The sequence below is a fragment of the Condylostylus longicornis genome, unplaced genomic scaffold (genome assembly GCF_029603195.1).
Source record: "Condylostylus longicornis isolate FDR11 unplaced genomic scaffold, ASM2960319v2 ptg000075l, whole genome shotgun sequence".
In the NCBI taxonomy this organism is placed as follows: Eukaryota; Metazoa; Arthropoda; class Insecta; order Diptera; family Dolichopodidae; genus Condylostylus; species Condylostylus longicornis.
The window spans coordinates 1,098,457-1,342,249 of NW_026578043.1; the positions used below are offsets into that span (position 1 = coordinate 1,098,457).

General features: G+C 23.7%; 1 long non-coding RNA gene across 1 annotated transcript; it reads right to left on the reverse strand.

Annotated features, from left to right (window-relative positions):
• Nucleotides 1-113,620: 113,620 nt before the first annotated feature.
• Nucleotides 113,621-242,584, reverse strand: LOC129612651 (uncharacterized). Its single transcript, XR_008697262.1, has 3 exons — nucleotides 242,300-242,584; nucleotides 187,156-187,698; nucleotides 113,621-113,736 (listed from the first exon to the last, which is right to left on the reverse strand). It is a non-coding gene; the product is annotated as an uncharacterized LOC129612651 (long non-coding RNA).
• Nucleotides 242,585-243,793: the final 1,209 nt, after the last annotated feature.

The following is a 243,793-nucleotide window of genomic DNA, read 5'->3' on the forward strand; positions in this document are numbered from 1 at the left end:
CAATGAAATCGGTTGATTATTTCTCTTTATATACACAAAAATGTATATTTGGCCCGTAGTAAACGTCCAGTTGCCGATGCCTGATTTGTTCCAAAAGCTAGGAATTTTCACGGACGGTCAAACAAAGCCCATATATGAAATTTCAAGTAAATTGGTTGAATATTTTCTTCAAAATGGTGAAAAATGTAAAATCGGCCCGCAAATCAGTTTTCGAGCCCTGATCTTTCCAAAAAATTTATATGTTCATAGTTTTTATACGAGGAATTCATATATTAAATTTCAATGAAATCGGTTGATTATTTCTCTTTATATACACAAAAATGTATATTTGGCCCGTAGTAAACGTCCAGTTGCTGACGCCTGATTTCTTCCAAAAGTTAGGAGGTTTCATCGCCGGTAGAGCAAAACTTATATATGAAATTTCAAGTAAATCGGTTGAATATGTTCTTCAATATGCTCAAAAATGTAAAACAGGCCCGCTAAAAAGTGCAGTTCCCGAGGCCTGATATATTCCAAAAGTTGATCGATCCGTGCCATGGTGGAAATAAACTTACATATAAAATTTCATCAAAATCGGTTCAGCCGAACTGGAGATACACGCGTGCACACACAGACCGACAGACCGACAGACCGACAGACCGACAGACCGACAGACCGACAGACCGACAGGTTGCTAAAAATAGTTTATTTACACTTCCCTACTATGGAGAAGTACGTTCCCACCGAAAACTCGATATGCAAAATTTGTTGCCATCACATAACCTACCTATTGTTTACACAATACGGTCGGTAAAAAGAATTTGTGAAGCATAATAAATATTGAAATGAAACCGATATGTTACTAGTTCGAGTCCAGTTCGAGGAGAAAAATTTTTAATAAATTTTTGTGACTTCACTCATTCCGTTGATTACATTATCCATCTGTTGCTGCAGTGGTATGAAGAAAATCCCATTAGTTATTCTTATATTTATTTTTAGAATTCTCAAGGACGAAATCAACTAGGTTAAAAATTTTCTTCTAGAAAAATAAATTCACATTTTATAGACGGTATAGAATTTATTGTTACAAACCGACGCTGACAAACTGATAGAATGAAAATAATAAGAACATTTTCGTTTTGTAATTTTTTTCAAAAATTTACTAAAAGCAGAGAAAACAAAAATGTATTTGGTAAAAAAGAAAAGAAATTTTTTTTCTAATATTTTTTTCTGCAAAGTTTGAATTTTCTTTTAATATTTTCACATTGGTCTTACAGATTTTCTCTTTATTTTCAATAATTTTTTTTTATTTTGTAAAACCATTACCAGCCTTTCGTAAAAAAAAATTTTATTTTTTTTTTTTTTCAAAATTCAATCGAATGGCAGAATTTTGTCCAGTATGCAATTGATGCAATTTCATTCTAAACTCGTATAATGCTCTACAATATTCTATAGCATAAAAGAAAAGGGTAAAAAAGTAAAAAACAAAAAAAAAATTGCTAGGATAATGTTCATAAAGCACGTATTTGTCCATCATCAATACACTTTTAACTTATACATACGTTATCCTATTTATTCTTGTTATTCTTGTTTCACTTCTTGATCATGAAGTTTTATCATTTTCCATGGTTAAAATATAATTTTTTTTTTTTATAAAAAGTATAAAAGAACTTTGTATAAGATGATTGGTAAAAATACTTTAAGCTTTATATACTTAGTTAAAAAATCAGTAATAAATGCCATACAAAACATGCACGTAAGGATTTCTTATTCCTTTTTTTATTTTTTGTAAATTCTGCACTTAAGTGTACAAATAGACAAAGTTGAAATTTCATATTTTAAGTGTAATACTGAATAAATATTAAAAGAAAACTCAATATACAAAAAAAAAGTGTAGCTATTTACAAAATAAAAATTCAAATTGTAGACATTTTTGTTCAATTTGATATTTAACAAAAAATAAGGATCGTATGTATCACAATTTGATAAGTACAAAATTAAGGAATAAATAAAAAAAAAAAAAATTTTATTTGTAAAGAATTTTTAATCTCAAATAAGCTCATTCTTTGGCAGATTTCCCCCTTTTGCAAATATCATAAAAGACTTTATTCTTTTATGGTTCCACATTTCAGTACTAAGAGGATTTTTTTTAATTGGCAATTTTGTTCTAATTTTTTATTTAATTCACAAAACAATTGAATTTTCACTGATTTTATAATATTTAAATAAAAACTCTTTGTTTATGCGAAAAATTATTATTATACAATAAATATGGTCCTTTAATAATGTCAGATCCAAGAATATCCAGATATGATCGCCTCTAACGAAGCAGTAATTACAGAGACGAAACCAAAATATTATACAACAGTGTGTTGCAAGTTAAAAATGTATTATACAATAGTGAGCGACTTCAACTATAATTCCAAAATTAAAAATGTTTTAAAATTCAGTATCGTTTCTTAAAATATCCCTCAAACATATTTTGTATTGATTCGTAAAATAATAAGATTTTCTATAATTGTCGTATTAATTCATAATTTCTTTGAATATTTTAAACTTTTCGAGTACTTATTTGCAAAGTAAATACAACGCGATAGTTTAGAACCATAAAGAAAAAAGGTGAATATTATTAGGTGAATACAAATATTATAGGTGAACCATGATAAATTTCTTGCACTGCATGTACTCTACTAAATATCCTAGTAAAATGCATCTTTATATCCTTGCAATTATGAGATAGTATTCTTAAGCATACTTGCAGTTACATTCTTCTTAAACGTACTCACAGAAACCAAAAAATGGTGATATTCTTGGTTATTCCTGCGGTATTTCATATAATTTTATATTGTTATAATAAAGTTTTATAATGTGAGAAAATGGCAACTTTTTCGAGGATTATTTGTTATTTAAGTTAAGAAAAGAAAATTTTTTGTAAAATATTCGTTTTCTTTAAAATAATTTAAATTTCATATGCAATATGAATCGAAAGAAAACTTGAAGCTACAAAACGTTTCTAAAAAAATATATAAATTCTAATAAACCCGACATCATTTTCTTTGTTAACCTCCTACAGAAGTTTCAACAAAAAATAATTTAAGTGTAACAGTAGTAAAAACTCTAAAATGGAAAAATAAACTCTTACTTAAGATTTTCAGTTCTCACAACCTGATTACACCTTAAAAATTTCTTAAACTGCTCCTTAAAAGAACAAAGCTTAAATAAAGAAGAAATTTGTAAAATATTTTTCAATATAGTCAGAAAGTATCTGGGACATATTATTTATAACTAGACAGAAATTGTATGGAAGAATCTGCGTTGATGTAATAAACTTAAAAATTAAATGATGACAATTAGGATAGCATGAAACACAAAGAACATGCCTCAAAACCTTTGGAACTAAGTTTTAAGTCAAAAAACACAAAATTTTAATTAATCATTTTCTTAAAGTGTTCCCTACATAATAATGTACTTGCTTTTTACAGAAAGACTGTGTTGATACACAAGATATTATTATGTAAATTAATAAGCTGGTACTGTTATACACATATAGTATTTGCACGATATACACAATTTTTACTATAAGCTGATTTGATGATAAGCGCTCATTTTAAATTGATTTTAAATTTAAAAAGTTTTTAAGTTTCACATTTTCTACCATATGATTATAATAATTTAAATAATATGCTATACAATCATTATTTTAATAATGTTACTACTACTACTACTACTACTGTATACTATATTTACAACTGTTATAATATTATTTTTTATATACATATGTATTTTATAATGTGCATACTATTGTTGTAAATGCTAAATTCTTTTTTTCTCTTTTAAAATTATTTTAGAATTTTTCTGTTAAAATCCTTCAATGCCAATATATTTTAGTATATCAATTTCATTTATAATCTAATATATTTATATGTACAATTCTGAATTATATTTATATATACATATTTTATGTATGTGAATATATATATATATAGAATAATGTAGTCAAGTTAAATGTCATGTCTCACAATTCTCATAGCATTATATGGATTTTATATCAAAAAGTTATAAATTACAAGGACGTGAAATTTTACTAGTGCAATAAAGATCCGGAAAATTGACATTTTCTTTCGTTCTCTTATATACGATAGTGTTATATAGAGCACATACATATACTTGTACTTATGCATTCATATGCTTACATATATTCGTATATCGTTTCAATTTTTTTTTTTCAATTTTTTTCTCTTTTTCTTATTTTTTCCATTTTTATGATTTTATTTTGATTTTTTTCAATTGTAACCTGGATACAATTTTGGATACTTGAACTCTAAGGAAATGAACAGAATGGGAAAAAAAAAATTGAAGATTTTATATAACATACAAAATATGTGTGTGTAGATGCATGTATATTCTGAATTAAAGGATATGTATACATGTTTATGTAGGTAGGTACACAAAATGTGTGTTTACTTATATGATACGTATATGTAAGTTTATATTACGATTCATTAAATGCCAATTGTTGTTATATATATGCTCAAGTATCTGGTTAAAAGACGAGAATACTATATTGGGTGCACAACTTCAACACAAAAATGAACAACGTCTTGATATAACATGAAATGAGACAAGGCAAAAAAAACAAGAAAACAAAAAAAAAAAAAAAAGGATTCAATTTTTTTTTTCTTTCAATTTTTCTTGGCATATTGTTCAAGACTTCGTTTTTTTTTTTTCGATAAGGATTTTTTTTTAACGAACCAAAAAAAAAATTGTAATTTTTTTTTTATATTTTCTTAGAAAATTAAATATGATTGTTAAAGATTTTCTCTGAAATAAGAAAATAAATCAAAGTTAAATTTTAAATATCAAAAAACAATTAAAATAAATTGCATACCCTAAACACATCCAAAAAGCACATATTATGTGTATATAAAGAACAAGTTCTTCTAAATTATGATTATGGTTAAAATGCAAGACTTTTTTGACTTAGGAAGTAAAATAACCATAACTATAGATAATCAACAGTGCACATCGTTTGCGGCTGTCCGGCACTGGCTGTCCGCCGTCACAATTGCTTTGGACAGGGGTAAATATCTCCGGCTTTATAGTTGGGACGGGGATACTTGGGGCTCTTCTACTCCACTCAGTTCCCTTGAAATCTGCAATCTACAATTTAGATAATCGAAGCATTCGGTTTGTTCAGTAAAAAGTGCTATAGTTTTTTACCTTTGCAAGAATTGGAATTCAGATAAGGTTGCAGAAATATTTAATTTTCGTATAAAATTGAAATTAAAAATATTAAAATTTTAAATTCTAATAATTGTTTTTTGGTAACCTTTATCTAAAAAAAAATGAAATTCCTTTTTAAAAATTTGAAGTCCTAGATATTAAATAAAATAGAGCAATTTCAATTTATATTGCCTAACCTCGTAATTCATTCTTTTTATTTTTCGCAAGGCATATATGACATCTTATATTTTTATTGGTTAAATGCAAAAATGAGTAAATAAGAACCACTGAAATGGGGAATAAAGTGGTTTTTCTGAAAATATTTCGCTTGAATGCACAATAGCACGAAAATAACAAACTGCATATAAGCGTAATGATCTTATCAATAGCGTATTCTTAAATTTGTAATAAAAACCTAAACGCAAATTAAATTTTTCATTTCAACTTCTTTACTTTAATCTACGATAATATGTCAAAATTATCTGTTATATTTAATAGAAGCAAAAAACAAACCATTTGTTGTACATTGCGAATAAATTCTGAAAATTTCACAAAATCTAAAATTTTTACCATAATAAATATTGAAATTTTAATGTTTTTTTTTCTCAAATCATAAATTTAAACTTTATTTCCTTACTTTATAGCTTCTATCATAATAATTTACAAATATAATTCCCAAATCTTATTTCATTTGGAAAATGTAATAAAACTAAAATTTCAGCATCTAAATATTTTTTTGCATTATTAAAACAAACTTATATGGGTACCTATTTGTAAAATTGTTTGCCTGAAAATGACATATAAAAAGTAAAATTTTATTTTATAACAAAGGATTTGAAACATTATTATATAATGGATATAAAAATACGATATTGTATAATATTAAAATCTATTTTGAAAATAAATGCAATGAGTGACTTTTATAGATATATAGCAATATTTTTAAAAATATATCAAACTGTTATACATGCTTATAACTGTTATACATGTATATAACAGTAATGAATACATTTTTATAACAGTAATTTTTAAATATTCTTAACAGTAATTTCTATATATTTATTAAAGTAATTTCTACATATTTATAACAGTAACTTATAGTACATATAACAGTAACTTATAATACAAAATATAAATAAACGAAAAAGCTTGCATAATATTTACTAACTAAATTAACATATAACAATTTTTTTTTTAAGTATTCCATTTTTTCAGTCATATATAGTGAGAGTAAGAATTAAGAATAAGTAATTGCAAAATTGTAACTATAGGACTTGAAAAAAGTAAATAAATGTGGAAAACAATTCAAAGCTCAAGTAATTAAAAATTTATTACAACATTTTTAAAACTATTTTTAACCTTAGACAATCACACTGGGGTGTGAATTAGACCCCAACAAAATTTAATTTATTGATTTCTTTTTCATAGTTGCCGTAAACAATTCGAGAAATATGTGTAAATTTTCTTTTTTATTACTAATCTACAATAAGATGTTGAACGGTAAATAACTTTTCGCGGAAATTCCCAAAAAGGCAGCCTTAAAGTCGTTTTGGGATGTGAAAGACCAAAGTGTGAGTAATGTGAAAGAGATTTGGATTTTAGGTTTTTTTTTTATTGGAATCTTATAAAGAAGGATAGAAATTTTTTCGTCTCAAATTTGCTTTTTCGATCCAGGAAAGACTATAAGAAAACTTCTCTCTCATTTTGAATTTACACATATCACCTATTTTCTCTAATAAATTATGAATTAAATAATGGCTCTGAATAAGAAATTGTCTTGATTTTGCAGGCTGGAGCTAATTTTTTTTTTAGAAACCACAAAAAAAAAATGTGAGTGTAGACGGTTAATAAAGATAGGTAACCGAGTATTGAAAACTAAATCCAAATGTTAGAATATTTTTCTTTATTAAACACATACACTTATTATTTTTAATCATACTATATTAAAATAGAAAAATAATAATAATAATAATAAAAATAAATATGAAAAATTATTATAGAAAATTGGATTAAAATTTCAATTCTAAAATTCGTTCATCCGAATCAATTTTATTATATGATTTAATAAAAACTATTAAAAATAAATTCCCTTAAATTTTTATCAATTTTCTACTCAGTTATTTTCAATTAAAACCCTTCTTTTAAAATATATTAAATTAAATAAAAAAAAAATAAAACTAATAAAACTTTAATTGAATTTCATTAATTTTGATTAACACAAAAAAAAATTTTTTTTTCACACATTATCCTTATTTTTGTATTGCTAGTGGTAAACTCTTTTCAACCAAAAAAAAAATCTATATTTTCTATATTGTAAAATAAAAGGTTTTTCTTTGTTTTACTAGAATATTCTGTTAATATTCACAATTTTCATGTATAAATCTACAATAATAGAATGAAAATAATCAATTTTACTAAAAGTTTCTAGTTTCATACTCTTGTGTCGCACCCATTCCTAATATTTCCAATATCAATTTTAATATATGTATTTCATATACAAAAACCTTTACTAATAAAACTTATAAAATCATTATTCATATTATTATCTTTAGTCTACATACTTTATACCATTTAATATATACACATGTACATTTATTACGTTCACTGAACTTCTTTTAGCTTTCCAAAAAAAATTCATCAACTATAGAACATTTGAATTTCTTCTGAAATGTACAGATATTTTTTATAAATCTCTGACGTTTTGAAATTGATTATATTCAATTTTACAAATTAATAAAAATATTCAAGTAAAATGACTTTTAAAAATTCCACCAATATATTATTTTCTCTCTATATATTATTATTTATATATGTACATACATATACATAGTTTTAATATGACAAGACCAAAATAATTTTTCGAACGAAAAAAACCTCAATTGGAACAACAAAATAATAACAACAAAATATACATTATTTTTACAAATCATCTCCTTCCTTTAAATTATTATTGGCCAGGCCTTACTTTATAATATACATATTATTTTGGAATCCAATACCGATAAAAAAAAAGAAAGGAATAAGGCAAAGCAAAAAAGTTGCTTTCATACTAAACTTTTTTTCAACATAGAAAAAAAGAAAAAAAAAAAACAAGAACGGAAGGAATCAAATAAATTTTTAACAAATCAGAAGGATAAAAAATTTAATAAAGTGGTGAGTGTTGTTGCAAAACAGTTGAAAAATTTAAGTTTTCTGTTATACAATAGATTTAAGAGTATTATGTAACACGCGGCACACAACTGAACGAATTTGGAGGCAATAAATTGTAAATAAATATATACGAAATAATACAAACAAAAAACCTGGTTTATTTTCCTTTTTTTTTTTATGATTGTTTTTATTTTGAATTGATTGCACTGTTTTATAAGGCTATTAAGTTTATATCCTTCGTCATCACTTAATAATCCTTTCACTAATCTTAAAACATGTTGTTTTTTATTTTCTGTTTCTACTCTTTTTTTATTTTTTTTTTTATATTATTCTACTCTGATAATATTTTTCAATTTACTTTGAAGGTTTCTATATATGCATATATATCCACATATACATACATACGTTACTTTCATTTTTGTTTTTTTTGCAATCTTTTACAAAATTCAAAATCCATATATGAATCCTTTGTTATCTATGACCAAATGTCCATTATAATAATAATAATAATAGTAGTAACAATAATCATCATCATCATCATCAAATATCAATTATTATCAATATCATTATCCTTAACTATCGTCCTTTAACTGACAGCTAACTTCTTGTACAGGATGCCATATTTTATTTTCATTCCTTTTAATTTTTTTTTTTTGTTTTTATCGTAAATTTTTTTTTTCGCCATTTTTTTTTTTATAACCATCATTCACAGGATATATGTTCTAAATTTCATAAACTGATAAATAAACTTAAACAATACCTTTAGGGTTGTATCAGAAATACAAAAAAATAAAAAAATGGTCATCAATCAATGTCACTTATATTTGATCTGGGATTTAAAAAACAAAAATAGAAAAAAAAAATGTGTTTGTTTCTTTTTTTTTCCTAAGCATAACACATGCGAAAACATACAAACACATTTTTTTTTGTATATTTTGAATTGAAGCTTTTGTATATATTTTTGTTTGTGTGGGTTTATGGGTAAATATTTTTATAAATTAATATTTTTGTTGCGTTTTTATGTTCAACGCAACAATATTTAAAAATATTAAGTTTGCTTATCTCTGTAAAAAATTTCTACTTTCATATGTCTGAAGAAAAACAAACGAACATAGTATGAAGTATGAAAAGTTTAATAACGAAACAATAAATCCTTTTAATCAAACTTATTGTTTGGTCTAATATGTGTGTAAGCATGTACTCGTATCACATCTTTGTTATCCTTTCATTTTCCCGATTATTATTCAGTAAATATTTTCTGTATAAAATAATTTAGGTTTACAATAATATTATTGAGAAAAGAGCCCTAAGTCAAGACTTAGTACTTTGGTCGATAAATGTATGAACCTGCTAACAACATATCTATGTAAATTTACCCCCTAAAACTATCATTCCGAATAATAAAATTGGAAATATAATTAATTTTATAATTGGTAATAAAATTATAGAAACAATTACAAAATTTCTTGTTCTAAATCGACTAGATTTATCAGGAAATGGGTCTTCTTAAATAAGCCTATAAATTAGAGATTTTTAATCCTTTTTATATGTAATAATGTATTTAAAAAACTCGCAACAGACGGCCTGAAATTTCTAAGTTAAATCAAAATCCACCTAAACTTATATCAATAAAAAGAATGTTAATTCAGGAAATATAGAAATTTTCTATATTTCTATATACTCTATACTCTATATAAGGGGTAGGTCGATTAAGGACAAATCGATTTGTTTTGAAGAGCAATTTGTTTAACAATTGTTCTTTTTGTTTATCAAAGCATGCATTTTGCAAAATTTTTGAATTATAAGAACAGAACTTTTACGATTTTTAAGTCCGCTCTACAGAGATTCCTCTATATTAGCTTGTTCATTTTATCTGATCTTTTACATTAACACAAAATTCTTCATTTCACCCTCATATTCTTACAATATTTCCTTAAAAATCCAAATCTTTTGAAATTATATTTATACCTCAAATAGCCGGTCAATTTTTTCCAGTTTTGAACATACATACGTATGTTGCATATGCTAAATGATCTCGCTATCTTATGATTCGTAGCTATTGTTCGCAAAATCGTACAAAAATTACGATCTTGCGAACAAGAACTTCATATCACAATCTACTGACGAGAAAATGACGTATCGTCCAGACCAATTGTTTTTGGTATTTAAATAATATAAGATTCCTTCACTTATTATGTATGACTATTTCTAAAAATTTGGTATAAAACTATGTTAAGAACAAACTAAATTTATATGTATGCATTATTAAAGTTTGAAATAAGTCTATATTATAAATATATTGACATTTTATAAAAAATTGTAAATGTAAGTAGATTTATTTGTATAAAAGTTCAAGTGAGCGCCATAGTAATGCGTTTTATAAAATTTTCTACTTTTGTTTATTTTATTTTTATTTGTGCTTTTTTTTTTTTTTTTTGTAACATATTTCGTATTCAATGTGAGAGTTACTTGTGTTCGATGGCATGCAGAGAAATTTACAATGGTATGTGATACGAATTTAAAATTCTTTCATATTTTGGTGGGGCCTTGTTTAATTTTATTTTTTTATAACATTTTATTTTTCTGTTTACATCCTTTAAGGATCGAAAGAGTTTTTATTATTATGAAAGGAGTATATGATTTAAAAATATTTTTTATTTTATAATATAAATACATACATATGAAGATGTGTAATTGTATGTGTTCATTCTGATATGTATCGTATGGTATAAATTGAGGTTAGAGAAGGGTTAAGTATTTGAAATATTTCCGTTTTTTTTTGTGCTGTTATTTTTACATTGCATTGGGTAGGTTATATCGTTATGTGTTATAAAATTGTTATATAACATTATAGGTATTAGAATATAATAACATATAATCATAATAAATGCTAATACCCTTCTGTTATATGTATATAGTTAAGTGACATATTCAAATTATACTTAACTAATTACTTAACTTATTACTGAACTTATTGCAATAGTCCTACAATGGTACAAGATTACATTCGCTCTGCTGACACACATGCTTTGTTTTTTTCTACTTTCGCTAAGCGGCCGAGAGACGATAGACTCTGCCATCGTAGCGGGAATTTACCGAATTTTTCGACGATTTCTGCATCACTATGTTCATACATATTTATTATTTGGAAATCTTACATTGATGGTGCCTGTTCAAGTTGACCGATTTCATTTATAAAATACTGTTCGTGCTATAAAATTAGGAATCTGTGCCAAATTTACATCTGCAACTCGTTCCACTCTTAAATAAACATTCCAAAAAATTGATGAATATACATTATAGTCAATTAAGTATACACTTGATATTCAAGTATAAAAATGAGCAGAATTTTTTAACAAATTAAGAAAACAAAATTTTCAAAATACGATTTCTTTGCAAAACGCAAAATAACATAAAAATAAGATGAATTTAATTAACAAATGCTACGTTTATGTTTCAGAATTTCCGTCATAAATAACAACATGTTTTCTATTATCATAATCAAATCAATTAATTTTTTAAATCATCTAATAATGTTAAGTATGCTTATTTACAAAAATATGTAACACAATTGTTTTGTAGCTTCTAGCAATATTTAATTTCCATTTAATTTTATAAAATTAAAAACTTCAATTTACATGATTTTGTTTATTAATTTAACTAGAAATTATTGAAAAGCGCAAGCTATCATAAATATTTACTAATAAATAGGTAATTATTATTTACATAATATTATTTGATATTTACAATTCTCATAATTTATACGAAATTATTTTTCACATATATTTTCTCAAAATATAAATATAATTAATGAATATATACGTTTAAAATTATTTTATGCCGCCGGACACATACAATGTATGTATATGTGTGCTAAAATTCAATATAACAGGAAAGAAAATAATTTATTTTTTTCAAAAATTTAAATTCTAAATGTACCTACTTAAATCATAACCATAAGTGATTATAATTATTGAAAAAATAAACTTTTCTTTCTTGCAAAATTACAAAAAAACCTACTTCTCCTAAATACGAATATATTCACAATTTTGTGTGGATTTTATCTAATACTATCTATAAGAACTCAATTTAATAATTCACATAATTTAGTAACACTTACATGAGTAAAACATTATTCTTTAAAAATCAGGTAACTTAGAAACCCCAAAATATAAAGTGAAAATGCTTCGAATCAACATCGTTCATCATCTGGGATGTCGAAAATGGTGCCACTCTACCTACCATTAACCTGAGGACTTGACTTGCTATGGTATAATATTATTATGAAGAAAATAATCTAAGAATAATTTGAATTCTTGTTCACATTCATTCTTGTGTAAAACAAAAATTCTTCCACTGCAATATGGTAAATTTTGTAACAATCTACCAAAATACTTCGAATTCTTAGAATTTGTCATAAATCAATGAACATTTTTTGTTTTCAAATCTCAGTTACCACAGTAATTCCACACTTGCTTTATTGCTTAAGTATTTCCCTGGATATATCGAAAAACTTTAAAAAAATTTATAATGGATATAAGCCAATGGAAACATGAATTTCAACAGTTTTCTTCCGTAATATTTGCAATTCGCATATAATACACATCATAAAGCATCAGAAATCATAATTATATTCGGCGATATAAATATTACACATTTGACGCGAAGAAAACGAATATTTTTTATATTAAGAGTTAAAATATTAAAAGAAACATTGTAAGACACATTCTAACACATTCATAAAATTTACACTTACATAGAAAACTTAGATAGAAAAAATCATATAATCAAAAATTATAAACCTAAAATATAATTTTCTATTAAATCCAATAAAAGAGATCCACAATTTCCCCTATGGTCATTGGCCTAGAGGTTTTATTATACTTAGACTATCATAAATTTGTTTCAAAATAAAAAAAAAAACTCATAAAAAACCACAATTTGTAATTAATAATTATAAATTTATAACACCATCATATCATCTATTATAAATATTCAAATTTATAGTTTTATTTCAAAATATATGATTTATTTGAAAAATAAATAAAATTTTAAAATATAAAATGTTTTAGTTAACAATTTTAGCTACTTGGAAAATATATCTACACATATAATTTAGAATAAATTTTAAATATTTCAAAAATTATTCAGAATTTTCTATTACTCGTATTGTTTAATAATTCTAAAATTCTACTAAATTTATGGCTAAAATTTTAGGCATGTGTGGTTAATAATTTCCCAAAAAAAAATAAAATAATATTACAAAATATAATAATTAAATAAATTAGTTTTGAAAAAACAAAAAACAAAAATGATTTTTCAATATTTTAATTTAATAAATTCTGTACTGTTCCGATGATTTACAAAAAAAAAAAAAAATAATTACTATTCTATGATATTTGCATAATAAAAAAACAAAAACCACAATACTCGTAAATTTTTGTTACACAAATCATCAAGAGTTTCATAAAGCACCTACTATACATAATATATATGCAGCTATTCTACTTCAGATATTAAATTAGAGGCAAAAACCAGTTAATTACAAAGGAGTGATGTAACAAAATAATATATATTGGAAAATTATATAAAATTATATAATATATTGAAATAATATTTATTAATTAGAACTGAAATTTAAAAAAAAAATGTATTATGACATAAAAAAAAAACCATGACTTCAAAATATGTCTGTAATACTTGTATATTGCTACACAATTCAGCAATTAAAACTTTTAATTTTAAATGTGTATTAATACTGCCTTACTACAATTTTGAAGAGAGTCATTACAACAATGCGAAAATGATAAAGCTGCCATATTATTTTTGCACTCTTAAATATTAATTCATTAATAAATGAATTGAGAGTTTAATTAAAGCAGGGAAAATCTGAAAATGATGTTTGAGAAATTTTCAAATCATTTTTAGTATTGAATGACTTAATCACATAGCAAAGTCATAAGCCACATACCCTGGCATAGAAAAAGTCATAATAACGTATCGATACACAATTCGGCAGTTGGAATTTATATGCCGAATTCTGCGTTAACACATAGCATTATTATATTTCCGATCTCAGGGATACTGAAATTCAATTGGAAGCTAAATGATATGTACAAAGTAAATTGAATTACCAATAAATTGAAAGCACATCACAAATTTACCATAATTTAATTAAATAAAACTAATGAGAATTCTTAAAATATTTATACTGTAAACATATTTGTGCATGAGTTTTGATTGCTTGAGCTAACAAACAAATTTTAACCTACTTATCGAATAAAAGAGTTTACTAAGTAACATAGTAGTGACTTATTCTTCATATGTTACTGGTTACTATTCTATGTCTTATGTAAGAATTATTTTGAGATTTTACTTGAAAACAAATTGAAATTATTATTCTGTTCTCAAAAAAAAAATTGTTAATTTTGCTTCTTAATATTTTTTGTATAATTCTTAACATTTAACCAATAATCTTCCGGAACTCGTAATAATGCATTCCGGCACTACAATATTATGTAATTATATCTTTTGAGAATATTTGAGAACATTCAATTTAAATTTTTATATTGAAGTATATTTTCCGGGAATTTCGGCAATTTTACCTTTAAATTTGTTTTAATTATATTTTTGTATACATGCATCCTTGCTGTTATATTTATACTGCAATTATTTTCATATCACTTTTTTTTAAGTTTTATAATTTTTGGCAAACAAAATACTAATCATACTACTTAAAAATTTCTCTTCATATTTAATAGAATATTTTAGGTAATTAAATTTAATTTTGTATAAGGGAATGAAATTTTATAAAAATCTAAAATTTACAATAGCTCGTATAAGAGAAAACGATTACTTTCAGATTATGGAAGATATTTGCTTCATAATACAAAATTTTGTAGACAGAAATACAATTATGTAGGTATACATACATAATATATAAATATATTTATAATATGTATTTTCTCAAAATATTAAAACTAATTTAAAACAGAAGGCGTGAATCCTGTTTTTTGTTTCTGTCATTTTATAGTTAATTATAAGGGAATTTTATTTGAACGTTTGCAGGTTATCATTATTATAATTTAATTCTCCCATTTTTTTTTTTTGTGTGTATTTTTTAGTTAACGCTCTTTTTCAGGTCTGATTTTTTTTTTTAATTATAAATCCAGAATATAGTTAGTAATGATAATTATTGTTAAATGTTATATAATTGTTATACAGAGTAATTTATATGCATGAATATCGTTATGAATTTAATACCAGTTCTAGGTTTATAATATGTTTTTTCTCTATTTTTTTTAATTTTTCAGGAATACAAAAAAAAAAAACGCGGTTGTAGAACCAGAGAGTTAATAATATAAAGTCAGTTATAATTATATAAATGACAAATTATAAAATAAAAAAAAAAAATATTCAAATATTCATACATAAAATAAATGCGAGGAAAGCAACGCGTAAAAAAATTTTATTAAAAAAAAAATTAACATTAATTTTCTATATAAAAGAAATAAAAAAAAATTGAAAAATAACATGAAATTTATATATAGGATAGATTGTGTACAAGCATGATATATGTGGTATAAAATGATAAAAATGGTGATGAGAAAAAAATTCTGGCCAGGACATAATTAAATGACAAAAAATCCATTTTACAATAGCAGTTAATTTATTCTTGTGATTATCATTATTGCATTTTAATCGTTTCAAAATTTATTTTCGAATACATTTTGTACACACACAAAAAAATTATATGTATATACAATTGTATAATTACATATTCATACATTATATAAAAATAATTATTTGTTTTTGACAATTTCTACTTATTTTTTTTTTTTTAATTTTTACAATTTAAATGTCATTGTAAATTTTGTTTTTTTTTAATACAACTACATTTATGATAATTACAGATTTCATATTTGGGCAATTTCAAATAATGAGAAAGGCAATATTTAATTTTTTAAGGTTGCAATCTACTAGTATAAAATACCTAACATCTAACAGCTTTTAAATTTTCTAATAAACAAGAGGGCGATTATTGTTATACATTTTTATCTTTATAATTCGATGAATGTGTAGTCGAAGTATAAATGACAAAAAAAATTAAAAGTTTAGAAAAATTTAGGTGTGAAAACTCGAAAAACGAGCCTCATGGCGGGAAGAGGAGGGAAAGAAAAATTCTATTCTCGTTACCGATATGCTTAATAAAATTATTTTAAAGTTTTACGAGAAAAAACGATAGCTTCTTTATATTTTTAATATAGTTCTTAACTTTTCGCGCACCTTAAGAATAGTATCGCAACATCCCTAAATTTAGAATTTTGAGCAAATTGAGTTTAAAGTTACGCCATTTCTATATGAAAAATTAAGCACCGAAACAATTTGTTTTACATTATAGAACCCATCGGGAAAGTGCTTTCATAGAAAATTATTTTCGATTGCTACTATTAAAATTTTTCAAAAAAAAAATTTTTGAGAATTCAATCATACTTAATAATAGACATACTCGTAGGAACATGAAATTCCATACAAATTTATTATTTGTCAAAAAAAGCATTCAATCAATAAAGTTAATTGAATATGTAATATTTCTTGTAAGTAGGTAATGTAAGAAACTCGATTCGCCCATACTCATACTCACATAGCGAATATTTGCCTATAACCCACAAAAGTTTGCTGACGGTTGCATTATAGTATTGCCTTTAAAGTTATATTCATTAAAAAAGGGAATATATTTTTATTTTAATAAATGTAAGACTGCCATATTTTTAAAGAACTGCGGTCTCTCAATTTTTTTTTCATAAAGTTTGAATAAATCGAAGTTTGGTTGCGACTGATTTGAGAAAACTCTGTACTATTTAGATATGTCACTAGTATTTAATTAAAATATTTTTTGTATTTGTGTGATATTGTAAAATATCGTGGTATTGCAGAATTTAACAAATAATCTTCGAAAACTCGTAATATTGCATTGCGCCAATAATCATTTAAATTTTATAGATAATTGCATCTTTTGGGAAAATTTTAAATATAAAGCTGAAGGCGAGCAATAGTAAGAGTTAAAAATTAATAATTTCAAAAATAACAATTCTTCTCGCAAATTTTTAATTATAACAAATTTTAAATATCGGCACGAGAAAGAAAATTTTAAACTGAACTAGAAAAATTTGAATTGCCCCCTTTGATAATAATTTTATTCAGAATTTAAATGTGGATTTTAATGGATTGCAAATAAAGAATTAATTTTGATTGTATAAGGTGGTTTTAATGTCATATTTCTATGGTTATTTTTAATTTTAAATTAAAAAAAAAAAACATATTTTATAATAATGCTTGTTTTTTTTTTATTTATTTAAAGTTTATTTATTAATTTTTATATTGTTTTTTGTTTTTTCTCGTATCATTTTTATTTACTTATTATTTTATTTAATTACCATTTTTGTGATTTAATTTAGCACGTTTTTTCCTACATTTTCATTTTTGTTTTTTTATTAATTTTGTAATGTTCTGTTCAAAGTTCCCACCTCTTCTCTATACGATTATAATTAAAAATAAAATAAAAAAAAAAAATTTTGTTCGAACTGAAATAAATAAATTGAAGACCTAAAAAATTTTATACATAATTATTATGAAAACTGTGATCATTGAATTTATAAATTTAATATAGTTTTACAATAGTATATACATATACATACACATACATATACATGCATTTACAACAATTAATATGAAATTTATGTATGTGCATATATGTATGTGGAATTTTTTTTTGTTAAACTATATTATTAAAATGAATTAAACTGGATTCATTACAATTTTTGGTTTTCATATGTTATTTGCAGATTAAGTGCACACAATTACACTTATTCCCCATATATGTAGATCGTATATTGTATGTAGTCATAATCCATTTAAAAACTAATGAGTAAATGTTTTGTGGCTTTAATAATGCATATATGTATGTCCTTATAGCTTCAATTAAAATTCAAAAATTTATGGAATTTTAATCAATTCCCGCAATTCGAACAGAAACTAATTAAGACATAATTATATTAAACTCTATCATTGACCGAAATGACTGGAGACTTAAGAATTATTATTAATTTCAGTGTTGCAGATGTTTCATCAAAAGAATAATAACATTGACAACAAATTATTATTGAAAATTAAAATTTCATTTTACTAAGAAACAAAAATTCTATGGTAAAGAGCCTCAAGTGGTACCCAATAAAAATAAGATTAATTAAACAGATTCAAATTAATTATCAAGTTAAATACTATTATATAATGATCTTATACTTACTAGCAAATTGATTTCTTATGAATTAGTAATATTTAACAATGAAACTTAGCGCTTCAAGGGTTTCACATGGTATTTACCCAAAATATTACGCACAATTTAAATTTTCCAGTTTTAGAATTAAGTTTCGTGAAATTGTGCACATTTATGTAATTGAATCTTAATATAAATTTTAAAAATACAAATAAGATGTGAATTTTCTTTCCATGTCAAAAAAATATTTTTGCAATCAAATTTTAACGTTGTAATCTTCGGATTTTTATTTCTTTTTTCGACTCTACTATTGATTTACGAAAATTACTGTCTAGAACATCAAAACCGCAATCAAATAAATAAATTTAATCAATAATTTGAAATACACGTATCTAGTTTTTCACTCTATACTTGTTCAATATTTGTTCAATATTGTAGTACACTAAATCAGTAGGTCACCTAGTGTTTTTGTTTTTTATAACAAAAAGAATTTTTTTGGCACAATTTCGTTTATTTTTTTTACTCTAAAGAATATTATCAGTTTTTAATATTTTGGAATTTTCAAACCTCTAAATTTAAAGTAATAAATTTTTTTTCCCCGTATTTTTATATCATGATAGCAAAAAAAAAAAAATTTTTGTATTCCAAAAATGGATTCTATATTTTTTTTTTCGATTTATTTTTTTCTTTGTTTGTTTTATTAAAATATTTCATGCATATCATGATTTTATTCTGGCATGAAAACTTTATTTTTTTCCCTATCACTAATTTTATATTATATTATTATTATTTTTCTCTTTTTAGCTTCAGGTCCATGTTAAAAAATATTTTGAACTGCTTGACCATAATTTAAGATTTTTTAGCACTATCGTCTAAATTTTTTTTGGCATAGATAAAATTAAATAAATTTCCCGGGCATTCTAAAACAATATTTTTAAATAAAACCAAAAAAATTTAATGAAAATAATGAAAAAATAAAGAATAACTAGTATGTAAAGACTATTAAAAAGTTTTCTCGGCAATTGCATAAAGATTTACTCTACATATAACAAAAAACTTTTGAATTTTATTTTTTTTTTTTTAAGAACGCATTTATTTCAAAGAAAATCGTGAAAATTAATGAAATAAAAATTAAACTTTTCTTGTTAAAATTTTCCAAAAATAAACTGTAAAATATTTTGTATATTTATTATTAAAAATCCAAAGGGTCAAAAATTTTAAATAAATTTTTTCGTAATATGCTCAATAAAATCTACATAATTTTCGGACAAAATCGAATAATAAATACTCTCTATTTTAACAAACCTAATTCATTAATGAAATAAAGTGCTTTAAAATTTTTTGACCCGATTTACACATTATCGGGAAAATAAAACTATTTTCAAAACAAAATTATTGAAATGGAAGGTGAGCCAAAAATATCAAAGAATGGAAGGCATACAAAAAAAAAAAAAAAACAAACACGACTAAAATAATTTTAAAATTTACTGTAGTTTTGTTGCCAATTCTTTGTTTGTTCTTTTTTTCATATTTATTTTTAATTCTTTAACTCTAACACAAAGTTATCGTATCCAAAAGGGAAAAATTCATAGGTTCGAATTCCTGTTTTTGATAAAAACAATTGATTTTAAAATTCTACACATGGAATACAAAAACAAAATGTCAATAATGAATGCCCCAAGTTCTATTAATTTATACGATATGAGCATACAAAAATATTTTTAGTTTTTGAACAAAAAACTTATGTACGTATACATTTATAGTGAAAATTTTACATTATCCTTAAAATTTACATGTAAGATAACAAAAAAGAACATGTTATAATTTTATAATGTAAATTCTGATATTCTGCCATTAATTAAATAAAAAAATTGGGTTAAACAATTTCAATTACATGAAAGTACATTGTAACAATGACACTATTATAACAAGAAAATAATACAATTTATTTGTTATCTCTATTGAAAATCTAGGTTAGTATACAAGAAAGTATCCACAGTCCAACAGTAATTGGTAGTAAAACTATTGTGACAAATTTTCTTACCATCCTAAAAAAAAAAAATCTGATGTGGTCAGCACATAACCGACCGCATTGTGTATTGTCTAGTTAAATGAAAGTGTTACAGAATATTATAAAAATGTCTGTTAAATACTTCTTTCCAATTTTTAGGACATTAGTAAGCTTATAGTTAACATACCTAGAAAAATGTAAATTTGGCTCTTAGTAGAGTTTCGCTTTGTGCTACCCGAATTCCTTGAAATGCTCACCAGTTAGTTTCGGTAACAACCAGAACTCAAATATCAAATTTCAAGAAATTCCATCAATTTGTTCTGTGGATATGGTGAAAAATGTAAAATCGGCCCGCAAAACAGTTCTCGAGCCCTGATCTTTCCAAAAAAGTTATATGTTCATTACTTTAATATGAGGAATTCATATATTAAATTTCAATGAAATCGGTTGATTATTTCTCTTTATATACACAAAAATGTATATTTGGCCCGTAGTAAACGTTTAGTTTCCGATGCCTGATCTTTCCAAAAAATTTACATGTTCATTGTTTTAATACGGGGAATTCATATATTAAATTTCAATAAAATCGGTTGATTATTTCTCTTTATATACACAAAAATGTATATTTGGCCCGTAGTAAACGTCTAGTTGCCGATGCCTGATTTCTTCCAAAACATACGAATTTTTGCGGATGGTCGAGCTGAGCTTATATATAAAATTTCAAGTAAATCGGTTGAATACTTTCTTCAAAATGGTGAAAAATGTAAAATCGGCCCGCAAATCCGTTTTCGAGCCCTGATCTTTCCAAAAAATTTATATGTTCATTGTTTTAATACGAGGAGTTCATATATTAAATTTCAATAAAATCGGTTGGTTATTTCTCTTTATATACACAAAAATGTATATTTGGCCCGTAGTAAACGTCTAGTTGCCGATGCCTGATTTCTTCCAAAACATACGAATTTTTGCGGATGGTCGAGCTGAGCTTATATATAAAATTTCAAGTAAATCGGTTGAATACTTTCTTCAAAATGTTTAAAAATGTAAAACAGGCCCGCTAAAAAGTGCAGTTCCCGAGGCCTGATATATACCAAAAGTTGATCGATCCGTGCCATGGTGGAAACAAACTTACATATAAAATTTCATCAAAATCGGTTCAGCCGAACTTGAGATACACGCGTGCACACACAGACCGACAGACCGACAGACCGACAGACCGACAGACCGACAGGTTGCTAAAAATAGTTTATTTACACTTCCCTACTATGGAGAAGTACGTTCCCACCGAAAACTCGATATGCAAAATTTGTTGCCATCACATAACCTACCTATTGTTTACACAATACGGTCGGTAACAAAAAACATTGTTATTTAAACGGAACTGTGAAAAATAAAAAAGAAAAAAAAATTTTTGTAATTAAATTTTATAGTCTAATTAACGCAAACTGAACTTAAAATTACCACCAAAAACTGGAGTAATGTTATGCAATATCTGTTATATTAGGAGGTTATTAATGGATACTCAGTATTATATAACATTCATGAACGTTTTGCCAAAATTTGTGCCTTTACATATTTGTATAACTTTATTAGGGAATTTTTTTAAAGGATTCTAGCAAATTTTTTATATTTCATGAGCAAGTTTTTCTTAAATTCAAATTAATTATTTTAGTACCAATCTACATGTATATTATGTATGTGTTGTTAACATGTGAATGATGTCAGTAAAATTTTTAATTATAAAAACATGCGAATTGAAAAATGAAATGTAATTCAGCTGATGAATTGTGGATATAATATAATAATAAACGCAATTCAGTGTCAGTTTATTCTTTAATTAATTGTTCCTTACTTAAGCTTACTTTAATTAATGTTATATTGAAAACTTTTGAAGAAGTTTCATTGAAATTTTTATATCAAAAAGGAAATGAACTCAGCTAGTGGAGCTCATTTAATTTTATTAAATGAATGCATTTCTTATATCGTAATTTGCATACAATTAGGCGACATAGTAAGGAATATTGTATACCATAATTTAAAAATGAAAAATACTCAAGTATCCAAATTGTTTAAAAATCAATATTTAAAGCGTCAAATAATTTTTAAACTTTGATTAATGAAAATTTTTACTTAATGGCTGTAGTGTTAAAAATATCTAGTTATGGAACAAACTACGTTATGAAATAAGCTTGAAAGTACGTATGGAATGAGTACGTTACGGAACAAACATGAAATTTCAATTTATGAAATCGTATGTTTTGACACCCACTTGTTATAATTTTAATATTTTGACAACTTATTTTAAAAATGAACAGCTTCATTACAATTTATGCAGAATATAGCAGAAAAAAATTAATGAGCAAGAATATCTTCTTCTTCTGCCACTTCGTTTTCGAATGCAGGCGATCTTCATACCCATATTATTTAGTTGATGTTATCGACAATTTTTTTATATTTTTCTCGGTCTCTAGAAAATTCGTTTAAAACTGATAAGTCTTTCGAACCAGTACAATTTCTAATATTCCTCAGCCATGAAATATGTTTTCTTCCGATGTCTCTTTTTTCGTGTATTTTTCCCTATATATATTATGAGTTTGTAAAAGATGACACTTAGAGTTTCTCATAATATGTCCGAATAATGCTGTTTTTTGGCGTCTAATCGAGATAAGTAAGCTCATCTCCTTTGTTTATTTTCTCAGCATTTCCGCACACCCTGATTAACCAAAGAATTTTCAAAGTTTGTGTTGTACAGCTACATTTCCTCCATTCCACGAAAGCTTCCATTCTATTCATTTTCCATTCTATGCAACATTACCGACAGTACGTAACTTTGTACTTAAAGAGAATCGCTGTAACAACTTTAATTCTAGACTTTATCTTATATATTTAGTTTTATCAATATTAATGTGTAAACCGAAATATTTATTGGGGTGGTTAATTTTGTTTGACAAAGTTCGTAAAAACAAATTCGCTAAACTACCTATTTCAAAGGCTGCGAGTGTAGCTTCTGAAGACTGCATTCTAAAAATTCATAAAAAGCGCCAGATTTTTTTTTGAGAAATTCTCCATTTATGGAAAAATTTCTTATCCACTATAAAATTTTGTTATAGACAATCTTCATTTATGCTTTGTTTAAATCTCAATCTGATATTAAATATTTGAATCATACGGATACTTTTAATAACTGGAATAGGTGAGGAGCTTCATTATTTCAAAAATTTTATTAAAATTCCCATTTATATTTCAATTTTTTAAAAACAATTCTGATGACGCTCTCCTCCATTTTCCAATTTCTCAACAGTATACAAAACCGCAATTATTTAGAAACAAATTTCACATTTTTTCTTCCGTTTTTTTTTCTCAGTGTGGTTTTACTATACTTATGTATAATTTACATGAAAAAGTTTTTTTAAAACAGTAAAACTTTTTATTTCAAAACCCTCGTCTTACTGTAGTAAATCAACTAGACAAGGACATTTCGTATAAATAAATGTGTGTGTAAATGTAAGTGTGTTTCTAATTTAAATATTGTTTGAGCCTTCATATTTTTGCTTTCGAAATCAGAATCACTATGTACCGCTGCGTGACGGTTCTTATTCACGCCTTTTTTATTTCATTTTCTTGTTTTCCTTTTCTTTCTTATTTTTATAAAATTTTTTTCTCAAAATTTTCTCTTGCGTTTACTCCTTATTTTGTATATGAATTTTTCTCTTGTTTATAATCCGTTAATCAACTTTTTTTGTTGAAGAGAAAAAAAATATATCAATTTTTTTCTCTTTTTGCCTTATTTCAATTTCAAGAGAAAAAAAAAATATTTTTCAACTTTAATATTTATTTAAATATTTTTCAACTGCGGGTGGTTACAAAGTTTACCCACACGAATATTATTTGTAATGTAAAGGTGTATGAAAAATTTGGTTTTTCATAAATAATAGAGTTGAATAGTTGGGGAAAAACCCATGAAATCAGTGAAACAAGTTTTATATTAAAACCACTTTTAATTAATTTAAAAGTAATATATAAATTTTAAATCTAATAGAAATGAAAATATTAAAAAGATTAAATAAAAGTTTGTTACAAGGCGATAATTTGATACACGGTTGAATAATAATGAACTTAAACAATTTAGCTGCTTTCAATTTCGAACAAAGATGTTAACAAGGATAAGAACAGTTTAAAGTTGTAGATTAAATTTACTCTCCTGAAAAGATTTTAAATATTAAATAGAATTGCTTTAGTAAAGTTTTTTATAGCGAAGAAGATCTAAAATTTCCTCGCATACGACAGTAATATACAAATGAAATGTCTAGCACTTAATATTTATAGATAATAGAATCTCAGACAATAGAACAGCCAATATTCTTAGCTTTAGAGTGTTCACCAAGCAAATCACCAAGAAAATATCAAATAATATAGTTTGTATAACAATAACCATTTACTATTAGTGTTCTTCCTACTCATAGGACATCTTGTTGAAAAATATACGTTGGAATTCTATTCAACAGTTTCAAGACTGAAGTTATATCTCAGTATTGCACAGAATTATATTTAAAATTTTCATTCAATTCAAAATATTTTTTATGGAATTTTCTTTGGAAATAGTTCTATTTGTTGTGAAGTTGAAAATCCTATGTTTAAAAAGAAAATAAAAAAAAACTGAAGAAACAAAAACCACATGAATATGTTAAGAAAGTTATGAAAATTTTATTTTTTAGCAGACAAAACGTTTATTAAGTTATAACAAATCATGCTGTGGTGTTTTTTTCTTATTATAATTTTTATTATACATTATAAAAAAGTCAGTAACCTTTCTCTAATAAGATTTAAGGTTTTTTTAATGAAAAAAGAATTATGGTTATTTTTAGGAATGAAATTACAGCTTAGATCGCTTTTGTTTTTTCTTCATAAAATCTAACCAGTAATCAGACATTTTTTGAATTTGTCATAATATTTCTATATATGATAGGTTAACCTAAGACTTATATTTATTTAGAAATCAGAAAACTTTATATATGTATGAATATTGTTCATATAATCTTAAATGATAAATGAAAATAGTGTTCATGAAACACACGATACGGTTTTTTAGATTAGATTTTCATATAATAAAGAAAGTGTGGCTGAAATTAATGATAAAAACTGTTGACTTGTAGAATTAGAACAAAAATATTATATTGTAGTTTTAAATATAGAAGATTATTCAATAAATTACAGGATTATAAAATTAATATTTAATGTAAAATTAAGTGTAACTAATGATAATACACCGAAGATAATGATACATTAATCCAGTGAATTAAGATTAGACTTAATTGTAATCCATAATCAATTCTGACTCTTTTATCAATAATTATAAAATATCAATATTATTTATACAATATTATATATAAAATACAAATAAATCTCACTTAATTATTCCTTAAATGCTCGTCCTTTCAATTCAGTTGAATTCTGGCAACTCCGTTTATAATTATGTTATACATATTAAAATTAAATTATTACAACTATAATATTAACAATTTCAATAATATGCAAGTAGAACAATCAACATCCTGTAAAACCTCATATTGTACATGCATACTTTCATTTTAGAATCATCGCATGTCATAATGCTGAATTTTTAAATTAGAGAAGATTTTTATAAAAATTATGTGGATAATAACCTGTTATTACCTTGTCATATATCCTGGAAATAAAATTCAGAATAAAAAAAAAAAAATGCAAGTAAGGGTAATTTGAAAACAATAATTTTTCAACAATAATGGTGAATTTTTTTTTCGTTTTTTGCAATTATGTTGACGTATACAATAAAATGAAAAGCGATTATTTGCCTTTTGATTGACATTTATTTTTTTTTGCTTTGTTCTATGAATGAAAATCGATTTTTACTATACAATGCGATCAAAATTTTTTGAATATTTAATTGGTAACTGTTATACCTGTTGAATTTGATCTAATTTTTCCTGCATAACATTACTTTTTCTGTATTTTAAATAATAAATGAAATTAAATTTTTTTTTTTTATTTTTAATTTGAAGAAATATTTAGTTAAGTCCATGTGAATGATTGTAAAGTTTTGTATTTTACATGAATTTTTAATAATTTTAACTAGGCATGTTTTATTTGGAATATGAAATAGGAAAAAAAATTTTATAAAATAAATATGTAATTTTAAAAAATTGAAATAAATTTTTTTTTTCAAATTGCAATGAATTGAATTAATAAAGGGTATGCAATTAAATATTTAAAACAAATAAAGTTGGATCAAATTTATGGTTTGGAATGTAGAACTTTTCCCTTGAACAAGTGAAAATACTACTTTTAAAAATAATCTGTGAACTACATTATTAAAACTACTTTCATTTATATATCGAAATATTTAAAAAAAAAATTGCCTATTTATAGGATGAGGAGAAAAAAAATCAAAAGGCATTAATTTAATGCTAGAATTTAAGGGTTAATTGCGTGAATTAATAAAAATAATTATATTTTTTAATGACATGGCATTTACCGTTAACTTTCTGCATTTATAAAAATTTCGGAAAGTTTGTAAATTTTAAAAAATTTTAAGATTCGATAATGGTAATTAAGAAATGGTGGAGGTGGAAAAAATTTTCTTATAACGAAATGAACTATTTATTGGTGTCTAAATGCTGCTAAAATTTTAGACTACTACATCCTGCTGTCTATAAGAAAAACGATATCAAAAATTTGGAAAAAAAACGGATTTTATAATATTGGTTAATTTTAGCAGCCATTTTGTTTTTTTAATATTTAATTATGCTGTGCGACGAAAAAAGCAACCAGCCACTAGTTTTCTGCATTTTCAGAATTTGAAAAATGCTTATAGTTAATGGTAGCTTTAGGTCTTCGAAAGGCTATAACTTTTTGAGGATACAGATAGAAGTTTTCTTCCATGAAAGTAAGTTTCTAGTCAAGTTCTATTTATATATAAAACTTCAGCTTTCTATCTTCAAGAATGTAAAAGTTTTATAAAAGAGTCCATGTACAGACAGACAACGGACCGACACAGTGAATCAATTTTTTTTTTGAAAAAAATGCTAAAAGCTAGTAAGCTATATGTGAAACATATTTTTTATTCTAATTCAAAGAAAAATATGATTTTTTTTTAATTAATTGAAAAGGATTTGCTTAAATTTCGGTATTATTTGAGATTAAAGCAGCAGTTAAAATAGTTTTCATTTATAATTTAATTAGGTTACTTACAAATAAATATGAACATACAAGATTGGCATTCAGAAACAGGAGTGTTACGCCCTATAAGGAGCAATTTTGGTGCATGTAAACTAGAATTTTAAATTTGTCAAGTTCCAAACTCAATTGAAAATATTAGCTCTTCACTATTATAATATTACACCCTTAAAATTCATTAATAAAATTTAATTGTACATAAATGTATGTACATAAAATATAACATGTATTTGTGTAAATGTATAAAAGTAATATTTTCCTTTTGACTTATTCATTAATCATTTTAAATCAAAAAAATAAAATAGTAATGACTATTTTTAATATTTCCGTATTATTCTCTACATTTTTCATAACATCTTTTTAATAAAATATTTTTAAATCTTATAGATTAAACATACATGAAATTTTATACAAAATTTTTTTTTTCACATAACTCAACTCTTAATCTCATTCACAGTATTACAGTATATTTAGTGCATTATACAAAAATACAACTACATGCATATCATTGGCTTTCTATACAATGAAAATTTTTAACAAAAATCACTTGACCCTTATTAAAATATAATTACATATGTACATAAATTGCTACTATACACGAAAAAGTTTCAATTAAATTTTGTATCTTATGGCCACTATAGAAATATAGTTAGGGAACTAAAATAATACTGAAAGCATAAATGTATATAATTATTTAAGAAAATATCATATATATACACATACATATATACAAATATGATTAAATATGGTCATCATATATAAGGATATTTTTTACTACTAGTCTCATTATATTTCTATTATAATCGTGTATGATGGTTTATAATCATCTTCCGACATTTCATTTATCATACACCAAATACCAAATGTATGTGTATGAAAAACATAAAAGAATAAAAATCCTTTTTCCTTTTATGATAACATGAACAAAAAAATCAAACATTTAGACATGCTTCTATTCTTTGTGTGTGTGTGTGTTTTTTTTTTTGTTTTTAGAAAAGGAACCTTTATTTTTGTTAATTTTTCATTTTGATTTTTCATTTCTTCACTTATTATTTTTAATTAGAATTCCAATGCAATTTGAAAAAAAAAACCCTTTTTATATATGTCATATGTACAATGACAGTGCATACATACTTATAATATTCCGTATATCTACTTTGACTGAATTTTAAATACGATTGTATAGATACATACATACATATAGAATAAACGGAGACGGAACATAAATTTTCAAACAACTTGAGATTAAAAGCAGATTTAGAAATTTAATTAAAAGATTTTTTTCTTTATTATATTTTGATTATATGTTTATATAGCATGTCTTTGTTAATATTTGCCATTTATATATTAAAACTCTAATAAGTTATATAATAGTTACATAATTCATAAAATATGAAATTTAAAATGATATTAGTGTTAAGTTCAAGAAGAAAAAAGAAAATTAAATAAATAAATGGCTTCTATCTACATTCAATAGGTACTTAGAGCTATTCTGTGTAAGTTAAACATTAATACAGTATGGAAGATTAAATTGTCATTAGAACGAGCAAGAATAGATCTAATATTGCATTTTTGGTTGATTTTCTATACGGTAAGACATAATTATTTTTCAATATTTTTTTACATGTATAAAAATCAAGATTATTTCTCAAATTTTATAAAATTTTCTTTAAAAATTCGATATAATTATAGCTTTTGGTAATCTTGATAAAATTCTATATTGTAGAAATTTTGAAATCGAATTGTTATACAACAAGGTACTGCTTCGTGTTCCCACTATGAAATAAAATCACGTGAATTTTGTAACTATGTATAAATCCACATGAGTCTCGGAAATCGAATTGGTTAAGTAAAGACTGATATCTACAATTATTAAATGAATCTTACCTTTAATTAACTAAAATATTGCAGCCTAAATAGTCTGATGTCTCATATTATATTTGTCAATGCCGAAATAATTTAATTATATTCATTGTATTATATTGTACTTTTATTAATATTACTTCTACATCTTTCTAACCTATTCTAAAATTTTCTCTTATAATAAATACTATTATTCATTTAAATCCTAAAACAATTGGAACACCTACTTTTACAATAATAATTGTAATAATAGAAAATAAGTTCTATTATACTGTATATATAAGAATTAATGTGCAAACGGTAGCAAAAAATAATGCAAAAGGAGAACAAACAACACAGTATAATAATATTTTATAAGATCACACACATACAACTACTCGTACGTTATATATTATTATAAATTTAATATTACATATTGCGCGTATAACACATTCTATTATTATTATAACTAATATTATAAAACACCCACCATTTTTTATATAATCTTTCATTTTACATTAAAAAGAAAAAAATAGTTATTTTTGATAATGTCAAATAGTTAAAAGTAGAAAATGGAATATTTTTAAAAATATTGCGGTTTTATATTTTTTTCAAGTTAAATACTTTTTATGTGTAGTAAGCATTTATTTCTTATATATATAACTGTTTATATAAAACCTTATGTATTTCTTAGCTTTTTTTTTTTAATTTCAAATAATCCTTTAATAATTTAACGAAAACTGGTATATGTGTTGTAAATATATTTTGATAAATATGTGTATAACAGTTAACAAAAGAGAAGTAAAATTATTGTAATGGCCTGTTTTAAAATTATAATACGATTATATAAATCGCATTTAATACAATTTTTACTATATAATGAAAATTTTATATTATTAAATTAATAATTAATTTAAAAATATTTAATTAAAATGTAGAAAAAGAAATATTTTATAATGAAAATATAATTTTTTTACTTAGTTGTAAAATTTTTGAAAAATTGCATATGTTTAGGCGAGATTATTAATGGTAATGTCAAATGTGTCATATTTCAATTATTTAAGAAATTTCCATTATTTCTTAGTATATGTGCCATTGATTTTAGCAATTTTAATTACAACAAATTTGTTACTGCTTGCTAGCGAGGAATGGTTAGACATTATGAATTCAATTGGTCTTCTAAACTAAATATCTTTGCGATAAATTATTTTATTTCTGGAGATTAATTTAATTTGATTAAATAATATTCATTAGACAAGTAGAATGCTTTTGTATAACTGTAAGCAATATCTGACAATCGGTGCAAGTAACTACCTTGAAATAAAAGCTTAAACTTGTTAAGCTTAAAGTTGTTTTTATTTTTCAGAAAAGTTCAAAAAGAGAAATTCGAACTCAAATCAAGTTTTTTAAGAACACAAAAAAAATTTTTTAAGAACACTTTTTTCATTTGAAATAGTTTATGTTAGGTCAGGTTGAAGAGTCCCCCCAAAGGTCTTAAGTTTACCCTCACTTAGGCCATTTAAGTCTTTTTTTTTTTTTTTATTGGTGTGAAAAGAAAACTTCCTTTTATTCGGAATAAAAAACTTTTTATTTTTCGCTATTTTTCGCTTAGCGAAAAATAAAAAGTATTTTATTCCGAATAAAAGGAAAAATTATCAACCATTGAAAAAAAAAAAATTTTTGAGCCATTTAAGTCCTTTGTAGTACCGCCGGATCTTTATCTTTCTCCTGCATTAGTACCAGCCCGAATCACTCAAAAACCGGCAAAAGCCCCTATAATTTACATTCGCCATAGCCCGCTAAAAAAAGTAGTTCCATGTTTTGCAAGCTCGTCCGCCTTGCAGCTCCATGCAACATCACTGTGTTCGAAGACCCAAATTAAGTTTAAGACGAAATGCCCCATGCTCTCGTTAAGGGATGACTTAAAATCTAGGGTCGTTCTAATTTCTAATCAGAATAACTTAAATCAAATTTGAAATGCGAACAATTCAAATATTGCAGTACTCAGTTTTTGTGCCTAATTGACTAAGTAAGTTTTTTTGTGTTTTTTGAAATCTACAAAAATATTTAGATTTTTTTAAATAAATGGGCACATATTTCGGGTTTATACGTTTGAAAAAATTTTTGTGAAATAAAAAATTAAGAAAAATATTTTTCATTATCTTAAAATTATCATTTATTTTATTAAAGAAAAATGTTTGTCAGTTCTCTATTTTCTTTATACTTATTTGTGAATTAATGTGTCCCATTTACTGCTTTTCTTTTTTAATTTTTTGAAATTTTAATAACAGATCTAAATTTTATATTTTTCGTAAATGTAAAAAAGGGTTAAGATTGCACGGTACTGTGCCTTCACACGTGAGGTAAAAACTATTAAATTTAATATTATGAAAAAATTTTAATGTTTCAATTCAATATCGTAATATTAAAGGATATTACAATATATGTATAAGAGGACGAAGCAGCTCATTATGGTTATGCACACATATTCCATTCCCCGTAGTTTTTTTATGAAATTTTCATTGCACTTTTATGCATGTATAATATTTTGTTTTGAAAAAGGAGAATAAATTATTTAAAGTCTAGTTAACATTCGTACCATAAAATTTTAATGACAAAAGAGGGGAGATTTTAGTAGTTTTTTCAACAAGAAAAAATTATTCTTTTTATCCTTTTGCATTGTGATTTTTTTCTCTTTTGTTAAATTATTTTTTTTTTCTTAATATAATACGACTTTTTTTTTTTTGGTTTCTTTTTTCTAAATCTAATCTTTTTGTGTTGCACTCTTCCATTTTTTTTTTAAAAGCATGCTTTTAATACGAATACTCTCTTGTAATTGTTGAAATATTTTTGAATGTCATTTTAATGGCGTAAGAGAGCAAGCATTATGTATGAGTACGAAAATTCAAATAAAATTAATGTACGTGTACAAAATTTTACTGCGAAATCTGAAAATTGTGTTAAAATTATTTGAAAATAAATTTAAAATATGACTATGGTTGCAAAAATTCCCCGACATACTGTCAGATTAAAAGAGAATGATATTTAGTTCATACAATCTAGAGCCATTATAATATAGAATTTTAACGCGACATGCTAAAATTCGAGTTCCAGTTGATATTTTTAATATAAACAAAACTGTTTCATTAATTTTTAAACTATCTTGCTTAAGATTTTGGTTTGCATCACATTTTCTTTTTGTTCGCATTCTAACTTAATAGTAACTAAACAAATTAATTAATTAACGCCATTGGAATTTTCATAACTTCGATAAAATGTCGATATTTATAATTTTAGAAATTTTGTACTCGTAAATTTATTTAAGACAGTGCTAGCCTAATAATTCTAAAAAATTATACAAATTTAAGTATTTACTACAACGCTTAATAATTAATGGGAAATAGTGCAAAAAAATTTTCTTTGAAAATTCTGTAATTTCTTTGAGCAAAAAATCTACATAGAATTCTACGCTCTTCTGTTCTATTTTTCATTCTGTTCTGTACATTACACTGAGTTACCGAAAATAATTAGAAAAATAGTTTATTTATCCATAAAAACAACGTACTTATTTTGAAAACTAAAATTAATTATTACAATGCCTGCCTAACAATGCATTATATGGAAATTATTAAATTTGATCCTTTGAAAAAAAAAAATGGGAAAAACTGGCATGTAATAAACATGGTTTGCACACAGCATGAAAATTTTTGGAAGCATTAATTTTGATTACAAAATTCTTAAAATAAAATTTCCAATTATAGCAATAAATTTGATGGTTTTATTTTTTTTTGCTAAAATAGGTCCTTATTTTAACAAATTATTTTAATTCAAAATTTTGCTTAATTTTTCAATTTTTTTTTTCGTTTTTGGAGACTATGTGCATTTTATTGATTTTAAAATAAAAAAATTAGTTGCGTTTTTGACATATTAACTATATAATAGAGATCATTGACCTTTTGAAACATATTTCATTTTTTTTTTGCATATTTATTGGCAACAATTATAAAATTTTCATTTTACTTTTTTTTCCTTTTTATACAGTAAAAATTTATGCCATTTCCATGTGAAGTGAATAAAATTTTATTTTTATTAAATTTTTTTTTTCTCTTTTTTTAAATTTTATTCAGAATTTATTTCCTTATGCCATAATCATGGCAAAATTCCAATATAGAGCGAATGCTTATCAGAACGTTAAAATACATAAAGGCCAAATGAAAAAAATATAGAAAAAAAAAATACAGAAAATCTAGTGTTACACATAATACGTGTACCTACTCTTATGAATTTGTTTTAAGCGTTTCAGATGCTTTTTGCGATCTGTTAAAAAAATACACTTTGAAATTAAAATTATGAAAATCTTTTTTTTATTATATTTTCGCTTTTTTACTAAAATCCATTAAGGATATTAAAATTTTCTAATATTATATAATAAAACTATATGAATATAAAAATTTAGAAAAAAAAAAGAAAGTAAATTGGAGATTTTTTTTTTATAAATTATTTTTAGTATGCTTTTAGTATGGAAAAATTGTTATGTGAGCGGAAACTGGATACTTGATTAGAAAAGTAATTAAATGGCTATAATTAACATTTTCACTAGAATGATAAAAACTTGAATTGAGTAGAAATTAAAAATGAAAATATTTTTGATATTTTTTGAAAAAAAAAAAACAAAAAAAATTTATTAAATAAAATGTTGATTGCCATTTTTACCAAAATTTATTATTGATATTAATTAAGTTCTAAAATAATATTATTGACTTAATAAATAAATTCACTCATATTTATACTGAACACAGCAAACAATAATTACGTATACCCGTACGAACGTATATTCGAAGGATATACTAAATTTACCTTACCGTTTGTAACGCTAAGAAATAACGGTCTTAGATATAGACTCAAGTGTATGTTTTTGATCAGCCTCAAATTCTGTGTTGATTTAGTCTCATAGAAGCCGTTGAAATTACTTGGCTCCTTCTGGTACCTGCCATACAACTTCAAAAGTTATTTGGCTATATCTCAGAAACTATAAAACTGTGGTATTGAAATTTCACATAAGCAAATATATTAGTAGGACCGATGTGCTTGATTAAATTCGTTAAAATTTCTTGGCTCTTTCTGGTAGCTGCCGTACAACTTCAAAAAGTAGTTTGGCACACACAGTATTTTAAAAAACACATGGTACTGAAATTTTGGATAAATTAATATGGTAATACGGCAACTAAAAGTCATAGTCTGTCCCATAGTTAGTTTTGGCATCTTTATTCGCACATAGAATAATAAATTGGTATGTATTCGCACATAGAATAATAAATTGGTAAAATATAAACTCTGTGATGTTGACAAGGTCAACTCTATTTTTTCTCGTTAATATATTAAATTTAGATTTTGTGTACAATTTTAATAATTTTAAACATCTTTAATTATTTACATAGCTTTATAGAATAAGTCTGCACTTTATCGTAGAACCAACAATTATTTAAAAACCGAATATTTTATATAACAATTTTAGAAATATTAGAAACTCCAGCGCAAACTGTCAGAGTATTATGATAACAATAGCCTTTGCTTAATGTTTTTTTTTGAACGAAAGTTATAAGCCTTAAATATGTTAAAATTTCGTCAAATTTTCTTAAAATCCCTGTAACTTCCAAACTATTTCGTTTCAACATCATGTTCCGGACAAAAATTGCACTAATTTTCGACCTTCTATCCAATGGCATATGACTTTTTTTCTACCAATTTATGCATATGTTATGCATCAAACGACAAATAATATTTTTGAATTCTGAAAACGAAGAAAAATTTTTGCATTCTCATTCTGGTACAGTAAAATGTTAAATACCGATTTGTAATAAGATTTTCCAGCATCATTTCATTACAACATTATTTACTAAAATATTTGCTTTCTCTTCCAAGATATCACCTAAAAATTCTAACTCTTGACAAGGTAACTTCTTCAGAACTACATAAAATTTATTAAATTTTTATGAGGTTCTAATTTCTGTTTAATAAAAAAATTAAAAATTCAAAATTTCTGGTTTTTAATTTCATATTGAAGAATTGTTTAAAATTTTTCTCCAAACCGCATGACATACGAATTAAGAATACATTCTGCGTTAAACTCGAATGTAACATCAAAAGTAAAAGCATATGATAAGGTAGTTTGTTCTCGAAACAAAACCAAAAGACGCTTATTACTTAAAAAATAATATTCGTACAGAAAAATTTATAATAAAACAGAATGCAAGTATATGCAACCCCAAAGATCTTTGGACATTATCTTTTAACATGACATTAAAAAAATTAAAATATTTTTTTTAATATTTTATACTCGTGGCTTTTTTTTGTGTTAACCTACACAAGTAAATTGTTATTCACGTACATACTTATAAAATTGTGTGAAATTTTATTTTTTCGACTTGGTCATAATTATTATCTTTTTATATAATATTTTCATAGGATTTTCAGATATACGGTGGTGAAAATAATTTATTATCAAAAGGACATACCTAGCAAAATTTTAATATTAAAAAAAAAAAGCATTTATGTTGTACAAGCTGACCGTTGGCTTTATAAAATGAATATGCATATATTAAATTTATAGGTAGCTGTATAAAAGTGATTTACGGTATTAAAGCAGAACAATTAAGAAAAATAAATTCGCAAGGAGGTTAAAAGATTTTTGTAATCTTATATGACTTTGTGTTTCTACAATATACCTTTAAAAGATAAGCACAATAGAAATATGTATTTAAGTTGACATGTGTAAGTGAGGTTAAACAAATCTTGTTTAAAAATTTCTTTATGAATTTTATAATAACATTAAAAATTTACAAGAATTTTTCTTAAAATAATTGTTGGATTGTGAAGGGATTTAATTCCACTAATTAGGATTTGAGATGTAGAAATCAGGATAATGATAGAGGATATCAAGGGAACACTTTACAATGGTTTAGTAATTTTATAAATTTTTCGTCAAATAACATAAATAATGTCATCTACGTACAGTTTTATTATTAAAAATAAGATTCATTTAAAAATTTATTGAATTGGCAACCATAAGAAAATTTCGAAGCCGGCTTTTTGCCGTTTAAAAGTAGAAAGTCTAGATCGTAAATCTATTCAATTCACTTTTAAAATATTTAAATCTTATTTTACATTGTGTACAAACAAATATTTTAAATTCTAAAAAATTTGTAATTTAAAAATATTTTTGCATTCGTTATGCTTAAGAGCTTCTTTCTATAGAAATTAATTTTTCTAAAAATTTAATATGTAGCTGTAAAAGCAATACAAAAGATTTTTTCAAAATTTTATATTTAAAATAAATTCGCAACACGTACAATGTACTCATATACACGTTTATAAATATTTTTTAGTGACAGACGATAAGCCTTAAAGATATAATCAGTCACTATATTTAACTGAGACACATCGTCCTTCTCAATGACATATTATGCATATTGTGTTCAAATCTATTGTATATGTATACGCGCATCTTTTCTTTTAACACTGATTTAAAAGAATGCCACTGAAAATGAATATTAATATGAATTCATATACATACATGGACATGAGTATAAAAATTTTTATTATTATAAACAAAAATTTGTCCTTATATACCCTCATATGTTTATATATGTATATATATTTTTTTAATAAAAATTATAATAAAATAAAATGAACTCCCATAAAAAAAGTATAGAATTCAAAAGTACTCCTTATCCATGTTCACCATAAATTTAATATTATACAATTTTATCCCCAACAAAAAACAAAAGAGAAAATAAAAATTGAGAAAATTCATACAATCAACGTCCACCATGGGAGTACACATATGTTCGTACATGAATATTTTTATACCATATTTTCTACAAGTATACATAGGTTTTGGGTGTTTTTTTAAGCGTTTGGTTTTAACATATAAAATTTTTGTTTGAATATTGATAAATCAATTATTGTTGCCATATGCTCTAAATCCTGAAATATGAGGTAAATATCTAAATTTGAACTACTTTTCCACATTTCTTAATACTGTTCTGCAAAACTTCAATCAATGCCGAATGGTCAATATAAGAAAAATTTTCAAGTCCCCATAATAGAAATGATCTATACGAGTATTAAAATCTATAATATTGGTGGTTAATTGATATATCCCAAAATACGACAATATTATTTACTCCCCGAACGTATGTAAGTATTTTATTCACTAATCATTAAATATTAACAATTTGAAAGCGTTATTTGAACACCAGTACCTCTATATTAAGAAGCAAACTCAATATCAGATTGATGATATTGTAACGAATTACGGTTGAAGTGGCAGATATAAGAATACGAAAGTCAAACAATAAAAAGCTCATCAGTTATATTATATCCACATGCAACTGCTTTTTCAACATCGTAAAACTTTATAAAAAATTTTTTTTTTGTGATTGCACTTTTTCCATCCATTTATTTAAAAATGAATATACACATATTTGTATTGGTATTTCCCATGTCAATCATAAATTCATAAAAAATATCTTTGCAAAATGAGAACTTGAAAGATAAACGAATAAATGGTTTCATATTGAAGGCAATCTCATTTATTTGTATTACCTATACGACCCTCTCATGAAATTCTTTTAAGCCAGTTCTATTCTTAACATATTATATAATGAAAATTGAAAGTAAATGCTTACATATATTTGTCCAGTAGCACATATATATCCCAAAAAGCATATGAAAATATCACCGATTGATAAAGTAATAATTAAGGTTTTGAAGGTAGTCTGAAAATTATTCTTTTAACCTACCTATCTTTTGTAATCTAAGATATGTACTATAACATAAAAAGCCATTTGTCTTTTCGAAAAAAAACCAAATGGTTTGACATTAGTTTAATACCTAAAAATGTCATCTTTCAATAGAAAAATTTATTTGATATCGAGGACAGGTTGAATATGTCCTGTTTGCAATATTCAGTCATTTGATCAATACTTGTTTGATATGGACTGCACCTGCTTATTTAGTCTCATTTTAATGGTTACCGTTGATAGTATGCAAAATTATGAAAGCTATATGAAAATAGCTCTAGGTCGCTCTCTAAATAGCTCATCCGCATTCCCGTTTCCCTTGATTTCCATTGTATTTATTTTACCATTATTATTTATAACAGACGCATATATATATATTTTAATATATAAATTGTTATAATATATTACCAGTAAATATATAAATAACTCAACTTTACTCCACCCACCTTACAAAAGCTGTTATTTCCAATGATGATAACAATGATAATGATTATCATAAAGATTACAATGATGCCATTAAATATAACATGATAAAACCGAATGATTCATATACTTTGGTTCAAAGTCCTAGGAAACTTTTTGGTTTAAATTTTATTTTTACTTAAAGAAACATGAGAAAAACATAACAAAAAAAAAACAAAATCTCAGAAAAGGCAAAAAAAAAAAAAATAACTTTACATAAACAGCAATGCTATGCAATTTTCAAATCCTTGAAAAGTTTTTTCCCTTTTTTTTTTGTTTTTTTTTTTTTTTGTTATTTATTTATTTGTTGTCATATTGTATTTTATTTTATTACTATGTGGAATTTTGAATTTTTCCCCGAAACTTTTTCTTTTTTTTTTTTTGAGAATTTCATTAGTCAAATGGACCTCATGGTCATGTAAATTTGTCAAGACAGATTTCAATTTATAAAAATTTTACGTGGTTTTATCTTCTCTCCCCATTTTTTTTTTTCAAATTGAATAAACGTACGTATTGTATGTACATATTCAATAACCTGGGGTGTATAATATATTTAAATACGTTAGTATATGTATATTGTATTTAAATTATAAAATTTCATTTATTCTTGTTTAAAAATAACGCATACTGTATAATAAATGTGCAATAATTAACTAATAAAGGCAATGAACTACATCGTATAATGCGTATATGAGTGAAGTACTTATTCAGACCAATTGTGTGTACTGTAAGAGACACAGACATCATAATATACCCACAGATACCGATTTGGGTTCAATTTAAAAATTAAAACATAATTTATTAAATTAAAAATAAAAAGATATTCGAAATTATTTGGTAAATTGTTATTTGCGTGATTAAATGTTACTAATCCGATTTAAGATTTAGAAATTTGAGTTTAACAAGTAGAAAAATCTGTGCATTCTCAAAATTATATTGATTTTTGAAAATTTTGAATTACTAATATTTCTTAATTTCCAAAGAAAACGGCCTGGCCATATTCTTTAAACTCTCAAATTAAAAGTAATTTTACTGACTTCTACATCAGTCCAATTATTTAACAAATAATTACAAATACAAAAAAGAACCATTTCAATACGTGAAATCTTAATAGCATATAATTGCGGTTTAATAAAATTAAAAATAATTTTTCTTTACACAAAAAAAAAAAAATAGTCAGAATGCATGCATTCTTCATTGTTAAAATAAAATATTTGATATAAAATTTTTACATTTTCGATTGGTTTCCATTCGCAAGCTATATGATAAGTATGTCATATTATGCTTAAATGAATTCTTTGATTAAGGAGAACGATAAAATATAAACCAAAACGAGAAAATATAGGGTTGACCGTGTCATATGTGATACCCATATGAACTTGTTGTCATTGGCTATTGGCTATTAAATTTATAATACCAAGAACAGTTGTCGTATTACCGTTTTTCAGTACTGTAATTTCAATAGTTTCTTAGATATGACGGAACAAATATTGTAGTTCCATACCAGCTACCCATATCATTGCAGGCGATAATTTAAATATGGTTCTGGCATTTACTATTATTAATCATTTATAAAAATTTGATGAGATTCTTAATTGTAGATTGTAGATTTGTACAACGGGGGCAACAGTAGAGTGAGATTCTTAATTAGTTTTTGAATTATTCGTGAACAGCCGAGCAGACATGATTAAATCGATTCAGAACTCGAGGCTGATCAAAATTATATTTCAGTCAATATCTCATACCATTATTATTTTCTTAACATTACAAACAGTAAGGCAAATTTATAACACTCTTAGAACATACGTTCGTACGAGTATTACAAAAAAAAAAAAACAAAAATTATTAAACAGGATAAAAAGTTTTTATTTATTTATTAATTTTATTTTTTGTACTGTGTGTGGCTACTCAGAAATTTTTGAAGTTTATAATTATATGCAAAAGTCTCTTATTCCTGTTTTTATGAAAAATTTTCCAAATTTATGAGCTGTTTCAAATTTCATTAAAAAAAAAAATATACACACTTTTTTTCTCTTTCTTTTTTTTTTTTTGATTTCGGCCACTGACATAAAATGTGTCCTTTAAAAATATTCATGGAAGAACCAAAAAAACAAAAACAATAATAAAAGAAATTTTATTTAAATTATGACGAGAAAATATTAAAAGGACATACAAAAACAAAATTATGATAAGTAAAAATTTATTTACAATTACGACATAACGAGACGACCAACTTGAGAGAAAAAAAATTAAAATTATGGTTAAAATTAAAATAACCAAAAAAGCAACAAGAAAAAATTAAAAGCTGTTTCATTAAAAAATAATAATTAAATTATTTTTAAAAGTTCATAATATAAAATTATTTAAGCATATTTTGTACACGAGGAAACTTTACTTTTATCATACTGATCTGCTGTATGAACAATATTTTTAATAAATTATGAAATTAATTTTAAATATTGCTATTATTATCTTGAACAGTCACAATTAATTTTGGAAATTAAAAAAATATTATGTTATCTAGTAAATATTATGGGATTTCGGACAAAGGTTTACGAATTTGAATGCAAACTTAAAATTAAAAATAAAAACTAAGTCAACATGTATTTTCTAAAATTGAGTTAGAACTCATATTGAGTTAATTTTATTTTAGTAATGCAGATTTTGAATATCATCAGAAGACAAGGATGGGTAGACTCCAATTGTCATCAGACATATAAATAATATTGGGTGACTTTAACCCAACATAAAACGCAATTGGATAGTTATAACCTCCTAGAACTAATCAAAATGACTAACCACTAGTTTTGTTATAACGTGTTGTTCTATCTACGTCTAGTACAGGAAGATCAAAACACAAAAGTGTGCCTCAATAGGTAAATCAGGTACTCTAGTTCGCTCTATTTCCTATTTCCTATTAGTCGAGAGATTGTCATATAAAATTTTGATAAGAAGCGTTTTATATCACTGACTTTATTTAATAAATGTTCTACAAATGGACTATGACTCTATCAGACCGAAAGAATTATTGGTTGATTAGTTTAAGACTCATAAAATGTTAAGAAGTTATTTTAAATTAAACATAAACTAAGAAGAAATTAAACATAAATATTAAGAAGTTATAAAATTAAACATAATATTATTTGGTTATTAAAATGTTAGATTAAACGTGAGACAAGAGTAGTTGAATTGATTTTTATTAAAATAATTATGTCCTCGTCATTTATACCAATTCAACTATATTTTAAATTCAACGAAACAAACAATTGTGACAACACAAATATGATCTCGGTAAATCAAATATTAAGTCGGTTTCACCCAGTTCCAAATCAATTTTTCAAATATTGTCATTAATCTTCGTGGAAATCACCACTTTTTCACTTAGTTTATTATTAGAATTGGACTGAATTTTTTAGTTTTATAAATGGAAACGAATTTTTTTTTAAAAATAATTGAAACAAAAATTTCCATATTTTACAGAAATCTTACCCGAAATACACAAGAAACAATTAAAATAGACAATTAACATCAATATTATTGGTTTTGGATTTTTCACTTTATTAAAAGCAACAGTGTTATTCTTCTTTTCAATATAACAGTTGCACCTTTACATATTAAACAAATTAATCCGATAAAATTTACAATAATTGAATAAATGGGGACAAATATTTTAAATGCTACTGTAATTGTATATTAATTTCTTCTTTAACAAAATTTTAATTTGAAAGAAAAAAAAAAAAATATTTCACATTAAATAAAAAATTTTTCACTCAATTATTGTAATTTTGTTAAAATTAATGCGTTGTTTAAAAATATTTTTGTATACCAACTAAATAATTTATAAAAATTGAATTTATTTTCCAAATGAAGTGCTATTCATTGATGATGGACGTTAATTTTTATTTTATAAATTTTTAAAATATTTTTTTTTCTTTTGCTCTATTTGCATTTCATAGTACATTCATATATACACATAGGTCTATAAAGTATGTATACTTATAACAATTGAATAATAATATATTCAAAATGAAGTTTGTTAAAATTTTATAGATAAAAGATTTTCTCTTCTCACTCTCATTTAACCTGTATAAATGTATGTACATTCGTTTGGATAACTGGGAATGATTTAGTAAACCATAGACTTCTAATTTAATTTAATTCTTTTATTTTTGCTTATTCTGTTTTTATATTTTTGAATTCCATATTATAAAATGAGCAAAGGAATTTTCATGCGTATTCAAAGGGACCACAATTTTAAAACTAATAGAACTTGATTTATAATTACGTAAAATACAAGACGCAGGCACACACATATATACATATACACAAAGATATGCACACACAAATTTTAGTGTAGGAGAAAAAGTGTATCTTTATTTTTTTATGCGACGTATAATGAAAGTTAAAATAAAATATAAACAAAGTTAAAAAGAAGGGAGCATAAAAAAAAAAAATCAGTAACATTCCCTTTGTAAATTAAAAAAGAAGAAACAGGACTCTCCATTACTTATGCAAATCCTTTTCAATATTGATGATTTTTTTTCATTTTTTTTTCTTTCGTTTTTTTGCTTATGTTTTATGAATAATATAAATCTACATATATATATACATGTATAGGTTTAGGTTTAGGTTTTTTTTTGTAACTAAATTGGATATTCTAAAATAAGAACAGAAAATATTTAAATTGTATTGCTTTCCTAAAAAATTTTTATTAAATATGCTTTAATTTGACTTGTATTTTATCCTATAAAAATTCTCAAATTATTTTATAATTCAGTGATTCTTAAATGGTTTTTGAAAAATATTGCTTTGTTTTTATAAAACGCGATACTCTGAGAATATTCTTCGTAGAACTATCTTATACATATTTGGAATTTTTTTAACTAACTGAAAATTAATAACAAACTTTGTAAACAAACATTTAAAAATTTGATTTTCCTAGCTTTTCATTTATCATAAATTCGAATCCTTCCTAATTTAATATATATTAAGCGAATATTACGTCTAAATTTTGATATTTTGGGGAAAAAAATAGAAAATTATAGTTACTAGGTTTTCAAAATAATTAAATCTGAGCTTTGGAGTCAATTTATAATATAATTTTTCGATTACAGTAATATTAATCCCTAAGCATTATGAAGATTTAAAAAAATTTGCAATATGAAATAAATTATTAGTATTGAATAATTGCCGAATTAATAAAAAAATATTGCCGAATTAATAATATTGTCGAATTAATAAAAAAATTTAAAAATAATCAAATTTACTAATTATTTTCAACTTTATCTTCCAAAAAATTGTTCTTCCAAAAATTTGAATATTTGATTTTCACTAAAAAATTAACGCCGAATTAAATAGGTCACCAATTATTTCAAATTGAAAAAAATATTAAAAAATTGGAATTATTTCAACTATTTCGATCTTTATTTTAAAATGATATATTATGTAGATTAATGACCATATTTTAATATTAACCAGCTATTTCGATTAAATAATAATATTATTATGTAGTTCAATTGGCCTTAAAGCCAGAATACGCAAAACCTAGAGCTATTATTTTCAATAACTTTAATTTATATAGAAAGCCTTTATTGTAATATTTAAATTTACAGCAACAATATTAATTACTGATACAGGCCAATATCTAAATTATTTTTAACAAACTAAACTAAACTAATGTGATACTACAATACTCACATGTGATACTATAATAATTTTACTTGATTTCATAAATAATTTGAGAACAACTGTTATTTATAGTTGATATTTTTGCATGTTTTAAAGCGTTTAGTATAAATTTATGCAAATCGTTGAGTGCTTTTCTTTTGGGAATCGCGATTCTGTTTTATATTTCATTTTATTTTTTTTTTTATGTTTCTTTATCGCTTTATTTCATTTGTTGCTTCTCTCTGGTATATTGGTTGAATTGTATATATAATATACCGGTATAATTTTATATTCTATATAGTATTACACATCTATATAGAATTTTTACTTTACATACAATTTGATGGATTTAGAGGAAAATTTGCATTGATTTGAACCAAGGATTTTTCTTTTGTTCATTGTAAACATTAAAAATTGTTCCCTATTCAATGTGATAGAGAGTAAAAGAATGAAAATTTTAAGAAAAAAAAATATGTATGTATGTATGTCAGGAACGACAACAATATTTGAATGTTATAATCTATCTTTCTCTTTCTATTTTAATTCAATGTTGATTTTTTTTATTGTTTTTTTTTTGTTATTCTTTGAATGTTTAAAATGCTCCTGATGATAAATAAAATCAACATAATTTTCACCTTCTTCTTATCATCTTTTTTTTTTCTTCTTTCGGCTTTTCTTTTTGAAATAAAAAAAAAATAAAAAGAGAGAAAAATTCTTCTGTTCGCTCTTATCTATAATGCACATCAAAAAAAAAACGAAAAGTATAGTAATAAACTTGTAAATTACAATGACAAAAAAAAAATGAAAATAAAATCTAAAAAGAAACTGAGAGAAAAACTTGACTTCTATTAAGACTGAATAAATATCGTCATTGTAAAGGAAATTATAATCTTCTTTTTCTTTTTATTTATTCTATTTTTTTTTTTTGCCTAAATTTTAAATTGAAATCAAATATACATTTAGGAATCATTAAAATTCAATATTATTTAAATATCTTTTATATTTTCTCTTACACACACACGTACATACATACAAATATATTGGAATAAAATACCGTTTTGAATAATAAAAATTGACAGATATAAGAAAAGATGAAGAAGTATAAGAAAATAATTTGACAAGAATCAGTGAAGATGAAATAAGATTAGAAATAAACAAAAAAAAAAAAACAAAAATGGTGGAATTGATTTTCTTATTATGATAAAATGAAATGACAATTAATTGTTCTTCATTTTGCGCGTCTATCATTTGTTATTAATTTGTTTGTATTTTTCCTTGTTTGTTTGTTTTGTTTGTATTTTTCTCATGTATTTTATATATTTTTTTGTTCAAAAAGAAAAAAAATAGGAAATGTCAACTGATTTTCATGATATTTTTAAAAAAATATTAAATTTGAAGAAATTTAGCAAAAAAAAAAAATTTTACTAGAACAAAATAAAAACAGTTATTCTCTTACATGTTCATAATAAAGACCTTGAGGAACTTGCTATAATGAAAGTGTTCTAGTAAATAAATTGATTAATACTTATGGGTCTTATTGCCTCATCATTGTAATTTTTATGTTGTATATAGAGTGAAAATAATTTTATACTTGCCCATTACCAGGAGTTGAGTTTATAAAGTTAGCAGCAAAAGTATGTTAAGAGCACTACAAAACCTAAAATTTTAGAATAAAACGAGTCATTCAAATGTGTTAAAGAAACTATACGTATGACACTTTTGAATAATTTTTTCTTAGATTTAAACGTAAACCTCCTAAAGCAATTATCTCGTAATTGTTAAAATCATTCTTTTATACAAGCTTTGTATAAACTATAAAAAGCCAATCATATAAAAATTTTATTCAATTGAAAGGACGTACATTTGTTTTTAATAGCAAGAGAGAAATATTCGTCCAACTAACTGTCTGTTTTAAAAAGCGCTCAAACAAAAAGAGCTAAAAATGTGAAATTTAGAACAAACGCTTATATTAATTGTACGCGAACTGATACCGCAAGTAGAAAAAGTCTCATAAATTTGAAAATTTTTTATTTGTTGACTTCTTTAAAAAAAAAAAATGCTCGTAAAATTTCAATTTGTTGTCTTCAATTTGGTATCTTAGAAAGGTTTTTATTAGAGAGCTTCTTTTTTGTCATACAGTGACATCTTTAAGAATAAGTTCCATTATAAAAGCAGTTTATCTGTATTTTCTTGAGTCCTTTATTTTGACGAAAATATCTTAATAAAATTTACTATAAATACCTGACATTTTCTAAATATTAGATTTGTAGATTGTAGATTTCAAGGGAACCGAGTGGGACAGGAGTAAGCCACCGCAGCCATTCTTGATTTATTGTAGCCTTCCCACGCTCCCACCTATAATATCCCCGTCCCAACCACGAAGCCGGAGATATCCCTAAGGGAGTTGGACAACGGCGGTCTCATCGCCGCCTGCACAAAATCTGCACAGGAGGGAGTCCGACTTCCCCAGCCTATGCAACCCAACTCCTGCTCATCCCCACCAATTCTGCGGTGAATCCGCTGGAGTATGCCGAAAGAAACATTTGTAAATATTAAAATTAACCATCTTTAATTTATCAGAAAGAAGGAATGCAGAAATTCTTATTTTACCTTAGTAATTGCACAACACCAATTCATCTTTGACAATATACTATATACTTACGTAATATACTGTGTGATGTGTTGCTATGAACTATGGATTTTACGACCTAAATATTACTTTTTTGTTGGAAACATTCTTGGTACCAATATTATTTTTTCAGCTTCATAGCAAATTACTTACTTAAATAGTTTCAATTTCACTTACCTGAAATGAAAAATTAAAAAAAAAAAATTATTAATTTTAATAAATCATTTAATGTGCCACAATATTGTTTTATAAATTGTACATAATTGAGTTAATTCAATTTAATTTAAGAGACAATAATTAATTAACAGAAATCTGACTTATATGAGAGTATAAAAACGTCAAAATATCAAAAAACAGAGATGAATATTTATTAAACATCTACATACATTCAGACTCATATGTATATATGTATTGATATTACTCATTTCAATTAAATTACATTCTCTTTTAATTTATTATTTAATTTGTTTTTATATAAACATAATAAATAATTATAAAAATATCATTCCTTTCTTATGTTCATTTAAATTTTAATTACCTATATAAGAATTTTTTGTTCTAAATTAATTTATTTTCTATTTTCTCTATGTACAACAAGGATTAAATTTATAAGTATATACATATACATATTATATTCTCATATCATCTATTAAAATTGAAACCATAATACATGTGCTAACTAACATAAAGTAGTAAATTACATTTAATCTGTTAAAATATTATGCAAAACGAAAAAGAAAGGAAAATTTAACATTGTATATCATAGAGATAATAACAACCATTCTGTTCTCAAACCAGTCGTTCGACCCACTATTAGTATATGCAATCATTTAAAATTCACCTTGTATTTATATAGAAGCTTTTAACCATTCCATTTCTATATCTGTTTTCTTTACTTTATATACATATACGTATATACGTGTTATTATATATATTTAATATCCTTAATATATTAAAGATATCCTTGTTCACTGTGTTAAATAGATTTTATCTAATCATCGATGCTTATCTTTATTCTATTCCCTTTAATATTTCAAACAGAACAAAATGTACGTGAACGTTTTCATATTATGTTAAAAAAAAAGGAAAGCAATGAATAAAAAGTATAAAGAATGCAAAAATTTTAAGTGAAGTACGAAAAGATAATAAAATATATTTTTACATAAAAAAACATAGAAAAGAAACTGAAAAAGTATATGTAAAATGAATCAACAACAACAGCAATAACAACGATGAGAGCAGCTATCTATAAATGGATGGTACATGTACAATAAAGCTATATATATACACAATCTAATTTGGTCGTTCTCATTTTGTAATGCGGTAAAAAATTACCGTACAAAATAACAAGGATGCATAAAAACAACGTTAATTCATGATATTAAAATTTACCTTTGATTTACTGCAATTTTATTTTTTTATTCTTTTTTTTTATATTTTTGTATATAGAAAATACGTAATATATTTTAATTTGTCGCCCGCAGCCCCCCTTTTCACCACTCCTCCAACAAATGTACAGCTAATATACAAAATCAATGAATAAAAATATAATTTTAAAACTAAAGAGAAAAAAAAAATGTTGAAGGAATCAAGCGCGAAATAATAGAACAACACTTTGGTAAGAAACAAAACAAAAAAAATAAAAACATTGTTAAATTAGATACATTAAATGCTCCTCTTCACAAAGAACCATATTTTATAAAATGACGTCAACAGGAATAGTTAATTATAAAAGATCTAAGTGTATATACAAAACAGTAAAGTTAACGCAATGTCTCTTTATTAGATACTATGTAACTTCACTAAGCAATAACGCAAAAAAAAAATAATTTTGTAAATAGAAGGGAGAAACGGATGATGGTGAGGTGAGCACGAAAAATAAAATAAAAATATAAAAATTAACGGAAACAATATAAAAACAAGAAGAATAAAAAAATTATGGCTAGACATGAATCGTAACCGCAACAATGAATTTCTGATGTTATTACTTTAATATTCTTCATCTAATCGAAAATTTAAAAAAAAAAATTTTTTTGTAAGCAACAGAACACCTACATAATATTATTATTGACCGTGTTGTTATAGTTATTATATACGTAACAGTATTGTACAATAATAACAAAGAAATATTGTTAAAAAAAAATTTACACCTACTAATTTGAGTAAATATCCCGATATGTTCAATTTTATAATAATACTATGTTACAATAAATTCAGGATAAAAGTGTTCTATGTGACGTTCTACAGCCTGCTTTCATTAGTAGAACTCTCCACCGTAAGATCTCTTTAGAAAATATTCTTTTTAGTGTACTTTCGTAACAACTCGACTAGTGTAAACACTGATATTTTTTAGACTACAGTTTGGTTTTAACCGAAAAATGTCCGTTACCCGAAACTTATATATGATGTCAATTAATAAATTGTGTTAAAAAAAAATTATTATAGATAATTTCATGAAGTCAATTAATAAAATTTTAAAATTTTCGAACAAAAGTTCCCATAGATACAATGAAATAAGCAATATTTGTGAAATCTGTGATTCTATCCGGGTACTACATTAACTATTTATAATGAAAATTTATTAATATATAATAAAACATATAAACGTCGATTTTTAAAAGAACACCAAATTAATTATAGTTAAATCACTCATAAATTGTGCACAGGACTTTTGTCATAAACCACAATTTCATTGTTGTTATATACATTACAAGTCAATTCCAAATTTAATTTCGTATAGCATCGGGAATTTAAAATGAGCGTACCAATTTATTTTTCTATTAAAAGTAGCAAAAAAATAATTCAATATTTATGCTTCGTGTACTGAAAAATTTCATATTTAAAGTAATTTAAAAAAAAAATCTTTTAATAAGAGCACAGCAAAAAAAAAATGAGACAAAAAACAAACCCTTTAATTTAAAAGGGTGCGATTCATATAATTTTTTTTTTTACAAATTTTATTCATTCAAAAAGGGTGAAATTTTGTACAACGCACTTGTCATAATATTCTAGTATCTATATATGAAATGAGCACACTCTCAATACCCCTTTAAAATGAATATATAGAAATTACGCTATAAGAGATTAAATGTGTTCATAAAAAATTAAATTTCGAAGGATAATAGAAAATGTATAAGCGTATATTTCTATATTTAAAGCGTATCTAATTATAAATTATTCATTTTCTGTAATTTTTACTCCCAAATATAATATGTGTAATAAAAATTCGTATATGTACCATTCATTCTGTGGATTATCAAAAAATTGACACAATTTTCAAATACACCGAATTCACAAAAGTATAGAAAAAAAAATTACAATTTCTTTAACAAAAAAAAAAATTTTGAATAATCACAAAAGATATTCACCAATTTAACAAGTAAATGCGCACATTATTCCACAAAAAACAAGAAAAAATACAACGTCAATAATAATGAAATGGAAAATAATGACACAAAGTCAAAACAATGCAATGAGACAAAATTAGAATGTCAGAGAAATTTGTATTCCTCATTTTGTTCTAGAAAAAAAAACAAGAACAGGATAATTTAAAATTGACACTAAAAGATGAATTCAAAATGATATTGTAGCAAAAATTATTTATGCATTGAATATTATGCACAACATCAAATCCTTTTGATCTATTTTTTTCCATGCAATGCGCATACAATAATAATAAACGAAATTTTTATGCATGTGTACGTTGATTTACCATGAAATTTATTTCATTTTTTTTTTATCATTTTCTTTTTTTTACTAATAAATAATGAGATCAAAGAGTTATACTGAAAGATGTAAAATATTATATAAGGAAGAGAAAGGTACATGCGTTTATATTTTACAATAAAAATTTAAAAACCTGAAGCGTTAAATTATTGGAAATAAAAACAAATTTCATGGGAAAGTCATTAATTTCGAAAAATAAAAAGCATACAATATCGCTAAAATCAATGGATTATTGCCTCTGTGTTATTTACTTTTCATAGTATGAAAAGTCATAATTGAATATTGGAAAATACTGTAAAAATGAATAAACAGTTTGAGAACAACGTCGATCCCATAGCGATAATTTATTTATTGGATGAAAAAGTAATTATGTTTTTTCTTAAGACAAAGAAAATAAGACGAGTTCAAAGGGTCCAAATTTAACTGCACCAGCAAAACTATATCCCTAAGATCAATAAGATTCTTTTTATTGCACTTTTGTAATAGTCCGAATAGTATGAACACTTAAATTTTTTGGAATATTATGTGTTGTTTCAGTTTTAATTACAAAAAAATGGTAAAATTTGGGAATAAGAAAGACTTGACTGACAAAATATGAATTTATTATATTTAGAAAAATTTTTGTTATACTTTCATAATTAGATACTATAGAACTGAAATTCACATTGAACACAGTTAAAGCAATTATAAAAAATACTTTAAAGAATTTATATAGTTCCACTAATTCTAAAATAATATAGTACTGTGCACTTAATTATTAATAATCATTATGATTTTGAATCATTCGGAAATCTTCACTAAAAAATCCATTGTGTTTATACGTTCTTCAACGATTACTCGTTGAAATCATTTATAGAACAATACATTAAAAATATTTACAGACTCAAGCTCAATGTTCTAAATTTAAATTTAATTACAAGGTGTTCGCTTAACAAGATTTTGAGCAACAAAAAACAAATCATAAATAGAAAAAACTAGATGAGAGTGTAAAATTTTACTTGCATGAAAATTTCATTGTTCAATTTCATTCATGTAGATTTGTATGTATACATTTAGGCTTCAAACTTTGTCCATGAAAATGTGATTTTTATTATTGTATGTTTTTCATTTTTTCATATTCAGGACTCTTTAACCACTTTTTTTTTAACTGAATTTCAATGTAATACAATGCAAAAAAAAAAAAAAACCTACATTTCATTCATTTCATTTCTGTTATACTGAAAGAGTTATATATGCATAATAGTATACTGTTATATACTATCATTGTTAAAAATAGTAACTACTGTTGTGTAAAATGTCGTTTGCAATATAAAAATGTAAAAGTTAAAAAATTTTGTACACAATTTTGAATTCTTTTTCATTTAAAAAGACAAAAAGGACAAAAAGGATTTTTTTTATGGAAAATTTTCTGAACAACTCTAACAAAAAAAAAAAAAAAACAGTGGAGAATAAAAAAAGGAGACAAAAGTAGAAGCATTGTTTTTATATTTTTACTTTTGTTTGTATGCTCTGTTAGTTTGAGGTTGTTTTTGGGTGTTGTTATGCGGTAAACATTTTTGTCCATTGCTACAATGCTATCAAATCTGGACATTAATACATCAATTTACAAAAACAAAACTGTTAAGAAATTTTTGTTAGTGTTTTTTTTTTCAGTGTATTTTTCTGTTGTTAATATTTAATTTTTTATTTTATTTGTTTTTGTTTAGTTTTTCGGACAAAACAAATTTTACAATTTCATATTATAATAAGAATGTCGATTTTGTGACATATGGACACGAAAGAAAGACAACAGTTAGATTAACTAACTGTCTATTTTAGATAACATGATTTCATTTCAGATCAGAATAAATTTAAGAACAAAAAAAAAAATCAGGAATATAACAGAGATTTTTGTACAAAACAAAAACAGAAAAAAAGGTAAGAAATTTGAAATTTTTAAAATAGAAGAAAAAAGTTTATTTTGCTTTTTAAGTTATAAATCGAAAAAAACATTGTTAGCTGATGGTATTACCCAACTATATATTTTGAGCTGTGATACGTTTACTGCTTATTGAAGTCAAATTATAAGGTAAGCCAAGCATTTTACTTTTCGTTGATTTTCAACTCGTTGTAGCCATATTGTTGGTGATTATTATAGATAATGTAAAAAAATAACTGTTATACATGCTTTACATATTGTTAGCCTTTAAATATTATGATTATTTTTTGCAAATTATAAAACTAGTTCGAACTATTCAAACAGGTGGCTTAGCAGTGTAAATGAAGATGCTACTAATCTTTATCTTACCAGAAAATTAAAATATTAAAGATTTCATATTTTGTTTTCCGTATGAGAATATAAAGGTATACAAATCATCAGAATAAATGTGTATTACTGTCCTTCTTAAAGAAGTGTTATACGGATGAAATTTTGAAATGTTATATGGTTAAAATTTATTTTATAAATGGATTGTTAACATGAATCTTTGAAACGGAAATTCAGCAATGTTTGATATATTATTATGATTGTGTCCTATGAATAAGTTATGGCCAAAAATTAAATTATTAATGCAGGATTTTAATTTTTGGTATTTGGTGCTTATGGCTTTTTTTTTCGAAATACATGTAAATGCAATTATTATATAAAATTTTATTTTAATATTAAATTCAATAAAAATTTTTTCTAATTGCGTATAACTAAACGTTTTTGGTGACGTAAAAAGTATTTTAGTCAAAAAAAATTTAGAATTTGTGCTTTGTTTTGTATACCATCTTTCATAATTTAGAATAAAATTTCCTCTTCTATTAATAAATTTTCTAGCTCTTTCTTTTTTCTTTTTCTTATTGTTATTCTGTTTATTGTCATCTGTTTGTTTTTTAATATAAAACTGTACTTTTTCAAATTTCTCTTTTTTTATTTTCTCGTCTTTGTTCTTATAACAGTAGCATGCAAACTTTTCCATTTCGTTATTTTTCATAACAAAACTCATCATAATCATATAGCATTGTTATTAGAGAAAGAGAGTGAGAGAGAGAGAGGGAGAGATGTTTAACACATTTGGTTAAACATGCCGAATATTTTGGAATATTTTTTCTTTTGCTCCTTTACTTTTTATTTTTCATTTTATTTACTCATGTTTAAGTAGGATAGAGAATGAAATGAAAAGATGTATTTAAAGGACATCTACATTTTATTATAACAAGTTTTACAAGTATAAATTATATAGCATAACTATTTTATATGCTATGTGAAATTGTTAACAATTAAAAAGTGAAATATAAGTATGTATGTATATGCGAAAGGGAGAGAAAAAAGATGGTCCATAAATGAAAATTTAACTATTTTTAATTTGAGTTTTCACTTTTTCATTTCTAATTTTCATATTTTTATTTTTCTTTTTTAATTAATATACCACTACATTCTAAAATAATATGAAGTTATTCTTGCATAAAATAATTATTGTATAGTATTGTAAGTATACGCACATATACTTATAAATTCATTATAAATAGTTTTCTGTAAATTTATAATATGATTTTTTTTAATTTTTATGTTTTCTAATTATGAATTTTATATAAAGCATCATTAGTGGTATACAGAAATATATATATATATATACAGAAATGTATATCTATGTATTATAAATTATTATAAAAGTATAATAGATAGAAATTTAAATAAGCTGAGTAAAATTTTCGAGAGAAAAAAAATTTTAATTAATTAAAGTCCATGAAGGAACACCAATAATATTGCAAAAGGTATGAAATATATCATTTTTATATAACTATGAATACCTGCACATAAAATAGGTTTAAAATTTCTACTATTGTTAAACTATACGCAGTTTTGATTTTAAAATTATCTCATTTCTAAAACGAATAATTTTGCAGAAAAACAAAATTTTGTTATACTATTCAAATTGAATAGAATATTTTTTGAAATTCAAGAACAATTTATTTTTTGTCTTCGGTTTTCAATTAATCATAAAATTAAATACAATTGTTAGGTCCAATATGATGCATTGTATATATTTGCGCTTTTCACTTGAAGAAATTCTTTAAATTTCTTAAATAAAAATATTCTATTCTCTTAAAACTTCTACCTTAATTTGCCAGAAAGGAAATATTTTTTTACAAAGTTTGCTTCTAGTTAAACAATTTAGTTAAACAATTAAGATTTTCCGCTATAATTTTTTTAATTAGTAAGAGAGTAAATTATTTGTTAGAGTAAATTATGAAAAGTCCGAATGAATTTTACTCGACTATCTCGTATGTTTCAATACGACTTGATTACAATGAATTTCCCAATTAAAAAATTTGTTTTAGCCTTTTTCATAATTTCAGTTGGTAGTGACGTAAGGTTTTCAATAAATATTATGAACATAGTTTTAAAAATAGTAATTAATTAATTTATACAATTTCAAAATTAATGTTTTTCAAATGGCGATTTCTAAACTTTTCTTCATTTCACTTTTAATAAGCCTTACGATTGCTTTATGTATTCACTATCAAAACCTAATTTATCAACTCAAGACAAAAAAAAAAAAAACTATAATTATTTAATAGACACACTATTCGTCTGATCTATTAATATTATCTTGCAAACAGACACTCAAAATTTGAGAACAATATCAAATTGAAATCAAAAATTGTCATCATGTCATCAATTTGAAAAAGTTGAATTTTATATAACGCAAATATTGCATACTGCTATAAACTGTCATCAGACATTATTATAATAATTATCATAATGATTTCAAAATAGTTATATAGCCATCATCATTATATAGTGAGCAATAAAAATAACTATTATTATATGATATCAGAAATATGCTTAGATGACTTGCAGCATCATGAAAGTCACAGTCATTAACTTTTTCAACTTTAATTATAAACGTATATAATCATTATACATAAATACATATCATATTACATTTTATTATATTATATATATATATATATATATATATATGTATACATATAAATGTATTTATTCAAGTATTATGTATATACAATGTGTCTGGTTACACGAATGTTTAAAAAATTAAAAAGTTTATATAAATATTTTCTACTTTAGAATCATATTCATTCAATGTCCGGTGCCAGTAATAGCATGTACCATGTAAATTTCACTTAGGTATTTACTTTTAAATTTGAAAAAATACGTAGGTACTTTTATTATTAAAGGTTTTATAAAAGTAACACTTGTAAAAACATAATATTTTAGGTACCCAGTAAATATCGTAAACAAGATGATTGAAAATTTTCTGAAATCATATTTTAATATCAATTTGAGGAATTTTTTCGATTTTCTGGAACAAAATCCGGAAATACCTAATTTAACAGTCTAATTAATTCGGATTAAAAGTTTGTTGAGATTAAAATTTATTATATAAAGATTCGCAACAGATATTCGAAATTTTAAGGCGAACTTTAGTTCACATAAAATTTATATTTGGTATTTTACCTATTCCGTTTGACTTTTCTGTAATAGTAATAGAAAAATGGAAATTTTAAAATAAATTGCAACAACGTCATTGCCCTAGTTTCGTTTAAATACCAACAACCGTATATCTTATGATGAAATTTTCCAAATTCTCAATTAAAAATGAAATACATACATATAAGTAATATTAATTATAAGGTACCTTGACACTGAAAATTTAATTATCAGGAAATTTTTACCTTAAAAAGCATTTTTGTTTCAATTTTAATTATATTTTCCTGTAAAACCTTTTATCGTAATTTTGTATTACGTTATTATTATAATTGCACAATTTAAAATGTTAATTTTTAGAACACTATGCACTTAAGAACATATAAGTTAATATAAATCTTTACAATTGTATATAAATGTTTGTATACAGGGTGATTCAGTAATCAATGATTCAGAATTAATAAGGATTTTTCCCTAAAATTTATTGTATTTCAGTAAAAATCTTATTTTTTCTAGAAAAATAACGGTTCTTAAAAATGTCAACTGTTTTTTAGAGTAACTATTGTGATGAAAAATTTATAATTATTAGTAATAACAGCACTTCAGATCAATAAATCAAAAAATAGTGGCGATTTCTTGATTTTTTACATTTTATTAGGGTCCTTAAAATTTTGACATAGAAATTTTTTTTTTTTATTCTATCTCCTATACAATACAAGATCTTTTGACACTTAATGACTTAAATTAAAACTTCAAAACGTAGTCAGACTTACGTAAAGAAAAACTTCGAAATTTTTAAAAATTTCGTACTAAATTTAGAAAAAATTAGAAGAAGAGAAAAATTAGATATTTTCAAAAGTTCGAATGCCTTGTATTTCAAATGTATGTGAAATACAAATTCAAGTAAGATGTCGATTTCAAGCTGTATACCAGTCCTTTCCAAAAACTGTTTATTTGAATCTTTATTAGGGAAATTATAATTGTAAGAACTTGGGCAAGTAGAAATTTCGCAAAAATTATTTAAAATCCATGTACTTCGGAAACCGTTGAGATTTGACACCTAGTTCTGAACAAAAATTTTACTAATTTTTGAAACTCTAAATTATGGTATATGTTATTACACTGTTTACTGAATCACCCTGTATATTTATAAATGTATTGGTCTTAATTAAAAAGTAACGAAACGAAACTTTTATTTTCTAAATTGTGGAAAATTGTGAATATTATTGTAATTTGTTTTCCTTGTAAACACTTGCACGTATAATTCATATTTTTTTCTAGTTATTTATATTTATAAAGGTGTGAATGAGAACCTAGTAATGACTTTTTTATTTTATTATTTTCTATTACATATATATATATATATATATATATATATATAAAGTTAAAAATAAATATAAAATCTAGGAAAAAGGGAAAACTTTACAATACCAAGACAAATTAAAACATTTTGTAGCATAAATGAAAAAATTAAACAAAAGTAAAACAAATGTGTTTTTTTTTTTGCTCCTTTTGATATTTTACTTTAGAATAGCATATCAACATATTAGAATATTACAAAAAACAAACGACAGAGTGAATGAACATAATAACTACAATTAGAAAAAAAAAAATGAATAAAAATAAAAAATTGAAAACTTTTAATGTACGTTAAAATTTTCCGTAAAAATTTTTGCAATCTCCGTTTTTCATTTAATTAATCATAAAGAAGTTAAAAATAATAATTGCATAGTGTAAAATTGTTGTAAATTAAAAAAAACAAAAAAAAAACTTTTTATTCTTGAAATTTTTAATTGGTTTCAGAAACACGACAAAATTATAAAATAATTTTGTAAAAGGATTCCATTGAAACTTTTTTAATATAATATTTTGGTCAAATGAACGCTGTAGTTTTAAATATAAAGTATAACATATGCATAAGTAGACAAAAATAAAGGTGTACTAAATTAATGCAGCCATTGTTCTTGTTGAAGGCTATGTCAGTTGATTATAATATTAAAATCAAAGTATGCAACAAGTAATAAATATGAAATTATAAGAAAAAATTGAATTTGAGTTGAAATATAATATTAAGGAGTCAAAATTTTTAAATGCTGGAAAATTTGATTAAATTGTTGTTCTTCTACTTAAAATGAGAATTACTGTTTTAGCAAGAAACCATTATAAAGAACACCGCATTGATTGGAACTCACCTATTTTAACATTTTTTTCAATATTTATTTTAGTTAATTATTGTGCTCAGTAGCTAAGGTGGTAATCGAAATCTCTTTAATGGGTGGATGACGAAAATCAAATGAACGAACACGACAGAAAATAAATTATAAACAACTAAATGTTGTATTAGTAATTAGTAATATTATTAAAGTAATAGGCATATTACTTGATCATATTAATGTGTTTTTCAAATAAAATATTGCATGTGTCATCTCATGTAAACAATACTTAGTAATTATATAGATTATAGTATAAAGCAAGGTAAAGAACAATTTGCGAGCAATTTTTTCATATCCCTGTAGCTCAGTTGGTAAAGTTTCCGCCTAGAATGTAGTGGATCACTCGTTCGAGTTCAGTTCGGGGAGAAAAATTTTTTAATTTTTCTGTCTTGATTCATTCCTTTTATAACGTCTTCCATCTGTTCTGCATTTGTATTAAGAGAACTACATTAGTTATTTTAATAAGAATTAATAATAAATTATAAACAACTTACACGTGTTATTAGTAATTAGTAATACCTGTTTCTTTACGAAAACAGTACTTTGAAATGAATTTTCTGATCAACATTGTTGTACTTGTCTCGTCTGTTATCTTAAAAAATTTATTTTCCAATAAAATTTTTAAAAAATTAAAAGACAAATCAAAGTACTCCATTAAAATCTAACATAGCTAGAAATTTGATATTTTAATAGATCAATACTCAATATTAAATTTAATGTTTCTCTTTTCCTATAAAGATATTTTTTTAATACAATGTCCTTTTTTATGAAAATTCGCGATTATTTTATTAACATACTTAAATGTAAATTGATATTTTTATTTTTTCTTTTACTTTTCGTTTAAGTACTTAGACTAAAGTTAAATAATTTTAAATTTAATATCATTATCGTAGAAAAATCTAATGAATTTTAAGTAGAATGATTATTATATCGTTTTTTTTTTGTTTTTGTTTTTCGTGAATACAATATTATGTACATACTTACATGGAATATTATAGAAAAGTTGAAAGATAATAAAAATTTAATATAAAAGTAAATTTACGCTCTTGAAAGTTAAATTTTCCACTTTATTTCTGATAACGTTTTCATCGACCTTTCACTTCTTTTCTAAAAAAAAAAATAAAATGTTTTTTACATTTTATATGTGCATATATACAAAACATACGTACTTACAAATAGCATCCTTCCATTTTGTATAAATAAACAACTCAAAATGATGTAAAAATTTTATCTTTTTTTTTCACTCTTTTAACTTTTAAATTTAAAAGTAGCAAAAAAAAAAAGAATAAATAAGTCAGGAATAAATCAGTGATTTATAATAAAGCACATCTGTATTTTTAATAGCATGGTAAAGTGACTTGAAACCGCTTAGTACATAAATATTTTTAGTATGAATTTTCGAAATTAAAAACTAAATATCACGACAAAGACAAGAAATTTAAAATTTGTTTTGTTAGCTGTGCTTCGTACAGAGAAATATTTCATTTTTAAAGCCTGAGATAGTTTTTTAACTGTGTTAAATATTTTCTTAAAAATTGCATACTTTTAGGTGCATAAAAATTTTGGTATCTAACAAATGCATTCGCAAACCAAAAGTTTAGAGCCGTAAAGATACTTTAGAAATATTTTAAATAGATTTTCCTGAGACTTAACATTTTAGAAGGACATTTTCCTACATATTGACTCCTTTTTAAAATTATTCCACGTCTATAAAATTAAATGGATAAACTGGACTACATTGAAACATTGACTTGATTAAAACATTTTAAAAACCCATTTTTATAATTTTTTGGTAATGTGCTAAAAATGTAAAAAAAGAAAAACAAAAATCCAATTTCAAGAAATTCCAATTTTCTATTATCCTTTGAACATTTATAATGTTTTGTAGAAATAAACTAAACAAATATTAGTAACAAGAATTTTTTATTTTTTTTTTTACTATTCTTTACTTTTTTCTATATATTTCTATGAAAATCATAAGAAAAGTAACTAGTTTTTTTTATATATATATGTATATATACATTTTCCGACATACTCTCTCTCCTTATCATCATTATTATTTCGTTGGTTTTCAATTGTAATGGATATTTTTGTATTAAGATGGGAAAAAAAACGAAAAATAAAAAATAAAATGAAGAAAATATTTTTTAGCACAACAAAAATTTTCTATAAAATTGAAAAAAAGAGAAAAAACTAGATTGCTACTGACGCAATATTTAAGTTAATTCAAGTTATTTAATTTTCTTTATGTTTGTTTCCTTTCTCAGAATTTTTCATTTTATAAAATGAAAAATATTCACAAAGAAAAAAAAAAATTTTTGTATACAATAACAAAGTATATAGAAACAGATAGGAAAAAAAAAAACGATAATAATAAAATATAAAAAAAAAGGAAAAATATTCCTTTGAATTCAAACCTGGTTTTTTTTTTCTATTTAGAGCAACAATTATATTTGAAAAGGGAACATGAACAGACGACAACTTTAACCACAGTAATTTTTCAATTCAATTCTTTTACAAAAACTTGCATGTAATATATAGAACAAACAAAAAAAAATGGAAATCGAAAATAAAATGAATGATCTATATAGGTATTCTAAGACCTTATTAATATAACAAGTGTTTTTCAATCAATAAACGAAAATATTGCGATAACAAGGTGTGCCACACAAAATTTTAATTTAAGTAATAATATCAACTACATAAGTGAATTTTTCCGAAAAAAAAATAATAAATTAAGTGTTAAATCATTCAAAATTATAGGGAACTTTAAATTTTGGGACTAATTTCACTCATTAATTGAGAAACATTACATTCTTGTGGAGTATTTTTGTTATTGAGGAATATGAAAAAAAAAGTTTACTCTCTCTCTCGGTTACAGCTTCTTTTACTCTCATTGACCTTTATTTTGCTTTTATTATTAAAGATAATTATAATTTTTCCTATTGTTATTGCTACTTACATGAAAATTTTTCCCAGTCTAAACATTGCTTTTAAAAATGCTCTTTTCAACTAATTCAGTTCGAGTTAATTTTGGCACATTTTAAAATAAAAACAATTTTTTATTTCAACTCTATTTGGAAACCAATATTATCTTTGGTAAATCACGCAAAATAAAATAAAAGCACTATAAAAAAAAAATAGAAATAAAATTTAGTAGAACTGTTAAGCTTCCACTCATTTGATAAGTTTGATTGGGTTCTTTTATCAATAATATTTTTATACCAGTTATAAATCATCAAACACATGCATAAATAATATTAGAAAGTAATGGCATAAGAGCAGTGACAGGAAAAAAATACTCACCTCATTAATATTAATTGGAACACGGAAAAATATTCTTGTCACATATTAGACTTGTGCACATTATAATAACTTTTTTTTTTTAAATTGATAATTTTTTAGATGCAAAAAGTAAAAATTCGATTATTACTCGTATTCTTGGATATTTTTTTATAAGAAAGCAATTATTTTTTACTTTTTATATACTACGATCTTTATACAGTTTAATAATGTGAAGAAAAAATGAAATTTATTTAACAATGTTGTTATTTTGAATAAACAAGAAGTAAAAATGAAAAATTACTGTATGTCCTCGTTCCTTTTTACTGAGAAAACAAAATAACAAATATTTAATTTTATTATATGAAAATAATATGTATAAAATATGGAGAAAAACAAGCAATAAGTAATATGAAAATTGCATATTTCCTATAGCAACCGAAATGCATAATAAAAAAAAAATTTTTCGTATTATTTTTCAATTATAATAGGAAAATTATATGAAATCGAAGAAATGGAAATTGGATAAATTTTCCGATTTCATTCAACTCATGGCAAATTCGAATAAATACACAGAGTTTTTAATAAAAATTATTAAACAATTTTATTTCTAAAGGTATCATATACGCTGTATTTGCATTCATTTGAATTTTTTAGATCAAATAATAATAATTGAACTTTTAAGTAGATTTAAATAAAACATTTAATTTTTTTAATCGGAACAATCAATAATTTTGAAAAACGCAGCTACGACACGTTGTGCAGAAGGGCAATTCTATAGCCCAACCGTGTGCTCTTCAACGGCCAGTGTCCTATAAGAGACTACCATAAGGCAGACAATGTCTCTCCCAAACATCTCCAGGAGCCTATCCGATTTCCTAAGGTCGTATTTTGGCCACATCATTCATGCCATCGCGCATGTGAACCGAGTCCGCCACCTGCAGGCGGCGTACGAAATATATTCACTATTTATATTCACTTTCACTAAGTTGAGGGAACACAAATCCGTTTCGCCACGGAAATATCCATGGCTGAGGTACACCTAATCAGCTCATCCACTCTTTTATTTCCTGTTGCATTATGGTGGGCCGGGACCCAAATGTAGTGTGACACTATGACGAGCGCACATCCCCGCCAGCTCAAGACAGCTTTAACCCACAAGCTTCGAGTATACTTGAATATCACCATATTATTATATCGTTCATTTTGTAATTCATTTTAATTATAATTTTATTCGCATCATGCAAGTAGCATGCCAATAAATCCAGTAAAAATAATTCAAGATATTTATTATTCGTATATTTACACTCGTTATTCGAAATCTTATTTTAATTCAAGCTAAAAATTGTTTAGATAATTATCTATGGTCATTTATAAGGCAAAGAGCTCTACAAATTGCTTATTGTACAATTCGAATAAAAGAGCTTGAACTAATTTTAATTTTGTAATCTAATTTTATTCCAACTGATAATGAAATTTAAGTAATAAAACACCGCCAAAAAAATATTTTCATTTTATTTTCAAATCTTTTAAATTAGAAAATTTTCGAAAAGAGTTGAGAAAAATTTTTTACAAATGTTTAGTAATATGAAAAGTTTTTTTTTTCTTCTGCTCCTATCAAATTCCTTAAAGGCTAAAATTTTATAATTTTTCTTTTTTTTTTTGTTTTATTCTTTTTAAACTTTTTCATTTTTTTTTTAAGTTGAAAGATATTCTTTCAGCTCAAAACCCTTTTCTTTACAAAACAAAATGAGAAAAAGAAATCGTTTAAATAATAATTTAAGGTATTATAAATAAAAAAGTTTTCTAAGCTAATTCCAAAAGTCTAAAATGGCCAGATTTATGTTTTGAAAATTTTTACATTTAAAACTTTTATTTCTATTCATATCACAAAGGTAAGTGTACAGGTACAATTATATGCTAATCTAATCTTATAAATTAGGAACTACTTAATTTACTGTAGAATGACTGCGAATGAGATTATCAAAAATGAAAATTCAATAGGTTTCATATTCACTAGTCCTTTTGTTTGTTTTTAGCAACAAGTAAATATTCAAGTTGCCTCTCGTAACTAACCTTAATGCTCTAGCAAACCAATATTATTTGTCTAGTTCAATATTCAAGCACAAACACAAAATTTTGCAATAAAATTGCCTATATCTGGGCTCAAATGAACAATATTTTACTTGTATTATTCAAATTAATAAATCGATTGACAAAAAATTAATGTCAATTTATCAATTAAATTGGAAATTTTTCAACATTATTTTCAAATTGCATTCGAACCCAAAATTTACACAAATTTCGTACAAAAAGTTGCTGCTAAAATTTAAATTATGAATTTTGAAATGCTTGGTGCTAATCATGTAAGCGGCAATAATAAAATTTTTGACTCCTTCGTATTTTTTTCTTTCTTTTTAAAATTTTACTAATATTTTGAAGGCTAAAAAGAAAAACTCTAAGAATCTTTTATGAGTTATTTTCAACTAAAATTATCCTTTAAATTATTTTTATATTTTTTTTTCTTGTATTTTATATACGATACCTATAAAAATTTGTACAGTATGTAAGCGTAGGAATATGAAAAAGAGTAAAGGAAAAAAATCACAAATAAATTTATTTTTATAAATTTTTTTTTTGTTTCTTTTTCATATTTTTATAGCCCGCTTGCACTTCATCTTCTCTTCATTTGCTCTTTGTAATGTTTTAAATATACAAAATGTACATATATACATACACTTGTATTTTACGTATTATAGGGTATATATTTTATATAATAGTAGCAAAGAGATCTTTTTGTAACTTTTACAATATAATTTAGTAAAATATACTTTTTTCTTTACTTAACACGGTATTGTTGCGTATTAAAGAGAGAAAAAGTATACTTGCACCACTTGCTATATTATATGTACTTCTTAATTTTACGATTTAATTACAAGGCCCTCAAGGTTCTTGCGCTTTATATTATGGTAAATACTTGTACAGATAGTATACATATGTATAATACTCTCTTTTAGTTTTTTACTATACATTTATACTTATATTGTTAACATTACTATTAAAAGTGTGGATTTCAGTTTCTTTTAATCTTTGTTTTTTTTAAAACATTTTTTTCCAATTTCCATGCAATTTGAATACAGGGTGATTCTGAAAGTTACACAACAACATATACCATTGGTTAGATGATCGAAAATGGGTAAAACTTTTGTTTCGGACTGGGTGCCAGATCTCAAGTATTTCCGAGTTCCAGGAATTTTAACGATTTTTCACGAAATTTTTACTTATCCAAGTTTTTTGGATTATAAATTCCATTCTGAAAAATATAGCAAATTCAAACAAACAGTTTCTGAAAGACCTAGTACAAAGAGCTTAAAATAGACATGCTGTTTGATTCTATGTACCTACGGAATACTAAGCATTCGAACTTTAGGAAAAATCAAATTTTTCTCTTGTTTTATTTCTTCAGTTTTTTCTTGCTATAGATAATTTTGTAAGAAATTTTTTAAACCTTGAAATTTCTTTACAGAATTTTGCCCAGCTCCTTAAACTTTCATTTAAGTCCTCAAACCTTAAAAAATTTTTTATGTGACAGAAGATGTCGAACAAAAACCATTTCAATGTCAAGAATTTAAAGACTCTTAAAGGTAAGGATTTTAAGCGTTGTAATTATCAACTGTAATTGATTTTTGATGATAAGAGTCACTCGAAAGAACAGTTGACTTTTTGAAGAGCCGCTACGAAATTTTATACAAAATTTTAATTTGAAAAACAAAAATTGAATTTAAAAAAAATTGAAATTTTTGAAAAGAAAAACTAGAATTGTCATATTAGGAAAAACAAAAAAAAAAATCTAGTAATCAAAAATTTTTTTTCGAAACTTTTCTTGGTAAAAAAAATTTATAGGTTTTTTATTTTTGCCAATTTTTATAAGAAATGGTACCTATATGGTTTGAAATTTTTAAATGCATTTTTCTCAGATTGGGTGCAATTTAAAAATTTGAAAAAATAATTTTCGGAATCTAGACACCATTTAGCATATGAAATTATTAAAATTATCCAGTTGAAATGAATTTTTAAAGGCATGCCATATAAATTTTGACGTTTATTGTAATTGAAAAAAAATTTTTATTATAATAGGAAAATTTATTTTTAACCACAAAATGGAGTATGTAAGTGATATGGTAATTTTAGTACCATATGAAGTTAATAAATAATTAATAAATGATTTAATGGGATTAATAAATTGGTATAAGGTTGATGCAACTAAAAAGGAATTCCAGTAAAGCAATTAATTTGAAATATGCGATTGAGTAGAAACAGGTTTGAAAAAAGAAACACATTAATTTTTTCCGAATTAAGAGAATTTCATAGGAAAATTTATTGTTTATTTTGAGAAATTTGTAAAAGTTTTGGATTTTTAAAAGGAATATTAAATTGAATTTAATTTTAGTTTTATCAACATCTGGTTTGATTTTAATTGAATTTGTGACTCACAATATTTGTTATTTTTGTACTAAATCTTCTGTAACATAAAAATTTTTCTAATATTTAAGAACTTAAATTAATTTTTTAAACGGCTGGGAAAGAACGTACATAAAACACAGAATCAAGCAGCTTGTCTATTTTAAACCCTTCACTTAATCTTTCAGAAACTGTTTGTTTGAAGTTCGTATTTTTTTCAGAATAATCCAAAAACCTTGAATAAGAAAAAATTTCATGAAAATTCGTTATAATCCTTGGAACTCGGAAACTCTTGAGATTTATTACCCAGTCCCGAACAAAAGTTTTACCGATTTTCGATCTTCTAACCAATGCTATATGTTGTTGTATAACTTTCAGAATCACCCTATATACGTTATCCTTTAAATAAAAATGTGAAGATGAACATTTTCAAATCCAAAATAAAATATAAATTTTAATATCCTTTTAAATATGATAAAAAAAAATGTTGTACTTATTCTGGAAAAATTAAATCTAAAATTTTTCAAAGGAAATTCTTTTAAAATTTCATTATCGCAGGTTTAATATTAATTATAGTATGAGTTAATTTTTTTTACGAACCAAACTGATTATTTCTACGACACGTTTATATTTAAGATTATTTAAGAAGTTATCGATTGTTCAATACAATTGTACTATTGTTCGTATTTTAAATATTCGAATAGAAAAAATATGCTTTTATAATTACATATGAATTGAATATAAAATACTAATCAACAAACTTGAGTTGCTTAACCTTTTTGTTGACACCCATATCGGTACACATATTTCGTACACGTAATTTATTTTTTGAACATCAACTTTCAATCATATTTCTAGTCGAATTTTATATAAAATATATGAAAGGGCTTATAAATTAAGGCTAAATTTTAAGGCCTTTCATAGCAAATTTGCAGAAACAGCTTTAAATTCAAACTTTGTCCAAAAATCCAAATATTGTCCAAAACCGGATAATCCTATTTTCAATTAATTTTAGTTAAGAATAGAAAAATATTACAGACTATTTAGTAAAATTAGAAATCTTGGTAATTTAAGGACATTTTGGGGTTTACTTAACAATTTCCTATATTATTAAAACAAAACACTTGAACAAATTGAAGAAACACTTTTAAAAAATTTCAAGTGGTCATACTTAAAAGTTGTAACCTTAATGATATTAAATTTTGAACCAATTTTTACAAGAATACTCTTGTATAGTTGAAAATTATTATTCTACATTTAAATTATGGAATTAAGCATGCTTTCTGATATTTCTCATAATTTAAAAAAAAAATAAAACCATCGTCCTCATACATTGTAATAAGCATACTCATATAATGATTAAGTATTCACCTGAGTAAAAAAGTACATATAAGACAATGATGTGCAATTTTTGGTTTAACTCAGTTTAAATTAATTCTGTATATTATATGCTTTCTCATACATACAATATAAACTTAAAGAATAATATTCTCCTTTAAAATATATTTTCTTTTCCTCTCCTAATTCCACAACCATTTCTTTTCGCATTAAGAAAAAAAAGAAAAAAAAAAGGAGTAAATAAAATATGAAAATTTATAAAAATAGAAAATCGAACAGAGAGTAAAAGAGAAATGAATTTTTCGCTTGAAGAAATAAATTTACATAAACAACATTTTTTGGTATTCATAATAATTCCACCTACAATTATTATGTTCATGCATACGTACCACGTATTATATTTATTCATGTGTACATATTACTATGTGTATTATCCTTTATACTATACTTTTGTAAATAAAATATAATATGTAAATACAATAATTTTCAAATTTACATTCATTTAAAACAAAATCGAAATCTCATTTTTTTTTTTTGGTATTCGAAAATAAAAGGTTGCGAGAAAAGATTTTGCTCTCGATTATATTATAGTTACTCACTATTATGTATTAGCTCAAAATACTTTAAATAAATTCTTTTATCAAAAATTCTTTAATAACATAAACGTGCCATTGAAAATTGTTATTGTTGGATTTTACTTTGCCCCGTTAAAATTGACACAGGAAAATTGGTGCAATTTCTTTTAACCAATTTTTGTGTTGGTATTAGAAAATGAGCTCTTTTACACACTTTGTTTTCTAAGAAAAATTATATTCGTTTTTTTCCAGTTTTTATTTGTTAAGTATTCGTCTTTCCGATGTTGAGAAAAAAATTTTAATAAATAAAGTATACACACAAACGTATATGCATTTGAAATTACCAAATATAAAATTTTTCATTGTATTCTTTCCAAGAATCAGGTAACACCATTAAAATTCATAGAAAACCAAATATTAAAAAAACAAAAAATAAAATTACAATAATGTTATAAGAATCTACAGAAGCCACATTGAAAAACTTGAGGTAAGAAAAAAAAATTTTTTAAAGAATTTGATGAAAAATAACCGCACATCCGGTTGTAGAAAATTCAGTTTCCGATTTACTTTCTAATAATATTAAATAATGCAATGCTTTATGGAATATTTTAAAAGGTTATACGAGTATAAGAATATTAAATTTTTTCATAGTTTATTTACATTGTAATGATGATAAAATTCTACAAAGCCCTGAATAAAAAAATATTTTAAACGAATTTTGAAACTTACAAACATTCACAATATTATGATTTCATAAATATTATTGGAGGGAGTTAGTTTCATTTTTTTGTAGCTTGACCGTTCCCCTAGTCAATGTTCTAGTCAGAGTTGGAAACGTAAATGGAATTAGAACCAGAGTTCTGGTGGTTCCCTTTTAGTAAAGTTCAATTTATTTGTCAGAATGAAGAACGCAAGAAAAATTTAATTTTTAAAATTTTATTGATATGGAAGTCGAACTCGGAATTATAGCTGAAAATAGAAAAATTGTAAAAAATTCCTGAAAGTCTAGAAGTTTTTGACTGTTTCCTATACTTTCCAACAATTTTCTTAAACAAATTATTAAAAATGTTTCAGTAGAATTACGAAGTCAAATGTTTTTTACGATTCTATTAATTTTTCAGCCAATTTTAATTATTGCAATGAACAACGATTTGTTCTTTAGTATACGATTAGAGAATTACCACTGCCGTCTGTTTAAAAACAAAATCTCACATAATTTTTATTATTAAATTTTTAAAACAAATTGTTGCATAAATTTAAACTATAAATTTAAATATTTTAAATTAGTACAATTTCCAAAGTCACATTCACACTATATTAATGTACAAGTACCTTATGTGCATACAATAATTAATAATACTCGTATGTAGAGAAAATTTCTGTAAATATCTAAAACTTTTCTAAAACAACTGTGCATGCATCTTACTTACACAAAAAATGTTCTCATTTTTATTTAAATTCTTAAATTCTGTTTAAATATTAAAAAAAAAAAAAAAAACCGAAATTATGTAAAATTATTTTTTTATTTATTTTTTTTTTGTGTACAGACTTTTTTATAGATATGCGGAAATGACGAATATTAGAAAGGAAATGATAGAAAAATTTTAGTGCTGTAAAGAGGTTGGTTGTGAAATGCCTTCCCACAAAAAACAAAATAAAAATTGAAAAAAAGAGAAAAGTAAGACAAAAAACAAAAAATTAAAATAATAAATGAGTCTACCGTATAAAATTTTCCCTAAGGTGATGAATTTTACAATAATTTTTTAAATACTTTCACATACAAATTTATTCTTTGCAATATACAAATAAATTTATTGTGCTACTTACACACATACATGGTTACTAAAATTAATGCATATTTCATCGTAAATTTTATTTAAATGAAAAAATAGCAAATATGTTAGTATGTATACATGTATGTATATAGTAATAACAATGTGAGCTGTATGAAAGATGTTCCCATAATAATAATATTATGTACATACTAATATGTGTATGTAATTATATTGAACACATGTTCTATTAAAAATTAAATTTTTTTTACATTATAAATTTAATTTTTATAAGTTACAATAATTTTAACATAAGCATTATTATTATATATACATACATTTATAATATATTTACATATTACTTACGTAACATATTTTTAATACATATACATATATAATAAATATTGTTATACCTTTTGAATTCTATAGAGAATTAAACTCATTTTTTATTCTGTTTTTTGTTATATAAGCTTCTTTGCATATATATATAAATTTAATTTATGTAAATTTCACTTCAATTATTTTATGGGTATTATTTTATATGTATATAGTAAACATGTTTCTATTTCAATATTTACAACATGTACTATTAATAAATTTAATATTAATATGAAAACTATATAAAACTTGAAAAATTAGTGAAAATTGAAAATTGTTTATTAGGATGAAAATTCGTCATGATTAACATTGAACTATTGTACTTCTCGTACGGATGCTACAGCACACAATAACATCTCGGTACCTATACTATTCTGATGAACTCAAACAGCTTGTAACTCGGCGAATTGAATTCACGTTTTCGTCAATGTACATGGGCTCAGTACAATATTTATCTAATATTTGCCTATTTTTTCACATAAAGTTGAGTGCACTCTCCCGAAAAATTTATTAAAATTTCTTCTATGTATGCCTAAAAAATTGTAAATGCCATCGCTTATTTTCACTTTTTTTCTAAGGTTAGTTTGCAGTTGCTTGACAAGACACTTCTTAATATTATCCAGTTGGTTCTTTACCTGTATACCCGGTGTTAATTAAATTTACGTACTTCAAACCAAGAAAAAAAAATTAACCTTTCTACAGATTTGTGATTTCGAAAACTTGGACTAATAATTACCAACTTTTCAGTCAATAATCAAAGTTTTGGACTAATTTTCAAAAAATTTAAAATTAAAATTCTTCAAATTTCAAATAATTTTTCTTATTACTTTTCAACCTCCATTTGTATTAATTATTGAATTAAATAAGTTTAATTTATTTTTTCCACTGTACTATGATTTGGACAAACTGTTCTATGTAACTATAATCTGTATAAGCCATTTTAAGCAAATTTATTTGATGGTCCTTAAAAAAATTTGTGTTAGTTTATGATTAATTAAAATTTTTGTAATTAAAAATAATCTTCCATAGTATAACCTTGTATATTATAATATACAAGGTTATATAAATCATAGTATAATTACAAACTAATTAATAAACAATCTTAAATTTTACTCTTAAAATTACTATTGCAATTAGACACAATGGCAGCGATTCAATACAGTTTCATTAAAAGATTTGTTTATTGAAAATTATCTTTCTTAATAGTTTCAACATTTTTTTCTCCGAATGCTTTGCCTACACTCTCATTCATTTGTATTTTATTAAAAAAAATTTACTCATTTTAATTTGTTTTTTCTTGCTCTTGAAATATTTTTTTTCTCTCCACTTTTCTTTTTTGTTATTCTTGCGCTCACTCGAGCATATTTCTGTCATCGAACTGACACACAGTTTCCTAAACTAAATAATAACAAGAAAAATAAATGTAACAATTTAAATTATTGAATTACGAAAAGAAAAAGGCCAGCAGGCAGTAGGCATTAAAATATTTTTTTTATTTCTAAATTTTTTTTTTTTGTTCTCTCATCTAAAATTTTTATCTATCTCTATTTTTATATTCTATATTTTCTCTTTTTTTCTCTATGATATTTCCCTCATTCACTCCAACTGTATGTCATGTAATCCTAGAACTTTTCAATTTATACTCTCTTTTTGATTGTTTTGGCCCTTGTTTTTTTTTTGTTTCTTATTTTTTCGTTTTTTTCATTTTTAATGTTCATGAATATAAAACTGATATGAAATGAATGTACAAAAAAGGCATAAACAATGATAAATTATTACTTTAATCGACATTAAATCCTTAAAGAATATCCTTGAGGCTTATCATGCACTTTATAGCTTTAAAATATAACGAAAAAATATAACAATAAAAAATATATACATATATACTGCAAAAAAGAAGAAAAAAACGGGAATAAAATATTAACAAAGAAAATAATAAGCAAAAGAATAACTGTGTTTTGAACTGAAAAAAAAAACACTAAAACGAAAAAATATAAAAAATATAAAAAAATATGCCTTAATAATAATCGCAAAATATAACATTATACAATAAGAGTAAGTATTATATAGATTACCATTTATTAGAATATTATATAGGTTTGTATATCCTTCCCGGACCTGGAAGAATTTCAAAATGTAAAGAGGAAAACGTTTTTGTTGTTCTCTTTTTCTTCTTCTTCTGTTCTTGTCTTTCCTGATTTTGGTTAATACTTTTTTTTTTATTTTATTTAATTTTTGTTTTTTTTTTTTTAAATAATAAAACGAAAAAAAAATACCATATATTTTTTTTTTTGAAAAAAAAAAGAAAATTTTGTTATTTCATATCCTTAAAGGATATGACGTATGTTTTGAGTGAGATTTTTGCTGATGATGTAAAGCCGAACATAATTTGACAAGAATTCATCCAATATAGCAAATAAATTTGTTTTTATTTTTTATTTTTGTGTCTTGGTTATTTTATTTTTTTTTTTTATTCGATTTCAAAAGGCAAAAATATAAGAAACAATAAAAACGAAAAAACTAAAGAGAAAATAAAAAGTTTTTGAAGGAAATTGAAATAAAATGAAAGGAACAAAAAAATAATTGTCTATAATCAGTGATGAAATTGCAGTGAATTTTCATTTCATTCACGAATCAAAATTGAGCCAAAGAATTAAGCTCCTCTTATTAAAATACTTAAAAATTCTTGAGAATTGAACCATTAATAACCACGTACCTTTAGATTGTATGTTCGCCGTTCTATTAATCAATAAACAATCATTTTCTGATTTAAGAGGGCTTTTTCATTCAAAACGAGAATTTTTATGAAGCAAATCAAAATCTTTGAGAATAATCTAATCGAGTAATAGACCAATGTCCGCAAATACACGGCAAATAGCTGACCGTCTTGTCATTTTCAAAATTATGGAATTCAATTCTTCTAAATTTCTTAATTTGTTCTTAGCTCAAAATTAGCTGGACCAAAAAAAAATGGAAAAAAAATTAAAGAAAATTTTAAAAATATTTGACACCATTGTTTTAAAATAAAAAATGTAAAAAAAAAAAAAAATACTTTTGAGTAAACTACAAAACTGCAAATGAAGAACCAAGACCAAAAAGAAAAAATATTGCCAAGAAGTTAAAAAAAAAAAATAAAATTTCCTTTAAAAGAGGGAAAGTTATTGACAGTCCTAAAAAGGACATAAGTCAAGTTATTCCAATTATAATGATTGTTTGTGAAAAGTTCGTTGTTTTTTGCTTCCTTTTTTTTTCTCTCTCTTATATTTTCTCTGTCATTCCGTTTTTGTTTTTTCTTTCATCTTTTTTTTTGTTTTTTTGAATTTTATATTATTATTGCCTCTTTTCCCGTTTGTTCGTGTGATTGTGTTACTGAATTAAGTTAAGTTCTTTTGAAAAAGAAAAAAAAAATTTTTTTCCTTAATATTTTTTTTTCTTCAAAAACTTCGTATTAGTGAATTATTATAAAAGTGTGGGTGATTTTTTTTTTGTAACAAAATGAAAAAAAAAAAAACGAAATTCTTATGTCAGTTAAACTTTTCTTATAAAAGTTAATTTCAAGGGAAAATTCTTAAAATATTTTTTTTTTGCTTTCATATTAGTGTATAATAAAAAGTCTTCGAATTTTCACAATATAACATTTAAATATGTTTAAGATTCAATTAAATTGAAAAAACTTTAAAATGAGGAAAGAAAAATAATAAGTGTAACCCAATTTAATTTTGGAAATCATAATTTAGATTATCTTAATTATGCCTTTCAAAATAATTTCAAAAAATGATAAATAATTTTTATTAAACAATATGGAAATTTAGACTCAGTAGCCTACAATTGCTCCAAATTCACCATTTTCGTTCGTTTTCAATATTCAAATTTCATTGTAGTTTAATTTAATGTTCGTTTTTAATATTTTTTTGCTGATATAATTTATTAGCTTACATAGCTTATACATCTGACCATATTACAAATGATTCGTCAATAATTTTCCATATTAGAGCAACTAAAAATTATAAAATAATTATTATAATTACGGTAGGCTAGTGTTTTCGACTAATTAACTCAATGATACTTTTGAAACTAAAGTATGACTCTAAAATCAAATGGAAATCTTATGGAATTCAATTACGAGTAACAAAAGAGATTATTTTTATGATCTCAGTGATTAGTATTTCGGAATAAGAAAGTGTACGTGTTCATCACATTTTTTATATTTATAATTTATAAAATAGTGAAAGCATAACTACTTGTACAAACCTAATATTAATCAAAAGGAATTTTATAATAATAATGATGCAAATCCAGCGCCGGATTTACCACATATGCCAAGTAAGCATTTGCAATGGGCGCCGAAAATATACGCGCCAGCGAAAACTTGAAAAAAAAACTAAGTTGTAAGAAATAAATTTTTTTCTTTTCTATTTACAGCCTAGCTACTGATAATACCTACATTTTAAACAAACATTGCAAAACAAGAAGGTGAAAGTTTAATTTTTGACTTTCTATATGACTAATCTAGTATTCAGCAATGTTTATCGCATATTGTCCATTGATTTGAAAGCGTAATTTTTGGAACCGCATCGGTTCGTCGAACAAGTCAGACCGCGCCTGTGCAGATCACCACAATTAGCTAAAAATTGATCTACTATCAATGAATATTTTAACCGATTTTATTAATAAACCCTATATGGTATTAATATATTCGAATAATATTCAAAATATTTTTACATACATATACATAACATATGTATATTATACATACATTATGCTTTTATAATACAAATCGAAATATTTCACATTATATATATGTTATATATATATATAATTTATTTCTTTGAATTGCAATGTGAATTAAAGATGATATATGAACAGGTCGCGGTAAAGCGCCAAAATTTTTTATTTTAGTTTATTTATAAAAATATTTTTTCATAACATTCTTATACTCTTAAGATGTACTCGTATAATGTTGTATGTGATAATATATGTAAATTATGTTTAAAATACTATACACATACTGACACACGTGTATACATCTAAAAAATTTATATACGAAATATTAATATTTATTTATAAGTTTATAAAAATACAAAAAAAATTTTTTCCATTTTTTTTGCAGAAAAAAAACATTCAAAAATAATACAGGATGCCCGACGACGATGATAATGATGATGATAAATTCATTGATGATGATGTTGATAATAAATTGAAATGAAGAAAGAGAAAACGAAGACAAAATTTTCTTATATAAGAATAAAAAAAACAAAAAAGGAAAAACCAAAAAGAGAAAAAAAATTTTTTTTTATTTCTATTCTTCTTTTTATTTTATTTTATTGCTTTTCACTTACCACTCAGTTTTTATTTGTAAAAATTTTGTTGACGCCGTTGACGCCATACAGACAGACGCTTAAGGATGTAAGAAAACTTGATGAATATTTTAAGATAAGAAAAGGAATACAAATAAATACAAATGTGTGTGTGCGTATGTGTGCATAAGTTTTCTATTTTTTTTTTGCTCTTAATATTTTCATTTTCATTCATATTTTTTTATTTAGAATTCTTGTGTGTTCCTGTATTCAATAATTATTTTTGATTCGGACATTTCATTCAGGATATATTTTATTTGTGAACGTATCTGTATGAAGCTATAGTGAAGGAGGATTTTTAAATGAATCTAAACTATAAGAATATAAACTATAAGAGATAAGAGACGAAAATTTCAATTTTAATAATTCTTTTTTGTATTTTTTTTCTCATTTTTTTTTTTGTGTAGCTTGTAACATTGTTTTGTTAAACACACAGATGAGGAACAATATATACATTTTTTTTATAATATTCATTTATGCCCCAATTTTCTTCGAATTCTACAATCAGTAAAGTAAAAAGTAATAGTAATAAAAAAAGACATAATATAGGGGAGCGATCTAAAAATGTGACAAAAGAAAAGAAAACTAAGCGAAAAACAAACAGCAAAACTAATAGATATTTTGCTAGTTTTTTTGTATTTTTTTTTTTTTTTGTTGATTTAGTTGCCTAATGGATTGAAAAAATTAAATTGAAAGTAAAAGTAAAAGAAAATCTTATACATATATTTTAGCATACATAACGTATTTAACGAAAGAAGACATGGCCGGAGTATACACGAAATTTTTTGCCATAAATCCTTTAAACAATATAGACACAAAATGAAATTCTAACTAATATACCGCTGCTCATGTGTGCCTTTTTTTTTTGTTTTTTGCTAACCAGGAAGATTTATTAAATTTGTCATTTGAGAAAATTGTCAAATTTTTTTTTTTTATTATAAAAATTACGATTAATTAAAAGGCATAAAATCCTGATAAGAAATAAAATTGTTATTTTTACTTTTCTTATGCGTCTAGCGTCTGTTAATGTCAAAAATTCAATTTATATTATTTTATATCACAAAAATTTCGCCAAGTTAAATTTTATTGTTAGTGCGATGACAAAGTAAAAGTATTGATTAAATGTAATTTTCAAAATTTTAAGAAATTTTATTCATTGATTTCTAAAATTTCTGTTATTTGAATAAACATTTCGAAACTCTTAGAATATTAAAATTTACGAAATATTTGGAGTGGATCACGTTTAACAAACAATATTGTAAAGAGCGATTACAAAATTAGACAAAAAATTGTCCTATATTTTTATTTTGAAATTTGCGGCATCCTTTTTAAAGAAATTTCAGGCAAAGATAAAAAACAACTATTATTTATAAAAAAATATGCGAAAAATTTTTAAATTTGGGAAGCTGAAGAAATCCCAAACGAATTGGTACATACGAGTACCCTTACCATATATTAATTTTGTTTTGCTCAGTTCAATATTTCCTATAGTTCAATAGAAGGCTACAAGCCTGCTATTTTTCAAAATTTTGTATTTTGTGAATAAAACTCTTTTATATATTTGACAATTTATAAGAAACAAACGAAATATACTTGCTAGAAAATATTAAAATTTAACAAAAATTAACAAACTCCAACAAAATAACAACATTTCAACATAGTTCCTTATAATGTGGTTTGCTCCGCATCCTGTAAAATTAGTAATTCTAAGTAGTTCAATTTCGAAAAGTTAGACTGTTATTTTTAATACGCACACACAAATTTATAGAATATAAAATTATATTTTATACAGTATATTTAAATTATATAATAAAATAAAAGCCTCAAATTGAATAATAAGGGCAATTTAATAAAAATAGCAGCCATAATAAAAAATAAAACAAAAAAATATTGTAAAAGGATGAAAATTGAAATTTTGATTTTCTTCTTTTTAGTTTATAGAATGCGGAATTAAATCTTTTTATTTGTTGATATTATAATGGTAATTTATTTGGCCAACACATATAAAAAATTGTATATATATATTTATAGTATCTACCATATTTATTTTTATTATATTGTTTTTTGAAAAACTATTTTAAATATTTTCATATTTTAGTTCGTATTGAAATAAGAAAACAAAAAACTTTTCAATTTTAGTCCATTTTTTATAATTTTCAATTTACTTTTGAATAGTTTCTCGATTTTTATCGCATATATTTTTTTTTTTGAAAGAAAATAAAAGAAATTATTTAATATATAGATTTGCAAAACAAATTAAGGATAATAAAAAATAATAATAATAACAATAAAAGTTTTTAAATATGGTATAATTGAATTTTTTTCCTCTTCCAAATAACTATAGAGTAGATCCAATTGTATATGTTTCTAAAAAAGGAAGAAAAGCATATTTTAAAACTCATTAAAACTTAAAACATAAATTATGTTTTTGATAAAAAGCAAAATTATGACGCCGAATCCTCGAAATATTAGGAATTCTATTGTTTTTTTTCAAAAAATTTTAAGTTCAAGCAATACAATTATGTTATCTTGTCATTTTATTATAATTTTATATCTTCTATTCCTTGTTTTCTCTTCAAAAAAAAAAGTAATGTATTAAGAAAACAACTGTAATTTAATAAAAATAATAATTTAAGGATTTTAACAGTGGTAAGGTCCTGTAAAATTTGCAAATCACTTAGCAGAGAAGCATAAAATAATTGCACATTCCCGCTCTCTTTTAAAGAGTTTCGATGTTCTTTATAGAGTTTGAGAACATAGTTATTCATGATATAAATAACTATTTTCTCAAACTTTCAAAAACAACATCCCAATAAGCGCCCCATTAGAATGCTTGTTTAAATCTAAGACTTCTGACTGAAAATGCATATATTTATTTAATAATTCTTAATATATAGTATGCCTTTATGGACAATATCTCGTGCTTAAAAAAACTAAAAAAAATTACTAATATTATGTAGAAATAAAATAATTTTTTTTTTTTAATCTGACCAATGATGCATCGGTTATGGCACAAGGCCTCAAAAGTCTTCGGGTCAAAACGTGGTCAGGACACTATAATAATTTTGCTTAGTATTATAAAGCTTAATATACAATATAATAAAATATTAATATACAAGAGAATAAAATATTATTTATAGATCAAGATTAATTGCCCATGTATTTATAATATTCGATATTCTATTCCAATAAAAATTTACAATAAAAATATCAATAACCTTTAATATGATAGTATGAAGCAAAACTACGGCAGGCTGATCATCGTCTATTTAACTCCAATGATCTGTAAAACTGATGTTTGACTCAAAAGTCAAGTGGAAGATCCTATTTTTTTTTTTTTTTTTTTTTTTTTAAATACTTTTTATTTTTGTATTAATTATTTCTTTTCTTACAGCTTAACTTAAAAGTACGAAAAAATCAGCTTAGATATATTTACAACATGAAGTTAATTAACTTTAAGACTAACTATCTTATTTTGTTAATAGTGTATCATTTTTTTTTTTTTTGTTTTATTTCATTATGTTTTTAATATTATAATAAAATGATTTCAATATTTTATATATTTGGTAAAAATCAAAGAAAAATCCAAATTTAATTCTTATTTTTGTTAAAATAAAACCCTAAACCTAGACCTACCTAACTTAAACTATGTACTAATCCTAAAAAAAAAAATTTTTATTAAATATAAATTCTTATTTTTTCCTTTTTTTTTTAGTAGGTCCCCTCGAGCCACCAATAATCTCTTCTAATTTCTCTATCTTTTTGTGTCACATACGTATCGAACAATAGGTCGCTTTCCAGGATGTTATTTGGATCGAAATCTATAGTCTTGCATGTAGCCCTCCTACTATAGTGAAATAGTAAGGGGACATGGCTCAGACTTTGTATATATTTGTTTGCATCCAGGTATATAAAAAATTCTGGAGCAATGAATCCTGTTTTCATTGAATATTTAATATAATCCTCGTTGTGATAATAAATATGTGAAATTAAACTGTTCTCATGCATTTTTAATGCTCTGTCGTAGTGATTTCTTATTAGTTTTATACAAAAACTGTCGAACCGTGAGATGTTTGATGCATCGTATATTGTTTTATTAGAGAAATAATGTAAATAATTTGTTTCTGGCTTTCTGATTTTGCCCGTGCAGATTCTGATACACTTCCTTTCGAATTTACGTAATTTCTCCATTAAGCTTGCGCTAATGTTATACCAAACAGGCACTGCGTAAGACATTGTTGGTCTGATCAGGGATTGATATGCAATCATTTTTACTCGCTGGCTAAGGTTTTTATTGTAGAATATTTTTTTTGATGCCATAAAAGCTTGTTGTCCTTTTTGTGCTATGTAATTTATGTGCGTAATGGGACTTAATCGGTGGTGCAACTTATATCCAAGATATTTGACTATTTCTACTTTTTTTAAATTTGTGTTAGTTGGACCCTTTATATTAAATTCCCTCCAGTTTTTTCTTATGTTGTGGTTACAATTTCTGATTGTGTTGCGAAAAAGTATAGTTTCACATTTTCCAAAGTTAATTTTCAGCTTCCATACTTTACAGTAGTCAATCGCTAAATTGAACATTTTTTGCAAACTTGTTTTTATTTTAGGTAAGGAATTTGCCGCTGAGTATACAACTACATCGTCCGCAAATGCTATAGAGTAATTTGGCCCCCTAATATTTTCAAAAAGTTGTAGAAGCTCAGCTATGTATAACGAAAATAGTACTGGTGAGTTTATTGTGCCTTGTTGTAAGCCGTTTTTTAATTCGAATGTTTTACTGTATAAATTTTTGCCATAGCTTAATGTGAATTTACCATCAGATATCATGTCACATACTAGTTCTAAGAGATCTATGGGAAAATCCATTTTTTTCAGTTTATATATAAGGCCATTAATCCAAACTTTATTGAAAGCTTTTTCTAAGTCGATAAAACATGCTCCAACTGCATTCTTTTTATTTATTTGCCAACATATATCTGAAACAAGTTTTGTAATCGCGTGAACTGCACTATGTCCAAATCTGAAGCCAAACTGATTATCAGGAATTAATTTCTTTTCAACAACCACTTTATTAATTTTATCATTAATTAAACTTTCGTAGACCTTGCTTATATTTGGTGTTAAGCATATAGGTCTGTAGCTATTTGAGTCTGTAGGATTCTTGCTGGGTTTTTTAACCATTACAACTTTCGATATTTTCCATGACTTTGGAAAGTACGAATAATTAAATGAATTATTGAAAAGTATGACATATTGTTTTATTACGTCGTCTGAAAGATTTTTTAGAACGATATTTGGTATTTTATCGATTCCTGATGACGTTTTATTTCTTAATTTCTTAAACTTGTCTCGTACTATGCTAAATGTTGTGAAAAATTCTTTTTGAGATGGACTTGAAGCTTTATTTTCAATAGAAAAATTATATTTTGCTTTATTTTCATTTTTTTTTCGAATTGTATTTTCTTTAAAAATTTTAACTTCATGGTCTATTCTTTTTTGAAATCGATTGTTGCTATCGACGTTATTGTGTGTTTCTTCTAGTTTTGCTCCTAGAAAATCGTAGATATTCGAAGGACTCTTAATAATAAAATTGTTTGTTGTTGTTTTTTCTAATATACTAATATCAATTCCTACTTTATTTAATATGTTGTTGTCATTATTGTCTATTATAATTTTTTTTACGCTAATTTTCTCTTTAGGTCTGAATAATTTATTTATTTCGGCAAACATATTGTGATTAGACGGCTTTATATTATTTATTCTTTTTTCCCAGTATTGATTCAGTTCAATATTGATTTGTTGTTTTATTAACGTCTTCACATTTTTTAATAAACTTTTAAGGGTATTCAGTTCGTTTGCTGAGAAGTTTAAATTTCTTTTATAAATTTTGTGAATGTCCTGTAATATTTTAAATTTTACTTTTTGCAGTTTTTTAAGTTTTCTAGATGTAATTTTAGATAAAATATCCCTACATTCTTTTTCTGGTATGGCTTCATTCATGCTCTTTTGAATAATTTTCTCTATTTTTTTATAGTGAAAATCTATTTCTGGTATGAGTAGATTTCTATTTTCAGGAATTAATAATTCATTGGAATACTCCAAGTGGAAGATCCTAATGCTCCCAGGTGAAGTAAAGAAAAAAAAAAGAAAAAAATAACATATTTTTAGGGGCAAATTATTTTTTTATATGCCAATTTCACTTGTCCGAATTATAATGTTATGGGTACAATTTTTTGATATTTTTAAAACCGTATTCGGATTTCAACCTTACATATTATGAATTTAAATATTTATTTGATGCCTTCATTAGGAATATTATATTCGATATTCCAAAATTCATAAATTTTAATATGATCGGTAAAGATTTTACAGCAAACAATCACCAAAAAATATAAAAATTTAATTACTTATATCTTAAAATTATTTAATGTTGCTGAGATTTTTGTAAATTTAATAATAATTTTTTTCTTCTCAGAAGCCTACATACTAAACGAATTGCTATTATTTAAGCAATACCATCAAGTTGGGTACTACATGTTATACATATGCATTAAATAACAGTATGAATATAGTGATGATTGTGGCATATGCGGTGAGGAATGATACTTTCTGTACGATTTAGTTTAATTTTTTCATTCTATACATTATCTCATTTTAAGCATCTATTTAATTTTATTTACATTAAACAAAAAAAACAAAAAGAAAACCTAGAATTTTAATTTTACATTTTAATTGGATTTTATTTTAATTCAACAGAAACAAAAAATTCATTTGTTTTATTATTTTGTGTGTATGTATATAATTAATACAGTGTGGGAGAAATGTAACATTTTAAAAATAAAATTGACTGAAATGGTGTCACAGAAATTTTTTTTAATTTTACTAAAAATTTATTCATAATTTTATTTGTTTTGCATTTTCATTCCTTAAATGTTATTTAGAGAGCAAATTCATTTGAATTCACAAATTTAATCTTATTCTTAGAAACTAAATTGGGTTTTAAAACTCTACCTACCAAAAAACCATTAAAAATTTTGGGCTAATTTATGGAAAATTAAATAGCGCTTTAATTTATCAAATAATTCGAATTATAGTATAAATATATCTCCCTTATTTATTTTACCATAATATTTTGAAGAAGAATATTGAATTCGGCTCTTATTTTTCTCAAAATTACATCAGTTCTCTTCAGGTACAAAAAAATCTAAAACTTTTCAGTCACAAATTAAATTTTAAACTGCAATTCAGTCTCAAATATATTGTTATACGCAAAAATTTCTTTCCAGCTCACAACGTATACCAACATCTTATATACAGAAATATATGCATACGTTAGGCATATATTATATATGTTTGTTTAATTTAACATTTTTTTCCCTAGGTCTGGTTTTTGTCACATATATAAAAAAAAAAGAATGTAAATAGATTAAAAAGGCACGTGTATATGTCATGTATCTTATCATTATAATAAAGAGGACTTTTCAAATTATGTATTTGTATATAATTCGCAATTTATATGTGTATCTATATTATTCACGTATACATAATATTTTATTAAGAAATAATATATATTTATATAATAATATGTGTGCGAGTGTATACCCACATAATGTATGTTAAATTGTATTGTTATTATTCGTCGCTTAATTACAAAAATCTTATCTCAATACCACACCGTGTGCATATTAAGAGCACAAAAAGAAATATATATATACTAACATATATTATAACGATTCATTCAAAATAATCATATTTTTCTGATCTATCGTAAATGGATGACGGCTGTATATGAAATCATGTAATTATATGTATACCTACATGTATGTACACTTAGAATGAAAGAATCCAACAAAAAAAAAAATGAAAAAAAAAATGATTTTTTTTTAAAGAATTTTTTCTCTTTCGCATCCTTTTGTGGATTCCCTTGAAAATTGTATTCTATTATTTACCTACATATGTCACATATAAAAAATGAAAGAAAGAGAAATTTTTTTTTTAACACTATATGATATCGTAAGAATGCGAATCATAGGAAATTAATTCAAGTTCAAAAAATATTAATTAGAGGCTTTCCAATGGAATAACATATGTACAACGCGGTTTTTCAATATATGGATCATATATAATTATACATATGGATTTTGGTCTTAGAATTCCAGACGAACTACTCATTACACTAAAGATCAAAATATTTCATTATTTTCTTTTAAGGGTAGACAACTAACAAACTGTTCATTCCTACTCAAAATTCTGTAAAGTCCAGCTTAGTTAGTAGAGAAAATATAATTGCTCATATTTATTTTTGTAGGTAACTTTATATGGTTGAGGAATAATAGAGTGAGAAGAAGTTCAGTCATCTTGCAACAGGAAAAATATCAGTATTGTGGTCAGGACTTTTATTGGCCACTGCATCTTAGGTAAAAAGGGGCAAAAAATTAGATGTTATATAATCGAATGTTTGCTTGAAAAATTAATGAACGTTCGGACAGTGGAGAACTCTGCGACGGTCATCGCCTGATATAAACGAGGAGGAAATAACTGGGATTTTTCCAGTTTGAAAATTTCAGGAATTTTTGGGGGCGTAATATATTGTGAAAAGATGCTGACGGTTTCGATTACCCTCCCAATACTGTAGAAAAATTAATAGCTGACAAAAAGTTCATTAATTGAAAGATTTTATTTTTTTTCATATTAAAATAGAATCACGTCTTAATAATTAAAAGCACTTTATACTTAAATATCATAAACGAATTATTAAATCATTAAATCAGTTTTATAATATCTCGTTAGGACATAAAACCGGGAGTAGTATGTGTTCTATATAAATATTTTCAGTATGAAAAGGCGTATTCATTGGAAAATGTCTGTTTAAGGATATAAAATTTAATATGCAATATTTTATATCACTGGTTAAAAAAGGGTTCAAAAGTATTCAAAAATATTTCTATAGATTTTTTTATTCCCTTGTTTTTTTCTTCTTCTTAATAAAAATTTGACTAATTATGACATATTTAAAAAGGAGGCAGAAATGGATTAAGGAATTTTTTCATTATGTTTCATATATTTAAAATTATGTTTTTTGTTTTGTTAAATTTATTTTATTATTTAAGAGAAAATAAAAAAGGCAATAACACAATACATAATTACCTTAATCAACTTTACAATTACATTTAGAAAATTTTCTTGTTTTATATACCAGATTAATTAATATTATGCCATTGTGTTAATACCCAATATTACCATACCCAATAGAAGAATTTAAATGAATGTTAAACAAGATTTTTAGAGAGAATTTCGCATTAAAAAGAAATTTTTTTTTTTAAAATCGTAACAAGAAAAAAATTCATAAAGAAGATAATTATAACTATTAAAATTTTGATCAAAAAGAACTAAATTTGCAATTGTTTTCGAGAAGCTAGCCAAATCTAGTTTTTATTTGTCTAAATATAGCATCGTCTATGAAAAATTGCTTTAAAAAATTAAGAATTCTAATAAACCTTGTTGCAGAAAATCTAAGTTTCCAAGTATTTTTTTCTAATTTATTTTACATAATTATACAAAATAAATGAAGAGCTTAATTAAAGTTAGGCTGAAGCGGAAAGAAGAAAAAAAATTTTCAAAAACATTGCTTATCTCATAGACAAATTTATATACTATACGCACACACACAACTCATGGAAGGAAACAAACAAACGCACTTATACATATAAAACCAAAAATTACATGATATGGGAAGATTAATAATATTAGAAAAAGGGTTAACGCATTTAATTCTAGTACACAATGTTGGAAAATTCTATTTATTTTTTATCTACCCTTTTTCATCTAAGTGAAAATAAGGAAAAAATCTATCAAAAAATGTTATCCTAAATCATATTGTTGCGTTTTTATTTTTTGTTTTTTCTAATTCTCCAATTTTTTATTTTTTCAAAAATTCTATTTCAGTTTCCTGTCTTATTTGTCATCAAAATTTATACAAACGGAAGTTGATCATTATAATTACCTTTGAATAATAAAAATTAAGAAAAAAAAAATTTTTTTTAACCTCTTATTTTTCTTTTTCATCATTATTGTTGCTTTTTTATTTAACCCTTTAATAATTTTTTGAAATTATTCAAAAAAAAAAAATTCTCCTTCCCAGTCGTTTCTTTAAAAGTATATTCAAAGTGGTTCTCACTCTCTTTTGGTTTATTCTTCTCACCATATTCAAAATAATTTCCTTTGATACACTCTAAATGATAAAGACAACGTCAACTAAAACAAAAGAAACAAAAGAATGAAGAGAAAGGAAAAGAACTAAAAGAAAAAATTTTTATAACTTTTATTATTAATCACTCTGTACATTATAATTAATTGACAAAATTATATAATAATAAGAGAGCATTTTTTTTTTTCAAAATGGTAACTTTGGTACTAATAAGAACAAAGTGACTTTTACGCGAACAAAAGGAAAAAAAAATGCTTTGTATTTTAATTCATTATTTTCATCACGTCCTTTTCATCATTTTCCTTGAAATAAATTATTATGTAAATGTTACCAGAGAGAGAGAAAGAGAAACATGTTTTTAAAAATAAGAAATTATGGAACATGTATATGCATATAATATAATACATATATAAAATAATATTATATACGGTTCAGTTTTAATAATTAACTTCGAATTTACAATGAACCTCTGAAATCATATTCGCTACCAATGCCAACTTTTTATTAAAAGAGTTAATTGTATTCATTACGATAAGACTGGTTGAAGAAATGAAGCGATTAGAGAAACGAAATGGTTTGAGGAGCGGAAGGGTTGGTGGAACGAAATGGAATGAGAAACGGAACGATTGAAGATATTTAGTTACAATAATTGCTTCTGTTAATTTGTCACGGATATGGAGTAAACCTATTTTAATTGTGTAACTGGCGCAAAAAAACGTGGGATACAATTTACCTTTATTATTATTATAAAATCAAATTTCAACCACACTACCAAACTATCATATAATTTTAAAAATTTTCATTTGAAAATGATTCAAAATTTCACCAAAAATTTCAAATAAAACCCACCCTATTTAAAACTAAACTTTTCTAAGAATGAAAAAATTATAATTTGCTTTAGATTTTTTAAAAAATATATCTTATATATTCTTCAAGGAAAATCCGAGTAACTTAGTAAACTTATTCCTTTCACTATTAAATTTTCTCACCAAAAATTGATTTTCACAAATATCCTACTTATAACTATAAATATTTGAGAAATCAAAAGAAACGCAAAAAAAAAACTAGTATCATTCGTCCTGTTTTATTAAATTTCATTCTTATATATACACTGATATTTATATGTATATGAATATAGTAATAAAATATATATGAACGAGCATTATCTGCACCTTTGCACTATTTCAAAAATAAATTTACAATATAATATTTTTGCATTTAATGTTATTACATGTACAATTTACTTGTAATTTCTATATAATAATTAATAGTTTCTATTCAAGAACACAATTTACATATATAAGTATTTACATATAACATATTACATTTAATATAACATAATATACATATGTATACATTTTATTATATGACATAATGTGAGTTAAGGAAATCTTTTGTGGCCAAAACCATATACAAATTAAATTTCAAATTACACTATTAAACCAAATGAAATATTCAGTGTATATACGATATAGAATATAAATCCTTTCTATATATACAATATACATACACATATATATGTATAGTTGTTATGTAATTTAAAAATTTGTTTCATTCTGCAAAAATTATGTATATGTAGATATACTCGTATATTTTAGCATTATTATGTATAGAGAAAATAACATAAATTTAAAAAGAGAGATTTCATATGCAAACATCCTCAACACGATAATTTTATTTTACTACATAAAATATTTCACTTATGTACAAATATATAATTATACATAAATAATGTACATATATTTTGGAGTAATATTAAAAAACTTATGTTACAAAGCATATAACACATATACATTATTATAACATATTATATAATAAAAAATAATATTGTGTAGAACAATTTGGTCAATGCCGGATTAAGTTGGTCAATACGCTTGAATATGAGAAAATAGAAAAAAGTAAAAATAAATTAATAGGGATATTATTGAATTTTAAGGAAAAAATAAAATACCGCATCCATATATACCCTATGAATAATGGTCACACTATATAGAAAATTATTTAAAAAAAAAAAAAAACATTTTACTTTTTCGTGTTCCTCTCTAATTTTTTTTATTTAAAATTTATTTTTGTTAATATTGTAAGTGAAATGTACACATCAATATGCAAATGCATATGGGATGACATCGGTAATCTAAATCGAACATCAACTGAATCAACACTTATTTTGTTGCATATGCACCTATTTTATGAATATAAAACACTAATGCGAACACTATAATCTCTAATTACAGAGAATATTGAAATTTCGAAATTGGAGTTTGGAAATGTTAGTTTTACAAGACAAATTTTATGTTATTAAGAATTTGCCTAGAAAATTCCTGTCAGAAACCATCTGAACGCAATAAGTAGCAAGCAACAAATTGCTGCAACGGTTCTATTATTGTAAATAATGTCAAAAAAATGCTTATATCAGATATTTACTATTAACGCCAGTAATCCCAAGAGAGAAAACATCATTTAGCTGTCATAAGAGACTACCATGGTTTAATAGGTAAGTGTTTAATAATAAAAACTTTTTTATTATTAAATACTTACCTCTTGAAGAATAATAATTTTTTGGACATTTTCGATATATTTAAGATATTGGACATTTTCTTTACTAGTACTGAATAGCCATGCTGTAAACATTTTACAGTGAATCACTCTCCACTTAATATAGATTATAAATAAAATTTTTAAGTATAAAAAAACCATTAAATTATTTTTGTGTTGAAACCAGTGTCCTGTATGTCCTGTAGATAATGTTTAATTTCTAAAATATATTTTTCATATATTATAATATTATACATATATATATATATATGTACACATTTTACAAATAAATATTATATTATATGGTAGAGTCATAGCATGATAATGTAACTTAAATAATAAAAAAAAATGTCAGTATATTATATGTAAATATGATAGAAATTATTGTTATAATAGTGAATAATAATATATTAAATAATGTAAAATTGTTGTACCCTATGTTAGTAACAGTAAACGAGGTTTGTGGTTTCAAATGGTATACATGCAAAATATCAAAATTAATGAATGAAAAACTAAATTTATTCAATGAAAATATAGGATAAATATTGAGTTTTAACGAAAGTTAACAAAAATTTTCTAATTCCTATGAAAAATATAAGGTGTTTAGTATTGTAGAAATGTAAAATATTACACATTTTTTTATTACTATATAAGACAGACAAAATAATGTATAAGGTATATGTTATGGGTTCAACTTAGTTTATACGTTTACAATGAATACAAAAAAACAAAATGACAAAGCTGAAAAAAGACACTTTTACAAAAATAAACAAATCAACAATTTAGTAAATTCTTCCTAATTAAACGAGAAAAAATATAATTTATAATATAAACTCTGTGGTACCCGTACGAACTCTGTGATACAACTACTATTTCTCTTCGAACATACGTTCGCACAGAAATAACAGTTGCCATATTAACATATACTAATTTATACAAAATATCAGTACGGTAATTTTAATAGTTTCTTGGATATGACCAAATAACAAACCCAACAATATATGTACTGGTTTTACGCGAAATTTCTATATTATAGTTTCAATAATTTCTGAGATAATGCCAAATAACAATTTGAAATTGTGTGACAGCTATTATAAGCGTTCATGATATCTGAACAATTTTTACCGGAAATAGTGTACATACTACCATATTTGTTTATACAAAATCTTAGTGTTGTACCTCATGTATAGTTTCTAAGATATGGCGAAATAACTATTGGCGTTGTATGGCAGATACCGAAAGGTGTCAAGAAATTTCAATGATTTTAATTATTGTGTAGTATATTTCAATATAATACTATTAAATTTTTTGGACTGTTATTGTTTAGTGTCGAAACATGTAGCTATTCTGCGCTGTACCGAATTCATCAAAATATGTAATAAAAAAACTCACAAATATTTACTTAATTTTAGCATGAAATGCAAATATGGAAATATTTTTTATACAAAATCTACATTATTGTGGTCTATTAATGATCAAATATTATAATTATATAATTATATGATATATACATACACATATGATTGATTTAAACATTTCATGATAAATTATGGTTAATTACATTGTATCAGAAATATTATTGTAATCTTATATTTAATTAATATGTTGTTAAAATTTAGTTGCTGCTTTTGCAATATAAAAGTAAATAAAATTTGTATTTAAAAGATTGGTTATGTTGCCACACATTAGATTTTAGATAGGTATCTGAATGTATTGTGGGCATATATAAAATATGAGTATATTGTTTTCCGTTAAATAATTTGTGTAATTCAAAAAAAAAGGTTTCAAAATCATATACATTCTATTTTTGACATGAATAAGGCAAAGGCTCGCTTCATAAAAATATTCAATATTAAATGAAAATATTTCGCAGAATACCCCAGAGATATCATCCTGTTTATTCAATTATGTTGGTATTTTAATTATTATAATAATAACAAACCACAATTATTATTTTTATTATTTTTATGAATATTTCTGGAATTTTCCAATTTTCTTTTTTAATATTTCATTATTTGAAGTACTTGTTATAAAAAAATATTTTCTTTAAAATGTTTTTGCTCAATTAAGGTATTTAATATTAAATAAATCCCTATATAACACAATAATAATAAAAAGGAAAAAAAATTTCCTATTATCAACGCACAGTCTTTTTATCATATTAACCCAAAATATTATATTAAATCGACAAAAAAAAAAAAAACAAACAAAAAACCACCGAACGCAAAAAAAAATATCAAGGATACAAAAAAAAACTCAAAATGATTTCGAATTAAAATTAAACCTAATAAAATCTCTCACTGACTCACAATAGAAAATCCTTATATTAACAAGAAAGAAGAAAAAAAAAAGTAATAAAGAACACATGAGAAAAAAAAAAAGAAAAATTACCAAAATAATTTTAACCAATTTTATCGATCAAAGCAGTAATCCGAAGAAAAAAAAGAAAAATACCAAGAAAATAATAAAACAAAAACAAAAAAACCTTCACAAAGAAATAAAATGAAAAAAAAAGTAAAAGAAAACAAATAAAAAATAGAAAACAAGAGAAAATAATTCAATTTATTGCAAACAAGGAGCACAAATAATGCCGCATTTTCAAGGATATGAGAAAATCTGCATGACATAAACAGAATTGAATGTGAAAACTGATTTTTTTTTTCTGAATTTTGTTTTTGTTTTTTTTTTGTTTTGGCAATAAAAGGAACTATGTAAATTTAAAAAAAAAAATTTTTTTTTCTTTTTTAAAGATTATTTTATGTGTATGACAGGCACATTATTTAACTCTTTAATTTGAAAAGGGAAAAAAAAATTGAATATGCAATTTTAAAGAAAGGTACAAATTCTATGCAAAACAAATAGAAAATTCATCATAACGCAATAATGCATTCCATTTCGTGCAGTAGAAAAATAAACACGAAAATAACAAAATTTTGATTTCATGGTGAGTTCAAAGCTTTTTCTATTCTCCCTTGAGAGTTCAAGTCTTTTAGTTACGTAAATTCAATTCAGAATGTTACAAACATAATTTTAACTCCATTAGTTTTTTCAGTATACACCATAATATTAAAACACACTCAAATTGCATTTAACAATTTCTTTTAAAACTGATTCGTTCAATGTAATCTTAACTATAAAATCAGGTGTATGAGGGCTGAGAAAAATATTGCTGAATTTAGATTACGGCTTCATTTTGTTTATGCCTGCTTTAACTGTGTTCTACTACTGTAACAAAAATAAAGATTTTCTACTTTCGCGTACAAAATACTCCTATTTCTGAAAATGACTATATTAATTAATTATTTATATAATTTTGTTAAACTTAAAATAAATCGAAAACGAGGCTTTTAAAAATGAAAATTAGAAAATAAAGAACGTTTTGAGCTTGGAAATGCCCTTGTTTTTTGTAAAATTGACTAATATTTTAAATTGTAAAACGATATTTTAAAATTTTTCCATTATAATGTTGCCATGAAATGAGAGGTTATTTTGAAACAGCTTTTGATCTCATGTATGAAGTGTAAGCGTACCCGTATTTTATAGAGTTTAATCGTAATTTACTCTAGTAATACCCACAGTCTTCATACTTTTGTGATGCATGTGGAAAATTTTTAGCAATAATGTTTCTACTCTCAAGCTAGACTATGGCAATAAAAGAAAATATCTTGTAGTTAATCTTAGAATGTAAGCTCATCTATTTGAATGATATAGATATATAAGGATATATATATACATACACATATATTATTCAGTATACATTTAATCTTTTTTGGAATAACAATAACATTTTATATAAATCGAATTACCGTTATCATATAAAAAACGTTATAAATTCTACTCTTAATTTTTTTTTTTTCTTCACAAAGAATATTTTTTCTCTGTTATCTTAACACGCACCAACAATTTCATTTTTTCTTATTTTTTTTTTTATCATATTACATTTACATACTTACATTTTCTATTATTACCTTCTTAATATCATTTAAATTTACATACAAACATTTTACTTATATTATATGTATATGTGTGTGTGTTCACACATATCTAGAATTTTATGTGTTTACATAAGAGGTATTTTTGCCACTTATACTTTTTTTTTCACTTTTTTTCCTTTACTGTATACGCTCAATGAATTCCATATAACAATATTCAAACATTCAAGCAGATTCCCAATAGAAAATAAATTTACCGATTTTATATATAGCTTTCTTTTTAAATCTATGCTACTAAATTATCCAATCTAAAAAAATCTAGTGATTTACTAGGAAATACAAAGAGTGAATAAGAAAAAAAATAAAATGAAATGAAATAAAATAAAATCTAAATAAGTATTCATTGTAAAATATTTTTTGCATCCTTATATTATAAGTGACAAGTATATAGAGTTGACATTCAAAAAAAAAAATTTATAAATGTAAATTCTAAAATGTAATTTCAATATTGTCGCCTGTTTATATCATCCATATTGCATATATCAAGTATATTATAATAATAATGCCTATAATATAACATTAACATGTACGTATACGTATATAATTATAGGCACGCGGCATATATTATAATATTCTAAAATACAAAAGCCGGTGATAATTTATTCCACTTATTAGATTGTATATATATATATTGAATAAATTCAATAGTATTTGTTTACGTTCATATATGCGAAATATATAAAATAAATTAAAATAAGTAAAATAGAAATTCCGAGTAAATCTAGATAATCTATGAAAAGTAGTACAATTTTGCATTTACTTTTTAGTACAAATTCCAATTACTGATTATTTTTTGAAATAAATATACAAGTGAATGTATATTGAACAAAAATTGCGTAAAACTACTTACAAAGCGCTTTTATGTAAAAGTATAAAATTTATCTGAATTATAAAAAATTTGCATACTTTTAGGGGCACTTTTGAGGAATTTTAATACTTGCTTTCTAGAAAAACTGTAACATACTTATTTAAGGATTGTATAGTTTTAATTATGACAGTCATATTATTTTGTTCCGAAATTTTTTTAAATTAGTTGTTCAGATTTATATGAGGTATTTAAGTGCTTTATAAAATCTTATAATAATTTTTTCAATTTAGTGATCAGCGATAATCTTCCTAATTTGTAATGTTCACGATCATAAAAACTGATATTTTCTCTGAAAATTAAAATTACAATAACATTTTATTTCAAATATTTATGCTTACATAAAAATAAATGATAAGGTTAACTAGATGTTTTCCGCTTATATTTTTCAACAAAATATTCAACAAATATTCACCACATGGGTATATACAAAATTGTATATACAAAATTGTATACAGTTATGGCGAACTGGTATATGAGTTGAAAATAGGCGAAAAAGCAAATAAAATAAATATAACACATACAAATTTCATATTATCCTTAAAAATATCTTTAAATATCAGTAAAACATGTATGTTGATACACACAAATAAAACAAACACACGCACTTATATAAATTAACAATATGAATGTTTTTTTCCCTTTACAGTTCTATTTTTTTTTAAGAAGAATATTGAATTTAATTTTATCCGATAAATTGAGATTTTTAGAGGTTATATAACACAATTTTTTTTTTTACTTCTTTAATTTTATTTCTTATATCATACTAAAACTGTTATATGTATGTATATATAACAAGCAAAAAAGATTAAATAGAAAACCGAAAAAAAAACAAGCCTCATTTACATGATTAAATTAAAGACATTATGTATTTTTGTATTTTATTTATTTCTATATACAGAAATTTAAGGATAATATACAAATATTAAGGATCGGCAATATTAAAACATAAGAGATATTATTACATATGTGAATAGGTATATAAGACAAGTGATATGGAAAGATTTTTTGCGTGTTTTTTTTTTTTTATTTTGTTTTTAGAATTTTTCCTTGAATTTCACTTAAAATATTTTAAACATAATATCATATTATATTTTATAAATTCACAAACATTACAAATATATACATGTATATGTCTTGTAGGTAGATATTTCATTAAGATTTAAAATGTTATATGTAAATTTATAATGTTATGATATTTCCAAGGACATATTTATAATGCTATTCCATAAGCATATAGTTGAGTGTCTATGCTTTTTAAATAAGAGAAATATTTTGTTTTTTTTTTTACAAATAAGATAAGACAAACCATTTTAAATTTATTTGATTTTCTAATATAAGAATTCGAGATTCTCTGATATATTAAATAAGGAATATAATAAATGTTCATATATTATGCATATTATATAAAATTTTAGGATATAATTTAATAATATGGTTTTGGAAAAGAATACAAAATTCTAACACATTTAAAAAATTAAAATTTCATTAGAATTCGAAATCATGGTGTAAATTGAAACAAAATAGACCTATCCACACACCGAATTTGCAGAAAAACAATTAGAATTACTATTTATGTTTGTGACGAAAATCAAACCTTGACTATATTTTTCTGTAGCGTTACAAGTTATTTCATTTGCCTGCCTACGGTTCATTTTTAATACAAATTAATTTGATAATTAGGTTACCAGATCCAGGTTTTCAATAAATTTAATGTTCATTTGAACTTTTTAAAATTAAACTCTAGCAAATTTCTTTAAAAATAATTTTAATAAATAATAAAAATTTTAAGGAATACACTATCAGGAACCTGTGTACAGTAGAGGATTTGCAATATATGCAAAGTACACAATGAGCACAAGAAAACAAAGGCGCAACTATTATGTGCAATACGCAATGTTTATTGCATATTGTTCATTGCTTTGAAAGAGAATTTGTGAAAATTCCCTAGCTTATAAAACGCTATTAAAAATTAAATTAATTGACCAAGACTCTTGCATAAAAAATCTATTTCGTTTCTGAATTATATACAAAGGATTTAATGCCGGGATTATAGACAATTATTTGATCCTTGTTATTACCTAAATTGCTACTGCTCCTAGCTAAAAATTCTGAAGAATCGTAAAATGTCAGACATTAAAAATTTTCTAATTTTATTTTTTATTAAAAACTTTGATAACAATTTGAAATATTTAATAACTAATAAAGTTTTGGACTTACTCTCAATTTTTCACCGTTTTCATTTTTGTTTTTCTCAATTTTATTTCCTTTTTTGCTCTATGTCAAAGAATACAAAGGTTATTGTTTTTTGTTGGTTCTTATGAATTTCACATTTTGACTCGAAATATCTTAGAATTTCTAACTACATACATACGTACACGAGCATAGAAAAACACAAAAATAATTTTATATTTTTCTGTTTCGTTTTCTAGACAAAAATATGTAATTTTTTTTTTAATTTTTAATCTCTCTCCCTCTCTCTCTCTCAGAAATTCATTGAGAGCCGAAACAATAAAAACATATTTTTTATATTAAATTATAATTACCCTTTCTTTTTTACTCGCTTTATATATTTTTTGCGTTAGGAAATTTTCTCTCAATACAAAAAAAAAGAACAACAGTTGAACAACAAGAAAAAAAGAAACATAGAAAAAAAAATAGAAGAATTGAAAAATTTCGTAACAATTTCCAAAAGTATTTCAAAATTATTTCAATTTTCCATTTTATTTTTATTTTTTTTCTTTTCTTATTTCTTTCTTCTCTTTATTATCCTTTTTGTGTTTATTTTTGTTTTTATTTTTTCATTTTAGCTTTTCTTCTATATCAACTTTTCTATTTGATTTTGTTTTATGTTGTTTTTGTTTTTTTTATTGTTTTTCTTTTTGTATGTTTTTGTTCTATGTGCAATCGTCCTTCGACCGAAACTGACATTTGAGGTTAGGAATAATTATAAAAATACTTTGAATTTTTCGCAAGAATAAATTCAAGAAAAACAGAAATTTGGGAGGAGGGGGTATGAAAAAAAAATAAAAATATAAGCAAAAAAAACAAAAAGAAAAACAAAAGAAAATAAATTGCAAAAATAAAAGAAAATGATGAAAAAAATTTTAAAATGTCGGAAAACCTTTCATCTTGGATTCCGTTTGTTTTGTTTTCTTTTCTCTTCTTCTTTTATTACTTTTTTTTGTTTTCATTCCCATTTTGTTCATTTTCCGTTTTACTTTTTTTCTTTTCTATTTTCTATTTTAATGCTTTTTGTTTTTTTGTTGCTTTACAATTTTGTTTGTTTGTGTTTTTCTTCTCTATAGTTCATAAAATTAGGTTACTGGAAAGAATTCAAGTCGTTGTACACACGAAACTTTTATAAAATGAAAATGAAAATCGACATAGAACGTTCAGTTATTTTGGTACATATATACACACGCAAACGTACATAGATGCTAAATATTTTATAATTTACAAATATGCTAAGTTATATATGATATGGAAAACTAAGAAGAAAGAAAAAATTAAATGCAAAGATTAACATATAAAATTTATTGAAGGAATTTTATGCAATTTTCAATTTAATTTATAAATTTTAGTGTAGAAAGAAAAAGATTAATTTTTTTTGAAATATTTTTCATATATTTTGGCTACTATGTGCAAAAATGTTTCTTAATTTGAAATTTTTATGAATAAAACTCTAAGATAATGTAAAGAAAAAATCTAAATGAATATTGAATAGAATACACTTAAAATAATGGAATTGAATAGAATTGAAAATACAGAATTGAACCAAGAAGTCAAGTCAATGTGTAAGATTATTGACTATAACTAAAAATTATAAAAATTTTTAATTTTAATATTTTTTTCTTAATTTTAAAATTTTTTTTCTTTTTTATACAAATTGATTTAAAAATCCTCACCACAGTTGATCACTTGATGATTGAGGATGTTCTATAAATTATTTACAATGCATAAAATTCATTTTAGAGAATTTTGAAAGTAAAAGCTTAAAATTAAAAATTTGATTCAAATTCAACTAAACAAAAAGTTTCGGAGAACCGCTTTGATCAATTAATTTCTATTCATTTCTCTAAATTTTATTTTTGCAGCAAAATTATAATTGACAAGTTCTTTGCATTTTACATTTTAAGTAATTTTAATAATGAAATTACTTACTGATTAAGAATTAAAGAACATTTTAAATTAATTGTTTGCCAGTGGTGTGATACTATTAAAAAATTTTTTTATTTTCTTTACTTGAAAATTATATCAAATAATTAATTTCTACTACCATTACAAAAGACCTAATTTTATGAAACAGTTTAAAAAAAATAATAATTAAAATTGTAATTAATTGGTACAAATTTCAACAATTCTAGATCTTAGTTGTGCCCCTCGACAATCTATTAAATATAATTGATACTTGATGATTGAGTTTTTTATTAAATTTGCAATTTTTGTGTAAAAATTCAGAATTTTTTAAAATTCTGGAGAAAGTCTTAACTTGGTGATATTCAACACAAGCGGGTAGTGCTGATACTTTGTGCTCAAAAAATCCCATTTTTTTTTTCATTTTTTGCAATTTATTAACATAAATCAATGATAATTTTCAACAAAATACTAACTAATAAATCTTAAAATACACACAATATAAAAGAACATTATTTCAGTGTTATGGAATATGTCAAAAATAAGCTAGAACCTAAAATACAATATACATGCTATGAAATATTTATTGTATTAAGATTTAAATTTAAAGTATACCTCATCAGATCAGTATAATATCCGACATCAACTGGCATAATATAGTTTATGATAAAGGCAATCAAATTATTGATTAATTTTGAATATTACCTACACATGTACATATGTGAATATACGAGTATACGTATATGTACTGTTTATGCACAAGAAAATATAAAGGAAGTACACAATATTATTTGAAGTACAAATTATATACATATACATATAAGTATTTATAAAATAATATATATAGGCACTTATAATGAAAAATGTTAAAGAATGACAGAAATAATAAAAAATTCAGGATGAAAGAATAAAATAAACATTTATTTAGAAAAAAAAAAAAAACAGGACGAAATCTTTAAGGAAGAAAACTATATTATATAGAATTGTATATTATGGTGATTATATATACATATATAAATAATTTATGAAATTCATACATAAAATATAAATAGGTACTAATGTATAATACACATATATATATACACATCATTTATATTTATGTAATAATGTTTGTAAGAAATTTCAGACATATCAAGGACAAAAGTTGTTTTTTTTTTTTATAGATTTTTCCGTTCTATAAATTCAATTGAAAAGAAAAGAAATACAAGAATTGAAGAGAAAAATGAAAAGTTTACAAGATCCTCATGACATAAATTTTTCTAGCTTTTTGTAGTTTATACACATAAACAAATTCACATACATACATTGTGTACATATTGTTATTTATTTTTTGTTTTTTTTTGTTATTTTTCTTTGTGACATGTCACATAATATAAAACAAGTACATATTTTTTATATTATTGAAAAATTATATTCAAGTTTATCATATGATTTGGTTTTAGAGAAAAAAAATTTTTTTCTAAAAATATTACTTTTTGAAATTCAATAATGTTTAATGTATGCATACATACACGTATTATTGTTATAATATAATATTTACTAAATATAAATTTTGTACATTTTTATTGTATTTATAAAATTATAACATAAAGTGCAGAATCTTCAAAAAGTCAAATATTCCCAATATACATTAAAAACTAAATATGATTTTGAATAATATTTGGAATCTACAGTTAAACCTGGATAAAATGTACTCGTTTAAGTGAAATGTAAGTGAATAATTTTCTTTGCGTCTTGAATTTACTATAAATAGAAGTCTTTGAAATTCATCTAAGATTCTATAGATTTAACATTCTAATTTGAATTGTTTTTATTTATAAAAATGAAACACTTGTTTTTTTTTGTCAGCACTTCTTACAGCCACATTATGAACTGTATAACTACATAGGGAAAATTTGTATGAATTACTACAGCAAATATCAATGAGATTTTTGCAACTGTCCGTGGAAGCTTTTAGCTACTGCATTAAGTAATTCGTTCATTGCTATCTGAATTAACGTAATATTACAGTTTATTGTCTTTATTTAGATTTTGTACATCATTGTATTTAATATTAGAAAGGCGATTAATCAGTTGACTCTATCTATAAATTAAAATACTTACTTATGCTGCTTATATCAATTGTAGCTGAGTGATAACACACAATTATTTATACTTATTTTCATAAGAATATGTCCTCATAGCCATCAATCTCCTATGAGGTGATATATGTGAAATTATTGACAAGACTTTAGCTTTAATTGAAGCATTTTGTATCATTTAGTTCCTTAAATTGGAAGCTTTAGGCAAAATTGAAATAGTCGGAAAAATTTTAGGGAGCAATTATTTAATTTTATTTTGTAGTTCGTTTAATTCCGATTCTATTGCCAATAATTATTCTATATTTAATATTGTTATATGAATTTATATGAATTTTTAATGCATACACGTATATACACCTATTATAACATCATTGAAAATTTATAATTTTATAAAAGAAGGTCACAAATGAATTATCTATATTATATATACATTATAATAATATATTTTATCATATATATATTATATTAAGGATGAATGGTCCTTGATTTAAAAAAAAATATACAAAATTATATTATTCAGTATGACAAAATGACAATGCAACCATATTATGTGCATTAAGAGAAAAACATAAAAATTAATTTTTAGATAATTTTAAATTTAAATTTCTGTACATGTGAGAGTATTTGTTATACATATATGAGTTAACATATTTATATTGATATTTTATTATATAAATGTATATAATTTCTTTTATTTATTATAAAAGTGTATGACTGTTCTGGCAGAATTTCAAAATGACAATAATGTTTTTGTCATAAAAACACATTTTTTAAATTTTTTTTATTTTCGTTTTTTTTTTTTGTCAAATAATATATAAGTGCATGATTTATTTGTGGAGAGATTTAAAATATTATAAATTTAAAAATTTATAAGTATTTGGTTGAATACTCGTACTTATGCAATAATATTGTATTTAAAAAAAAAATGCTTGTTATTTTTCAGACACAAAAAAAAAACCAATATAGAAAATTCAAAACCTTTCTTATTTATTATAGAAAATGTTAAAGAAAGAAGCAAAAAGATGTCATCAGGTTAAGGTTTTAAAATTTTAAAAAATAAAAGAAACTACATATTATATACTGGAAATTGTTAGAAAAAATTGGCAGATTTTTAATTAGCCAAAACAAAATTAAGGTTATTTTTAATAAAATTTTTTACAATTTTTTACAATTTTAATAAAAACTTCGTATTCAAAAAAAATTTCTATGGATATAATGTGGTCTATGGATGTAATTCGGTCCTATAGACGTAATTCGGTCCTTTTTTGTTAATAAGATTCTTGTATGTTAGATATTATGCCATTTGGCATTCCGATAATGTAAAAAATTAAAAGTTTAAAGTTGAATTGGAGTTTTGGAACTATTTTGGTTTAAATAAAAAATTCGAAAAAATTTAAATCCTGCAATTATAATTCCTTAAATGTTAATCTTCAAACATACTATGAAGTTTAGAAATTGTTTACTTGTTTATTTACTCAAAATTTTATTTCAAATCAAAGCTTAATATGCCTATTAAGCATAATTACCAATTTTTCGCAAATTTGTTCTTGGGCTTATTTTCGGAACATGAGATGTCGTGAAAACAATTTCCAAAAATCTTATTCAAATAAAATTCAAAACCATTTCGGCGACACACTGTCTGATTATATTTACAATTTTTTTTAAACACTCGTTTCGGGACCTCTTCTCCTACAGTTTTATAAAAATTTTGTTAAACAAAGAATTCAAAGCTTCAACAGATACATAATATGCTCTATAACTTTTTAAATATAATTTTATTTTTAGATCCTTTTTGGAAAAATTTAAAAATTAAGTCAATTTTGCTGAAGAAATTATATTAGAGCAAAAATTTAATAAATCTTTTGGTTACATTGAAGAAAAATCCGAATAATTATGGAATTAAATTGAAAATAAAAAATTTTTGATTAATTTTTTCGTCCCATTAATTATTCAGTATTAAGTGCATTAATAAATCATATAGTATCAATAAATCAAGCAATAACAACATGAAAGTTAAAAGAAAAGGTGATAATAACGGCATAGATATTCTAAGTAGCAAATTAATAATTTTGCAAGAGAGCGTTTTGAAAGTTTGAAAATTTCCGAAAAGAAGCCAATTAATTAGAACAATGTTGCGCATAATTAAATTTAGTTTCTTTGTTTTTTTCTAATTAATTTGTTTTTGATTTCAATTAAGTTGTTTCAATAAAATTTGACTTTTTGCATAAAAGATCGTGCATTTAGCGTATATGTGTTTCGTCAGTATATCAGTTCTTGTTCTATTAATGTTTCTATTACACCTAGTTTGTTATTTCGAATTTGCACCTATTTACCTATTCGTACCAGTCTGATAATAATTCACGTACGTCACTGAAACCTATATCACAAAAAGATGGCGGTTTGAAATTAATATTGGTGTAAAAAAAAACGCATTTTGAAAAATTTGCTATTTGTTCACTTCACCATCGATATATGATAGTAATGATAATAATAATGGAAAACCTTTGTTATTTAACGTACACATATATTATATGGGCAATTTAAATCTGAACGAAATTCCAAAGTCCATGAAGAAAATAATTATTAAATTAAAATATGACATGCTTATTATACAACATTATAATCTAAAGCACCATTTAAATCACTAATCACAAATGACTAATTCGTGTATTTCTGATAGCCGCGTCAACCTACTTACCTACCTAATTCAATGGCATACAACATTGTTCTATTTATTTTTGTTCCATTTAAATAAAATTTTATTGTACAAATGAATTTTATTTAATAAAAATACAAAAATTTTCACTATTACTGGAAAATTTATAAAAATTCTTCAATTTCCTTTAATGTTTTCAAATAATTTTTTGCCTATTCAACAAAACAAAAAAAAAAATAAAAAATATTTAATTTTTTCAAGTTGATGCTGTTTTCATCTCCAATTTTTCCGTTTTTATTCAATCTACTATAATATTTACATTTAATCCTTATTGTGTTCACATCAACAGTTCAACGCGTTTCCAAAAATATACACAAAATATAAAAAAAAAAATAAAGGATACAGATTAGATTAAGGAAAATAGCAAAAATTGCTCTTACTCTCTGTGTACAAACTTTTTTTACTTTTTTATATAAATTTTTTTTTTTTTACAAAAAAAAAAACTTCTTTTAACGTATAATTTAACTACTATACATACATAAAAAGTTATTCAAGAAGTTTTTTATTCATGAAAATTAAAAAGGAATCAAATCAATATCAGTACTAAGAGCAAATATGAAAAAAAAACAAATATAACAAATAAAAAATTAAAGTAGGCAAAAAAAATATGGGATGAACTTATAATAATCCATAAAAATTGTTAAAGTTTCGCTTCCTCCCTATATACTTTTAATGTTATAGCTTTAAAAATGAAAAAAAAAACAAAATGAAGTTTTTCTTTTTCCATAAAATCAATTTCAAATCTATAGTGCGGATATTATAGATTTAAACAACAAAAGAGGTAATGTTTATAAGATTTCTACAAGAGTAGTACACTATTCCATTACAAAGATATTATGAATATATGGAGGGTACCGAAAATATTTAGAATTTTTTTCAAATGTGTTACAAAAAATATATTGCAAAATATTTTAAATTTTTTATAATCGATTGTAACTTTATATTGTTCAAGTCATCTATAGGATAGATTTAAATAAATTCTGATATTGAAAACTAAATATTTATTTAATTAAAATTACAAAAAGGAAATTTATAATATAAACAAAATTTTTAAGGGGTTCAATATAGAATTTAATGTGTACTTTTATATAAATACTTGAAGTAATAAAATATAAAATTAACTATAATTTTAAAACCGAGTTATGACTTTTTAAATTTTCATTGGTTTTAACCCGGAAAGCTCACACTGGGGTCTAGTAGATTCTAGCAGAATTTTAATTTATAGATTTCTTTTTCAAAGCTAGGATTAACAATTATTCAAGATGTATATGTAAATTTTGTTTTCTATTATTAATCTACGATAAGAAATGGAACGGTAAGTATCTTTTCGTGAAAATACCCAAAAAAATAGTATTAAAATCGTTTTGGGGTCTGAGAAACCCCAGTGTGAATAATGTGTAAGAGATTTGGATTTTAGTTTTTTTTTTTTTTTATTGTGAAAAGATGAAAAATTTTTTGCCCCAAATTTATTTTTTGTACCAGGAAAGCCGATAAGACAATTTCCTTCAGCAGAAAATTTACCCACATTGGAGTCTGGTATACTCCAGCGTGATTAAATTGTTTCACAAAAATAAGCGTAAATGTTAAGTTAAGGCGGTTAAGTTGGATTACCTTTCAAATAATTCAGGATTTTATACTAAGAAGTCACTATTATTCATCCTGAAATTAAAAGCATATTTTTCCAAAAATTCATTAAAAATCACCCACAATTTTTTAAATTTTCCAGCATTACAATAGGTGAATATCAAAAACAGGAAAAAAAAACATAAGAATACAAATAAAATGGCGAAAAATATAGAAAAAATGTCAATATTATAGTTTCAGGAATATTATGCTGGTAGTTTGAGATTTACATCATTTGTATGAAACAGCATCAATATGCTAGATACTCGACTCAGTCATAAAAATTCAACTATCCATATTAAGAGCACAAAATATTAAAATTAACCGAGTTTAATTTTGCATTTAGAATTTCAATTTTTTCATAAATTCTGCTTTGTCATCAATGAATTTTTGAATCAAATTATTTATTTCAAAAAATTTGACAAAATTGATTTTCGATTTTAAATTTTTGACTTTTATATCGGGTATACGATTCTATATTTGAAATGGTTAAAATTTTTTATTTTTAAATCTAAAATTTTTTTCTTTTATTGTCACTCTTATATCTACTTGAAAAAAATGAGCTTCTTTTCTTTATCTTTAAATCCATTTTTTTCCCATTTTTTTTTTTTATCTTTTATATAGTATTCTTATTCCCCATTTGAATTGAAATTTTGATTAGGAGGAGGATTCCATATCGTTTAAAAAATAAATATACAAAATAATATTGTACAAAATAATCGAAAAGATTAAAAAAACAAAAATCAAAGGATATTATAACCCGAAATGGAGAATCAAATTTAAATGTAAAATACACACGATTACAAACATATACAAAAATATCGATGAAACTACATTATTATTATTATTATTATTATTATATGAAAACATATAAACTGCGATAAAGGATAACGAATATTTGAATTCATTTTATTTTACAAAAAAAAAAAAAAAACCCGGAAATCTTAAGACATATTGTGGTTCAAAAAATAAATGCAAAACAAAAAAAAAAACAAAAATGAAAAAAGGTCACAAATGTAACAGAAAAATACTTATATCAAGGATTTTGTATATTTATTATAAAATGAAAGGATTATGTTGGGGACCATGTACATGTTACGCATGATATAAAAGAAAATTTAAATTTTTAACTTTGTTTTTTGTTTTGTTCTTCATTTTTCAGTTCTTCTACTCCTTTCAATTTTATCATACACTTTTCTATATATATATACATATATATATTTATACCGAATAGAAGAAATGTGACACAAAATATATTTTCTATATAAAAATTTAGTTCAAATAACTTTAAGAAAATAAGAAAAAATAATCAAATCCTTTTCTTTTTATTATCGAAAAGAAAACGAATATGACTTAAAAATTTAAGAAGAATTTAAAGAGGTAATAAAAGATATTTCGAAAATACTTGAATTTTCGATATTCAAGTCAAGATGAAAAAACTATTAATAGAATTTATTTAAAAATATAAAAAAAAAACAAAATTTTTACGATTTCATTTATGATTAAGGGAAATTGAATTGTGATTTTCTTGACAATCACGATATAGTCTAAATATTTTTTTTAATTTCTAAACAAAAATAAAAAAATTCAAGCGTAATATGATTAATTTTTTTCTTCTAATATTTCAGTGATTATTTCTTATAGTGTTTTAGTCTTGTTTGTGTTTAGGATTGGATTTCGAAGTAAAATTGTGGCTTTAAAACAAATCCGCCCGAATCGAATAAAAATTATTACCATTTTCATAATTTTCTCCACAACAATTGGTTTCAATATTGAAAAGTAGAATAAAAAGATTCGCTGAATGTAGATAAAAATTCAGATTTAATAATTCAAAATATATTTTGTAAAAATTTTCGAAATTTATTCCTGCAATTTAAATTTAAAATTCAGATTTAATTTTAATAGAAAAAATATATAACTTGCATTCTACTATTTTGAAAAAATATATACTATGCACTTATAACTTGCAAAATAATTAATTTTGAATTCTTTAGCGAAGTGGTCCAACGAATCAGGCAATATCACTGCATTCTTATTATAATATATAAGAGGCTTATTGTGATGAAGGAAAAAATAAATGAAAAAAATATGAGAGTTACATAGGTCAAAATATTGATAGAATATAAATTGATTAATAAAGGATTCGGATTAAAACTACTTCTTTAAGCTCAATAATTGCTTGCATCACCAGAAATATAACGAAAATTTTAAACTAAATCAAATATAAAAGGCTTATTATATACCTATTACCTAGAGATTTGAAGTTTTTTTTAAAACAAGCCGCACTTATCATGTAGAAGTAAATTAGAGTTAAAGAGAACTTTAAGTTACAGAGAATTCAAGTCTATGATATTTGACTGTAATAATAATAATTAAAATTAAAACAATTTAAATACTAAATAATTGCAAAAATATTTAATTTCAATAATATTTTTAAAGATTAAAATTAATTTCTTAATAGATTCTTTAAATTTTAGCTTAATATTTCATAATTTAAATGCATACTTTAAATTTTCCTCCAGCAATTACTGAAATATAATTAAATTGACAAGTTTTTTTTTCTAATTCACCCCTGGAAGGAGTATGGGGGTGGTGTAAGATGTCACAAATAGCTATGCTTTAAATTTTTACATCATCGAGTTGATTGGGTGGGAGATTGGTCTATCGTTGTTCTTTTAATTAGTTAATATTAATTTTTTATTTTAAATGTAAAGTATACTAAACTATATAAAATGGATCATAATTCTTATAGTGACCTGACCAGACTTTGAATTCTTCAATTAAAGGACTCGTACATAATAACTATACGTTATTGTTCAGGTCGCCAAACTGGCAAATTAAAATAGTAAATTGAATTCCAAAAATTTAAAAATTAACATAAATGCTTTTTGAGTAATCGTTTTAATAAAAACTATAAAAACTAAACTCACTGTACTTCTTTAATATAAAAATTTAATTGAAATTTTTAATCATTATTGAAATACATTAAATTGTTAAATTGTTAATTGAATAAACCTTTTATATTTCAATCAAATTGTAATGCAAATAAAATTAATTTGAAAACAAAATATAATTTATTTGTAATCAGAAAATTCGTTTCCTATAAACTTATACCATTTGTAATTTGAATTAAAAATACATTATCATCATTATTATTATTTGTACATATGATTGTATGTGGTACATTAATTAATATAGATATATAAATATACTGAATACAGGTATGTATATTCACATGTAATGTAAATATATAGGTACATATACCATTAATTCCTTTACGAAAAGCTTCTCCTTCTCTTTATGGTAATAAAAAATAAAATAAATAAAATTAATTGAAAATAACTAAAATCAAATAAATCTATTTTAATATTAAAAGAATTTGCACATTGCACATATACATACAATTCAGAACTATAAAAGTAATTTACAATAATCGTACACAAAATACTTAAGTATACGAAATTAATTTATTTAAAACACCTTGTAATCTTATATAATATGTAATTTATTTTGCTGAAAATAAGCACAAATTCCAATAAATGGCGACAAATCAGAAAAATTTAAAATTTAATTAAAATCTTAAACTTCAAATCCTCAAAGTACATATTTGATATCATGAAAAACAGGTATGACAGAAAATATCAACCGCAGATAAAAAATATTTCAAAGACTTTCCAAGGTACAAAACATCCGAAATTTGCATGTATTAATATCGATAGAAAAATTAATATAAAAAAATAAATAAAAATTCATTATAAATTACTAAGATTTTATAAATGAAATCCTGAACGTGGCACATTGCAATAAACTCAGCACTATTACACTATTTTTAATTTTTTACAAGTACTATTTAGAACAACAAATCGTCTTGGGTGCGCACGTAAATTTGAGTAAAAAATTTCCCTTCAGATGATGTTTACAGTTTCACTAATTTTAAAAGAAACCAAACCAGTAAATTGCAATGGCGGACGAGTTCCATTGCTAACCCAGAACAACTACAATGTAACAACAAAATTAACTGTTTAGAATTTTGCTTATAATTTCACACGCACATGATCATGTAAAAACAAAAACGCCATCGGTAAAATAGGAATTTACGATATTTTACCGCCGGCAGTAATTTCGCCTGATTCTGGTAATTCCTATCTAAATATGTATATTTAATTTGAGTGGCATACAAACCTTTATTTCGTAAGAATAGAAAAAGAATATTTGCTTTTTATCCATCTTACATAAACTGCGGTTAATGAATTGAATCGTAATCTTAATCTAACATCATGTCCCTCAAAAGGCTATATTGCGTATTATAAAACTATAAAACAGAAACAATATCTCGTATAAAAAGGAATTTTTAAACACCTTATCAAATCTTCCTTGTGGTTTTCAACCATCCTGCAGTTTTTCCCCATGCTTTCAGCCAAGGATCGGTTGTAGTATAATAAAATTAGTTTTTTTCAATAATATATGATAAATAATGTTTTGTGGACAGAAAATTTCTCTGGAATCTCAAAAAATCTTTCTAATTTTCAATTAACTCGACTATTGTACTTTAAAATAATTAGAAAAATTAGGGAATTAATAAATTTTAAAAATTTTATCTTAATATATTAAAATAATGCCTTTATTAATCTCAAACTTAACAACTACTTTTTTAATTATTAATTTTCTTTTCGTTAAAAATATCACCAGAATTCAATTTAGTTTTGTTTTTTCTTTTCACATTATCACGAAAAATTTTCTTTTCTCATAATCAAATATCTTGTGTATTATTTTGTAAGCTGATTACATCAGTTTTCCACTTTTTCTTTTTTTGCTATTTTTATTGCAAAATTAATATTCTTATTTTATATTTAATCTCTCTTTTGATAAATTCAGTGTAAAAAGGTAAAAATGTGAACAGGTATATGCGCGGCATCTAAACGTGTTATTTCATTTTTTCAAAAATTGTAATAAGATTATAAGAAAAACTTTAAAAATTTTTCCTGTTAAAATTTTATGCTCTGTTCTCCCTTAAAATACATCATAAAATCATCTACAAATGAAGTTAAAAATTCAAGTGAGAAAGAGAGAGAGAGAGAAAAAAATGAACTCTATGATGAAGAAAAGTAAATACGAAATTTTATTTTTTGAATTTTTTCATTTTCATTTTTATTATTTTGTATAATATGTTTTGCGTCAAAAGAATAAAAGAAAAACTTTATATTGAATTGAAAAATGGTGATGTCAAAGGAAAAAAAGCGTCGAACCACAAAACTGATAATATTACACTATACATACAAATAGATTTTTTAAAGAAATTGTAAAAGAAAATGGAAAAATGTTTTTAAAAGCAAAATATAAATTGAAATAAAAAAATGAAAAAAACGCGTTTATACACTTTAATTTTCCATTTAGATTTTTTGTCTTTTGAAATACAAAATGCAAGGATTACGAATGCTTATGACATTTCCTTTTAAAATGCAAACTACTATATATGAGATTTTGTGTTTTCTAAAACTACTCTGAAAACGTTATTATCATTTTGTTCTGTGTCAAATAATTTTAATCGTATAATTAACAAAAGTGTAAATTATTCAATGCTTTAAAAATTTTATTCTTTCTATTTGAATGGCTGAATATTGTTTAAAATTCATTAAAGTATTATACAAAATTATTCAAAATTTAGTTTTGAAAATGTTTCTATAAGATCACTAAAAATTTTAATATCAAATTTCATTTTCATTATGAATAAAATTTACTTTCTCAAATTATGTGCATAAAATGAAATTAAACCTACTTTATATTTTATCAACTTTAAAATGAATTATAACATTATGTTGATTTTATTAATGGTATAATAAATAACTGAACTAAATATAAAAGTAGAACAACTTCTGCTTACTAAAAAAAATAAAATTCATTTTAAAATGTGACAAAGAAATAATCTAATTTTTGCAATTTATATTATGAATTTATATTCAGCCTGCTTTCTTGTTCTCTTCTTCCATAACGTACAAATTAAGTGTAATAATATTAATTATATTCTTATATAACAATAACCATCTACTACCAAGTATTGTATACCCTAGTATATATACAAAATATGTTTACAAAAAAAATAAATAACTAGGATTCTTATTGAGGTAAGACATTAAACAAAAAAAAATTTTTTTTTAATAAGAAGTCTATTAACCCTAATAAGAAATAGAACAACATTAATTAAAAATATTTTGTTATATACTTTAAAAAAAATATTTCATTAATTATAATATAGCCGAAAAGCAATATAGATTTGTACATAGTCTATGATTAAATTGTTATTATAACTCTAATAATAATAATAATTATATAGAGTTAAAAACTTCAACGCTAAGAAAATATTGATAGCGTTCCAATAAATTAAATGACAGCATAGTATAACAATTTTAATATTTAATTCTGCGTAGTACAGATTGGAAATTTTATATAGGAAATTTAGAGAAGCAATTATTGTAGCAATTACAACAATAAAGAAAATTGAAACGGATTCCATTGTATCCAAAATTGATTATTAATTCAAATTGAAAATATTATTCAACAACCAAATTTGATGGAATCGAGATTTTTTTAAATCAAAAAATATTGTTCCGCAATTACAAGGAGTCTTGGGGACACTGAATCGTAGGAGGGATGGCCAATAGATTGGGAATCAGTACAACACATATCTACCAAGGATATTAGAATATTGCAAGATAGAGGACGGGGAGAATATTCTCTATGCCTACCAGTCCTGATTTTGAAGAGGAAACTCTTTTTGAGAACCTTGTTTTTTTTCGAAAAGTTGAAGGGATACCCTTGGCACAACCTTTCTGGCTCGTGAAAAAAATTTATTTATTTCCTTCACTTTTATAAGTCATTTGGAAAGTTCTTATTTTCTTCGGAATGGTTATTGAACGTTGAATTGTCAAACGTTTAGGTTATTGATTACCGGTGGGACTTCTTGTTGGCCCTGTGAATTGGCGTGGGATGACTTGCCAGGCAGATTTCTCTCTCTTCCTAAAATTAAAAACATTAAGCAAGCTGATAAAAATTTTTAATACTTAAATTTTCCGTGTTCTAGTACTCAAGTCTTGCAAATTTTAATTTCTTATAAAACAAAAAATTGTTTTTTAATATTAAATAAAATTCTCAAACTGCAAGTATAATAATTAATCATGTTTTTAACGCAAGAGGATCCTTTTCTCAACAAAATCTGAAAATGTAATTTCTCTAAGGAAAATATTGAATAGGAGTACTTAAAATTTTTTAATTAACTTTTTATAATGAAATAAAAGAAAAATTCTTTTTGACAAATTTTAATAAAATTATTTTGATTGTTATTTTATTGTATAAAAGAGATTTGAAAATTTCGAATTTGTTAATTATTAAGCTTATCTCGTATTTCTTATTGCAAAATTTAACAATTTTCTGTTTTATTAAAAAATAAAAATGTTTGCGGTTGTTCATAGATTTTATTAAAAATAATTTTTTGTAATTTCTTTTTTACCCAAAATATAAAAGAATTCTAGCCTTACTGCACATTTCGTTTGTCCAACCAATCGTTTTTTCGTTTTTTTTTTGGTTTGCTTTCAACACCATTCTCAATTCTGCTGTTTTGTTGATTCTGGTAAAAAAAAATATACCAATTCAAAGAAATTTTTTTTTTTTAATTCTGACCCATAAGTCAAGTTGTATAGGGAAAATAAACAACAAAAACGATAAACTTTGGTAAATGAAAAAAAAATTTCTACTGCTGTTGACACCTTTTTCATTATATTGAATTACAATTTTCCCTTAAACATATAAGTGAAAAGGAGAATAAAAAAAAAAACATTAAAAATTTTTCCGTCATAGTCGCTGTAATCGTTTTGTTGACATTTACAATTGTGACAAGAAGAACGAAAAAAATAAAACATGTCTCTACTTATTTTATGTTTTTCTGCTGCTTTGTATAATTCATTCCTTTTTCGTATTTTATTTCGTCTCAAAAATTTTAATATCTCAAAGAAGTAATCTTTTTATCTGTTTCTTAACGCCTTTTTAAAATTTCCCAGAGGACAAGACCGTATACAAATAGTGTTTTATTCCTAAACGCCAACATAAATGTCAATTGAAAAATTTTTACAAAGGATATTTTACAATAAGAAAAGTAAATAACAAGAAAATTTATTTTTGTACTTTTCTATGTCAGAATCATAACGTGTATTTGATTTGCAATAATTTCAACGCAGTTATGCAATTTACAGGAATTTAGTTTTTTTAATAAGAAACTATTTTTATATTAAAATTCAAGTGAAAATATTTTTAGAAATCAAACTGATTGAACGGAGTTAAACTTTGTTTTAAAATAAATTTAATAAAATTTTAATTAAAAGACCCTAATACTATTATGCGTTAATATAGGAAAACTCTTTTCCCTTACAGCTTTTATATTATAAATCAAAATGCAACAATCATTTTCAAAACTATTTTTAATCCAATTTTAAAATTTATTTAATTTGTTTAATAATTATAGATCATAGAAAAGGCAAAAATCTTAATTTTAATAATATTTTAGCCACTGCAATCAATTTAGATTAAGATTAAAATTCCTAATTATCATAAAGACAAATGAAATTTCGAAAAAAAAAAAATCCTATTGCAGCAATATTTTCAATTTTCTCTTTTATATAATGATGGTCGTTAACCTTATATTATCCAATATGGAAGTTTTATAAAAGAACAATATACATAACCACATACACATAATACAAGTATAGGTGTAGATATTCATTTTCAATACAATATATAAGTATGTTTGCAGGTTCAAATATAAAACTTATATACGTATATCAAAAATTTGCAAGAGAAAATTCTCTTCGTTTTTCATCCAAATATTTCTATTATTTTTATATTTACTAATATTATCTATGTACATATAAATATATATGTATACCTATCTTATATTTATTTAAAATCCATAAATAAACAAAAGAAAATGGAAAAGAAAATCTTAAAAAACTGCAGTGACCTAAATAGCATTTAATTTTCTGGAATTCTTTTGCATTTTCTTTAATGTACTTGTATATAATTTATATTAAAAAATAAAAAATTTTTATTTCAACATAGAGGTCAAATAATTCACTAGCTATACATATAAATTTTTTTTATTCATTTTTAAAAGAAATAAAAATATATAAAATCATTATTTTTTGAGTTCAAATTTTTTGCATTATTCTCTAACAAACAATATTCTATTGAATTGATCATTTGTATTGTTCTCTCAGTATAAAGTGTCCTAAGAAAAAAATTGGGAATAAAAAACTCGTAAAAATAATTAAAAATTTTGGAAAAAAAAAAATTTGTATTATAAAAAATTCCATAAACTAGTATAATTAGTGACCTATGCTCAAAAATTAATTCATTTATAGCTGATATGAAAATTTCTAAAGGAATCGAATAGAAATCTGCTGCTCATATATAACACCAATAATTAAAAAAAACTTAGTTACTTAGTAATGTGCAATGTATTAAGATGAATTTCAGTCTATGGATAAGTAGTCAAATTCGTAAAATTTAATCTATATACAAACAATCTACAAATTCGATATTGGCAATCTACTAATTGGAACACATTTTATGCCTATAGTTATAGTATACATTACCCTTTTTAAGCAATTTTAAAATTAGGAAATTGCATTATTGTACAACACATTTAAAATTCCCAAAATAATATTAAAGGATATTATATGTACATATAACAAAACTCACTTGACTTAACACAAAACTGAAATTTGAAAATTTCCCAAAATGTTCGTTCAAACTTACCTGAAATGAGAAAAAAAATTAAATTAATGTAACATGCATAAAAAATTTTATAAAATATAATTTTTTTTTTAATATTTTTTATTCATTCATTATCTACCAGGATGGTACACCCGGTATTATAACATAAAAACTCAACATAATTTAATCGAAAGAATAAATATAAAAATTCTCTTGTTTTATAACGGTACAACACCATATTCACCATATTAACACATCATTTCTCTCAATATATTTTAGTATACTACATGTTGTACATTAAGGATAATAATTAAGTTAGTAATAAAAAAGTTGCGAAAGAATAACATCTTAAATAAAATAATGTGATTATATTCGGTTCATAATTGGTGACTGCGACCCGACATTAATAAATATCACCTTCAATTGATTTGCTGCTACCCAATGATAATTTCATACTCGATTAATTAAAAAAATTCAAGTAGAAATCTTTCAATTTGAATTAAGCAAAGATTGATGTTTTCAAATCGAAATTGTTATACTCGTATAAATGAAACTTAAAACTTTACATGCTTTCATAGAGCTACATCCATGTCAAAATCATAATCACATAATTAAACCATTATCTTCCATAATAATAATATGCAAATTTCACCAGAAAACTTTTAACCGATTTCAAATCCAAAGGCTGTCCACAAATAAAAATTTTTAGGTTACTTGCCAAATTAAATTTATAATTCATAACTAAAAATTATTTTGTCTTATATTTGAAAGTTTATTCTTATAAATATAAAAAATTATTTAATAAATGCTTTTTAACTCGTTTAAAAAGTTATACTTCGACATAAACGAAAAGCCTCCAAATTTACGAACCGACTTATAATACTGACAAAGAATAACCGGCTTATGCTGGCTAAAACTCTTTAAAACTCTTTAAAATTTAAGAAAACTCTTTAACATTTTCCAACCAGATTTTCTCCATTATATTGGTTTTGAAATCCAAAAATAAAGCCTCCAAATATCTTAACCACATATTGGATTTTAAATATTTCACTCTATAGATAAGATTTTAATTAAAACTTCAACAATTTAAAGTTGAAAATATTTGATTTTCATAAAGATTTAATGATAGCAACTCTATACAGTCTTGGAAACTCGTAGAATCTCAATTCAAAAAATATTATTATAATACCGCGTAAATTTTCGCCTCAACAAAAGAACAAAAATGCGATTTTTTTTTTAAAAAACCAAAAAATATAAAAAAATAATTTAAAACTTTTTAACATTACACAAATGTTGTCAGTTGCCATTCTTAAACTGAAAAAGTTTTTGATTTTTTTTTTTTTTAATATTAAACACTATAAAAATCAAAGTAAAAATTTAAAATTAAAAAAAAAAGCAATAGGAAAATTTTTAATGCTTTAGTAATGGTGAAAAGTTTTCTGATTTCACCAAGCTTCAACGATTAGGAAATGACTATTTTTTTTTGCGTTTTTCATTTTTTGGTGTCCTATTGTAGCAACAAGAATTTTAAATTGCCTTATATTATAAAAAATAAAAAGGAAAATATAAACTTAAAGGACATTTTATAAAATATATAAAATTATTGTGTCTAACAATGTCAAGGATTTAGTTCCATGTTATTATTTTCAAGTTAAAGATATATCTTTTTATAGGAAGCCTGCTAGTGCTAATATTACGCAAATGTATCTTCTAATTTATATTTTAAGTTTAATTTCAAAATCATTTTCACATCTTGGAGATTACAATTGTGGCAAGCATTTCAGAATGTAAAACGAATTTAAACAGTAGCTAAAACTTATCACTCTACTGTTATTACTTAAAAATTCAATGTTTGAAGAAGTAAAGCAAACAACCTGAACAACCTGAACATTTTAAAAATAAATAAACTATAACAACAACTTTGAAAAGAAATATAGAATTCATTCTTGTTTTCATAATAATCAAAAGTAAAACATTAAAAGCCTTCTTTCTCCTAGAAAGAATAAGGGAAGAGGAAAAATAATAAAATTTTTAGTCAAATAACTATCTATACACTGAAACAATTTTAAGAATGTTCCTCTTCAAGTTTATATTCCGATAACTTCTTAAAAATTTCTGATAACTTACTTAAGCAAACAAGCTGGATCAATTAACTTTTCGCCACTAAAATATATAGACCTCAAACATTTTTGCAACTTATTTTAAGAACTAAAACGAAATAATGAAATTATTTTCTCATGGGTTTTAAAAATATCAAATTCTTATACATACACACTTCAGAAGTTTGATAAATTTACGCCGAAAAAACACATACAACCCATAAATAATAATTTCAATTATTTTAAATCCGTGCTTTGGTATAATCCCTCCCTGTTCCCTGCTTTTAAATTAGTTTAAGTTTAACAGTTGAAATTTTAATTTCTTATTTCTTAAACTTATTCGCTGAAAGGATAATAAGACAAAAAATTAAATAAGATTTGTGAATATTGTGTATGAGTGTGTGTATGTACGAGAGTAACAAAATGAATAGAATAATTTTTTTTGTAAAATGAATAAATGAGTGAGTATGAATGAGCTTTGAATAAGATTAAAACATCACATCATAGATCTTTAGATTGAACTAACAGAAAAATTTAAAAAACAAAATACAAAAAAAAAAAAAACCAAACAAAAAAAAAAAAATGAAAATTCAAAAAACTAAACGTAAAGGACACCAGAAACGGAAGAGATTATCAGTGGAATTTGTTGTCACATGAATTGAAAAGGAATATAATAATGAAAAACTTTTCTCATTAGAATTTTATTGCTTTTTATTTTCTTCTTCTCTGATTTCCTTCACTTTTGATTTTTCCATTTTTATTTATTTTCTTTTTTTGTGTTTTTTTTTTGTTTTATTTTTAGGAACAAAAAATAAAAAAATTTTTGTCGTCCAATTTCTGCACTCAACTTTTACTTTTTACCACCACCTTCCCCTTCTTAGTCAATCCTCTCTGTCTCCCTCTCTGTCTCTCTCTCTTTTTCTTTCCATGTAATTTTTTACTCTTAAAGTTCGTTCTCTTTTCGAATTTCGTTCCTTTTTCCTTATACACATTTTACTCTTTTAACATTTTAGAACTGCATATACGAAAAATAAAGAAAAGACTTGCAAAACTTTACCGATTACAAGGATACTTTACTAAGTTGGAAAAAAAAACAACAAAACAAAAACAAAATGCATGTTAAATATTGAAAGGATGCTATAAGAAAAAAAAGAAAGACATAAAAACAGAAAACAATTTGAAATAAAAAAGCCAGTATATGACTTTTAACAATAAAAATAGCTTCGAAAATACTTAAAAAAAAAAAAAAGAATGTTGAAATTAAATGTTTTTGAAAAAAAAATGTAAAAAATAAAAATAAAACTAAAAAATAAAGCTAAAAATATAAAATGTCCTTGTTAAATCCTTGTTTTTCTCTAACTACATGATCCCATTTCTTTTAAAACGAAAATTTTTTGTTTTTCTTCTTTTCTTGTTAATTCTTCAATCAAAAAAGAATTTTTCTATATTTACAAGCACACAAACATAGAGATAAACACTTTTAAATAGGACAGAAAATATATGGAATAGGTACAGAATATACGAAGTGCAATCAAACTTTTCAAAATATTTGCAACAACAAGTATGAGTGTAAAGAAATAAAAAAAAAAAAATAGAGATTTAAATTTTAACATGGAAACCTAAAAATATTGTGTTAGTTGAAAAGTAGGATAAAATTAAGAACATCATGAAGAAAATATTGAAAAGAAGAAGGCATAGAAACTGATTCTTAGCATTTCTAATATATAACACTTTATCAGATGATTGTGAATGTATGACAGTTTAATTTTAAGTTTGATTCCACAAAAGCAGATTATTCATTCTATATATGATCATGCAATTAGAGCTATTATGATTTGATCATTCAAATTCTTGAAAAAATCAGTTTTTCTCGCTGATTTGTCTCTTTGATTTGCTGAATTTTCTTATTTGATGATGATGTTAAATTTGATGAAAAGAAGCGATGTTCTGATGAAATAAGTTCTTACTATATTATTTTTCAATTACAAATATTTGAAAAGTTGACAATTAATTTTTTATAGTTGTGCTTGGTGTTCGATGCCGAAATTCTTTATGTAAATTGAAGTTATAATTAGATGTACGTGAGCAAGGAAAAATATGATTAAATTTAGTTGAAATACTTGTATCTCGAGTACAGTCCTTAAGACCAAGTTTTAAAACAAAAAAATTCAACCGTCCTCTCAAAACGATAGCGCATTTAATACTCGTATTGTATTCATTACTAAATCATCCTGTATGTTATATTTTTTTGTTCTTACTTAAATCAATAATTATAATATGCCAGTTAATATAACAGTTTCGTTAATCTTCTCTTTTCAAAATAACTGGATTCCTTTAATAAATTATCTTTCAGCTTTCAATTAGCTTAAAAGCCGATCTAGCAATTTATAAGTAAATTCCAATATAAACCTATTAATTATTCAATAAAAAAAAATTGTGACACGAATAAGAAATTTACAATTTTAGTGGTACACTCATCTTGTCATTTTAAACAATCATCTCCTCACCTTGTGTAAAACGATTCAATTTCTTGTTGCAAAAAAATTTCATTGAAATTTCTTGTTTTAACTTATTTATCTCTTCTTATAGTTCAATTCTAAAAGAATAGCTCTCATTTTCCAAACGAAATGAAATTTTCAACTTTTTTTTTTGTTATTTTCAAACGATCATCGAAGATAATTGAACGAAATTGAAATCCAAAAGGAAATTATAACAACACCATACATTTTAGTCAGTAAGTCTATTAAGAGTTTAAAAAATTTTAAAAAACGTTTCATTATATAAAAGCTTTTGAGATAAAGATCAATATCGTAGCTAATTTGATAAAAAAAAATTTAAAGACAACACTATATAAAAGGTAAAATGAAATTCCTGGAAAATTAAATTTTTACTGCACCTATTATATCTACATAGACGCTTTTGTTAAACCCTTCTTAACTGAAAAAAAATGAAATCCTTTTAAAGGTGTTAATTTGATTAGTACTCTTCCTCATAATATGAAAAAAATATTAATAACCAATAAGTATGTTCATTCTTTTATGACAGATGAAGAGTACTTCGGAATAGGACTTTGTATTAAGCGAAATATTAAAATTTCGAAAAAAAATAAAATCTCAAAGGTAATTTTAAATTAAATTGAAAGAATTCCAAGCGATAATTAAATTTTATGAGTGATGAAAAATTACTTTTCTTTAAAAAAATCAAATTGCCTTGCAACTACATAATTAGAATTTCATACAAAAAACAATAATGCGGTTCAATATGACAGCACTTCCGTGACTTCCCTCACAGAATATAAGAGCACAACAGAGCAAAACTAATGGTTAGTCAGATTGACCAGTTTTAGGAGTTTATAACTATCTATAGGTGCGTTTTAGATTGGGGTAAAGTCCACCACTTTTGATGGGTCTGGCGATAGTTTGGATGCGCCTATCTTTTCTTTCAATGATTTTTAATACCTGTATTGAAAAAAAAAATTAAAATGAGAATACAAACCCTACTTTAAAGTGAAATTGCTCCAGTTACTGAAGCATTGATTTTTGAGATTTTTAAGAAATTTTTGAGAGATTTGGAATTAAAAATTAAACTTTTTAAGCAAATTTAAAAAAAAATACGGAGTTCAACTTATCTTAAAAATCCCAATTTCATCTCATTTTTGTTACGCCAATTAAAAATGGTGATTTTCTTTTATTAATATTTTAATTTCCAATATAAAAACCAATTCGATCTCACTATGTATTACATAGTGAGAAAATTACATATATAATTTTTTCCAAAAAAATTCAAACCAAGTAAAATTAATTGAATTCCCTTATAAAATGTTATTTTCAAAAACGAAAACGAAAACGCAATTGCATTTCTTTGTAATAAAATTTTAGACTTAAATTTTTTCACTTTGTAGCTGATCATTAATACGGTGAATATTGCGTTTATTTTCCACAATAAATACAAAAAAATAACACAAACAGCTGAAATTACTGACCTAAATTTCATTCATTTCAAAAGAAATAAAAATTTACCACACAGCTACATATGCAATTGCACATACGTAGGTACATAATATCCAGCAAAAGCGGAAAAATATACGCGATAACACAACAATTAACTTGGTAATTCTTTTCTGTCTGAATTCTTAGAGATTACAAAAACTTTTAAAGTTTTAACTGCAATAAGTGCGAATATTCACGCATATGAGAACTATTTAAAGAGCCGTCGCTATTTTTTTCCATATGTACGTTATGTAGGAGTTTTTTTTTTTTTTTTTTCCTTTGTTCACTCCTAGAAGGAGCATAGGGCTAGTGCATGATTTCTCATGCACTAGTTTCATAGCATCATAGGGTTTAACTAGGTAGGTGGCTAGCCTGCCGTAGTTTTTATTTATATATTAATTATTTGAGGTTATTAATATTTATTATTCATTTTTCTTAGTTTTTTTTAATATCGAATATTAGGAATATTTGAAAATTACTTGTATAATATTTTTATTAGTATTGTATATTAAGTTATAATAATATTGAATATAATTTTTATAGTGACCTGACCGGGGTTTGAACCCGAGACCCTTCGGTTAAAGGACCGGTGCCATAACCACTGCACCAATGGTCAGATAAAAAGGAGTAATATGAATAAATTTTTTATATTTCCCATATGCATTTACAAAATAGTACCTTCAATTATAAATGCAGGCATTTAAGTACATAATATCTTTATTATAAACCGGTTTCTTATTATTATCTTTTTTGACGAGGGTATTCTATTTAAGCCGCCTTTTCTAAATAATTTGAATAAATACAATAGTAATTGAGGAATCCTATAAATTAGCTACATGTTATGTAGAATCACTTATACCTTATTACATAGCAATATAAAATGTATTCGTACATGTATGAAATACTTGAAGTTTTAAAGATGATTACTTTTATGTGCAATAACTAGAAGATCCCTAAAATATTTTTGCAATTTATAATAATTTTAGTAGCAAGTTTAAAATTTTATTTTTTGTCACTTTATTACAAATGCAATTTATTATCGTATAGGTATCTATCTGTCTCTTTAAACACGATACTTTACAGAGAATCTAGCGCCTGAAGTCGCTTGAAGAAATTTACGATATGGCGCAATGCCCTAATTTTAAAGACAAACTATATACCTAATTTTTATATTGTATCAGGAAAATTAATTTCAATTTATTAGGGTTATTATTAAAAATTGTTTTTCGGAAGGTTTAAATGGCTAAGCTGAGGAAATAGTACAAAATATTTTAGAGACTTGCATAGTATGTCGAATTTTAGTCATAAAATCACTCCTTTATCGAAATGAGTTTATATGCGAAAGATTACTATAATTTATTTTTATGCAATATCAAAAAATCTTTTAAGTTTCACATTAAATTGGGATTACATTATATTATTTATAAATTTCATATTTGATGTACAAGAATACAAATTATAGCATATTATAACAATGCGCACTTAAATTAATGTTTTACTAACTTGACTTATATAAAACCCTTTTTCCATTATTATTCTAATCTTAAAAACTAATCTATAAAATGTTAACCAAATATAAATACTTATTCTCAACAATACTACTATAGATTGGATTTCCAAAACGAAAAAACAAAAGAGGTGTAAAAGAATAAAAGTAAACAGATTAAAAAATGTACCTGAAAGCTGTACCAGGGAAAAGAATATGGGTATTAAAAATAATATTAAAATACATAATATAAAACATAATATAAATGAAACGTTTAAACAATTATTCTTAAATCCTAAACATTTAAAGTTAGTCTCTATAACAGAATAAAGTAAAGCAGCCCTATCATCACCGTGCTCTATCTCTTTCTCCCTCTCGTCCTCATAATTTGGATATTCTACTCGAAATTATAAAATTACCCAAAATCTTGAAATTTTATGTAAAGAAATAATGTTGAAAATTGGAAAAGAAAAAAATCAAAAAAAGCTAAAACGACAATAAAACCAAAATAACGCAAAATATTGTTTTATTTTTCTCTTTTTTACCCAACAAAATAAAAAGTGAGACAAAAGAACGCTCAGAAGAATAGCTAAAAAACAAATAAATATAAAGTTAATATAAAATTAAATAACTGTATACTTTTATAAGAACCATATAAAATACAATGGAAGGAATTTTAATACAATGGCGAAAAGCTACAATAAACGAGAAAGAAAGAAAACAAAACATTGAAAGAAAAGAGACAATAAAAAAATTTGCAAAGCAAAAAAAAAAAACAGTATTAAAAACAGTAAAAACAACAACAACATATTAAACCATAAAAATCTTAAAAAACATCAAGAGCAAGACATTAAAAATTCAAAAAAATTATTCTAGTAGACGACACGACAACGTCAAACGCGATACCAAAAAAACCAAAAAAAAAACAAAACAATAAAAGAAAGGAGAAAAAAAAACTCAGTAAAAAATAAACACAAAATCTTCAAAATGCGACTAAAGTTTCGTCGCCCTATCTTCTACTACTCGACTCGTGGTGCTGCATCAGAATAAAAATAAAAAAAAAAATAAAAACTTGAGTAAAATTAAAGGAGAAAAAATTGAAGATAATGTCGCCATATTCAACTTTTTGGTTTTCGATAGCCTTAAGATACTCTTGAAGAATTGAATGAAAAGCTTAAGTGACATTTTCCCACTTCAACTCACCAACAGACAATCTTTTTGAAATATTATACAAAAAAAAAAAAAATTTATATTTTAATATATTATAAAGATCCGGAGCAAAAAACTATCTATATGCATATTATTATATTATATTTATTAATAAAAGAAACCCTATTAAAAGATAAGCACATCTCGGTTGTATGTATGCATATTATGTATGCTATATATATAACTCTATATGTTATGCAAATATTATATTTATAAAAAGTTTAATCGGTTTTACTGATGTGATTTTATAAACAATGATTTTATAACAAAATTTCTTTTTGAACCAGTGAACGGTATACCTAAATTTCAAAAATGGAATAATATCGGTTTTAAGTTCAACTTGACTTTTTAGCCTAATCACGTATATCGCTTTTGCTTCTCACTATCTTATTCATTCTCAAGTCAGGATTGTGCATTTTGCTATTTTGGATATTTAATTTTTCCCAAGAAAATTAATCATTTTTTCAATCGGATTTTTGAATTTTTCTTCAAACTACACACAGAACGTTTCCGCTTTCAAAAACAAAGTGAATAAATTTTGTATAAAATTTAGAGAAGAACAAGATAAGCAATACGAAACAATTCTTCTCACTCGAAAATTACATTAGGCAAATCATATGATACTCGTATCTATTCACTTTCTTCTCACTTGGCGAGTAAAAAAGCGAGATATACGATTTAGGCTCTAAATATTTATACGAACTCTTAAATTCAATCTGTAAATTCGATAATGTACGAACGTGTAAATATGGATTTCGAATTTAAGTTTTTAAATTAATAAAGCATATTTTTCTACAATATCAAATTTCTGATACAAAATTAAAATAATATATATGTACAGCCTATTGTCACAAAATACTTAACAAAAATTAAATTTTACAATAAAAACACACTTAGACACTTCTTTTTTCTTAAAAAAAAAAAAAAACCCGCATTTTACATTCATACTCCATATATTTAAAATAAGAATTGGTACAAAAAAAAAACAACAACAACAATAATCAAACGAAAAAAATGTATGAATGAACCTGATAAAAATCAAAAGTAAAAATGTGTAGCCAGGATAATAGCACATCTCTAGAATAAAATCACAACAAGTGCACTAACAAAAATAATAAAAATTAAATAAAAATAAAATTATAAGAAACCAGACCAAGTAATAAAAAGTTTATATCCTTAAAAAAAAAACTAACAGGGAAAAATAATAACAATAGTTACAATAAAACTTTGCTGTACACAAAAAAAAAATACAAAAACACAAAAGTAGCTAGCAATAAATATACAACAATAAAGAAGTAATAACAATTGAGTAACAGAGAAAGAAAATAAAAATTTTAAGGATAATAGAACTTTATATTGAATAAAAGAATAGACTTAAAACTACCACTAGTTTAAAAGATAAAAAAATATATTATATTGTGTTTTTGTTTTTCTTTTTGCTTTCTTTTGTGGTTTTATGCTCCTTGTTTTGTATATACTCCAAAAATTATATTATAACTATCAAAAACAGTAAAACGAAAAGTAAGAAAACAACAAGAAAAAAAATAAAAAATAAAAATTAAATTATATAAAATCCCTGCAAGAATATGAATGTCATGATAATCATCATGACACTTTAAACAACAAAAAACAACAAAAAAAAAACAAACAAAAAATTTTTTATAAAATCTTTTCTCTTCATGCCCTTTATTTTGCTGTCGTGAAAAAAAATAAAAATAAAATAAGAAAATTTAAATAAAAATCGAAAAAAATTTTTGCCGTCTCTATTTTGTAAGAAGAATCATTATTATTGTTACTATAGGAAACACACACAAATACTTGTGTGTAAATTTTTTCATATATTAAGATAATAATTAAAATAAAACGTAAACAAAAGAGTAGAAATGTATGTATTAATATTTTGCAATAATGGAAGAGTGTAATAAATGCAAGTCCTTAAAAATAAAAACAAAAATTAAAAATAATTAAACAAAAATCACAAAAATTAAAGATAAAAATTTCCAATATTCTCATTGGGCAATTGTATTTCGTTTGGCTCAATTAAAAATTTACATTTTTAATAGAAAAAATGAAATTAAAAAAAAAAATCAATTATTTAGCTATAAAATTTTATGTGTCTACTTTAATTAGAAAATGGAGGAAGAAATTAAAAATAATTCGAAATATATGTATTTTGAATTGGCGATCTTAAATTTTGTAACTACATAAATACATGCTCAGCCATTTCGTCTACAATGGGAATTTTAAACATACTGAATGAATATTATGGCAAATATTATTATTATAGAGAAAAAGTAGATTCAAACCAAATTCGTAATTTCATACAATTATTACATTTTATACAAAGGTAAGATTTTAATTCTACACATACTAAATCTATACAATACCTAACTTTATACACTTAATCAAAATATATGGTTTGGAGGTAAGCCAACGAAAAATATTGTTCGAAATAGTGCAAATTCAAAATGTAAATGTTCGGGTATTTATGTATGTACATACATTATATAAATGATTATATAATTCTTATTTGATTACTATGCTCTATTAATTTGATCAGTTTGAAAAACAGCATGAGATGTAGGCATAAGCAACATATTATATGACCAACAGGCATGAGCTACTTTCATGACCAACATGTATAATCAATATACCTCTCCAACTGGCATGACTTAGAGAGGTATGTTGGTTATGCATGCAAAAAAAGCAACATAACCAACTAGTACAATTATTTTGCATAATGGACAACTTGCATGACCAACTTGTGTAACCAACTCGCATGATCAACATTCAATACGCATGCGGAAATTTTCATAACCACGGCCAATTCGGGTAAATAAAAAAGAAAACCACTTACTTTCTCGTGAGGTCGCTGCAACGCTCAGTTGGCTAGCTAATTTTAATAAAAAGTAACTTAAGTCACACACGTCATAACAATTATTTTAAAAATGTTATTTTTAATGTCATGATATTTAAAAATAATGTTTTTTATTTGGAAATTTATCTTGATTTCATTCTCTTTATCATTAAAATAATTCTAAAGGAAATCAATTGTGTATTCACTATTATCATTATTAATTATATCACTATTGTATATATACATATATAATTTCACTACTTTATTCTTCATAATATGTACACTCATAAAAATTACTCAATATGCCATACGACGATGATGTTACACATACACAATATATATATATATGTAACAAAAGAGGTCCGGTTTCAGAATATAAGTTAAATGAAAAAAAAAAAAGACAACGAAATTCTTTCTTATAAAAGTGTCTATAATTTATAAACGTATCATATGTATACGTGATATGTATACTCGTATATAAACGTACATACCGAAAAGAATAAGAAAATAATTCTATTTTCCTTCCTATATTTTGTCATAACATACAGAGAGAGAATGAAAAATTAAGATAGTGTTCTTGTTTCCTAAATATTCCAACTAAAAGAGATGGCACAACAAAAAACTGTAATAAATTGGGGAAGATAATTTTATCGTTATATTATATAATATGTTCGTACATAATAATATATACATAGATATAACAAGAAAAATACAGAAATATCTGGAATAACTGAAATGGGAAAATAAAATAAACTTATGTCAGATTCGTAAAATAAACAATAATGTTATAGTCATAATAATGGTCTCAATCACATATTATATGTAGGAAATTTTCATGCCACGGGAAACTCGCCAAAAACCCGACATCCTCTCTTTAATGTTTCAAAACCAAATTTCGAAGATTATGGTTAAAAGACCACTTTCCGGAAAAATTCTACAGCCGAATTCAATCAGAACAAGAAATTCATTTAACATTTTGAATTTAGAAAAATATAAGCTTCACTTATAGTACTATTAAACAGATACAAATTTTTATATAACATTATAATCATACATAGGCACATCTCATTGGGAATTCAATAGCTAAATAAAAATTAAATGAAACATTCTTTTATTTCGGTATGTACATGTAATATCAACATAATAATGTAGTGAAATAAAAATTCAAAGTACTTTATTAATACACATAATATAATAAAATAAAAGTTTCTGAACAAAAGAAAGTGATTAATTGTAAACAAATATCTTTTTGACATAATTTCCTTTACAGTAAATCACATAATACTACATTATATATTTACGAATTCATCATTATATTACAAGTATATTTATATAAAAGTGACTTCCATAAAATATTGAATATACGTATACGTTCTCAAATACCTACTCAAATACAACTGAGTATATAATATTATATTTACAGTAATTTTTTGTAGCAATATTTTATGTATATATGTACATATAAAATGTGTTCACATGGATAGTGTCGCTTCCTTAATTTTACACTAATTTATAATATATGAATATTGCCTTATGAAAAATGCTATTATTATTATTTTAATTGCATACATATAGGGGCGCCCATATAAAACATTTACGTTAAAGTACATTAAAGATCATATTATTTTAGAAGGACTCTTTTAAAGTTAATTATCAAATTGTTAACGAAATTCTTAAAATAAATTTGTTTAAAAATTTATATGTATATTAAGGAAATATATATATAAGTAACGTAAACAATAATTATTTTATATGTAAATGCGTAAATTACAGTCATTATTGGGGTACTACATAATATTAAAAAAATTTAATTTTTTACATGCCCATATATTTTAATTTAAGATGCTTCAATAAAAATTGAAGCCGAAATTTTTTAAAAGGTACATTACATTGAAATAATAAATTGTGACAAAATTTTTAGAAAATCATTATAGACTTTTAGACAAAAAATCATTATATACTTTGCGATTAATATTTTATTGCTCAAATAGATATTGACCCATATTCTGTTGGTCAAATCAATCGAAATGATGTGATATTATTGAAAAGAATATCGTTTTTCTGTATAAAATTTCGAATTTTTGAATTTTTTTTAATCAAAAATCAATAAGATTTTTCAATAACAACTCTATCACGTCAAAAATGATTCAATAAATAGCGTATATTTTATTCAAATATCTTAAGTTACCATTTTACCGATAGCATTGCATACGATAAGGGTGGTTATGTGATGGCAGCAAATTATGCATATTGAATTTTTATGTGGAAACACACTTCTCCATAGTAGGAAAGCGTAAATAAACTATTTTCAGATAAATGTCGATCTGTCGGTCTGTTTAATAAGATTATTATATAATGGTATTCTATTTTAGCAATCAGACAAAATTCAATTACGCACACATCAAACTTTTAATACATTTTATAACCCAATTAAATCCAACAAAGTTTAATAGTAAAAAACCTAATCGCCAGACAGATTGCAATTAAATTATAATTATAGAAAAGTTGGAGATAAAATTAAGAATTATCACTGACATTTTAATTTAATAGAAAATTTTTGGGAAAATTTAACAAAATTCAAATATGAGAATTTATTTTCAAAAAATTTTCTTTTCAAATTTTATAATTTAAAATCATAATATATGAAATTCTCCATTGTATAAAGATTTTCAAGCAAAGTACAATACCCCGTGTCTATATTTTAATGATAGCATATAGTATAAAAATATTTACAGACTTGAAATTCTATACATTATATTCATTATATGTGTATATGTAACTGAACAATGACCTTCTTTTTCTTTCAAAAATAATTATTAAATATAATATAATTATGTACGTACAATTCATGTATATACAATTACTCATATATATTATTATGATTCCCAGAATTTTAATCCTTTCATTACAATTTTAACCTTAAATTTTTTGTTTTTTTTTGTTTTTTGAAAGATTTTTCTATATAATAACTTACATATGTGTGTTTTAATGTTTTAATTTTAACATAAAATTCAATCCGATTGTAATTTAATATCTAATTATAATTTGTTTACATATGTTTATTTATTGTAGTGTGTATATAATATATTTTTTCTTATGTATGCACATGCTCTAGTATATTATATTTTATGAATATACATAAATGTACATGTTGTATAGTGTAATATTAAACATTTTCCTTAATTTCCAGAAAAAGAAAAATCTCATTCCGACGTATAAACAAAAAGAAAAGAAAGGAAAAAAACAAAATAAGAAAAAAAAAATTAATTTTTACCCCATTGTTTTTTTGTTTTTGTTTTCTACTTTTATTTTTCTACTTAATAAAATTTTTAGATCAAAATTTAACCAAAAAAAAATGTTATTATTCATTTTCGGTGAATGAATTCCTTTCTTATTTTTGTTGAATGTTTTGTTGATGAATCCTTCAAAATATTTTGTTTTTGTTTTCCTCTTATTTTATCCTTTTTTTCTTATTTATTAATACTCATTCTTATACATAATAATTATATAGTGCACATATAAATACTTTCAATATATTATAATGTGTATGTAATATTAAAATGGTATGAAAATAACACTTACAAAATGTAGTCAAACAAATTTGACAATCTTAATTTTTTGGGATAACAATATAATACTATAATATCATATATACATGTATGTATATATAAGCATTTTTGTACAAATAAAAAAATTTCAACTAGGATTAATAAGATTTGTTTTATTTTTTGTTCAAAATACAGGGTGCATAAATAGAAGCTTTTAGTTTTATAATTGTAATTGTAGCAATGCGATTTTAAATTTCAATTCAGCTATACATTAAATTACTAAGATGAATTGTAAGAATTAAATTATGCGCATGTACAGCTACTTAATTAAATTGGAAAATAATTAGGCAAATATAATTTTGTTACTATTCATGATAATGTTATACACATCATACACTAACTATTGGCACATATTTGACACAATATTCTGTAATATAAATGAAAGTCGGTACATTACAAGTGTTAAGAAAAATTTAGAATTGCACTTAACATTCCGGGTATACAATATTTAATGGACATTAAAAAATTATTACATATTGCAATAATTATTTTAAGATAAAAATATATTAGATTTTGCGGTATATGACAAAGTTATAAATAAGCTGAATTTTTCGAATTAAGTAATGCTTAAGAAAAACGATTTATATAATGATTTTCCTTTAGCATAGCTTCACTAAAATTTTATAATTCTCAAAGTTAAAGGAAATTAATTTTAAAATAAGAGCAAATCGTTAAATTTAGTAAAAAATCTCCTAATAATTTTATTATAACAAAAAAGACATCCTCAAAGCATGCTTGTCAATCATATTATATGCAAATGCACAATCACGCACCTTGTATAAAAATTTTTTAACTTTAGTCAATTTTTTATGAATGTATGCACAATTGTTTTCATATATTTACAATACATATTTATATATATTATGTATATACATATATGTAAGTATTTGCTCGTGCATGTACTTTAATGTTAATGACTAACATCGATGACAAGATTATTTCAAGATAAAAATCCTATATATACATATATGTATACACTGAAAATATTATTAATGTTGAAGCAATGAATGCGGTGGGTACTTTCAATTTTAAACAAAGAACTTACTTGTAATCCCGCAGTTTAAGAATAAGTACAAACATATTGTGAATTCTTGCGGTAATGACTTTTCGATTTATGTATATTGTATATGCAAAAAACAAACAAACAAGGAATACAAAAAGATATAGAAGAGATTTAGTCAAATAAATTTTTTTCATAATATAATCGGGGAAAGCCGAAAAATTTATTTTATTTCAATGTTCTATGCGTAAAAATGACATTGAAGTTTTTTATTTTCATTTTGAAAATTCATTCTTGTATATATATATATATACACATATACATAGATAATCAAAAATGGTTCTGTAAAACCACTATGAAAGCTTCATTATATCTTATTAGCAAATAATTTGAGAATATAAGAATATAAAATGCTTTTGTTCTAAGTCTTCAAGAGGAGATTTTAAATGTTGAAATGGAATTAAATAATGAAGTATTTAGAAAATGTTTAGCTATTCAATTTTGCCGTAAGATTTTTTACTAGCAATGTTAGCATGAAGTGACTAACACTGGGAATTTATTATTTAGGGCGAAAATTAATGAAAAATTCGGAATTTTCTTATGTAACTAAATTTAATTACAATGCAAAAAAATTTAATATAGAACACTATTCCTACAATTTAAATTCAGTAGTTTGGAAGGTATTTAAAATGTGAAATTGTATTAAATTTGATTAACGCTAGTTTTTGAATTATGAGATCATTGATTACGCATTATCTTGCAATTTAAGTTCTGATGAGTAATCAGTATCCCAGTTTTGAAATATAGGGTCACTGATTACGCACTATTTAACAATTAATTACAAAAATTTTATAAAACTACAAAAGTACATTATTTAAAGCTGTTAATTTTTCACCATTTCATTTAAGAGTATATACAATTCTTTGGAAAAAATGCATTAATCAATGGCATACTTACACTATATTGTGCTAACATTTTATAAAAGCGAATTTTTTTAAAAATTGTCACTACTCTTGCGTACTTTTTTTTTTTGGAACCATCTATACTGTAATATTATAAATAAATTATTTTTCAAATTAAAATTTGACCCCACTTTTTAGATTAAAATACTTTTCCAATGGTCTTTCTTCATTAGAATTCATTTTGATGATATTTTAATTTATTTCATTATATAGAATAATATTATTATATAATTATTACCATACTCTAACATAAAATTAATATTATCTTATCAATATAATATTATGTGTGTATGTATATTAATAAAAAGGATTTTATTATATTGAAATTATTTAGATATTTATCTAATAATTTATAAATTTTAAATATTCGTAATTTCACCAAAATAACTTTAAAAATTTTTCACTGTTTACAAACTAATAATTAAGGCAACAATAAAATATGCAATAAAATGCATAATGTCAGCGAGGATATTGTATTTTATCTTATTATATTTGCTTTTATCATTATGAAAATGATTATATTTTATGATTCTAACTATTATCTATAATTATTATATATTTATATAGTAATTTAAAATAATGGCGAGCTTATTTTATATAAGTAAAACCAATTTAATTGCTTTTAATAAAATGAATGAAATTTAATTTCACATTTGTACATACATAGTATAAAAGGTTTTAATATTTATAAAAATTCTAACTGCAATATTATTTCGCAATTATTATATTATTATAGAAGCTGTATGAAATTTTTTTTCGAATTTTTTTATTTTTTTTTAAATTTTTACTTAAAATAATTAAAATAATTTGGGTTTTAATAGCTATTTATATTAATTTGGAATACAAATAAATATTATATTAAAAATAAAATTTAATTTGATTTTTTTCTATGCTGTAAAATTTTCCTATTATTTTTCAATTTAATTTTCTACATATTTATGTGCAACTCTTCGGTTTGGTACTGTAAAATTTTTTTTATAAATATAATGCTGCTATACAAACACATTGATATTATGTAAAACGTTATGTAATATACAATTTCAAATCAAAATGTCATATATAACAATTATACACTATATACAATAATAAACTCGAATTGGGGAGTGATTATAGATATTCGAAATTTTATTTTCAAAAGTTTTATGTCAACTATTTATCATCAATGCTAATATTTTCAAAATTCGTAATTTTTAGTCATATTTTTTTATATGTATAAATATTTAAAATTTAAATTGTATAACACATTTTGCTTTTTTACGTTTTATTTATCATATGTTAGGTCTGTTTTGGAGTATACTCGTGTCAGGTTTTGGTGCCTTACCGTTCAATTGTTATATGTAGAATCGAGTCCGTTCAGATTATATAAAAGGATTTATTCGTTATTCGTTTCGCATTATATGAAAATAGGCTAGTATTTTTAGATTTGCAAACGTTGCGGTCTCGTAGAATAATCGCTGACATAATTTTTATTCATGAACTTATGTCCGGCATCGTCGTTTTGCCGTTTTTATGGGAGCAGTTGTCTTTTAGAAAGAATTCGAACATCTTGAGGTCGGCGGAGGATGTTTATCAGCACAGTGCAGATTAATCGCCAATTCTAACTCTTATTATTTTGATTTTAGTATTTGAAAAGGTGCTCTGAGGTTTATACTTTCCAAGAATTTTAATTGCGTTTAACTGCGAGTTAGATATCAGTAGTATTCTGACTCAATTCTCTCATACTAACTAATAAACTCGAATTCTTACTAACTCTCCACCATTTTTTTTTCTATTCCGTTCTCACCAAATGATGATAATTTTGCTAGGCAATCTGCTGGGCAATATTCAATCTCGCATTATAATTGATGTTTGGTTTAAGCAAATTCGTCTGATTAAATATAAAATATATAGCACTATTTCATAATAATGCGATAGTTTATGCCAATTCAAAGAAATTATTAAAACTTGAAATGAAATTAAAATTTAGTTGCTTTATATTATTAAATTTAATTAAAATAAATTGCAATTAATTTTCAAGTAATTTATTAAACATGAACAATATTGTGTTCAAATTAGAAATTATTCTTTGAAAGAAACTAAAAACTATTCAAATTAAATTTGTTTTTTTTTTTCTTCATTGCTTTTGTTTAGGAAATTAACATTTAATTTAATTTTTATTGTTGAATTAAAGTATAAAAAGAAATAAATACTTAAGACAAATAAATATTTTTTTTTGTTTTCTCCTTCATTTTTAAATTTTTTATTTTAAAATAAGAAAATAAAATAGTTTTCAATTATTTTTAAATATTAATTTTGAAAGTAAAAAAAAAATTGAAAATTTTCTAATTTTATATAAGTTTCTATGTGTGTATGTGTGTATGTACATAAATAAGATGTGAAATATGTACACAAACACCTGAATATGAATGTATAACAAATAAAACTATTATTTTAATCCTGTTTTTTTTGTTTGCTTTTTCCTTTTCTTGTTCACTCGTATTCTCTTTGTTTATTTTTATAAAATAAATAATTACTTTACATAATATAAAAGATCCCTTATTTCTTTATAAATTACATATTATCATTTCCCTTTCAGTTTTCATATATTATATAAAATATACAAAAAAAAAAATGGGAAAAAAAGAAAAGGATTTAATTTTCAATTTCTAAGAAGAAGCAATTACGCGGTTTTAAACAAAAGTAAAAAAAAAGAAAAACAAATAAAAACAAGAAAATCAAATAACTTAATAATAAAAACCAAATGAAATAAATAATTTAAAAAGGATTTGTAGAAAAATAAATTATTTTAAAACCTTCTTAAATTTGTATCCAGTTTGTGTGTTTCAATACATATTCACTATACATTATATACACCTCTTATATTACATTATGTATTCTTGTAAGTGTGTACGAATAATATATAAATTTAATAATATATTCAAAAATTCCTTATATACAACTATATATATTATATAATTATTTTTGTTAAAAATAGAAATAGAAAATTGCCTTTTATTTCTATATATACTATAAATAAATTCATTTATACATACGTATTAGAATAAGTAATCATAATATACAGTGAAAACCTTTACTAATTAAAATTATAATTAAAATCTAATTTAACATAACTGTTTTTTAAATTAAAATAATATGTGATTTTTGTTTTAGGACATAATGAGTTATCATAGCCAAAAATATTATCATTGAACGAATTTTCAATAAGCAAGTCGAATATCGTAAGTCATAAACAAGACGGCGTGCTCCACATTACCACGTATGTAAGACACGACACTAAGTCAATAACAGAGTCCATCAACATATATGAAAATTCGTAAATTATTTAAAATTACGCATTGCCGTTATGGTAACAGTACCCAATCTTTTCGGTTTAATTCGTGGACATCAAAAAAAAAAAAATAAAAAAAAACAAGTTTCCAAGAGTTGACACCCATGAGAAATTAAAGTAATATGACATTTTAATATTAAACAATCTCAAAGTTATTGGAATTTTTATTTGTTTTTAGGACAATAGAAGTTAGAATTTACAAAGTTAAAGGATATTTATGAAGTTCTCAATACAAAATCTCATTACAATTTTGAAATTATTAAAACGTTCTTATATATATACGATTTGCTATATCTCAGTGCTAAATATTTAGGTTTGTTAGTTAAAAAAAAAATCTTTTCGTTTTTAATCATATTTTTAATAATAAACTGAATTGACCGAATATTGATAAGACTCACTGTATATGCGCACTAACATATTCATAAAATATTCTCTAAGCATTCAAAACATATACATGTATGTACACAATATATATTTCCTTGTTTTTTTTTTTTTATTAAAAATTGATTAATAAAGGTAAAAGTGAAAAAATAATAAAATTTATTTTCATTTAAATTAAAAAACTTTTCCACCTTAATTAAAGTTTTTTCTTATTTTTTTTTTCTGAAATATTTTAAGAATATGAGAGAAGATTAAATTTTTTAAATCAAAAAAGTAAAGCAAATAGAAATTAGTTAATAAAATAAATAAGAAAGAGAAGCATACATTCGTTTTAATTATAATTTTTTTTTTCTAATTATAAAATCAAATGAATGTTAATTAAATTATATAATAAAAATTTACATAATAAATTATTTGTGTATATTTTGTAAAATAAATTTTTTTTTTATAATTAATAATTTCCTAAATTTGAAATCAAAATATTATTAATGAAAATTTTTTATATTAATGTCATGGAAAAGTTTGAGAAAAACACGATTTAATATTATTTAATTAAATTTGTAAATTAAACTTATTAATTTGTTCAAGTTTACGCAAATTATATGTTTACTAGAAATATTAGATTTTTCATAGAAATTAATATTAATTGTAGCTAACATAATTTTAAAAAATTTTAAAATTTCAAATTTTCTAAATAATTTGAACTCATTTTTAATCAAAAACATAATCCAAAATTCCTCTATTAATTTATCGACCTTTAGCCCTTTTCATTCTGCTCAAAACAAACAAAGGAAACTTCATCAAATTGATTCAAATAGCTGCCACACACCTAAAAGGGATTATTTTAAATGTTTTAAAATAACTAAAAATGATAATATAAAATTATGTAAACTTGTTTCTGTCTTATATCTGTCTTCAAAACTTTAATTGAAATTGAAAACTGAAAGCCCAATATAAATATTTGATAAAGCCGTAAACCAAATTGCACGTAATTTTTTTTTTTGGACAACTACATACCATCAATTTAAGTATGCATGTATATAGAGCTAACATTGACAAAAATGAGAAGAACAAAATTTTTAATTACGTCTATATGCCACTTAAAATTAATAATATCATGACAATTAAAAAAAATTACAATATTAAATATTTTAATATATGCAACGTTGCCTTTTGTCTCCAAACACATCCTAAATTTGAACTAATCATTAAATTTCTTATTTTATGTCGGAAAATTCAAACTTTTAGTCAGTCATACTGTATGATACTTATGTAATTTATGCATCTTAATAAAAATTTTTAATATTATTTATTTTAATTAAATATAATATGCATGTAGATATAATAACAATATTAAAAAATTTTTAAATATTAAAAATTTTTTATCCGGATTAAATTTTTTTTCATTTCACTTGATTTTCTTTAATAATTGCCTTAAATTTTCTCTTTAAATCTTCTTTAATTCTTTTGTTAGTTTTTATATTTTTTACTATAATTTATTTTTCATATAAAATTTAATTTTATATAAATTTAATTTCAAATAAGCTTTTAAATAAATTGGTGGCACACTGAAAAAATTTGTTCATTTTTAACCTACATTTCTAGGTTTTCCGTACAATGATCAATTGTTAAAAACTTTAATTTTTATTTTCTTGTTTTTTTTAATTTTTTTCAAGCTAACGAGTTGTGAAGGTACCATACTTAGACTGCACTCAAACACATATTATTGAAACAAAAAAACTCTTTTCTTTTTTTTGGGGGAAATCAAATTTAAAACATTTTTTTACCAAACTTTTTAGAAAACTTTGCATATACACAAACTTTGCATATGAATGTAGCAAAGCTACATTTTATTCTATTAAACTTAATGTTTTTTTTTTTAAACAAAATTCAATTAAATTTAAATTTTGGTACAAACTTAGTTAACATTCAATTTATTATTTTTTTTTGGGGATTAAGAACACTGTTCAATAATTTATACACTTCTAAGACTCTCTATATGGCTATTTGCAATTGGAATTTTTTTCTATATGCTCGATTTTTTCTTAAAATGAATTCAATAACCTATTTGTTAGGAATTTTTTAATACTAACAAAGTAATTTTGCCGCTCCGGCATCACAAAATTAAGCAACGCGGCAAATTTTGTTTTTTTGTTATTAAAGTATTTATGACTTGTGTAAAAATAATCAGAAACAATAAAACATAAATTCAAAATAGTTTTCAGTTCTATATGCAATGCACATAATTTTAGAAGGACATTAAAATCGTTCAAGTTATCGTAGATTGCTTGGCAACTATGCCGCGCATTCATGTGCATTCACGTTGAATCCTTAGATTGTGACGTAATTATGCTTTTATAAGAACAGTTTCAAGTGTGAATATTGAGAAATCAACTGGAGGCGTTTATATAAAACAAATTTACATATCATTCAAATTTTCATGTGCAAAAAATTTTTTATGTCAGAAATATCGGGGAAAAAAAAATCAATTTATTTCTAATAGGTACTATGACCAAAACTATTTCCAATAGAAAGCTCTTAATTTCAAAAAAGAAAAAAATTAATTATACATAATAATTAATAATTCTATTATTATTGAGAACAAGGAAAATAAAAAAAAATAAAATTCTTAACAATTATTCCCTTCACTACTTTTTATTGTTATCAATAGTATAACCTTATAGTGCCTACATAAATTAAAAATTAATTTTTCCCTCCCCCATTTCATATAAAATAAAAGAAACTAAAATAAGTTAATAAATTGATAACGCTAGTAATACAAATAAGGAGAACGGTGTATAGAAATGCAAACAAAACGGCGGCAATTTCATTTTTGCTTATAAAATTTTATCATCGCATTTTATTCATTAGGCCATTAATTTAATAACTACGTTGGCCTAACACCACTATATCTTCATACCATTATTTTCAAACGTGCTTCTCTTAAAACTGCTTTTTTTTTCTTCTTTTGTTATGCTTGTTTTCTCTTTTTAATGTGATCTAATTTTGGCAGTGTTATCAGTTCAGAACAATTTACAGTAGGACTTGAAAATTAGATAAAAATTAAACAAGGCAGCGTGTAAAAATAAAGAAAAAAATTTTAAATAATATACATAGATGGTATACGACGTTTAATGCTTAAAAGTATAAGTATAATTTGAAAACAACTTTAAGTACCACTTTGAAAAATTCATCTACTCCTTTTTTAGAAAAATTTCTTCTCTTTTAAAAAATTTTTAAATTTTTCTCATGTCACTATTAAAATTATATTTGGCAATATTTTTATATAACAATTTTTTCATATCCTATTCGAATGATGACATTTTGGAAAATACTAAATAGCAAAATAAAATGAATTGATTTTGCCAAAAATTGTATTATACTATTCACGTTACACTATTATCTTTAAAACACGGTCACACTGCTATTTTAATATTCAGTCAGATCGAATTTGACGATGATTTTTTTACTGATTACATATTTTGTTCTTTTATGCTCCTTTTTTTGTCTTTTGTTATTTTTATTTCATTATTGTTTTATCATAAAAATATTCTCCATTTTATTATTTTTATTATTATATAAGATAGAAGAGAAAAAGTTGAATGAAAAAAATACCGTTATTTATAAAGTTTTTATTTTTCGTTTTTGGTTTTTCTCTATTTTTTTTTTTTTGCGAATTTATTTTAATATACAAAATTTTATATTTAGATATTCATTATAAAAGAACAATATCCTCCGGAATTGTTATCTTTCAGATTTTCAATATTTTTAATTCATAAATTGAAATTTTTACAGTAATTTCTCAATAATTAGCTATAATGTAATATTTTATTCAGAAATTTTTGAGTGATAGTATTAAAACATTACTGTAGACTACACTTTATACCTTCTGAAATAATTTTTCCTCTTAAATTTGGGATTTCATTACTTGAGTTTTTAAAATCTGAAAATGCACAAATGGAACACAAAAGGCACATTGCAATGCATCTAAAAAAATAAAATGTCTTACAGATTTAATTACTTTCTAATGAAGCATATGTATTACAAATATGCTCAATAATTAAAATGGATTTTTTATGATAATTCTTATGAACTCAGTCAAATCACTTTGGAAGCATAATTAAATTTGGATTTTAATTTGTCAGAAAAATTGGTTTACGCTTGTCTACAATAATTTACTGAATCAGTTTTAAGCATAATGATATTATAATATTTTTAATCAAAATTGGACAGAGATTTTTCAATTAGCTGCGCGGACATTAAATTTCACACATTTTAATTCATATTACGAAAACTTCAGCTTTATCATTACTAAGTTTTTTTCAATTTCAATATTAATAACATTATATGCTCAATTTGCACAAGTAAAATTTTCAATTTTTATTTTATATTAAATATTTTATTGCATACACTATACAGAGCTGGTAACACTTTTATATTTATGTAAGATAAAAACAAAAATTAAAAATTTTTATTATATAAAATTCGAGATTATACTGTTTAATGATTTATTTTTATATTTACATTTTAATATGTAATACATAATATACAAATATACTATATACTCGAGTTTATGTATATATACAAAAATATAAAATATCTGCTCATTAATTTGTGATTAAAATAGCCAAAATGGCATCATTATTAAATATATGTTTATTTAATATAAAATTTATGAGGATAAATTTTTCTATAAAAGCATAACAGCACAAAAATGAAAAATTCTTCCTTTTTTTTTTTGTATGTCTTCCGGGCAAGAATCATTAATTCATCCATCCATTTTGTAGCTGTTATTATAATAATATTATAAATATATTATGAAAAAAAAAAAATAAAAGTTATGAACTTCATTTTGTTAATTTAAACTCAATATAAAATTATATTGAGATGTCCTTATCCTCTATATATATATATATATACATATTTTATATATTAATGTAATTACGTTATACAAATACATATACATTTATATAAGTATGCAATACTTCCTGTTTAAAAGAAAAAAAAATTTATTACGATATCCGTAGACTTATTGGTTCATTCCATTTTTTTTTGCATTATTTTAATAAAATTATACAGGGGGAAAAATATTATTAAAAAAAAAAGCAATAATTATTTTTTTTTTTGTTGCTTTATTTTTTATTATTCTTATTATTTTATGAAATGATTTTACATCGATCATCAATGGTATATTGAAAAATATGAATATAATTATATTATAATAAAGGACATTAAACTCTAGATCCTTGCTAATATTTATATTCTTTTATTATTTACTACAGTTATAAAATATTATTGTTATATAAATTATATTTATATATACATATAAATGTGAGTATATTTGTATGTATGCTAAATAAAATATTTATTATAATATTAATATTTTCACATAATATATACATATACAGTTTATAATCATAAAAAATGAAATTACCGACCATTATACACAATTTCAATATTAATTATAATAAATATATATATATATACGTATAATAATTATAAATTGACCTTAATCAATAATTTTTAAATTAAATTTATATCTTCATTTACGTAACCTATAACCTTGATTTAATTGTTTTTCATTTTTTTCCCTTTTATTTTTATATGTATAATTATTTAAAATTAACTAACGGTATACTCGTATACCAAATTAAGTACACTCTCATATTTAAAATACGTATGGAAAGTAAATAATTTATGGAAACAATTAACGAACTTATTAGTTATTAATTAAGAAACATAATATTTCTATTATATAATAAAATATTTTTTCTCTGTGTAATTAATATAGTCTATTATAGTTATGCATTTTAATTAAACTTTTAATATTTATATCAAAATTTTGTTTTCACATTATGTGCACAATATTTCAAAATTAATCGAGTCTATTCGATCACCTATTGGTAACTTCAGTGTTAATACCCTTTAATTTTATCACTCAAATATATGCATTAACTAGATAATAATTAAATAATTCTTACAATAAGCATATTTTTATGTATGGTTAATAAAATTAAATTGCTTTACATTCATATAAATTTTAAATAAATTTAATTCATTATTTTTTGTACCAACCGAGATCATGAAAGACACAGTCATATTTTAATACGCCAACTCTTATGTTGATTACATTGAGTATAATACCGTCCGATGTATAATCGATGCGCGAACTTTTTTTTTGAAATTAAATTGCTCATATAATCTTACATAATATTATCAATTATTCAAACAAAAACCAGATTACAATTTATGTGGTACAGACAACACAGTCTTTTTATTGAAAATTACATACTTATGTATATAAGAATAATCAAAAATAAGAATCATCATTCTTTTGATGGCCACTTAATTAAATAATATTTTTCAATAAAAATTCAATAATAATTTTCATATGATTCCTTTAGTGTAAGCAATAACCAATTTTATTACTTATTTAAATCTTGTACTCGTATATATGTAAATATAAATAAACAGATACTTCAAAATTACCATTATAAATTATGTATTATATTGTATATTATATGTATATATTATTTTTATCAACCTCATAACCATTATAATATTTATAGATTATAAATTAAATATATGTATACATAATATTGATTATATTATATTTATCAAGTTGTTTTGGAAAAATATTTACTAAAAATATTTTTTTTTTTTCTCAATTAAATTGTTTACATAAATTTTAATTCAATGTAAAAGCATGTAGGTATACATGCACACAAACAATTCACATTTTCACTTATACAAAAATATTTATTATTATTTTTAATTACTTGTACAAAATATATAATATGTGTTTGAGAATACACGTATAATTCACAAGGATGGATATTAAATATCATACAGATATTATGCATTAAGTAACTATGTATAACAGTAATAACTTATTATATTGACCCTATATACTTTTATTAAATTTATACACATAAGTTTAACAACGAAATTCTAACATAATAGATATTTTAATTTTAACAGAATTTTAAAATAAACAGTTGTATGTAATGAAGGCAAAGGACCATTATTATATAACAACATGTATTATGTAAATATGTAGATACATTATGTAAGTATAAGAAATAAATCGATTGAATAATAATGTACTAATAAAAGAGATCAATATTAATCTACTCTTACACATTAACTCTTACACATATGTGTACAAATAAATAAGTAAATAAGTCACCTATGATAAAATAATATATATAATATTTTCTGTTAGTGTATGTAAATTACATAAAAATTTTTATATTAATTTTTGACTTAAAATAACAAAGATCAACATACAACCATGTTTAGTTAATAATATAATGATTAAAATCATCCTTATTTATGATATTATGTAGTCATGATTATTCAATATTATGTAATAAATATTATGTGCAGTAGTATGCCGTGTTCAGTTTACTTAATTACATAAACTAAAAAATGAGAGAAGTATAATATTTTGTTATATATTACTGCCCATATTATATTAATTTTAGAATATTGCTTTTTCATATTAAGCTCCTATAGAAACATAAGTAGGGTGATAAACGAATTATAATATATTTTTTTGAAACTAATATTAGGATAGTGAATTCAAAACAATATTTATTCCAAATATGCATTTCTGTTGGAAACTTTAGAATGGAGGCTTTGTTGAGCCATTCTACCAGTTTTTAAATTCTTATGCTATACGTTTTCAATAACGATTTCTAAATTGGTTATTGTAATTTTTTAATTAGTTATTGAGTTTTTAATTATTATTTATTATAATTAAGTATAGAGTATTTAACAAAAACTAATTTTTAATTTTGAAATTTCAAAATTATACCTATACATGAATGACATGAATCTTTATCCGAAATTTTTTCTAATATTCTTTTAATACATATACATAACATTATTCAAACTTTATTAAACATTATTTAAAAATAAATTTAAAGTATATTCTCCCACTCTGTATTTTAATTACTTACTTATTTTATTATACTTAACAAAACACAAAGAAATATATCAATTTCTTTGGAATTTGTTTACCCAAATTTGAAGTTTACCAACATAATTTTCAAGAAATTTAAAGTGTACCGCAAGCAATTTACCGAATGGGCGAGCTTCTACCGAATTCAATTAGAAATCTTTATACCTTAAATTAGATCAATTAAAAAAGATATTAACGCCTTCATCCTTAAAAGTTCTTATAGGACACGTGAATAAATTAATAATGTCATTCAGTATGAATTAATATTCCACGGTTCTTGATATCGTAATTTATATTTTATTCATAAAAGTACAAATGCACTCTTAGATTTTTTAAAGATGTTCAAAATGCATAGAAAATGACTTTAGTTATAATTTTTTGAAATTAAAATTTCAAAATCAATTTCAGCATTTCCCATTATATTTACTATATAGTTATGTATAAACGCTTGTGATTATGATATACATATTTATAGGTACTATACCTTACAATATTGATTATATTGATATTAAATTTTACAAGTAAACACACTTAAATTGTTGATGACATTGTTAACTTTCAAATCCTTGCCGTCCTTTTTTTTTTTACTTGTTTGTTTTCTTTAACTTCTTTTCACATTCAATATCAATTTTTTTATACATTAATGTAAGCTATGTATAAACAAACAATACCTATATAATTTTACACCAGTTGTAGACATTTGTACTTTATTGACTTATGCATATACCTACATATAAATAGCATATTATTTATGTATGAATAAATTTATTCAAAATTCTACACACACATTATGTTTATGATATATGTATATAAATTTATACTTATTGAAATATATAGAATTAAAATGATATTGGTTATGTGTGGTAAGTTAATGAAAGGACTAAATATGTGGATAAGCTTTCTAATGTATTTCATTTAGCATCTTACTTATTCTAGAGCAAATATTATAAATAAGTTGCAAGTATGTTATTTAGTTTAGCTGTAACAGAGCAAAAGACGTCAATTTTTTTATACATTAAAACTGCTTATATTACATACGGTGGATTGGATGCAATAAAATTATATGGTGCGATCGGACGGACAGTTTAAATCACCGCAAAATTTTATGCTGACCAAGAATGTATAAAGGAATGTATATGCCCATACCGCAGATGATTCCTTCAAGTGGTTATAGACTCCATACCAAAGTTAATATACACCCTTCATGCAGTTGCAGAGTAGATATAATGACTATTTCTCCATTTACAATTAAAGGTTTCCGTATATTTTTCTCAATGAATAAAAAAACTATTTTATCCATATATGAACGTTTAATATTAATTTAAATTCAATCAGCTTTCTTATATATTTACATACACATTTGTATTTATATATAAAATAAAATATTAAATCAAAACCATAAGTATATAACAAAAAATTCAAAAAATTCAAAGAACATATTTTAACAATATTAAACTTTTTAAAAACCTTTGATTTTCTACAAAAAAAAAAAACTTTCATTTTGAAAACATTAATTGTATTTTCACAACTGACCTACTTTAACATATGAAATTTATTACATTGAAAATAGAACAAAAAACAAAAACCCTTTACTCATTTGATCCATATTAGAGTGTATAATAGAATAATAAGAAAAATCTAGGGCATTTGATTACAAAAAAAAACAAAAACACAAACCAAAAGTACCTATTTATGTACTCAAATGCACTATTTACCCTATATGCTTCTATAATTAATTAAAGTGGAATGTTTACATAATATTATATGTATGTATATGTAATTCAAAACGTTGTAATGTTATAAATTCAATACACCCTAGTATACATATCACATAGTGTTGGCTATTCTTAACGAAATATTTTTTTGGATTTCGATTTTTCACTATTACTCATTCTAAGCATTAAAATCATTACTTATATTGAATCTATGGGTTGAAGATCAATAAATTGTTAAATTAATTAACAATTTTATTCTTTAACAGTTTTGAACAATTTAAAGGGGCTCTTAGACAATCTATATAAAATACGTGTTGTAAATTTAAATGTAATTTACAAATGTAATGTTGTAGAGATTTTTAATTAGAAATCATTTATGAAAATGAATTTCTATCATATAATTGTAATTATAGTTCCATTCGGATATCTATAAATTTTTCTCAAATAAAATGAAAGTAATATTTTCAAAAATAAAAATTAAATTACTATTTAGTGGTAAAAGGTATATTTAGAGAAAAAATATCTTTATGAATTCTGAACTAACGAATGTGTATTTAATAAAATGAAGAAGATCTTGACACGCACCGAGAAATTTTGAGATGTCAAGTTTAGAAAACAGTGTGGTAAATACAATATATTCTCCAATAAAGATTACGGTATATCAGTCAGTCAGGCAAAGGTCTTTAAATATAACAACCTATTTAATATTTTCAATAATTTTTCCGATAACTTCAGATATTCTCAAATTTTTTTAAACAATATGCACATAATATATCTATGTAAATTGTTTCTGATAATATTACGAACTAGTCCGCATATATGAATTTCTGGGTAAATCAGATGGCATTAACTGGGTCTTTGCTAATAACTGTCTCTATTAAAATTTAATATTTCAATTCTTTATGTTTGTCTGTTAACACTAACTGACAAGCTATTCAAAAAATATGAATTCTTAAAAGGTGATCAATTGCAGATATTGGAGGTTTATTCTTTAGAATTAATTAATTTCATTAAAATCTAAAATAAAATGTTTAAAGGGTAAAATTGTGGAGATTCTTACTTAAATTAGAAATTAAATAATACTGTCGGTTTTATGCTAGTAAAATTAAATTTTTTCTTTGTCGTTGTCGCTATTATAGTTATTATGATAAAATAAATCCAACTGAATTCTAAATGAATAATCTATACATAATAATATTTCAGACATAAAATTTATCTATACACTATTCTTATTAATATTATGATAAGTCTAACGAATGTGAAAACCAAAAAAAATTTAATTAAATTTAATTAAATTCAAATACTTTTTTTTATATAATATATATGTATAACTACATATTATATGCAAAATAATATACAAAATAAATTTTCCACAAAAATTTTTCTATAATATCTTGTGTCTACAGGCACATATTACATTCTATTATTTATTACTGACCTTTTACATAAAATATAAGTATGAATAAAATTTTTGGAAAATAATAATATGATTGATTTTTATTGTATTCATAATACATTCTTTTTTCCATTTCATATAACAATAATTATTACTTAATAACACTATAGAAACCCCAAAAAGAAAAAAAATGAAATATTAAAGAATAACCAGAAATTTATTAGCATTTATAGATTCTAATTTATTCATTGAACATCAAATAAAAATGGGTATACGTATATATATATATATATATATATATATATATATATATATATATATATATATTTATTTGTGTATGTAATTACATTTTCACATGTGTTTGTCTATTATATAAAAAAGAGAGAGAAAAGAGAAAGAAAATACCGGGAAAATTCACAATAATTTCAAATAAATCAAATTGTTTGGATGTCCTTTTTTTATATAATGTATAAACTTGCATAAGTAAGTACACATTTATATTTTATGTATGTAAATATATAATTATATTTACATAATGTATTTTTTATTTATTCAAGAAAATGACCCAATACTTCTCATATAAATTCTATACTAAATTTTGTTCTAAGGATCTAATTATATAATATCACATAAAATGTATGTATGCGTGTATAAAATTATGTTTTTCTTATTGTAGAGATACTCAGGTAAATTATAATTAAACTATTAAATTAAAATCCTAAAAAACAATTTGAAAAAAGAGCATTCTTTTCATATTAAAAATAACATGAAATTAAAGAATCCATAAGAGAAAAATAATGTTTGAATTGAAAATGAAAAAATTTGGAATATGAAAGGTCCCCTTTTGTAAAGTAATTGCAAATCTGCATTCCTATATTATTTTAGCATGTCCAAACAAACAACCCAAAGATGATCGCGCTTATTCTATTAGTAACATCCATTGACGTGAGGGGTTGTTATTCAAAAATCTTGTAATTTTCACATTAAAATCAATTCCGGAATTCGAAATTTTATACAAAAAAGCTAAATTCTTTTAAATAACAGTGCGATTAATAGAATATGAGTGAATTTCCGGCGGATACATCATCTAAATAATTCCAACCATCGAAATTCAAATACAGCTAATTCTCGTTCCATATATTTTTTAATGTTATTTAGAGCATTTTATCTTCAAACAGAATTCATTGCTCTTTTAAACACTCACACAATCCTACATATTCAAAAGTATAAAGAAAAAAACTTCTCATTTTAGAAAAACAAAAAATATGCGAAAAATCTTATATACAACAAAAATTACTTTGAACAAAAAATAACTTCCGAGGAAAATTAAAATTAATACTTAAATAAAAAGAATAAAATGCAAAAAAATAAAAAAAAAATTATAATCAAATGAAATAGGAAGATGAATTTGAAACAAAAAACAATTTATGAAATTGCTTTACAATTAATTTAACACAAAATTAGTTTTTGGCTCTTCTCTTCTCCCTCCCCCCCCATATCACCTTCCTTCTATCCTATTCCAGTAAAAATAAAGCAGGCCTTTTGATTACTTTTTATTTTCATTTACAGAAAATTAATAGATTTTTCTTTATACTTAAGTGTTTCAATATTAAAATGATTTTCTTTTTATTTTTATTTCTCATTTTCTTTTTGTTTTGTTTCATCCTTATTAATAACATTTCGTTACTGCTTTGTTATAATTTACGTAAGATGAACAATAATTATTGCAAAATGTATTCGAAATTTAATTATGTTGTTGTAAACAATAAAAATATTTGAGATCATGTCCGTTCCTAAAAAAAATTTTGATTAGTAGAAAAAGCTTGCATACCTTGCGGCGAAGTAGTAAGACAGAATTTTGTTCATACAAATATGACCAATATAATACATCCTTATTGATATAAGTAGTTGTCATCTTTCTTGCGATGACAAAGTTTCGAATTTACATTTTGGGGTTCGATGCAACAAATTGCCAAAAACGGTATAAAGAATTACTATTACGATGTTCTTAAACTGTTGATATCTTACGATATTCTGCTGTAATAATTTTACTTTTTTATTTTTATACAGAAATCTTAATTATTTTCATTTTGTATTCCACTTTTAAACAAACAATTTACAAATATAAATATAAAAATTTTCTTTTAATTTTATAAAACATAAATAGATATAAAAAGTATGAAAGAAACACGAAAGATATGAATTTCTTTTTATATAAAACAGACTGGAAACTGTACACCTTTAAAAGTTTTTCATTAATAAATTATTAAATTAAAAATTTTTGAGATAAAGAAAGGAAAATTTAATTTAAAGATTTTGTTTTCTTCTTTTTTCTTTTTATAAATTTGAAGTGAAAGTGGAAAAAAAAAAACACAAAAATTTTCCTTTTTATAATATGAAAATTTTATACTATAAAATTTCTTGAAAATATTATTCACTCCTTTATTAAATTAAAATTAAAAACGTTTTTATTATTGTATTTGCTGGTTGAAATTTCAAAAGTCTTTCAATTTTAATTAATTATTAATTAATTAATTTAAAATTTTTTAAATTTCTTCCAGAATATCACGAAACAAATTGGGGTAATAAAGAAATTATGGAATTTTTTTTTTATCTTCTGTCGTATTTTTCTATAGGAAATATTAGCCATTCAAGTCTAAAATATTTGAGTAACTCTCAACTATACATACTACAGTTCTATAACATACTTCTTAAGGAATATGAAATCCAGTCAAAGAATTCTAACACAATTCAAAAATTTCGTAATAATTAGGTTCGAATCCTAGCTTTATTCCACCGAATATTTGTAAAACAATCGAATATTTTTCGAAAAAATCTTATACTGACTGACTTTACCTATGCGAAATGAAAACCAAAAAAAAAACATTATTTGGAACATAGAATGATCGAATATTTTTTTTGTTAAAATTTTGTATAAAAAGAAAAATCTTCAATATATCACAATAGGAAATATTGCCAATTTATCCTTATTATTAACAATGAAAATACTGCAGACTAGCTACATACTTAATATTTATAATCTTGATAATGACATAAATTTTTTAAAAATTTTCGCGAACTTCAATAAAATAAAAAAAATTATGAGTTTTAATGTACCCAAAATGTAATTTATCATTTTATTTAATAAATTTTACTGTTATATACACATAGTATAAATGTAAGTGTATAAACTTGAAAAACGAAAAAAAATTCATTTAGGAAGCTGACAATCAAAAACAGAAAATTTTTTTTTTTTTTTTTTTCAAAACTTTTCTATATATAAAAATTATAAAGTAGTTATGGTTGAATTAATGGTTATTGTTATTTTAAAAGTTATGGATTTTATTCCAAAAAAAAAAGAACAATATTTGTAGAGGATAAAAGGAAAAGAAAGGTTTGAATTTTTCCAATTCATTGAATAATTTTTGTAGTATATCTTCCAATTTGGATGCTGTTTTGCTTTTTTTTTTTAATTCAAAACTATATATATAAAAAGGATCTAAAAAGGATTTTATAAAATTTATTATTTATAATGCAAATGTATAAGTTTACCGTTATGTATGAACAAAGTACAGACACAACTCTTTTTTTTTTCTTCTTTATTTAATTCAGTTGATTCAGTTTAAATTTTACTATTTTATACTATTTGGATGATACGCGAATGTATACATTAATACAATAACAATATTATGAGGTGGCGATAACATTCCTCTTTGCCACTATTTTACTACATTGTGTATGCGTGTGTTTAAGCTATTCTATTTACTTGTTATATTTAAATTATTTTGTATATACTATGCTTTGACCAATAAATTATGGTCTTAGTGTCAATTGTTTTGAAAGCCTTTTTGGGAAACACAACAAAAAAAAACATTCAATTTTTATAGCGAAAATCCTCTATGTTGAGGCATACACTAGTGGTGCCCATGATGACATGACCATGTATAAAATTAAAAAAAAAAAACCGGGAAAATCATTGCTTCATTCCTTGTTTTTTTTCTGTTCTTTCACTTTTTACAAAATAGAAAATCGTTTCAGCCATTATCCTGTGCATATCTTTAGGAGAATTTTATCGTTTTCAACTTGATTTCATTTTACTTGTTTTTGTGTGTGTTTTATTTTATTTTTTTTTATATATTTTTTTTTTAAATATAATAATACCCGCCTGTGAATCTACTAACATTGAAACAACAACAAAAAATAAAGAAGCTTCCAATTTCTTTTTTTGGCATTCTTATGCCAAGACAATGTACAGAACCGAAAATTTATATTTTTACTGTTATAAAAAAAAATCGAGAATAATAGAAAAAAATAAACGGGATTATTTTAAACGAAAAAAAGAAGAATATAAAAAAAAAATTTTATTTTCTTGTTTTTTTTTTTGTTTTTCTTTAATTTTTTTGTTATGGTATCACCAATACCATATTAAATCTACAAAATTGAAAACCTTTTTTTGAGGAACACGTTACCTAAATTAATTGTAATCGTGTATAATTAGTGGACATTATTCACTGAAATGACATTCACACATACAATGAATAAATTGGTGAAGTCAGCAACTGTGCAGTTTGATTACTCAATTCTAAATTAATAAGTGTTTTGGACAAAGATTTTTGAGAAATTTACATTCAATTCCATGAGGGATATTTCCATAAAAGCGGGATTATTATAAATTAGAATACTAGGAAATTATAATATGCCGTGGGAACTATATTAATACCAACATATCCCTTCAAAATCTAAAATAATCTGTGTAGTTCAATCTTTAATAAAATAATATTAATCCAAACCAGGATTAATATTTTTTCCTATAAAAAAAAAAAAAATTTAAAAATGTTAGTTCTTTATTTTGTTATTCTTTTATCAAATTTCCTATTGTTTAGTTGATTTATGGTTAGCTATTTTGTCAAAATTTGGGTAATTTTTTTATAAATTTCTCTGTGTTCCCCTAAAAATATGCAATTTGATAAATAATGTTTTCGTGTATTTGAAAGTTGTTATACTATTCATACTATTCTGAAAGACATAATTGGATTCATTTTAAAATAGTTTCAAGATTCTTTTCCTTACTTCGTAGCTAATAAATCAATTTCAAATTTTGCTTCTTTAAAAACTCTGTTACCATACGCATCTTGTAGAGGTATTTCAAATAGTTCTGTAAATATTTCTAAATATTTCTAACCAATTAAATGTATTTAGTAAAGTCTAGTGGGTATCATCTAGAGAATTTATTGCGTCAGTTTGATTTTACTTTTCTAATGTTGTTAACGTTTGGAAATCTTCATTTAAAATTTCATGTAAAGTAATATAAAAATTGTTCACAGCTAATAAAAAAAAAAACATACATACATTATATTTGTATGTATGTATATGATACAAAAGCTTAAAGGCCCCTTTTATCGTTTACAATTTTTTATTTCACTTCATTGTTATTTTTTTTTTGTTTTTTAATATTTTTATAGAAAAGCGTGTTTTTTCTATTAATTTTTTTCAATTTTTTTTCTATTTTATTATAATTTTTTTTTTTTTTTTGTTCTATATAGTAAAGTAAGTAAATCTATTGGATTAACACCGGGACTCTTATTTTCATTAAGTCAATACTCTGGTGTATGGAATTTACGCTTTGGATATTTGACAATAATATAACAAAGAAAAAAACAAAAAAAGAAGTGGAAAAAAAAAAAAAAATCGCTAGATGAAAAGCTCAGCAGGGGTATTTTTGTTTTTTTTTGTTTTTCTTTCTCAATATTCTTTATAAAATGTAAACGTAAAATAAAAGCTGCTATTTTAGGAAGCTACGAATGTTTTTGATATTCTTATTGCATTACAAAAAACAAATAAAAACAGAGGAGATAAAGTGACATAGTAAGAAGATATTGCGGTAGCTTATAGGTTTTGATTATGCTTATGACTGCTGTTAGAGTTGTTGAGCTTTCAAGGAACCAAAATTGTGTTTTATCGTAAAGATCAAGAAAAGAGAAATCATGACAGAAATAAAATTTATTTTTTTCCTACAAAATATATAAAATAATCTTTAGTCTATTCTTATTTAAGTGCGAAATAATTGAAATATTCAAAAATTTTAGCTATAAGCTTAAAAAGATATTTTCATTATTTTTAATTGTTATAAAAGATAAATGAAAAGTTTTAAAAGTAAAATATGTTTGCAAAAATTGCTATTTAAAATTAAAAATTTAATTAAGTATATTTGGATTAAATTCACATTCTTAATTCAATTTCATTAATGAACAAATGAATTTTCAGTAGGTAACTAATTTTGTTCGTTAAATAGGAAATGCCAGCGTGGTTAATTTATTACGGTTGATTGTATTTATACACTTGCTTTAAAAGACATCACTCAAAAAAGTATTGTCAACTCCAATCACTAGTGCATTGAACATTATTCTGAGATAACGAAGTCATCATTCTTTATACCTATTGCTCGATTTAATAAGCTTCTATCTGAAATTTTAATTAACAAAATTTCAATGCAGAAATGTTAACTAATCTCTTCTTAATAGTATATCAGACCAAAATCTCTCAGCTTAAAAATTAATAGAACTACTTAAGAATTAATAATTACAAGCTTGTATGTAGTGTATTCAAAAACATTTTAAATTAATTTCTTTTCTTTAAAATTTTTTCAAAATTTGTTATTAAAATTTATTAAATGTAAATTGTGTTTAACTACTTTGTAATATTTATACTAGTATAAGAATTAAATATACATGCTTACATACTTATATAAAGTTGGGTCAAACCAATGGTTTGTATTGTAGCACTTTTCCCTTCAACAAGTGAAAATACTGCTTTTAAAAACAATCTATGTATATCCACCACACTATTAAAATTATTTTCATTCATAAACGAAACTGTTTCTAGGATTGCATATATTTAGGATGAACGATTTATGCAGTCTTTGAAATAAAGGAAAAATTAATATAAAGTGGGGTTAACATAATGCTCGATTTTAAGGGTTAATTGTGTGAGTTAAGAAAAATAATTATATTTTTTAATGTCATGGAATTTACCGTTAGCTTTTTGCGTTTATAGAAATTTGAAAAAGCTTGCGGTTTCGGAAATATAAAGTGTCAAAAATTCAAATTTTACGAAATTCAAGAGGCGATAACTTGAGAGGGGGTGGAGATGGAAAAAAATTTTCTTCTAACTAAATGAACTATTTGTTAATGTCTAATAGCCCCTTAAATTTCAAGCTTCTGCAGGCTAGGGTATAGGAGAAAAACGACATCAAAAATTGGGAAAAAAAGGACTTTAGATAACGGTAAATTTGAACGGCCATTTTGTTTTTCTAAAGTTTAACTATAGTATACCGCGGTAGGGGAAGCAACCAACTGCCTTTCTGCGCTTGCAAAATTTCAAAAATGCTTATGGTTTCATTGCAACAAATAGTTAAAATAGGCCATTTTTAGTGCTTTGGGGGGGTACAACTTCTAGAGGGGGGGAGATAGGTAAAAATTTTGTTCTACGAAAATAAGTTTCTAGTAAAGATCTATGTACGTATTAAATTTCAGCTTTCTATCTTTAAGAATGTAGAAGTTTTGTAAACAGACACACGGACAGACGGACGGACGGACGGACAGAGTGAAACTAATAAGCACTTTTTTTCAAAAAATTTTTGGAAAAGTGCTAAAAATGAATAGGAGAAATCATATTTTAAAATTAATTAAAATTTTGATATTGTAAAACTTCAGTTAATTAAAATAAATTTTATTCTATACTAAAATTAATTAAAAAATTCTTAAAAATTTTGAAAAAACAAAATTCGTTTTAACAGAAGAATATAACGAAATAGTTTAGGAAGTCTTTAATAAATTCCTTAAAAATTGTTAATAAATTTTTAATGTAATTTTTATAGCTATACCTAATGATAACATTTATAATGTGAACAAAATTTCTTATTTAAATTGGTGCATAATAAGAACAATTAAAAACAAGAGCAGATTTCATCAAAATTGTCAAATAATTCAAGTATATCTATTATATTTCGTCAGTTAAGAGAATGGCAAGTTCTCAATTCTCAATAGTGTTTTTTTTCTAAAATAAGAACTGCAGTTTTCTGCGATTAATATGTGTTAAGTGTGGTGAATACCTTATGCAAACAGTAATCGAATTTTCATATGTATAATCTAAATCAAAAGATAAATTTGTATAGTGTGCTTTATCAAACTGAAGCTGCGAAAACAATGAAGAATATCATCATTACGGTAATCTTTAAAGGCAAATACGATTACATATGATAATAAATTAAATATCAATATTTTCTTAGAATGTATTGATAAAATTAAGCCGATGACAATTAAAGACGAATACTAAATTTTGCGTACCTAATATGCACTTCTATTAAGACAAGAAACTTGAATAGGACCTTAGAAAATTTCAGTTGTAATGCCAAATCTTAACAAATGAACCCTGCAAAAACCTCTTTTTACTTTTAATAGGCACATCCCCAAATATGTATTGAATTTTTTTTGCCTAAGTAGCAGGTTACACGGTTATGTTGTATAATGCCTTTATAACACTAAACAATAGGTCACTAACTGGTAAGAAAATTTGAGATAAACTTCTAAAATTATTTGTGATTTTGAAGTATAACATTGTTTCTATTCAACTATGACTATTAGTAATAATTTTATTAATATTACATTATAATTCGTGAGTTATCAAAACAAACAAAACAAAATTACATACTCAAACCCAAATTTCAAAAGCAAGTTTCCAAAAATTCTTGTAAGTATGCAATATTATCACTTACCAATGTTCTATAATCTCGCTTTATCTTATATATGACTCAATAAAAATTAAGTTTTGAAATAATTTTTATTACATCAAAGTTTTTGGTTTTTACGCAGCATTCGTGCAAGACTGGTAATTGTTAAAAACAAAAATTTTTAAGAAATAAGAAAATGATTTGAAGCATTTGTAAATCTTATGCCTTCTCAGTATTATAATTATTTTTATAAATACCAATATACTTAAATATGTCATTCATGCAGAGATATATTTGAAAAATTATTCTATCTCGAAAAATATGGAACATTTCGAAAGTATTATAATTAAATAAATTGCATATAACTATATATACCTAAATTATACATCATATGTATATATAATTATAATGTGTGTATATAATAATTAACTTAATCCAATACATATATTATATTTGAGACATTAATTATAATCACTAAAATATTATTATTTAGTTCTATAATAAAAATTCTTAAAAACAAAACAAAAATATGAAATAATTCCTAAAATATAATTTTAGAATCTTGTAATAAAAACCAAACAAATCTTAACACAAAATATAAAGCCAATATACTTTTATGTATGTATACGAGTATATTGTGTATATTTTTTTACCCTATCATGATTTGCACAATTAAGATAAAAATTCATCATTTTTCACCCTCATATATACATTAACATCACTCAAATGACATTATATTTAAAATATATACATACGATTACATGCACATAATGTATACACAAAGGGAAATGTACGCAAACAGATATACAAAGCCTATATCTGTTATACCTATACATGCGTTCTTTGAATTACAGTAGAACACAGAAAAAGTTCACCAACAAAAACATATTCAGTCCTATCACGAATTTAGTTCGTAGCTTTAAAATTCGGAAAATTGCGAATATCATATTGTCAATTCCGAATTATTAAAATTCTATTCGGAATATTCGTAATAGTGTAATCATATATTATTAAGTTCGCAGTAAAAATGTATGTCAAATGCCTACGAAAGGCATAATCACAAGTAACAAGCAATTTAAAGAGAATGGTCGTTTTAAAAATATAAATATAATAATACTAATTTTGTTACTCCGAAAAATTGTGGCACAATATTACTGATTCATAATCTCTACGAAGGGAATTATTGATCTTTCAAAAGTCTACATCGTTCAAATTAGAGGGGTGAATATTTAATTTAAATTTCTGTATATTACGTAAATATGAATAAGAAGTGAAGAGCACTGTCATTTGGTAGAGCGTTCATCTAGGTCATTCAGTTCAGTTCGAGGCGAACTTTTTTTTTAATTTTTCTGCCTTATAATTTTTGGTTTCTTTTGGCTACGTCATCCATCCGTTCTGCAATTATATGAAGAAATGTGCTTTATTTATTTCTTTTTGAAGAAATAAATAATTTGAAGAAATTTCATTGAAAAATAAAAATAAACAGCTACACATTGCTATCGCTTCTTCGTACTTCGATGTTTTCAAAGTTTACAATAATAAAAGATAAATTATTTTTGTCCTTAAGGTATAAATTTTTAGTATATAACATGTTTAGATAATTAATACTCGGAAGCCATAAAGAAATTGTTATACCATTAAAATAACCAAATTCGTAAATTTTACATTCACTCTTTCAACTATACTTGAAAAACCCTTATATTGAATCTTATTTTGAATTTTACTCGAGAATCGACTGTATTTATTTATTAGTAGCCTGTAAAAGAAAAAAAAAGATAATCATATATCAGCTTCTAAATACACAAATATTTTTAAACTACTGGTGCATATATGCGTACATTGGGGAAATTCTTAGATAAGAAACACTAAAAACTAAAAAAAAAATCCTAAAATACCATCATCATTATCATTATTGTATTATTATAACATTTTGAATGAAGAATGAGAGATGTCGCAGCAATCGTAATTGTCATTTCATATTATGGGAAAAGAAAAAAAGAAAAACAGAAAAAGAAGAATTATATTATCCTTATTTTCCTTAAGTTTGGCGTCAATTTAGAAAAATTAATTTCAATTCTAACAAAAAAGCAAAAAGAAAAAAAAATAAGACAAGATTAATTCATTTTGTAGTATTTTCTTTTTTTTTTTTGTTATTTGTGTCAACACACTTAAGGAAAATAAGAAATCTTAAGGATTTACGAAAGGATAATAAATTTTGTATATAATGAAAAGGATTATTTTCATTTTCATTTTTATTCTTAATTTTTTTTTTCTTTTTCTCTTTTTTCTACACTTTTTGTTTCCCCCAAATTTATATTTGCTTATTGTTATAATTTTATTTTCTCTTCTGTTCTTTTATTATTTCTTTTCTTTTTATTCATTTCTTAAATTTTTTCTTCAAGGACTTCAATTTGCGATCGGTATTATAGACAATATTTTATATAGAATAAAAATTGTACAAAATTTTCTATTGCAATTTAAGCCTATACAAAAACAATCTTATTGTATTTTTTTCCCCATAAATTCATTTATAATTTGGAAACGTTTCATTTTTAGTTATAATAAAAGTAGACGAACAGTTTCTTTTAGAAAATTTTTATATTTTAATACAAAATTCCATTCACTTAAAGTATAATACAGCAAAAATTCAAGCCCCGTACATCTTTAACTTTCTTAATGTATTTTTAGATTAATTATTTATCCTTCAACTATGTTAGTAAATTGGAATCTTCTATATACAAATGTATACATAAAATAAGATAAATTTCTTGTTTTTTTTTTTGGTTCTTCCTCATATACTTGGATTTAATATTATATGGGAATAATATTAAATTAAAAAGTTACCATAACGAAAAGAAAATCTGATAAAGTGAGTTCTTCTGAAAAAAAATTGGAAATTATAGTCATAATGAGCCCCGAATTAATAAAATTTTAAAACTTAAAATTATAAAAACTTATTTTGAACTATGACACAAAACGGTGTTATGTTTAAATCATAAAAGATTTCAAAACAAATTTTTGCGGGGAAAATAGCTCTCTTTGACTCGGAAAACCAATCATAAAACAACTCTCTTTGCCGACTCTCTTTGAATTATAACTTTTATCACCCTCCAGGAATTAAAATAAATTATTTAAGTAAATAGCAAAATACTATTTAAGTAAATAGTATTTTGCATTTATAATAGAAGCACTAGAAAACCCAACCAAAGGTTAAAATTTCAATTGATTATTTTATGACCTTAAATACATTAATTAATTTAATAGTTACTATTGGCAACTCTAAAGAAAATTATATTTTTTCTCTTTAATTTTTTTGTTGTAATTTCACATACAATAACATAAATTTTACATTGGTGTATACAAAGGATGTGATGAGAAATCTTTTCCACTTATTTAAGATATCAATAAATTAATGAAGAAAACTGAACGAAAGGAAGCAAAATGGTTAAAAAAGGAAAAAAAAACAATACAGAATACCAATATGAGGGTATAAAAGCAATATTAGCTCAATTACTAATAAAAATAGGAATTTTCTTTGTATAGAAAAAAAAAAATTCATAGAATATTTTTTCTTTTTAAAATATTCTTAAAATATTTTACAAAAATACTTTTAACATTTCACGATATTATTTAAGAAATTCTTATTTTTTTTAAATTTTAACTATTTTAGGTTAATTTATACTTTAAAAAGAATTATATATGTACGTATAATAGAAAATAATTATATATTTAGATTGGATTCCATTGTTTGCAATAAATTGATAATTTCCATTATGGTTTCTAGAACAAAATATCTGGAATTTTTACTTAAATATTCAAAATATTTTAAACTTTTTGCGTACAATTACTTTTTGTCGCTCTATTAAGTTCATAATGTATCTCTGGTCATTGATAAAATAAAGTTAAATCACTATTTCGACGCTTCGAAAAATCAGTGCAATTCTCAATCCTATAATTGACTGCTCAAAAAAGCTCAAAAAATCGACTATTACTCAAAATCGATTATTACTTAAAATCGACAATTAATGGAAAATCCAGTTTTACAGTTTCTGAATGAAATTTCTATTATTCTCATAAGAAATACAAATTTACAATTTATTTGTTATACAGGTTATCTTCAAGGAAGTTTAAAGGCATTTTTTAATATTTTGTATTTCATTTAACGAAGACTTGGCATCAGCTCGATTCATAAGCGCACCATTTGAATAAGTTTGTAAATTTAATGGAAAATCGTTTTTTAAAATTTGTACAACTAAGGCATTTTTGAAAATTTTCTTTGAAACCTTTAACTTTTTTGAAATACATAATTTGAGTTTTTTTTTTTAATTTTAAACATCATAAATTGTATTCATTGCAGTTGCCCATATTACAACTTTTTGTATAATATGCCTAATACACCAATTTATGTTTTTATACATTAAATTATATTAAAGAAAAATTCGTTGGTGACATACTCACGGTATTCATTCTCAAAAAATTTTTTTTAAGAAATTATTACAGAAGTGTAAAATTCAATTTTCTTTTCTTTTGTTATACGTTGATTTCTTATACTAAATGGTTATATACCCATTTGCTTGGCGAGACCTCCTTTCATAGTTCACGTTTTTTATGTATTATACTTTTTATATAAAGCCTTTAGGGCTATATGAAATTTACTTTTGACAAATTTTCAATTTTCCTACGAAAAATTTCCTATATTTTTTGATATAAGAGAAACCATAAAAAAGAAAAGAAAAAATGTATGAAATTTTTTTGTTGTTGTTTTTCTAGTATTTTTTTATTTTTTGTATTTTTTCTTTGTTAAAAAGAAAAAAGGACATCAAATTTAAAGTATTCTTGTTTTTGTGACGTGAACGTCTATGTCACTGTTATGTCAACTTTTAAATCATGAAGAATTTCAATAGCTTTACTTTTGAATGTTAAGTGTTTTATTTAAAAAATTTAAAACTCCAAATTGGATAGATTCTACAAAATATTGTTGCACTTTTTAAAGCATTCATTAAATTTGAGCTGCCCAATCTTTAAAATTTTGTGCGACTAAACTATATTGCTATGCCAATCTACAAATATTGCTCAAAATACCTTAAACAGCTAGTATACCACTAAAGGCATAGTGAATTATTTTATTATTAAATTTAAACTCATAATTATTTTTGAGACCAAATGAACATTTTTAATCTTTGGTTGCGTAAACTAAATACTAATGAATTAGAATATCAGCATACTAGCTGCCATAAATATATGCTGCATATAACCACTAGAACACGATTTAAAATAATAGACATTAAGTATGCTTAACTCCCACTAGACGATGAAGTCATTAAAGTTAAAATTTTCAATTATTGTCATTTTTATTATTCTTTTGTATATCACTTTTAACATGAAAGAACAAAAAAAAAATTAAATTTTTTTTTCTCTTCTTTTAAAATGAAAAATAAGTCCTTTGCAGGAACAAAAAACAAAAAAAAAAGAAACAAAAAAGAAGAAAAGTAAGGAAACAGTGACAAATTTGATTAAACCCTAATTTTCTCTTTTATTCTAACAAAAAAAAAAGAAAACAAATTGAAAATTATTAAGTGTACATTGATAGGGTGATTTTTCTCTTCTTTGCCTTTGTTTTTCTTTTCTATTTTTAAATCATTGGGGTTAAAGAGGGGCATTTGTCTTTCATTTTCTTACTTTTTTCCTTGGCTTTCTCTAAATTAATAGTGTAGGAAGGACAAAATGAATATAAATGGTCTTCTAGATTATCGAATAGTTTATTTATTTTTTAGTCAATATTAAGAGGAATGTGGAATATATTTTTAATTTATAATTGGTAACCCATTATTTCATCTAATATAATAATTGAACGCTTCACGTAATTCTCCCTTCGTATAAAAATTTTTCTCAATGACAAAGCTGCTGTGGAAAGACGGTTTTTCTGGTTTTGAATACTTCTTCCTTCTTGTAAATTTTAATACTTAGAAAATCCTTGTCATAATTTAAACAAGGATTTCCACAACACATACACAGGCGCACATACACTCATATAAACACATAACAAATATGTGTAACATACACTACAAGAAATTTACACAAATTCACCCACAATATAAAAATTCTAGAATAAACTGTGCGTATTTCAAAATTTATATATTGTATTATTTATTTAAATTATTTCAAGTAGAAAATATGTAGGTATATGTATATAGCATGTTTGTAAAAAAAATATTTACTAAACAAATTTTGAAAATATTTGAAAATTCACTTTCGACTTTAATCCCTTTCCACCTCTCTAAATTATTAAATTAATTATAGTGAATATTTATTTTTCGTTATATTAAAGAAATTTCCTCTTGTTTCATGTTTTTTTTTTGTGTATAAATTTTATTTTAAAATAATGAAATGTTGATTTTTTTAATTAAATGTAATTAAATTTTAAATTAAAGTTGTTTTCAAAACGAAAAATAATATCAAAGAATTGCAAAAAAAAAAACAAAAATTACAGTTGGAGAAAATTTTATTTAATCAATAATAAATTTGGTTGAATGCTCGAAATGGAACTGAACTGATAATTTCCATCATATATAGAAACTAAAATAAAATTGTGAATGACGTAAAATATTGAATTTATGACATGATTGATTTAAAACAAAAGTCACGAATACTGCCCTTTTCGGGTTTCAAGGAGACCTAAGACTTTTGTTCCAAGAAATTTTTGAAAATCAGTCCTGTGGGAGCCCAGATTCCGATCAAGCGATTTCGAATTCGAAAACATATTAAGCTTTATGTGCATATTTTGTGTAACTGATATTTGGTTGATTTTATTAGGTACAACAAGAAATTTATCTAGAAACACGGAAGCATCTCATAAAGCTTAAAATATAAACAAAATTTTACTATAGTAATATGGAGTATGAAGAAAAAGATCTAATAGATTAAAGAAATTTGTTAATGCATTGGCAGTGAAAAAATTCATCATTATACTGCCAAATTCTTTAACCCAATTCAACCTTTATTCCTTAGTCCAATTCAACCTTTATTCTTTAGCCCGATTCAGTAACATTGTAAATTTTCCTCTCCATTCTTTCTAATTGGCAATTTTTCTGCATTTTTTACGATTTTTCAAATTTCATATTGAATATAATTCAAGTTTCTTTTATTTTAATTTTCTCATTTTCTAAGGTCTCAAATTTGTCTAGAATTTTAAAATTATAATTTTTCTTCTTATAATTCCATAATCAATAATACAACCATCATAAAATAGAAAACATATTTTATTAACAAATCAAAATAACTGTAAAATTTGATAAAGGAGAAAAACATAATCTCTTCGGTAAAGTTTTTAGCCAGTGACAGTGTCATGATGATGACATTAAACAAGTTATCAAATCAAATATAAAATTTAATATTGTAGAAAAGAAAAAAAAAACTGTGATAGTGCTTTCTTCTTTTTCATTTTCGAAAAACAAAATAAAAAACACATGTTTTCTCTTTTCTTCTCTCTCTATCCATTCATCTCTTTCTACATATATTTTTTTTTTCCTTTCACCTATTATATTTTTCGAGGAATTCAATTTTATTTTTGATTTTCATTTTACTATATAGATGTCATTGTCGTCATTGATGTGCAACAGTAAGTAATTGAATTAGCTCCCATGTTGAGACTAATTTTTCACTTCAATTTTTATTAGAAATGTTAGAAATGCAACTATTGTACGTTATTGTATAACCTCTCAATTTTATACCTAGATACTCGTACATACCTATTTTATAATATGTATACAGACAGAAATGGAATGCAAAATATGCTTTCATAACACAAAAAAAAAATAGAAAAAGGGAAAAACGTATCCTTTACGGTTTAGGAAAATTTAAAAAGGTATTTGATTTTTTTTATTTTAATTTTATTTTTTTCTTATCATATTCATAGTTACATTGCGACTTGATTTCAATTTTTCATGTGAAAATAATTCCTCTATATTGCAACATTCAATTATATTAAACATTCGAATAGCATACATGTATACACATATTTTATTTTATTTTCGAATGCAATTGAATTGTACATATTTAAACTGTACCACTAACAAAACAGTGGAAACAAAAAAGTAAAATTCATCACTATATACGACAACGATATCAGAAAACATTGAAACCTTAACTGTAATTAAATTTTTGTTTGATTCTAATCTGGATTTTTAGCCTATCACGTCCAGAAAAGAAAATTACCATAAAAAATGTTGAACATGCTTTTAAGTTTCATTTCGTCTCACCCGTTTATTTGGCTATTAACATACGCTTGTTTAATCCACCTCTGCTTACATTAATAATTTTAAATTTTTCTTTTTTAGAAAGAAAGGTCACGATATTGTTCCTTCCTTCAAGTTATACCGTAAAAAAATTATATGAAATCGCTATATTATAAATAAATATTAAATTTTCCGAAATTAAACTAATTTTGTGTTAATTGTTTGTGTTGTTTAACTCCTGTAGTCACGTATTTTCATCGTTCGGTGAATTTCCTTACGATCTCAATATGCTTTTGTTTACTTTGTCAATATTTCTATGTCCTGTTTCATGCAGCAACACATAGAATTTTTATTAGTCTTATTAATACAGCGAAATTTGAAACGAATTAGAAACTAATCGTAAATCATAATCATAATTAATGGGTAATATTTAATTTTATTGATTGTCACAATATTATTACTAATTAGGACGGCAATACAATTATTACATAAGCTACACTTCACCTTTATGACTAATGCTATTACGACTAATATGATAAGTTATATTGCAATAGATATATACTTAAATGCGGCCAATTTGAGAGCAGTAATAGATGTGCCACATGTTTATTGAAAATCTTCAAAAAAAAACATTTTTTTTTCATTTATAATATCCACTAATTTTAAAATTTCACTCAAATCCAATGTAAATTAAATTTTCAACAATTTGATGAAACCAATACATTGACATACACATGTATGTTAAAAAATCTTTATGTTTGTATTTGCATCTATTTGAATTTATTTTAAATTTGTAAACGCATGTATAAGCTATACTTTTACATATAACAACTACAAATATAGAATATTCTAACATTCAAAATAAAAGTTAAATTAAACCCTTAAATAGAAAAAAAAACAAAACATAAAAATTCACTAACGAACATAGAGGAAGGAAATTTTTTCGAGTTGAATTAATTTAACTTTTCACAAAATACGAAATAGCTATATGAGATTTATGTACAAATTTAAAAAACTTTATATACATGCATAAAATATCTACACATAAAAGGTAAGGTATACATAGGTACATACTATGTAATACATATTGTTTTTTATAATAGAATAGCTAACATCCTTTTCGTATTCCAACGCAGATATTGGGACCAGATACTTTTGTTAGCATTTTAAATTTAAAATTTTATTTTGGTTTTTTTTCTTCAACAAATCATTGGTTTAAATATTCAAAAAAAAAAAAAAAGCAATATTAAGAAAATAAAAAAAATTGAACCCATCGTCTTTGATCTTTTCCAAAAATTAATCATACGCCAAAGAATTATTTTCACTCTTTTTTTTTATCCCTTTTGTTTTTGTGCTATGTAAAATTTGTGTTTCGCTTGTGTGCTTTATGTGGTTAAGTACAAATGGAATGACAACTGCCGCATAAAATACATACATATACAATCAATTTATGCTATACAACTACATATACATATACATAAACCGGATTTAAAGTAAAGTAAGCGTGTCATTCATGTTAAAGAATTTATTGTGAAATTTTCGCTGGAATAAAAAATAAAGCTAAATGCCACTTTTTATTTTGTTTACTTTCGTTTTTGTAAAAGAAAAATAGTAAAAATGAAATAACATGAGATTTCAAAAGAGAAAAACTTAAAAAGTAAAGTAAGTTAGGAATAAACAAAAAAAAAATATAACATGCTATTAAGGTGTACAAGAGATTTACGGAATTACAACTTGCCATCACGTAAAAAAGAAAAAAATAATCGGTTTTATTAAAAGCCGTCTGATTGGAAGTAAATTAAAACGAATAGTGATGGACCTACTAAACAGAAAGAAAAAAATATTAGAAAACTTTATATAGAAACAAAAAAACTTGATGTGGCCAGGTATCTTACTATGTAATTCGATTTTCATGAAACGATTTTCGTATTCGGAGAAATGGTATGGTAGCACCAATCAATTTATATGGTAATACCGTCCCATTTCTCCAAAATACAAAAATAGTTCCACGAAAATCGACCCGAGCACATAACATGATCGTACTGTACATTTTCAATAAAAGTTTTTATTGTAGTTTTAGACAAGTCTCTCACAAAATTATGAAAATATCATTTAATCACAGGTTCCTAATTTTAAAAAACATTTTAGTTGTATGGAATGGGAAATTTGGGGCCGTCACAATACCTCCCTTGTTCTATGCAATGCGGTCAGTTAAAATGAATGATATAAGAATCAGGAAAATTCATTTTTGATTTTGACATTTTCAATTTTTTTTCCTACACTTTTGAGAATTGCAACTACCCACCTGAGTTATACTCGTAATAGTTATATAAAAAAAAAAATATTTTATAATTTTCTGATTTTCAATAACCCTCCTCTTAGTGACAAGTTTAAATACAAAAGTGATTTTGATTTTGACATTTAATTTTTTGTTTTCTGAAGAAAAATTTTCTAAAGTAATAGCAAAAATTTTTTAGACAAACATTCGTATACCCATTTATACTTTTCCCCAGATTTTATAAATAATATATATTATTTATTATTACACACATATACGCATATGATAGTGCTTTAATATAATAAACTTAGTTAAGCAAAAAAAAAAGAGTAAAAACGGATGCATTGTATTCAAACTTGTTTGAGAAAATTGTTTCTGGTTTCAGAAAATCTTAAATTTTTTATCTTGAATTTTATGTGCATTTCAGTCAAAATTTATGAATTATGTTAAGTAGAAAGAAAACAGAAACCAGCTACATACAACAAATAATTTCAAAACAATGTAAGTTTATCCAAACAAATGGACTCATCCGTAGATAGACCAGTTTAACAGTTTTGAACAAATTGAATAAAAATTACAAATTCCGAGTTTTAAATGAAATATAAGTGAATTCAATTCAAATCAATTGCTTGTAATTGCAATCAATCGATTTTATCTATTGTAGCAAATTTTTTTTAAATAAATGAAAAAATTTGCAAAATTTACGGAGCGACATCTTAAGAAAAAACTGGATTTCCATGATAATAGCAAAATTATGAATACAACACAGAAATGTAAGAATTAAACCTACTTTTATTCTTACCGGATTAAATTACTTTCTGGATTAGTTTTGGAAGAAAAAAAAAATTTTAAAAAATGTAATTAGTTTTCGAAATCAACGCTTCTTAATTTTATTTGCTTTAAATAAAATAAAATTACTTTTGAAATTAAACTTTACCTACATAGTCCATGAATTCTCTTGGATTATTCAGATTAATTTTGAAATAAATTACATTTAAATTCTTTTAAATATAAAAATAAAGTTCTATGATTCTTTTAGAAACTTTAAATTTAAATTTTTTAGTCTTTTAAAGTTTAAATTTTTAGATTTTCTATTTTTTGTTTTGGCATCCCATCTAATCAAGTACATTTCTTTAATTTTAATCGAGAAATAAATGGTAGTATCAAACCCCTTTTTTTATTTTTTACATTTTATTCTTCTAGGATAAAAATACATTTGATATTTTCTTAATGTATGTATTTGTGTGCATATCGTTTTTTTTTATATACGTTATATAAATTTAGATAAATTCAATTTTGTTGAAAAAATTTTAGGGAAAGGAAAGCAAAAAAAAATAGAATAGATTTTTTTTTTCTATTAGACAAGAAAATTAAATTGAGTTCTTTCAACATATACAATTTAATAAAGTGAATCTTAATGTCCTTTTTTAGGAAAACGAAAAAAAAAAAAAACAACAAAATAAACTGTAGTAGAATATATTAGAGAAAGAGATACATGCATACATATATAATGTATATTGTAATATACTTATACTCATGTATAGCATGTAGAACTGAGAAGAATAAAAAAGACAAAAAAAAAAAACAAAATTTTCTTTTTTTTTTTTTAAATTCTGAACAATATTCGAATGAAATAAAGGCATTTACCGTTTAAACGGCGCAAAAGGAATTCTCAATTCGAAGAACAGTTTTTTTTTTTGTTTTTTATTTTAAGAAATTTAAAAATTCAATGGATAAGTATGTCCTAAATATGTTAAAGTAATTTTTGTTTTTTATCCTTTTAAAGTTTTCTTGTTTTGTTTTTGTATTTTTCTACGATTTTTCTTTAACAATAAGCACATAAGTAAGATACAATGAATACCAAACATAAAATAATATGAAAATGTTATATGACCAATGGTAATTTAAAATCAATTATTATTATTTCGCATAGATACAAGACAAAAATTTTTTACACACGTTCTTTGAGAGAAACAGCCCTGAAAGCATGTCATTAAAATTCAAAATATTACAATTGAACCATATTGTATCACCTTCAAGGAGTATACAATGTTCAACGTTTTCAGCGAAGCGCCATAAACGATTTCATTTTCCGAAAAAAAAAATTTAAGACCATCTTGTCTTATCAATTTTTTCAATCATATTGTAAAAAATTTTAAAATACATTTAAAATTATTTGCTTAGCTTAAATCGTTTGGAGACATAGGAGGTTCACATATCAAAATTCACGCTCTTAAAGGTTAATAATAAAAAACATTTTACCATAAATAAAAATTTACCAAAAATTTTATATAAACTCTTTAATTTCTTATTTTTTCTGAAATATTGTTTGGGTGGAAAAAAAAATCTGACGTACTTAAGAAATTAATTTTTTCCAATTTATTTTAACTAAATAAATAATATCGTAAAAATAATACGAAAATTTTTGCAAAAACCAAATCAAATATTTATTATATACGTATAACAATAAACTCGGCGTAGTCTAGACTTCTTATACATAAAATTAAATCGAAAATATTGAAAAAAAACACAAAAAAAATAATATTTTGAATAATTTAAAAAATTTTTACTGTATCGCAATTTTTGTTTTTAAAATTTCATAAAAAATTCCATTCAAAATTTAAAAATTTGAAACATAAGATTGAATAAAATATATGAAAGAGGTAGTGTAATCAATTAAGGGCTTTTAGAAATACATAAGAATATTTTTATATACGAGTATTTATTAATAATGTACAGAATATGATTTAAAAATACCAAGATTTTCTAACCTATTATGGATACAACCTAACCTTTTCTCAATTCTTGTAACTAGAACTTTTCTATACAAACCTTTATTGTCATGGGAGTTGAAGGGATATATTCAATTTGTCTCGGTATATTAAACACTAAGAAAGAGACATTTGCCAACCCATAAAATAGGAAAGTAAACATATGCATAAACCACTCTTGCTGAAATTAAATTCGATTTTCCGTCTATTGTTGAAGTTTCATTTGAGAATACAAAAAATCTGGAGAAGAAACTTAAAATTTTGCACATTATGCATATTTTTGGTGCATACAACTCTATATTCAAAATGATAAAGATTGGAACTGGCACTTCACGTTCTACGGCGAGTAAAGAACATGTTTTTTACCACCAAATATGATCCCGGGTAATGCACCGTCCTGTGATGTATCGTTAAAAAAGTCACCGAAATCTCTAGAAGTTTTGTTCGACAACTTTTTTAAAAGTCAATCCTAAAAACTCCGTGGTTTTGAGTTCCTTTTACAAAATCAGGCTAATATGGTTTTAAATTTTTAAGTTTCGAGTTAAAACTAACTTAAAATAAGCGGAGTTGTAGTAATAAAGAAACAGTTATTCCAGTTAAAGAATTTCAATCATTTCGTTTTAATATACGATACTCTTTCACGTTGAACCTAATTAAATTTCCAAGATGTTACTTGCGAACGCTCTATCACTTCAAGTTCAGTCAACGAAAGTGGATTTGAAGATTTTATTGAATTCTTTGAAATACTTGATTCATATTTACAGTTTCATTTTAAAGATTTTCATAAATTTTTATTTAATGAAATGTACATATATGTATATGTAAATATAATATTCAAACTAAATGATATTGTAAATCTAATATGGCAACCAAGCATTACACATCTTTAATGCATTCCTTATAAATTGAACAATGTAAAGAAGAAATTGGCACAACATTATTATAAACTTGAATTAGAGAAATATAAGTACCCGCTTATACAAAATATATAGCATTCTAATCAAATAATAAAAAGTTAAAATAATTTTATTGCATTCACGTTTCAATTCAAATTGATTACTAAACAGTATATGATTGGGTCCTTCCTTCTCTCATCATTATTGATATACTATATCCCATCTTACTTATCTTTAAAATAAAAAGGATAACACTAATTTAATATCCTTTTCTACTATTACTTATACATTAATATTATTTTCGCTTACTTTTCAAATAGTGTTGTATAATTTGAAGTTCACGTATATTTTATAAAGAAAACAAAAAAAAAATTTCAGATAAATTCCATTTCATTTCACTAAATAAACATATGAAATGAATTATTGATCCATGGAATAAGTGTTATACCATAATAATCATTTGTAAGTCATAGATATTCGTAATTGCAAAATAGACGTAAAATAGTTTAATTTTTTTCATTTAGTTTTTTTAACTTTTCCTAACGAAGATACCATGTTTTTATATCATGGAGTACAAACAGTAATTTAAATTAGTACCCATTTAGTTCGCAAATTATGTAGGCATGTCAGAGGTACAAAGATTCAATTAAAAAATAATAAAAATTCATGCATTATAAAAATTTTTAAAACATAGACATTTGACATGATGCTTTTGTAAGGTTCCAAAAACAAAGATGAAAATGTAAAATTGAAGAAGTGAGATTTTCAATATTACATAACTTACATCGAAAATCTTATTAAAGACTTGTTAAAGATCGAATCTAGGTCGAATTTTTTAAAATTGATTTTTTCCCATTTAATAAAATATCTTCAAAGATTGCAAACTATCTTTAAATTCTTCAAATTATACACTCTGTGCCAATTATTTAATAATTTTCGATTCGTTTTTAGTTTAAGCTTTATTTTTGTAATAAATTGCAATATTCAGCATTTCTATATAAATAAAAGAATGACCCCATTGCAAGTACAATATGTATTATGAAAATATTCCACATACATACAAAAATAAATACAGACATTCTCTAACTGATATAGAACTATTGTATAACAATATTAGTAATTATATATATTATAAAATATATATTATGTAACGGTATAAAGAAAAAAATATTTCAAAGCCCAGGAGTTATTTTTGCCTCTTAAAAGGAAATTATTCAGTTAATAGTTGATAGTGTTATACTATGGCTGATATATTAAATAAAAATGAATTAAAGAAAAGCAAATATGTATATATATATATATATATTTTTTTATAGTTCTCATGAGGGTTCAACAAATAAAATAAAACCCCAGAATTCTATAAAGACAATTAATTAATATTATAGAGAATGAAAGGGAATTAAAAATGAATAATGTTTACTTTAATTCCTAAATGATTAAAATACGAAAAAAAGAAGGAAAAGTATAACATTACACAGTTAAAGTAAAATTAAAATATTGATTATAGCTTTTTAAGCTTTTATATAAATTTTCAATTGTGTTATTCACAAATATAGTTTTTATCACAGCACTTTTGCAAATTAATACTGCATCCTGTAAATTAATAATATATTTGAAAATTTTGCAAAATTTCTAATAATTTTATGAAAAAATTTTAGAAAAACAAGTAAAAACGTTTCAGTCGGTATAAACCGATTGAATTATACCCTGCACCTTTCGTTATTGTGTAGCAATTACTCGAACACGTGAAGACATTCTATAGAAACTTTACGGATATGTCTGACCTATTATTGGACATCCGACTGTCAAGTTTCATGAATCTGGCTTTATTATTTTTTCAAATATTTAAAATTAACTTCTGGAGTTATATGGCAGGTACCCGAACCTGTCAAGCAATTCTTCTAAAACTTCAGAAATATATTTGGCCTATAATTGGACACATGACTGCCAAGTTTCATGAATCTGACTTTATTATTTTGCCGAATATAAAAAATTTGCTATTGAAGTTGTATGGCAAGTACCCGAACCTGTTAAGCAATTCCACTAAAACTTAGAAATATATCTGACCTATAATTGGACACACGACTGCCAAGTCTCATGAATCTGACTTTATTATTTTTCGAAATATTAAGAATAAGCTTTTGGACTTGTATGGGAGCTACTCGAACCTGCCAAGCAATCCCACCAAAACTTCAGAAATATATCTGACCTATAACTCGACATACAACTGCCAAGTTTCATGAATCTGACTTTATTATTTTTCCAAATATTTAAAATAAGCTTTTAGACTTGCATGGCAAGTACCCGAACCTGTCAAGCAATTCCACTAAAACTTCACAAATATGTCTGATCTACAATCGGACACACAACTGCCAAGTTTCATGAATCTGACTTTATTATTTTTCCAAATATTTAAAATTAGCTTCTGGAGTTGTATGGCAGGTACCCGAACCTGTCAAGCAATTCTTCTAAAACTTCAGAAATATATTTGACCTATAATTGGACACATGACTGCCAAGTTTCATGAATCTGACTTTATTATTTTGCCGAATATAAAAAATTTGCTGTTGGAGTTGTATGGCAGCCACCCGAACCGGTGCAGCTATCCCATTATAATTTTTAGAGCATGTGTAAAATGTAATTGGACACATGTATACAAAATTTTATATTTATAGCTTTATTAGTTTTCGAAATATTTAAAATAAACTCTTTGAGTTGTATGGCAGCTACCCGAACCCGTTGTCCGAATTAGTCCAATAACAATAGGGTTCGTCCTTGGCACAAAAGAAAAAACTTGTGAAAGTTTGGTGTCGATAGCATTATTCGTTTTTGAGTTATCGTGCGATCGGACGGACGGACGGACGGACGGACGGACGGACGGACGGACGGACGGACGGACGGACGGACGGACGGACGGACGGACGGACGGACGGACATGTCTAAATCGACGCAGAATTTTACGCTGACCAAGAATATATATATATGTCCATACCGCAGATGACTCCTTCAAGTAGTTACAAACTCCATACCAAAGTTAATATACCCTTCACGAAGTGCAGGGTATAAAAATTACAATTGTGTCAATTATGTCATCCTTTTTTGTAAGACACACTCTTTTACTGAAATACGGACGGGAAACCTTAATCTTTTAATCTATGTTTTTTTTTATTAACCGCGATCGTCAGGGGGAGAGAGTTAATACGCTACTATACGTTAAAACTACCTATATAAGGGCAATCTTATGCGAGCTAATTGAATTAATAATGTGAAAGCAAATGAATACAAATTGTTAAAGAATATAATTTCTGTTATACAGTTTTTGAGAATTAAATTTTATAAAAACTTTACTAAAATATTAATGTTAATATAAACCAATTAAATAAATCTAAAACTAAATTTCATTTTGAAATCATTATGCTTGAATGTCACTTGAATGAACCATGCGAGAAAAGTAATATTCAACATCAGTCCTTATTATTATAAGAGTTTTGTATAAGTTGCTATAATTAACAGTAAACATTCAACATAAATTTTATAAAACTAATTTAAATTCGTATATAAACTATAATTTTTAAAAGGCAAATAACAAAAAAAAAATACATTTAAAATATAACTTTTAAAAATTTTTAGAAATATTCATTTCTAATCTTTTATATATGTAGGTACGAGTATACTTGGTATAATTTATAATTCATTAAAAGGAAAAAAATGTAGTTAATTTAAGTAAATATTACATAAAAATTATTATGCATTACCTTTAAATGTACAACATAAACTCAATTAATAATTAATTAAAAATCCTTTTATTGTTGAAATTGTGTGTATACATAAACACAATGTACAAGTATAAAAATTTCCTTTCCTCTTCTAAAACATTTTTATAAAACCGAAAAATTCTCTTATACTTTTTGCATCTTATCACAAAAAAAAAACACACGAAACACACACGTAATAACATTAAAATAGTAAACCGGCGATTAAATTTTCCAACTCTAAGGTACTCAGTATTAAAACAAGGAAAATTTTGCATATTTCCGCTGAGTTTAATGTGCTATACAATTTTTAGACACTTCAACTTTAAAAGTGGTTTTACATGGTGCTCTTTCAAGTTCGTTTTTCCTCGTTAAATTAAGTAATATTCAATGCCATTTTACAGATTTTTTCATATATGAGAATAAAGGCTTCATTTAATTTTAATTTTACTTTGAAAAACTTCTACGCTTAAATACAATTGTTATATGGAAAAATAAGAAGAGACATTAAAATTATATAAGAAGAGGCATTAAAATAAATTAAAACTATACGAAACATAATCAAATCATTATCGAATCATAATTGAATATTATCTCCGTCAAATGGTACTTATTCAAAAAATTAAGAAACAGATAATTAGAAATTTAATATTTTTTATTAAATTAATCAGAAATAAGGAAGCTCCTGCATTATCGTGTAATTAAAAACATAAATTGCATACTCATTATATCGAAAAATATTCGAATTCCAATATTCGTCATTTTAACATCATAAACGAAGCAACAAATTCGAATAACATCCACACCAGTTGCTATGTTGTAAAAAAAATAAAGTGCAGTTGTAATAAGGATAGTAACAAAATAACTATAGATACGAGCAGCTATATAAACGCTAAAAAATACTCAAATATTTTTATTTTGATGCAAAAACTATAAAGTACCTAACTTTATCCTTCACATTCCTAGCTTTATGTATACAATAATAATAATAATAAGAATAATAATAATATCATCATCTTCATATTTTAAAAGAAGACGATGAGAAAATGAGTTGATTTGTGTTTCTTTTTATTTGTATTTCACTTATTTATATTTCAGTTCTATACTTCTGTAATCTTGTATTTCTCTATTTTTTATATAGTTTCTTTTTCCTTTTTTCTTCATTTTATAAGAAAGACATCAGAGGAAGTCCTCTGAGAGAATACCTCTTAAGTAAATACATTTTAAAAGAGTCCTTATTTTAATGTTATTTTTTTTTTGTTTTTTGCTTTGCTTTAGTTTTTGTTATTTTGTAAATAAATTAAATAAAGTAAAAAATGGAAATGAAAAAGAAATAAGTGGAAAACATAGAAAATTTTACTCACTTCATAACTATGTACGTATACTATATAGAAAATCTAGTACAAAAGTTATTTACCATTAACATTTAATTTACTTTAAAAACTTTTCAATATTTAAATTATGTAATAAAATGAGGGGAAGTTATCCATGTACATATTTATATATAATAAAAATAATAAGAAAAATAAGTTCTGTTTTTCATAAAATTACTGAATTCCCGAACCAATTATACAATTTCAATATAACATTAAAGTTATTACGTTTATTATAATATTTTTTAATGCAAGATTTGTAGACAATAGTACGGTATAATATAGTTGAAATTGAACTTTCATATAAAATTATTAGGCCCTTAAAAAAGTGCAGGCTTCTGAAATTTACTGAATTCCTTATTTGAATGATATTAATCTGATATTAATTCTTTAATCTTTTATTAAAATCATAAATATATATTTCCTACTTGTGAAACTTGCTTATTAGTTTCACTCTGTCTTTCTGTTTGACTGTACGCCCGTGGATCCATTACAAAACTTGTACACGCTTGAAGATAGAAAGCTGAAATACTATTTACAAATGTATCTTTAGCAAAAATCTTACTACCGTAGAAGAAAATTTTATCTATCTCCCACCTCTAAAAGTTATCCTCAAGGATCTAAAAAATGCTATTTTTTGACTATTTTTTGAAATGACATCACAAAACATTTTTTAAATTCTGCAAACGCTGAAAAATTTATACTGGCTAATTTGGTCTACCTTGGCATAGATGATATTTAAAAAAAACAAAATGGCCGTTAAAATTTACCGGTATGTGAAACCCTTTTTTTCAAATTTTTGATATCGTTTTTCTTTAAGATGGCAACATGTAGAAGACTGAAATTTTTGCAGCTTTTAGCAATAGTTTATTTCGGTAGAAAAAAAAATTTTCTACGAGTACCTCCACCCTCTCTCATGTTATCACAATTTTTCAATCAATTTTTTTTCCTCACCCTAAATATATGCAATCTTAGAAATATTTTGCAATTTAAATGAAAGTAATTTCAATAATGCAGTGGATTATTTTTAGAAGCAGAAATTTTACTTTTTGAAGGGAGCAGTGCTACCTTACAAACCATTGGTTTGACCCACTTTATTTCCTTAAAATTCAATGAACAAACAATTTTTATGCGAGTTTATATCTCCATGGGTTTTCACTATTTTTACATGAAAAATATTTCAAATTTATTTTACATTTAATTAAATGAGAGTAACTAATGAATAAATTCTACTTAAAATTTTCATTATATTATCATTACTTAATTACTTCTAAGATGAACATGTAATTTGTGCAGAATACATAAATATATTATTTAATAAAATAAATTATTGAATTTAAGCTACTGGATCATTAAAGTTTTTTTTTAAAAAATTCAGTAATTTATCATAAATTACTGAATTTATTTTCAATTCACTAAAATTAAAAGGCTTGTCTTATATGTTTTGCAACAACAACAATCGCAAAATCTGGATACATATATCTCACATTTAAGTGAATTACGCATCGATTAGAATTAAAACCACTTCAAAGTGTCTGTAAGAGTCAGCATACCTGAATATACTTTCAAAATTTTGAGAAAAATCTACCGACAATTTATTTGTTATTTTGTGCTTTTAATTAAAAGGATAAAATTTAATTAAAGAATTTTTCCATTATTTGATTAATTCTATATTCCATTTATTTATTTAATGGTGGCAAAATTGAAGAAACATCCCAATGGATGTTAATATTATATAGAAGAATGTTTACAAAGTTGTCAATAATCAGAGAAATATTAAAGAGATGCAACATTTTTTACTTGAATTTCTTGGATTTCTAATTAGAAAGATTCTATTTCACTAAAAATTGTATAGAAAATTCGTACTTATCTTAAATTCCAATAAATTTTGAATGAAGTAACTTACCTGAAAAACAAAAAAAAGTAAAATATTATTATTAAAATTATTTAAAATATTTTAATTTGTAAAAACATTTTTTTCAAAATTTTTAATGAATTTTCAAAATTCAAGCTCTTTATACCCAGTTTCACATTCCAAAGCTTGTTTTTGGTGTATTACATCATCTTATACAGCTTTTTCTCACGTAATATTCATATCACACCGATCGTTTATCACACAGGTAAATTGATATTTTTGATATTTTTATAACAAAGCTAAACCTTTGACTAACAAACAATGCATGTAACTCATGCAAATATTTATATACTCACGTAAATTATTCATGCGTTAATAAAAAATTATTAAACTTTTTGGGGGTATTCTAAAATTTCAAATTGTTAAGCAACTACTACTCAAAAATAGTAAGTCTGGCATCAGTCATTAATATCATTGTATTAACTGAGAAAAATTTGAGTATTTCTCTAGCTTTAACAGCGTCAAAGCTGTTATTGGAATTTATCAGATAGAATTTTTTAATCTGATTTCCTTTGCCCCTTAAACTAACCCTAAAATACAATATAAGATTTATAATTTATGCCTTCTCAATGTCAAAGTCTGAATTTATTGAGCATATAACAAACTGTTTTCATTTTTATTGTCTTCTTTTCCTAATTTTGTACTTTGCTTCTCAAAGAATTTAAAATTTATTGAAAGTTAAATGAAAAATAATTAAAACTAGAATGAATTTTATTTTACAAAATTATTAAGTAACTTAAATATTTTGCTATTTATTAAGAATTTTTAAATAAGTTTCACACATAAAGGAATGCATTTCTTTTTATCTTTGATACGCACAAATTTCGTGTATTTATTTAAAACAAAAATTATAAAAAAAACTCCCCGCTTTGAAGTTGCCACAATAAAAAATTTATTATAAAAATTTAATTCTATTTTTTTTTTATTTGAGAATTACAAAAATTTAAATTTAAACTAACAAAAAAAAAGAAGTTTTTAAATAAAAGGATAAAATATCCTTGAAAAAGTTTCTGACATAAAAAAAAAACAGCATTTTCCCATTTAATGAAGTTTTGTTGTCGTGGTCTCAAATTAAATGCGAAAATAAATTAAGAAAGAAATCAACTTTTTTTTATTATTTTACTTTTCTTTTATTTTAATTTATTTTGTATTTTTTTGTTTTTCGAGTTTATAATCAACTAAAGTATTATTACTAAAGTTTTCCAAAGTTCGTTATTCTAAATGCATCAACACGTTCAGAAGATTATAATCTCTTAAAAAAATTCATTACTATTATTCATTACTAATAGAGTTGGACTAAGTATAGATTCAAAGAAGTTTCTGTAATTAAAACAGCAAAAATATGAAGCCCGTAATAGCTTGTTCCCTATATAAAACTCACATCACTCAAGTGTGACAAAACAATGCAAATTTAAAAGAATTTATTTTTAATACTTTTATCCTAAGGCATTAGTCATTCAACATTAAGTCATTAGTATCAACAACGGCATTCTTACAAATAAAATTTTTTATATCAGATTTTTTATTCCTTAGAAATTACAAATGAATCGCCGAATTTGAATTGAATAATTTTCAAATATTCTATATGTAAATTAGATGTACATGATTTAGATTCACAATATAAAGACCTTCGACACACAAAATTTATATCACGTAACTTAATAAATAAAAAAAATTTTTAAATACAATATAGAAACCTCATGATTGAACAGATTTGAACATTATTCAGTTTTTATTTATCCTGTTATAGTAAATATAATATTCAAATAAAAAAAAACAAAAGATAAACTTCTTAATTTCATTCAAAAACTATTTTTCAAACTCTTTTCGAATATTTTTATTCCCTCTTTTTTTTTTAAATAGAAGGAAAAAATAATTTATTTTCTCTCTTTAATTTTTAGCGCCCCATTTTTTTATATTTTTATTTTTCACTCTCCTCCCTCTCTTCAATGGTTTCCATTTAACTACTACTGCACTATCCGGTTTTCATTAAATAATGCAGATTAAATTCTTTACAAATACACAAACAAAATTTTTTTTTTTTTATTTGCATTATTTAAAAAAAAAAATTAAATTCTTCAACAAAAACAAAAAACATGATCATTAATTTAATTTTTATTCTCTTTTTCAGCGAAAAACAAAACAAGTATTAAAAAGAAACAGAAACAGCAAAATTATAGAGAGCAAAGAAAACGAAGAATGTTAAATAAACGATTATCAAAAAGAGAGCCGAATTTTACAAAAGCAGGAAAAACACAAAAAAAAACATTTAAAATAAGGCTTTAAATAAAGATCCCGTTTTCACAATTTTGTCGCTATATCTGTAGGGGAATTTTTAAAACTTCAGCTACAAAAAATAGAAAGAAAATTACAGAAAAAAATTTGGCGATTTCTAGCGACTTTTCTTATTAGTAAAAAAGCTGTCAAATAATCAATTGTCTATTGCTTTTCGTTTTTACTGAGTTCAATTGCGTGTTCTATGTGTGAGATGACCGTCTTATCGTGCATAATTGTTTTCTTTTGTGTTGTTTATTTTTTGGAAACTCTATCGGACGGATTTATGGTCTAAAATTTATAGTATAAATCTGGGAAAAATCAAAAGAATCTGAGACTTTTTTGTTTCTGTGACGGCACATTCATTTAATTATTGTGTTAAATAAGATACCCGTAGGCCGTGCGTTAAAACAATTCCAATAACTAATAGCATATGCTATTAATGTATAATAATTAATGTAAAATAAATTAATAATTAATATAATATGGCAAGAATGCCTAGTAAAAATTTTCTTATTTAAACATGTAAGCCTTCTCTCTGTTTTTGAAATCAAACAGTCTGTAATATCAAAATTCTATGTTTCTATATAATAATTTATTTGAATTTTATTATTTTTCAAATATTTGAGTAAAATTGATAAAATGTTTATATGTATACAAATATGTATACATATACATACGCATGTTTTTGTTTTTCAGGTAACTAGATCATTTTCAAAAATAAAATGAAAAACTTTTCTATATCTTTGCTTGTTATCCTTATTTTAAAGTGATAGAAAAAAAAACAAATACGAAAAAAAAGCTGATTTTCCTAATTTTATAAACTTTCTCATAATTTTTTTCAATATTGAAAGAGTTGAATGCAAAAATTTCTATGATAAACTAAACTCTTCATAGAACTCTGGTTCTCTCCTTCAATTCTTTTTAACTTATGCATAAGAAAAAAGTATATGTAAGTTTTGCGTCATTCGCCACGTAATGTCATAAGTTTTTTTGTAATATGCTAAAAATACGATACCAAAAATATTGTTTTCTTCTCCATCTTCTTCTTCATCTTCTTCTTCTACTTCTTCTTGTACTTTTCGATATAGTTTGACATAAATTTCTTGATAAGTTTTATCTTTAACTAAACTAAAAAACTTTTCTTGTACAGTCAAAGGAGAATAACTTTTATTTTTTTGTTTGAAGTTTTATGATTTTTATACAAAACAAAAAAAAATATAAAGATCAGAAAATGAAACAAGAATTTTACATTTCTTGAATTTTAAAAAATGGCACATCTTTTATACATTCATGTGTAGTATGCAAGTATGTATGTATACGTATAAAGTGAAATATATTTTATGTATATTGGTTTATCAAACACTTACGTAAAATGTCATTGAATTGAAATCATTATATTGAAATTTTTTTAAGAATAAAATCAATTTAACAAGGTCTCGCACAAATTCGACCGAAAATTGTACAAATTCCAGATATTTTCAGTTTTCTAACACAAAACTTCGTATTTAAGCAGCTATTACTTGAAAACTGTAAGTCTGACATTAATATTACCATTAAAAATGAATTACCGTTATGTAATTTTATTAGTTGAGAGAAAATGTTGGAACACACATATTGTTCTAGCTTCAACATCCTCTCGAAGTTGGTATCGATAAATGTTATGCAGAATTTTTTCATCTTTAATTCTTCAATATTACTCTTAGACATAATTTGGAAATATCTAACACCATACTTGTATTTTATAGTTATAATACATACAGCTACAGATGTACGTACCTATATTATTTAAATTTATAATTTAAATTTAATATTTTTAATTTTACTCATCAGCCATCCGTATAAATATACCCAACCATAAAAAATAATATAATTAAAATAAAATTAATTTAACAAGTTACAGGAAATTTTAAGCAAGAATAAAGCTAGGTATATAAAAACTCCGTTTTTACCAAATACCCTTATATACTATTCAGAATTGGTTGAAATCACGGTGCATATTTTTATACATATATTATACATATATGAAAAAATGAGCCATTACAGACGCATATATAAAATTTAATCATAATAACTACCATTATTTAAATTGAATATGAGTTCAATTTTTTTATTACTGTTTTCTTTATACCATACTGCAATAAATTAATTCCATTTTAATCTAGTATTGTAGCGTAACTACACAAGCATATTTTATTCAAATAAAATATAACATGTTTCTGCAAAACCAATATACAAGTTAAATCTGCATATTTAAGAAGCAAGACAATGAAATAACCAAGGGTTTTGGAGCAGTTTGAACTTTCATCTTTCATGATATATTAAATTGTGTTGTTCGTAATTTCTCGACCAATTAACAAAAGATATTTTGTCTCTCAAAGTTATTACAGCATGGCTTTTTAAAAATAATTACATATATCGCATTTTAAGGAGATTACGCTCAGAGAACTCCATGGGAGTATATTTTGTTTTGCAAATTATTATGTCTTGAGGCCTTGAAAAAAACAAAACAAATAAATACCAATACCACAATTCAGAGAGATTTTCTTCAGAGCAATGCACAAAAAACAGAATTATTTTTTTTTTACTCTTTCATTTTTTATATAGCACGGCAATCTTAATCATCGTACACGCGTTTTAAAAAAAAATTTAAAGCTATTTCCTTTCCCAAATACACATAAAATTATACATAAAATATATACATATATATATATATATATATATATATTATATATATATATATATATATATATATATATATATATATATATATATATTATGTATAATTTATATATATATATGCGCATATATGAATTTACATAAGGTTGATGCAAAGGTAATAAAAATAATAACTTGAAAAATTTATTAAATTTTAAATGAAGCAAACTTAAATCGAGCAACTATTTTATTAGTTAAGATAACAGTAAAATTGATTTTAAAAAAGGAGAATCAGAAATTTTTCGCTAACTATAACGCAGAGTAACAAAATGCCAAAATACTCATAACTTTTACTTTATTACTTTTTTTTTATTCTTGATTCAATTCAACATTAACTGCCACATGAACAAAAACATATAACGATAAACGCAGCATTGAAATGGAAATTTTTCAAATTTTATCATGCAGCAAGATATGCCATCATATTTACGATTGTCTGGATTGTCTGAATTTTCATTTTGCTGTCGTCTATAGTTATAATTTCGCTGTTTTAAGAGATGGAATGAAATATCTAAATATTCGAAACAAAGAGAGATAAAAATTATTGACAAAAAAGAAATTTCGAACTTTTTTATTTTCTCAAAAATATTTGAAAAATTGCTATTTATGTAAAAATCAGTCGCTTAAATCTACAATATTTTCCAAATCAGTTGAAGTTTAACTATATATGTGACATTTAATTTAAAAAAAAAATGAAAAAAATAAGAAAGATACGTATAATTGATTCATTCTTCGTCCCGAATCGCGAAAGCAAAAAAATATTTATTCGTATAAAACTAATAAATTAGTCTAAAGATAGAGATCTGTTGTAAAAATAAATGAAATCGGTTTCAGAGTTATAAAAATGATAATGAAAAAATTGAACATTTCCTTTGTCGCATGAATTCCTCTTTCATAGTTAAAACAGGAATCTTAATCAAAATTCAATTCAATTGTAACTTTTTGTATATACCACTTTGAAATTATATAAATTATAATTATGGCGAAAAATAAAAACCTTACGAAATAAATATTGTTCGAAAAAATTTTTTTAAGTCTTTCTTTTATTGACTACAACGCTCGATAACACAACCGATTCAAAAGATATCAATATTGGCTATATATACCGACATCAACTGCAACGCTGAAAATTGCTGCTTATTCAGGAAATAATATTGAAAGAAATTAGACTATAGCCGCCTCTATCACTGTCACTTCCATAAATAATTATAACACGAGCATTCATAGCATAGAATATTAAAAAGTGAAAACCAAAGATCAAAATTCAAGAAAAAGTAGTTCCAATTAAAATCAAATATTTTAATTTTACAGTATTTACAAAAATCTTAAGTCCTTTAATTTTAAATTACAAAATCCAAATATGTTTACATTTTATAAATTTCTTTTATAATTTTAAATAATACAAAAAAAATTTAATAATTTATTCAACCACAATTTCAATTTCTCATTTTCACACAATTAAATAATCATGATCCTTTAAAATCCTTGTTTTAAAATTTTAATTACATTTTTCCTCTTATATTTTCAAATTTATTTACTTGAAAGTTTTTTAATTACCTACATTATCAGAAAAAACAAAATTTCTTTTAACTTTTTTTGCATTTCTTTTTTTCTTCTTATTAAGAAATGATGAAAGGTGTTAATAAGAAATGACAAAAATCATACTTTTGGATTACACCTAGACAGAAATATCAAAAACAAAAAAGTATATAAGAAATTTTAACCAAAAACAAAACGCAAATCCAAAACAAAACAAACCCAATCTTCGCTTTTAATTATTTATTTACATAATTTTTTTTTCCCATCTTAAGCAAAACCACCATTTTGGAATTAAAATTTTTTTTTGTTTGTTGTTGCCTCCTCACTTGAGAATTTTCACGTAACCCCTCTTCATTCAATCATTTTGAAATCTTTAAAACCATTAAATTTTTATTTAAACGTAAAAAAATTTGTATTTAATAAAGAATATAGGAATAAATGAGTAAATTCCCCTCTTCAAGGACCTTTTTATTATATAAATGTATATAATATTATGTAACGCGATAAAATGAAATTTTTGTATACAATATGAAAACAAGTTTTGCTTAAAACAAAATTTATGAAAAAGGCACATTTTTGAAAATAAATTTAAAAGAAATAAAAATCGAGGCAAAGAAAAATTCGCAATTCAAAATTATTTTTTTTTTTTTACATTTTTCTCAATTGAAATTTTTCTTGTTTGTTTGTTTTTTCTCCATTTAATTATCATGATTAAAATTTTTAAGAAAAATATTTAAATTAAGTGATAAATCATGGAGTTGTTATGTATTTAAGGATATACTTAAATATTTTTTTACCTTACGCTGTTTTGGATATTTAAAAATTTTTGCATTGAATTAAACCTCACCGGTCAATCTGATTCTTCGTAGCTATGTCCTTGAAATTGAGTATAATGTTGAAAGTGTATGTATTAAGAAAATATTGCAAAAGTATGAAAAATTAACATAGAATTTTTGATATTTTCATTCAATCTATATTCAATTCTGTCACCAAAACAATTTGTAATACAAAAACAAAATTTATTCTTATGATTCCATCTCTTCGTATAAAATGTTTCTTCTTATTTAACAAATTTTAATATTCGATCAAATCAATTTATTGTTAAAAAAACTAACCAAAATCGTAAAATTTTCAATCGAAGGATGAAATTATTTAATTACTTTTATCTCATAACAAGTTTCCTGTTTATATTTATAATCGAAATTTTATTTAATAAAAATGCCCCTAATGGCAGATATTTGCAGCTTACAGAAGGGAACGAGCTTCACGAATGGGACCTCAAACCCTTTCCGCACCAAATCGTCAGTATAAGTTTCTCTATAGAAAAAATACAATTGGTTGGAGTTGATTTTAGCATTTCATTGGAGTTAGAAAATTGTTTGCTTGTCCTATTGTCCAACAGTGAAGCAAAATTCTAAAAGTAGTTTTCAGAAAATTCAAATTTATTAAATATTTTTTCTGTTTTTCAGTAAATTTATGGAAATCGTCTCATATAAAAATCTTTACACTCTTAAAGCTACATTAACTGCAAAAGTCACAACACAAAAGAATTTCAATCTTTAACTTGGAAATAACATAAAAAACTAAAAAGGAAAGAAAGTATAATTATAATGGAAACAAAATAATAAGAGAAAAAACTAAACAAGAAGTTAAAAGTTCAGTTGATGACAAGACTCAATTAATTTTAAGGCGTATAACATTGGCAATTTTGTGAAAAGTAAAAACTTCATGCTTATCACTCTTTTGTTGTTAAAAATAATTTTCCTTTGTACGTACATATTCGATATTAATGTATACCAACAGTACGTGTATACCTTTGCTATAAAATTTTAAATTTGTGTTGAAATCTCAGGTGGATGTTTTTCACATTTTTTGTTAACCTACTTAATGGTTCGGTTTTTTATTTTTAATATTTTTCCAATAAAAATTAAAAAATTAGTGCTAATGATTTTCCTTCTGTCCGTCATTCATCTGTTCATCTGTGCATCTGCTTACGATATTTTTCTACCTTTCCAGAAAAGAAAGTTTTTTGTCCTTCTCCGCTCCTTCTAAAAGTCGTAAAAATATCTTTTTTTTTGACTATTTATTATACTGAAACTAAAAAAATGTTGAGCGAAGTGGACAAACATCAAAATGACAAAATTCTTATTGAAATTAACCGCTATGATTTTCTTACTGAACTTTACAGCAGTGCTAGTTTTTTAAGCACAATTAAAAAAAATACATATATTTATAAAATAATATATAAATTTTTTGCAGAAATCTTAAATTTACATTCTAACAAATTATTTTCCCCCAAAAGTATGCAATAAATTTTTATCACATAAAATTATTTTGGTATATTATTGAAATAATTACAAAATTATTTTTTAAAACAGTATTTTTACATGTTCAAGTGAAAGGTTCCACTTTAAATGACCCACTGACATCCGAATTCATTTGTTTTTGTAATATTCAAAAACCATAATATGAGTACATATTGCGTAGATGCGTATTCAGTAGATATTCTGTAAATTTATTTTAATATTAAAGAGAAATGTAAAAATCAAATTCATTTAATTTGTCACTTATTGTGGGGTAACCAAACCATATCAAAAAGGTTCAAATCGCTTCTTTGAAAAATTAATGTGATTTTTAATATCTTATGAAAAATCATTAAATAATTCACCAAAATGATCTCTTAAAAAAAGAATTTCATATCATGTAAAATTAGTTATCATTAATTTGTAAGCCTCCTTAATCATTAACTATTTACTTCTGACGAAGACTTATAAGGTTACCAGAAAGCTGAAATTTAAATAATATTAATAACATAAAATTCCATTAAAGTGAGTGCATACAAAGGAAAGAATTTATAGAGAGAATGAGAGAAGTATTACAAAAGTCGTTGATTAAATATTTAAAATTGATCTTCTAAAAAAATTCTAATTTTCATTTAGGAAATTTAGAAAAATTTCAGGTTATTTTGACTTCAACATTTAAGATTTCTACAAAAATTTTTTATATTACAAAACTTTCCTACATTAGTTTTTTTAATTACTGCTTTTGTATTATAATTTTAATGTTCACATCTCATTTTTGATAACCAATAATGTCATGGAGAACTGGGTACGTTGAACTTTAAAAGATTACTGTAAATAACGATTTTCCCTTCTTTGCAGTTTTGTTTATTTCATCAAAAAAGGTGCCGTGTTTTTCTTTGAAGCATTCACATTTTAATTTTTAAATTTCAAAATAATCGCAGATATTTCCAGATTTCTATTTTATTTTTGCTCTGTTAAGTGTAATAATCTACACTGTCAACCTCTTGCTTTAATTTTCTCATTTGTTTTTTCATTTCCTTTTTTATTTACAACATTCATTTACAACTTCATATATAACAAACATTCTCCTCCTTATATATAAAATTGTCATCATACTAAGTTTCATGTATGCTCATACGTAAATTTTTTATACCTAATATATTTTTATATAAATCCTTTTATGCATTTTTTTAATATTTTAAAAAAAAAATATTTTCTTAAAATTTTCTCCCTTATATTACACACAACATGTTAATACATTATATACAACTTTTTAAAATATAAGATGTGAAGGAAATATTCTTATAATTTTTGTATATGCTTGAAAATAAAATTAAAAAAAAAATAAATATTATTATGTAAACGTAATGAAGTATAAGCAAGTATATTGTGGCAACAAACGATAACCTACACCAGCAACAGAAGTAGACTTTAACAGTTAGGTAAAAGAAAAAAACATGAAAGTTAAGGTAATCACGATAATAAAGGTGATAATGTAATGATGGTATTTTGAATATTTTACCATGACAAGGATACAACATGTATTTAAAAATTATAAGATTACAAAATATATACATGCATATGTATATGTGTATACTTGTATATATATATATACAAGTATATTTATACTTGTTTACGAGTATATCACATATAGCAATACAAACTTCTTTTTTGGAGGGCTCAGATAACTTTATTTCTAAATTGAATAAAAATCGATTTTATGGAATATAAATAAGAATTATATGTCTACTACTTATACAGTATGCAACATAAATAAGAAGACATGAGTATATTTTGTAAGAAAATTAAAAATAAAGATAAAAATTTAGTTGAATATTTCAAAAAAAATTTTTTTCTTTCATATACTGTATGTATGTGATGTCATAATGATAGTCTAATATATACTAAAGATTTACCTAGATTATAGAAAGTTCAAGACTAGTTATACGAGTATATAAAAGAATATTATTATTGGGTTAAAATTAAAAGGAAATCGCTGTTTAGTCAGTGTAAGAACACAGACTTAAAAAAGAAACAGAATAGAAAATGAAACTGCACAAAATATTAAGAGTAATAACACTAGCGAAATATACAAATGTATATGCACACATGTATACCTATACATAAACTTATACACAATACTAATAAAAATTTTTCTACTATCGCAAAATAAACTATTTTTTCGAAGTAAGCCGGAGTGTCTGCCTGTCTATCACACTGCACGCGTGTATCTAAGCTATGGCTGAAACAATTTTAATGAAATTTTATTTGTAACTTAATTTTGGTTATGTCACAGATTGATCAACTTTTGGTACATGTCAGGTCTCGTTTCTTTTTCAATTCTGAATTAATAATAATTGTAAGAATATCATAAGAAAAACAAATTAAATTTGAATATAAAAAACCTTTAACCGACGAGTTAGAAGTAAATTTTACTCACACTTTCTCTTCCACACTTTCATATTCTCTCTACCTTCATATTGTTTTAGGCTCTCTTATTCAGTATGAATTTTGTTATCGTATGTAAAGCGCTTACAGTAAAGTTGGGAGAGAGATTGATAAAAAAGTCACTTTGTACGTTAAAATTATAAATGGTCAAAGCTCACATTAAAGATCGATGTGAATACATTATAATCTAATTAAATAATTGAATCTATACAAACAGAAAAGAAACTTGTACTTACATTGTAAAAATATGATGTACCAAAACAGAAGTATCCAGAGCCTTCGATCGAATGTTGGTCTCATGACTTCATCACTTCTGATAAATTAATAAAATTCTATTATTTTTTTTTGTCCTATTATCCTTTTTTTTCCTTTTTACACTTATTAAATTATTTAAAAATTTTTACTTTATAAAAATATTATTACTTTTAATATTAGTTTTTTCTTTTCTGGATTAATAATTTTAAAAATAATTGTATTTACTTCAAAAACGAAAACTTTTGTATCAAAAAAAATAGAAATCAAACAATTCGGAGATCGAAATTAATAAGATTTTATATAATTATTAAATGTAAATATTTGTAAATTTACATACTATATACAAATATTTATGACTTAAAAATTATAATTTCTTATGCGCATTTCTGTGTTAATAAGTATGTCAACGCGTGTTTTAATTACAATTTATTTATTAAATTGAGTCACAATATCTGAAAACACTAATATCTTTAATTGCTAATTTTCCTGGATTGCTGATTTGATGACGTTTCCACTAAGAAAATCTGAAATGAAAAACAAGAAATTTAACTTTAGAAAAATTTAAAAGATTTGCCAAAATAAAATTTTAGTTTTCTAAAAAATTTTATAAAATTTTAAATACATATGTATTTTCTTTTTTAATTAAAATTGTTCTCGTTGCTTTCTTGTATAATACATGTGTGCATTAAAAACCGCCTATGAAATTTCCACATTAGGCGACCCATTTTAAAAATACCTTTGAATTTCTAGTTTAAAATAAATTTGTAAAATGTACTATTTATTTACGTCGCACATTTATATCAAAATTTCAATCGGATTATTCTTTAAAAACGAACTACAGTCGTTCTGCAAAGATCGTGTAATTGTAAACATGAATGACTTAATATAACAGAAAATTTTATCAATTTGAGAATCGTATTATAAGTCAAAAGTTAAAAATGGGTGCCAAATAAAAAATATAATAATATGTTCGATTTCAAAATATTTTTGCAAATTTTCACTATATGAAGAAACTACTTGGAAATTAAAAACAGAGACGTAACTAAATTAAGTCCGTGCACATCCATAAACCCTTAATGCAACTGAATAGTATAATCGCTTATATATAATTCTGTATACTTCCACAGATGAGCAATATGGTGATACAACGGAAAAAGTGTAGGTATGTACATATATTATATAGTATATACATACATATATGTATATATATTTATATGAGAAAAAGTACAGGTCTATAATTGGAAAAATCAAAATTTCATATTGCAGGCATAAGCAACCATAAAAACCGTTTTTTTCTCTGTTTTTCATTACTTTTATTTGTGTTTGCTCATTGCAATACATAAATATAACAGTAATCTATTATTCTATATATTGGCATCTTAATTCCTGTTATTTATTTTTTTTTTCTGTTATGAAAAATTTTCATATCCAATTTTGCATTCAAGTAATTATTTCATATGTATAGTGTTGAACTTTATACATACTTAAAATCATATTTAAAATGCTTTCAAGTTTATAACATCAACATATAATTGTGATACAAAATATTATATTGTTTTCTTGTGCTTTACAATGCGGTAACACATAGTTTTTGAACCCTGTTCATTTTAAATTTAAAATTTTTAACCATAGACAACTGAATTAAATTAAAAAATCGCATTACTAAATAAAATAGACTCATAGATTCTAAATTTTATTCACACCGTTAAACATGTTGAACGTCTCAAGCTGCCTTCGAGAGTCTCTTTCTTATAAGCTTATAAAAGAAGAGAGAGAGAGAGAGAAGTTTATAGGAAAGTACCACAAAATTATCCGAAATTTTTGGATGTTCTTCAAATTATCATATTAAATTTTTTTTTAATTTTATACAAATATTAACTGATAACCTTTTAAATATACCGTATAATGCTTTTGAATAGTTCTTGGTCTTTTTTTTTCTCTTATCCTGAAAATCCTTTATAATTTGAAAATAGAAAATTGCAGCATAAAACCAGGGTCACTAAAAGTGCCTTTTTTTTTATTTTTTAATATGCGCTCGTTCAGACATTAATAAAATAAAAAAAATTTTTTTATAGGAATAGAGGAAACTTTTTGTTGTGTTTTTGGAATTCAAGTATTTTTATTACTTTTTGTTACATAATATTCTATGGAAAACTAAAAAAAAAATTCAATATTGAATAAATCTGATTTGTTGTACCTATAACAAAAAAACCTGAAATATATTAAAGCTGCCGAAAGGCATAGTTAGCATTTGAACTTCAATTTCTCAAAATTCTTTATATTTTGTATGTTTTTTATAGCGTGGTGTACATGACAAAAACTAAGTGTTATTTGGTAATATATATGCATTTAATTTGGTAGAATATGCTAATTACTACAATATTTCGGCAACCATCGATCTAATAACCTTCTGGTTATTAGACTATCCGCTAAGGAATGCCTTGAATTTACCTTTCTAATTCTTGTTTTTATTTGTTTTCGCATAACTCTTCAAAAACTGCCTTATTTTACAATGTCTATATATAACTACTTCTGAAAAAGAACGAGTGCTTTTAAGTGCTAAAGACTTGGGACAAAAGGCATCAGATGGGGTTTTGCGGGCAGGGTCTCAGAAAAAGCAAGGACCATGGTAATGGCATGGCCATTACAAAAAGAAATCGTTATATATATTATAAATAACATTTTAATGTTCTTCTGAAATATTAACCCTGTCATATCATTAATTCTTTGGAGTTTTTATTGTGCTCTATGTATAACTGATACATATTTTAAAAACTAATATTTTAGAAAAATTTAAATTTTTTCATTAAAATAACTATGCCAGTTTAAAAAAAAGAAAAATTTCTTTTGATTACTTTCATCATATTTCGTCCTTGAAGTTTCTTATTTATATGTTTAAAGAATTCAATTTAATAAATTCTAAAAATTTTTTACTAAAAATTATTATTCCTTTCAAATTTATTTCTCCAGCACACTCACGTAAGATGTACCTATGTATACATTAATCATACATATATTTAATAATATCTTTATATACACAAAATACATGACGTGTAAGAATAAGCGAACAAAAATATGCCTCCTAATATAATTATATTTCAAAATTACTATGTAATTGTATAATAGATGCATTGATTTCTTGGTTTTGCGGCTGATTACATTGAGAGTAATTTTTGGTTTTACGCCAACTAATTTATATATATATATATAGGTACTTGTATATAGAGAAGAATGTTTTATATTATTTTTTTTTAAATATTGCATATTATGTATGTACGTTTATTAAAATATATACAAAGTGTTTTTTGAATTTTATTGTTGAACCAAAAATTTTGTATTAACTGACCGTTTACTTATTTGATCTTTCATCAACATTAACAACACTTTTAATTTTTAACAGTTGGAGTTCTACATTGCTACATGTAGGTTTGGCGAAGAAAATATAAAAATGATTTAAAATATAATTTATTAATACATTTAAATTATTAAATAATTCGTAATAACCGAAGAATTCATTCCTATTCCAATAACATAAAATAAATTTTTAACTGTTTTAATATTGGACCGTTCTAATATCCGATTTCATATAAATATTTTTATAAAACAAGAGTTTCATGCAAGACTGACACTCTGTTAAAGAGAAATGCATTAAGAAAAAAAATGTTTCTCATATCAATGTTTAAAATGAAAAAAAAAAAAACAGATATGTTTCACAGAATAATGGTTATAATATAACTGAAAACGATTTTATTTTCTTCCAATTTCCCTTTACATTTGTCTAGCCGAATTCAGATACATAACAATATAATTTCATTGCATCCACATATAGTGCATAGCAGTTAAAAAGTAGCTCTTCTGTCAATGACACTTTACTTACTTTATAATTCTCATATATTGTATATTTCATATGTACACAGGGTGGTCCGAAACTAGCTTCAAAGTTGGCGAAGGTTACTCTATATAATTTTTTATTAAAAAAAAATGTTCGCGTGAGAGCGAGATGCGGCAATCAAACGTCTAAAGATAGTTTTGAAGGATTAAAGCTAATAAGATTGAAAAAAATCCTGTGTAATGAATATCCACCATCGCTTCGAAACTGTTGAAGCTAAAACAATGTTTTTTTCGTAATTTTTTTTCTACATTAATAGACCTATTAATAAAATGTCAATGACTATGATATCAAACATTTCGTTTTCAAGTAATAGCTGTTTATAAACTTGAAATTTTAGATTAGAAAACTAAAAATTTTACAAAAACAACTTAAATATTTTAAAAAAGCTCGCTGCATGTGCTTTTTATTTTATCGGTGAAATACATCATCCTCTCTCATCAAATTCCGACCCACCCTGTGTAATATTGGATGAAATAATACAAAAAATCAGATAAAAATAAGAACCTAGACAATGTTGATTGGCTCTATGCTATCTATTATTACATATTACATCCATACATACAGGACTATAAAAATATATATAGAGATATACATTTTTACAAATCTAATATAATGTCACTATATTGTTAGTTGGTTCATTGATTAATCATTGGTTTTTTTTTCGTTCTCGTTTGGATAGATTTGGATAAAGAAAAAAAATAAGAGAGAAACCAAATTTCATTACGATTTGAATTAAGATAAAAAATATTGGTTCAATACGAATGAAAGAGAAAAAAAATACAATGGTTGTCATTGTCATTTACAGTTAAATGAAATTAAAATTTATCACTGTGTCTGTGTGTGTGTGTAGGTATTTTTATTTTTTGGTTACTTTTCAAGATTACCTTTTCGATTTATAATTCTGAGGTAAATTAAAAATGTTGTAAAAATTAATTAATTTTATTCTATAATATTATATAATAAATAAAAACTTTCAATTAATTCAAAAAATATATTTGTATTTAAGTATATACATACATATGTACATATGTAGCTACATAGTAATTATGTATTTCAATTTCAAATTTCATGTTTTCAGCATCAACTCTGTACAATATTATTAAATAGTTTAATAATAATTTTTAATTGTCTAGGTCTGTTATTTAATTGTAACATAAGTGATTTCTTTCTTTCAACAAACTGGGTTCGCTTATTAGTATAAGTGAGTTAGTTGAATATACCCAGGCTACATTTTAAGTGCAATAATAGAAAATCTAACTACAAGTTTATATCAAGTTACTGCAAAACCAAAGACAAATTTTTGTGAATTCTATGAAAGCAGAAGAATGAAAACTTATTTCTTCGACTGTAAAATACAATAACATAATAAAATGTCTAATTCTCGAATCCGTTCTTGAAATTAACAGTTACGTCATCCCGAGTCTTCAATTATTTTTGAAATAATTTCTTTCCAAAACAGCAACTCGAATTGGCCTTAAAATTAAATATATTTCATACACTGACATAAATATGAATAAAGTCATGTACGTATGCACGTTGTTTTTAAAAATATATATATTACTTATATATACATATGAGCATTGGATAAAGTAAAACCGCAAGAAGTAATATGTATACGAAACCAAACACATTTATTTTTTTTCCACTCCTTCACCCAGGTATCATTAGCTATTTTTCTAGTTCACAATTTACCCTTTAATAAAAACCAATAAGTTCAAGCATACCACTAACAGCAAAAATAAAAAAAGATCACCTGTTTCTTTTGATTTTAGGAACATTGCGTGTTTTAAATGATTAATTTCTTATCACTTTATAATCACATTTGTAGCCGGATAATTTTTAATTTGTAAAGCAATAATTTTTTTTTATAAATACACATACATAATGTCTATATGCTTATGGCGTTACGTATTATGTACATATATTGAAATAAGTTTAAAGAAAAGATGTGAGAGCGAGATATGCAAATATAAGTAACCAAAAAATAAAAAGCAAAAAAAGCAGTAATAATAAAAGCAGCGCTAAAATAAAGCAAAAATTTAAGAACAAAAACAAACACAATAAAAGAAAAATTCGGGAAAAACGTGAAAAACGAACAGGTTTATACGAACAGAGAACATTAATTACGACGAGAGGAAGCAAACAAAAAAAAAAGAACAAAACATTTTGCAAAATATTTAAAAAAAAAACATAACAGCTAAAGTGTAACACGAATAACAGTAACAGTTCAATTATTTTTATATACACCTAGGTCTAGAACTTGTAATATATTTTTTTTCCTCATTAAAAAACACAATTACAAATGAATACTTGCCACCTATTAAACGTAAACTATTTATTATATGTACGGTATATGCATATACATACGAGGATAAAACAAATGTACGAGTATATGTACGGGTATAATAATAATATAATTAATGTCCTTATGCATAAGCATAACCAAATATGTTTACAATTTATGGTTTACTTTGAAATCAACGTTGCCAAATAGAGAATGTAAAATTTCCCGGAAAAAGTTTCTGAAATACCCGACTTTTGTATAAATAAACTTTAATCGCGAGTGGCTATGCTGATCTAAACATTATCAATGTAACAGAAAGACCAAATGTGATAGTGGGTGCTTAATCAACGTTAATAGATTGATAGCTTAAATCAATATTAATATTCGGAATGTATGCTTTTTAAACCATCCTGAAAGATAGAAATTAAAAAGTTATTTAAATATTGTATAACAAAAATCAGGATCCCCAATTCCAATTAATTAATATTAACACAGTCTTCAATACAATATAAAAATATTTTTATAATGAAACGTATAACAGTTGAAATTGGTATATTTTTTAAAAATTAATAAATTGCTCATTGGGATATAAAATAAAATTCCTTCATTTTCAATATTTCTCAAATTTTTCGGTGTGCTGGGAAAAATTTATATTATATATACAATGTTACTAGTTACCATAAAAATAAGAGTATGTATAATAATACATAAATAAAATAAAATTACAAATATATATATATTATGTTAAGGTAATGTATTGTGGAAAAAGTTTAAAAAACAAAAAATATTAAAGTGAGCGGCACACAATCTGGATTCTAAGATATGATTTATATGAACATATAAACCTTTCTTATATATATACATATATATTCAGATATATTTTTAAGTTTGAAAATATATTTAAATTTAATTGCTTAAATTTTTAAGTAGCCATCAATAGCAAATTTTATTCCATGAACTTTTAAGGAAAACTATCTTACAAGGGGGTCTAATGAAAATGCTATTGAATTGTTGTAAATTATAACAACATTAGTTTGGTAAAATTAGTAGTATTAAAACATTAGTTTGGCATATATTAATAAAATGTTGTTTCTAATCTGTAAAATTTTTTGAAGTACATCAATGTAAAATTTAAAATAAACTTTAAAATATGTTGATGCATGTTGTAATTTTTTATGTCCATAAGCTATAGTGACCCTGCAATACTGTCAATTCATTTGTCAGACTATAATTTTCATTTATTGCCTTTTATTGTAGTGAAATGAATCGACAACTTATATCCGCCTTTGGGGAGCAATATTACCCCAGATTTTTTTTTACAATATAATTATAGTTAGTTTTTCAAAAATTAACCACAATGTACTAAAATCTATAAAAATGACTGTACTTTCTTCCGGTGCTTTGCTTTTTTTATGTAAAATATATTATAGAACAAGCATTTTTCAAGGATCACTTCGATTTGAAACTGGGGAAGTTTTATTTACATTTAAATGAGGTTTAGGGTAAAATTGTACTCTTGTAGATGAAAAGTCGTATAGATATAGTATAGGGCTCTAAAATTTCTTAAAATTAATGGATTTTAGCCCATTTCAGTGATATTTTTACATAAAATATATTGAGATGAGCCTTCGATGAAGACTGATTTTAATAATATTGTTTTGATTTAAATGGGATGGCTAAAGGTAGAGAAACCAGAAGTTAAAGAAGAGTTTTGGAAAAGAACATTGTAATATCGTATTATGAAACAAGAATGGATATGAATATTTTCATTCGAATAATAATTCCCAGTGCTCCCTAACTATTTTCATGGAAATTGTAATATGTTCGAAATAAATTTTACACGCTTGTGCCAATTTGACTTAAAAAAAGAAAATAAAAAAAAAATTAACTGTTTCTCTTTTTTTTTATTTGATTTTAAGTGGGCCATTAAGTCAAAATGTTTATTTCTATTTATGTATGTGCCCGGTTCGTTTCCTTTTTTTTTTCGTACATGCTTTGTTGTTAATTTTTTATACCATTTCATTGTTTTTTATTTATTTTTTCGTTTTTTTGTTTTTTTTTTTTTTTTGAATAATAAATAAAAGGATAAATAAACAGTTATAATTTTTTAACTGTTCTCCTTTTTATATATATATGTATGTATGTATGTATGTATATCATATTTACATTTGTACATACATTTAATATATTTATTATATTCTTGTTGGTTTTTTTTTTTTTGAATCATTTATGTAATTTCATTTTACATTGTAATGAATGAGGGCACAAGCATAAACATACATACGTGTTTATAGGTTAAGTATATGAGGTTCACATGGTCGGTAACTTGGTTTGCATGATGATGCTATGATTAAAGATTATTATTATTTTCGTGAGAATATATTATATGTAATATTTTATATTATGTTCCTATTAAAATTTATATACATACATATATGCATACATATGAAAATAGGCTCATATAAACTCATAAAAAAATTGTAATATTATTGTTGTTAGTTTGTTGTTTTATGGTTGTTGGATGTACATATAATCAGAAAATTTTTTATTATTTTTTATTATGAGCTTTTAATAGTTAAATTTAGATTAAAATCATAATTTATGCCTTGTTTTCTGAGTGTGTTTTACTTAATTTTAATAGATATAATTTTATTTTTTTCTATATTATTTTTTTTTAATATAAGTATATACACAATATTTATTACATGGTTTTTAATATTAAAGAAAGTAGCTTTTTTATAGCATGTAAATAAAAATTAGAAAAAACATTTATTTTTTTTTTATTTTTTAAAGATATAAACTGACAATTTTATGATGTTAATTAATTGCAAAAAAAAAAATGCCAAAATAGAAATTTTTGTTGCTAGAAACTAGCACTTTTTATGCAACTTTTAAATATCCCGTGTCAAATATCCATTTATCATTTAGATGAATATACCAAGATTTCAAAAAAATTTAGAACGTGAATACTTTGCTTTTATTACTGATTTTTATAAATAATTTATTATTAATTATTTATTATGAGATTTTTAATGACATTCATAACTTTCTTTAAGATTAAGCCCCTGTTAATGACATAATTATACAATGCAAATATTTCGTATGTTCAGCCATTTCTTATACCATAACGAAAATTATATTTCTTTTAAAAATATAGAAGGGGAGAATTCAATTCTCGAACATCCTGTATAGATATTGGTGGATTTGAGCAATAATTCAAAGTATAATGATAATCGGCAAGATTTAATCGTTTACACACACTGGTTATTTCAAACTGAATTTGTTGTTTTTGAATTTTTTGGTTGATTGTCAATATATTCTCCATTGTCAATATATCTTAAATTATTACCCAAATCAACTTTTATCAACATTTATTCTATTTGTATAATCAATTTTTCGTTTATAGTCGCAAACCTGAACTAAACAAAAACCCTAAAGCTCACGAATTCTATTTCGTAATCAAAATAGCTATGTGAACCTTATTCACGTATGTGACATGTTCGGATTAAATATTCTTCTTACCTATTTTGCATAATAAATATTACTGGTACACTATCGGTGAAAGCATATTGTTAAAGATAGTAAGTTGTTAATTTGCGACACAAAACTCAATCTTCTATCTTTTTAATTTTAAAATAATTGCAATTTTTTTAAAACATTCAAAATTTTATTATAAAAATTTTTACAAATAATCTTGGGTCCTTAGCGGCAAATAAATATATTTATTTTTCTAATCGATTCCAACTCCGTGAACATATACATATACGTAGACAATATGTATACAATATAATTTTTAAATTTTTTCCTACATCCAAAAAAACAAACAAAAATAAAGCAGTAAACAAGTAAACAATGACATTGCAAGGATATCAGTGAAATAGAAAATAAAAATAAAAAATAAAAAAAATGAAAATCATAACATTATATAATTTATCATATAAAATTTCGTTGAATTCCAATTTTTCTTTTTATCTATTTCTTTTTTCTCTCCACCATCATTTTAAAACAGAATCATTTATAATATTCTAAAAAGAAAAGATATATTCACACACATCACATCTACATGCGCACACATGTATGAATTTGCGTATTCCCTATACACCATTAAACCTTAAATCCCTTTACTACAATGAACCTAACATACGATCAAATACATAAGTGTATGTGCGAGTACATTCAAAAGTCAATGATAATATTATATTATAACCTTTATTATGAATATTCTGTTCCATTTAGAATTACATTAGAAATAAATATTAAAATTTCTTTTTAATTATTTTTTATTATACACTTTTTCAATAAAACACAAAAAAGTGAATTGATTTAATTGCACTACTACTCTCTTAACAAAACGTCAACCCCCTTTATACGCAAATGTAAGAAAAGTGAGAGATATTCGAAAATTTAAGAAAACCACGACTCTTCAGGCTACAAAAGTCCGGCGAACTTTTAAAAGTGCTATTTTCTAGCAATAAACACCGCGAACAATTTTCAAATTTCGGGAATACAGAGAATTACTCATTTTGTCTTCCACATCGAATCGCCTGGCGAAATTACTGTAATTTCGGTATTTAATATTCGTATGCAGATATGCGTTGTAACTATAAGCTTTTCCAAAAAATTATTTGAAGCAAAATAAAATTTAATAAATCTGAAAATTTTTAGTACTAGAATGCACCAGCTTCATTCATTTATAAACAGAAATGTCCCAGACAGGTTCTTGAAATCACTTAAGACATCATTATTTGAAGTTTATGTTAAGTAAGCTGAACATGTTCAAACTCTGACAGGTGTTCTTAATATTATTCTATGGTTATTCTGCACCTTATTATTCGTTCAAATACATTTTTTGATTCGCATTATGCTTATTAAAAATTCCGCATTTCATAATAAAACAGAAGGTTATCATCACTTCTTATTGTTAAAATGTTTATATTTTATTATTGACTGAAACAGAAAAACAAAAACAATATACTTTTTCTCGTTTTCCAAATAAAAATACATTAGAAATGAAAATTTATTTATTTTTTTTTTTCGTTTTTCTCAATCCGCTTATCTCTTTCTATTCTATTACAAAGATAAAGCAAAAAAATTTATGACGCTTATTTTAAATAAGGTTTTTCCTTCAATTTTCACATTTTATACTCAACAATACAAAAATATCAAAATATGTTTGCTATTTGCTAATATAAAAGTATGTACGTCTGTAAAATGAAAAATGCGTAAGAGTAAATAAAGTGAGAGTAAAGATACCTAAATTTACATGCTTTCTATAATCAAATTTCCAATACATTGCTATTTATTTCTTTTACATAACTTATATTATGTATAAGTACATATTATATGTAATATTCAAATATAAAAATTTACTGATTTATGATAAAATACAAATAAAATACTGATTGTTTCATAAATATTTTTATTGATACGATTGAAATTAACAAAACGATGCAAAAGCCGAACAAAACCGAAGATTGTATTGAAGCGTATTTTGTTATGTTGCTTCATTTGAGGTTCTAAATATTTTACTAGTAAAATGTAGAACACAATCTTAATAATTTTGTAAAAGTTGAGAAAAAAATGCACAAAAACAAAAGTCAATGAAGCGTTTCAAAGAGTATTTGATTTTATTATTTTACTCCGAATTCGAAAACTAATAATAATTTAATAGTTCAAATAAATTTGTCTACTTTACTTAAATTCTATTTTACCGAAATTGTTCCGAAAACAAAAATTATTCCGAAGACAAAATTGTTCCGAAACCAAAAATTAGCACGTTAAATTCCGAATTATTTAAATATTCTGAAATTGAATTTTATACATCATTCTTATATTATGTAGACGCCTAATACAAATAATTAATTTCAATACACCCTGTACTTGCAGAATTTTATGAAAATATAATATTCTAATATTCTAATATTACACATACATAATACGCACTCAAATATTTTAACCATGTTATGTTAAAGATTTTGAAACCTTTAAACCCATATTATTTGAATAACATTATTCAATTTTTAAAGAAATAAAATTAAAAAAAAAATAGAAAAAGCTTATTCAAGTTTATTTATGTACATATATATGTCGAACCTATATTATATGCATTGAATATGATTACATACAAACAAATTATAAACATAAAAGTTAGGATAACAGATTAACCTAAATGGCTATGAAGTAACAACTTTTGCAATAACAGCAAAATGTCCGCTTAAGTCAATTTTATATTTAATCAACTGATATATGCATTACCATAACGGGGACGAAAACATGTTTTCCCATCAAAATCTAAAAGTTTTCTTAAAAATTTTCAGCAAATTACGGCTGTGCTTTCGCTCAATGTATGAGAACATTTTATTTAAACCATTTTGCTTTTACAGCACCACTTGGATTTCACTATTGTAATGAAAGAGAAGGAGTAAATTTAATAAATAACGAATTTGGAATAGCTTACATAAAAAAATCAGCATACGAGTAATTAACTTCAAAATTTGATAAAGTTTTGTAACAATTACTGCATAAAAAGTTTACTTAATTTGAAAATTATTTTCTTATATAAACTTTATTTGTGTTTCATTCTTTTACTTATATTTGGTTAGTCTTCAAACATACATTCAGGCGTTACTGATCCGGTCCTGATTGCTTATTTATACCCAAATTCTTGCAGTTCATTATACAAAATAAGATAAATTCAAATTTTTTACATTAACACAACTTAATTTTAATATATATGTACATATATTATTATATTGTGTATGTATGTATATATTAAATACATTAAGTACGATGTATAGTCAAAATTCACGCATTCAGTGCACACCTACACAAAAGCTTTATATTTCACATTTAAAAAGAGCGAAAATTAGAGACCTTGAACCTATAATACTTTGACAAGATCTTTTATCCTAAAGGGATCAAATATACCTATGTCAATCCAATAAAGGAAATGTTTTTAACCTTTTCATGTTTTTCTTTTTATCTGTTCACATATACACACATACACATTAAGTATTAAAATTTTTAATACTTATACACAGTGAAATATTTTTATAATGAATTTTGTAATATTGGTTAACATTGAATTTAACAAATGCTAATGTAGTTTACTTTTATTCTAAATAATAGACTTAAAAAAATAAATAGTAATCTATCAAATCTAAATAATTTATTATTTTTCTGTAAAAAAAAAAATCCTAGTTCATGAGTATAATAATTTAAATATTTGGTAGAATTCATCTTCTTAACACGTTGGCTACCAACTGTGTTAAGTTAATTTTAATATATATGTACATATATTATTATATTATGTATGTATGTATATATTAAATACATAAAGTACGATGTATAGTACTATTAACTACCAAGTGCATTATATATAAAATTCTGTTGCCGAATATTTTGAGCTTTCAAAAATCTCAAATAATAAATTCAATTACTTAAAATTCATAAGCCAGTATTTATTGAAAGCAAGCAATAGAAAAATCGCTTCGGATTTTTGGGAAAAATACACGTTTTCCAAAATGTTGTACAAAAATAGAATTTAGAAAATTTTTATGAATTTTCTGCTCAATTCATATTTAGGCGGCTAACTTTTTCAGTCATGGTTTATGTTTTTCTAAAAAAACGAAAAATTTTATATTCAGAAATCGAAATATTGTACTTCAGAAATCGATCGGTAATTTCGAATTAATTTATTGTTAGCCGCAACGAACTCCGTGATAAAAATATACTCGGACGACCTTGAATGATTATTGACAAAATATTCATTTGCATTAGAATTTAGCTATAGATTTTCAAATTTAATAATCAGTTGAACTTCCTTATCTATTACAGATTCTCAAATACTTTCTACATCCAATTCTTCAATAAACTCCTTTCAAAATTAATGACATTTTATATTTCCCTATAAGAACGTTGACAACAAAACAAAATATGCGGGAAGCTTCTTCATAAGCAAATATATTTTAAATTTTTTTCTTTTATCATCTTTCAGTTTCGTTTCAATCTTATTTTTTTTTTATTCATTTATTATAGAAAAATCAAAATCAAAAACACAAAAAAAAAGGTTAAACTTACCCACCCCTGTTATAGAACAGTTGTGGTTTAAGTGATAAACACTTTTTCATTTATTTTTCATTTTTTTTTGTTTTACTCTTTTCTATGATGTAACTTTTTCTCATTGTTTTGTGGTTCGAAAGAGGAAGTGTTAAAATAAAAATAAAACTTTCAAAATTTTTTATTACTTTTTTTTTTCTTTGAATGATTTTCGAAAATCTAAAAGAAAAATAGAATTTTTCCTACCCCTTTTCCATTCTCTCTAACATTCACTTTTCAAAAAAAAAAAACACATCTATCAATCATTGCCTATCAATTTAATGATTTGTTTTGGGATTAAGACTATGATGACAGCGATAAAAGAAGATGACGAAAAATTCTCCCGAAATGTACACACTTAAAAAAACCAAAAATGAATAAGTAAATAATTGTTTTCTTCTAATTTTATTGTTATTTTTCAATTCTGGTTTTTTATTGTTTAAGGTCTATACCAAAATATTGAAAAACTTTAAAATTTTATACTTAATTTAATCATTTTTAATATGCAAAATATTTAAATATCAAATGAATTTGGTTTTTTGAATATTTAAATATCAAACTCTTATTCGACCAAAATAATAAGAAAATTTTATTCGATAAAATACCAAGAAAGTTTAAAGGTTAATATAAAACTATAATACGTATTAATATGAAATGTATACGAGATATAATTTGCTATTAATAAAATTCGCCTGTCCATATTATTAAACTGATTGCTTAAGGTCGACTATATTAAAGCCTATATATTAAAGACTATATTAAAGAAGAAGACAGGTAATTAATTAAATAAGGTCATTCAATTAATAAAACAATTGTTGTATTGAGTATTAGAATTAACTATAGGAGCAACAGCCCTCAAAACACCTCATTCAATTAATATATCCAGATCAATTAATTAATAAAATTTATATTCAATTAAATTGAGGTTGAAATAATCCGATAAAATAAGGCTTCGACTTTTTGAAATTTAATGGAAAATATCAAAATTTGAACGTTTTTCACATCTTAATGCGATCATATTTGCTAAAAGATTTTCATTTAATGAAAACAAAATTCTCATCCATTTCCTTAGAATAAATAAAAAAATGTAAAAAAAAGGAAAAAAAATTAACGTCTACTTTTAAAAACAAATTTTATTCCTATTGGAATTTTTTCTTTCTTTTCTTTTCTCTTCAATATTTTACGTTTATTTTTGTTAGACTTTTCCAAACTGTCTGGACAAACGATAAACTTTATGATAAAAATTAATTTCGAAAAAAAAAATGTTAAAATGCGTACATTGTAGTCACAAAATAACAATAAATTTTTCCTTACTTTTCCTATGACTCAAATGCAAAGTAGCCCAATTTTAATTTAAAAAACATCAAAAATAAAATTGAACAGATTTTCTCATTTTAAATTCTATTTAGAAAAAAAAAACCAGCTGAAAACAAAATTTATAACCTAAAACTTTTAACTTAAAAAACATTGACAAAGTTTTAATGAAAAATTTTCTATACCTATATACATGTATATATATTGTATGTATGCATGTAGTCTTATTCAAATACACATTCATACATATAAATTTTTTTAGTGTTAGAACGCTTAAGAATTTTCAATCTCGTTAAAAAGTAATTTTCTTCTATAAATTATGGTATTTATTATGTATATATGTATGTAGCTATATACACATAAGAATGCTGTATAATTGTCTTTAAAGACCTGATATAAAGCACCTTTCCGAATACAATTAATTTAGAAAAACAAATATTCCAACCCATAATAATATTTTAACATTATACGTTGTAGAAAAGGTATAAATGTGTGTGTCTATATATTAAAAAAATGTATATTTTTCCCATAAATTCTCTTGACCATTATAATAATAAAGAAAAAAAAAACTTAAATAATCTTATTGTAGAGAAATATTAAAGCTTATTCAATTTCACACCAATCAAATTCTTAAGTCTCTCAATTTTAGTTCAATTGTTAAATTGAATTCTTTCGGTCAATCATTCATTTAATCACAATGTATCATTTATAGTACATAGCCATACATACATATATATGTATGCATAAATTGTTAAAATGAATTGATTCATCGAACTGAGTGATTTATATTTAAAGAAAATTAAGAGAGAGAGAGAGAGAGAGCATAACACAAAATAGTAATAATAATAATTTTATTATTAAACATTTATTATGAATGTACAATATAATAAAGTGTTACCAGAGAACATGAGAAAATATAATAAAAACGTAATTTTAATATTTTTCCCCCTTGTTTTGCTGTTATTTTTTAAAAAAACAATCAACAATAAATGTGGTAGAGATCTCTCGCCTGTATTTGAAATCTATTTATTTCACATTGTTTTAATGGATCACAAGTACAAAAATATTTTTACATTATCTGTCGTTCACGCTGTTGTTCATTTCATATACTTTCACATGCCTTCATTCTCTGCCTCTACTCTGTATGATTAACAAAAAACAAAACTACCTTTTATGTTGAAAGAGAGAGGTCTGTTGTTTGCCCGATAACGCGAGTTCGCAGTAAGCAGAAGAGGTATCATATCTGACATTTTAATGCCTAACAACAAATTTAATGTTTCTTATTTTTGATCTTGATTCACTTTATCTATTATATCACCGATAAACAAATCGAAAATGTTTCTTAGAGTTCATGCTTAAGACGATTTTTGTTATTATAATCAAATTCAGTTGTTAATCCCAATATATATATATATATTTTCTTAAACAATTCAAAAAAAAATTAATGGAATTCTAAGTTCAATATATTAACCTTATTAAAATAAGAATATAACATTGTGTTATATAACCAAACAAACTAAAAAAGTTAATTCCTAAAAATAAATCTGAAGATTACTCTAAATAAATGATATTAGTATAAAATACAATTTCAACCCTTATATATTATAATGTGAGTGCAAAATATATATAGGATCTTTTTAGGTCTTAAGTTAGAGAAATTTTAAAAACATCAAAATTAAATTATTATCACCTGTAATTTCTTTACACATATATTGTCAATTATATATTATATTCATACATTGACATATTAAATTGACCTATTTAATAGAATGAGCAACCTACATGTTTTTAAACATGTAGATTGTACACTAAACATATTATATAATACATACAAAAATGTACATGTATGTAATATAATAGTTAAATCTTACAAATTGGTCAAAAAAAAATGGTAAAAAAAATAAGAATTCATTTTAATGGTTGTATAGAATTCATTTACACATGTCACAATTCACACGACCTGTCTTATCTTCCGGTTTATAACAATAGAAAGAAATTTTCTTTTCTCAATTCAATAAATATGAAAATAGTAACAGGAAAATAGAAAAATAAAATAGAAAATTAAAGGAAAAAGTAATAAAGTAGAATACAGAAAATTTTTCTCTTCTTTGCAAGAAATTATTTTATACTTAACATTTATAGAAAAGAAAATTAAATCGATAAAACTTGTAATTTGTAAAATAGCACATTTTCATGAAAATTGATGAAAAATTATTAATTTATTTAAAGCGTATACTTTGTGATAAAAACATAATTACATCCTAACTTTATGATCGTTTATTTGCTAAGCTTTCATTGAAACTCTAAGAAGATGACAATGAAATAGACAGATGTCTGAAAATTTTGCGTTTTTGATTGAAATTTCATACTTGACTGATATTTTGCAAAATTTGAGAAGTAAATTTAAGCATTTGAGGCATGAAAGAACACTGTACTCCAGTAAATTGAATATGCATTAATTCAAGTTGCTACACTAAAAAAATTTCCTTCAAAAAATTAAGCTAACAATTGTTTTTACAAATTTGTATGGTTAATTCGGTATCGTGAAATTTTCATTTCCATTTCCAAAATTTATAAATTGATTTTCAACTAACGTACGTTAGTTTCGTTTCACAAACTAACGTACAGACAGACAAACAGGCTAAAACTAATGGCATATATTTTTTTTTATTTTTTTCAAAATTTGCTAAAATAAAACAAAAGTAAATAAAATAAATTTTGTGTATGGGGAAAAAACTAAAATATATGAAAAAGGATAAATTCCCCTTCGTTTAATTCATTCGTATAACATAATTGAAGACTTTAAATGCATAGCTAAAAGAATTGTTTTTATTATAACAATAAAAATAGCTTTAAAATTACATTTTTTGATAAAATGATTTAAATTCTTACATATACACTATAAAATAATGTGATTGCTATTTTGATCCCAGTAAAGTTTCCAAAGAAGTTATAGAGAAAAATTCAAAAAATAATTTCAATTTTTATTATTAAGAAATTCATATAAAAGCAATTTTTTCATATTTTTTTTTTATTGGAAAATGGTCTTCCAAAGGAAATCACTTAATGAATGTTTCCAAGTTCCAATTATAGAAGTATATAAGAAGCTGGCTTCTTCTATCACAGCATAGTATAGTTGATCATGAAAATGACAAACCGGCCGTTAAAATTTAGTCATTTTTCAAGTCATTTTTCTTAAATACTTTATTTAGCTTTTCTTCATTTCCTTTTATGTTTTCGCCCCTTGAAATATTTAAATGTGAACTTTCGGCTCCTTATATTTCTGAATATAAGAGCTTTTTCAAATTTCTTTAAATGCAAAAAGGAAACGGTAAATATAAATATAAATTGTTTGACTCAACTTTCGCAATTAATCCTTGAATTCGTATACTATGCTATCGCATTTTTAAATTTTTTTTTTCTCATCCCAGAAGTATGCAATTTTTTGAAATATTGTGGTATATGAAAGAAATTTATAAAAGAAAGCAATAAAGAAAGAGATTATTGTCCTTTTTTATTATTTCTTTTTTGTTCATTTTTTTCTTTGCTTTTGTTTTGTTCATTTTCTTTTGTTCCTTTTCATTTTCATTCCAATCTGATATTGTTTTAGTTTTCTTTCTAATTTTATACTTTTTCTTTTCTTAATCTTGATCACACACCAAAACACTGTAAGTGACATATTGTGAGAATTTTACACATCGGTATTTTTCATTACGCATATACGATATACTTACAAATCCAAACAGACATATTATGAGACATACATTATACATACGCATAAGTATAGATTATCACCATAGTATTGTACACATATATGTAACTATTCTATACATACTTCGATTTACAAAATTTATATTATATACATATAGTAAATTTAAAAAAAGAGGAAAAGTACCAAAAAAAAATCTGAAAGTTTTAAGAGAATAGTATAAGAGAAACACATCGCATACACACCAATTGCCATAAATAGAAAGGAAAATGCGACAAATAAAATTCAAAATGGAGAATTTTATTGTCTTAAAAAAAGATTTTTTTCATTTTGTTTGTTACTGGAATATTTTTTTGTTATCATGCTTTCATTTTCAAAAAGAAAACGTCTAAGTCATTTTTCTCACAATGAAAACCTTTTTAATTTTTTTTGTGTTTTTCATTTTTGTCTACAATTTTCAATTCGTAGAACTTTTAGGCAATTCTCATATGTATGTATGCATATATATAAACATGCATGTATAAAAATTTAAAAAATTTCCACGTGTATACTTGGCTCTACGTATTAATTTGATATGCTAGGTTATATGATAGAAAAATTTGCACCTGATCTTACTACAAAGTTCTTAAATTATACAAATATGTGAAAAAAATCAATTAATTGTTTATATATATATATGTATATATAGTACCTAAGGATAAATAATATGAAAGTAAACAAGTAGACTTTTAATAAGGTAGAGAAAAATAATTTTTACGTAAGGATGTTCATATATATATATGAAGGTGTACAAAAATATAGAAAAACAAATTAATAGAAAGAAAAAAACAATTTTCAATTTATCAAAAACTTTTCAGACAACCTACGCATTCTTTTATTCTATTAAAAAAAAAATGTTGGATTAATCTAAAATTTAAGAGAAATTTTAAGAAATTCAACCAGAATTCGTAATACTCCCGTTCAATTTGTAAATTTATAGATTTTTGTTTTTTCTTTAGCAAACATGCTTTGAAGATATTTTAGTAAGAATTGATACTGAAAATAATTTATTAAAATTATTAATTTTACTTGCTCCAAAATGCATGCGGCACAGAAAGAAAAACATAAAAATTCCAACGAAACGCAGTTAAGAGATTGTATATAAATATCTATGTACATCCTTGTAAATAAAATTGCAAGAATATTTCATATGCCTATAGGATGGAAAAAAACATGATTGCCACAAATTATTAACTAGACCTCTTTGCTATTTGATATATGTAGATAAATCGACAAATTTAAATGATAACGCTCGTCCCACTTCATATAAGGAAATTTATACCGGTTTATCGATCAATATGAATATTTCAGCCGGATTTGACACATCTGACCCATATTTAAAGAATCAATACAATTTATTTCTATTTAATATTTGAGTTCTGTTTGCCAAGGAAATCTTTCAATAAAATAAGAGTCAGGCAAATAATATTTTAATATTTTTTGTTAAAAAGTTAATTATTATATTATTAAGGCATAACTAAAATTTCATATAGTATTTTTTTAAGCTTAATAACTTCTATCCTTCTTTCTCTAATATAAAATTTTAGCCACATTTATGCTGTTTTCTGTTCATATACAAGTATATCTACTTAATGAACATTTGATTAAATTCCCGTATAAAAGCTCGAACACTTTACCATTATAATTTTTTGAGAAATATTATAGTATTTTCTTTACCATTTATGATACAAGAAAGGAACCAAAAAAAAATAAGTATATATAAAAAGAATAATAAATTTTACTTCAAAATAATACATGAACGAATCTAATAGATTAAGGGATACAAGTATAATAAAGAAAAAAAAACATGAAAAAAAATAAATAAAAAATCGAATCCTTTTACCTTTGAAAATTCCGTTGGAAAACAAAAAAAAACATGTCAAATGCTATTAAGGGGAAAATACTGTAGATCCCAGGTATACAAATGATATCATTAATCTACAAGACTACAAAAAACAAAAAAATAAAAGTCAACCAAATGAAAAAATACAAAAACAATCTGTCCACAAACAAAAACTTCATGCGTACTTTATTTTACCAGGAATTTGAATAATGAAATAAATAGGCCAGCCAGGATAATGAAACAAAAATTTTAACTGCATGAAAAGAGTATATTAAATTTCATGATTCATTTATAAGATTCTATAAAATATGAAATTAAAATCTTGCAAGTGGATATACAAGAATTTTCAAAATAAAACAAAAATTCACTTTTCTAAAAAAAATGTCAATAAACATGAAAGAAAGCAAATCGTGGCTTCGCACTTAATTCTCACATTACGTAAGTATCTCACACACGGTTAAATCCATATAAGTAAAATTTTAATTAGTTTAAGATCTCTTTTATAAGAAAAGAATGCACATATTTTTTATGCCTGACTCTTTATTGCTAAAATTTTACTACTCATACACTATTACTCTTCTTGTAAATCTCACTATAAAAATTGAAAAATTTAAGTGTTCTCAATTGCATGCTGTAATAAATAACAATTTTGACACACCGAAAAATAATGTTCCCATTGCAAATTCATTATCTCTACAAGTGAGATTTATAGTTATTCAAAAGTTTACGAGCGTTTGAAATTCGTAGAATTCTACGAGTGAGATTCACAATAAGGATGTATGTGTTTTAGCAACATTCTTCAATTCAATGTTTAATTTTTACAATTTCTAACCCCAAATGTTTTACTTTTACTTGAAATTGTATTTGTTAATTAATTCCTTTGATAAACCTTCACACAAAATGAACCGCAACGTATCCTTATCATTATTGGATGTGGAAAAATTTAGTTTTGATTCGAAAAATGACAAACTCAAAGTAGAAAACTTTGCAGTCTACATCGAAAACAAAACTCCACTATTATATTCTTATAAAACAGAATTTTAAGTAATTAAATTATTTTAATAAAATTTTAAAAAATCTTCATCAACTACAAATAAAACCTTAAGGCTTAATAAAATTATACGAAATTTGTATACAGAAAACTTTTAATTTAGACAACCCCAAAGATAGAACGATAAACTTCACATATTTTACATTTCTTACACTTTTTTACACCTTTTTTTCTTTCTTTTTCATTATTTTTTTTTTCTTTTTTTTTAGGTTTTAGAGGTTTTAATAAATGAAACAGGTGACATATTGTGATATTTTGCAAAACAAAAAAAGGCAAACAGAACAGAGAGAAGAAAATTTTATTTTATACATGAAATCATGTTATAAGGTCTTGTTTTTATGGTAATTTTTAAACAACATGTTATACATAATGAGACTGTTATATTTAAAAAGGATACAAGCTATTTATTAATATATTTATAAGCAAGTACATTAAATAATAGTCCTTTAAAATTTTGTAATTAATAATTTAGAAATAAATAAATTTTATTATATTTGCGGTTTAGGTATATAAGTTATTCAATGAAATTTCCACTAGTAAAAAAAGAATATTCACACCTTTTAATATTGATTCTTTTTATTAAAATCGCATTTATTGTATGTATGTACGTATGTGTTAAAAGATTTATATTTTATTCTAAAATCTAGAAATTTTGAATTGAATTAACAAACTCGACAGCTTTTATTTGTTTCTGAATTTACTTAATAACCATCTAAACCATCCATCCCACAATAAATTCTGTCGGTAATTCGTCCATTGAAGGCTCTTCATTATATCCATTCTAAATCAGTAGATACAAAAATATACAATTGCCTACCAGAACTTCGTGATTTAGCAGTTGATCTTAACATGTTCACGTTCGGTTGAGATATTAAGATCGGATATCATTGCCATCATTTGCGATCATTGTTCCAATGTTTTTTCTACATCTTTATAATCTGAGAATACTCATTTCCGCTTCTTCGTTCCTCTCTATGGTTGCATAAATTTTTTTTTCTATGTTCGCATTCTTTCTTACTCAATTTTAAGTCAATCGGAATTACACCTAAATTTACCAAAATTTTCCAAAAAAAAATACGATACAAGTACACACCACAAAAGCTCTCTTGCATAGTATCAATGTTAAATGGTTTCTGCATCATTTCTTATATGAATTGAATAATAAGCTTTTTTCAAAATGTTTTTAATTTTGCACTAATTGAAGAAAAAAATTTCATTTAAAATTTATAAAACGAAAAACAGAAATTGTAAAATAATTGTAATTTAAAGCATAGCAATTTTTTTATTCATCCCTGCAATATTATTCATTCTTATAGAGTAAAAGAACAAGTGATGGCTCCATTAGTAAGAAAACTATTGTTAAAATCCATCAGTAACAGTATATAAGCATTAGCTCTGTTACTCTTTTTCTCTAGTATTCGTCATTTCTTTCTTGTTTTTTTTTGTCCTTTTTTATCTCACAATTTATTATAGTTTTTTTTTCTTATGTCCTTGAATAACAAAAAACTTGAATATATTATGAAAAATAAAATCAAGAAAGAGAATGGCACGTTTTCTACGATTTTTGTAATTTACAAAATAACATTGTATTTGAATATAAATATTTACATACTAGCACTAGCTTCATATAGTGTAAATTGAATGAAAAACTTAAAATAAATTTTCGACAAATTCTAGTTACTGAAAACTATAACATTCAAAATAATAAAACAAAAAATTTAATCGCACATCTAATTTCAGTAGCCATCAATTATTTTTGAGTAATAAAATGCATTTTTTAATATTTTAACATTTCATGTTCAATTTCATGTTTTTATTATTAATAATACTTATATAATTAAAAATTAACAACAAAAATTAATATATTTAATTAATATTTTTAATATTTTTCATTTAAAATAGTCTATAAAATCATTTAAATTTCATTTAAATAAATTTAATTATCATTTTTATAATCACAAATGAATTTTGAATAAACAAGTGCGAATTAAAATTTCATTTAATTGGATAATATTTCAAATTATTTATAATAATTTTAAGATAATTTAGATAAGGTTGTTGCTTTTAATTAACAAATTTGTTGGCCCTCAATTTCATAAAAAATGTAAATTCTGTAAATAAACTATGTTTAAAATCTATAAGTATCTCTCAAAATTTAATACCTTTGGCGACAAGAAACTGGAAATTTTATAAAACTATGCTTAGATAGAAACTGTTACTCGTTAAATGAGCCTCAAAGAGGTTACCTCCAAAAATAACGATTCATACTTGTTATGAACCTCATTCTTAAAGAAAGAAAAGATGAAATTTTAGACAATCTTATATAGATTAACACTATATCTCTTTAAATGAAAGAATCATTCAATCTAAAACTTATAATTAACTCTAAAATAAATGGAAAAGTTAAAGTCTATTTTCAAAACGAGCTGTATAAAATTTATATTTTATTTTCAATATTTTACAGAGCACAAACTCATTTCTTATATGATTCTAATAACATGAAAATTAAAGCGGTTATATAATCAGCGGCTCATTTTAAAAGCAAATTTCTATTCTCTTATTTGACCTTTAATTGATTTTAAAGGTATTAATAGTCTTAAAGATAAAATGTTATTCTGTTCTGATATTTTTTCTATAGTCGAATAATATGAAAATTTAAATGATGACATGTAGCCAGTCAATTTTAAGAATTTTAGTCACTAAAATATAAAAGTTTGGCAGAAAAATAAAAATTTCATTTAAATATACCTTCATATATATATATATTTAGTTGTAAAATGTAATAGTTTTTATTTTAGCTTGAATAAAACAAATAGGACATTATTACTTTCACACTGATTTATTATACACATATATAAGTAATAATATATGGAAAATTGATGTATGCACACAAATATATCTACTTACAGAAAACTATATATATATAAGTAACTATTCGAAATCTTAATGAACTTTTTACAATGAATTATCATCATCAGATATTACTTGGACATTTGTCTTTATATTCATTTCCATTTTGTACTTATTTTAGTTTTTGTTTTGATTTTTTATTTTATATATTATTAGCCCTTATCGTCCTCCTCACCGCTCATCCCATCCCTTACTCTATTTTTCTGCTATAAAATAACAAAGAATTAAAATGAAAACAGGATTTATTTTTATATAAGAATAAAAAAAAAATAAAACAAGAAATTTAGTCAAAAGTGTATACGGGTATAGTGTTGTACAATGAAAACAATAACAAAAATAATATCAGAAACATAAGAAAAGTAAAAGAAAAAAGAGAAAAACAGGAAAAAAACGGAAAATCCCTCAAGAGGATAATTTATTTCTATCATCAATTTTCTTTTCTTTAAGGACAATCCTGATACTGATGTTATTTTATCAAAATATTCTATAATATATTATACATATAGATATACAAATATATAATATAAATGATGATGATAATATTAATGATATTGATGATAATAATAGCGATGATTATATCCATTTCTATTCATAATTTCTTATTTTTGTTTCATTCATTTGTTTTTGTTTTTCTTTTTAGCACATTTCGTATTAAAATTATTGTAGAAGAAGTGAAAAGTCTATTAACTCAATGGAAATTTCTTCATACTTAATGCAAAACAGATGGATGACGTAATCAAAGGCACGAGTTAAAGACAGAAAAATTAAGAAATTTTTCTCCTCGAACTTTGACTCGAACCAGTGACCTACCGCTTTCTAGGTGGACTCTCTACCAACTGAGCTACAGAGGAAAAGAATATTTTTTTTTTCATATTCTGTTTCTAGTATAATAGCTGTGCAAATTAGGACTACTTTATAAAATAATTAAATATATTGACTATATTTGATAAGAAGAACAGGAATTTTTTATATACAAAGTGTAAGATCTATATGAATAAACTCTAAATCAAGTAATGAAATATAGATCAAAAATTTTAATAGAATATAAATGAAATTAGGAAGGTTTGCTCTGAAGCAGATTTTTACTATATAATTTTTCCTTCTCTACTCAATTCTCTTCTTCATATATAATTATAGGTATAAAATTACGTACACACATATAATATTATAATGTAATACTCATAGTATTTTCTCTGTTACTCTTATATTTTTTTTCACACTCCTAATGATAACATTTGACTTTTTAAAAGAAAACCTACTAACACAAAAAAACAACATACAAAAAACCCGGCCAGATATCTAAGAAAAATTGTTTGATGAAAACTCTCTCATATCTTCTTCACCTCCTCTTATAATATATTATTCTTTATAATTTCCATACTCTATAAATACAATACAGTTAATATTTACTGTTATGTACACACTTATAAAACACTACACAAAAGAGAATAAATTTTATGTTAACAAATTACCAAAACAGAAGAAGAAGAGGAAAAAAAGCAGAGGCATTACCTAAACTTCAAAAAGGAAAAAAGCGTATTACAATAAACTATAAAAAAAAAATACAAATGACATAAAAAGAAAATTAGCATTGTATGAAAAATGAAAAGAGATGAAAAATAATTACAAAAACAAAATATAAAAAAAAAAATTAGATTGGGTTGGCTTCCTAAATTAAGTATATCAAAGAAAATCACAACCGCATTTGAATAATTATTGTACATTCAAAGGAATTACTTAGACATAATTGCCAAGAATATTTAATATAAATTCACAAAATATAAATAAATGAAAAACTATACCGGAAACAAATTTCAAGTTATTTTTTTTTTGCTTCGTGTTTTCATATGAAACAAAAATGTGTGTCAAAAGAATTTTACTTATAAGGGCTACCAAATGGCTATTATTTAGGTTTCTTATAGATTCTTATGCTGAATTCAATTTGAATAATTGATAAGTGCCGAAATTCATTCGAATCGAAATAGGGACCTTTAACTTCAACTCCTAAATAATAGCTTAACTTAACTAATAGCTTCAACTCCTTAACTTAAACTCCTAATAGAAGTATTTGATTCTTAATATGATATTCATTCAACTCTCGAAATCTTAAATTTTCAACTCAAAGCTATTGTGAATTAATATTTTATTCGCCATATTTATCATAACTCTTTCAATATTTTTCTCCCTTTATAAAATTATTACTATAAATAATACCTTCATTACTTGTATTGTATTTTCACCTGTAGCAGTTAAAATTTCCATTTTTATTTTTCTTTCATATTATACTAAGGATTCTTTAATTTTTTATTTTTGTTTCATTTTTTCATTTTTAAAATAAAACTTTATTTTGTATTTTTTGTGTGTATTTCAAAAGATAATTTCTTTTTTTTTTTTTTAAGAGTTCATAATAGTAATAGGTGTCTTCCCGACAATAACTATACCCTCCATGCAACCCAAACAAAAACATTTATCCTGATTCAGAAAAGTAAAAATAGAAGAAAAAAAATGCTTTTTTTCTCCTTTATTTTCCTTTTTGTATTCACTAAAGGGAAATGTACTTTAGTTTAAAAACATTAAAAAACAAGTGTAATATTAAAAGTGAACAAATAAGTAAGAAAATAAATAATGAAATTAATATCAGATAAAGTTCATACAGAAGACTTTTGAGATTTCAAAGGTTACAAGTATAAAAATACTATAGACACAAAATATTATGTAGTGCAATACATATACAATTATACTTCGTATATCATAAATAAAAGAAATCTTTAGAGATATTGTAATGTTCATAAGTGTATTCAAAGTAAAATAAAATATTTATAACTTTTAAATTAGTTAATAATTTAAAAATTAAAATAAATTAATGAAGAAATTTTATAAAGATTCTTAAAAGAGTTACTAATGAATTAAGGGAGAACTAAAACCGCAAGTTTAAGAAAAGAAAATTTAAGAAAATTCAAGAATTTAAGTTAAAATTTTAATTCTAAATTTAAGATTTTCTTCAAATCCACTACCGAATTGATCAATATTTCATCAGATTCGAACTTGAATTAAATTTGCTTTATATTTGCATGTCAGTCAATAATTTTTCAAAAATATATTACATGCATATCATCCATTTTTTGAATCTATTTCAATTCGGGGAATTGCTAAATTTAGAAAATTTTCGAAAAATTTTAAAATTTCCTTCAAAGTTTATTTAATTTTTTTCGTTTCATTTCAAATTTATGTTTTATAAAAATTCACAATTTTATCAATTATAAGTTCCAATATATTTTGTCACATATTATACAAAGTTATTATAAATAAATTTATCATTTGCGTAGTCATATGAAAATAAGACACAAATGCTAACAGATTTTTTAATAAAATAAACTTCAGATAGAATAAGCAATTCTTATTCGAAATTATTCAAAATATTGTTATATTTATATTAATGAATAATGTCAAAATATTTATTTGATTTATTTAATTTTAATTATTTTATTAAAATTCGATTCTTTTGTATTGAAAAATAAACAAAATACTGACAAAATACTGAAATTTCCAAAATTATATTCATTTTATTTTTATTTATTCGACAACGCATCAAAAAATTAATAACCTTGAATTAATATCAAAATATGAATTATATTATTTAAAATAAATTAAATTAAATAAATATAGATGTCACCAAACATATAAATAAAATATGCTTGACAGATGTCAATATTATTCATTTTATATCATATATATTTTTTTTTATATAAAATAAACTATTTGAATAAGTTTTCTTTAAAATTAATAATTAAATTTAGAAAACAATCAAAAATTAATAATTAAATATTTTTTCCATTTATACCTAAAAATTGTAATTAAAAATATAGCAGTTTTAATTATTGTTATATAAATTTCAAGTACCATACATCATAACAGTGTTCATAGAATACAGCTTATACATAAAAGCATTTTGTTAAGCTATCAAAACTATTTCCTAGATCTTGATTTTAACGAAATATTAAATTCTTAAATAGAAAATAAGTGCCTCATCACACGTCTCAAGTTTTATAACTGTATAAATTAGCGATGTTTTTCAAAGATAAAAAGTAATCAAGTTAATTGCACTTATTGCACTGAAGCCAAAACAATAGCCTACTTAAATTATTTCATATACCAAAAATGTACTGTGAAAAAAATTGCATAATTTTCGGCAAAAAAAAAATAAAAATTAAAAAAAGTAAATAATTTTTTTTAAATTATTAAAATTATTAAAATCTTTAAAGATTTTGGTTTTATGAAAATTTCCGAAAACTTGCAATTTTAAAGACGCAAAAATTGAAATTTTTCGAATTTCGTGAAACAATAATTCGGAAGAGAAGCAAGATGAAAAAAAATTTCTTCTAACGCGATAAACTATATATCAAATATACGGGAAGCTGTTACAATATCCGGCTCAAACAAGTTACCAGCAAACTATATTTTGGAGTGCCATTCATTTATAAAGCAAATATATGTACGTTCATATTAAATGTTAAACGTAAAAATTGTAAATTTTTTTCTATTTTTAAAAACTATAACTTTGAAAGAGATTCTTTAAAATCCTTATCATTACTTTATAAAATATGTTTTTATATTCATACTCAACTCCTGTGTCTAAACACATATGTATATATACGTATGTAGCTACTCATATTTTAAAAAGTAAGTACTTGATGTATTCGTTTGGGAAAAAAAAATTTTTACATAAAAGTTACATAATAGCCTGATAAAACAAAAAGGAAGAGTAAATACTTGAGTAAATATATTTTCTTTTACTACATATTTTTATATTAAGTATATAAAATGAAAAGTAAAATAAATTTAATAAAATTTAATTTAATTACAGAAAAACTTTCGAAGTAAATATAAACTTTATTAATTATTAAAGTGCTGAACATGCGAGTATATTTTTTTTATATATGTATGTATGTATTATACATGTATTATCCCTAACGTACATACCTTGTAAAAAATTCAAGGTGGAAATCATTAACAGTTATTTTATTTTTAATTTTATTTTTTTTCATTAACTTAAACTATATTAAAATTAAAATTTAATAAAAGCAAAATGACTTTATCTATATACATAGCTATGTATGCAAATATATTCCTCTAATAAATTCTATTCTCTCACATTCTATTCTCTTTAATATTATTGTTCTCATATTTTTTATGTAATAATTATTATCATCACATTACATAGTCGCATGCTACTTTATTATTCATACACTCAACTTATTCATACTTTTATATAGTGGTGCAAAAATAACATGCATGCGGCAAACAACCGACGCTAGAACAATAACCAAGTATGTATTAATTTTCATTTATACCCCCTTTTCCACTCACTGCAAATAAATTCTCTCTGAGTATTGTTATTTAAAAATAAATTATAGATTATTAAAATTGAATGAATGCTAAAAAATCTGATGAAAAGCGACTTGCATAATAACGCGATAGCAAAGTGGCATACCAATGTTAGTTGACAATACTATTACTTTGATTATTTAAACAATTTGGCATTTGAAATAAGGTTATGCAAATTTTTCTATATACATACATGTATGTAGGAGTTCGTAAAAATTATCAAATTAAAATTAATTTTAAAATTTTTTATATTTTTCACAATTTTCTATATACGTAACATGGATCTTTTGTACAGTGTTATGTACAAATGCATAGTACAAATGGAATATTTCACTTATTTGCTAAACTTCCCTAAAGTTTTTAAAGTTGGTTAGTTACCAATTTTTTTCTTTATCTTAAAAATTCATATACATATTTTTTATTTTTTTTGAGAAAAAAAATTTTAAAAAACAAAAATCACATTTATATTATATGAACTTGGACTGTATTCTATAAATGTTATCCTTTTAAGGATATAAGTGCATAATATATATACTCAAAGTTTGTACATGTATACATTTGTGTATATATATATATACATATAAATATATATATTTATTTGTGAGTAAATATTCTATTTACATATAAAATAGAAATTTCTTTAAAAGGATACATAATTTAGATCTGTTTTTTTTTTGTCCTGCTATTTCTTATTTTTGCTATTCCTTTCAACTTTATTTCATTTTTTAACGATTTGGGCGAGAAAAACTTGCACTTGAGTTCTTCTTGAAAAAGTTTATCCTTTGTTTTTTTTTTCGTTTTGTATTATATTTTTTTTTATAGAAAAAAAAGTTATCATAAAAGCAGACGATAGAGATAGAGAGAGAAAGAGTGAAATGGAAATATCTGAAGAGAGTATGTAAGAAAATGAAAAACTCAAAAAGTTAAATATGAATAATCTAAATAAAAACAAAAATAAAAAAAAGGATACTTTATTTTGTTTTGTTTTACAATTTTCAGTAAAAGTGTTAAATCTGGAAAAGATTAGGAAGAAGAAGAACAAGTCAAATTCAATTCCAATGAATTGTTGAAATCACAATCTATCCAAAAAAATTATTTTTTATGCCAAATTTTTAGAAATTTAAGTATTTGATGCTGTAATTTAAGAAAGGACAGATAATTTTAGGAGAATCGTATTCATTTTAGTTAACCAAAAAAAATCTTATCTCATAAGCCTCAAAATGGAACCTATCAGAAATTTTCATATAACAAAATTTCAAATTTTACTTTACCAAATTTCTATATTGTCATCAACCATCTAAACCCAAGTTTGTATGTTATACATTGTGTTGAACCAAAAATTTTGGATTTTAAGAATTTGATGATAATTTCGTCTTTAAAATATTTTGTAGAACTCTTTAATTAAAGACTTAAAATAAGAATCAAAAAATATTACGACTCTTAGGAGTATGAGTATGAAAAAAGCCTCTTTAAAAATTTTCAACAAATTTTTTTTTAAGGAAAACATTATATACTAAGATACATACTTATACTATGATTTCGAAATTTTTTTTGTAAATTTAAAAATGTGATAACAACAATCACAAAACTAACACACAAAAATGACCTAAACCAAACATTATTATGCAAAATCAATTTTTTATGAAAATTTTCAAAATTTTTCCAAAAATATTTTATTCCTTCCAAAATAGTTATTCGTTTAAGATTTTAACAAACCTAATCGGTATTAACGATAAAATCGTAGTCACGATCACGTTTTTTAAATTCCAGTTGAGAATTGTGTAAAAAGATGAGTGATCCTGCTTCAGCAACCTAACTTGCTGAGTTTAAATTTTCCATAAATGTGAATTTTCCATAAACGAACGAATTTCATATTTTATAAAAAGTTTTGCAAAATAATTATTTAAGTTGTTAAAAGAATAGAATAAAAAATTTATTAAATAATATGAAAAATAAAAAAAAAGTATCTTCCAATATGGTTTCTTTCAGAAACGTGCTGTACACCAATGTTCTATTCAAACTGAAGTTTAAAACAAAAAATATGGACAACAAAAACGTTCAAGGAACATTGAATAGAACTTTTTATGCAAGAAAATTTCATTTTAATTTTAAAAAATTTCAATTTTTTTATTTTTTTTATTAAAAGGATCAAATATTTTGCTGGAACTTATTTCCAAATTATTTCCAAAAAAAAAAAAAAAAACAAGGAACACTAGCTATTTTGATAAATTAATTTTTAATTAAATAAAAGTTGGCATATAACAGAAAATAAAACAAGAAAAAAACACAACCAGAACCCAAACTCTTAAATTTCTGACATATTTATATAGGATTATTAGTAATTTTAATAAGAATTTAAAGAAAGTGCTTTGAACAAAACAAATACCGCTCTGGATAGCACCAATATTTTAAAATTGATTTTTTACTTTTAAATTGTATTGAGAATGGCAATAATCATGGTAGAAACCTATTAGGTGACTGAGCAACTGAACACATTCACCCCTGAGAAGAGTATAGGGCAAGAAATCAAAGATATCCATGTTCCAGAATCTTGCGTCATTGAGTTTTTGACTAGACAGGTGGGTAGTCTTATGTAGTTTTTTCGTTATATTACTAAAATATTTAAGATTATTCGATATTTATTGTTTTATTTTGCTGGTATTCAATATTGGAGATTGTGAAAATAAGGTAATTATAATTAATATTAATTTTTTTTTACTTTATATGTAATGTATATTAAGGTCTATAATATTGAAGCTATATTATAGTTAAAAATATAATTTTTATAGTAACTTTATCTAGCTTTGAACACGAGACCCTTCTGTTAAAGGAAAGAGTTAATAACCACCGCATCAATCTGGTTCTAATATAATGAAACCAAAAACATTTTTAGTAAATTTCTTAAAAAAGAAAACTAGTAGAAATGGTAATTTTAACATCAGACTTATAAATTATTTGCATAATCTGGCGAATCAAAATGTGCGGCTATAAGCAAAAACATACCCAATTCGAATTTCATAAATTTTAATTTTGTTGCAAATTTTAAGTTAATTATTGTTAATTTAATTAATATAACAGACTTGTATTAAAAATTTATAAATGAAAATGTAAAAAATATTGTATACAATTTATTCTCTCAATCTTTAATTAATTTATTAATTTCAGTTTCCAATATGTATGATTGCTTTTAATTTTAAATTATTTAAAAGAAGTGGAACGAATTTTAAAAGAACAAATTGTGCTTAATTTTAGATAAGAGATTAATTTTTGACATTTAATTCGACTTGAGTTTATAATTTTCTAATACAAACATTTGTATGACGTTGAATCTGGTTCAAATACTTAGCAAGTGTTAGAATAAATGCTCATATTTGTCTTTTTAAAATTTTTTATATTTATCTCTTCTTACCATACAGAGGTGCTCAACAGAAAACTTTACTTTGAAAAAAAAAAAAATTAAATAAATTTATTTTTATTCCGTATATGCCAACTTCTTCCTACAAATGATAAGAAAAATAATCCTACACGTAATATTCTTTAAATTTCAACTCATATAAAATTTTTATACGCATAGTATTATTATACAATATGTACATTTTATAAAAAGGCATATAGTTAAAAATAGCTTTATATATAGTTGCATAATATGTCGGAAAGTGCGGTTTCTATATACATAAAGCATTTGAAGTTGCATGAACAATAAGTACAGGTACAAAATATCTTATAAAACTTAATCTTTACTCAACAAGCTCAATTTTTTCTTTTCATTTTATTATGTAAATCATGTAATAATTTCTCAAAAGTGTCATATTATTATTATCATGACACTAACATAAGTATAATATGTATACACAGTATTTTTAAGTTCATTACTTATACTTGTATTTCACATACCGCAAAAGAATTTTTTTTTTCATATTTTTATAATCCTTCAGAGTTATCACTGAACGCAAGTGAGTAAACTTATATAATATGAATTTATACCTTTATGATCAAATCAGATAAAAATTAGATGAAAGAAAAAATGAAAACAGTTATTCATCATTCCTGTTGGTTTTGAATTGAAAAAAAAAGAAATGAACATTGGTTTTCAAGTGTCATCCAATAAAAATGTAAAATTTATTATGCATACATATACACATCGTATATTAAAGTAAAACTCGTTGTTTGTATAAGTTGCAATTTACTTTACACAAAAACATAACGTAATACTTACATTGGCAAAGAAATAAACCAGGAATAGCGAAGGTGACACGAGGGAGTGCGAATGTACTTATAAGTTTTTCCTCTCGTTTTTATAGCTCATTGGAGCATACTGCTGTTGAATTGCTACATAAAGCTTATATACTTCAGTTTCCTAAATCATTAAGATTTCATCAAACCAAGAATATTATTAAATTGCAAATGTTATTTAATTTTAAATATTGAATAAAACTATACAATATTGGGCATCAGTTATTTATGAAATGCTCGACCGTGGTTTATAATAAAAATCCTTAAAAAACCAAATCGAACCTCTTTCAAACAGACAACCTTTAAGCTGGAATCAAACGGACAACCTCCAAGCTGGAAACCCAAACTTAAAAGCCTTTTAATCACGGCTGCCGCTCGCCTACTTTAAAAGATATAAAGACCTAAATTTAAAAAATAAAATGAACTAAATCTTGATAAGAGTAACTAAATTTTAAAATTCATAATTTTATAAATAGCGAATTCAATATATGGAACATGAATATCGTCCAATACCAAAAAGTTTAAAAGTGAGCAAAATCTGGACAGCGTCCTCAACATTTTCTAAGAATATTTTCGGCATTTGAAAAATGTTTTTTTTTTTTTGATAAATTCTTTGTGTTATTGCTTTAAAATAACGATTTCTATACAGGTTTCTAAACAACATTGTCCTAATCTCAACTGGATTAATACAAGTAAAGTAAAGCACTGGATAAATATTGCTATAAATAGATATGAAATCTGCGACAAACACTTTAATTTTAAATTTATTTAAGAGTTGGTGTTAGGGTTTTAAAATGCTTTTTGTTAACACTACTAGTCTATTAACTTTTAAATCTAAATGATTTTAATTTTGTGTCAAACTTTGAAGTAGAGTTTTTTTATTTAGCAATTAAAATTGTTGCTTTTAAACAAATTTTGTTTGTCCTACTTAAATTTTCATTTCTAAAAAATTTTCAAATCAATTTTTTGAATTCGATCTTAAGTATGCATTTAAAACAAATTTTTCCATACTTGAAAACAAATGACACCTTTGTTAAGTGGAAAATTATTAAAAACATGCAATTCTAGTAAAAATTATACCACCCTTCCCTATAAATTATAATTATATACAGGTACTATGAGAAAAAAAAAATAACGGATAAAAATTGGTTTTATTACACCCATTCTGATTACTAACAATTAAATAAAAATTTCCAGGTGAAATAAGGAAAAAAACCAAAAAAAAATAAAAATATGAAAAAAAAATGTTAAAATTCCATAACATAATGGGAAAAATACCGTTATTACCATGTATGTGTTATGTCACATTCTGTTATACCGTTATTCCTTTTAATTATCCTATCTTCACTTTTAGCTAAATCAACTGTCAAATTACACGCGACATTAACTAAACGATTACAATTGTTATTATAATTTTTCTTTGTTCTTATATTATTATTGTTGTTGTCATTGTGTTATACATTGAATTCGCTCCCTATACATTATTATTATATTTCACACCACAATCTTATATAGTGTACACATACCTTTACATATACGTAATGTGTGATGTAAATGGTTGAAAATATACTCATGTGTAATAAGTAGAAACTTTGAAATTTTTTGGTAAAACAATTAAAAAAATAAAAAAAATAAATAAATTTTTTTTTTCCTCATTTATTTTTTTATCATTATTACAGGAATTTCTATTGAGTCGAAGTGATGATGGTTATATGGGATTTACCGTTAATGAAAAATTAAAAAAAAAAAGAGAACAAAAATGAAAATAAAATAGCATTGCTCTCATAGGTATTTCCATTTTTTTTTTCTTTTTTTTTTGTTATACGAGTATAAAAGTAAAGTATATACATAAATCTAAGCATATTTCTCTTTATTTAACTCGGTATTTTGTTTCCTATCTATGTCTGTATAAATATTCAAATAAATTCAATGAATGTTTGTGAATTTGGTTAGTTAGCCAAATGAAGTCTTATATTATTAAACGGTGAATATTCGCCGAATAGGGACTTAAAGCTAAATCGAAATTCTAAAATATTCATTTAAGTGTAGAAAACTGTTTGCATTATAATTATTTAAACAAAAAAAAATTAATTTATTGTTATAAGAAATATCAAATATTTTTAATTTTTTTTTATTTAAGTAAATGCGCGATAGAGCCTATAAAGACGAAAAACAAAAAAAAAAAGTAGAGAGAATTGTCAGCTATTTTTTAGAAAAAATTTAGCAGAATAAAATGCTGTCTTGAAAAAAAATTAATATTCTTGACCCCGTGAAGTTGCAGGTGAAAGAAATTCTTAAATATAAAAACACTTAATTAATTATTTGAAACATTATTATTAAATTGATTTCTAGAACAATATCTGGTTCGAGTTTATTTATAATTTTAAGAAAATTACTTAAACCAGTCAACAATAAAAGAGAATTCGAAGAATAGGAACTGAAGTCAATTCCAAAAAATGTATTTAAAAAATATTTTCGGTAATTAGAAATGGAATATTCGCTAGCATGATATAAGTGCATAATGGCACATTATTTTCAAAATTATGCTATTATACCTTATGAATGACGGAAGTTGGATGGTATACCATGCACATGGAGTTTAAAGCAGTCCAAATTATAACTAAGAAAATAATATCAAAAATGTGTAAGATTTTTTTTGTGTTATACATATGAAAACATTTTATAACAATATATTTTCTCTGAAACATACAAACACAGAGCTATGTACGTACATACTGTCAAAAACATTTTATATATGAATATTAGTATATTTACAATAATATTATTTTCTGTTATACATATATACCAAAAACTCCAAATATTCTGAAATCTGAATGTATAAAAGAAGACAGAGTAAAACAAGAGGGAAGAAGAGGAGTGAGAATATAAAGAGATGAAAAAAACGAAGGTAAAAATAATGACAATGTGTTAGGTAGGGTTTTCCCTTTTATGTTTTTTTTTTATTTGTTACTATTTTTTTTTTGTCATTTTTTGTTTTTTTTTGTTCTTGTTTTAGGGTTATAAAATTAAACGCTAAAACAGGAATTTTTTTTAACTGTTATCTGTTTTTTATTTTATTTTTTTTTCCTCTTAATTGCCAGAAAACATTAAATACCTTTATGTTAAGTGACAATTTTCACAGCTATAGCACATATTTATATTAACATATAAGTATACATAGTTGTATAGCAAGTAATGTATATAATATGTATATAATCATCAACACCATATTTTATTTGTATGCATGTATGTAATAATTACTTTTAACTACCTTAATATAAATAAATGTTTACTTTGTTTACAGTTTTATTACATACATCAATGTAGTTGCTGTTGTCACTATATAATTACTATATATGCGCGCATTCTTGTAATCTTACTCATATAATTATATATACTGTACATATCCATGTACTTATACATACATATATATATATATATATATATATATATATATATATATATATTGTACATAGCTATGTACATATCTACCTACTTTTCTGTATACATATGTAGGTATATTTATTTTTATCACACATTTAATTTTGATTTTATTTTCTTTGACTGGTGATGTTGATTATAATAATATGACGATGACAATAATGGGTAAGCGGTTAAAGTCTATATAAACCCTATGTTATAGTTTTGCATTATATCTATGTATAACACAAATTACATTACTATATACACAACAAAATATATATGTATATATAGATATTATACAAAATGTTTGGAAATTTAATATCTCCTAAGCTTTACTTACATTATATATTCATATATTAATATATACACAATATACATGTACATCTAAAGTAAGGTATTAATTTAATTATTAAATGGAACTTTCATTTTTAAAACTTAATTTGCTTTTATGTTTATGATAATTGTATTATACCTATATTACAATTTAGAGGAAAAAAAATACAATTTACATTAAACAAAGGCAAAAAAAAATGGCGCCAATTTAACAATTTAGATTTAAGCAACTTTAGGATAAATTTCACTTAAAATAAAAATTAATTTAAAATTTTTTGTATAAAATTAGTGAACATTCCATTAGATAATTCTTCCTTTTGGAATCCTATAAGTTGGGGGCCAGTTTACCCTGTCTTTGATCAAAAGATATATTGAGTACATTAAGAATTATAAAAATGGTAAACCATAACCTTGGTTAACATGTACACATACACACAATATAGATAATTTCTTGTAAAAACATTATAAAAGAAACCTGTAATTTTTAAATATTCTAAAAGTCATTATGTGAATGAATAAACAGCCATAAAGTATAATGTTTCAATTATAAGTACATTTGAATGTTTGTATGAAGGTAAATGATTTCCTGGACTTTATTTTATTAAAAAGTTGTGTAGACGCAGATTAAAACAAAAGAACAGAACAAAATATAATATAATCATAATTTTTTATTATCACTTTCCTTTTTTTGTTTTAATAATCTCTGCATTAGGATACAAATTAAATAATAAAATTTTTCTGCAATATTATTAGTGGAAAATTGTAGTATATCATCGATATATAGAGTAAATAGTAATATGAGAGATCAAATTCCATATTATAATATAAAAACAAAAATATTGGGCTTTCAGATCAAGATTCTAGCAGTCACAAATAAAACCACAAGTTCAATACTATGGGATGTAAATACTTATGTTTTTCTGAAAATCATGTGTATTTTATTGAGCATTTATAGATTTATAGATTTTAACCAAATATTTTTTTTTAAATTTATTTTTTTTATGCATTTTAATTTCAAAAAAATTTAATTGAATTTACTTGAGAATAATGTCAAATTTGTAAAATAGCAGCCGTTTTAATACAAACTTTATTACTTTAGCCACTGCTTTTTTACGTTGCGAAAAAATATGTCATATTTTTCAACTTAACTGACTCATTAAAATTTTTAGAATAGCAGAATTTTTACTTCATATAAAAACTGGTACAAAACATAACAAGTGAGAGTCAAGTTGCCGGGCTTTAGCAATAAAGTGTCAGAAGGCATAATTATATTCAATAAAGTTTTTGATCATATTTCTGTATTAATTTGGACATTCTGACATAAGTGACTGTCAGAGTGAACCCCATTCAATTGTCCCATAAAATATGCATACAAAATTAGCTCTCACTTGTTGTTTATTATTCGATATGAATAATTTTAATAATTAATTTTTTCGAAATTATACAACTACAACGCAGATCTATATCATTTAGTTTAAGAAATGTAAAGCATGTAAGACAGAATAGATTGATTCTAGTAGCCGATATTTTGTAAAATTTGAATATTTTAAAATTTAGCTGCAATTGTTCCAAATTTTTCTCCGTAAAATATGCAATTACTTTGATTACAAAAAAGTTACTCCTTAAAATATGCAATTTTAATTTTAAATAGAAAACATATCGGCTATTCTCAATTCTTCAATTCAGCAACGTATCACGTAAGCAACCCTTAAAACATGAAATTTTAAAATTAAATATAACGTTAATTTTCTTTTTGTTTTACCATTTTAAAATTATTATTTTATCAATATTTTAGGCTGTTCGTAAGATATTAAGTACCAAAATATTTATGATATTATCTATGTCTAACTCCAACATCAGTACTTTATATTTATAAGTAACTTATTAATATAAAAAATTTTAGGAATTTTAAATCAAAAATTTAAGATTTTCTTAATTTAAAACCTTTGTTTAAAACTTCAATTTTTAACATTGTTTAAAAAGTTATATACATATATAAAATATTATACCTAATACATATACATACAATTCTTCTTATTGTACTTTAAATACATAAATTAATCAATATTACATATACATATATACAAAGTTTTATGATCAACAAATTTTCATTTCTAGAACATTTTAATTTACTCGCAAATATTTTGGTATATTAATGCTTCATAATACGTTCTCTTTCAAAACCACACACACACACACAAATGCATATACTTATATAAACCACAAATCACTCTTAATTTAAATAATTTATGTAAATATAAATATACATTTAAATTATATATGAGGTAAATAATATTAAGAAAATATACTCGTATATAAATAAATAAGTATTTTTGTTTATGTGTAAGTACTCGTATGTATGCATTTTTATTAAGGAAAATAAAGCAAATTTGTGTACTAAAAAATTTGAATGTTATTTGCGGGCGTTGCTTTTTTTTTTCTTATTATATTTTTCTTTTTATTACTCGCACAACTTTTTAATCTTTCCGCAATATTAATTCCTCCGGTAGAATAAATAACCTCACCTTAAAGAATTTGAAAATAGTGCAATATGAAAGCTATTAAACTGCATTTTATATAATATAACAGAACTTGTAATAAACCTTTTTAAACTTGAAAACTTTCTTTAAGTAACTTTTTAATAAAAAGAAAAAAAAAATATTGCTATCAAATACAATTATTGTATTCTTACACATAAAGTACCCTTGTTTATATGTTTACAACAATTTGTATTACAAAATAAGAAAATATTGAGATATACTGCGTGTTTAAGTGAGTATAAAAAGTTTTTTGACTTACGAAAATCTAAGAAAATTCAAAAACAAATTTTGAAAAGCACGTAACTCTCCCGAGTTATTGGTTTAATATACTTTTCAATACACTTACATATAAGTATGTATACTTCAAATGAACAAATTTCCAATAGGAGTATAATAATAATAAGATTTCCAATATAAGACTCATGGGAATTTTGCAGTTACTACGTGTTGCTGTTACAAGTTTTTTTTTTTTCAAATGAAAATAGTGATTTTTATAAGAATAACACTTCAAAATTAAATTTTTTAAACTAAAACAAAGAATAACTCATTTTTGAAAGAATGGAATAAAAAATATTTAGAAAGAAAATTGTATGGTACCCTTTGGTACAGGCGGCTAAAATTTATTTCAATTCGGATACTAAGTAAAATTATTAAAATTCCAGCGTAAAATTTAAAAATTTTTTTTTACTTTAAAAGCGTAAAATTTTAAAAAATTTTGAAAATTTTAATATACACAGATAATTTCGGAAAAACTGTGCTGAAAACTTTTCTTTTCGTACTAATACACAGAGTACTGTATTACAAATTATACTTTCAATTTTCAAACCAAGCACTCTAAAATTGCTAAGAAAAATCTCGAATTTTCTTAACAATTTCTTTTTTGATAACAATTTTTTTTTATAGAAATTCACAAAATTTTATCAAACTCAATTTATCAAACTATTGTTCTTACTATATATGTAGTGCAAAATCTATATTGAATCCGATCATATTGAGTTCATGTACACATATTATTAGTTTTTCTTACGTTCAACCTAAAAATCACATCTTAGTAGATTTTAAGAGTTTATGGAATCTATTTCCTCTGTCATAAACTTCTATAAATAGAATTTATATTATATGAATCTGACACCAAAAATATTATATACGAACTGAATTAATGCGTATAACTAGATGTTTTATGATTTTATGACTTAATAATATTTCATATTTGATATTGAAAACTATACAGTATGGAATAAATTTTTGACCAATAAACTACAATAATTTAAACGGCTATCATCGAGAAATAAGACAAAAAATCTTTTTTCATTTTTGTTAAAATTCAAAAAGCCAAGAACAAAATTATATTTAAAAAGTGAATTTCCACCTCAACCCATATTTACTTTATACTTTTACTTACTTTAAAATAAAACCAACAATAACATGCAACATTATTTTCTTGTTATGGTATGCTTACACTCACTAAGTGAACGTTTTTTTCTTTTTTTTTTTTCTAAAAAATGAACAAAGGAATTTACTTATTTAACATTAAAAATAATAAAACAAACACTTTTATATTAAAACACGCAATCAATGTTAACAAAACCTTAAATAAAGTGCAAAAAAAATTAAGGAAAACTTCATTATACAATGAACTATAAAATGAGCGGTGAATACTGTTACAAACAAACGTACATAAAAAAATAGAGTAGTAATATAAAAGAGATATCAAGTATATAAAAGAGAAAAACTTTCACCTGAGTCATAGTAAATTACCGCATTAATTTTATCTCTATTTTCACACACAAATAAAAGCACGTTTAGACTTGGATATCAAAATTTTATTCTGTTGCTGTTTTTTTTGTTTTTTTTTTTGTTAAATAAAACAGACATCATGTATATTGCAATTTATATATATATATATATCACTATATATATCAGCCATAAAAAATAAATTTCCCTTTAAATGAATTTTATATGCATAGCATCTAATTAGGCATCAGAAAATTTACGTAACACAGCTTGTAATTTTTACCTTTTTTTAATCTTCGTCGAAAATAAGAGTCTGTTCCATTATCTATAATTGAATTTCGCATCCCATTAAATTTTTTGTTAAGCAATAAGCTAGTATGCCATAGTTATCTAACATATCTTAACTTTGTAAAACTAACTTTTCCTCGCAAATGTCGTTTTTGATCTGTGCAACCCTGAACTCTATATAAGATTTATGCCACGATTATAATTTTATTAATGTTTGGTTATTGTAAACATTTTGATGTATTTCCTTAATCTAGAACCTTTTAAAATTCAATCGATCTCTTTTTATATAAAATGCTCATTTTGAATTAACTAAACATAATTTCTCTCATAATATTCTACTATTATAATATTCACAACATCTGCCTACATACATATACCGATATGCATTTTTACTCAGTTTCGAAACATTATTTTCTATATACAGCTACTACGTATATAGTTAATAGTACATACATAGTAATACTGTCTAGAAAATTTAACTGCATTTGCAACAAATTAACAAGTTTCAAAATTAAAATGCAGCAGTCTTTATCGTTTATGTATAACAATATTGTATATTAAATTATAAATGTATTTATATATGTATATAAGTATTTAAATAATAATATAGAAAGACAAATTTTTGCTATAATTTTTAAGAACTTTAATTGTACAGAAATTCAACTTTTAATTTTTCAAAAGAAAATTATTTTACAAAATTAAATAAAATATTTTTAATGTTATAAGCAAAAAATAATGAAATACTTAACATTAATAATTATTTATACTACAATATTAAAAGTATAAGTAAAAATTTAAAAGTAAAATTGCAATGTAATGAGCAAGTGTGTCTTTGACTGTAAATGCATACTTTTCTATAATTGTGCAATTGAAGACAATTAAGATTATCAGTGTGAAATATTTTCTTTTTTATTTTTAAATAGCTGGCTTTCAACGTTTTATATATTTCCCAACCTGACATATCATTTTACAATTCTTGCACTCTGTGAATGACCGGTATTTACATATTCGAACTCGGGTCGAATAAAGTAATCGCTACTTTAATTTTATAAATTTGTTTTATTACAAAGAGTATTTGTTTATATTCGCAGAACTGAATACATAGCATAGCATATAACTGGCATGCAATAAGAAAATTTTAAAAAAATTAGACAGAAAATTTAATATAATGCTAAAAATTGGGTGCTTTTCCGACTGACTTCTGAAATTCGAACTGAAAATGTGTTTAACTCCTCTACAAAGTAATAACTGCCTATAAGTCACATTTGATTATTTCTAGTTTGATTAAAATTTTAAGTTATTTACAAATTACTTTAATTACATTCTTTTTTTAAATTTTATTATTGAGCCTTAATCAGTTTTAAAATTTGTAAAATATTTCATTTTTTCAATTAAATCTTAACTTCAAATTAATCATATTCAGCCCAGTTTTTATTCTGGCAGTTCCCAAACTATACGAGTATTTATAAAATATGCTTTAATTTGATTTATTAAATCAAACTTAAACTTTGAAAACGATTTAAACGGAATAGGTTTATTAAATCATGGCATTGTTTTCTAAAAATCCCAGAATTACATTTTATTATTAGAAAGTTTTTAAATATTTGAGCATTATAACGGCGCTCAAATTTTAATATAATTTTATTTTAAAATTATAAAAACTTGATTATGCTCAAAATTCGTATTAAATTTCTATTCAAATTTTAAATTATTTAGAAACCTGTAGAAATTTCAGAAATTTTTACATAATAAACTTTTTTCATATAATTTTTTACATAGTTCTATATTCGAAGCCTCAAAAATTAAAGGAACAGAAATTTTATCTTTACATATAACATTTTTTGGTTAAAATATTGAAATTTTTATAATTATTATAGATTGTAGTAAAATAAAGTGAGTGTTTCCCTATATAAACTTTGTATGGTGTTAAATGAATTAATGAGAGTTAAAATTTTTTATAAAAAAAAATCTCAGAAAAATTTTAAGATTATAATTCTATTATTTCTTGAAATCGTAAATGCACTGTAAATGAACGGCCATCACATCATAACTGCCATCATAGTACAGAAATTATTTTGAAGAAATTATCCTTACACAATATACAGCTTAGGTAATTGTAAATTGTGAACATTCTCGTCGTGTACTTGCCGGTTTTCTTCCGAAAATAAAAACAGTTCGAAAAATATAATTTCGAAAAAAACGCAATATCCTTAAAGTTTAAAAACATGTTCGATAAATATTAATTTTTTGAGAGTTGAAAGCAAAACTCATATAAATTTTTCATTTAACTGAAATTGAAGTATTTATGAATTAAATTATGAATTGAATAGTTGGTTTTTATTATTTTCAATAATTTGCAAATTTCCCTTACTTATTTTAAATAATTCATTAAGTGCGTTGACTTCGATGCGGGAAACATCAAACCTAGCTCGATCTTCTTTGACTTATTCAATTACCATTCTATGCTAAACTCAATGAATTTTTTGCCACGTTCTAATTGAATTATTTTATTTCTTACTTTAAAGCCAAAAAAACCCATTCCAAAATATAATATTAAATGTATGTACACTTTATATTTTCTTATGTGATTGATATTTACCCACCTGTACATATACTTTTACAAGAATATAATGCATTTTATTTTATTCTCACTTAAATCTGATTCAAAACCATTCGATAATATAATTATAAAGGAAATATGCATTATAAAAATATTTTATATAATTAAGCAATATACGAATTTAATTCTAAAATTTCGAAATATGATTATAATTTCACATTTATACGAAAAAGAGAAATTCTTTAATGGTTTCAAAAGAATTTGCTACTATATTAACAAATATTATTCTTATTTTCCGTAATATAGTCATTATAAAAATTATATTTGGTTAAAATTTAGAAAGAACAATTTTCATAACTACAAAGATTTAGAAAAAAACCTATTTGCTCCTTTTTTATCTAAACTACAATGAAATCTGTTGTATATGTATATCGTGCTAAGATTATAATCATATACACTTACAATATAATAGCAATAGAATTACAAAAAAAAAACCAAAAAAAAGAAAGAAAAATGAAAATAAAAAATTCGCAGGTGTTAAAAATCTTCTTTACACAACTAAGAATTACAACAACTTAGTAAGCAGAGTAAGAAGAACAAAAACGAACTCCTTACAAAGAAAATGTAAAATAATGAAAGAATATGAGAGCAACAGCAGGAATACCTAACAGAAACAGCAACAGCAAAATGTAAATGTATATACATATAAAGAGTATACTTATATAAACTAGTGAAGCAGTACAAAAAGAGTAAGAAAATATTTTTAAAGTTTCGCTTAAAATTGTGCCAAAGAAACAAAAAAAAATTTTTTTGCCTTAAGGATATATAAGGAAAACTATTTTAAGAATATTTCAGTTAGTTAAGATTATAACATTATATTTATAAGTAGAGTGTAAGAGAACAATGTGTACATATAAAACCTCAAAATGAAGGCATGAAGATGAACAAAAAAAGAAAAGCACATATAGAATTTACATTGCATTGCACATATTTATTTTCCGACTCCAATTTTATTTAAATTTGAATTTAAATTTGTAAACATATTATAAAGGTCTTATAATGAAACTGTTTTTCCATTTCTGAAAACCGTATATCAAAATAATGATACATAAATATAAATTAATCACTCTTGATGCCTGCATCACCCGTGATCTCATGATCTCTCATGTTAAATCAGTCATCACTCCAGATCTGTTATACATAATATTATAGTTAATTTTAAAATTTTTATAATGTGATTCTTTATCTCACTTTTTCATTTAACTTCTTCATTTAAAGTGACTAAATGATAATCGAACAAGACAGTGACTATATTTTGTATATTTTTGAAAAAGTGCCCGTAAATCTACTCATTATGTGAGTAAAAAAGTGACATACAGATCGAGACACATCACTTTTTCATTAGTCTCATCACTTGATTTCTCTAATATAAAAGCTATAGACACATAATGTAACACATTATTTATTCAAGTATAATTCTTAATAGGTATTAATTGATAGTTACAGTTTTCTCACTTGCATTACAGTGAAAGTTTTTAGGATGTGTATATGAGCATATGATGCATAATTTTTGTCGTATAATGCAAACACTTATAATTAATTAAACAGTACACGTTTTCAGTAAATAAATGCAATTTTAGAAATAATTTTAAATCTGATGTATTACAGAAATTGTTCATAGCTAGTTTATTTGGCTTCTTCGTAGTATCTTCTCCTTTAAGTACAACGAAAAAATGTTCCCATATAAGTTTGTTCTTTAAGTTTTCCTGGTTAACTATAAATTTCTTTTATTTTCTTTTTTTCATTTTATATTTTTAGTTTTCTTTTTTTTTTCTTTCCATTTCTTAACTGTTATTAATAAATACTTAAAATATGTATATATATGTACATTCACATATTTATATAAATGTTAGTAATTTTTAATATTTTACATTTTTCTTATTTAACGATGAAGAAAATCTTGGTATTAAATGTCATAAATCAAATTTAATGCGAAACACACGGTTTTTATCCCAACACATTTATTTCTTTCTCTTTCTATTCCATTTTATAATATAAATAATGCTTTTTAAGGGTTATAAAATTTTATAAAAAAAAAAATATATACGTATATGTTTGTAGATGGTATACAAAACAAAATTATATAAGTTATTTTTATACTTTGTATGTGATATACTTATTTTATATTCATATTTTAATATTCTAATGTTATAAATTTTAATAGCGCACAAATTATTAATATCTAATAGATTTCAAAATTAAACTAAAATTTTAGAATACCTATTTTTATATATATATATAGGCCAAAATAATATTGTAAGACTTAAAGAATGGAAAAAATATTATTTTGAAAATTTAATGACATATATACATACATAAATATATGTTATAAAAATTTCTCAAAACTTTCATAACTTCATCTCCAAAACTATAAAGTGGAAAAATTTTACTATAAATTCTATGAAATTCTCTTATAATAATTGGATATCGTTGTTTAATAATAGAATAAACTATTCCTTATACCAAAAAATTTCCGATTTTTTGTATATTAATCAATATCATTGAGAATATTGACAGCATTTTAATTCTCATTTGACATACTCTTTCCCTTCTATTCATTTTTCTCCTTCTCACTTTGAATTTTTAAATTTGGGAAAGAGCCAGGGTACCTCCCAAACGGTACCTATAGGGAATAGTAAAACAGTACGACTGTTAACATACTGATAACGTAACATGATCTTAGGTTCACCTAATAAATGTTAGTTTCAAAAAAAAAAAATAAAATCAATAACCAAGAAACTCAAAAATTAATTTGTAGGAAAAGGAAACAAAATATAATGAAAAAATTTAAAAGAAAAAAGAAGATCAATTTTATTTCCAATCTGAAATCAACTCTATAGATATATTTCGCAATGTTTGACCAATTTTTTGTAAAAGTTTCGCTTATAAATTTTTTTTAATTAAACAATCTACTGTAAATATTAACAGTCATTGTAAGTTTACTTAATTTTAGGTTTATTAAATTTATTGTGATTTTAAGAGTTGTGATTTTAAGAGTTTAGGAAACTCAAAAATTCAACAAACTTTCAATGTTTTTCTCGAAAATAATGCAAGTTAGCTATGAGCTCTAATTGTCAAAAAGTTACAAAAAATACTACCGAAAAGTAATTTGCTTAAAATAAATTTATTATTATATTTGGCTAGTACTCTTACTAAAAATCTTCAAAAAACTTTAAAAATAATAAATAACATTTTTACAAGAAGAAAAAATTTTATTCTAAAAATATTCAAGTTTCCTCGTAATTAATTTAATTTTAAATTTTGTATAATACTCGTATAAAATGAATTTTTTTTTTTTTGAAAAAAGAAAAATGCATGAAAATAAAATTATTCGCTAAAAATTTTTCGTTTTAGAAATGAAATTTTCTTTTCGAATCCAGACTATATTTACTTAATATGTAATTTTAAATTAAAATAAAGTTTACATGAAAATATAACAGAAAAAAAAAATTTAATTTTTATTCTAACAAATAAATATTTGAGTTTTTAACAAAATTTTATAAAAGGAAACTTTAAAATTTTACATTTTTACTTTTATATGCTTAATAATCATTATCATTACTATCATCATTTTACAATACGGATATTCTACATGATTTCCTGAAAACGTATAAAAAAAATTTTTCTTCATTGCAACAAAATTTACTTTTAGACATTACGGAGTAAGAAGAAGAAGCAACACAAGGTGCTTTATATTTAATAAGTTGGATTCTAATTTAATAAGTTGAACTCACGGTACTTGAAAAACTAATTTTATAATAAAACTAGGTAAAACTAATCCAGACCCAGCATTTTCACCTCTTTTCCAATAATTTGTTTACATGTTAAATTATTTGATTTTTTTTTGTTTACCTTTTTCACTCCCAAGTTGAATAAAGAGCAATTGCATAAAATTATAACAGCTTTAGTTTCGTTAGTCATTGGGTTTAGTTATCGAATAAAAGTAAGAAATTATAAAAAAAATGAATAATATATTATACTTTAAACAAGTGAGTCTCTCTTTTCGAAATTCTCACAAGATAGTTAGTTTAGTATGTCCACCGAAATAATGCAGAGAAAGGCACTACCGCATTTAAATCAATTATTTTTAGATAACCTTGTACTCGCACCATATTATAATTTACTGATGTTTACTTCTTCTTCTTCTTCTTCGCTTACTCTCTCTCTCTCTCATTATTTTAATTAATTTGAAGCCCCGCCAACTAAAAGTAATTTTAAATTGTTATGTGCTTTTAAAAACAATTTTTTTTTGTTTTGTTTTAAATAAATAACAAAACAAAAAAACAAAAGAAAAAAATATCGTCCTTCCGTCATCAGAAATATTTAAGTATGTACAAAATCATATAAATATAATAAATAAATATAAGAAAACTATTCTCAAGAGAAAATTCCTAAATTACAAGTAAAAACAAAGAAAAAAAAATTGGAAAAAAAATAAAAAGAAATGTAAAAATTAAATACGAAAAAAAAACCCAAGTGAAAGAGTAAAGAATCCTTGAGAAAAGAAGTCCTTGAATAAATTTTTTTTTTTTATTTATTTATGTATTTTAATTTTACTTTATATTTCATTATTATTTTTATATAAGAATAATTATTTAAAACTTAAAGTATTCCCAATCCAAAAAAAAAAAGCAGCAGCATATTTTTTTCTCTTTTTTAATTTAATTTTTTTAACCATAGAATTTATTTTACAAATTTATTCAATTTTATTTTTTATATTCTTCATTCTCTCAATTTTGTTTTTTTCCCACTTTTCCTTTAAATTTTATTTTTTTTTAACAAATACAAATAAAGAGAACATTTATACAAAATAATGATGTATTTTATTATGTTACGTAACTATATACACATATAATATATAAATTACAGTAATTATTGATTTATTTTTATTTTATAAATAAATAAATTTCATTTAAATACAAAATTTTTTAAAAATTTCAATCCATTTATTCTAAACTTAAATCTCAGCTCAATGTAACTGTAAATATTTACGGTTACATTTTTTATTAAGTTGTAATTTTGTTAATTAAAATTTTAAAAGGAATTTTAAATTAAAAAATAAATTTCAATATAATATGTATGAGGAAGTGTCGAACTGAAAACATGGTATTTAAGGAATATAAAATTTTTTATATAATTATTCTGAATAAAATATACCAGAAATTCAATATTTATTATAACAATTACAATGAATATTTAAAGTATTCATAAAATTTCGGAATCCATTCGTTCATATTAACGCCATTAGGTCTCAAATATATAATAGAGAACATGAAAATGTAAAATCTAAATTAATTACAATAATTATAATATAATTCTCGGAAATTCTCATTTTTGCCCCTTTTATTACAGTTTCAATTCAGTTCAAGGTCAAATAAATTTTAAGTTAATATAACATTATATTTTAAAATTACATCATAAAGGTCATGCAATAAATATATTTATAAATTTTTGAAAAATATAAGTATTCATAAAATTTAATATATTAAAAAAAATTTAATTTGAATTGGAAACTTTTCTATCGTTTGGTTCTAATGTTTATGCAAGTCCAACTACTTATATATAATGTCATGGTACCAGTTTATACTAAAATTGTAATCCAGTTACACATTAAACAACCTTAAATAATTTTAAATGAATAAAATTTACGTATAAATTTGATATTTCACATTGTTTCAGTAACAAACTCACTCATAAATCAGTGTTATTAGTCAAAAAGATATTGCAGTGATTACCCATCATTTTTTCAGTGTATAAGTATAATATAATAGTTTTAAAATTTTTTAAATCAAATACGAAACGAAAAAATAAACTTACTTTTAATGTCAATAGAAATAATAATGGAGAAAAAAATTTCTTAAAATGAGGAACAAAGTCTCTCGGGTTGTTTTATTCTCTCATTTATATACAATAACAGAAGATTCAAAACGATAATTTTTACATTAAATAATTTTGAGCATTTTAAGCATTACATATTTTGTTCGCGTTACAAACCATACTCTCTTGCTTAATTAAAAAAATGTTGTTAAATAATGATAATATTTTCGGTGAGAAGAGAAAAAATTTATATAACAACAAAACCCATTTGAATAATATAACAGTGTGTGTCGAATATTGAAATTTCGGAAGACAGCAAAATGTAACCAACATGTTTGACATTAAATTTTTAACATTCTATAATTTAGCGAATACATATTCCTAATATTTATTTTAAACTCATAAATAAACTAGGACATATATTTTTAAATGAATTAATTTAAATTTTAATGAATTAATTTTTTTTATTAAATGCAATTCGTCAAATTTTTTCAGCATGTTGAAAATATTGTACAAGTAAAATTACAGAATTTCATAGCATAAAATAAACTATTGAAGTTACATGTGAATTGTTAAATAACGGTAATTAATTATGAGTAAAGATTTTCGAAACCCTGCTGCGTCAATTATCATTTCCATTTCCATTAAAAATTTTAACAAAAATACAGATTTTAGACTTAATTAAGTATACATACTAACAATTTAATATCTGGAACTATTTAAAGTACAAGTATACTATATAATAATAAAAATATTTTCTAATAATATATAATAACTGCTCAAATTCATCTCATTCAAATGCTATTAAAATGAGCAAAACAATATTATTTTCGGCAGCATTTAATCTGTGTAAGACTGAAATATCAAATTTGAAGTAATATATTGTTCTTATTCTCAAAACAAATTCGAACATAATTGGGATCTTGTCTCTAATTTTAAATGTAACACAAAAAAACATAATAACAATAACGTAGTTATTGATAAATATTATTTTATGATTTCATAATTACTATGGACTATGCATAATTACTATGGACTGTCGTTATTATTAAAATTAGAAATTAATATAAATTTAAAAATTAAAAATTATTTAAACCGAATTTTTATTAATATTGTTTGTAATTAAAGTTAATTAAGGCAATAAATTTAACTGTGTTACGCAGCTCTAGACATTATTAAAAGCTCAAATTTATATTAAAAGTTGAAACCCCAAAACTTGATTCAAACAATTGTTGTGTATAGTAATAACACATTTTTTAAATTATATTAAAATAAAATTTCGATCAGAAATCGCACCGTTCGCAAAATTTTTTTACAACCACAAATCTAAAGCCCCAAATCTCATTCTCTACACACTTCAAAACAGCATCACTTTCATAAAAACTACATTAAAATTTTCAAAACTTTTTACTAAATTTCTTCTGTTAAGAGATGGTAGATTCTGTAGAAGGGATGGACCTTTTTAAATTACGCTGCTTTTAATATACACCATAAAAATATTGAAAATATTTAAATAAAAAGAAAATGAAACAAAATAAAAAAAAATTTATGACAGGAAGGAGAAAAAACAGAACATTAATTTTAAAAAAAGATTGAAGTCCTTGATTTTTATACAAAATCAATAAAATGTACATACATAATTTTTTATTCTCAATATGTCAAAATTCATCTGATATTTAAAAAATGTAATATTGATTTAAAACTGGAAATGAATAAATCAATTAAAAAAAAATATCAAATTCATTTTATCACCATAAATAAATTCTAAAGTATGTGTACATATCATACCTTGCAAGGATTATGAAAGAAATTTTATTTTAATTTAAATATATACATATACAACACAAAAATGCGGGGCAAAGTTGTATCACATTGAATAACTTCAATACATTTAATAACTTTCATAATATTATGTTTATGCAATAATCAACAAAAGTATAGATATATGAAATTTTTTTATTAAATCGATTACTTAATTAATTAATTATCGTAATTCTTTACAACGAAATGCCAAAAATTTATAACACTTAAATGAATAGTTGGCATACACTTATCACTTTCCGCATACTACTTTAATTATGGTCAGCATTATTTCAAAAAGTATGCATTTGAGTATTAAATTTGAGTATTAAAGAGAATTTTAAGTAAGCATTGAACCTACTTGTATTTTCCACAATGTGATTATTTTATAATAGGATTAAAGTATTTTAAGGTATTTAAAGAAAATTCTTATTGGAATGAGAAAACATGCTAGAATATAGATAATATTATGAAAAGTAATGATTTTATACATTGGAATAATTGAATTCTGAATTTGAAATCTAAAATAATATCACTTTAAAATAATTAACGGTAAGAATCTAAATTAACCTACAGTTAATATTATTTTAATCTCAAAATTATATTCAACAGGTTTTTAATAATAAAAACAAAAAAATCATTGATGTAATGTAGTTAATGTAATATTAATGTATATATGTATGTATTAAATAGCTACGCATAATATAGCCATTCTATAAAATTAATAAGATTATACATTTACTTTTAACAGGATTTTTAATTAATAGAATTGAAGTTTTCAATGAAATGAACGTGTAATCTTCATATACTGAAATATAAACTTAAGCATTGTTAATTAAAATCGTCACTAAATCGTATAAGTAATTGTAAAAATTATTTACATTAAGATTACATTAAAGTATATACGAAATGGTGCACCATAATTAAAAGTGAGCAATAATTTAAAATTTGAATACTTAAGTGAATATAATAAAAACACTCAATTTGTAACACTGTCATTGAGATGTGGTCATTGAGAACTTATTTTTTACATTTGATTCTATAAATATTGGATTTCAGTTCTCTTGTAAAGCACTAATACAATTACTCACGATTAAGTTGTTATACAAAACACAACAAACCCGTAAATCCAAAATTGTCCTCAATTATCAAGTGTTACATAATATGTTCTATGTATGTAAGATACTGAAGAACTTTTTTTAACTCGATTTTTTGTTAAAAAAATTATACAAAAAATTAAATTACATTCAATAATTAAAAATTTGTTATTTTTCATATCACCCATAGATGGCGTTAACAATATTAAAAATGATTTTGAATAAATATAGCCAACACCGGCTGTTAATTTCACAGACTTAATCAACCATCTAGAATACATCTAGAATAATTTATAAATTTTTATAACACCTTGTTTATTCTATTTTCTATTCTATTTTTAATGACTTCTAAAGAAAATATTAATTTCTTATAATATTTATGTAAAGTATATATAAGGTATATACTGTATATGTAAAGTATATATAAGGTATATTAGGTAAAGTATTATATAAGGCATATTCTTAATAATTAAAGATTCTTGAAAAAAAAATAGCATTTCAGCTATAAGAATACTAAGATCGCCTAGACAATTGGCTAAAAAATTATTATAAAATTTCAATTTAAATAAAATTCAGATTTAGATGTTTTATATTTTTGTTAAAATTGCTTAAAAAGTTGCTTAAATCTATTGAATTACTACTATTGTAATCAGAGTGGAGAATATTATATTAAGTAAAATGATATTATCGTTATAATTAAAATAAATAAAACGAACCTTTTTTAAAATTATTCACCACAGCTAATCGATGATGTGAAGGAATTTGTATAGATTTATTAAAAAAGTTTAAATAATAGAATTTTTTTTCTTATGAAATTTCACAGTTTATAGTTGAGAACTCTTAATTTCACTTTTAGTTGAGAATTGAAAATAATTCAAATTTTTTTTTTTTTGATTTTCGTTAATTTTTTTAATATTTCTTAATTTATTTAATTGAAACACAATTTTTTTACTTTATTTTAGAAAATTGTATTTTTTAACAAAATATTTTTTGAAATATTTAAAAACATTGACTTGGAAATTCTTTGATAAACAAGAATTTAAGAAAAAAAAATTAGACACTCAGAAAAATTGAAAACTTTAGTAATTTTTTTCACTATCTGTTTATTGTTGAAATTTTTCATTTGTTGTTATTATTTTTCAATTTTCAATTTATATTTTTAATTTAATTCTTTTTTAATTTTTATATGATAATTTTTCTTTTTCATTTGATTCAATTATTTTTAAATATTATGTAACATTAATAATCAAAAAATTTTTTCTGTGGTTGGTTTTTATTGTTTTATATTATTGTTATTTAAATTTTTTTTCCAAAAATTACTTTAATAACTTAATAATACTAAATAATATTTATGTTTGTTTGCTTTTGCCTATAATAATTTGTTCACAATCATTATTTTAATTATTAAAATTTAAAAAAATTTTTCTTTTAATTTTAGTACAATTGGCATTTAATATAATTCTTGTTATATAATTTCAATTTTTGAATTTATGAAAACAACAGGTTCTCAAAATACATATGTATATACCAATTTTTAATGTACATTATTATGTAGGTAATTATTATGAAAATCTTGTTTAGTTCACAATAATTTATTTTTTATCGTCATATTCTATTACGTTCACACAATATTCACAATACCATAAATTTATGTATTTTCAATTATAAGTTAAGAAGAAAATATTATGTAAACGAATGGTTTTTTATAAATATAAATAATTAAGAAATTTTAAGAAAATTAATTATTATATATATTTATTGTTCTGTTTTGTGATTTCCATTTGTGTGTGTTCTTATACATATAATGTGCACTTGCATATGCACATAATATTATGCATGGTTTTGTTCTTTAATTTATTGTAGAATTTATAGATGAATCGAAAGGAAAATTTTTATGAGAGTGAAAGAGATGGAGGAGGGTAGAATAATTATAATATGAATGAATAACACAAATAATTTGGAATACGGAATATACGAAATTCACGATAACCCGGATTTTTCTTTGTTCCAAATTTTTGGTTTTCTGTTATTTTTCTCTTTTTCTTCTTTTAGTTTTTTATTTGTAATTAGGCGAACATTTCAAAAAAACTTTTGTTTTTTTTTTTTTTGGTTTTTATTTTTCATAATTTTAATCATCACTGTATACAATATAGTTTTAGCATTTTAATCGTATATATTCACATTATTAATAGTACAAAAAACATTATACG